This window comes from Diplotaxodon limnothrissa, linkage group LG7 (assembly GCF_057381915.1).
Source record: "Diplotaxodon limnothrissa isolate DT_005_m linkage group LG7, D_limnothrissa_male_GT1.1, whole genome shotgun sequence".
Taxonomy (NCBI): domain Eukaryota; kingdom Metazoa; phylum Chordata; class Actinopteri; order Cichliformes; family Cichlidae; genus Diplotaxodon; species Diplotaxodon limnothrissa.
In genome coordinates, this window is record NC_140602.1 from 7,488,331 (window position 1) to 7,732,123 (window position 243,793).

The following is a 243,793-nucleotide window of genomic DNA, read 5'->3' on the forward strand; positions in this document are numbered from 1 at the left end:
ATTTCAGACTGCAAAAATAGTGAGTTTGTATGTTCCCTATAACCTGCATTGTGGATGATTCGAATTGCTTTCTTTTGAAGAGTAAAAAGTGAATGTAATGTGGTTTTATAGTTATTGCCCCAGACCTCTGCACAATAGCTTAAGTATGGTGAAACCAGTGAACAGTAGAGAATATGAAGTGATGTTCTGTCGAATACCTGTTTTGCCTTGTTTAGTACTGCAATGCTTCGTGATACTTTGGAATGAATATATCTTACGTGAGCTCTCCAGTTAAGTTTTTCATCTATTATTACCCCCAGAAATTTATTTTCACTGACTCTTTCAATATCAACACCATTTATTTGAATCTTTGCATTAGTATTTAAACTACTATTTCCAAATAACATAAGTTTAGATTTATTCAAATTTAATGATAATTTGTTTTTATCAAGCCAGAACTTCACTTTACTTATTTCATTAGTCATATCCTCCAATAAATTCTGCAGATCATCACCAGAGCAAAAAATGTTTGTATCGTCAGCAAAGAGAACCACTTTTAATACTTTGGACACTTTACAGATGTCGTTAATGTACAAGTTGAAGAATTTTGGACCCAAAACTGACCCTTGGGGTACACCACAAGCAATGTCCATACATAAGGAGCAACCACCATTTATTTTCACAAACTGCTTTCTGTCACTTAAATAACTCCGGACCCAATCTAAAACTACCCCTCTGACACCATAACGTTCCAGTTTTCTTATTAATATATCATGATCTATAGTGTCAAATGCCTTTGTCAAGTCTATGAATAACCCAGCCACATATTGCTTTTTGTCTATGGAATTTGTGATGTATTCTATTGAATCTAATAGTGCCGATGATGTTGATCTGCTTGATCGGAATCCGTACTGACTCTCAGTGAGTAGTTTATGTTTATCTATAAATTTTTCCAGTCTGTTTTTAAACAGTTTTTCAAGAACTTTTGAGAATTGAGGTAGTAAAGAGACAGGCCTGTAGTTTGTGAAATGGTGTTTGTTTCCAGATTTGTATAGAGGTATAACTTTTGCTATTTTCATTCTGTCTGGAAATCGACCAGTTTGAAATGATAAATTACAGATGTATGTAAATGGTTTTATAATAGCCTCAATGACTCTTTTAACCACTATCATATCAATATCATTACAATCCAAAGATTTGTGATTTTTACATTTTTTGACAATTTCAAGAACTTCATTTTCATCAACGGCTGTGAGAAACATAGAATATGGATTTCTGTCAATCAGTGTATCGGGTTTTTCCTGTGCTTTCCCAGGATGAGTGATTGTTCTTGCTAAATTTGGTCCAGCAGTTACAAAGAATTCATTGAGACTATTTGCCACAACATCCATATTGTATTCTTCATGGTCATTACAAATGAAATACTTGGGATAGTTCTTTTGTCCAGTCCCACATTTTATAACACTGTTCAGGATTTCCCATAATCTTTTATTATTATTTCTATTTATATCTAATTGCTTCTTATAGTATTCCTTTTTACTAAATCTAAGTATATTAGTTAACCTATTTTTATATCTTTTGTATCTGATTTCAGCATCTTTAGTTCTCGTTCTTAAGAACTCTCTGTATAGAGCATTTTTCTTTATACATGCATTTTGCAGACCTTTTGTTATCCATGGACAGTCCATATATTTCTGTTTCCTACTATATTGCTTTATTGGACAGTTGGTATTGTACAGTAATGTAAATATTCTAAGGAATTTATTATAAGCACTATTAACGTCCTGTTCCTGATATACTTCACCCCAGTTTTCCTTCAATAAATCTTTTTTAAATGCATTCATTCTTTCTTCTGTTCTTACTCGTCTGTACTCTTTTTTACTGTCCATTTTATTGATCTTGTAATTCCTATCATAGATTGTAAAAATTGGAAGATGGTCACTTATGTCGTTAATCAGGAGTCCACTTACAGTCTTATTTTCAATGTCATTTGCAAAAATGTTGTCTATGAGAGTTGCACAATGTGATGTAATCCTGGTAGGTCTAGTAATTTTAGGGAATAGATTCATACAGTGCATTGTGTTTATAAATTCCTCAGTGGTTTTATGTTTATTTGGGTTTAGCAAATCAATATTGAAGTCTCCACAAATGAAAACTTTTTTGCGAGCTATTTCAATAAATGTTTCTTCTATCCAGTCTTTAAATGTCTCAATACTACTACCTGGAGCTCTGTATATACAGCTAATGATTACATTTTTACTTTTTTCTTTACAAATTTCAACTGTAATACATTCTAGTACATTATCAATTACCATTGTCATCTTTTCCACCACATTAAATTTCAAGGATTTGTCCACATACAAGGCCACTCCTCCTCCTCCTTTGTTTCGCCTAGTTATAAATGTGAATTCATAACCCTCCAGTTCAAAGTCTGTTCCTTTTTCCATATTGATCCAAGTTTCTGATAAGGCAATGACACTAAATGGATGTGAAAACTGGTTAAGATATTCTTTGATATGACTAAAATTAGCATAGAGACTTCTACAGTTAAAGTGGATAATTGATAATTTATTCTCAGTTTTAATCCTCTGATTGTAGTCTTTATTTGTATAGTAGCAGCAATTGTTATTGTTAGATGAGAAAAAGTTGTTGTCTGGATCTATTTCATATTCCAAGTCGTGTGTATTGTGATCCATATAGTTAAATGTTTTCAGTTCCAATTGATCATATTCTGCAACTGTCTGACTGATGCAGCTGATTCTTCCAGATGTATCTGAGTTCTTCCTTCCAGTGTGTGTCATAAGTGAGTGTGTGGTTGTCTGTTACCTTGTTTGCCGTCCAGATCGTGTTGCTCACTGATATTTTTCGAGATCCGCCATATTTTTAATGGTCAGAACTTTGGCTTCCTCTGGTGATCCGTTTAGTTTAATGAATATTTTGCAGTTCGTCGTCCAAGTGCCTTGGATTTTTCCCAGCTTCTTAAGGTGTCGCGCTTTTTTGGCTATTTCAGCGTTGTGTTTGGTTAGATGTTCATTGATAAAGACATTAGATCCTTTTAATTTTCTTCCTTGTTTCAGCAGCGTAATCTTGTGCTTTCGATTTACAAACCTTAATATAATAGCCGGTATGTTGCCGTTCCTCCTGGGAAGATGCATGCGATATTGCAATGTATTTATAGACACTAATTAAGAGTCGTTCGTAGTAGGGGGTATGCGGCTGAGGGTGACATGTCTCAAGGGGTACGTGGCTGGAAAAAGTTTGGGAAGCACTGATGTAGTGCATAAAGGGATAAAAATCAGCTACATTTGCAGAAAAATTAAATTGGCAAGCAGTCTACTGCACACTTGGGCAATATCAAAGTACCAAAGTTATATTTCAGGCCCATAAGAGGTACTAGAAACAAACAAGCAAAAAGTTTAAACTAGCCTTAAACCTTTCCTTCCTGTCTGTACTGGAGGATGGTTTCTTTCAACCAAACAAGATCAGAAAAGTCATCTACCCATTAAAAAAATATAGTGTAAATGTAAAACTCAAAAGAAGCTCTCGAAGGATTATAACTGATGTCAAACCTTTCAGCAATAGGTTATCAGAGCAAAACATATCAGCTGGGACCAAACCAATGAAAACACCCGTTTGGGAAAAGGGTAATTTCAAGAAATTTGTGACATGTAGCCTTGGGTTCTTTGATATTTCTTGACCATTGGATCAGAAGCAAAATGTTTTCTCTTGAAGAAGCAACTGTGGTAAACAAGTCTAAATAAATGGCCCCAGGAACACATGTTCCTATATAAATTATATATAGAAATTATACCAATATTGATACAACCTTTTGGGTTTCATATACTGAGGGTAAAATACTTTCATACTGGAAAATACATCTCCTTTCTTCTATAGTCACAAATGTGTATTGTTCATTTATGTATTCATTTATTTATTTTAGTTTTGTTTTCTTCTTGTTTACCTCAGTAAGTGAAATTCAAAGGGAGATGCAAGTCGGTGTGAAAAACTAGCATCTCGTGTTTTTCATAGATTCATATCAGGTGTATAAACATAGATCCTTTGTCCTATTGTTGATTTTTTTGTAACCCATTTCTCTGAATATACACTATTGTAAAAAACAACACATAGCAATCAAATTATATATTTGCGAGCTCTGAAGTGTGAAAACATAAAGGTAAAAAAAAACACACACACAAATTTCACACACTGCACACTGGTTTGATTTTTAAAACTGATAACTTCCTGTCACATTTTGTCTTTATTATCTTAAGACAACAAAGGGAACCATGGAACAGAAGTTATTATGATGTTGTTATTAAAGGAAACCAGTGGTTTATAAACTAAAGTTAGTATTTCTAGAAAGAGTAACAGTTATTCAAGTTATGAAGACATTATTTTACTTTACAGCAATATTTTACTTACCATCATGGCAACATTGTTGCCGGTGGTAATATTTTTATGCAATTACTGGATGCCTGAATATGTATATTTACACTATTAGCATTTAAAAGGGGGGGGGGGAGCACAAATCAGTCTTTATTCTTGCCTCTGGTTCAGTCTCAAACATCTAAAATAGTAGACTTTAAATTTTTAATTAGCAGCGTTCAAGCCAGATAATTAGATAACATTATGTTAGATTTTGCAACATTAAAAAAATCTGTAAATAAAGCTGTCAAAATGTCCCTGAATAGTACATGCTATCAATTATTTTGTGACTCCTATGGAACACTGTGCAGTTACATAATGATGTCACCATTTGTGCCTCCCACAAATGAACAACAATAAGTTAATTATACAGATGTCATTTCTTACCCACTTGTGTGCTATGTTCTGAACATCTTCTGTCATCACACATAACATAATTGCTGACAGTGACTTCGGAAAATTATTCACCAGAATTGACAGTGAGTCATTATGGTGATAAGAAAACTCAGTAACACACAACCTGCCGAGGGTGACACACAACAAATCAGTCAATGAACAACTTTCTCACATTTTAAAGCCTTTAAATTTGCACGTCTCATATTGTGTGATTGACCCTTTTTTTTAAACGGTCAATCACACAATATGTCATGACCTAACTTTGACAATACATTCAATTAAAAACACATTTCTTCTCCCCCTTATGACACTTGGAGAAGCACTGTGAGTGCATGCTTGTGACTTATTTGACACAGTTGTTCTCATTATCGATTGCTGTCTTCTTTAGGCTATAATCCCCTTATTCTGTTTCTTTTTTACTGAAGGATCAGAACTTTTTCTCGGATGCTTGCTCCTTGTTACTCTAGTGTGCTCATATGCAAACACCAGATTAAAACAACACTATAATACAAAGTACAGAGAGATTTAGCTGTCACCGACTGGCTTAATCAATATGAGGCTTGAGTGTAAAAGATTTTTATTTATTTGTAAAAATCCCACACTTCAGCTTTAATGTGTGGCGATCGTGGCTCAAGAGTTGGGAGTTCGCCTTGTAATCGGAAGGTTGCCGGTTCGAGCCCCGGCTTGGACAGTCTCGGTCGTTGTGTCCTTGGGCAAGACACTTCACCCGTTGCCTACTGGTGGTGGTCAGAGGGCCCGGTGGCGCCAGTGTCCGGCAGCCTCGCCTCTGTCAGTGCGCCCCAGGGTGGCTGTGGCTACAATGTAGCTTGCCATCACCAGTGTGTGAATGCGTGTGTGAATGGGTGGATGACTGGTTGTGTAAAGCGCTTTGGGGTCCTTAGGGACTAGTAAAGCGCTATATAAATACAGGCCATTTACCATTTACCATTTAATGCTAAATCCCAAATTCAATTAATTTAGAGCTGGGAGAGCCATTTTCGAAGTAAAAGATGGTACGCTGCAGAAGAGGGATGAAAACTAATAATTGAACAAATAAAATACAAATGGAAACTGAAGAATATGGGTTGTCAAATGTTATTTGGCATTCTTAAATGGAATTTCGTCATTTGAATGTTATCAGCAATACCTGTACTTCTCTGGCTATATGACAACCTACAGTAGATATCTGCAGTAAAAAAGTTCTTTTGGTAACATTGATGACATCTCAGGCTCAACATTGGTCAAAAAATCTCTCCACTGGACTACAGATAAATGTGTTTTGCAGAAAATGGACAGAAAAGAGCAGAAAAAGTCTCCACCTTTTTGAGCTCCAGCTATTGGAGGAGACTGTCTGGTGCACACAGAAGAGCTGTAATGTGGTTTCACTGTCTGAGCCCCTGTGGTAGAGTACCCTCAGGTGGAAAACCTCTCAGATGGTGTTGGCACATCACTGCTCCAATTATCAACAGCAGGAGTGCCCTTTCATTTCTATTACAGCTTTCTTCCTTTCTTCTTACTGCAACCCTTCTTCTGCCTTGCCTGTGCTCTCATCTTTGCACTCGTTTCATTCACGCTCAACATTTTTCTTCTAATCTTCTGTTTCAACAATCATATCTTTTTAAACCATTTTTCACCACTGTGTTAAGCTGCACTGAATGACTCTCACCAAATAATTACTTACATTACTTGGATCCAGCCAGGATTTGGCCAGGAAAAAACTTTCTAAATGAAAGCCTTTTAGAGTCTGACAATAATCGAACCTGCAAGAATCAAACAATTCAACTCATCTATCATAGGCACAGGCAATCACTAAAATACTACAATCCACAGGAGAACTATACTATCACGTTTAAGATGGGAGTCCGGAATCAGAAGAGTTTTATTGATTTTCTTTTCCTACTTTTATCTCACACATCTCTTGTCAAGTCTTCAATTCCCATCTTTTCATTGATTATTCCTTTATTCTTTCATTGTACTTATTTTCTAGCAGGCATCCAACTTCAGCTTTACCCTATTTCTTACTGTTCTTCTTTTTTTTAGTTTCATTTTGCAGCATGATGTTGTAATGATGTCATTAAAAATTATCATTCCTAGTAATATTGCACATTTAATAGTAAATGGGATGTTTGGGTTTTGTTTTGTTTTGTTTTTACTTATGAATTTATTTTCAGAACTGGTCTCACCCTATTTTTTCACATCCCCCCACCCCCTTTCTTTCTGAAGCAGGAGCTGTGGTCTGGTATCTTTTTGTCTTTCTTCCAGGCCTAGATTAGAGCTAGGCTTCTTCTTCTTCTTCTTCTTCTTCTTCTTCTTCTTCTTCTTCTTTTGTGAGTGACAATAAAATACCTCACTATGTTCCATAATCAGAAAGGAGGAGCAAACAAAGAAGGGAGATAAAAACTCTGTGGGAAAGTGAAATTAAAAATGATGAAATTGTTCAACCCTCGTATTCTTAATACATTTTTAATATCACCAATTTATCTTTAAAGCTCTGTTTTGAAACATCAGCATTACTTAGTATTTTAGTAGCAACATATTGGTTTTCATGTTGGTGACGGGGCAGGAATATCAGCAGACTGTTAAACGGTGGGTGCAAGGGTGTTGGAAAAGCTGTGGAAAAGCACTTAGGATTATGACGCGTAAACCGGAAGTGGGAAATAAAAGCATAACATGAGCATAAACCTGAGTCATCCTTTTCACTGTGAATAATGCTCAGTTATCATATAAACAACATCTACCATCTCTACTTTTTACTCTTCTCAGTATGATTAAGTATATTAGCTAATCAACAGCATGAACAGAGCAAACATTATCGTAGCATGTGCATGTATTGGTAACTGTCAAAGACGGGGCAACTTTCGTATTTTAACCCAAACCACGATCTTCTGATAAATCTGACCCAGGAGTTATTAATGCCTAAACATACAATCTCCTACTGGGCTGTGTCCATATTTAGACAGGGTAGAGTTATGAGGTAATGCTAGCAAACATGGTTAGTAAGACACATCCATAGACTGTATTGGTACATTGGTACAGCTAAAACAAATAGCTGCTAATAACATAATAACAAACAAATAAAATACAAGAATTGCACTCATAACAAGAGCACAGACTTCTAGCATGTTAACCACACAGCATTCATCCAATGTTAATTTTCATACCATGGCCAGAATTAGGGAAGATTAGACTTAATCACCTTATTGGCACATGAGTACAGCACTAGTTTAAATCATGAAATCAAAGTTTTTCCTACTTTAAGCATCACTGAACTATTTCTCCTGGATAACAAGGAGGGGTGGTCAGTTGATGCAGTTAATGTGGGCCTTTCGGATGGTAAAAGCTGGCCAAGATGATTTTTTTCAGAATTCTGTCTTCCATTTCACTTGGAATGGTGTTTGTGTTTGTTAAGTATATATGAAATGCATTACCTTTCATTTAAGCAAATCTCTTGTGTCACATGCCATGAAGCAGTTGTTGACAGTGAGTTATAAAAAACAAAATTTTAAGAAATCACCCAGGTACGATTATCATTAAGGGGTAATTGAGTTGTAATGGAGGATGGAATTTCTATAATGAATGGATCATTGTTTTTGCATTATTATTTTGCATCTGAAACACTTTTGTATGATTAAATGAAAAAACATTGTTTGGTTCATTTAATTTGAAAAACTTGTGCTGAAAGTCTCAGAGGTCAGCAAGGAATTGTTTTTGTGAAAACTCGTCAAAATTGAGAGCTGAGCTGTTGTTTGTTCTTTTTGTTTTTTAATCTAATTTCATAAACGTACAACTTGCTTATCTGCTTTCTTACAGTAAGCGAGATGGGAAGATCAAAGAAAAAGCTACCCAGCACATCTAAATCCAACTTCTGGTCTGTTCAAACAAGAGATATTAAGATTAGTCTTACCTATAAGACTCTGATGATGGGGGGTCAATCTTCTGCATAAATAAAAAAAAAAAAGGTTTCTTGAAATGGACTTATGTGTCATGATTGTGGTTTAAACCTCCACCCTGCAAAAAAACTTTGAGTTGGTATTGTTAAACAAACACCATTTTTCATTTTACTTGCAAATGACTAAATATGGAGAGAGCTCAGTGAGCAATAAAATAATGAACTGAAATATAGGTGCAGAAGTAAAAGTCACGATTCATCATTTTAGTGATCCTACCATATTTCTCTTTGCTTGCCCGCTGGGGAGACTTTGTCTTCCCATTATAATTAGCATCAAGGCTCTCTCTGTCTAAAAGCCAGCCAGCCAGGGCACTCAGGGATGGTTGAGTCAGTATGTCTTTACACTTTTAATGTTGAGGAGCAGACTGACTGACAAGCCATCTCAACAGGGTGTGATTCCCAGATCCCCATCTCTTCTTACAGTGCAGTCTCTTATGGAGGTAAGTGACTCATTCAACCTACCTCAACACATTTTCAAGGACTGAGAGAAAAACTTAGAAAACTGACGGGGAAAACTTCCAGCCATTTCTCTTGGAAAAATGTGCTGTAACAGTTTATACAAAATAACCATCATTAGCAAACAGTAAATTGATAGTTAATAGTTAATTTTAATATAGTAAAAAGCATTGTTAACAAACAACAAAATGAAAATTGCTTGTTCAGTGTTTCATGGTTATAAACTGATTGATGTAAACAATCAGCAGCATGGTGGTGCCATTCATTAGCAATGTTGCAAGAAGGTTCTGGATTTTGATTCACCAACAACATGGTTGTTTTCATGATTTTTTTTTTTAAAAATTGAGTGGCATAAAGGAGCGCAAAAACACAACTGAGGGGCCCACAGGAAATCAGAGTGTTTAAATGGAAATAGGTTTAGTGTAGCAAACTGCCATGGAAAACACAATTTTCAGGCTCGTGCAACCCTGTGTCCAGTCGCAGATTTATTATATGAAAAGTGAAGCTGCACTGGAAAACAAATTTAAGCAAATTTTTAAGTAATACCACTACCTTTAAATAAATGTTTTATATGTGTTTTGCATTGTTGTGCAACATGAAAATGAGTGTTTAGGCTTTTTAAAGTTATAAAGTTATAATCTTGTTGAAGTAGCTTAATAGTGGACAGGTTATATAATCCAAATAGATTTAAGGTCACCAAAGTAAATGTACGCATTATAGGTAATGAAAATTTTCACAATCATATACATGATATTAACAGATCATAATTACTGATTAATTGATGTGTATACCTCTAATATTGAAGGTGTTAATGAATTTAATCATATTTTGGATATGCCCTGGGACACACCACTGTGGGCTTTTGCAGGAAGTCTACATGTCTTCCCTTTATCTGTATTGGTTCTCTTTCAGTACTCCAGCTTCCAGCCACTGTCAAAATGCAACTTTCGTTACAAGAGCAGCATTCAGTGCCCCAGGATTGAGAATAGACTCACTGATAAACAACATTACTGTAATTGCATTATATTTTTCTGTAATGCAATAATGTAATGACTTAACCCTACTAAAGCCATGCTAATGTTAATTGTGTCATTACTTGTGCCACACAAGGTCTTTAATTAACTGCATGATGGGTGGATAGAAAAAAGAATCAGATTGCTTCAGTTTCAGTGACTTCAGTTAGAATGGAAAGAGCAGAAAAATAGCAGACATCTAACATGCTGACAGTGAGTTAATATGTAATATTTGGACAAAAATGAAAAAGCTTAATAACACGATGCTTCTTCAAACCTGGCATTATCTTATTCACTTACACACCTCATGATGGTTGTTTTATGGTATGGTTCATGTCCATTTGCCTATGCAGAGCCTACCTACTGTAAGAAGGTATGCAAGCAACACAAACACAATAGCATGAGAAGCAGAAATAGTCCAGTGGGACATTGTTTGTAATATCCAGTGTCATTTCAGCTCTTTGCATGTTACAACTTTACTCTTCTCCATGACTGCAAGGACCACAAGCAAAATAGCCCACAGACTGGTTGTTGGTGACAATGGCCTGGAGACTGTAAATACCTGACAAATGTCCAATAGGGTGTGCATAGGACCGCCACAGAACCATATTGGAGCATACGCCTCACACTGACAGATAAATCTACATGGAGCTAAATAGCAGCTCTCCAGTCTACAGTATGTGTTCAAGAACGTTTTAATCTTTGGGGCTAAATTACTCAGATGGTTCTATTAAACAGAAGATATTCAAGTTAAATTTGAAACCTGGAGCATCCATGTGTTTTTTATAGCCAGTGGGATTAGCTAAAGAAAATAATCTAGTCCCTGTAAAAATCTAGTTTGTTATTGTATACAAAGGAGAACATTGTGAAGCTGGTGAATGATCCACTGACTTAGTGTTGGTTAAGTCACAATAGCATGTAGGTGTGAGTACAATGAAAAGCATTGTTGTGACAGCTAAACATTATCATGGCAAATATGTTAAAATCCTAAGGTTGCAATTTTGTTTCAAGTGCTTCTGTCTCTAATCAATCTCCTGCCTTTCTGTGTTTAATTTGGAGGAATGTCTTTCTTCCTTTCCTTATGTTTAAAAAAAGGTCACCCTGGCTGCAGTACATTTTAAACAGTCAAAAACAGAAATTACTTTATGGCAGTGCAAAGCTTCATCCTCTCTTATTTTGCATACATTGTCTATGCAGCACAAGTAGCCAAGTGACAATGTAACCTATTACCAAAGAACAGATTACGCTCTGCAAAACTGATAGGAAATTCTAAACCCTGTTTCCTTTACAAAGATGAAGAGTTTTGAGAATCACTCAGAAAGTTAGACGTGAAATGTTAGAATTGATTGAAACTGAACACTTTGTCCTTTAAGAGATGAATGAGCCACATGCCTCTCACACTTGCCTCAGTGCCACTACTAGTGACAGAATTATTTGTAGAAATATTTCCATTAGTGGCCACACCCTTCACATTTTAGCCATCGTGCCTACACTCCGTGCCCTCTTGGTGCTTTGATGGGACTCGGCGTATAGCTACAGTGGGGCAAAAAAGTATTTAGTCAGCCACCGATTGTGCAAGTTCCCCCACTTAAAATGATGACAGAGGTCAGTAATTTGCACCAGAGGTACACTTCAACTGTGAGAGACAGAATGTGAAAAAAAAATCCATGAATCCACATGGTAGGATTTGTAAAGAATTTATTCGTAAATTAGGGTGGAAAATAAGTATTTGGTCACCTCAAACAAGGAAAATCTCTGGCTCTCACAGACCTGTAACGTCTTCTGTAAGAAGCTTTTCTGTCCCCCACTCGTTACCTGTATGAATGGCACCTGTTTGAACTCATCATCTGTATAAAAGACACCTGTCCACAGCCTCAAACAGTCAGACTCCAAACTCCGCCATGGCCAAGACCAAAGAGCTTTCGAAGGACACCAGGAAAAGTATTGTAGACCTGCACCAGACTGGGAAGAGTGAATCTACAATAGGCAAGCAGCTTGGTGTGAAAAAATCAACTGTGGGAGCAATCATCAGAAAATGGAAGACATACAAGACCACTGATAATCTCCCTCGATCTGGGGCTCCACGCAAGATCTCATCCCGTGGGGTCAAAATGATCATGAGAACGGTGAGCAAAGATCCCAGAACCACACGGGGGGGACCTGGTGAATGACCTGCAGAGAGCTGGGACCAAAGTAACAAAGGTCACCATCAGTAACACACTACAACGGCAGGGAATCAAATCCCGCAGTGCCAGACGTGCTCCGCTGCTGAAGCCAGTGCATGTCCAGGCCCATCTGAAGTTTGCCAGAGAGCACATGGATGATACAGCAGAGGATTGGGAGAATGTCATGTGGTCAGATGAAACCAAAGTAGAACTTTTTGGTATAAACTCAACTCGTCGTGTTTGGAGGAAGAAGAATACTGAGTTGCATCCCAAGAACACCATACCTACTGTGAAGCATGGGGGTGGAAACATCATGCTATGGGGCTGTTTTTCTGCCAAGGGGACAGGACGACTGATCCGTGTTAAGGACAGAATGAATGGGGCCACGTATCGTGAGATTTTGAGCCAAAACCTCCTTCCATCAGTGAGAACTTTGAAGATGAAACGAGGCTGGGTCTTCCAACATGACAATGATCCACAACACACCGCCCGGGCAACAAAGGAGTGGCTCCGTAAGAAGCATTTGAAAGTCCTGGAGTGGCCTAGCCAGTCTCCAGACCTCAACCCCATAGAAAATCTGTGGCGGGAGTTGAAAGTCCGTGTTGCTCGGCGACAGCCCCAAAACATCACTGCTCTCGAGAAGATCTGCATGGAGGAATGGGCCAAAATACCAGCTACTGTGTGTGCAAACCTGGTAAAGACCTATAGTAAACGTTTGACCTCTGTTATTGCCAACAAAGGTTATGTTACAAAGTATTGAGTTGTATTTTTGTTATTGACCAAATACTTATTTTCCACCCTGATTTACGAATAAATTCTTTACAAATCCTACCATGTGGATTCATGATTTTTTTTTTTCACATTCTGTCTCTCACAGTTGAAGTGTACCTCTGGTGCAAATTACTGATCTCTGTCATCATTTTAGGTGGGGGAACTTGCACAATCGGTGGCTGACTAAATACTTTTTTGCCCCACTGTACAGTGTTGGTCCATTACCTTCTCCCGCTACTGTTTTGTCCATCTTGCCAATGTAATATATCTGAGAGCATAATGAAAACAAATAACACAAAGCAACTTCACTTCACTGGAGATGAGAAATGAGAATGCATGAAAATAACCGATGGATTGGTGTAGAAGTGTAAAGGTAACGCAAGTGGAGCAGCTCTGTCTTTTCCTCTGAAGGTTACAGAACGACAAGATTAAAGGAGTGTCAGTCTGCAGCCTTAAATGGCTGCCGATGGATGCATCTCTGCCCACCATCAGAAAATGAGGGAACAACTAGGAGAGAAAATGGGAGGTTGCGCGAGAGGTAGTGGAAGAGAAGGAACAATGGCCTGAAAAGTCAGAGATACTGGCGGAGCTTGGTGAGACGTTTAGGAGGAGACGACAGTGTGATGATGGGTGAGGAGGCAAGTGATGGATGAGACAGAGGTGGGGTGGGGGGGAGAACTGAAAGAGAGGGAGGACGAGGGAGAGCAATTGTGCTGTTCTTGACACCTCCACAGAAAACACCTTGGCAAGCTGTCAATCAGACAGGCTTGCTTGATTGATTTTCTCCTCTTTTCAATCAGCATTTCACTACACGTCCCTCTCTCCCTTCAGAATGTGCCCTGATGCCAACTTCCAGTGGGTTTTTTTTTCCCTTTATACATTCTTTATGCTGCACGTCAGGACCAAACAGTCACTGTCACATCGACTGTCCTAAAACAGCAAGCAATCAACATATTAGACGAGGAATTAAAAATATGCTTATGTCACCACTTTACAAATGCCCAGTGGAAATGAAAGCTAATATTTTTACGTAGGATGTGTTAGAAATACTGTAATGGGATATTAAAAGCACAATCCCCTCAGAGGAGCGCAACTATAATAAATTCAAGAACCAAAGTATCTCTGTGCAACCTTCTCTTTCAAAGGTACAGCACACATATATGTGTAAGTGAAACATGATTTTAACTGGGTTAAATGTTCTCCTTACACAGTAAGGAAACGTTCTTTATATATGTGTGATTATTAGAAATATTTCAATAATATGCCCACAGACAGTATATTTTTTCCTGTCACCATCATGCAGCATGTTATTATTACATTATTGGATTTTTTTTAATGATATGATTATTCTAGGTGGCAACTTATGTAAGGAAATATAATGAACTTATTAAGCAATAATTCATACAGAACATTTTTAGTGTTTTGCAAGCTACATTTGTATCACATAGTATCACATAACACTTTGGAGCAGTGTTGCATTATGTTCTGCTTTGACAAGATAAATAATTCACCTCTGTTTGATAGCTTATAGCATAAAAAGATTTTATGCACAGTGAACACACCGGCTTTGTCTTCTCAAATAAACACGAAGGAGGGTACACTTATAAATCAGAGAAGGGAAAAACAATGAGCAGAGGAACCTTTTCATTGTCATCTAAAAGGTTAACAAGCAGCCAATAAAGCTTGGGCCAAAGCCACTAGTCTCATTTTGAAAGGAACAAAAGGAAGAACTGTGTTGTACATTTACACGTAAATAAACTTCACCCTGCTACAGTTTTAGTGTTTGGCCATGGCTGCAATTCAAGTCTCAGTGGACACCACTCTGGTCACCCCACATTGATAGTGAGTTGGTCAAGTACATCAACAAATTATGTTGGGCCCAGCCATCCCCTCAATCAAAGCAGGATTGAAGTTTTACAACTTCAGGGAAAGACTGAATCAGAACTACCCTTCTGTTCAAGGTTGTCAACAAAAGTTAATGAAACAGCCGAGCCTGCGCGCTGCCTTCCTCCTTGTTTTAAATTATTACATTACAGTTAAAAATAAACATTAAATCTTCATAATCCCTTGTCAGTTTCTAGACTTATTAGGAGAGCATAAACAAAATCATTGTTTTAATTCAATTCAATTTTTCAATTTTATTTATACAGCGCCAAATCACAACAACAATCGCCTCAAGGCATTTATATGATAAGACAATAATACATACAGTTTTGTAGCATTTAGTAATATTACCCCAAACTCACACCAGTTGGTGAAAACTAAAAGCCCAAAGAGCACTTTACTTAACAGTGATTACGGTGACAGCAGTTCTGCTGAAAAAGACGGCATTTCGTCTAAAACAAGCCTACTTTCGTTACCTGTGGAAAGTTTTGCTTCGGCTGTTTAGCTGGCATCAGCATCCGTTTTGAGCTAATTTTACTTTGTATGTTGGGAGGAGGAAAATGGTGGAGCGGTTGTTTGAGAAGTGGAAACATGGGCATTAGTTTTACTTTTAATGCACAAACAGGACAAGAGCTGATGGTGAAATGCCAGATTGTGTTCAGGACAGCAACAGCTGCATCATGATGCTTACCCAACATCTGCTATTTGCAAGAATATAACACAAAGCTAGCCAAGAGGCCATGAATCTATAAATAAATTTGTGTACAAACTACCAACTTTTCACAAACATATCACAAATATCACAAACATCACACATGCAGAGACTGCTAGCATTTATATGTTTAAAAAATATTTATTATAAATCGTAATTCTTTTGATTTTCATATTCGTCATCCTCCTGTGAATCCAATTACATTCTCCATTTGCCTTTGTTTCACGTATTGCATTCAGTGTGCATCATCCATATGTAACTTAACTAACATTTGTTGGAGTAACCAAGTCATGAATGAAAAAGTACCTGCAGGGTGGACTTTTGCTATTGACGACAAAGCTGAGCAGATGCCAACCCCAACCCAGCAGCCAGACCCTGAACTTAAACAGGTAAACAGGTTCACAGTCTATTTGGGCTGGTTTTCAACTTTGCTTTGTATTCATACATAAAAGCTGAAAGAAGAATTCTAAGTGAATCCACTTTAGTATTAGCATTTGTGTTGTTGTTTGGAAGGTATCTGCTTAACTGGTTAATGTGTGACAATGCATGAGTAATGTAACAAGTACTGTAACAAATTTCTTTTTCTAGCGAGTAATTAAGTCACATACTGCATTACTTTTAAGAAAAGTAAACAATTAATACATTACATTCCTGTTTTTGTTTTTGTTTTGTTTTTTAATAAAGGTACACAGGGGTCTCTTAAAGTTTTCTTTTTGCATGTAACCTTTTCAGGAGTTTGGAGAGGCGTGATTACTCACACCAGTGGATGATTTGACAGTTTTCATTTTATATCATACTATTGCCCGTTTAAATAAATAGCTAGCAGTGATCATTTCAACCTCTCTATTCACCCATTAAGGTAATAACATGATTGCTTTATTAGCAACTGAAATCTGATTTCCAAATTAGGGAACAGTAATGTGCTATGTTACTGAATTACAGATGAGTGTAATGTGATTAGTTTTCACCCAACACTAGTGATTATACAGTGTATACACCTGTTACATTTTGCTGCCCTCATCTAACTTGGAAAGAGCTTTATTCTACGACACAGATAGGCTTTTACAAAATGTGCAGTACGTCCTTAACATAATTAAAAACACTTTAAAATAACACCAGCTTCCGTGACACTGTGATTTAAACAAAATAAAGAGAGAGAATAAATGCTGCTGCACACTTACTTTGATGCTGTTTAATAGCATTTAAATGCAACATGGCCTTGAATACTAAGATTACAATCAAAGCTATTATGAGCTTTAAAATTCAGTTGTGATTGATCTGTGTATTGGTTGAGTTGTTGCCTGATTATCTGGTTTGCTATTTCACAGCTTCATGACACCGCTGCTCCATCCTGGCCACTCCAGCCAAAATGTTCTTTATCAGCCACCAACTTCTGTCACGGCTCAACGGCACGAGGGAACAGGGATGGACACAGGCGCAGAAACCAACCCGGAAGCGAGGTGACAGAAAACAAATGATTTATTTCCGCCCACAGGTAAACAAAGGTGAAACACAAAGCGACGCCACCACACTAGTGGCGCGTAGGATTCGTCGGTGATAATGAGGGCGACCTAGACACCTCTAGGAGACGGCTGAACAGCGGGGACAGCGGGGAGGTAGAAACAGGACTAGGTATCCCATACGGTAAAAAAATACATTTTTCCTGGCCAAAATATATTTCAAATATATGGTAAATATATTTTGTATTTGTGATGCTCCAAAAAAATATATTTTTGAAATTGAAAATATATTTCTTTCAAACCAAAATACATTTCAAAACATATTTTAGGGTGAAGAAAATACATTTCCAACCTTACAGTAGAATGTATATCAAAGTATCCTTTATTTAAAATATATTTAGTGCAATAATGATGATAATGATAACAATACTAAAAGTAACATGTTTTATGCACATCTGCAAAAAACAGTTGGATTCAAACAAAACAGAGTCAAAGGTCTATCACGAATTAGGTTGTTTATTCATTTGCTTACAGTATTTCACATTACACAATATCTCACTATAATGTAGCGTTCATTGACTTTGAAATTATCTGTCAGTGATACAGTAAACAAGATACAACAACTGCTATGTACACTTTAGTTTTTGACAATATATACAATTTAGTACTTAAAGGAACACACTCCACTGTTTTGGAAATAGGCTCATTCTCCATCTCCCTCAGAGTTAAAAATGCAGCGTCTTCTTTCTAGATCCGTACGTTAATAGGGCTCTGGAGCGTGATCTTACGGGATGGGGCGTAGCCAGGATTTTTGGTCAAGGCGCCATATTAGCAGGCCAAACAAATGCTTGCTGTGTGGTCGGTTGTAATGTTAGATTGCCCTACCGACAAAGGAATAAGCTTGAAAACAGGCTCTCTTTTCATTGTTTCCTCACCTGGAAACATCATGAGGGAGCTTATGTGTTGGATGTTACCAAAAGAAGGCGTCTAGCCTGGATAGCAGCTGCGAGACGAGCTGATATTCAGTTCTCTACCAGCCACAGATATCTGTTGGTGTGCTCCAGTATTTTCATTCAGGTAAGTTCTAAATAAGTTCATATTATTATTTATAGCCTGTTAATTTTATTTTCAATAGCACAAACTTAGAACAAACATGCAGAACTACCTTCTATTTATAGAGTTGCTAATTATTTGGCATTATTGCAACAAACCAGCCTATGAAATGAATGAAACAAATCCTGACTGGGTTCCAACACTACACATGGGGCACTACGAAATCCCTGCTTCAAACTACATGCTACATACCACCATGCCAATCAGATTACTTCTTCCATGTGAGGGTAAAAAGGTGACCTTCCTGGATAAGATGGCAAAGGTTTGCTGCGTTTTGGTGAACATGTGCCCCAGTGTGGTAGTAAAACCAGGGAAAAATGCTCTTGTTAAATACTTTTAAGTCTTGTGCTGTTTATGTAGTGATAAGTTTTCAAAAGAGACAGTAAATTACAGAATGCTAGTAGTGGGTGATATTATACAAATGCTGTCATGATTTTATGTGAACATTTTGTCATTTGTAAACTATACATAACATTTTTTCTACATTGTAACTGATGTGATGTTCGACAAAGTGCTTTTAATTAAAAATAGGCAAACATTTCTTTGTTTTTTTTATTCAACTTTTGAACAGTGGTATTTAGTAAGTACATATTCAGTAAATGCAAAGTATTTACATGGCCCCTAAATTAAAACATTATGGGTTATTCAGAACAGAACTATGCTTGGAAAAATATTGTCCCATCAGTTGATCCAACTCCTCCACAGTAGCAGGTGGAACTTTTCTTTTTTGAGGATGGCTTCTTTTACCTGTCACAACGAATGGTCTGTTTATGTTTTGATCAAGAACCTTTTTTTTGGGCAGCTGAAGAGGAGAAGTCTATCTTATGGCCAACCTCTGGCTGTATCTTGGTCATATTACCCAGCAAAACCCAGTATGCAGGTTCATCTGTAACAGTCCTTGTGCCACAGATCCTCACTGTTGCTTCTACATTAAACAGAAGAGCAGTGACATGGCTGCAAGTCTCCACGACTCTAGCCATACAGCTGCAGTGGGCGGCTTCAACCTTCCCTGTGATGCTCACAATGACCTGTGGCTGCAATGCTGCAATTCAGTCTTTAAGAGTGCAGGACCTAAAACACACACAGACAAAGTTCATTTAAAGACAAGAACTTTAATAAGCCAAGTCCGACACAAATGTGTTTTATTTACTTTCAAATCCATTTATCATAAATGTAACAAATAAAGTGTTTTTATGTATCCATCTATAGAACGCTGCATGTTATATTCTAAATCTGCATGTTTCTTTTTAGAAACCTATCAGCAAAAAATGAACCTAAAGTATGTAATGCAAGGATGTAATCACTTTCAAGAGGGAGAAAACATAAAGTTCGACTTTAAGTGACAACTATGGACACCTAATATGACAAGCAGATTCTGCAGGTCATTAATCAATGTATAAAACTAAAACAGAATGTATTTTTAGTGACACAGGACACAAACAAGGAAGCAAGATGTGTAATTAGGATTATTTATAATAAATATGAATTAATTAGGGCAATTTCTTTAACCATAAAGAATAACTAAATCCTTCAGGACAATGTCACATCAATGCACTGAACTCACTATGTTATCCCTCTAACAGAGCCTCTACATGTTCTCACTGTAATTTCCCCCTCACGAATGAATTTTTGCTAGCACTAATTTGAATGCTGGGGGGAATCAAACGCATTTTACTCGCAGTACTCAAGCTGACTTACCTTTGCTTGAATGACGGCGTACTCACAACGTGGAGGCTTAAAAATAGCCAAATCTTGTACCCAGTCCTTGGTGAATTGGATGTGCGCCTCCAGAGATTTATAATTGCGAAATTGGTGCGCCGTGTATGCTCTGACTCCACAGACAAGGTATGAGAGTAGATCATGCTAAGTCAATAGCGGTTTGGTCTTCAGGGTTTCTACTCCACGGCTATATTTCATACGGGTCCACATTTCAACAATCAAGTACCGTCTCTTTGCATCTGGACAGAATCTGTCTCTATACCGTCATTTTCTTTTGAGCTACGTTTCAGAATGGTTCGTAACAATCTTGTTTTGATTCGTGACCTGCCAAGATGGTGCTGCGCTCCCACAATGCATTGCGACATTACGTCAACTCCAAAGCCCTTTGCGTGCAGGAGTGTATGCGCATGCGCATTGCCACGGTGGTTTAAAAAATAAAGATATAATGAAAAGTAATTAATAAAAATTAAATATTTAAACATTCCCACAAATGTGCAATGAACGTGCAAAAACTCTCTTTAGTAGTTGTTGCTGTTTCTTTCTTTCTTTCTTTCTTCTTTTTTTTTTTTTTTTGAAAAATAACGACGTCTCTGAGGCGCGAAATCTGACAGCGAGAGGAACGGCCGGATACAGGAGACGGGAAGAAACAAGCCGATTATGTTCGCGTTAATTAAGTGGTTGGAAGATGTAAAATTCTCAATTCTGCCAACTGAACATATACGAGATTTTAATGAGGATGAATAATTAGCCGGCATGGAGGAAACGGACCTTTATTTCGTGGAGTGGCGACAAGAAGCCAAGGCGGGTGGCCAGTCTAAGAAGCCTCCATCATCAAGCTAGCAGGTGCCTTTTCCCATATAATATTACTTTATTCTCGTGTATTTGGAACGGAAGCGTAGAGCTGCCACCCAGGCAAAAGAGAAATATAAGTATATCACGTTATAACGTGAAAAGTTTATCGTTCTAACAATATACTATCATGTTTGAACAACATGTTTGAACAACATTGTACGAAAAATGTACATAATTATCACGTCCGTACAATATTGTGCGAACGTGACAATTATGTATATTATAATAACGTGATATTATATTATACAAACATGAAAAGCATAATGTTAGAACAATAAACATTTCACGTCATAACGTGATACAGCTCTATTTTTCTTTTGCCTGGGTGGCAGCTCCACGCTTCCATAATTTGGTAATCAAAATATGTAACTTAATTAATTATATTGTGACGTACTTTTGCCTTTTCTTATTATTCTGCCTTCTCAATAACTATCAAAGCCTATTCACATTTAATTTGGCTTTCACAGAAATCCTACCTCTCCTTCTGGCTACAGAGTACTTACCAAGGTTAGAAACAAAGAACAGTTATGCTTTATTAATGTTCGCTAATTACAATGTTCCACATTTCCTTGCTTTTTAAGTCATTTTTAGGCTTTTTAGAGTTTTTGTTTTTTATTTTTTTTAGCAGTAATGTTTCTGCCTATTTATTTCAGCCCATGAAATCGAATGCAGATCTTCCTAATGTGAGATTTACATAAATGTAAGTAATTTTGTTTGTCATTGTCATTAATGTTGTTGCTGTTGTTGTTTTTGTGCAGTTTGCAATCATATAAACCTAGCAAGCATCAGTCAGCACAGTGACTAACCTAAACAGATTCTTGCTTTATTCACATATATTATATGTAATTATATATACCTGCACATTGTACCTAGGGTTGCAGCCACTTGGCCCCACCCCATTGTTGTGACAGCCCTGATTGTACTTATACACTGCATCTGAACAGGGAACAGTCTGCCACATTAATGTATTTTTAAGTGACTTGTTTGTAATACATGAATTTGTTTTTTACAGATGTCAAAGTCTCAACCTCATGCTGCCCTCCCCCATCCTCCTAAAGTAAGTATTTGTTGTTGTAGTTTTTTATGCGGTGTCTGTGTCACATGCTAATCATAATTATTGAAATAACTGTTTTCTAACAGATTTTCCAAAACACTAGTTATGTTTGTTGTCATTCAGACCAATACTACTGCTTAGACATTGTTTAGTGGTCATGCATGTTTGACAAGCTCGTTATGATACCAAAACAGTAGGCCTATCACAATAATCGATATATCGACTTAACACACAATACATGTACATGACCTCAATAATTGTTGATGATGTAATTTATCCGCCATTATATTTACAAAAATAAAATATAATGATAACAAAACAATAACATTAAATAACATTGTTTTCTATTTGTTAGAAAATTTACTATTTATTCAAGTTTTTAAGGTATCTAATATTTTGATTCCTAATTTCAATGATCTAAATACTTTAAGAATTAGATGTTGGTTTGTCAATTGAAAGTGTGTAGATCTTGCATTATTATGGTGTTATATTATGATTATACATTCAAAGACATAAAATGGTCTTAAAATGACAATGACATAACTTGTCGCAATTGTTTATGGGGCAATATACCGACCAACAAAAAGTCGCTATCGTAACAGGCCTTCAAAACAGACGGTTTTATGATTGATAAATTCAAAAAATAAATACATTTAATTTCTCTGAGATTCTCTAATATTCAGTTACAGTTCACAACACAGTTACCCGTACATGCAGTATTATACTGTAAATATAAATCTCTGCATTTAGCATCCCACTAGAAGCGTCACAGTTACTGCCTCTTTTTTTTTTTTTTTTTTTTTTTTTTTACAAATACCTGTACTATCACTAACACATTTACTGTTTTACTTTTAGCCTGTGGATACAAATGCAGATTTCCTTAATGTAAGTTGTGCATTTTAATTACATCATGTTATTTTTATTATTATTTATTTATTTATTTTATTTTACATTCAAATATTTCAAGCTTCTTGGTTAAAGAAGCTTGATTGCTAGTAGGTAAAGAATAGTTCACCTATAATTCATATTCCCAATTAATTTCTCACCTCTGATTGAATGCCTTTGTTTGTTTTCCTTTTGACTATAACAAAACATTTTTGCTGGATATATATGGTGAATTTATATGCATAGATACAGTCGTAGTGCTTGACACATGCAAACAGCAGTAGATGTACTAAAAAGGAAATAATTACAATCATGATGTTGATTGCTGATGTCAGTATATATATTTTAGAGGAATGTTTTGTTTTTCACCCAAAATGAACTATATTGCTTCAGAAGAGATTTATTACCCTACCGGACTCTTATATATTGTTCTGTTTTTTGTTTGTTTTTGTTATTTTCAGGTTCAATGGTGCGTGTTCTTCTAATGGCCGCCTTCCCACTGGAGGTTTTGATCCACAGCAATTTAAAAGGTAATCAGCTTTGAAAGTCAGTTCAAATGGTTAGCTAATAGTACTTTAAAAAGCCTACAACTCTGTCACCAGTTTCTTTACCAAAAATTACCCATAAAAGTATCGCTCAATAGCATATATTGTAGTTCAAATGTTTAGTTGTACAAATATCAAATTTTTGGAAATCTAAAACTAGTCAAACACTCAAATGTTCATGCTTTTTATAGGAGGACAGAGCAAAACGGACATCGGCGCAGAGTGAAGAACTGCCCTTGATAAGGACACTATGACAGCCATATATAGTAAGTGAAGACTTTCTGTGTATCTAAAATTGCATACAGCACAAGTAACTTACTTTGCAACCATTAAAATAGGTTGTAAAGTAAGTTACCAATACAAATAGGTGATGATGCATTGTAGTGGTTGGTCTCAGACAAAGAAGGTCAACAGATTTATGAATGCTGGAAGGTAAGGAGAGACGACCAAAAGGGGTGTTAGCATTACTGTAATGTGAACTGGATAGACTTCCCATCTAGGAAAAAAAAGAGGTAAAATTATGCGTAAAATATATCTGTATTAATATCTGTATCTATATAAACAGAAATATCTGTTTGCTAAATGAAGCCAGCTAACATAAATCACATTTTTATTTTAACTCTGATAAAAGTAATAGAACTGTGACTTTTGTTTGTTACAGTGGCGGTAAGGAAGGGGTTTCCCAGCGTGTCCAGAAGGGCTTTGAGGATTGCCGTGAAAGCTGGGGGAACTGAGACTGCTGGAAAAGGAAAAGAAATTACATTTTAAGTATGCTGACTTATGTTCATACAATCACACACACATATACACATACACACACATATATATATATATATATATATATATATATATATATATATATATATATATATACACACACACATATATGTATATGTGTGTGTGTTTCTTTTAGAATGTTTGAGTATGTAATGAGAATAAACTTATAAAATGAATATTCCTTGCTTGATTGATATGCTATATGTATGTTTTAAACATCAAATAAAGATTTCTTTCAGATGTTACATGTGAATGTGTTTTCTTAGAAATATATGAAGGGTTAAATTTATATTTTTTTGAATGATTTTAAATAAATTTAAATTGTATTTTGAAATATATTTTATTAATATATTTCAAAATATACAAAAAATGGCCAAAAAATATATGTGCTAAAATACATTTTAAATATATAAATATATTTTAAAATGTATTTTAGCACATATATTTTTTGGCCATTTTTTGTATATTTTGAAATATATTTCAAAATGTATTTTAAAATATATTTTTTTACCGTATGGGTAGGGGCCGGGGGCACTGGAACAAGAGGAGATCACGATCAGAGGGATCCAGCAGACAACCAATAATCCTCCGCAGTTGAATTGAATTGCCTTACTTGGTTTCAGATGGAGGGGACAGGTGGAGCGGAAAACCCGGAAGCGGTCGAGGCGTGGGGAGGCAGGCAGGTGAGCGGTGGGCCGGCAGGCCACGTTGTGTAAGCAGCTGGCGGCCCAGGTCCAGGAGGACGGGAGCGAGGGGAACAAGATCTCCACTCCGGGTGCTATCGCTGAGGACAAGAAAAGACAGGTCAGTCATCACACGGCGTTAAGACAAGGTTTAGGATGCTCCACTGAACTAACATGGGAATAGCAGATACTCAGGCGATGAGTGGTTGAGAGCGCAGGTCTGATATACCGCTGGCACGATTGCTCACAGGTGGTCAGCCAGGGAGGGGCAACCGGACTCTGCCTAAAGGAGGAGGAGCCGCTGTCTGAGACCTGCAGGTGCCCAACCAGACCATGACACCTTCACGGATGTCAATCAGCCCCCCCACTTCTGAATAAGCAAATCACTCTAATCTCGTTGAACAGCAATAGTTCTGAGACTAGGAATTTTCTCAGGAATAATAGTCTTTTATCTTCAAATGTTTTCATTTGGATTTACGCAGATGACAGTGTTCAGTGGATCTGTGGGACTCTAGGTCCCCGCAGGTCTCCACTTTAAACTTGCGCAGCTGACTCAGACAATAGGCAGGAATCCTGTGGTAAAAAAAAAAAAAGTGAGCATCCACTGGGGGTGTGTCTAAAAGACAGAGCACATTGATTTCCATGCGGATGGATGAATAGATCAAGTGCTTTTGCTTTTTCTCCTTAAATCCCTTTGCACCCATGAAGGCCAAGGCCAATCAAATAGCCACCAATTGTTTTGGTTTTTCACTGGAATAGTGAGCCTAGTGGGAGAAGATTTTATATTAATCAGAGAGACAAATGGGACAGGGCATGTGGGAGGTGTCTTGGGAGAGAAACCCTGCAGTAATAAACAGCGAGTGGATGGAAAAGCAGGCCAAAAAATAAGGAACAAAGAGTAGGAGTAAATATTAAATAACTGCAGAGAAGGTATACCCCCCACCTAAAAACACCTCCTTCTGCTGCTTGCATACTAAACGTATCTAATAATAATAATCAGAGACAATTGTGAAAAAAGAGCACACGCATGTATCGATTAAGCAAATGAAACAGAAAACAGAGAAGGTACAAGGAGAGAAACAGGAAATTACATGAGGGCAAGAGATGTGCAATTTGTGCTTCCACCGGCCATGACAACATAATAAGGTGATAAAAATCAGACAACTTGCTTGTTACTTTAGTGATGACATCTATCCATCATTCAGCATACATCTTCACAGCTTACCAATGTGTCAATCACTCCATCCTTTTCACATCCCACCAGAACCAAGACTGTCCCCAAAGTGAAATCAATTATCTTACCAGGCCTCTTTTTTTCTTCTCTCAATCTCTTGACCCTGTTGTATTTTAGCATCTACCATGAATATGAAATTCATGATGTAGATTACATTCATGATTACAGAACTGCCATCTTCCTTTTGCAATGCGAATAGTAGGTAGATGTAATCAGGGTCCCGTGGCAAAGGGGTCCTTATTTAGTTTGTGAGTGGAGATAGCAACAGGGAAATGAAAAACCCTCTCTCATTTCCTGTCGGCTACAGCCACTATGAGGTTTCAAAGCACAAAATGTTCTTGTGGTGATAGATATCGCTCAGCCCCTGGACTCCAACACTAAACCAAACACAAAATTGCTTTTCCCCCCCTTTTTTTCTGTAGGCCAGCCACCCTGAAGGCCATTGCTGAGAAGACCTTGTGAGGGGGCCCATTATGCGAGGATTCAAGCATTTCTTTTCCATTGGGGGCCACTTTTTTGAATTAAAAAGGAAAACCAGCTGGCATAAAGCATATTTTTATTCCACAGTTTCAGATCATGCAAGTCAAAACATATCACGCAAAAACAAATGTGGAACACAGAGGAACAAAACAACGAAAAAAAAACATTATTTCCTGTGTTGCAAGGATCCAGGGGGTTACTTTACAACTAGTACTCTTTCACATGAAATTTGTTCGATTTTCAAAATGCATCACATGATGAGCAAACTTGGCTTTTGTTTTGTTTTTTCATTTCTTTTTTCTTGTGGCCAGTGTTGTTCTAAACTTAACAGACAAGAAGACTTGAAAACAAAAAATCATTTAAAATTTCCAAAACGTGGTCCATGCTGTGTCTGGTTGTCATCCAGCATAGTTAAAAATGCAATAGCATTTCCACAATATGTGCAAAAGATTTGTGGTTTCAGCCCCACAACTTCTCTGGCACTCTATCTTTCCCTCCTTGTTATAAAGTCTATTCTCCCTCCAAGAGACTATAGTTTATATGTTCAATGACAGTGAATATCATTCAAGTTTCCCCGCTCTTCCACTGACATTACAAAGTCTCCTTTACTTCCTCACTGTGTTATTAAATGTTTTATCAATGTCATGCTTCAGCTGTTCCAATCTGAAGAAGAAAAATCTGGGCTGGAGAGCCATATTGTTTCCCCAACTCTTGAAAGTATTATACTGAGTATTTTTTTAAAGTAATCCAGATAGATATTCAGCCTCCCCTTCTCTCCTTTTTCTTCTAATTTGCATCAATCACTTTAAGAGCACAATTTGGATCATAAGTCACCAGTACATCACTGAGTAGAGCTCCTTGGTCCCAAAAAACATGCTTTAAAGCTTTTGCTTTGTTTTCCACAGTAATCACCCTGAATAAGTTATACTCACCCATTCAGTTGACCTACACATAATCAAGGTTGCATATAGTTCCCAAGACTCTAATCTGTGATGCAATGAACAGGACACAGGAAATCAAACTGTTCTCTTCTGCTTCTTCTTTTTTATTTTTTTAATCTGACATGTTCTATGAAAATATGTACCAAGAAATACAGCATACGTCTAACTTTTCCAAAACTGGAAAGCAATGGGCCATAACTATCGAAGCTCTGACTTCTTAGATTATCTGTATCAATAATGCCACATTTGACTCTGAAGTGTTGGCTTGTTGTGTCCTCAAGATATACCAGGATATAATCTTCAAATAACACTGCCTTTTGTTTTACTAAATAACTCTATGTATCATGTAATTGTGACCTTTCCTTTACTCGTGCATTTGGTTTAATTTAAAACATTTGGATTATCTGTGTCAGTTTTCTGAAACTGAAACTTGTGCTGACTTTTATACAGGCTCAGAACTTGCAGCAGTTCATCTAACAGTACATCGGCAAAGCCTAGAACTGTCATTTACCTGGGTCATCCTTGACTGTCATTAAAGCCCAATTAGTCTAGAGGATATATATCTTGTTTGCAGCAAACGCTGGCTTCATAAATATTGCAAGAAGCTACCCAGACGAAAGACAGTTACTAAAAATTAAAGGAATAGTTGACCACCAAACATACCATGTATTCCATCTAATTGTTCCTTGCACTGTGCCTGCATGGGGTATCCTAGGGAAGAGACGGATGACTGAACCTAGAGGTGCCTCAGCATTGTGTCAGAGATTCCCCACTACTTATTTTGCTCCGACAGAAACAAGTGTTGATTGTCCTGAGCCTGCAGAGAGCCACTGGGGAGAAAGCCCAGAGATTAGGGCTGACAAGTTAGCCTCCACTTGTGAGAGGAAACATGTTACACACATACAACAGTGTCACATTAGACCAACTCCCCAGCGTGTAAAAAGACAATGGCTGAATTGCTGAATTTTAATGTTGCTGCTCTTTTGTATTGCAGCAGCTTACTGGGTGTCTCTGTTTTTGTTTGAAACACAGCAGTGTCACACTTGTACACAGCCAGTTTTTTCCAGCAACTAAGCAATCATATTACATTTTTTCAATTTGAAACACATATAAGTGTATTTTAAATAACATAAAGGATTGCTTCTGCTCTAAAGGGGACAAAAAGTGTGCAGCAGAGGGTTATTTGGATAGTGGTTGCACAAACACATCCCTGCATTTTGACTGGTTTTACACTCAAAAGCCAAGGTTTCAAACTGCTTGTTTTGGAGAAGTATCTAGATTATCACTACACACATTTTAGGTCCCCCATGTGCTGAGTTTCATCCAAGTATTTTAACAAAACATTTCACAAGCACTTAATTAAATGGCCACTAGGGGTCACTTAATTTCAAACGTATTATAGGTCTTAATATTAACCAATGAGGACTATTGTGTTGGGTGAGGAGAGTCTTGTTATTTCATTGCCAGTGAATGGCAGTGTAAATGAAATAGAGTCATACAAAAAATGAAATTCAATGGGCAAAATGTGAAATACAGGACATTAACCTGAATTGGGTTTTGTTCACCAAGATGTAATAATTGAATTTTTTTCATTAAGGTCATATGATGATAGGTCCAAAATTTAAGGCTTTTTAATATAACAAGGGTGAACACTACCAATGTAGATAACTTTTAAAAACATAATAAAAAATTACTCATTGTAAGATGATATTTATTTAGTTATTGCAGTGCATTTCAGCAAATGCATTCTTTTCCACTAAACACGGACTGTTTACCTGCAGGGCAGCACGGTGCCGTTGTGGTTAGCACTGTTGCTTCACAGCAAGAAGGTCCTAAATTCAACTTCACCATTTGACTGTGGCCTTTCTTTGTAGAGTTTGCATATTCTCCCCGTGTTCGCGTGGGTTCTTTCGGCTTCCTACCACAGTCCAAAGATTTAAAGTTAATGGGGTTATGTTAATTGATGATTCTAAATTGTGATTATGACTATTTGTCTCTTTCTGTTAGCCCTGTGATAGACTGGCGACATGTCCATGGTGTACCCTGCCTCCCTGGGATAGGATCCAGCCCCTCCACGACCCTGAATTGGATAAAGAGAAGACAATGGATGGATGGATGTTCACCTGCATCTCCAAACATATTGGTCAACAGAATTAGAACTACAAGCAGACTAAACAAAGACAACAAAGACAAAATGACACACAGATCTTTGCTCTTAGTCTAAGGAGCTTGGAAAGAAAAGCGTCTGGACTTCTTGAAGATGTTTCACCTCTCATCCGAGAAGCTTCTTCAGTTCTAGGGTCAAATGGTGGAGAGTCCCAGATTTAAACCCCGTGGGAGTATCCCCCCAAAGAGGGACAAAAGGAACCCCTGATGATCCTCTACCTAATCACATGAGCCAAGGTGTGAAAATGGGTGTGGGTCACAATCAGTCAGGGTTTCGGGTGAGCTCATTGTGAAACCTAGCCCCACCCTATCATGTGATTTCCTGAGGTCAGATGGCCCAGGGTGTGAGTGGGTGTTAAGGCGTCTGGGAAGGGATCTCAAAACTAGATTATAGATGACTGAGAACCTTCACAGACATCTTGTCTCTTACAACATTTTCATATTTTCATATAAGAGTACACCAAGCTATATTTTTATTCCTTCTTTCCTGTGATCAACAGCAAAGAAGGAAGGATGAAAAGAAGAACGTTTGCTAAGACAAGTCTTCATGTGATCTTCATAATGCAAAAGATCATCATCGCCCTTGGGTCATCCATACATCGGTACTGGCACCAGGCTTTTACACAGGATGGGAACTCTCTGAAGGTAAATACTAATGTTGAAAAGGCGATGGAGTGCTGAACATAGCTGGGTTTATCCTATCCTGTCCGCTGTGCTTTCCTTGATAAAGTCTCTCCAGTTCTCTCTACACCAGCTTCGCCTTGGAACTAAGCACTTTTTCTCCAGCTCCAGCAGTTGATAGCACAAGGCGATCAGCTAAAATCCTGACTAGATAACATCAATGGAGTTTCAGACATGGCTACGAACCTTTAGAAGGTAAAAAAGCATCTCAATGTTAACACATAGCTGATAGAACAGGTTTGCACTACCACTACCACTGCGAATGAACTAAGTCTGTCTTTGTACAGAACACATGAAACTGTTTACAGTTTAAAGTAGGTGTGAGGCAGGTAGTAACAGCAAGCTGGAAGTTTTGTTGTGAGCCTAATTCAATTCTGTGATGGGATCTGTCTACTTTATTACCTCAGTGAATTACCTCCTCTCACCCTTTTCCTCTAACATTCAATCTAGGTGTATATATAGGTGTTATCTCACAGTGGCACAATAGCACAGGGGATAGTTACTGGATACTGCGGGGATGTAACAATACAAACATATTATGTTCTTCAAAATGATGCGAATTGCATCCAAATTATAGCAGCAATATTCTTTTGTTGTTGTTGTTGTTGTTTCTTTGGTTTCTATGTGGACCTGTCGCACAATTTCAACTCGACTTCAAGCAGAAACTTTTGAATTTAAGTTCCAGTAGAGCTTTCTCTATTCCATAACCAACTTAAAGTGTTTCTGTTATCTTGAGGAAGAGGTTGTGTGTGGATGTGTGTGTCAGAGCCTTTGGTCAGGCATTATGCGGGCTTTGCTCGAGCACACACACATTCACATACACACACTCACCCATAGCCCTGTCACTGTCCATCACTATCCCCCTTAACACAGAAGCAGTTCAATAAATCACTGTCAACTACAAATAAGACATTGCTTAATCAGCATTGTTGGTGTAAAAAAAAAGTCATGATTACAAATCTGCCGTTACACGTCATGTAGCTAAAGTCTATTTTTTTACAAGTTGAATTTGATCTCAGGACTTCACTGAATCTTGTTCTGCAGTTCTGCTTTCCCATGAGTCATCAGTTGCATTTATATTCCATTCACTGACTTTTTAATCCAACTGTGAACTGCATTTTATATGGCTAAAATAGTTCCAGACGGTTTTATATGATTATTTGTACATTTCTGATGCAGTGTTAGCAGTGTGGCTCTATCGACCACTTTAATACACACAGAAATATCTCAACAAATATTGCACGGATTTAATGGACAAAGGGGACAAAAAAGTCACCCACTTACACTGCCTCAGTATTCTTTTTTTTTTTTTTTTTCAGATATAGCAGATGCAGATGCTGATTGTGGCTCTGCTTCATACCCCTGACATCAAGTGTACTTACTCTGAAAGATCCAGTCACGCATGGCTGCGCAAGGTCAAAACAAGTTTATGTCATCTGCCATTCCAACGACTGTCAGCTAATGCATACTGGTCCACATTAATGACCAAACCTCATGTTCTTATGTAAAGGTCAAGCTAATAATTTGAGCTGCAGTAATAATTTAAAAAAGAAAGTTCATATATCAGTGAAACCCTCAAGTAGAAACAGTCCTTTTAAAGTACCTAGAAAGAGCTGAATAAAATCACTGCAGACTTGAACTTGAAATACCCTGTCCCCGTTGCTTTCCTTTCATCCCCCCACTGTCCCTGTCCTCATCAGGATTCAAGCAGGTAGAGATGAGTCGCAGTACAACCAAATTGAGTTTTGGGCAGCATACGTGGAAGTATACAGTGGCAGTCTGTTTGTCCACATAAATCCCACTGATCCGCCGCAAAATCCAGTCTCCACCACAGAGGGCTCTGTCTGAGGCCCAAGGCAAGCCTTGACAGGTGGTGCCATCCTGAGTACTGGCAAGGTGAATGTCTGCCACAAAGGAACAGTGGGGGTAACTTGACAAATGTTGAAAAATAGATATGTATACTGGACCCTGTTTCTCTGTCTACATTTCTTTGAACATTCTCAGACCTGGTGCATCACTATCACTGCTTAATTTTACTACAAAATGAATAAGAGCAGCAACTGTTTGCATACATGCGTACAAGAACAAAAATTCTATATCCATGAATCACAGCCAACACAATCCATTTGTCTAGATCTCTAAGTGACATGACAGGTCAGAAAGGTCCATTATGTCCATAATAAAACGCTCAATTACCAGCAGGGTTTCTTTATATCCTCCGAGCTTTGAAATGTACTTAGTATTGCAGCTATTTTAGACCAACTCTTTCCCTCCCTGTTTGACTAGCAGGTGAAAGCAAAGCTGACGTTGTCCCTTATCAGACTATTGTCTGAGTGCAGAGCCCCTTGCTTTTCCTCTCAGTCCTCACTGTTGGGAGTATGTATGCTCACTCATGTACAGGGAGCATCTATCTGTGTCCAGTCCATGCGTCTGGATGTGAGCGTGTGTTCAGCGTTGCAGAAATTTGGTGGTCTGTGTGCAGTCGCCACCATAACTCATTAGTGCAGTGGGAACATCGGATGAGGCTCATTGCCTCAGATGTGGTAACAGTGACTCCCACAGGAGAAGAAATATACCGACCTTCGTGGCAAAGAGGGACTAATCCCCAATACCTTCACTGATTATACCCTGGTGCAAGCAGTTCGTGGAGACATAGTGGGCAAGGGCAAAATAATAAAATAATAATGGCACCAATTTTTTTATCTCTATCTTAAATAGGCCAGGAGGAAACTTTCTCAGCAAGAATATTGCAAGTGACATGATATGCTTTGACTGGTGGCTTCGTGCTTCACAGTAGTCTGTCTCCCTCTCTCTCTCTGCACAAAGAAAATCTGTGCTTTCTCTCATTTGGCAGGATAACTGTTGAGGAGAAAATTCCCAGAGGATTATTCTTGTGATCCCTTGAGATGTTATCATTATGTATCAGACACATTATCTTGGGAACTATTAAAATGATCATCAGCTATAAAATACTTGAATCATGGGCGAGCAAGTGGGACTGTAGTGTATGAGAACTGTGTTTGCTAATGTAAGCAGGAGCTCAAGGATGTAAACAAACCTGATCCTCAAACGCAAGAGTCTCTGTGATTGGCCCAAAGAAGTTTAAAAAAAACATGTTCCTCTAAGAATGTGATTTCACTACACCATATGCTCAGTACAGATTCATCTTTTGACCTGTTTTAGTGTGCACATCAAACCCTGTTAACTAAGACATCATCTTCCTTCAATCAGAGCACACAGATTACCATCCTCATTATGTTGTGCCAGTCTTTTTGTTGGGGTTTGTTGTGGTTTAGATGCCACTGATGATTTTCTTTTCTTTCCTTTTTTGTGTTTTGTTTATGCATTCATGTTATTTTTTGTTCTATTTTGCAACAAAAGAAGCTGATAAGCCAGGGAGCATAGATTATAACATAATTACTTTTTAAATATTTCTTTTTCCCAGGTGATTTATCCCCCCTTATTGTACATCACAGTGGACTATGAAGTATTTTTATTTCAGTATATTCACTGGATAACATTGCATGTTAAGATATTAAGATATTACACAAACAAACTACCCTACAGCATATTGGGCAAACTGACTACATTGCAAACAACCACAATGTTTAACCGCCTCTTGCAAATTAACATATCAGTATCACTACCCTTATCATAATACATTACAATACACAATCTTAAATACAACACTGCTTGTTGTTTCATATGCTTGACAGAAAATAGCAGTATTTTCAATTTTGCCTCTAGGTGCAAAATTGAGACTTGATTTTCTCTCATTCTCTCACAGTTTTTTTTGCTTAAATGAGCTGAATACTCATCACCACAAGAGTACTACAGCGGGGGACAGAATTTGTACTTGTTTGTTTGTGTCACTATAGACATTAACAAGGGAGCAGCAGTAGGATTAGACACATAACAGCGAAGAGAAGATGAAGTAAAGTGAATCATCTGTCACTCTGCTTTCCATCTGTCCATGAAAGGAACAAATTACTCTGCCTTCCATCCAGGCCTGAAATAACACCGGGCAGGTAGCATGCAGTCACCTCTTCTGTCCTCAGTGTACACATTCTCTATGGCATCAAAAGCATTGCTTTCAACCATTGCCGTGGTTGTCATCAATTACCCATCTGGCCAAGCAAAAACTTATTTTGTTGGGAATGTCCTATGAATGCCAAATGTTGCCTGTACAATTTCATCTGTGTGTACTCCAGCTGCTGTCTGCCTGGCAGTACATTGAGCTTAACAGGCTAAATGGCTGTGTTGCTTGTTGAATCTGGGTGGTAAATATCATATTGCGATAAGCCAAGACGGAGTGTTTTCCAGAGGTAGGAAATTTAGCTGCTGTGCTTCTTAGAAAAAGGGGAGAAAAAGCATTCCAGTTTTGGTCCATTATGGAAATTATGCCAAGTATCCCCAAACCCTTCTATATTACCAGAAAGTTAACGACTTCAAAACATCTAAATATGTTTTATGTACCTAGTGCACCTGTTTTTCTGTTACCTGGCACAGTTGCAAAACATTATGATTTATAATTTTGATTATATCATGTTTATTGCAAATTTATTAGTTTTCTTGCTTTGCATTTTATCTGACAGTCATCCTGAGGGATAAATGCCCAGTATAGTATTTTTTTTTTAAACTCAGTAAATCCTAATAGTAAAGCAACAGAGAGTGTTTTACAATGAACAGCTGTGCCAGATGGAGGCCCTGTTTCATTCTTCTGTTGATTTGCTCTTTTCCAGCTTTATCACCTGTGTGTTACTGTTGGTGCCCCACTAACAGTGCACCTGCAAACAACAGTAGAAGCAGGCTAGGCCTCGGGGGTACCCTTTTATCACAATCCTCATCTCTCCTGTTGGGGTAGCACCAACTGAAAGGCTGTGGTCACGGCCCCTGCCTCTGTGCCACCACAGGTTGTGGCACCACCTGGGGGAGGATGAGTCTGTGCTCTAGGACCCCTGCAGTACCTATTTATCCCTGTAGAATCACTTTTCTCTATCCATACATAAAGAACAAGAGAGCACTAACACTCATGGGCTAATTTTAATAAAACAAAAGGTATGGTTAATCAAGGTTTATAATTGTGTAATGTAGATCCTGGTGTAATGCTTCTGCTGCTTAGAAAGTTTAACATAACCTTTAAGAGAGCTTGTGTTGCAGTGTAAGAAAGGCAAACATTTTAAAGTAAACCAACATACATGCTGGGTAACATGTTTCAATTTTTTGCTGTAGGAACTGTTGCAAAATATGTCGTGCAGACTTAATTTCTAGTTATATTTATTTTGCCCATTATATATAGTGTAGTATATATACTACAGTGCTGGCAAAAACATAACCAGGGAAAGCTTCAGTGACAGAGCCATGGTGAACAATAGCAAGCAAAGAGGACTAAACTCATGTTCTCTTAATAATAACAATATTCAAAAAAGTCACATAAGTAGGGAGTTACTGTATGTAACCTACATTAAATTAGCTTACACTTAAATTTGCCAGTACCTCCCATCTTTCCATCCTTTGTAACCCATTTGTTTTGACAGAGAAGCACTGAGACACAGACTGTAGCAACATGAAATTAATTACAGTGCTGCATGTTCACCCAGTGGGCTACAAACACTGAAAAGCTGACAATTGTACCCAGCAAACACTTTCCCTTGAACCACACACACACACATACAGGGTGCTCTTTCTCTCTTTTGCTCGTGTACAACTTCTCAAAGGCCTGTTGTACCCCACCTTTAAATGCATTTAGTCCTCAACTATCACTGACTCATCTGTAATCAACTGATTTATTCAATAGTAAAATTCTTGACAGAGTTTGATGGACGGATGGTGTGTGTAAGCATAATCAAAAGCAGGATTATATGTGAGTCAGATTGTTGACATTTCTTTTCACCAGGAACTAAAAATTGTCAAAATTAGCTTCTGCAACAACATGATGTTTGTCAACACCCTTTTTTGTGTTGTTTGTGTGTGCATTTGTTTTGTTTTTTCAGTGTCATATGTAATTATGTCAGTTTTTTTAATATATAAAAAAAACTGTCTAAATAAACCGACACATAATTTTATTAAAAGACTTTACCAAATTTCGTAATGGTGATATTTTGTCCTTGTTGCCATGCTTTTGGATGCGAGGGTCGGTTACAGCAGTGTCAGGTGGCAGACGCAGGTGACTGGGTGCATCATTGTCTTCACCTTCGTGATTGGAAACCAGAAACTAGAACATGATCAAGTGAAAAACAAAGGACAAGTTGACAGGGCACACGAAAGCATTATTGATACTAAATGTGCACACAGAAAGGTAAATGCTCTTACTTGAAGTCACTCCAGGTACACTGGCACATGAACACTCCCACCTGAGGACATTTAATTGCATTCAAGCAGACACATGATGAGATGCGGAAAGACAAAACCGTTAAGTCCTTTTACAGCTTTTCCCATCTTCATGTTGGATGCTCCAGTGGCTCGCCCTGATTTGAAATGACAGCCTCTCTTACCTGCATGGCAAATCTGTTGTATTCTTCAAAATTTAAATAAGAGCAGCATTACACTGGCAATGATTATCTCATCGCCTTTGTTGTGTGTGATCATCCAACACAATTCAGGAGTGTGACAATCAAATTAGAGGAAATGAGAGCTGACTCGCTGTTCAATTAAAATCAAGCTCCAGTTGTTTCTGAAAGGGTTTCTTGTCAATGTAATTGAATTGTATCACCAGGAAATCATGCATGGAAATGATAATTTTGCAAAGTAATTATTCTGCCTTCTCATAGACTAAACCAGCGGACATTGCTTGCAGTATATTTTAGGAGTGAAAGGTGGCAGAGAGGGCTAGCCAGGCCTGCCAAACACAACTTTTATTGTTTGACGCAATCTGTCTCTCAGCTCCACCCACAGCCCAGGCACAGAGCTCTGCCTCAGTGAGAAAAAACACAAGAGTGAATTCCATCAAAATGAAAGGCCTTATTAGTTGTGTCAAATACTGATATTCACCATGGCAAAGTGCAGAGAAAACAGACAGCATTACAGGAGCACACAGCAGGCCATATCAACAGCTCAAGCCAAAGGGCCCCAGACAATGACTTGGGATGGCGTGACGGCAGGCATATGAAAGGCATCACAGATGACGTCTAATCTGTATTAAAAGACATGGGCTGGCTGTAATCACCTCTCTGTCACTGTGCTAATGGAATCGAAAAGCAGATAACGGACACGAGAGGCAAAGGAGGGGTGAAAAACAGTGTAACAGGGGGAAGAAGAAAAAAGAATAGCAATCCTGATAATAGCAATGGCAAAATACGACAGCTCTTGCAAAAGCCCAGAGTACACTGAAAGGAGAACAGAAGGTAAGTGTCAAAGACAGATGAGGGTGTACAATTATGGACCCCCCTGTGTTCATAAAAGGGAGTTTCAATCAATTTTAAGGAGCCAGTGCTATTAAATATTGACACTATCCTCCGACTTTCAGGCTAACCCTTCCCTCTCCCTGGTTTAGCAATCACAGACAAGATGCTTGTCATAATTAAACAGCCAGCCCTCCTTTCCTCTTTGTACTATTAATTAAACTGCTAAGAACTGTCTCTCCAGATAGTAGATGGATGAGGTTACCGTGCATAAGCTGGTAAACATGTTTAGTGTAGCTCTAAAGTCGGACGGGTTTGTCATGAATTGATTCACTTTCAAAACCAGCTTCAGGTGGACACTAAGGGAACTGCACTTTTAATATGTTTGCATTCATTTCATTTTAACCTCTAGAGGTTTATGTCTAGTAACAAATGAAGCCAATGTTGCATCCCTACGATGTCAGCGGGAGAGAAAGTTCAGTCAAAACATGTCCTCAACCCATTTCAGCTTTAGTAGTTTAACTTGTTAACATACCATACCAGAGGCTTAAGGTTGAAGTATTTTGAGGAGATTATTTTAGCCAAGCAAAATGAACTGTATATAAATATCAACATGGCCACCATGTGTCACACTTGAAGGCAGCAGATGAGCTATTTTCTAATACACTTCCAAGCAATAGGACTAAGGCCTTGTCCACATGTATACAGGTATTTTGGTAGACTTAGCTTTTTCTATAGAATTTGGGTGCCCTTCATCCACACATAAATTACACTTTAGATCACTGAAAACTGAGCTTTTGAAAAACTCCTTCCGGGGTGAATAGTTTCAGAATCTCAGTTCCGCGTTGACAGGTGGAAGAAGAAAACAGAGATTTTATCTCTTGGCATCAAAAGCGTGCACCATTATCTCCTTTTTTTTGATGTCAGACTGTGTGCTGTGTTGTTGTGAGCTTTTGCTTGACCAAATTTCTATAATGGTCAGGATTATGTTATCACCTGTTACTCTGAGTTCCCATGTGGATGGAGATATTTTCCTAATTTTCTCATTTAAAAAGAATAGCTGTGTACGTATAGATGTAGGCAAGACACACGAACATAAATTTTCCAGACTCAGAAGCAATACAAAAACAATAAATAAGGTTTTATTTAGTAACTCAGTAAATACTGACTGCAAACATGGAAGAAGTGCTTCGTGGGATCACACCAAAGGAACACAGCACTGCATATTCCTGCTGGAAGAACTAAATGTGTGCAGAAAAGGACATTTGGCCTCCTGGGCTTAGACTGACAGATGCAGGGATGCATGGGTGAAATGTGTCTTGATAATCTCGGACTATATGTACCATTTCACCTTGAGGAAGGGAAAATAGAGCTTGTCTGTCGTGTCCTTCCTCTTGATTAACTGTGTAACTTAAAAATGGCTTCCAAGTTGTAGCCTGGCAGACAGAAGCTGATGTTTATATAGCATTTTTCAGCTAAGGATTGCAACCATGTACTCATCCCACCCCTGGTAAAATACTCCATGTATTGTGACCTGAACAGTACAGGTAATACTACACAGTGTAAGCCCCTCTAAATAATATTGCAAGTTTAATCATATGAGATTGTTGAGTCAGACAAAAATCTCTTGACATGTTTTTGTCTACAGGCAGTTACAGTAAATGTTTGATAGAAACACAGATGGGGAGGAGGGAATTTGACAAGAGGAGGAATTGGGAGGAATTCAAAGTGTCAAGGAGGAGGGAAAAGTGCCATGTTTGGCAAACTGTAGCATGCTAGTCTATGACAGAGTATCATGGGGCTTCCAAATTCAACTCTTAGTAGCTTTCATCAACCAAGGTCGTGCTGAATTAACTATCAGAGACTAGTTTTGATTTCCAAACTGACAATGTTTTCTAATATTGTTACTGTGCTGACATAGCTAAAAAGCTTGCTAAAATATGAGTAACTAACAAAAATTTTTCAATATTTCTGTGAAATGTTGGCTTTAAAGCTCCACAGATAATCCAGACAAGCTGATCCATCCAAGTGCAAAATTCTGAGGAGTCATTGATCGTATGGTAGAGGCAATTACAAGCCACTCAGAGTCAAAGAGGAACAGTCACTTTCCAGAACGCCTCCTTTCAGTCCAATTTTACGCTTACAGCAGCATATTCATAATTACTCGTTCTAATCAAGGTGGGAGTTCACAGTGAGCCATTTCATTATGTCAGCATCTCTGGGTGGCAATGGAGTCAATAGCCAAATCACATCTGTACCATTTGGCAGAAAGACGAATCCCACCTCTCATCAATCTTTGGCAGCCAATTTGCAGTGTCAAATCGTGACTATCAAACCACATATATGCTCATTATACTGAATATGTATGAGCAAAATGTACTTTCAAAGCAGTGATTTTTGCCAGGTTTTGACAGAACATGAAGAGAGAATGGAAAATAGGTGGTGCAGTACCTTTAACACTAACAACAGGACATCGACACAATCTTTAGTTCAATTATGCATAAAATGGTACGGTGCTATTTAAATAAAATGCTTTGCTTAATAACATTTTCAAAAATATGTGTTAAATGTCTAGACATAAATACTTTCTGTTCTTGAATAAACACACTGGTGTAAAAAGAGAATCTGTTTACAGCGGTCCTCTTGAATTGTGACAACAAAGAGGACAAACTCTAGAACTTCTTTAAATTCTCTAAGTCTTGTACAAAAACGCTAATAGTCCCAGTCTTTCACAAGACAAAGGATGTTCAGTAGCAGCATGCTAACATGTTTTTAAAAGATTGCTGGGGTAAAACATGAAATGTGACAAAATCCAAATTATTCCAGTTTATTCTCTGAAGATGAAAAATATCTGCAACTAAATTTAGGGTAATTTACAGTTACTTTACCGTTTCTTATGGTGCCTTAATTCTTTATGGAATAGATTGAACAAGGTGCTGGACAAATTCCTCTGAGATTATGTTGACATCACACACGTTATGAACTCTGCAATGAGATGTTTTTAGCTTTGTGACATTATCCTACTAGAAGAGACTTTTGGAAGATGGCTGCTTGCAGGTACATAAAACATAGATGTCAAACCCATACATCATGAGTCAGATTACAATTACAGAAGAAGTTCTAAAATGATGGTCATTGTCCAGACTATCCTGTCAATCAAAATAAATTTCTATAACAGACAGTGGAAAAAATAAGAACTTGTTCTGTCATTTAATTGTTTATCTGCTACTTAATTACTTTGGTGTGTTATAAATGACCATTGAAGCAGTGACGCTGGAAAATCTCTGAAAGTTATTAAAATACATTTCAAGAAAGGCCTAAATTTACATTCTCCTTCACATTTTCCAAAGCTGACCTGTGGGCCAAGTCTGGCCCCCAGGCCTCATGTTTGACACCTCTGTCATGAATTAAAAGTGAAGAGAGCTAAAAGTGATGAATATGGTCAGCTATAATATCCAGGTAGGCTGTGGCATTTAGATGATTCACAATTGAAGCTAAGGGGCCCAAAGTGTGGCAAAAAAATATACTCCACATAATTACACCGCCACTGATGGGTACAGGGCAGGATGCATCCATGCTCTCATGTTGTTGTTTTTTGTCTCATGTTGCTATATTCTGACCACAGCCTGAAAATGTTGCAAAGGAAACTGGGACTCATCAACATAGCCAACATTTTTGTGCATCTTTTGTTCAATTTTATGTGACCTGAGTGAAATGTAGCCGTGTTCTTAGCTGACAGGAGTGGTACTTGTTGATCTTATGTTGCTGTATCCCATCTGCTTTAAGGTTCAATGGGTTGTGTGTTCAGAGGTAACCAAGATGTGCCCCTCTGCACACCTTTGCTTGTAATGAGTGGTTATTTGAGTTACTGTTGCCTTGCTATCAGTTTGAAGTTGTCTGGCCAATCTATGGCAACAACAAAGCCTTAACACAATTTTCATATATATGAATACATTGAGAGCATGAGAGCTCTGTAGCATTGACTCCTGCAGCTGGTACATGTCACCTGCTGAACCATTATTCATTAAAATATAAGATAATAAGACACTCAGTGAAAGCTGTATGAGAGAGGCCTTTTTCACCCTACTCATATCATCCAGTGTACAGCGTCTAGCAGCCCATAAAATTTAATCCTGATGATCAAGTGGTGTTATTGACTGTAGTCGTTACATCCAGTGTCTGATTTGTTTGGGCAGTCGAGAGTCTCTCATGCCGAACTGTTTTTATGCTAAGGGATCTTGTGCTCACTCAACTGCCTTTTAATCCTAAAAATAATCAACAGCCTAATTAATTGGAAACCAAATATGGGATACTATCTAAGGCCATCAGTTTTACTGTGGAGTCCACTGATATATGGTATTGATTGCAACAGGGAGCCCTCTAATCAGAATCATGGCAAAATCAATAGCTGGCATTGCCTGAGGTCCTGTTCATGCTTCAGTGTACACATCTGAAGTGAACTCCCCTGTGCTGAAACAGTCTGGTCATTTGCTTAAAGAAAATCGAGACTCAGTGCAATTGCGAGGAATGTGGAGATAAACCAGAAGAGACAGACAGAGATATAGGGACTGGTGAATGAGAATAGGCGATAATCCATGAGGGGGTTTGGTGTGATCGAAAACTGTTATGGAGGTTTTCTTACTCAGAGCTTCAATCCATCAAGTTGGAGGGTGCAGCATAGGATCAACAAGCCATTGATCTCCCCCTGATCCACCAACAAGTTCCAGCCACAGAACTGTCTGGCTGCTGTCACATCAAGCCCCTTCTCTGCTCTGACCGCTCTATTCTTTCTTTGTCATTTGATCCCTCCACATCTGGGAACAAGTTAAGTTGCAGGGCAACAGTTTTGTGTCTACTCACTTACCTCCTGGGGGATGGGAGAAACAGGAGAAGATAGCTTATCAATTTAAAACATGGCTTTAGGATGCCTGTTCAGCATATTCAACAGTCACATCCCATAAACAACTAAATGAAGCAAACCTAAAAATGCTCAGAGGGGCTACATAAAGACCCTGAGTTTGCCTTCTACTGTGTACCAAGGCAGTAATATGCTACTCACTTAGAAAGAGGACAGCAGAAGAATGGCACATTTGGTGAACCAAGAATAACAAGAACATGATTCCAAAAGAAGAAGGATTTGGAGGAAAGGAACATTAAGCATGAAAGAGACTCGCATTATCACTTGCAAAATTAACTCATATTGTCATCATTTGCTTAATCAAACATGTTTTCTAGAAAAATGTATGTAGCTGAGATTGCATTAATTCATCGAATTAGAAAAGTGTAGCCAGAAATAGCAAGATTGGGATTGATTGTGGTCTTCCAGTGCAAAAGGCAGAGTATGAGGACGCTAAAAGCAATGCTCTATCTCCTCTGTTGTCAAAGTACTGTGCCTTGTACACTATACCCAGACAAGAGGCAGGGCTTATGTTCTTTGACCCACACATTAGGCTAAAAACATCAGCCTTATGCAGTAAGTCATCTGTAACTTTTAACAGCATTTAGATTTGCATCAACTGATCTTTTGAGTTAGTAGTGCAACAACCTTTAAACACAATATAACCAAAAGCAATGTACATGGTTAACATATATGTAAGAAGAAAGAGACTGAAAATACTAATCGGTGCTCTTGTCACAACTTACCTCTTTCACAATCATATGTTTTTAAGGTTAGGGAAAGACTATGATTTGCCCTTTTAATCAGGACTTACCCTAATATTACAACACAAGCGTTTCTAATGCAGGTTGTAAATTAATACTAAATGTTAATCAACTTTAAATTAATCCACCATTACACCACTGTTGTTTCCATGTGAAATCTAAATAATCTAAATAAAGGAGAAATGAAAAGGATTCTGATTCAGACTTTTCCTATGACTCACAGTAAATTGTAAAACACAAACCTGATCATCTACATTAGAATTCCCTACAAATAGGAGTTCTGAAGTTTCTTATTTCAACTTGATGAACTGCATGTAAGGGCCAGGGCTTCTGTCTCCCACATTCTACATTTAGAAAGGTTTGCTATGAAAGAGTCTCTTGCGTGCATGGTTTGTTGTCTTTTGCAAGTGATTGAGCAGCTGTTGTGATGGGCAGATAGAGTGGACAAACCATACATAAGGTGAAAAAGTCATCCCTAACCTGACCACTTTGCACTCTATCATTCTTAAATGATGAATGATGCACCATTCTAAAAACTTACAGTCCATGATGCCATAAAATAGATTACAGAGGTCAGGATTTTCACACTGTTGATCTCAGTAAATTCATATGTGGGTAAAAGACAGTGAAACCTTGTAGATCATGCTCTGCATAAACCAGAAAAACTCTGCCGTCAATCAGACTGTTTCCTTAGAAATCTATTGTAGTGGAATTAATTCTTATTAATTCTTTATTTAAACTGACAGCATTTTAAAAATGTATAAATATTGAAGTTAAATGGCCGGCCAAATGGCACTGAGTGGAAGGGGGATGTAATTCTGGCATGTAAAACCATTTGAATTTTTTGAATTGGTTGTGAGTGTCTGAAGAGGAAAATGTGAAAAATGGAATGCTGTGCACATTAATTGAATTTTTTGAATATATTTGCATATCATTTCAAGTCCTGAACTTGATTAGTTATAGTTCATAAATGTTAAACTGACAGGACTACAGACTTCAGGGTATATCAGACCAGTATGGTACTGACTTGTGTTTTTGTTTTTTGTTTTGTTTTGTTTTTTTCAGTTTTCTTTTGTTTTCTTTCTTTCCTTCATTCTTTCTTTCTTTTCCAGAAATCATGGAATCCCCCATGTCATTTTTGCAGTAAGTATCTTTTAAGTCTGACATGATTATATTTCACTGGTTAGACCTGGGAAGTCTTTCACTGTCACTAAAATCACATCACCGTGATATCAAAAGTGGATGCAAACTTTTGATTTTGAGCAAAAAATGAGACTCAAAACAAAATGCACTTACTGAACTAATGAAACTGCGCACTCTCATAAAAAAAAACAACCTTCTCCCAGGTTTCACACACAGCTGCACAACGACGTTTTAATACTCTTTAAAACATTTGAATTTTTGAAAAAAAAATCACCCCATGGAAAGGGAAAATGTCCCCTATGGAGTAGGTAGTATTTTTCTGTACCAGCCTGTAAAGCTGCTTATTTCGGCTGCACAGTTAGACATTTTGACGTGGCAGTATGTGCGGACTGACTCACTTTTGGCACTTGCATATAGGCTTTATTTTTCAGCCCCTGAGGCTGCCACTTGAAACTGAGCAGAAGCCGGCTGTGTGAAAACAAAAGTTTCGAATTTCAAGATTGATCTGTGATGTTTATGCTTTACCTAACGCAAGATGATAACCACCATACCACAGACTCAAGTGGAAGTACCGCCAGCACTCAGTAGCCCACCAATCACCACAAGGGGAGCAATTACTGTAACATTAAATAGTGATAAACACCACTGCACAGTGATCATCAGAACATCAGAGCTGTCACCGCGCCATCCATCAAAACCGCACTTCAGGGTAGCAACAGTCAGGTAGTGATACATTACAAGGGACAAAAACAGGTGCTAGCATAGATTCTAATTACTTTGTTCTATCAATTATGCACAAAATCCTTGCATGGCCTGGGGTCTGCCACACACTGCTGTGCCTCCTACACACTCTCTGCACCATCCCAGCTGTGGTTACATAGCAGGCAGGCTTTTCAACACTGGTATGTGTGAATGCCTTCAGGTAACAAAAAAAAAGAAGTTTATTTTTCCAAGGCTGGATTCATACAGATGGAACAGTTCTGAAAAAAAAGAGGGGAAAAAACAATTTGCATATCCCACTGACATTTGATTGTATTATATCGTCTCTAGTTATGAAAGTAGATTCTTTTCGCTTCCACTCAGCCCTGTAAGCATCAGTTTAGACACACAGGTGCTCTGCTGTGTTGTGTTTTCAAGCTGTAACGGTCTTCCAGGCACTTGTGGTTTCTGCCTTTGTTTTGCACACTCCTCAAGTTTTCTCTCAGCCACTCGGTGCACAAAAACATTATGCTAATGAGAGGAGGAGACATCTGCTTCCAGCTCGGTTTTTCTCTAGGCGTTTAGGCATGTGTTTGTCACTCACATAAAGAATCTGCTTTTACCTACAGTAGGTCAAATTTTTAAAACAGAGGCATGTGCAAAGAATTTTATACTGAACCAGATGCTATGATGCTTCAACATTGCTGAAGGATGAATGTTTTGTTTCTCTTTTCCTTAACCTCCCACTCATGAAGCAGTCTCATAGCAGGCTAATGCATCAGGTTCATTCTACTGTGTGAAACAATGGCTCATATTCTTGGCATGTCATTCACAAGTGAATGGAAATGTCAAGAAGTTCAGTGAAATGAATAGCTTTGCCATGAAATGATTTTTAAGGTCATGGTTTAGGAGTTATTTTGTTACGTGTCCAGTGAAGCTCTTGATTTATATGGCATGTGTGCAAGGCAGACAGAAACGTATAGCAAAATGTTCAAATATGCAAGGTGAGTGTGTAAACAAACCTGCAGCAGTCTCTTAATATTTGAAGGATTCTATCATTTTTTATGTAGTAAATAAGGTTTGCCATAACCATAACAAAATTAAGAGGTTTGGTGTGTAACAAGTGTAAGAAAAACACAGGGGACAAGCTTTAATTATGTTGGTTGTCGAGCTGTAAATGCTATACCAGTGTAACAAAAGCACACATATCTGCCAACAACATTTTTTAAGCAACCTTCTCTGTAGTTAAAATAATAAATAAGTAAAGGGTTTAACAGTGTTCTTTAATCTGTTTTTCAAGCTTTGGTAGAACAAACAAGTGAGAAAACTGCTATTTTCAGTCACGTATGTCAAGTTAACTATCTGACTATTTCAACTACTTTGGTTATTGTAATACGTTATTTTAGGACTGCACAGTTCAATAATCATAAAATTTTAAGTAATCTGCAATTTCCTGGATTAATTTCCTAGTTAATCTTGGAAGCATATTAATAAACTTTTGATTTGTCTAAGTGCAATTAACTGAATGCTTGCATCTGCTTCAGTAATTACAGTAATTAAGATAACATGGTGGCAAGCTCTATTATTTCAAACTGTGTTATTTAAACTTTTATTTCACATGTCGGTCAGTGTGTTTCTTTAGGGAGTCTCTTCTCAGATGGGTGTGTCACAGATGTTACACCACAGATGGCACACATGTAGTGGTTTTCCATATATTTGCGATGCCTACTTCGATCCTCCAAATTAAAAAAGAAAAAAAAATGAGGCGTGTCTTGTCAAGATAGTAAAATTCAAACATATAATGATGCTTGTTTTCCAGCTAGTGGAGAGCAAATCTAATTTATTTATTTATTTATTCATTTATTTCCTCAGTATAGGTCAGGTTGCCCATTCTAGGTTTAAAGATTTATCTTGTCTTTATCACTTAATTAAAGCAAGGTTTGCAACACAACTTCTTAATTAGTGTAAAAATCTCCTTAAAGAAAATGGTGAAAAAAAGAGCAAATGAAGGAGTTCCCCATTCTTTTGGATCTAAAATGTGAAAAATGTATTAAGAAAGCGACACAAATTGCATATAGCAGACAGTTATGCATTTTCCAAGGTTTTGCAAAGGTGATTTTACATTGATATCACTGAAGTGTCTGACTAAAAGCATTCAGGCATCACACCTGCCAGTGTGCAGCAGTCACAGACTGTTAACCTCAAGATCTGGAAGTGTCTGTGAGTCAACGAAGCTTCACAAACGCTACCACTGTCTGCCTTTGTCAAGGTTCAGCTACATAAAGAGTACTTTAACTTCATCTTGGTGATCATAAGATTCACTGAAAATTCAAGCACTGCATCCTGCCACTGGCTCAAAGGTAAGCAAACTAAAATCCATTCTACATTAATGGAAGAATAACAAGTTCTCTCTCTCTCTTTGAGTAAAGCTGTGCTCTTGCAATGCCAAACTCAAGGTCTCTTTGCTCATCATGTTCACACTACAGACAACACTTTAAAAAGATTCTTAGAAACATTCTCAGTAAATCACCTTCTCACTTTTTCAAACTTAAATGTGAACTTGATGCATGAGGAATTTTTTTTTTCTTTACTATTTTTTGCAGATGGTTAAAGGATTGTAGAAAATGCAGTGCTGCTTTAGTTTGCGAGCTAAAATTGGTAGTGGCTTAGAAGACATCAAATGTAGTAGCACTTTTAATGGTAATAATTTACACTGCAACTGTATAATACTGATATTATGAGTCCTCTTACAACTTATCTTTTATAATTATTACTCCAATAATATCTTTTGTTTTATGTATCTGGTCACTATTTAAGTGTTGGTAGCTATTAAATATGCCATGATTTTTGTAAAAAGGCTAAATAATTGACCCTATGCTACATTTTAGTGCCTGTAGTGCATATTATGATTACCTAAGCTGTGCTCGTCTACACGTTACTTTCATAAACAGGAAGAACAATTACAACCATCTGAATGAACACAAACAACAGCTGACTTACACATTGTGTTTGTGTCTTTCATTGCTGTTTTGACACAGACACCTGCCAGAAAATGACCCTGCAGCCATTAACTCCAGTGAACTGTGCAGGCCTTCTGCAGCCCGGCTGCTCTCTGCTGCAGCTGGATGGTGAAGTTCTGCTGTTTGGCCAGAAGGGTTGGCCTAAGCGCTCGTGTCCAACAGGAGTATTTGGTGTACGGTTTAAACATGACGAGATGAAGCTGAGAGCCATCTCGTTCTCTAATGACTCGTGCTACCTGCCCCCATTACGCTGCCCAGCTGTTTGCCGCCTCGACCCCTATGATGGGCTTCCAGAGAGTTACCTCATCCACGGTGGTCGCACTCCAAATAATGAGATCTCATCAAGCTTGTACCTGTTGACCATGGATAGTCGTGGCTGCAATCGTAAATTAACGCTCTGCTGCAAAGAGAAAGAGCTAGTGGCAGAAGTGCCAGGACCTCGATATGGCCACACAATGAGCATGGTCCAAAGTCGTGGGAAGACAGCTTGTGTGTTGTTTGGGGGTAGGTCCTACATGCCCTCAGGAGAGAGGACCACGGAGAGCTGGAACAGTGTTGTAGACTGTCCACCTCAGGTGTTCCTCTTTGACCTGGAGTTTGGCTGCTGCTCTGCTCACACTTTACCTGAGCTTAGTGATGGACAGTCTTTCCATCTGGCCCTTGCTAGAGAAGACTGTGTCTACTTCATTGGAGGCCACTCACTAGCCTCAGACTCACGTCCACCGCGTCTGTTTTGCCTGCATGTTGAGCTTTTGCAAGGCAGCCCGTTGCTTTCCTGTGAAACCCTAGACAATGGTTTATCTATCTCTAGTGCCATCTTTACACGTACGGGACCCACTCATAGATACATCATCTTAGGTGGATATCAGTCAGACTCACAAAAGCGGATGGAGTGCACTACTGTGATTCTAGATGAGAAAGGAATCCACTTTGACCCCGTAGAAACACCCAAGTGGACCCCAGATATCATCCATAGTCGCACTTGGTTTGGTGGCAGCTCTGGAGAGGGAGGCATCCTACTAGCTGTGCCCACAGAGGGAAGGCCATCCCAACAAGATATGCATTACTTCTACCAGGTGAACTTCCAGACAGAGGGAGAGACCAGAGAGGAAGATGGAACCCTTGCCTGCAGCCAGGAGTCAACGGATTATGATGACTCCACTCCTCTTGAAGATTCTGAGGAGCTCTACTTCGGCCGTGAACCACATGAGTTGGATGGCAGCAGCGACGGAGAAGGGGAGGCTTACAATGAAGAGGATGAAGAGGATGAATCACAAACAGGTTACTGGATAAAATGCTGCCTTGGCTGTCAGTTGGATCCCAACACATGGGAGCCATACTACTCCACAGAGCTCCACCGACCAGCCATGATCTTTTGCTCCAGAGGGGAAGGGGGCCACTGGGTGCACGCCAAGTGCATGGAGCTGTCTGAGACCCTGCTGCTGAAACTCTCTCAAGGCAACAAGAAGTACTTCTGCTTGGACCACGGAGGCCTGCCCTACCAGGAGATGACCCCACCTCGACATATTATACCACTGAAGCGCATCACCATGAAAGCTAAAGACAAAAAAAGACCTCTGACAATCAAGATGTCCCCTGCCAAAAAAAGCTTTTTCAGACGGCTGTTTGACTGACTCAGATTTTCATATGATGTGTGCCTGTTAAGAAAACTTTGTATGCTTAGGATGTTTTTTCCACCCTAACAGTAATCTAATAAACCAAATCGAGAAAATCCCTCAAACTACCTTGAAGTGCTCACTGAACGTAATAGAGTCACAAGCCAAGTTTAAGTTAGATCACATGACTATTGAACTAACAGACAAACACTCACACCTACTTGATTTATTTTGAGTTAAATTAACAGTTTACAGTTTGTGAAGATTTGCAACATTTCCTTTTATTATTGAATGTTTCTGTTGTTATTTCACATTGTGCAACAAAAATGCAGTTTTACTCTTTATCAGCTGTGAAAAGGTTCATTCTGTTTGTTTCTTTCTTTCATACGTACGTTTTAAGTACCACAGACCCACTTTCTGATGCAGATGGAACTGAATTGTTATTGCAGTGTTTTGTACAATAAAACTGATAAATCCTTAATAAAATTTGTGATTTTCAGTCTGTAATTTTGTGTCCTCACAGTGGTGTATTGTTATCTTAAAAAGACATACTCTAATTAGCCTATCAGTTTAAAACAGTCGGTGTCTCCCACCTGATGCTGTTATTAATGACCCTGTTTTAAATTTTCTATACAATAAATTTAGCATGTTTAATGAAGGCATGCAAATTTTCACAGTTACAGGTAGTCACACTATGGAGGTATGAGTCTAAAATTTTACTTATTATTTTTTGAATTACTGCATTATATTCTCCAGCATATTTGAGCTATTGTACCAATTTAATGTTTCTCAATCCGAATTCTTGTACTTGACAGGTTTACAAGGTCTTATCAATTATAGAAAACATAATGGGAATTAAAAAGCTCAAAATTTTAGCCCACCTTTTGGTACTTTAAGGCCCTGTAACTCTGAAAATATTCATAGTATGAAGGTAAAAATTTTAAATATCTTATTAAACACACAAAGTTACTGTACAAAGCATACTAGCTAATTTTGAGGGATCAAATGTGAACTGTTGTCCTGGTACATTTTATATCAAATGATCCAGTTATATGTGAGTTTCAGTTATTTGTCATTCTCTTGAGGAATATACTGACTACTAACTCCAGCTTTCAGTATTAAGTAGGTATTAAGTAAGTATACTAAATTGATTTCAGAGTTATATAAACATGAGCATAAATATGATATTGATAAACAATACGTAATCAGAACTGTGAACAGTTAAATGGTCTAAGCTATATATATATATTGAATCAACTGAATTTCTTTAGTTTTTAAAGTGCTTCCATATTCTCTGCATTCAGGTCTGCATCTAGTTTGTTGTAATGTTTTCTAAAAGATCATTGTTATTTTGTTTTGGTTTTTTATTAACACTTTACAGCTGAATTCTGTGTTACTAATGCAAAATTAAATTAAATACAAAAATAATAATAATTTAAGCAAACAAGAATCACAATTCTTCAGTTTTTATTTATTATCTGATGTAAACAGAGACAAAAAGTACAAACTTCACAAAAGGATGGTAAGTTGTCTGATTCAATGACAATACATAAGAAATAAGTAAATACAGCATAACATAATTTGAAGGTAGTGGTAGGTAGTGGAACTTTAGTGTATGCAAAATGAATGAACAGAGAAAGTATTGTGCGGTCCCAGTAAACTGTACATTTAGTCTATGCATGTGAGCCCAAAATGAGGAGATACACTGTGAAACATGACAGAAGTAGAATTTTGTGAATCATCCATCATCCATTACTTTGGAAATGCAATTCATTACGGCAAAAACAAATATGAGACAAGTTGCTATATAATGCACTCCAAAACATGGCGTTATGGTAGCACTGTGACAAGTATCCAATGAAATGTGGATATTTCATAGCTGTCATATGGTTACATTTATGACAGTAAAATAAAATCAAACATTCAATCAAGTAAGAAAACAAAATTGCCTGTCACAATTCAAAATGGTGAGGGCAGAAAAAGACAATATAATCAATCAATCAAACAAATAAAGTTGCCAACAATTCAGTTTACATCAGGTCTCTCTGGCTCTCACCCATCGCTCTCCCCTGACGACTGAAGCTGTGAAGATATATCAGCTGAGAAAAAGAGCCAGGTTATATACAGAACTTAAGAAAAATCCCTGCCTGCTAGAGAGTCCATGGGGTATTAGGCACCGTAATGGACCATACTGTATTTTTATGATATCAACAAAAAGGTCAGTATATGTTTTATTTTATGAGAAGAATTCAAATAAGTATCATCTATCCTCCACTGTGCAAAAAGTAAACGAGATAAAAATTGGTTCAAAGTGACCTGGCATCTATTCTGCCCCACAGGGATCCCACGATAAAGCACTAAAGTCATCTTTTTCAGAGGGCACTCATGAAACAAAGAACATTTGGGTCTCTGTGATTGCATTTTGCTCCTGCTAAAATGATATATTAATACACAGCAAATCTCTGGAGTTAAAAATTCTGGAGTTAGGCATAAAAGTGCACAAGAGTTACATTCCGGGAGTTTATTTTTCACCTTATACTACAGTCAGTGTTGGGGAGTACTCTAAAGCGGTGTAATATTTAGGTGTTCATTCACTGGGTGCTAAGGAGTCTAATTCAACACATTGCTGGTGTTGTTTGTCTGTCGACCGTTACCGCGCCTATCTGTGCTTGTCTCTTGGACTCCGACATGTAGGAGGTAAAAATACTTTATTTATTTTGGAATTTTCTGTGAGTGTAGTGATGTTATTTATATATATATTCAGTTACATGGATGCATAAGTAAAATATAAAGTTAACTAACTAGCACTACACGTGTTTTCTGCATGTTACACTGATTCGTTGATAGCAGCTAGGCTAACATTAGTCAAAAGTTAGCTAACTGACTTATCTTACTGTATTTGAAGATACACATTTCACGTTGTCAATGAAAACGTTCATTTGTATTTCTTTTTTTTAACACTAATGTTTCATTTAACGTTAGCTAACTACAGTAATATTATGTTTAGACTCATGGTAATGGCCGTATTTAACCAAAGAGAGGTGCAGCCTGCATTGATGAGATATCAAGGTACCATTAACATAAGTTAGTTAGTCCTGCTTCACAGATATGCACACAACCCTGTCGCCAGACCTGAAAAGACAAGGACACGGCAAACATGCAGTCACATTGTCTGCTAAACCTAGCCTAGCTAAATAGATTTTAAGCTAGTGTGGACAGGCTAGCTCAATGTTAGAAAGTGTTTATGGATTACGTTATACACAGTTCACATAAAGTTATTATAAACAGCCTCTTCTTCTTCCACATGTTATGTTTCATATTAGTAAAGGTTTTTTTCCGTAGGTGGCCAAGATGTTGATAAAAGTAAAACACAGAGAGACAAAGAAATATGTCAAATTGGAAGAAGTCAGCTTCACAGATTTTATGAGTGCAGGTAAGTTATACATGGTTTGTACTAAGTCATTAAAGAGGAAATGATAATGTTGTTATTAACTAAGTGATGATTTTACTTCAGTGCAGCAGAAGTTTCTCATACCAGAAAATGCAGCACTGAAAGTCACAGATGAGCAGGGTATAGAGGTGGATGAGGATGTCTTTCCTGAACTTGCAGGAGTCAAAGAGGTGTGTTTTGTCATCTATACAGCTGAAGGTAAGTAAATATATGCTCTGATAGATTTTGTGGGATTTGATTTCTACAGTTACTCTTAAATAAACCTTTTTTAATTTGTCTAATATCCTGTGGTAACAATCACAAAATGCTGTTTTCATGGCTCAACAGTAAGTTGGATTTATCACATGCATTTCAGACATCCTGGAAACAGAATCATCCAAGAAGCTGCGTGACTGCTCAGACCTAACACACTATGTGACACTCACACCTTGTGGTATGTAAATTGTATATTACCATAATAAAATACAAAATAACCATCTGTTCTCCTGGGAGAAAGTATAATTTAATCAAAGCATACAATTTACTGGCTCTATGTGCGTGAATGGTAGCTTTGTTGTGGTTGATTTTTGATTGTATATGCCTTATATTGTAATATTTTTGTTTGTCACCCTTAGATTTGACTGTCCTGAAGCAACATGTGGAAGAGCCCTCCTCTCCAAGTCGAACAGATACATTGTCTGTCTCAACCACCAGCAGTCAGAGCAGTGACACAAGCGATGCCGGACTTCAAATGGTTCAGCCTCTATTGGACAGCATACATGCAAGAAATGTAGATACAGTACTTAATAGACTTGTATTTGACTCTTTAGTTGTCATTACTTGAAAAAGCTTAAACACGAAGATAAAACAGATTAGAGAAAAATAATTTGATACAGTATTTCATGTAGTTCATATGTATAATCCACAGATTGAAATCGTTTTTTGGGTTAAAATAGTCTTATTTTTTGTCAATTTTTTTGTTCTTTGTATCAAATGTGTTTAGACAGTGGAGCAGATTCTGACTTCCAAACCAGCAGGGGTGACTGTCATCCATGAGTATGAAAAAACTGGGAGTTTGAAAGATTCCACCAGGCGATTAATGGTGAACATCATTGTAGCTCATATGCGTGAAAATGAAGGGTAAGAGGAATGATGTTTATTCTATTCATTTTTAAAACTGGCAAGGATCTTATCAAAAAACACTTCTGCTTTTGCAGGAGAACTATAAGTAAAGCAACGAAGGAGTTTCATGCACTTGGAATCGTGTCACTCTTCCCATCTTTGAAGGATCCTTACTCCAAAAAGGGATATGTGAGTTTGCTCTGTAACTGTAGTGTGTAATAAGACTTGCTCTCTCTCTCTCTCTCTCTCTCTCTCTCTCTCTGTCTCTCTCCCTACACATATATATAAATATATATACACACTCTACAATGTATGCAATTTCTTTCTTTCTGTAGGAGCATTTCTATGACATTCAGAGCAATAAAGGTTTTCTTGAATGGCGTATCAAGACTGTGCAACGTCAATCCAAACCCCCCACTGCATCACAGAACAGAGTGGAACTGAAAGGAGGGCCCACATCACGAAGGAAGTTTGGTTTCACTAATGACCAGCAAACAAGAGATCAATGTATGGAAGCCATGTCTCTTCTTCATCACACCACTGACCAAGATATAGTCTTCCAGAAGATGAGAGAGACATTCTACTATCGTCAGCAGATACTCCATGACCCACAAGAATCAGCAAACATTCTTCAGATGTTTCCTCGGTTTTTGGACACTAAAGGACTGGTAGGTAAACAAATGGGGATCTGAAAAATACTTGACTTAAAAAAATTGATTTTAATGGACATACTTCTCCTTTGTTAGATTTTGCAGGACTTTGCAATGATGTTTGGAGTAGAGACTGCTTCCAGGTTCCTGGAAAAATGGAACACCGGTTTTAAAGACAAGGTTGCCAGGGAAGCCAGAGACCTTAAAGAGACTTGTCTTCTGAAAAGATTGCTGAAATCTGCTTTGAACGAAGAAATGGATGATGCTGATGAGCCAGGTAGTGTCCTAAAGTAACACTTTATTAGTGTAGTAATTTTAGTTTTCATTTTTAAAAGTTATCAAAAAAGCAGCAGTGTGCATAATGTGTGTATGGATCACTTATTTTCTGCTCATACCCTCAACCAGTTTTTATATGTTAGTGAAGTTCAGTTCTGTCTCCCCTTTCCAGCATTAGTATTTAACTCCTTAACACTGTCTGCAGAGTGGGACAGCGACATGGCTTCTCTTCTTGTTCTGCTGCACCTTCTCACGCCACAACCAGCTGGAAGGAAACGGCCAAAGAAGATGAGTGTTGGAGAGGCAATAGATCATCTGGTTAAATTTCACAAGGTTTGTCAAGATAATGTGATCTAGTTCCAGATACTGTGGTTCATGGAACACTTTTTCTTAACCTAAGGGTTTATAAAGTGATGCTTTTTATTGTGTTTCAGTCTTGCCAGAGCCTTGAGGATCACCTCATGAACAATGAAGGAAACCCTCAGCCATATCTCCTGGCCACAGGGACTTCAAAAGCACAGGTTTTCAGCTTCTACATAGTCTTGGATCGAAAGCTTCTTCCATGTCAGTCAGGCACATCACTGGGTGCATCTGATGAGCTGTTCAAGTGCCACTTTGTTTTCAGTGTGAAATATGAAGACGCTCTGTCCAGCCTGTACACATTTTTGCAGACCACTGTGTACAATATTGATGTAGGTACAACAGTGGAAAGTCCAAGAGTCAAAGAGTTGCGAGCAAATGCTGACCTGCTTTCTCTGTGCTTTATCCTTTAGTACAGCTTTACTTTTGTTCAGACATTTAAAACTAGTTCATGGAATGTATCCTGGCAAAAATTTGAAACTAAAATGTGGTCAGATAGGATGTTGTTTACAATTCTCAAGTTATTCTGGATTTAGAAGACATCTGAATAAGATACATGCTACTGTTAGCACATGTGTTCCTCATGAGACCCCTTCTGACCATGATACCCAACAGTTTAGTAGTTCTCAGTGCTTAAATGATGAAACACCATCCACATCATCTCAGTGCCAAAATTCTGAAGCAGGCCCTTCATTCTCAAATCAGAGCAAGGACATGTCTGCCTCCATTATTGCCAGACTTTTAGGAAGTGGTGTACCAAATACTGTAGTTCTTTCTACAGTTCAGAACTTAGAGGAATTTGTGGGAGATTGGCAATCTAATATTCAGGAACAATTATTGACCCTATTACCGAATGACAGTCCCTCCAGATCAGCCATTGCAGATTTATTTAAAAATTTGGACAATCCGTTTAGTCACTTGGAATTCTGAAAGCAAATGTAATAAATATTTTAGAGATAAGTGGGAAATGGTACAGCCAGTTGAATTGCACCTAGGAGTAAGATACGATACTAGACGATGTAGCAAAACTAGAACCTATGAGCAAGTCCCAGTAAATGACAAATTCATATATATCCCCATATTGAAAACACTCCAGTTCATTTTTAAGAATGAAAGTATTTGTGAGATGATGCAAATATGCACCCAGTCTGACACATATCAGGACTTCTGTGATGGAAGCTACTTCAAAAGTCATCCTTTGTTTTCAGGTAGCAAGTTTGCTATCCAAGTCCAATTGTACTATGACGAATTTGAGTGTGCAAATCCTTTAGGTTCAAAAAAGGGTATACACAAAGTTGGCTGCCTTTACTTCATCCTTAGAAATCTTCTTCCCAGTCTGAATTCGGCTTTAATGAACATTCATCTGGTATCATTATTTCATGCACAAGACGCAAAAAAATATGGAATTGATGAAATCCTGAAGCCCCTAGTAAAGGACCTGAAAATATTAGAGACGAGTGGGATTGCTGTTCCATTTGCTAAATTTCCTGTATTTGGTACTCTGGCACAAATTACAGGTGATAACTTGGGGATGCATAGCATTCTTGGGTTTTTGGAATCGTTTAGAGCTAATTATTTTTGTAGATTTTGCTTAATTGATCAGTCTTCAGCTCAATTAGTTTTCTCAGAGGACGACCCATGTTTAACTCTTAGATCACCAATTCTGAATAACCAACATTATAATAATTTGGTAGATGATCCAACATTAACATCTTCATTCGGCATAAAAAGAAAGAGCATACTTAATTCATTAAAATATTTCAATATTGCGGAAAATTATGCCGTTGACATCATGCATGATATTTTGGAAGGGGTTGGTCAATATGAAGTCAAGTTGCTATTTCAATATTTAATCGAATACTTCATCTCTAAAGATAGCTTGTTAAATAGGATATATGCTTTTAATTACGGCTATATGGAAAAGAAAAATAAACCAACGAATATTAACCTGGATCGTGCAGGGCATGGAATAGGTTTAAATGCATCACAAACACTTTGTTTGATCACAAACATACCTTTGATATTTGGTGACCTGGTACCAGAGGATGATTTGCACTGGCATTTGTTGCTTTTGTTGTTGCACATTCTAAACATAGTTTTCTCATACTCTATCACTGAAGGAATGACTGTGTATTTAAAGCACCTGATTATTGAACACCATAGACTCTTTAAGGAACTATACCCATCAAACAACTTAATTCCAAAACATCATTTCATGGTCCACTATCCAAGGTGCATTCGAAAGATTGGTCCTCTCATTCATATCTGGACCATGAGATTTGAAGCCAAACACAAATTTTTCAAAGACTGTGTTAAGAACTTTAAGAATTTGACTGTATCACTTGCAAGGAAACATCAGTTTGCATTAGCTTATCATTGGGAATGTATGAGTTTAAAAGCAGTTGAGTCTGGTCCAGTTAAAATGCGTTCACTTGAAACACAAGAATACTCAGAAATTATATCTCCATATCTTCATGTTGATTTACAGAACACTGTCAAACTCACAAACTGGGTAAAGTGTAGTGGAGTTGAATATCGTGTTGGGCTTTTTGTTTGCACAGGCACTTATGAAAACATGCCGGTTTTCAGCAAGATAACTTCGATCATTTTGCATGATGGTAAAGCTGTTTTTGTTATGGTTGAGCATGAAACGTGTTTCCATGATCATTTTCATGCTTATCAGGTAAATGAAACCATTCCTAAGAAGATACTGGTCCTAGAAAGGGAGAAGTTAAGACATTTCAAAAGTTTTGATGGCCAAATGTCATATGGGTGTGATTCACAATTGTATGTCGTGTCAGACAGTTGCATTATTTAATTTGTTGGCTTAATGGAGACCTTATAGAGTCTTTTTCATGTTAACACTGCATTACAATAAGTGCTTATTCTGTAGTCTTTTTTTTTTCTTTAATTCAGTTTTTTTTCCCAATGTTAGGCCTATCTGACCACACAATGTCTCAACTGTTTGGCTGCCATAATTGTTGCTGTTTTAATGTCGAATGTTACACTATTATAGTGCTGTTACACAGAATGTATGTTAGTCCATTGAATTTTGAATATGATACTTTTGATAAATAAAATTCATACATTCATAATAATCAGTATGGTGTTTTTGTAGTAATTGTCACCTAAAACCTTTTTTCATTTGATGAGTAACACTATAAAAGAGTTAATATCAAAATGAACTCTAGTTATGAGTTACATTTTACTCTTTATGGTAGTAGAAATTTTACTCCATGAGAGTTTAGTTTTAACTCCTATAAAGAGTTGAAAAATCAACTCCCAGAAAAGAGTTACTCTAACTCTGCACTAGAGTTTATTCGATGGTCACGCATGTACACTCAAATGTAGTTAATCTGAACTCCCAGAGAGTTTATTCCAAAGACCAGAATTTGCTGTGTACAGTGGCCACAAATGTGGTCTTTTTAACACGATTTCTCTCTATGACTTACAGCGCTTTCATCTGTTTCCATAAATATCCTCTCTATATAAATGCATAAATGTGTCATATCCTTGCAATACAATAAAATGCACCATTTTCCACAGATGGTGTCGATTTATAAACCAAAAAAAGGAAAAGGAGTATGAAAAAAAATGTGTTGCCTCTGCCGTCACATCTTTGTGGTGTAGTAACTAACAGTTAACAAAGCAATTCGAAGTCAAATAAATGTTTAAAGAAAGAAAAACAAACATCAAAAGTGTAAAATAGCATTGTTTTCCATAAAATAATCTTCATTTATGGGTTCAGGTGCAAAACACTGGCTATTCAAGCAAAATCTGTTTGTAATATCTAACAACACACAAGCATCTGAGTTCCAAAATATAAAAACTAAAAACAACATAAAATGTGTTTGGCCTCTTGCCCAAAGCAGAATGAGACTGACTTCACTTTCTGGAAAGTCAAAATACTTCCATGTAGAGATAACTGACCAATGGTACAATTCTCTAGAAATCAATCAAATGTTAATAGTTATGGAAAATTCAAAAATCAGGAACTTCCAAAGACATTTCATCATCATCCTGGATCTCTACTGGGTCAATGGTAGCCTGTAGAGCCTTTGCAGAGTCCTTGTGAGCTTCCATAAACTTCTGCAAGTACTTGGACGTGTACAGCCAGTGGTGTTTCAGCACGTCCTCCAGTTCAAAGGTCTTAGACTGGCGTGCATTCATCTTGCGAAAACGCCTGAAGAGCTTGTTTGCTGACTCGTTCCCCTCGCTGGCCCAGGCTCCTATGGATCCGTCTCTCTCTATAATTTCAGGTACGTGGGCTAGGGTCTTGTGCAGATAATTTGTTATCTTTCCATTGTACCTATATTTGAAGGTAGTGGAGAGGAGGTCAGCAAAGCGCTGAGAGTTAAAACTGTAGCGGCATAGCTGGTCAGGGCATTCCTTGGCTGGGCAGGTGGCACGCCACACAGGTTTCATTTGGAGGTAGAGTTTGATAAGCTCCCTCAGGGCCTCTCTTCTCTCTTCTGAGGGCACCAGCTCACACACCACGTCCACAGCCTCCTGGGTCATTAGTCTGCGGGCGTAGTTCCCATTCATCCTCATTACTGGTTTAAGCTTCATCTGCTTCCTCAGCTGTTTATCTAAGGCCGCCCTCCAGCTGCGCCGTTCCTCCCGGCTGGGGTTGGCCTTTTTATACACCTCTCCGATCTCATCCTGGAAGATCTTGTAGAATTCAGTAGCATTGCCGATGTCACAGTGCAATGCATCTAGCGTTGGCTGCGTCTCCAAGAAGGGCTTTGCAGACACACCTTTGACTCTATCACGCAGCTCATCTACTGACTCAGAAAAGGGGTTGGTTCTCCATATTTCATAGCGTTCTAGGTTCTCTTCGTGACTGCGGGTGATGGAGTGCAGCACCATGTTTTGAGAGGCCTCTGCACGACTGGAGTCACATAGAGTGCAGACGTACGTGGACCCAGAGGCCTCCAGCCCCTCCATCTCACGCACCATCTTCTCATCATATCCCGTGCCCCTGAAGTGGAAGCGAAAGGATCGAGGCAGACCACCCATGGACAGGATAAGTCTGCTTTCTTTCATTGCATTACGTTCTGCAACTATAGGCCCCAGGACAGCTGTGAGTGTCTCATGGTCTGACTCATCCACAAACATCAGGCACAGTGGCTTACAGGACAATTCTGAATTTGGCTTTGGCTCGGTAAAAATGGTAACCTCCTCCTCCTCATCGTCTGCCAGGACAGAGACAGACATAACAGTGAAAGAAAAACGAACAGCCTTCTCAGGAACAACTGGTCCCCCGCCATGCTTCTCGCTGACATCACCCATGCCATCGCAACATTCCTTGATCATGACACTAAAACCTGATGTGCAGGCACTGTCTTCCATCCCACTCTCCCTCAGCCCCTCCATGATGTCCTCCTCCAGATCCTTTAAGGCAGACACAAGTGCCACATCGTACCGAAAGCGCCGAGTGATAGTGTCAGCTGGGACGTCATCCACTGAGGAAGACCATCCAGAGAGCCCATTAATAATGCCAACATTATAGGATGGGGACACGTTTTTGAGAGCTGGCTGCCATTCAAACTGGTGAAAACCAGGGAGAAGCTCCTTCTCTGCAGCTCGAAGAGTGTGCAAGGGCTGAAAGATCTGGCGGCCACTTGTGGCTTTGACAGTCCGATACATCTTATGATATTGACTGCAGCTCAGGAATGTGTTGACCCGAATGGCCAGGCACACAGCAGGACTCAACCCAAAGCCTCTGCCTGCAGAGAGAGAAAATGAGAGGAGATAAAGTTTCAGAGAGAGACAGAAAGAGGCACAGTCTCAACATAAAAAGAAAGGATTGACACATGAAGAGAATTATTTACAGTGGGGCAAAAAAGTATTTAGTCAGCCACCGATTGTGCAAGTTCCCCCACCTAAAATGATGACAGAGGTCAGTAATTTGCACCAGAGGTACACTTCAACTGTGAGAGACAGAATGTGAAAAAAAAATCCATGAATCCACATGGTAGGATTTGTAAAGAATTTATTCGTAAATCAGGGTGGAAAATAAGTATTTGGTCACCTCAAACAAGGAAAATCTCTGGCTCTCACAGACCTGTAACGTCTTCTGTAAGAAGCTTTTCTGTCCCCCACTCGTTACCTGTATGAATGGCACCTGTTTGAACTCATCATCTGTATAAAAGACACCTGTCCACAGCCGCAAACAGTCAGACTCCAAACTCCGCCATGGCCAAGACCAAAGAGCTTTCGAAGGACACCAGGAAAAGTATTGTAGACCTGCACCAGACTGGGAAGAGTGAATCTACAATAGGCAAGCAGCTTGGTGTGAAAAAATCAACTGTGGGAGCAATCATCAGAAAATGGAAGACATACAAGACCACTGATAATCTCCCTCGATCTGGGGCTCCACGCAAGATCTCATCCCGTGGGGTCAAAATGATCATGAGAACGGTGAGCAAAGATCCCAGAACCACACGGGGGGACCTGGTGAATGACCTGCAGAGAGCTGGGACCAAAGTAACAAAGGTCACCATCAGTAACACACTACAACGGCAGGGAATCAAATCCCGCAGTGCCAGACGTGTTCTGCTGCTGAAGCCAGTGCATGTCCAGGCCCGTCTGAAGTTTGCCAGAGAGCACATGGATGATACAGCAGAGGATTGGGAGAATGTCATGTGGTCAGATGAAACCAAAGTAGAACTTTTTGGTATAAACTCAACTCGTCGTGTTTGGAGGAAGAAGAATACTGAGTTGCATCCCAAGAACACCATACCTACTGTGAAGCATGGGGGTGGAAACATCATGCTATGGGGCTGTTTTTCTGCCAAGGGGACAGGACGACTGATCCGTGTTAAGGACAGAATGAATGGGGCCATGTATCGTGAGATTTTGAGCCAAAACCTCCTTCCATCAGTGAGAACTTTGAAGATGAAACGAGGCTGGGTCTTCCAACATGACAATGATCCACAACACACCACCCGGGCAACAAAGGAGTGGCTCCGTAAGAAGCATTTGAAAGTCCTGGAGTGGCCTAGCCAGTCTCCAGACCTCAACCCCATAGAAAATCTGTGGCGGGAGTTGAAAGTCCGTGTTGCTCGGCGACAGCCCCAAAACATCACTGCTCTCGAGAAGATCTGCATGGAGGAATGGGCCAAAATACCAGCTACTGTGTGTGCAAACCTGGTAAAGACCTATAGTAAACGTTTGACCTCTGTTATTGCCAACAAAGGTTATGTTACAAAGTATTGAGTTGTATTTTTGTTATTGACCAAATACTTATTTTCCACCCTGATTTACGAATAAATTCTTTACAAATCCTACCATGTGGATTCATGGATTTTTTTTTCACATTCTGTCTCTCACAGTTGAAGTGTACCTCTGGTGCAAATTACTGACCTCTGTCATCATTTTAGGTGGGGGAACTTGCACAATCGGTGGCTGACTAAATACTTTTTTGCCCCACTGTAATACCAACCCACAGAAGCCTATTTCTAGTGCTTTGAAAATACTGCAGTATCTAAAATTTCCTCATTTGATATCCCACATTTGGAGTAATTTCTACAATGAGACAGACAGAAGCGTAAATTTCACACCCAAATGTGAATGCCTCATTGTCAACAGCCCACAAGCCGCTGATTACAAAATCCAATATTTCCTAAATTTCAAATGTTATAAGGGGACAGAGGGTGAATCAGTGAAGCTGGCAATAGTGATGTATTGGCTGTAGATGAAAACAGACACCAGCTGCCTTCTATTCCCCAGAGAGGAGGATGGTGCTGTCTGTGTAATTTGCAGATACAAGAGCTGCTGATGTTGTTTTGATTCTAACAGCCCCTTCACAAGAGTTGTTATTGTGCATTAAAGGGAGTGTGAGAATGAGAGACTGACAGACAAGATGAGTGAAAGTGGGAGAAAATCAGGGAGGGGTTGAATGTGCAGCAGCAGTGGTTCAATAGACAGAAATGGACAATAATTAAATGCTTTTCAATCAAAATCACAGAAAGCTTTCTTATGTCTCCTGAATATTGGACTTTTCTTCATTGTTATTCATGAGACGACTGTATTCCTCGGGGGTAGGTGGAAATATTAATGAGCAAACACTATCATGATTTTAATTTGTTTGTATCCCCCTTTCTTTGCCACGGAGGGCTGTGTTGATTGAACATAAACCCTTATAATAGCCTCTTACCTTGCATCATGGCCTCTAGCTCATCTGCCTGACGGTGTTCATTCCCAGATCTCAGTGCAAGCAGAAACAGCGTCAAACACACAGACTTCAGATCACCACCTTCCTCTTTGTCTGCAAACACCTTCACCTGGTTCTTCAGATCCCTCAGTCGATGCTTCTGGGCACGACGGGTTAGCGAGAGCAAGTGCTGGCGAGGTCTTCCCCCTTTATTGGTTAGTAGGAAGTTATCAAGTTCTGACAGACTCAGGTTTTCATTTTCCTTCAGCTCGTGGCTCAGACAGTGAGCCTTAAATGAGTCCAGCCTCACTTGCTCACGACATCCCTCACTGGGGCAGAGCAGAGGTAGGGAATGGAGGGCAGATGAAAAGACTTTGGCAGGTGAGGTGAGATTATCGGGTGTACAGGGCAAGTTGCAGGCAGGGCAGTGAGGTCCTAGAACGTGGGTAAATTTTACAATGCAGCCACGGCAGAAGAGGTGCCCACAGGTGGACTGAACTGGATCAGAGAGCAGGTGGTCACACACTAGGCAGGTGAACGATGCAACAAAGTCCACAGGGAGCTTCTCAGAGAGCAGCTTGGTGCTCAGGTGATCTTTCTGGCAGCGTGTAATGTTCCTCACCCACTGCTCTCTCTGGATGCTGAACTTCTTCCAGGCCCTGAGAGCAGGACCATGACGGTCTCCAAATGGTCTCAGAACTCTCCTCTCACCAACAGCGATGGCGTCGCAGTCCCATCTGGTCCTTTTTGCCAGGCTCTGTGCTCTTGGAAGGACTTTCCTCCTCTTCCTTCCAGTCCTCTGGAATGATGTTTTTTTGGGGTAGCAGAGGTGGCACAGGGAAGAGTGAGGTTTCCACTCAGGCACTCTTGTTCTGGTGAAGCTGCAGACCCCCCCACCTCGAATGGCAACCATCCAGCAGCGGTGGCAGAAGGAAAGGGGGTGGACAGATTCTGTGTCCTCTGTCACGTCCACTTTGAAGACTTTAAGGATGACTTCTGGCCAGCTTGGGAACTTGCAGCCCATTTTACGCAAGGCACACTTGCTCACCTCATCCAGATCTCCATGAACATCGTGCACTGGTCCTTTGACTTTCCTCAGAACCATTCCACAGACACGACACAAACCCCTATAAAGAGCCAGGGAAATAGTGTCAGATCCTTAGAAACAAATGAATATAACATAGCATCATTCACAAAATGTAACAATTTGATTACCTGAGGTGGTCCATGTGGGTTTCCATCTCCTGTAGCTTCACATCTACTCTCCTGCCAGGGCCCTCCACATTTTCCTTGCTTTTTCCTCCTAGGCATAATTTCATAACACTCCCTGGACCCGCAGCATGATCTATTTCTATATTTGGAGCTGCCGTAGGTGAAATCTCAGGCCGTGTTTCACTGGGCAGAGGGGCTTTCTCCATGGACTTCACCCTGAAGAGTTTGAACTTCCACTGAGAATACTCAGAGTGGGGATGGTGGAGCTCTGGCGGCATGGATGATCTGGGACCATCTGTCTCCAGGCTTTCTGCTGCCATGATGAGATGTAGAGCTTAGGTGCTGGAGAGGCAAGGAGAGGAGAGAAGAGATGAGGAGGTCATTTGATATACTGCAAAAGCATGAAAAACAATTTCAGCCATCTGTAGTATAAGATGATAGATATTGAGAAAAGGTTTGAAGGTTAAAAATCCTCACAGGGATGGTTGAGCCAGTAGTGTCTTCTCAGTATTGAGACCATGACATAATCCAAAAGCTTTACTTGATTCCTGCTGAATTTATGCTCATAACACCCTGAAATTCCCACTGAATAGAGAAGAGCAAACCTTGACCTAGACTGCTGTATTATACCATAAGTGGCATTTAGATCTTGTGTAAAATGCATGAGACAAGCACTAGGGGATCGATACAACACCAAAATCCTCATTTCACTCATCTTCAAGCCCATCACTCAGTAAGCTACTGTGACTTTTTTTTTTCTTTGACACAGCAAGTTTGCTAAATGGGAAACCTTATCCCAGCAAGGTTGTCAATCATTTATATTAGTTGTTTTCTTGGCTGGCAGGAGAGCTGGAGCCCTGAAAGCTTCCAACTGGCACTTTTAATGCAAGGAAAAATCGGAAACACAGCAAACTTATTACATATTACATAGATATTGACCAAACCAGATGCAAAAGAAGATGAGAAACCATCATATTGAATAAACATCATAAAGAATTATTCCAAACACAAGATTGTTCAATTTCAGCAGCCAAATGCTCTTATGATACAGCACAGGTAAGATCAATGACGGTGCTACACTGATGGGCCCTATTTCATCTTCTCCCATACTATCTAGGTTCTATTACCAGTTCTGACAATAAAGCAGTCAAACAATCTTAGAAACTAATAGTTCAATCTTTGCTCTTACCATTTCACACCTACAGCATTCACACAGTTGAATCTTCTGTCTATCCATCTTTCAATGATCTCACTACATTTTCATCCTTGGAGGCTCAAATCTGTCAGTCTCCTTATTTTCTCAGCTCTCTCTCTGTGTACTTCTCATGCTGAACTCCCCTTTGAGACAAACAGCTGAGCCTGTGTGCATGTGTGTCAGCTGGGCTCTTACCTTGTTTTTCAGTCTCAGCTGGCGTCAGCTCCCTTGGGGGCTCCTCTCTGCATGGGAGCACAAGGAAAGCCCTGGAGCTAGGCCCTTACACCCTACATATACTGTATACGTTTGAGCCAGTCACAGCTTGAAGCTTCTGTTACCAGGAGTCGTGGCTCCATAAAGTGGGAATGCTCCTGACTGTCTCATTGGGCCTCATATTTATACCCATCCTTTGGTGGAATCCCAACAGTCAACCACTGCCACCTGATCGAGGCAGCTGAGGAAAGAAAAAAAAAACAAGGTCAACCCCAAAGAACAGTTGTAACATGTGCATGCTGAGAATCCAACAGCATACCCCCAAAACAAACAACTTTTTACCACACCACACTTATCCTCAGCTAGACACACTTGCATGTCTAGCTATCTTCATCCAGGTGGCCTCACTGTGACAGAAAGAGCAATACTGTTAAACCTTTGAAAAGGCTGAAAGTGCAGAGACGTAGCAGATCACAGGATAAGTGGTCAAGATTAAAAACAAAACTGAATAATGGTGGGGGATTTTAACAGCATAAATATCTGAATAATCAAGAAACGGGAGGAACTATAACAATAACAAAGACTTGTTGTTGTAATCTTCATTCTAATCATCTTTCTTTTCCCCTGGCATGTCTAAGTGTTTGTGACTTCTGCCTCAGCAGTCCAAATGGGGGCTGCTGTGACAAACCAAATGACAAAGCCAGTGACACAAGTGAGTCATATTAGGTTGAATATCAATTTGTGCGCAAACGTGTGTGTGTCATATTGGAGTGTGGGTGCTCACTCACTGTGGTGGTTACTATTTTAAAAATAATGCTTCAAATGATGACTTATAGAAACTGCACACACCCAAACCAACAAGTGTTGATCTGTCTGTCTGTCGGTTGGTTTGTTTGTGCATTAAACTGCATTGTGCTTCATGGTTTTTGTCCACAAATTCTTTTGATCAGCACCTCATTTACCTATAACTTGTCAGCATCAAAGTAGCACATTTTATTCATCTTTTCAAATATTCATTGTCTGTCACCATTCAAAATGAGTTTTAATTAGACAGCATCATTTGATGTAATTTCTCAGCAGGTATGGGGAGTATTTGCCCAAGATCATTCTTGTTTGTAATTATCCAGGGGATTAATCTGGTGTATTCACCACAGGAGCCTGTTGCTGTTGCATTGGCTTTGCCAGCCAAGTCATTAGATACACAGTCAGTGGGCACCAAACAACAGTTGGGTCTCTCCCACTCTTGTCAGCTTAACAGGGGAGCAGGATAAATACTGGCAGGCTTTGCAGCTTATATTTGGCGCATATGTCCAAGTGTGACCTCAGAGAGCAGTAGCAGTTTTTGTTCGTCCGTCTCTTTCTTTCTGTTTGATGAGTACACCTACTTACTGCAAATGCTGAAGAGCCACTACGCAGACCGAAGCTGGCGACAAAAGTGCTGTTTTCTAGGCCTGCTCATATCTATCAGACACACCTGAGAGATCCGAGGTGCACAATGCTTGATTCATTATATATCCAAGAACAAGCAAATGATGGATTGTAGCAAGATGTTCCAGACCTATTTATAGTTGATATTTAGATTTATGATAGCCAAGTAGCCACATGTTTCCAAGGTAAACGCCACACCTAACTCTGTGGCAGACAGGGACAGAGCTGCAGATGTCTGCCTGACAAACAAGCAGTCACCCCCTGAGACCCTCATCTCTCTACGCCTGCTAATTGACTTGTTATTGATCAATTCAAAGACAGTCTGATTTATGGGAAAGAGGACTTGTGGAGACAGCCACCTGGCATGGAGCAGAGTGTTATGAATGTGAGGAGCAAACCCTGGGAGACATAGAGGCTGCAGTTTAGGAGGACATACAGGAGTTTGCAATGCACCACTGAACTGACACCTTGCAGTTGGTGGGGGTGTTTGTTTGTTTGTTTTTTTTCATTTTTTCCAGAATGCAACAACAGCGTGTGTGTGTGTGTGTGTGTGTGTGTGTGTGTGTGTGTGTGTGTGTGTGTGTGTGTGTGTGTGTGTGTGTGTGCAGTTGAATGACCATAAAGCAGGTGTGTGCTGAGGGAGGGGTGAGCAGAAATATGGCTGGGCCGCTATATACTCTATATTTGAGAGAAGGGGAGGTGGTGGGGGAAGATGGGTGGGAGGGGCTGCTGTGCGTCTGTTTGTGAGTTTGCTCTGGTGTTTGGGGGATTATGCCGAAGAACAGTTCAAATAAATATAAAGTACTTCCTACTAATCCATCCTGAGAAACTTCAGAATGATCAGAATCAGAATCGTTACTTATGGATCTATGTGTACAAAGCACAAGAACACACAGAGAACTAGACGGACAAAAGAACAAGAAGGAACGTGTACTGGGTGAAAGACAGAGAAAGGGGATATAGTAGTGATCTTGTGTAAAGGAGCTGCACAGGATAACAGGCTTAGCTCAGAATGGAGAACACAAAAGGGCTTAGGGCTGATTGCATGCTGTGACAAGGAAAGGGGGAAAGAGATCAAACCTTCCAGGAGAACTATATAAGCCAAAAGTCCAAAAAAAGATCCCCTGACAGCCCAAGCCACATAGCAGCTTAAAGAAAAGTGTCAATAGCAAAGATGGACAATAGATGAATTCCGCAGAAGCACTGGTAGCCTACTTTCCTCACTGGGAATAAAATGTCAGCAATGTCCACATTTGAATAGACTAAACCAAAATTACTGCATGATATTTCAAAATGTCATGAAGAATGTGTGCATCTTTGTGATTGCATCGAGGTAAAGGGGGCATTTCACTCCCATATTCCCACTGTGTTATGGAATATTAAGCGTTTAGTATGCAAATTCTTATCTGAAATTTCAAAGCACGTTCAACAACTTCTTCAAGCCGATTCTCAGTAAGTCACCTCCTACTGTCCATTTTTTCCATTCCTCATCCGGAGACATGATTGGGTAGATTAATACTCAAAGAGGTAGACTTCAGTACGGAGCTATTCGTCAAAGCTACCTGCCAGAACAAACCCTTTTCCCCACTACTCATATTCCCCCTCGTTCATCTCCGCTGTCTCTCCCACTCAATGTCTTGTTTTCCTCTGCTTGGCCCTCTCTTTTCAGGTTTTGTTAATAATCAAATGTGTTATTATTCCAATGAGGTGATTAATTACCACCCACCCTTCCCTCTGTTCCACAGGTTAACGTGCTTGCAATCACAGAGTGACAGCCATCTGAATGATCTCCCTCAAGGCCTCATGTGACCTCATATTGCTCGCCTGCATTTGTTGTTGGCTCATCCCGACTACTGGAGCTTTAACAGAGAGCAGAGAAACACAACAACATCACAGCTTCTACAAATAACATCCCCCACAAGCTGCTGACAGCCTGACACCCCAATATCTTCCATGTCCTGCTTTCCAAATATTCATTTTATTGGATAGTCTAGTCTTGGGACCATATTAGTTCATTCCAAGTCTTGCAGTACCCTGAGGCACTGCAGTTATTTTGGTTTTGGACCAGTTCCATTCGTCTCTTTTGTTCTGGTAAGTAAAAACAATGTGAAGAAGAACTTAAGCTGAAACAATTGAGAGTCACATTTAAGAACCATTTTTCAAAGGAGGGGAAGCTAATCCTATTACCAACCCAATATTGGATAGAGAGAGGGGTCAATAATATGCAGAGATTGCAGTGTGAATATAGTATAGCAATCTGAAAAGTGAGACCTGAGTAGACAATCCAAATGGATGTTGATCCACTTGCAGAAAATCAAAAGAAACCCTAAGCCAGATTCAGGAGGAGTAGAGACGAGTGGAAAATCAAGACCAGTGCCTTTAATCAGAATAACAATGCTCTTTAATTCTTTGTTAATTAAATGTAGATTTCCCTGATTGAAGAGCAGTGCTGCTGATGCCAGGGGACCTCCAGTCACATAAATATCTACTCACTGAATTTGTCTTGTTTAACCATGCATTAGTTCTCTTTTCCCAAACTGTCTGGTGCTGGTTTAGTATCTCGCAAACAACTCCTCAAGATTTCAAACGTTCTGCATCCTCAAAGGGAGGATTTCTTGGCAAATTGTTAAACACCTTCATAAGTGGGTTACATCCAGACACTTTTTAAAAGAAATGAGAGTAGTGGTGAATTCTCCGCTTCTAAATTTCACACCATTTCTCTCTTTCCTGGTCATTCTCCCTGTTTCTCTTCCTCACTACCTCCCTCCCTCAGTCCCCCTACATCAATGTAATGAGCAAATCATGGCCACTAGGGAGAGATGTAGAGAGAAAAATTGGTCCCATTATGTGTCAAGCTGTGTGAAAAGAGCAGCGCTGTTGTCTGTCAACTCTAACCCCCAGCTGTCCCTGGTCTTAACTTCCAACCAAACACAAAGAGGTCTTTTCCCACACGTAGATCTGCTTATTATTTCCCCGTCTTTTAACTAAAAAGTCCATTATAGAAAATGCCAGGACAGCCATGCCCTTTTCTGCACCAGCTCTGGCAGAGCTCAGACAAGGGAACAATGGACACAGTAACACACGCTGATTCAGGGCTGATTTAGAGTGACTGGTCTTAAACCTGACTTATAGAGTACAGTAATTATAGGAGTTGAAGGGAGGGGCTGTTAAAGATGCTGTGGTTAGGTGGGGGCATGTGTATGGAGGCTGTTGTCATTTGGCAGCCAGTCCACTTGGAGAGAGAAATTACTATTCGAGCCAGAGCCTGGGTGGTGGAACATTTATCAAACAGTCATCAGAATGATTCACATGATCCAGTGGGGAGCCATTATTTCACCAGTCCAGTCTCTCAAGGCAACCTGCTAGTGGCAAGGATGATGACAGCTATGGGCTTTATAAGCACAGGAACAGACATATAGAGTAATTGTTTGAGAACAATAGTTTAGAAAGTCCTATCTCTTTTCAAAGACTCATATGTAGTCTGTGGATTGGACTAGACTGAGTGGGGAAAAATGAGCAGTTAAGCCCAACTTGGGGGCATATGGCATTTCACTGTAGCAGAACACAGAGATGCCTCAGGTAGGGACTGACAAACATGTGGTCCCTGTAGTTACGGGGGAGAGTAACTTGCACTGAATACATAAAGATCACAAATAAACAGACCATCCACCTGCTCAGCAACTGTTTTGGGACCTTGTAGAAGGTATTGATACAGTTTTTCATTTGCTGGCCTGGCAGGTACAAGCAAGTATAACAATCTCTGCATAAGCAAATAAATTCCTAAGTGAATAGGGAATAACAGAAAGAAGCAAGGCAGACCTCTGGAAGGCTCCTCATAATAAGGATGATAAAAATGCAATTCTTCTATTCATTTTCCCCTCACTTTTCCTTAACGTGCGTTCCCTTTTGACTCCTCTGGGATGCACATCATTGTAATATACACAGATTTTCATTTTGTCCCTTTTCTGTGAAAGACCTGCGGGATAGGCAGGGACAGAGAGCGATTGTGACTGTTTATTTAGTCAGATCATCTAACGTGTGCAGAACAGATTTGAGCTGAAGAAGAGGCCATCTACACGGTGGCAGCTGCCACCAGGAAATAATGCAGGATGATGACTGAATGATTTAATGAACAATGCTGTCTCAGAAGTTACTCCCTCATTCATAAATAGCTTCAACATTAACGTCATGCTTAACTTGCGGAGATTAAAAACCGACAATTTAGATGCTTATGAATAATCCTCATCACTGATAGGTGGAGTGTTTCGTAATGATAGCACATCTATTATGGTGAAACATACTGTACACAGCCCCATTTTGAAAAATGCTGGGGCTCTGTGTAAAATGTAAATAACAATAGAATGCAATAATATTAATATTTCTTATGTTAAACGTTTCATATAAAACAGTTAAACTGAGAAAATGTACCATTTTATTTAAAAATAATTATAATTTTGATGCCAGAAACACATCTCAGAATAGCTGGGACAGGGCTATGTTTACCACTCTCTCATCTTCTTTTATGTGCAAGCACCTGGGAACTGAGGAGACCATTCGTGTGGCGTTTGGGAGAGGAAATATCGTCACATTGTTGTCTGACGATTTTAGCTGTTCAACAGTCCTGGGTCATCTTTGTCATGTTTTTTGTGTCATGATGCACCAAATGTTTTTAACTGGTGAAAAGTCTGGACACTCTGCCACTATGAAGCCATGCTGTGTAATAGTTCCAGTATGCAGATATGGAGAGAAATGATCCATGTCTGTGGAATATGTGTTCAAATGTGTAGCTGATGAGATACTCAGATCTACAAGTGTGAAAACTTCCACATGCTCTCTCTAGAGAGCAAGTCAGGGCATCACTAATGTAAGGAATCTGTGGGCTTTGACTGTCTAAAATTTTTATGGCAAACCAGGTATTTTTATCCTAGCAAAAATGTTGGGTGGGCAGAAAACTGACAAGCAGACACTAATCCCATCGGTCACAATAGCGACCCCCAAAAAATCTCAGCACTTGGAAAGTTTTAAAAATTGTTTCTGAATTATGCATCAACACCTTTTAAGCAAATATTGAAATAATAAATGTTTATTCCCTGACAGTGCCACGAAAGGAAAATATCTCCATCAAAGCCACCAAACAAAACTTTATTAAAGTATGTTAACATAAAGATAGGGGCATTTGTTTTGGTACACATCAAATCTAGTACTGATGTTTATAGTTACAGTGATTCATCTTCGTTCAGTGTGGTCACAGAATGGCTAAACAGGTTATCAACAATAGTGACCCAGAAAAACACTTAAGCAGTTAAAAAGTCGTAAAGATGTTTCTGAATTATGCACTGATGCATTTTAAGCAAATATAGAAATAATAAAGTGTCTCCGTGAAATATATGCAGTGTCACATGTTTAGCATAAATTCTCCCACGACCAGAGTTGTTTGTTCGCCGTCTGAACGATGAGAAAAAGTCTCCATCAAAGCCCCCAAAGCAAAGGTTTATTAGAGCACGTTACATAAAGATGGGACCATTTGTTTTTGTGCACATCATGTTTGACTTTGTTCTGTGTGGTTGTAGAATGACTAAACATCTTATTGGCTATCATTAGTGGCCGGCAGGATAATGTAGCACACCCTACACGCACTTAAAAAGACTGATCATTCTTTTTCTTACTATCACAATCACCAAGGACAGCGATTGTGATAGTGTTGGGTCAAATATGGAGTATGAAGGGGAGACAGGCTATTTGCCAACCAGGCTGTTGAATGCATATGCCAAATTCGTGTGAAAAGATCATGACAGGAACAACATTATCAGTGACGTTGACGTCCCCCTCCCTACACCTTCTCCCCCATCCCTCTCCACTGTAAGTGATGAAGTGCCAAAAGCCTCTATCTACCATAGGGACCAACCACAAAAGCTGCAGGTAGCCCCCGAGATACTTAAATTCCTCCACTTGAGACAACAGCTTGTTCGCAACCTGGAGTGGGGCACTCCACCCTTTTCTACCAGAGAACTGTGGTCTCACACTTGAAGGTATTAATTTCCATCCCAGCCACTTCACACTCAGCTGCAAAACACCTTAGTGCAAACTAGAAGTCTTTGGACAGCGAAGCAAGCAGAAGTACATCGTCTGCAAAAAGCAGAGGTGAAACCCTGAAACTGCTGAACCTTCTGCACCTGCAACCTGCACCTAGAAAATCTGTCCATAAAAACCATGAACAGAAAAGATGACAAAAGGCAGTTCTGACTGAGTCCAGCAACCAAGTCTGACTTATAGTCAGCAATGTGAACCAAACTTGTACATGGTTAATGGGGGCTTATGAGCACTGGATACACCAACACCCTTCCTGAAACTTCATCCACCTGAAGCACTGCCCTGGACACCCCAGGAGACATGTTCAAATTCTTTGCTTTAAATCCACAAGTTACATGTAGACTGTTTGAGAAAACTCTCAAACACTCTCAAATATTGTTGATAAGATATAGAGTTCATCCAGTGTTCTGTGACTAAGATGTGTCCACACATTTGCTCCTGAACCCAAGGTTCAAATAACAAACCTCTCCAGCACCCTCGCGTAGACCTTATTGAACAAGCTGAGGAGTGTGATGTCCCTGAAATTGGAAGACATGCCTTCCTGTGTTGCTATATAGTTTGGTAGAATCACCTTAAAGCCAACTAAGGGCCACTCCATGGCCTCACCAAACTCTTCCCACACAAGTTTTGCTTCAGTTATTGTCAGATTTGCATTCTGTATTTGTCAGCTACTTCCCAATTCCCTCAAGCTATTCAGTCTCGATAGGACTCCTTCTCAAGCTTGACAGCTCCCTTCATCTCTGGCGTCCAGCATCCGGTTGCCATGCTATTTCCATGACTGCCATTAACCGCTTTACAACTGTAACTTTGTACATCAGTAGATGTATGGCTCATGGTCCATTAATGTCCCCAGCATTCCTTGGAATGTTTCAAAGTTGTGCATCTGCTAGATGTTATCAGTGGACCCTTACTGTGTGTTTCACCATGCCAAGCCTGTCCAGCATCCTCCATCCACCACCAATATTTATGTTCAGTACTAAAATGTAATAATGCTTTTTGTGTTTTTTCTTGTTTTGTCTCAGTATTCATATCAGGACTAAAAAATAAATTTAAATTTTTGAGTTTGAGTTTGAGGGGTTGTCATAGTGTTCTAGTTTAAATATATTAATTCCCACACTCGAGTCTCACAGCTGAAACATTATTTACACTTTTTCACCTACTTTTCCATTTAATACAAAAAACTGTCACTGAAAAATTTGAAAAATTCTGGATTAAATGGGTTAATAGCACATTATTTGCTAGGTTAAAAGTAAAGTTCATGACAGATTTTTCTTGTTATTGCTCCATATACTGCATTAAAATCCATGAGGTGTCAAGATAGTGAGTTTTTTTTTGTCTATTTTATCATCGCTGCCTGCCTTTTAGACTTGTAATTATGCACAATAATTTTTGCAAAGATTAAAGCAACAAGGTTTCCATGTCTTACATTCCTCTACCTCCTTTACCACCTCATGCCATTCATTGTCATTGTGAAAAGGTGTGTGACTCCCAAGTAGAGCAGAGCCCATTATCGTAAATAGGCCAGTAAGTAACTTCACACAACGTCTCCTGGAGGCTGATAGAATATAGAGTGCGCAAGCATATAGAGTGTGCAAGCTCACTCTATATGCAAAGCAGAAACACACTGTTAAAGAAACTGGAGCCAAGTGATTATATTTGTAATTTAATTTCCTTGGTCACATAGAGATAAGAGAAGAGAGAGGATACAGCTGGCCAGGGATGACTAGAGTGACGAGAATGTGACTACGGCTTTATTGTCTAGACCGAAATGTCCAAGGCGACACCACTTACGAACAAGGGTACCGCTGGGCAAAAGGGGTAAGCCCACAGACATCACAAGTCCAAACTCAAAGACACAAAAGCAAACTTGGTGGCAGAGACAGCAGAAAGAGTCTGACAATACAAAAAGAAAACCCCAAACACACATCTTGCACTTAAATTCAGTGATCACAGAATGATCAAGAAACTCCCTTTTTTCCCTTTTCTAAGCTCTGCTACTGTGTATGTCTTCTTGTAACCAGGTGGTCTGGTCCAGTCACAAAGAGCAATGTCTCATTGCAGATTCTGCAGGCAAGACGTACTGAGCGGCTGCGAGAAAAATAACTGAAGGACACAAGGTGCACTCTCATGCACCCTCTCTCTTTCTCACTCCCACTCGCTCCCTGCTTTACTATGAGATTGTAGGACTGCAGACATCAAATTTCCTGACTTTTCCATTTTCAAAGACTGTCCACTTATACTGATGACAATGCAGTAGAGGGCACAGCACTGCAGTGGTCAAACTCAGATTTAGAGCTATAGCAAGAGCGCGGTGGTGAGGGATGGAGAGAAAGGTGCAAAGTTCATTAAATCTGACACTACACGACACACACAGAATACAAGGACAGTGTGAAACTATTTTGTGACATCTCAAATCCTCTCTCCCCCTTTGTTCTCGCCTCCTCTGATCTTTATGTCTGTTTCTCCCTGCTGTCTTGTCTTTCTGTGTATTTCCTCAGTGTCTTCACTTTGAACCCAACAGCATTAATCTGTCAGGAAAGTTACAAATGTTCTGACTGAATTATGCAAACCACGGAGAAATAAAACTGCAAAAAGCATGGAGTCCTAGCTTTATTTCATAATTCACCACGCTCCCAGATCGAGCCAAATAAAACTTGACTTATTAAGTAGTCCGGCACATTCTGGCTCAAAACCCTGCAAAATATGCTTGAGAATATTAATCACACTTTGTATACCTTGCAAATCAAAATCAAACACACACACACACATGCAGACATGCACAGACTTTTTGTGATTACATTACTCATCAAATGAAAGCAGTGTCTCCCCCATTTCACCAGAATTCTTTGCAAAAGTCAAAACGATAGGTGTTACACCAGCACCACCAAAAGGTACAAGAGAAAATAACAGTTTTTGGCGATTCTTGCTCTCTTGGGGGTTTTTTTTGTTTGTTTTTTTCCTTCCTCTGCAAAATTCAAACTTATAGCTCTGAAAATCAGATTAAGAATGCGCGCCTTGGCACTCTGTGACGATATTTATTTATCTCAATGAACACAAGCACAGGCACACAGCATGGAGAAACACATACTTTATGCTGAGGATTGGCATAGTGGCGGTGCAGCATAATTAGTAGGACATGGCTGTATAATTGGACTCTAATTGATATGAAGAGCAGTGGTTTAGCCCAGGTTATGTTGTACACATGCTGCCAGCCACAGGCAGGAAACACTCAATCTTGGTGCCATCTTCTGATTGATGTCTCTATAGCAGATGCCCTTCAACAATCAACACCCGCAATCTTTCTGTGACTATCTGGCCACCTGTCTATCTGTATGTAACATCTTCTGCTATTCATCTGTCATTTCTTACTTTGTGCCTAACTGTCTCACTATCTCTTTCTTTCTATCTCCATATTGATTTGTCCTGCCTTTCTCTGAAGGCATTCGCAACCTTTAGTCTGATGCTTTCAGGAGGGTAAAAGAGCAGCATTTGTAGTGGTGGAAGGTGAAAAGGCTAGGGTTTGTTTATGAGACACTGGCAGCCATGAAAGACTGTGTTCTTTCAAGTGCCCAGACAGCATCTACTGAAGGGAAATAAAAGCAACTTAAGATTAAAAGAAAATCAATTTTAGAAGTGCTTTTATTTACAAAGAAAATGGGTTACTAAGTCTCTCATTTTAACAAATAATGTTTAAAAAAAATGTTCTTTCAAAAATAGCAACTGAATCAAGAGAGGCACAGCTGGATACAAGAGGTTGTAGTGAATTTAAATAATTTGAAGATAGAATGAGGAAGCTCTTTGGAACAATTCTGTTCATGGATCGCACGCTGATGCAACGTGACCTTCAAGGACATTCCCCTCATTTACACAGCAATTAACCACTACCCTGTTGGTAAATTGAAAAAGAGACAAAAATCCTCTTTGGATTTAATAACAAACTCATTACCAGGGCCCAACAGGGCGGAACTGCCTTTTAATTAGAGCAACACCTGATTAACGCCCAATTAACAAAGCCAGAGCCACTTAATTCTCCCCCACTTTGGCAAGTTGAGAACATAAACATGAGCAGTCCAGCATCTGAGCGCTTCCTTTCCTCTTGGGAAGATGTGAAAGAAAGTAAATAACGACTTGGGAGGCAGTTTGCTGTCTGGTGCCCCAAATGTTCTGCAGAACCAGCAGCTGCATGCAAGAAATGAAAGAGTTTTTCAAAAAAGGAAGCAGATGTAGGACTTGCAAGGGAAGAACTCTGCTTCACTACACATTCAAGACCCACGGGCTGGTGGGCAACTGTCCAAACAAAGAACCATAGCGCTCAACCACACAAGCTTCTGCTTCCCTTAAAAACATCCAGATACTTTTCTAAAAGGAACAACGCTTTTTAAACTGTGAGTTGCTGAAGGTTGCTTAGTCAGGATAAAAGCTAGAGTCTACCACAGGCAGACGAAGTTTTGTTGAACAGTTACAGTACAAAAAAAGTTTGGATATGTGCCTAGATCTTTTTTGTTGCTCTTTTCTATGGTATACACAGGAATGTATACACACACACACAACTGCTATTTAACTTTTAAAAAAAACATGTAAGCTGCTACGTGTAAATAAAACAGAATCGAATCATTTGCAACTAAATGAAAACTTGTATTTACTGAAAATAACTTAAAGACAAGATACGTGTTATACCGAGAAGTTTTATTGTTTTTTGATAACATTAAAAAAAATACAAAATGGGCAACAACAACAAAAAACAACAAAGTAACAAAATTCACAATTAATAAAGACTTGGTATAAAAAAAGAAAAGAAAAGAGAGTGTTTCAAAAGTCTAAAGGAGAAGAGTCCACCAGTGTGAAAGGTAGTGCAGGCAGACCGTTCAAGAACATTGTTTCTTGTTAGTCCTACAACGGACTGGCAACCACTCAAAGATGTACCCCACGTCCTGCCAAATGACAGCTAGCTGACAATAGTTGGAATTCTGTTGATGCGCACCAATGTTTCTTACTGTAAAAATTGCAAAGAATTTGCAAGTGGGAATTTCCTTAACTACAGTGCAATCTACTATTAAAAGAAATGTGCATAAGGGACACGGCTGAAAACAAGTACTGAATGGCCATGATCTTCAGGCCCTCATGGAGCTCTGCATTAAAACAATGCTGTAGTTGAAATTATAGTCTGGGCTCACGAATATATCTGAGAACTACTCATCTGTTTATAAATAAACCCAAGTTAAATCTCCAAAAAAAGAAAAACATATGTAACAGACCAAAAATGCTTGTAATGTGTAAATCTGTCAACATTAATCAGTACCTATCATCTTTTACATGACAATTACTATTTGAAGTGTCACATGGCCATAACAATGACTTCAGGTAAGATATATCGCAGCAGCACTATTTAGATAAATGTACTAACTGAATGTCTTGTTTACGTAGATTGAACTCAGAGCCCTTTATACCTGGACCTGATCCTGGCTGAGGCACAAACCTATCATTAGTTGTGTATTTCACTAGTTGGTATGTTATTAGTCCTTAGTGTGTTGTGGTTTCATTTCAATCAACAAACCAGTGAACCAGTCAACAAACCAGAAAATGACTTCCACAGTAAGCCCAGCAGGAAACTTCAGTTCTTCTGACTTCAGGATTCTTTCAGTGCACAGTCCTTTAGCGTCATATTCATATTCATGTCCTTATTGTTTCTGAACTCCATTCAAAATTCAGACATATATTTCATCACACCCTTGTTGCTTTTGGGGCTAAAAGGATGAGAACTTTGACTAAAAGATTGTTCGTCGGCCTCAGATGGAGAGGAAATCCGCCATGGCTCCACAGCATTCTCCAAGTCAGGTAGAATGTCTGGCACGACAGCCTGTTCAACGATAAAGACGATCGGCTCCACGACGAGCAGCAGGGTCCAACCTAAAGCCCCCAGCCAATAGGAGGAGCCAAGACTGGAGAAGTCCTGACGGATTTCTTCACGGTGCTGATATGTGAAAAAAGACCAGCTCAGGAGGAAGAAGAAACCTGTAGACAGATGGCGAAAATGAGTCAACTCTAGTATGATTACCGCTAAAAGAAAAAAGGTATTAAGCACAATTATTACATGCCTGGAGCTTTAGGAAAGACTTTGCATGATAATGAACTGCAATTCCAAAGAAAATAAAGTCTCTGTGCGCTCCCCAGCGGGGTACATAAATGACTAGTACATGAAACAACTTCTGTAGGTGAGAGCTTGACATGAATGACATAAACCAAAAGGCCATTTGGAGGGTAGTTGGAAATGGAGAAACAGAATAACAGAAATCCAAGAAACACCGTGTTTACATATGTGGATGTCATAGGAAATGAATATATGTTACACACCTGTGGGGGCCATGGTGAACAGCAGCAGGGTAGTGGGGTAGAGCGCCTTTTGTACAATGAGGAGAGCGCGAGTGTTTGAGTAGGAGCGCACCGTCTGGGATGTCCAGCAGAGGGCAAACACCAGACACAGAGCAGCCGTGCTCACGGCCATCAGGAAGGAGAGAACTCCAAAGACCCTCTCTGCTTCCAGAGCTGCAGGACACAAAACAACAGACAAAAATTAGAATGGGTAACTACACTTATATTCATTTTTACACATTCATTTCCACTACGAGCATGATAAACACTACACAATGTCAAATTTCCCACAATATATCCCTTATTTTATCCTCGAATGCCTTTGCTAGAGAATGATCTGTGAGTGCACTTAGGATTAAATGTTTGGAAAACAGGATTATGCTGTTTTCCACCTCTACACTTTTATTCTGGCACTCCACCAGAGTAACTGTCCATACTTCACTATTCAATTAAGTCCTTATTTATTTAATACCAGCTGTTTTGCAGCACTTGAAGAGTCCACTGGAAAAAGGTAATAACCTATTAGCTCTGGGCTTTTTTTTAAAAAAAACCCTGTTTCTTAAATGTCTACTTTCTTCTGTCTGGCCAAGTTTCACAAATTTGCCACAAGCCTTATATACTTTTTTTTTTCTAGAAATACCCCCAGGGGAGACATGTGGGATGCGCTAAAAGAGTACCTAGAAAAATGATATTGTGCTGTTGCCAAATGACTGTATTTCCCAGCACTGTTGGTTTTTAAATGAAGTACATCAAATGACTATTATTCTGCTACTCCGGCAGATGATTTGATGCTTGACGAGAATGTGTATAAATATTTCCTGAGAAGAAACAAGGTTTCGGCCAGGAGCAGATGTATAAATGATGTCATTAGCTAATGTCACTGATGAAAACTGCAGGAAACCAAGTGTTCAGGGATAACCTTTATATGTTTATCTCCTTACCTGAAACTCAATATTCAGTATCGTTCTTTTTAATTTTAGAACAGACACAGCATAATATATCTCTTTAAGTCAACTTTGAACTATTGCAGTTAACAGCTATTTACTATATTTTTATCTTTTTAGTAAATTAATAATTTTGTGGTACTTCTTAATAATCTTAATATTGATCACTCATTCATTAGAGTTTCTTTTCAGCATGAGGAAAAGACTTTGTTGTTGTCATAACTGATATTTTTTCGTTGTATCATTAATCATTTCTAATCACCATTATTACTGTTATTTTTTTATATATTGTCAAGCAAAAAGACAACAACTATCTTGAGTCCCTTCTCATTTGCTTTCCTTCTTTGTGTATGAGAGCAGAGGACTTATACAATATTAGATTAATTGTTAAGAGCATAAACTCAGTTTATGTCAGTTTATGACACGAAATGAGATTTGAATGATAAAGACCGGGTTTTAGCTCACTAAAGATTTCGCAAGCACATTCAGTACAGAACTGAGCCTTAACAAAGAATGCAATTCACCCGGACAGAAGCAAGCTCAAACTTGTTTACTGCTGCAGAGAATCTCTTCTGTAACTCAGCGTTTTGTCAAATCTCCCTTTTGATATTGATCCTCTCTTGAGAAAAATAAATTCTCCTAAGGCTGAAGCAAGCAGAAGCAGTCTTATCAAAACAGCACAGCAAAGATGTGCTTAAGTCTCATTAAATGTGCTGCCTTTCCTAACACATTTTAGTCAGTCAAACCTTTAACCTAACACAGAGTGAAAGCTTAAGACAGATACGAGATTTGTTGACTGCAGAGTGGTGTCAGAGAAGCGTTTGGCTCACCGTTGATGCCAATATCATCTTTAGGATTCGTCTGGTCGCTTTCAGTGGCGTTCCACTCTGTCCACAGTCCCCTGTCCTTCACCCAGTAAGGTGTCCAGACTGCATAGCACACACACAGGCACCCCACTAATCCCAAACAGGACTGTGAAAACCTGAAGCGACCGATCGAGTCATCCAGCTCAAGAAACTTCATTTTGACACCGCTAAAAGAGACAGGGGCGAGGATAAACAAGAGTGTAATTAGGATGTGCTGAAGTTCAGCGACAGAGGGATAATCTGTCTTAAAAGTAACCTTGGCATTTAGATTATTTAAATGAGCTTTACAAATATAAAAGCCCTGGCTTACCTTTGTTGTTGTTGTTGAAGGGAAAAAAGCTGTCAGGAACCAAGCTGTGAGGTTAAACTCTGATTTGAGTTTGCCGAAAAGTAGAAGAAAGTGTAAAAGTAGTGCTGTGCCAAAACTACTGTACAAACACTTCCAGCACTCATTTGACATATGAGATAATATGCTTACAACCACAACAGATCAAACCCTCCACCGTCGCAGTGGAAACTCCCACCCATCAGGGCTGAAATTTCCCCTTGAATTCTCCACTGTGACTTGCCGAATCGCTGTATAGAGAAAGTGAAAGCTCCAGCAACAGCCATTCAATATTTGAGGAAGCAGAAGTTTATGTGTCTAAAAGCAAACAGAGTTGAATAGGTTCGAAAAGCTCGATCTACAAGTCCCTTAACAGTTCAGCGATTATGTTCGACTGCAATAAACAAATCAGACCCTTGTCATGTAGAAAGTGTGTGGGGGGTGTCGTCGGGTCATTACGCATCACGAAACGGTTAAGGAAATCCCACTCGCTGTCACAGACAGTGGGCTACAAAGTGTTGTCAGCCAATAGCGTCTTCAGCATCAGATATCTCCCCCTGTTCGTCACTCTACTCTCACCACCTTCACTTTCCTTTGCAGCAGCGGAACAGAGCCCACAGCCCACCCATGCCAAAGAACAAAAGATAATGTCACACTGAAACAAACAAAGAGCACACAAAATAACACATCTCCAGCTAAAGGCTACTAACTCTAAATGAATAACAGTCAAGAAAATAAATAATACGTCCTGTATTTATTTGTGGACTATTAACTTTACAGCAAGTACAATTCATTTTGACAAAATAAACCGCGTAAGATGAAAATCAGAAACATTTACAATTCATAAGAAAAGAGACTTGTAGTGTTTGATGTTAGGACACGTCTGATTTTTGGTTGTTCTATTTGGCATCCACTTAGAATATCAGCAAATAAATCCACTTCTCAGCTTAACAATAAGGCCTCAAGACGCATACAGAAAAGTACTCCGTCCTGTTCTTAATGCCAGGCCGGGTTTTTTCTTTACTTCTCTTTAACCTGGTCTCAGCTATTTCATTCCTCAAAAACAGACATCAGAGCTGACCTTGTGTCAGGTGTTTGTGTCAAGCTTTTCACCATAAACACAGGAAGCAAGAGGGATGCTTAAGTACTGCCTCTTGAAATTTGGCAGCTACATTCGTGCCTGTATAATCCTAAGCTTACTTTCTGGCTCTTTGCAGCAGGACCTTGAACACATCAAAAATTTCTGGGTCCTCCCCAGCAGACAGCTCTGGAGTGCTTTTCTCCAGCCAATCAGAGGAACGGATCTGATGCCTGAGAGTACCGATCAGCGTGTCAAGACTCTCTGTGGGCTTAGAGGCTTGGCAGTCTTCAGTGGCCAGCGAGCCTGTGTCAGGAACAGGGCTATCCCTCTCCTTCAGCTGATCTGATGAATTGTTCTCGGGTAAGGTTTTTGGATTGACAGTAGCAGCATTGTCTGAACCTGCATTGTCCTTTTTTACTGGCTTTTGGCTCTCCTCACTGGTTTGTTTGCTGTCCGGGACTCGCATTTTTGCTTCAGTTTCTTTTAAAGCCTCTCTAATTCGCTTAAGGCCTGAAAAACCACAAAACAAAGTGACAAAATAAGTCAGTACAACATAAACCTTTGAATGAATAAATTATATCACAAATATGTGCTAATCACTGTCTAGTATAAGCACAGGGTGACAAAGCATTCTACATATTTAATCCAGAAAGCTGTAAACTTTAAAATAATAGCATATAAACAAAGTATAACTATGGTAGATTTAAAAATACAGAAACAATTAAATATTAACAATTAAAGCCTTTACTATTATAATTTGAAAGATATCGCTGTACTAGAATGCTAAACTAAAGGATGTTTTTTTGTTTTTTTTTAAATCAACCGATTAGGTCATTACAGACTACTCAGTCTTCTTCTTTTGGAATCGGAGAGGTTAACATCAAGCCAAGAACTTTCTGCATACACTATCTCAAAAATAGCTATGAGGAAAATGAATGAATTAAGATTTTTATCCTCATTTTTATAAATGTTGAGCAAGAATGAGGAGCAATTTTCATGTGTTTAACTATTCTTTTTCAGTTTTTCATAATAGACCAAGGATAGCAAAGGACTTGGGCAGGAAATTTGTGGTAAAATTTAAAGGATATGACCTTTACTCTCCCTCCCTCAATGCAATAACAGCTAATCGTACCTTAGAACCAGAGTCCACTGAAAAGAGCTGCTTGTTTGCAGCTGTTTTGCTTTCAGCTTTATATTAAGGAACTGATTTTAGATCACTGACTTGGCCATTGAAGAACATCCCATTTCTTTCAATCTCATTTCTTCTTTTCTTTGAAAGACTCTTGGGTTGCTTTTCTAGTATTCTTGTGTCATTATCCATTTGCACTGTGAACAACATAGGTGTACAATAGTTTTGTTTTTCACTGCTTCTTTGGACCAACAAATCTGGTCCAATGTTAATGGCTCACTGCTCTTCCTAAAACAGAGAGTAGGTGAACGGCTGTGTGTGAATGTGTGTGTGAATGGGTGGATGATTGTGTATAGTGTAAAGCGCTTTGGGGTCCTTAGGACCAAGTAAAGCGCTATACAAATACAGGCCATTTACCTTTTTTTTTTTAACGGCTGAGAGGGCATAAACAGCCTGGCCAAGAGAGACTACGAGTGTTGTTGGTACTGACCAAGCTGAAGGTGGTGCTGTTGGTCTGCAAAGACGATGCGGAACCACCCGGGCACTGAACAGCAGAACGCTTGGCCACAACTGAGCAGCACCTTGTGCCTGAGGAAACATTTCCAAAGAGACAGCTCCTCCTCAAATGATGACTCTTGGAGATACTACCAAAACAGAAGTGACAAATCAAACCTAAAGAATATATATCTCAAAAGAATGAGAAGAATGTTGCGTTCATATGCAAGCCATTTCAATTCGACTTCGGTCTTGTTACCTTTCTAAGGTCAGCCCAGACATACAGTGTCACGGGCCTGTCTAGAAACGGGATGCCCATACTGAGCAGCTCTCCAGTCAAGTAGCTGCACGCAGCTTTCAGCCTGCGTCTGTTCTCAGGCAAAAATTCCTCATTGATCCACTCTACAACACGAGAATGCCAAGTGACAGTCGGCAAGTGTAAATTAAATGTTACAAGTCTTTCTGCAGCAGAGGCCCCATGCTGTGCTTGTCATATCAGAGAAAGCAAAAAAGGGAGGCTCGTGTTTCTTGAAAGCATGGAACGCACAAGGTAGAACAGTGGAATTGTTAAAATGCTTGCATCAAAAGTAATTTGCATTTATGAATATAAATTCCGCTATACACAAAATGCTTGTTTTGTGTAAAGCGTGCTGGATAATTTTGTCCAAATTGTGCTCATGTTAGGATTATTTTCCAAGTGGTTTTTCTGATAAATCTGATGTTACAACAGCAGTGTGACTGCAAAAGAACACAAAAAGCTCAGATCTTACCTTTATCCTGAAGCAGTTGTGCAACCTGGTGCTGGGTAGTCCCAGAGACACCATGAAAAGAGCCCAATTTGGCCAAAGCCTCCACGAGGTCTCTGTTCTCCGTATATAAAGTGCCTATTCTGATTCCTGCCATTGCAAAGTCCTAGAAAGGACATGACAAAGTCAATGAAAAATAATGAACTGTGAAAGCAATGTATACGGTTATTGAAAGTCTCACAGTTTTCCACTTCCAGGCCTCTGTACAGCACATACCTTGCTCATTCCCCACATTATATGCGTCCTCTGTGGATCGGGCAAACTGAAATAAGGGCACATCATTATGAGATAAGTGGATGTCTTCAGCAGCAGTTATGATGATTCAAGGTCTAACAGACTAATCATGCGGAGGTTAGGTTCACGCAGTACCTGTCTGCACTGAGGACACTCTGAAAGGTGACAGATTCATCAAACACTGTCAGCATGTACACTTCATCTACAATGGCATGGAGAGCATTTCTAAAGCAGGGAAGGAGACAGGAAGATAACATAAATATATACATATTTTCAGTGCAGCAATAATAAGGCCTGGTTTTATATTCTTAATGGATATTTAAGACAAGGAAAATGCAACATCAATGTAAAACGGTTCCTTCAACGCCCAGTGTCACTGTAAAAGCACTGTGGTTTATGGTTACAACAGCTCAGTGCCTGGAAGGGTCTGTGCAGGGAATTACTCTGGCAAGATCATTTAGAAAACAATAGATGTTGCAGGAGTCTCTTTGGCACATGGCTGCACTTGACAATATGCTGGTGATTAAGAGAGGTCGTAAAACTCCGTCAAGAACGTCTGATATTCCACACACGGGACAGAGCTCTCCGTCATAAAATAAAACAGATCACAGTAGGAACTATATGCAGTGACTTGGCAAAGCGCTTAAAGGAACCACAGGAATGTAGAGCAAGAGGATTACAGCGTTAGGCTGCAGTGTGAGATAATAGTGAGGCAAACATACCTTTTGGCAAACTCCAGGAAGGTAATCATTTCCTTCAGGCTGTAGATTTCAGCCAGAGGGTTGTGGGGGTTCATCAGGATAACGCCGCGAATTGTCAACCCCTTAAAGAAATGGCAGGTTCAACTGGAAGTAAACAGGAACTGCTACACTGTACCTTCACAGTCTTTACAGATAAACTGGAAAAAAAAAGTCTCTGAGAAGAACAAAGCATCCAAGGTGTTTATCTACGCTGAGAATTTTGCTCGAGTAATTTTGTCTTTCTTTTAACATTTAAATGTTACTGTTTCAAACCAGCATGCCTTCACACGTTACCTCTTCCTTAGCTCTTTGCAGACCTTCTTCTAGTTTCCGTACAGTGAGGCGGAAGGGTCGGTTATCTTTGCCATCAGCCTTTAAAAACAAAAGAAAAAGCAGCCCAGCTGAATAGGGGCCATTACATTCCAGTGTGCACAAAAACATCCATTTCAAATGCAAAATGCTGCAAGTAACTCGGGTTGTGCCTTCCTACCTCACAATCAAGGGGAACATGGAAGAGTTTTACATCGCTATACAGATGAAGATCTTCAGTGATGACGCCGTAGAAAGGAGTCGGAATAAGGATGGCATCTACGGGATGCAAAACACACAAAACAGGTTAAAATATGCACTTTTTTATTATCTCACTTTTCATTTTAGTATACAAATAACTAAATGTGCACATATAATCTGTATCATATTGTATTTTCATGGGTGTATATACTGCACAGCAAATGCTAACTGAGCCATATCTGGTACTATTTTGAGTTGTTACTGGTCATTGCCTTTGCTAACATGGAACCAAAATCACCAACGAAAAGCATCTGCTGATTTCAAAAACATCCCACTAATGACTGACTCACTCTGCCTTAGTGATTCAGGTAGGCAGTAAATAGGGAAATACCAGCTGACTCTGAGGCTCATGTTTTTTTTTTAACGTTGTGACTGAGCAAAACAATTTACTGCGCTGCTTAAAATGAAGCTTCGCCAGCAGAGGTAAACAGAATGCGCAATTTATGTGGCTGGGTGTTTTCTTTAAAATAAGTCTGCGTAATCCTTCCAATTATCTGTTAAACAAGCAAAAGAGGAACGCGGACTCGACTTCCTCTCTACCGCGCACTCATTTTTATTCATACGGTACAGATATGGATGCATTAAATGAATTGTACGTCAAAGCATATCTGAACCTACCTTTAGGATCACAAATTACTGCAGCAATACATGAGAAGAGGGAACCACAGCCATTCATCACCACAACCTGGACAAACACAGGCATCCACTGTGTTATGAAAGACCCAATTATGGCACGAGTCCTGATAAATGTGCTTTAAATTAATCCACCTACTAAACCTGCTATTCATTCCTGTGCAAATTAAGTTGGTGAACCCAGCACTGCTGTCAGTTCAATTGTAGTGTTTGACATTTTTTGATCATTAGTGAAATAAAGCATTCAGCTCAATATCCTTCATTTTTGATAAAAATGAGAGGCTATAATCCAGAGCATTAGTATAAAAGTGGAATAAAGGCTTATTTGTCAGTAATTATGTTATTTGCTGGACATCGCTATGAGTCACAAGATGAGGACTTTATTTACACAACCTGGGGATTTATTACATCTTCTACCCTTTATCCTGTATACTGTGTGTCAAATATTATTATCTTAAGGGTCAATAACATTTATGGAGTCATTATATAGGAGTTGTGCAATATAGCTCCGTGGCATTGTGCAGGAAAGAGTATAAAGTCCTCAGGATTGTGCTTACTGCAAGGTGAGTGATTAATAAAAAGGTGTTCCAGTTTTACCTTTGTTATTAATATGATTCCCTTAACGCACTAAGGTTTTTACATATTCAACTGGCTGTGGCTGCCGTCTTAAACACATTTCATATATTACTTACAGTGCATACTATTTCAATAATAAAAGCAATACCCACGTTGTCAGCTTTTAATGGGTTTGGAGAACAACAGTAGCGAGTCAGGAATTTTGCAACTGCCACCCTGAGGCTGAGAAAGAGCGAGACGGAAAGGTCATGGGGTTAATGTGCACAGTGAAAGGTTGTTGTTAAAAATGTAACTTCACCATGAGTCACATAACAAATGTGATCCTCATTAAGAAAAGATTAAAAATAAATGTGCATTTAAGTGTCTTACAAAGCGTGCCCCCTCCAGTCTGAATACTGCAACAAGGATGGGTTGATGTGCAGCATGTCAGGCTTGGTCAGCTGTAGCAGAAAAGGAAATGGGATTTTTTTTGTCAAAGAGCAGGCAGAATAATTCATAATAATAAGTAATAACAAGTAAATGGCTATACACATATCATTATAGACTGCATTGAATCTAATATTTATCTTACCCGTTTATGAAGAAGATCATAACAAAGTTTGTTCTCACTGGTCCCCATGTTGATAATACCCTGGAAAAAGAAGGAGCTTTTAATAAATGCTTAAGCATCTGTGACTGGTGTTTACAACATTGTGCTCCCTTACATCAGGGTTGTCTGTATCATGGTGCCGGTCCATTCCATATTGGATGTAGCCCTCCTGGAGGATACCTTCATGGAGTTGGATGCTATTACCACGCTCAGACAGGTAGATGCTATTGCCGGGACCTTCCTCACCCCTCAGTGTTTCCAAAGCATTCTGAGACATTTTGCAGGCCTTGACAGATCTGAGCTGTGACTTTTTTGTCTCCTGATTAAAAACAGACTCTGTCGTGGGAGCCTCTGGAGGTGGCTGGGATGAAGATGAAGGAGCAGAGGGGGCAGGCGTTGTTATCAGCGAAGCTGAAAAACGAGCTAAGGGTGAGGTGGCGGGGTCGCTTTGTGTTGTGGTTTGCGTACCCTCTCTGACAGCGAGCAACACCCCCGTGAGCATGCTGAACAGGCGGAGCTCATGCTGACGCTCTTGTTCTGCCCTCCTCTCCTCCCGCTGCTCCCTGCGCTCCTCTGCCTGTAGCTCTCTCTCCAGCCGCGCCTCCTCCAGTGAGAGGAGACGTTCCTCTGCAGACTGCTGCCAGTTCAGGAAGCTGGCTAGGGCTTTATCCAGTCTCTCCTGACCACCGCATCTACCGCCCCCATGGCACCATGATGTTTTACCACCCCGGCGCCGCTTCCTCTGTCTCACTGAGGTCTGTTGACGAGAACCCTCCTTTCTGGGCTCGTCGGATGTGTCGTGTGACACGGGACCACCAGCAGCCAAGGTGGTGGCTGTAGCAGAGCCAGTCATGTTCAGGTCACTAAAACCTGAGAATGTAAAGAAGAGAAATAAGATTTTAGCCTGCTATCAATTTTATAAACATATGCTGATTCTAACTAATAATAATAATAATAATAATAATAATAATAATAATAATAATAATAATAATGATAGTTATCGGCTGACAACCTGAAGGTGAAATTCTTGTATTAAGTGTGCTCTCGGCTCGGCTCAGGGTGTCTTCTGGCTCCAGTAGAGACTGCCCATCAGTTTCCTGATCATCTCCAGAACCATAGTACATCTCAGGCGGTGCCTCTCCGGAGTTCAGCATGCTCTCCTCCACATCTTCACATTTGATATCCAGCGGATCTCCAGCTTTTGGGGGCTGGCCAAAGAGAAACCCACCGGAGGAAGCAGGACCAAAAGAGCCCGCTGGCACTCCTTGCAGGTATGCCTCAGGTGCCCCAGAGGTCTGGAAAACCTGTTGAGCTATGACAGCTCCGCCTAGGGAGGAGTAAGTAATAGCCGGCCGATTCGCCAGCACTCTGTCCATCACATCATAAAACTTCCAAGACCTCATTTTGTGGTTGTCCTTGATGCGGCGGTACTCCAGCTTCATCTTTTTAATCTTCTCCCTGCACTGGTCTCCTGTGCGGTAGATGCCCTTTTCACGCAAAATGTGGGCGATACGGTCAAACACGCGCTGGTTGCGCAGTGAACTCTCCAGTTCAATCTGCACCGACTCGTCGGACCACAGCTGGAGCAGCTCCACAATCTCCGGGTCAGTCCAGTTGCTGCCTCGCTCATGCCTCCTACCGCGGAAGTCCATCGTCTAAGTTAGAGGAGGATTTCTGCAACACGGGATGATGATAGCGAAAACGAGCAGGCGGCCTCTGTCAGGCCAACTTCAGGCACGCCGACACACGCTGGATTTTAAATGCATTACTCATGCAGTAAAAGTGTAGGTTATACCAACTCACTGTAGTTTCTCTCACCTTAAATCAAAAATGCAGCGCTCCGAAATGAGACCACTGTGGAGCTGTCACTCTCATGTGACATCCACGTAGCCCGATACATGTCACGGATGGTTAACCCGGTTTGGACAGGTTTGGGGCGGCAAAGGTTTGTCCAGCTGGGGTTAAGATCTGTAAATATTTCTCACAGCAAATGTTGTAATAACTTGGAGAAACGGGGAATAGACGCGCACTAAGATATCTACATCCGGGTTGACGGCACATGCGTGCTGTCCTTATTCCGGGATAACTTTGGTCCGTGTTATAACGCTGGAGCTGCTGAAAGCGGGCTGGTTTTCACTTATACCAGGCTGTAACGGGGTAGACGTAACCATGCGAGTCAGACTCAAACGGGGAGCTTTGTGTTATAGCCCCCTCTACTGGTTCCAGTGCTGTTTTGTTCGGTTTTTTTGTAAGTTCAGTTCATATCCAGGAGATGGCAGTCACACACAGGTGTACAAATCAAGCCAGCCTTAAAGCATGGATGCGTGTTTTGTATACAGTCATGTCCCGGAATTCCTCCTGTGAGGATAAACTAATCAGCGTTGCAGCTTGAAACAGGCATAATTTTGACACAGTCATCCAATTTCTTTAGTTGTTACTTTAACCATTCTTATATTTATTTAGACTTTTAACTAGTTCATCATAAAAGTAAAAATAATACGATGATACGAATGTTATTATTTATCCTGCTATTGTCAAATGAAAAAAGGGATTAGCGTGACTTTAGGCGAGCTACACAACAGCTGGCCCCGTCCCTATAGGAGACTGCGACGATACACATCAAGCGCACACTATAAGCCGCTCGCTCTAAACGTGACGTATTTCCTGGAGAAAAGGGTTAGTGGCAAGTTGTTGTAATTTTCGTCCAATCCTGAACCGCTTTATTGTATTGGCACACAGCGGCTTATTTTCCCCTTTGTCTGTCCGTGCTGTTTAATTTGTACGTGTGTAAATTAAAAACAGCACTACTCCAGCCAGCAAACAAACCACGTGAAATGACTTAAACCTATTAGAAGAAGCCTCCGAAGACATAACTGGGCTCGACGGTGGAAGTTAACTGGCAAAATATAACCATGGTGGCTGTAAGTTGGTGGAGGATGACAAGCAAGACGGGATAGTTGAACTGAGCACTTTTCGGTGAAGATGGGTGCATGCGGGTAGCCTTGTAAATAATCTCCCGGACCGAGTAAAGGACGCACAGTGTCAGGTTAGATGTAAAGTTGCAAGTGAAACCCGCAGAAGGAGGAATGGGAGTCTCCGCACGGAGGGAGGATGAGGAGGCATGCCGTCTCGGTCCTCACTGGTGTTTGACTTGCTAAGGTAACTCCTACGGCTGACAGCCGCTTTACTGTTTTGCTATTTTTTTTCTTCTTCTTCTTCTTTTTAATCCGTGAGTTTTTGATGCGTTCAAAGCTGGGAGGGGAGCTGTGCCAGAGTGGGTGGGAACAATGGGAGTATTAGCGGAAAGCGTTTCAGTAGTCTGCCAGCGCTGCCAACAGCGCTCACCAGTCCTCCCAGTCAGGTGAATGCTTCTCCAGTCTAGATAACAAGATTTTTTATTTTATTTTTTTAAACCAGTACAGGGGATTCTTTTTTTTAATTTTATTTATTGGTAGAGACATGGCTTAGTGACATAGTTGGCCAGCTCTGCTCAGACGCGCTCCTCTGCTGAAGTTTATTGGTGGTAAGATAACACGATTGTCCTTAACTGTTGTATTTACAGTGCTGCTTTCTGCAGGATGTCACATTTGGCTCGGCTAATTCAGTTTACAGTCTGCTTTCCACTGTCCTCTGCCTGTCTTGCGCGCACACTCTTTATTTTTGCGGTCTCATAGTTATTCAACCTGACGCTTTAATAGGGAGTAAAGCTAATCAAGTGCATTTATCTGTGTATGGTGAAGATAGCTGTAGTAAATTTCACTCAGTTCTGTTTGTCTGGCAGGGGTGAAAAACACCAAAGCAGTGCGTTAGTCTCCGTCAAACACTGTATATATGCTTGAAGAGCAGCTCAGTTTGAGCAAACAAGCTGCAAAACTAAACCTAAAGTAATCCAAGTCCTGCTGTCCCTACCCCGTGGGTAATATTGTTTGTACTTCTAGTGCAGTTCCCACCAGAAGTAAACCCAAGAAGGAAGTCAAGGTCACCAGTTGTTGAGGCAAAAAGTATGGCTCAGGGCATCCTTCTTATTCCGACTACGCTACATCACCACATCAAAGACTGACTGATGTTCTGTGCTTTTCCTTTAGGTCTAGGCAAAGGTGCCTTCTTAAGTTTATATAGATAGAGAAAGACTTTGCCGTCAACCTCCAGCCTCCAATCTCCACTCAGTTTGTCACCTGTACTCCTAAATCCAGTACTAGTGGTCCTAGAGGTGTGAGCCCTTAGCAGCACATGGTTTATAAGAGATATAAAACAGGAATGCAGTGGAGGAGAAATAAGTAGGGAGACAAACTTGTCAACAATATAACTCATCTATAAAGTAGGAAGGAGGTTGTCTTAGATGAGGGGGAAGTTTACCGCGGGGATAAATGCCAAGATTCAGATGGCTGTTAAAAATGGGGTTGGATGTCTCTGTGGGACATTACTTACAGAATTGATTCTTCCTCCTGGACACAGTGATGCTGCTGCCCCAGACAACATTTTTATCAGGCTTTTCCATCTCTGTAACTTATAGACAGTGGGAGCCAGGATGGATTAGGCTTTAGTGGCAGTCAGTCATGGCGTTCTCACTCGCTACACGGCGTGTCTCAGATGATCACCGCACAGCTCACATCCCGCCGTGTAAGATAAGATAAGATAGAACTTTATTAATCCCTCGGGTGGGTTCCTCTGGGAAATTCGATTTCCAAAAAAGCACAGCACCGACAGAAGTTACAGAGTTATACACACACACATATATATAAATACAGAGACAATATAAATAAAATATACGAAGGGGATAAATAGAATAAATAGGAATAAAAATAAAAATACAAGTGAATTGCACATTTCAAGTATTGAGTCTATTGCACCGTTGACTATTTACAAAAGTATTGCACAAAAGGTGTAGCGCAGTCCTGATAGAGCACAACATGCCTGTGCAGTGCCTCTGGCTTTCCAATCGCACTCTAACTTGGAGCAATTTTCCCTCGCAGGAAAGAATACTTGGCTGTCAGTGGTACTTTACAAATGCTGCAGCATGGTTGTGTGCCTTGGTTTTCTGTGAGAGGCCGGCCCAGAGCACATGGTGGGTGTAGATTTGGCTGGTGGGCAGCCTGAAATAGAGCTGGAGTGCTGCATATGGTCTGTCACAGCTTTGTGTTCTTGTCATTGCTAATGGAAATTGGCAGTTGCTCTCCATCAAGTAAAGAAATGGATATTGATTAAAAAAAGAAATCTATCTATACCAGTTCCATTATTGATTCTGCTTGCAGACTCTTTATCGATTCACATATGATTAATTTTTTGATTATTTTTTTTTCTTGCGGAGGGAAGACAAACTAGGTGTTCATGGGTTAAATGAACTTTTTTTCATTTCTGAGTCTGAACAGAGTGCAACAGCAGGAAAAAAAACTTTGTTGTGACTCAGGTGTACAGAACCTCTAGTGCCATGAGTTTGACGTTATGGGTTTGCAGCACGGGAGCTGTTATAAAAATAATCCAGAACTGATATTCTTGGAAGCACACGATTCCGATGGATTGGAAAGTTTGGAATGGTTCTTGATGCAACTTGTTCTTTATTCTCATCTGTCAGCAAGGGTGGATGCTATTTTGTCTCATTATGTTTGTCATGTCGCTCCGGACTGAACCAATTGCACATTGTGTCCCTTTCTGTTGTTTTGTACATATTCCTCTAGTTTGTATATATTCCTCCAGACTGTATATATTTCTTCTGTTTGCTATTTATTCCTGATGTCTTTAATTTTTATTTATTTTTTTACTCCTGCACAGTTGGCGTGGAGCACCCATAATTTCTTTGTACATGTACAGTAACAATAAAGGGCTATTCTATTCTATTAAACTCCTTGTCAGATAAATCACATTTAACCTACTGGGAATACTTGTGATAGCGGTGTGCTGTTGACTAAACAGCTGCTCCAGAGCTTTGGGAAATCAAGTCTTTTCCAACTAAAAGAAAATAATATTTTGAATTTTCTTAAGAATTGAGTTTGATTCAGGTTCACGCTGCTGACAATATTGCTTCATTTGACTGATGGTGTTTGAGTTAGTATTAAATGTTGTGCCCTTGTTATTTATTTATCTTTGCACTCAGCAACAATTACTGAGTTTTATGTCAAATACCAATTTTGAAAGCGGAACATTTTAAGATAAATAATGACTGGATGATGTTATTTTTTTAATGTAATTTATGTTTGGCAAGGATACCTCTAATTTGGTTACAAGAAAGCAATAACGAAGATATGTAAAGTCGTTATAGCTGGATAAAAAGCTTTTTTATGGGGGATGGCAGTAAGAGTAAATTTAGGAATTATACAAATGGGAAAGTATATTTCAAATGTGCCTCCTGTTATTTAATTGCTTTAAATAACTGGAAGGCGGCACAATGTCGCCACACAGCAAGAAGGCTCCTGCAAGGCTCCCCAGAAACATGCTTAATGGGTTAACTGGTGAGTCTAAATGGGCTGTAGGTCTGAGTGCGAAGGGTTATCAGTCTGTCTATGTTAACCCCGCAATGGAGTAGCAGCCTGTCAGCTCTGTCACCCAGCATCTGCTAGGATAGACTCCAGCCCCCCACCCACCACCCCTCCCCCTGCGACCCCGACTGATTGATGTGACACAACAGATAAACATGTTGCTGCCATAGGTAAATGTCACCTGACTTGTCGATAGGCCGATATCAGTCAACACCGCAGATGTAAGCCGATGCACCGTTCGTCCAATGTATCAATGCTTTACTGTTTGCAACCTGCAAAAATGCAGGCCACTAATAGCCACTAATATCATTTACTGATGAGTCAGTTAAGCCGATAATATAGTTTCTGCTGGTGAATGTGTTAGGCTGTAACTGTAACCTTTAAATTATATACAACCTATAAAATACAGCATTAGGATAATAATAACAGTGTACTCAAAAAGTGCATTAAAAATCCCCTACCATGTTTATATAATAAAGATAATGTGGACTATTTTTGAGCAGTTTTAATCTGTTTATTGCTGCAAGTGTTTAGGGTACAGGGGCTGCAGTCTAATGTACTGGGGAAGTTATCAAAACATTAATTAATGGACACTGCTGATTCATCTCCCTCTAATCTCAAACAGCTTGAATAATGAGTGAGTCAAAGCACACGAGTCAGTCTGTGCTAAGCTTCTTCAACGGAGCCTGCAAAGTTCTGCTGACCACTGAGCAAGAACAAGGGATTGGCTGATGTGATGCGTCCTCTTGAAGGACAACTTAGTTGCTGATGCTGAAGAATAAGAGAGGATTTTGAATCGTCTAGAAAGAACATCGTGGCAGAAGTTGTGGCTCCTACTCTGTTTCAGCAGTAAGAAATTACTTTGGGGAAAAAAATAAAAGATTTCTCGTCCTCCTTATAAAAAAGGGCCCACTTAACGGCTTTTAGAAGTCTTGACAATAGCTTGAAACAGAAAGTGCTCAGTTAATATTTCAAATCTGTCATGTTATTTTAGCAAATCACGGGTCATTTATCCACCCCTGCACGTCCACTGAAGGTTCAGCGTTGTACTAATCTCAATCGAGGTCATGCAACTCATTTTGTATTTTCATTGTAGTTTAGATTCTGAAGTCTTAGTTCTCCTTTGGTGTGAAGGTTGAAGCTACGGCTTACTTTTAGGCCGTTGATGTATATTGTAAGAGTAAGCAGCCACTTGTTAATTCCTCTCCAGGCTGCATTTTGAAAGAAGGTGTTTTGGGAGTTGTATTATAATGTGCTTGTTGTTTTCCGCAGTGCTGTATGAGGGGGAGGGACCCCACCAGTACCACCTCTATCTCCTCTCTCTCTTCCCCTGTTCTCGCTCTCCATCTATTCTTCCATCTCTCAGCCGTCTCGGTAACAGCAGACCCCTGCTCCTGTTTTTGTGGTGCTAGCATAGTGTCTAATGAGCTCAGAAGAAATACTCCACAGGAAGAGTGACAGCCCATGGTCATGTTTCCACCATTTCTCCTGTTGTGCTCAAATCACACCCACACCACATTTGTGAAGCCACAGAAGCGAGCGTCTACTCTTTGAATAGTTTGAATCTATGCAATCTGCGCAAATGGGATAATTGTTTGGAAGATTGAGGGATTGAGGGTATTTTCGGGGAAGTGAGGAGTTTACGGCAAAAACAGCAGTTGCCTCCAAATTCCTACTGCTAAAAGCATATCATTTGGAGTTGGGAGGTTTTTCTTATCAGTCAACAAGGAAAGGATTTTGGTCAAAATAAAAAAAATTGTGTTTACGACTAACCCGTCCTTTATTTTCTTTCTCTTGTCCAATGTCGGATCATTGTAGAAGCACATTAAGCAGAATATCCCAGACTTCCTTTTACCCAGCAACATTTCCAGACTCCTCCTGGGGGATCCCGAGTTTATCGCAGGCCAGATAACATATAAAATGTATCTGGAGGAATTTCGATCTAACCCAAAGTCCTTAGAGTAGCTTTCTCTGTGAAATGCATGAGCCACCTGAGCTGGCTCCTTATAACATGAAGGAGTAGTGGATCTACTCCAAGCTCCCTCAGATGTACGAGCTTCCCACTCCGTCTCCAAGGGCGTGCTTCCATTCAGTACGGCTGCCATGTAGCGTGCACTAGCACAACAGTCCCTGCTCTCTCACTGGCCTGCGCATACACATAATTTAACGATTGGGACCGGAGTACACATCAGTTCATCTCAGCATCTCAAATCCCCTTTCTCATGCTCACTCAAACTTAAATATCATACTTGAAAAACACATTTGCAGAGTACAAAAGGGGTCATGATTTCAAGGATTTTGTGGCTTGATTGGGAAAGTAGTGTCACACTGTCTTCTCACATGCACCAAACATTTGCTGATTGCCTAAACCGTTTTTCACTGTAGCTATATGAAACACTGCATACTGTTCTTGGGCAGATTTTGTACTCCTATTATGTGAGGACCACTAAATCTCACCTGGACCCACCTCTTCAAGCAGGTCAGGGCACAGCACAGAGCAATCACACGTGTCAAACAAACTGTAATTTTGGGGGTTAAACGTGACCTGCCGTGGTACGATTAGTTTGGTATGAGTGTAACCCGAAAGCCTGAGCCCAGCTCCTGTGCAAAGGAAAACATTTTCAGTCAGTTGCATCCACAGCCTCATTTTTTTTCTATCACTACCCAGAACTCATGACCATAAATGAGTGTCTGAATGTAGATCGACTGCTCCTTTTACCCATTACTTGTGAAAAAATGCCAAGATACCTTCGCTTCGGGGAAAAAACAAACCTGTCTGTAGGGAGCAATCCACTTTTTTCCAGCAGAGAAATAAATAGAATTTATTTTTTCAATCTAAACTGAAGGTTTGAGGCTGAAACTTTCCCAGATTTAGTAAAAAAGTTTTTAGTTGCATTGTAAATCTAAAAGGCTGAATTCAAAAGATAAATTGTATAATTCAAGAAATTGTGCCACCTTCTGCCCTTTTTGACATGATCAGGTATTACTTTCCATAAGGCATCTTACAAATGCTCTTAGCCACTGCCATCTTTCTATCCACCACATCCTCGGGCTCAAAAATAAGACGTAGTCCTGCAACCAGTGGTGTAGCCTCCTCATCCTATGATCTTAGGATAACATCAAGAGACACAGCAAGTTCTTTAAAGCTTTGAACATCCTACCTGCCAGGTGTTTTAAAAAGTTGTGCACCAAGAAAGTATACCTAGGAAAATGTGCACTATTGAAGGATCTGGACTGTCACTATCTTATTCAAAGGCACCTGGTGGCACTAGGTAAAGTATGCTGGGGTTTTAAAAGCCAGATCACAACCAACTTGAACGAGTATTGGAGAGCTGAGAGAGTTTGATCATGTATCCAGGTATACTGTAGTTTGACTGCTGCTAAAAAAACATTAAGGAAGCACTTGATCATCACAGTATAATGCAAGGCTGTGAAACCTCAGAGATACAAGTCTGTCCACAAACACAAGGAGACAGGCCGTTACATAAGACAAGCTGAAGAGGGTCGTAGAAACAGCAGGAGCAGCACCAGAGCCCTACAAAATGACCTCCAGCAGGCTACTTGTGTATGTTTCTGACCAGACTGTCAGAAACGTACAAAGACTTGGACTCAATGAGGGTGGCATGAGCTCCTGACAGCACCGCGCAGTGCAGCTCAATTGGCATTCGCCTGAGAGCTCCAGAACTGGCAGGTCCGTCATTGGCACCCTGTTCTCTTCACAGATGAAAGAAACTTTGCATTGACCACGTGTGACAAATGCCACGGCATCCCCAGTCCTTGGTCTGTCACATGTGTGTATGCCTTCTAACTGAACAGATGGATAACACTGAAGTAATGACTAGTTTAGTGACTTTGTATTATACTGTGATGATCAAGTGTTCCCCTTTTTTTTGTCTTTTTAGGGTTTCTAAGGCAATGAACAGCTAACTTAACAGTTTTATACTTTAAATCTAAAAATCCTGATGTCCAGAAATGTTGACATAACTATTCTAAATGGAAGTGTACCAAATTGGGGGGTCTACACTGCAAATTCAGCAAATTTACAACATCTGAGGTTTGTTTTTTTTTCCACATCGGTTAAGTGTGTTGTGTGGATTGATACATTTGATATCATTTTTGTGTGATCAGATATACTTAGCAGATAACCACACCTTATCTGTCTTCACACTCTGAGTCAGTTAACTTACCTTAAAGCTTTCCTTTTTATGTTTGACTTACAGGCCCCTTTTTTATGATCCAAAGAGCTACAAATCAAAGAGCAGCAGACGATATCAGTTGAAAATCTTGCTCATTTGAACATCTGCTCAAATAATGGTCCTTTTTAGCGTGCTTATTTTACTATTCTGTTAAATGTGTTGAAAGTACCTTTTCACACCTAATAAGCAGTCTGTTATTTAAAAAAATGGAATACCTTATAATGAAGAGCAGTGCATGAGTAAAATTTAAATATTTTCTTCCTCAGACACGTTTCCCCTCTTTTTGCCAGTAGCTGTATATTGGTTTGCTAGGAGCTCTTCCTGTATTGCAGCAACATGCCTACTGTATATCATTATCATACATTACCATTTCAAGTCTCAAAAAAAATGAAAGAGAATTGGAAAATGATTTAGTTTTTGGCACAGCCCTTGTCTGTTTCTGACCTAATATTTATGCTTTGCACATTTATTAAGATGTGGTCTTCTTCTCTGAGTCTGACAGCAGACTGTGAGTAAGTTTCATGCTTGATAAAGTCTGTGGGTGTGGTGTCTATTTTTGATGCAGTTCTGGGTTTGTTTTTGTGAACGGTGTCTGCGGTAGGTAATTCAAACTAGAACTGGGCGATAGAACGATAACGATATGTATCGCGATATAACTTTTACTCGATAGAGAAATTAAGCTATCGCGATAGACTTCGCCGCTCTTGTCCTCTTAAAATAAAATTTTTTTTTTAAAAAAGGTCAGCCAATCCAAATTAAGTAGCGCAGAGCCGAACCAATCACAGCCGCAGCGTCACGTCGCGTGACTTGTAACTTACAGCACAAGTGCCAAGCCGCACGTGTGTTTGTTTGGGAAGCAGCCAGCGCGTAATGGAGCCAGCGCATAATGGAGGAAATGAGTGTGCCGACTAGAAAAATCAACCGAGCGTGACCGAAGAGAAAACAGATGATGGTTCCAATGCCGGAGAGATTGTCGAACGGAAGAGCCATAGAAGTTCCGTAGTGTGAAGGTATTTCGGCTATTTCAAGTCTGACAAAAAACAGAGTAGCGTGCACTGTAAATGTGCCGAAAGCAAGTCTGGAAATACAATAAACTGGTGCATGCGTCACACTGTGCGCCACGTTATTGTTTCGGTGAAATGAATTTCTACAATACTGTTAATTCTACTCTCTGCAGTGTTTAAATGCTTACATATACACACAGTTACTGTCCCTCCACACATACGACTCTGTTCTGCTTCTATGCCCCAGCTTTGTTTACTTTTTCCCACCGAGGCTTCTAGACTTCTGATTGGCCAACATTTCTGCACGGTTAGGAATCTAGCGCCACCTGCTGCTTTGGCATGTTCATAGCAGCGTTTTCCTTCATTTCTGCCTTTATGTGTGGACGGGATTATTTTTTAAAACGAAAATGGAAAATCTCCGTTTTCAAAAATACCCGTGTACGTGTGGACGTAGCCTCAGTCTCTGACTGGAAGCGCTAATTCGTCATTCGGCTTTTGTCAGACTAAAGTAACTGTTAAAACTGTTTGAAAATCTAAGCTATACAACAAGGAGAGATTGAGAATTTCCTTTTAGTTCTCAGTTTATTTGATACTGTAACGTTCACAAGAACCAGACGGTTGGGGTCTCAGTTTGTCCGTTTATTCGGCACATAAGCCAGCGGGTTGTTAACTCAGGGGGAAGCGCTCTCGAACTCCACCTCTCTTCAGCCTGGCACACACACAGAACAACCAGGTCCCCCCACCCCTTCCTGTACACCACCCTCACTACTTCCTGCAGCCCAACCAAACATGAATCTTAAAGGAACAACAACAGTGTGCAGAGAAAACCAACATGTCACTGTCCAGTAACACTTAACCATCGTTACACTGCCCCCCCAGCAATAAGTTCCTCGTCCCCGAGGGAACGACACAGTCTCTGAGGCGGGGCGGTAGCCTACGTTCCCTCCTTGACCTCCTGAGCCCCTGAGGAGGACGCGGAGCTTCGGGGCTTTGGGGTGAAGAGTCCGAGGGGGGGGAACGCAGCCCCGGTCGGGGGCCCCTCTGAGCAGGGTCATGGACGCTCTGTACACGTCCCTCTGGAAAGGAGGGGAGGGACTGTCCTCTGTAGGGGGCCATCCGGTCTCTGTGCAGCGCTACTATCCTCCCCCTAGGAGGCAACTGCACCCTGTAAACAACCTCCCCCACTCGCTCTAGGACGCTGCAAGGCCCCACCCAGCTGCTATCCAGTTTAGGACACCGTCCCTTCTTCCTCTTTGGGCTGTAGACCCACACCAGCTCCCCAGCACGGAAGTGCCTCCCTTTAGTGGTGATGTCGTAATTCCTCTTTTGGCGCAGGCCTGCCTTCGCCAGCTGCTCTCAGGCGTAGGAATGTGCAGAATCCAGCCGGTCCTGCAGCTTCCTTGCGTAGTCCCGGCCCGGTGGTGCCTCTGGCGCGTCCGGGGGTTTCCCAAAAGCCAACTCTGCAGGAGTTCTCAGCTCTCTCCCTAACATGAGCAGGGCAGGCGTACATTGGGTGGAGTCCTGCACTGCCGACCTGTAGGCCATGAGGGTAAGGGGAAGATGGTAATCCCAGTCCCGTTGGTGTTCTGAGGTAAGGATGGCTAGCTGCTGGGCCAGCGTCCTGTTAAACCTTTCCACCAGCCCATCGCTTTGGGGGTGAAGTGGGGTGGTGCGGGTTTTCTTAGTCCCAAGGCGTTCACACATGGCAGCAAATACCTTGGACTCAAAGTTACGTACCCTGGTCACTGTGGAGGGTCTCTGCTGTTCCAAAGCGGCTGAACATCCCCTCCACTAATACATCAGCGACCGTCTCAGCCTCCTGATCTGGGATGGCGTATGCTTCCGGCCACTTGGTAAAATAGTCCATGGCCACAAGAACATAGCGGTTTCCTCTGTCTGTGCGAGGAAATGGGCCCATGACGTCCACAGCTACTCGCTCCATTGGGGCTCCTGCTGGTTGCTGCTGAAGCTGAGCCCGGGACTGGTCTTGTGGCCCTTTGTGTGAGGAACATGCATCACAGCTGCGGCAAAAGTCCTCCACATCCCTCCGCTGTTGACCCCAGTAATAGCCCTGGCGGAGGCGGCGAAGAGTCTTGGAGACCCCAAAGTGGCCAGAGCCAGTGCTCCCATGGCAGGCTCCCAGCACAGCTGACCTCAGCGACCTTGGCACCACAACCTGCCACCTCTCCTCCCCCGTGGCAGGATCCTTCCAGGCACGCTCCAACACCCCCTCCTTCAGCCTGAGAGCTGCAAACTTGGCCCACAGCCCCCTGGTACAGATGGAAAACCCAGTGACCTCATCCCAAAGGGGTTGCTCCCCCTTCTCCAGCCACTGCAGGACCGGCAGCAGGTCTGTGTCTTGTTCCTGCCGTGCCCTCCACTCCGCTGCATCCACCACCAGAAGAACCCTGCAGGCGAGCTGTGCTGCTCCGTCTATTGTCGTGAGTTCCCGCTCTATTTCCTCTCGCTTCTCACAGTAACGGCAGCCAGCTGCAGCACATGGGCGGCGAGAGAGGGCGTCTGCGTTAGAATGGTGCGTCCCTGCTCTGTGCTCCACGGTGAAATTGAAGGCTTGGAGCTCCTCCAGCCAGCGAGCCACCTGTCCCTCTGGCTCCCTGAAAGACATCAGCCACTGAAGGGCAGCATGATCAGTTCTGACAACAAATGCTGTGCCGCACAGGTAGTATTTAAAGTGTCTCACCCCCGCCACCACAGCCAACAGCTCTCGTCGTGTGACACAGTAGCGCCGCTCGCTCCTGTTCAGGACCCGGCTGAAGTACGCCACCACCTTCTCCCCTTCCGGTCCAACCTGCGACAACACCGCTCCCAGCCCCACATTACTTGCGTCAGTGTCCAGGACAAAAGGCAGGGCGGGGTCAGGGGGGGCAAGGACTGGGGACTCTGTCAGCGATCTGCGGAGGGTGTCGAACGCCTGCTGACAGTCCTGGGTCCAGATGAAGTCACGGTCCTTCTGCAGCAGGTGGAAGCGTGGTGCAGCTATGGAGGAAAAGCCCTTCACAAACCTCCTGTAATAAGACGCCAGTCCTAGGAAGCTTTTGAGCTGTTTCTGGTCTGCTGGTGTGGGCCACTCGGTAATGGTGTGAATTTTTTCCTCCAAAGTGCTGATGCCCTCACGACCCAGCTTGTGGCCCAGAAACTCCACCTCCCTCCTCATGAAGTGGCACTTGTCGGGATGCAGCTTCAGGCCTGCAGCCGCCACCCTCTCCAACACTTGTCTCAGGGCATCCAGGGCAGCATCAAAGGAGCTCCCGTGCACTAGAAGATCATCCAGGTAAACCAGACACCGTTGCCGTGGGACGCCAGCCAGCACACTGTCCATGAGCCTCTCGAAGGTCGCAGGAGCGTTGCAAAGGCCAAAACTCAGGACTTTGAACTGCCATAGTCCCCTGTTAGTGCAGAAGGCTGTTTTCGGTCTGGATTCCGGGGACAGTGGCACCTGCCAGTAGCCACTCCGCAGGTCCAGGGTGGAAAACCAGGAGGACCCGGCTACTAAGTCGAGGGACTCATCAATCCTGGGAAGGGGGTAAGAGTCTTTCTTCGTCACTTTGTTGAGTGGTCTGTAGTCCACACAGAAACGCATCCTAGGACTTTTTTTCTTAGGCACCATCACCACCGCGGAGGCCCACGGGCTATCAGATGGTTCTATGATGCCCGCCTTCATCATTTCACACAGCTCCCTGTCTGCAGCCTCCTGATGAGCCAGGGGCAGGCGGCGGGGGCGCACTTTAATAGGCTGGGCATCCCCGGTCTCAATGACGTGCTCTACCAAGTGTGTCAAGCCAACATCACTTTCTTTCAGGGCAAAAATGTCACTAAACTCTTTTAGTACCTGCCATAGACTCTCTTGCTGCTGTGGAGTCAGCCCCTCACAGTTCTTTGACCAGATACTCCTCACTGCTGAGAGCCTCTCCTCCTCCTCCTCCTCCGCTCGCTGTTCTGCTGGCGGGTCTGCAGGGGTCTCTGCGGTGGAGGTGGACGCCGCGGCAGATGCTGTGCAGACCGGGGGAGGAATAAGCGGCACCTTCTTCCCATCAGGGAGTACGAGGAGGCCTTTGCCTAAGTCCAGTACACCACCAATGGCTCGTAAAAAATCCAGCCCAAGGATGCAGGCGTCCTGCACGTCAGCCACCCAGGCAGCATAAGACACACCGAGGTCCCCCACCTTGAACTGGAACACTCCCTTCCCTCTCATTGGGGCCAGATCACCGGTCACAGTCTTAAGTTGCACGTTAGTCGGTTGTACAGCAGCTCCGGTTGGGACAATATCGGGTCGGACCAGCGTTGCATTGGATCCCGTGTCCAGCAGGGCCGTACAGGACACCCCCGCAATCGTCACTGGAACATGGCAAAAGCCGCCAACCTGGGTCCAGCCCACAGTGATGGCCGCACCGGGTGGAGGTGGCGGTGGTGTGGGGATGTCGTTCTCCCAGGCCCGTGTACTCCCGCCTACACGGGCCCGTGGGCGTTTCCCTGAACCGCTGCAAGCTTGGGGCACTGCCTGATGAGGTGTCCGACTTGTCCACATCCCCAGCAGCTCTGAGGTCGGCGGTGTGGGCCAGCCCGAGGGGAAGGCGACTGCAGCGAAGCTGTCTGCACCAAACTGCACAGGCCCGCTGGCGTCTCCATCTGTTCCACAGGTGCTGACACAGCCCTCACCACGTGTGCGTCGTCAGCGCCCCCAGAGGATCCTGCAAGCATCTCCCTCTCCAACGCTAGCTCCAGGGCTGCACTGAGTGTGGCCGGCCGAGCAAGCTGAGTTTGCATGCGGAGCTCTTTAGGGCTCAGGGCCTGCAGGAACTGGTCCCGAGCTAACTCCGCCTGCACTGATGATGGCATGCTGTCATACGCCCTCCGGCAAAGGCACTCGACTTCATGGGCCAAAATGCGGAGGGGCTCACCTGGCAATCTGCGTCTGTTGTGGAACTCCGACCTCAGCAGCACTGGTTGGTTATACTGCCCGAAGCGCCTCTGAAGTGCTCCGACCAGAGCATTATAATCTCCCCTCTGCTCCTCGGTCAGCAGCAGCAGGCATGCAGCTGCATCCTCACACAGGCACAAAGCCAATTGGAGAGCTTTATGTTCCTCAGACCAGCCAGCTGCAACAGCTAACAGCTCGAACTGTGCGATAAACACTTCCCATGGCGTCTTGCCGCTGAACTTAGGCGTTTTTATATTCGCTGCAGCTTGCTGGGCGCCGCCATGTTTGTTTACATCACGTGACGGCGCGCCAAGCGAGGTCGACTCCTTCCCGCCGGAATCGCGGCCGCTGTGCGAACAGTTCCCGAGCCTAGTCAAACCTGGAGAAAATCCAGCCTCTGCAGACAGCCGCAGCGCCGTTTCCCTCACTCCATGGGCGGGCGAGCGCGGACGAACCTCCCTCTCCTCCGTCTCCTTCTTAATCCTGCCCGGCAACATCCTCGTCTCGTAACGGCAAGCGTCGCCGGCAACAGGGTCTCGGGCGTTCTGGGGTTCTTTTTTCTTTCTTCACTTCTGACACCAATGTAACGTTCACAAGAACCAGACGGTTGGGGTCTCAGTTTGTCCGTTTATTCGGCACATAAGCCAGCGGGTTGTTAACTCAGGGGGAAGCGCTCTCGAACTCCACCTCTCTTCAGCCTGGCACACACACAGAACAACCAGGTCCCCCCACCCCTTCCTGTACACCACCCTCACTACTTCCTGCAGCCCAACCAAACATGAATCTTAAAGGAACAACAACAGTGTGCAGAGAAAACCAACATGTCACTGTCCAGTAACACTTAACCATCGTTACAATACTGACAAAAGTTAGTTTTGTCTGTTCTTCTGTAAAACAAACTAAGATTTATTTTTAGAATTAATATTTTGTTTCTAAGTGGAATTGACAATTTAGTAGTCTGTTTCGTTTGTTCTATTTTGAAACTTAAACGCTTTAGCGGCTGCCTTTTGTGTAGTTTGTAATATTTGCCTTTATTTATCTGAAAAAGTCTCATGTTCCTTAAGTACATCTACCCTGTTGAACTTATTATGGGAAATAAATATTTAAATAAAAACAAGCTGCTGATTATTTCACATTTTACTTGTGAGCAACGGCACATTTAAATCTTACAAATATAGTTATTTGGCTGATATCGTGATAGATATCGTTATCGCCTGAAATGAAAAAAACATATCGTGATATGAAAAAATCTCATATCGCCCAGCTCTAATTCAAACCCAAGAGTGACCCAGTTAAGAAGGCCATGTTTGTGTTTATAGTTTGCTCTGTCCTCTCATCTCCAGGCCAGTGTTCTACTTTGCTGCTGTAAGGTGGAGCATCCCCACTCTGCCTGGGACACAGCAACAGACGGACAGATAAACTGCGCTGTGAAGTTGTCCTTTTAATGGATGCCAGGGTGGCCCTACTTCTCTTGTGGACAGTCTTTGTCCTGCTGACAGCTGAACTGAATTGGATTGATGCTGCAAAGGTCTATACCAACACGTGGGCTGTCCAGATCAATGGGGGCCCTGGGGAAGCTGATCGCATCGCCAGGGAACATGGATTCATCAACCATGGCCATGTAAGTTCTACGTCTCTTACTCCTTCCCTCTATTACATTGTCTAAAATGTTATCCTATATATGCCGCATATGTCTGTTTGGATTAGTTTCTCTCCTATATACCACCTACCTACTAGATTTTACTTTACTATACACAGCCATGGTTTGTTACAGCAAAGTCTTGCAAGTCTCAGGCTTACAAAGCAAGTGTGCATCAGAGAGCCTGACACTTAGACAATATTTTCTTTTTTTCAGTGGATTGCTAAAATCTGGCCTCTTCCCATTTCTTGTAGCTTAAGTGGGGCATGCATGACTTCTTACCATGCTGGCACATACTCGTGTTTGCAGAACAGTGGTAGGAATAGACGGCAATAATAAGGGTGATATTTTAGGGTCTGAAGGATGGTGGCTCTGTTTAATTATGATGTAGCTAGTTTAATTTTATTGCTAGCACTTCAGTTGCTGTTTGTGGTCTTGCCAAGTCATTTTATTTAATTAAACTGTTGTATCACACAGTTTTGAGATATGGGAGAGGGAAAAAAAAACAACTGTCAGAGGGTGAAGAATGAGGAGGAGAGACAGAGAAGTGACTTATTGTTCTTTCAGCATATTAGGTCCCTCACATATCAAAATGCTTCAGAGGCTAAGCTTTTTCATATTTGTGCTCAGCACTTGACAGCGAGTCGCTATTTGGTCCCCTTTCCCCTTGTTGCTTCACTTGAGACTTTACTTCATTTGCATGTGTCTGTGTGGAGCTGCTGGAGTGTTACACACACACATGCACACGCCAGTGAACAGCCCTATGGATTACTTCTTACGAATGTGCGTAGGAGGTTCTGCATATTCCCGTCCCACCTCTACCCACCTCAACTAAAGAGGATTCTCTGAAAGAGAGGTTTGCGAAATTAAATCGGGCTTATCTCTCCTGCCTTTTTATTGTCAAAGATGGTTTTGTCTGGAGTGCAAAGCCAGAAGTTTTTAGTCTTTTATCCTAGCAAATAGTTGTAGTTCGGGTTTTTTGACAATCTGGACAAGATTGGACTTGTGTCAATAGGAAATGCTCTTTACGTCCATTATAATAGATCACATCCATGTGACCAAACGTTGAGCCTCTCTGAGGAACTTAAGTTATTTTTAAATGTGCAGTTACTTTAGTATTTATGTAGATACTGCAGTAGCTTCAGGCTTAAAGTATAAAACTATTGTAGTGCAGGATAAAAGAAGGCTTTGGTATATTGGCCCCTAACACTTATACTGTAAAACGATTCTGTAAGTTCTGGATAGAATGAATTGGGTAAAATGAACCCATCAACATACTGCTCACAAAATACAGATATATATATACTCTAGAGCCAAAAAAGTATCTCTTCTCAGAATGAGGTAATTCTTCTTTCTCTCATATTCCTCGAATGTGATCACTTTCCCTAGGAAAAGAAAGTTTAATCAGTTCCTGCCTTCTGTTTATCACTGTTGCCCTCATTTCACCCAGCTACAGAAACATTTCGAGCCTCTGCCTATAATACCACTTAATTAAAGGATAGATGTTTAGTTTTCTACTTTCTGTTAATTACTGATTACGTCAAATGAAGAGATGCTGGCAGAAGGCAGAGAAATGAATCCTCTAAGATGACTCTGGGTTTGCGAAATCTATGATCCCGTATGGCAGATTGTCAGTTAAGTGCACACGAAATTAAGCTAAGGTCCTGGAAAATGAAAGAGAATTGCATGCAGACTCATTTTGAAGAGTGGGCTCTAAGAAAATCCCACTTACCTCACCCCAACAAAGCCTGTGGCACTTTTCTCCAAAAGCGGAGGGTTCTGTTTTTTTTCCCTGCAGTGTGGATGTGGGAGGCAGGTATTCCAAGGGTGGTGGTTATAGTTGGCTGCAAGTTTAGGGAGAAATGATACAAATACTAATTTCCTAAACACGGTGAAAGCTAGGAGCGTGTGTGGGAGACACTAACAAAGAAAGGAGTAAAGCTAGTGTAGCATGATGTTATGGACAGAAAAGTGCTGGATGACTGGAAGAAATTTAGTGTTATCCACCGTCTGGAATTAGATTTTGTAGGAGTACATCTTCAGTCATTGTTTTACAGAAGCACCCAAATAAGTTTTATTTTAGTCTCTCCTGAGTGGGTGCTATGAGAAAATGATGATATACGGGCTATGTGCAGTATCTGCTCTCTGACAGTGTAGTGTGGGTTATGTGAGGGTATGAGTTAGGCAAGACTTTGTAGAGCTGGCAGCTTAGAAAGGGAATGACTTATTCATTTTCCCATCATCCTTGGTGGTGGTTCTATAGGGCTCTTGTAGAGAGGAAAGAGGCTGATGTATAATCAGGACTTAATTGGATTTTTATCACTAATGTGATTACAGGATCATCACGTAACTGATGATTTGTTCACTGTGGTGCTTAGAAACACCTTATTGTCTCTGCACGTCTTTTTGTATTTGCAGATTCACTTATTATGTTTCGGCCTAATTTTCTTTGAGTGTATAAGGGATAATGTGCGCGTTTGATTATGCTTCATGCTGATATTTAAGTGTAAATGTCATCAAGACTTTGTTTGTCGGCATCGTTGTATCTGTTTGTTGTATCTGTGTTAAATTTTGGCCTCCTTTCTTCGTAATGCTTTGTGTATGTGTGGGAGTTCTATGGTAGGGTTAGGAGCTAAATGTCATGTTGCGTTGTTGGTGAGCCAAGTCAGAATCATTGTTTTTATGAGGATGGGCAGGCTCTGTAGGTGGTGACAGACTGAATCACCCTGAATTAGACGTCTAACGCCACAGCCTTTCTCTTTGTTTCTTTGTCCTTCTCTCTTTCTGCATCTCTCCATCTGGCTCTCCCAGTTTCTTTCTATTTATAGCTAACTGACTGTAAACATGTGGCTGTAGTGTAATCTCAAATAAGGGCTTTTTGTTCAGCTTCACACAGTCAGCTTCCCTTGGCAGGGGGTCTTCTTTTAAGACTGCAGGAAAACACTCCATTAGGGCTGTGCGATATGACCAAAATCTCATATCCCAATATAAAACATCTATCGTCCGATAACGATATAAATCACAAAAAATGTAATATTTTCTGTAAATTCTGTGAATCTCGGGTAGGTGAAGTGTTTCCTGCTGGGCGTCTTGTACCTGGAGTCAAGTGTTTTAACCGATGCATGAAACTACACATTTTTAGACAGGTTGTAACAGCCGCCGTTTTCTTTGTGTGTATTTATTACACGGCGTGCTGCGGGGAAAGCCTGTTCTAACGTTTGAGTCTAAGGTTTATTTTTTAGCACCTGACGACTCTTTTTTTGCTTCTCATCTGTCAATACTCTGCATACTTTTTCAAGTGATTCTGTTTATTTTGAAAATTCTCAACAGGATCTTGAGCTTTATTGTGAAAGGTTTATGTGGAAAATAAACAAGCGGACATGCAATGGTGTAACCGTCGTTGTTGCTAACGACAGCCCATAAAAACAGGCGCTTGTCCGTCTGTAGTGTGGTTATATTAAATATAAGAGAAAGAGAGAACTTTAAGAAATTAATATAGCCACTACAGTGACCATCAAAACGATGAAAAAAATATTGCCGTAAACAGTTTATTTTGCGATACCATGAAACAAACGATAGCGTAAAAGGAAACGATAGACTTTTGTATATCGTCATCCGATATATATCGTTATATCGAACAGCCCTACACTCCATTGGCTTCAGTGTTGCACAGCTTACAGACCATTCCCATTCAATGAATGAATGTTTGATTGCAATCATTTTGTCTCAAGTTATAGTACTAAAATACTCTTTCAGACTCAACTTTTCTGTGCTAGGTGGAAGGTAATGCAATCTGCAATCTGCAGTTGTCTATTACTCTGTATGATACCTTGCAAACTATGTGACATGTCAACCAACTGGCCTATTCTCTCTCTTCCTTTATTTGATTCAGTGAGCTTATTTGATTGGCCAAAAAAAAAAAAAAAAAAAAAAGAAATGCAACAAAATGATTTAATGAAATACATCTCACTCTCACGCACTCCCTTTCTTTCTGTCATCATGTAGTGGCTGTGGGAGATTGTCACAACACACCAGTACTGAGTGCATGCAGATGTGGCACTAATGCTTTTAAGGCCGTTTGTTTTTCTAGCGAGAAGAGTTTGATTATTTTCTATTTGAATGTGATTTGTAAAGTGAGCTCTGAGAGAGAGAGAGAGGCTGTTTATATTAGACTGTGTTATTGGTTTTATCTTGCATTCATTTGCCTTAAGTGCAATGGGGAGGATGTGTTTGTGTGAGAATGTGTCATTGGTTTGGCTCTTTAAACCCCCCACCCCCAGTTATTTTAAGTAAATAGCTTCAGAAAGCAACATCAATTTTTTTTTCTCTAATCAGTTAAGATTACTTTCTTCCCTTTCTTGCACATAAACTTCTTCAACACTTTAGGCTCAATCATAAAGTTATTTCACTGTTCTCCTTCATATAGACGTGCACCTGCCTGCAGTATTTGCTGATTTCAGTTCCCCATTGGACTTTGAAAAAAGAAATGGGGAGGAGTGCTTCTCTGAATAAAAGTTGCAAAGTCTTGCCGTTGGCACTAATGAACCTCAAGAGATGGAGTCTGAAGTGGTACTAATATATTATAATGTTAGCAAGAATTTATTCCAAGAAAGTGTAAGATTGAGTCAACTTTTCTTTTTTGCTCTACCAGACTGGTGATAAATTGAAAGAAAAACCAACATAAGGTGTCATTGTAAGGTGTGCTCCGCCATTGTTCTCCCACTATAGCTTCAGTACACCTTGACATAGATTCTACCAAGTCTCTGGGGCTTACTGAAACGATGGAGCACCTTTCTCCAGCAAAAATCTTACGTCAGTTCATGATGGAGAGTGCTGCCCCACACAGTCAGCCTTAAATCTCTGGGGTTTTACTTTGGTTGAAATCGTGACATATTATTCACATCACTTTCATACTTATCAAGGCATCCGAGCGACCCTTTCTGCTATATGGATGGGGGAACTTTGGTCATATAAGCGACCACTTTCATCTGGATTTATTGTAGGATTAAGTTGATCACCCAGAATAACTTCATATTAATTTGTAGCGACTCTTCTCTATTAGGTCGACAAGTGCATCGAACCATGCCAGGAAGATGCCCCGCACGACTGTTGGGCTCAGGGGTTCGGGGTTTTCCTTTCATTTTTTATCTATCTTAAGTCGGAAGTCATTTCTAGAATGAGTTATTTCTGCCTTTGCTTCTGTCCTCTCTTTTGCCTTTAGAGAAATGAAAATTTTAGGTCATGCACTACAGATGATTCTGACAGTGTCTGATGGTCACTGTAACCATCATATTTTCCCCACTTGTTGTCAAAAACATGTTTTCTTTTTTTTCTAAACCACAAGAAATGAAATGTGTATAAAATAACATAGAAGTTCATAGTTAAAAGCATAGCTTGCATTTAATGAAATGTTTGTAATTATGTCATTCACTTTTCACTAGTAGCCAACCTGTTGGCAAATGGTTTGGATACTCAATACAGATTCTAACTCGATGATAAGGAAGTATTATTCTATTATATTTAAAGATTCACTGCGTGTTTTTTGTCACCCTGACATGTTTGGAGAGGTTTTTGAATAGATGTCTAGTTAGTGCATTCAAAAAAGGTGATGTTTTACATTTATTTCTACTGCATGTTTTGCACACATTTGAAGGACAAAGTCTCAGTCTGCCAAGAGTGCCTTTAAAGTTAAGTGTTCATATTACCATTATATGAGTTTGTGCTGTAACCAAGATACTAAAAGTGGAGTCAGAATCATTTTTAATGTCCATATTGAGCGGGCAAAGCCCACTTTTTTTTGTTTGTTTGTTTTCAACTGGACATGTTAGTCTAATATGAAACTCACAAGTAGCATTTAGTGGGCACCAGTTTAACTTGATGTTAGAGCAGGTAACCATGTGCTTTATGGCTGAAATGCAGTGGCCCAGGTACACATCTTTCCCTTGTGCTCTCGCCCCTCTTTCCTGTCCTGTATACTATTCATGTCTGATGCCACCATATTTAGGAAGTGTTTTACAGAGCACCACAAAATAGATCGCAGTCTAAAGGAAAAGTAAACGGTTAAATAAGACCATCAAATATGAAGAAAGCAAAAGGTGTGAATAATATGGGAAATAAGTGAAATAAATACAATAAATGTAAATGACTTGAGCAATAAAGATAAGTCAACAATAAAAATAGCTGAGTGGGAATAAAAACTGTTTTATTAACAGAAAGCCTTTCTGTGGACGTTGTGGCGACACAGGTTTCCTTTTGGGACAAAACACAACTCTCCATGCAATAAATTGTTTGTATTTAGAGTGAAAACTGGGCTTTTTGTTGGGGCGAGGTTTAAGAAAGTGTCGGTCTCTAGTAGCATTAGGCTCTGTAAGTGTAGATCTGTGTGTGTGTATTTGTTTTTGTAATTATTTATCTCCCTTATCCTGGGGTTTGATGCAACTTTCTGCTCCTGCTCACTGCCTCACAGCTATACCGTAAACCCCTTTTGATCTGTAACAACACTCCACAGCCTGTACTGGCATTAGGTTGCCATGGTGAAAATTGCCAGAATATTATTTCCAGCAGATTGACTCTGGTGCTGGAAGAGGGCAGTCATTTCTTTTTTTATTTAATAAAACTATGTCATGCATTATCCTATATCTAGGCCACAGCTGTCCTTTTCAAACGTTTTGTAAGGCTCCTATGAAAGTGATGTTTACTTTGTGGTCTGTTTTTCTTACTGTGTTTATTTTTCACTGGTCTTTCTTGAATATGAAGTAGTCGCTATAGACAATCTTTCACAGCTTTCTTTTTCTCTAAAACCACACATATCAGAGGTATTTTATGCCTGCATCATTCTCTCATCCTTTCTGTCAGTGTCTTTTTCACTCGCTGTCCTCTTTAATCTCTTCCTCTCTTAAAATGTCCAATATTAATAGGTTGTTTGCAGGCCTGCTTCCTTCTTTTTGTCTCTCTCTCCTTTAGTGAACCTCATCCTCAAGCTTCTGTTTTATTTCAGTGTTTACTGATCTGAGTAAAGCATTCTTCCTTGTCCCCAAGCTGTCTCTCATTTAAATGCACTACTTCATTATATGTAGCCTGCAGCCGTAGTCCTTTTAGATGTTTCCAAAATTGTCTCCTAAAAGTGGGTTGGTGCTCTGCCAGAGAGAGATCCATGGACATCGTTACTCAAAAGATTCTTAAAATGGTGTTTTAAATCTCAAAAAGTCTTTAAAGTATAAAACTGGTGGTAACATGTTTGCACCCAAACTACTTAAGAATGATGGTCAGAAGGAGTGTTTTAGTGGAAATGCTGGTTGTACTGGTCGGACGACTCAAGGACTTAACAGTATAGATCCAGTATATGGAAAAGGATTAAGTCTATCAGGCTGCTCTGAGTTCCTCTTGAGATACGGAGCCAGCCATGCATGTGGATCTTCAGCCTTCATTCACGTCTCCTTTCTTCGGGGAGAGCTTTTTGAAAGAACGCTTGCATTCATAATGTGGCCAGTATTGACTACTTTTCTTTTGCAGTGCTTTGACTTTTTGTTCACAAGGAAGAATGAAGCTTCAGCTTAATTTAAGTCGAGGCACAATAGGCTCCACTTTTCCTACCTTGTGTTGCTCTTTAGCTGAAAAAAAATCACTTCCACAGATGTTACTTACTGAGTATGTTAAGATTTATAACATATTGCAGTATAAACAATATGTTTCTGCTGACTCTGGACTGCATGAACCTATTTCCTGATGTTTGATGTCTATTAAAGATTTTTTGCTGTTGTTGTTATTTTGCTTGTATACACTTGTATTCACTCGTATTTTATTTTATTTTTTTTGTCAATGTCTGTAATCACTGGGGTTTGGGCAGGTTCGTTCATGGTCCAATCATCCTTTTGCTCCCCTATGGCATCACTGATGACCAGTAGCATTGCTGCCAGGCAGCAGAGGAAACTGTTATTGTGGTGGTGCTATCCACTCTCTGTAACATTCAATCTGTGGCCAAAACTCATTTTTTAAAAAGTGCACAGGTAAAAATGAGTGCACCGGGAGTTTATTTCTCACTTCCAGCATTAAGAAACATTTTCAGGTCTACATACAATGCTGATTGATTTTAACCAACTATAATTAGTGTATGTAAGTAATTGCGGCATTAGTAGCTATTTACACATTTGCCTGCCACACGAAAGTGCCGCTGTTCGATCCAGGGAGGTGACAAATAAACATGTAACATGAAAAAATGCATTTATTAGGTTTCCTACGCCTACTCTGATAATGATGGCAATGAATCACCTGAGTGTTCTTTTTGAAGGCTCTGGTTTTTGTTAAAAAGGTTAGAGACAGCTCCCCAAAACTATTAAATCAACAATTTCCTGGCATTGATTTTAGAGACAGTTTTGTCACTAGTCTGTTTATCTGTATTTTAACAATATTTGTGAAAAGGCATCACAGGAAAAGGTGAAAAGACGAGAACCTAATTCTTCAAATAACTACAAAGAAAAGGGTGGAAAGGAAAAATTATATACAGTTTTTAGAAAGGCAGCATTTTACCTTTGGCTTTTGTTTTGGAAGGTAGCAGAGAGACAAATCTATAGTACCAGTCAAAAATCAATGAAGACTTGGCTAAATATTGAACATTTTCTTCAGTGCATGGAATTATGAAGTAAACAAAAAAAAACTGAATATATATTACTTTTTTTGTTTCCTACAGTGAAGCTGCCTTTTGCTTTGACAGCTTTGCACATTCTGGTCTTATTCTCAGCAAGCTCCTCAAGTCCCACCTGCAATGTGTTTCCAGCTCTCTTTAAAGTATTCCTGTTTATTCTGAGTACTTTTGGCCGCTTTTCCATCCTTCTGTGGTCCAACCTGTCCCTAAGCATGCGGAGGCCAAGCAGCCTGACAGTCAATCACTCTCCTTTTCAGATAATTATCCCTTTGCAAAGCCTGGAAGCCATTCCTGGTGATGACCTCATGGAAGTAGGATACTCCCAATGCTGTGCAAAGATGTCTTAAAACTATGTCTAGCTTCAGGGAGCTATAGTGTTTTTGGTTTATTATACACTTCCTTGTTTACTACTCAGTTCTGTATGGGTTATTTCACAGTCTAGTATTCCACAGTATAGCTAATAGTAAAAACCCTTGAATGACATTTGACTGGAACAATATGTGAAGAGACAGGTTTTTGTTTCTGATATTATTCATAAATTCTTGACTTGTGCACATTTTACTCAGAACAAAATATAACTTGGGATGTTTGCCCGTTCATGCAGCATTCAGGTGCATGTAACAGAACAATTTCTACAACAGCGAACTGCACGAACGGTTTGGAGGAAGACTGCATGACAAGCAGTCAGATTAGTGTTGCTGCAGTGGCTCGAGCTTGTGAACTCGCTCACGCCAAGCTGTCTGCAGACATTTATAATAACGTGGAACACAAAAGCGCTACAAGTGAACCGCTTTCGAGAAAGTGTAACATTTCTTTTGTTGGAATAATGAATCAGTTATAGATTATGCCAAATCAATACATGGACCAGCCAAAAGAAATAACTAAATTCCTTTGGTTTCAGCAACAGTAGCTATGAAACATTCTAAAGTGCAATAATCAGATTGAAATGAAAATGCTCACCCATTTGCCAGGACTGAACAGCAAAGCTGGCAGTGTCATTGTTATTGCCATTACTGCAACTGCTATTGCTGCCACAGTCAGTAAATATTATGACTACTACTGCTAATGTCACTCCTACACTTACTGACGACCCTAAACATAACTAAAAGTAATATAGCTGCTTAAAGTAAAAAAAAAAAAAACTGTGCTGAATTTTTTATTTTTTAGGCAACAAGAAGAAGACACATTTCAGTGAGGAAGTCTGTAGTCAAAGGAAGATTATTTCTATCTGCAGTAATTTGTTTTTAGCGTTCCGGGATCTCACCCCACCCCTTTCCATGCACATGCAAAGAAAGCAGAAGATGGAGAGAGCACACCTCCTCGCCCTTCCAGGGAGAACAGCAAGATCCTCATATAGAGCAGGCTTCAAAGAAAATGAATATGATGCTGATTAGGACAGACACGGATTGAAAATGAGGACCAGGTGGAGCTGGGTTTCTAAGTAGCTTGCAGATGCAGAGCAGTCGTAGGCAGTTGTCTTAAAAAGTACACCCTCTTTAAGATTTGCCACCTGGATGCACAGACGAGCAACACCTGAACCAACAGATGTTCTTAGCTGGCATTGAGAACAGCTAATCTGCCAGGATTACAGATGAGCTTTACTTTATGACATGGCTAAACTTAAGATATTTACTGTTTGTAGCTATTTTTTTATTACTAACATAATGCAAGGAGGAAACTGTTTACATTTACTGATTGAAAGTGTGTTACTTAGTTGATCTAGGTCACGGCAATAGCTTTTTAAGGTGTGCTAAAAGCCCCTCTTTTCTTTGTGTTTGTACTGGGAGCTTCGGAGCTCATCCCTTATTCTGCCCAGAGGTTAGAGTGCACAGGTGCTGAGACAGCCTTTGGCTCCCTCTTTGGGAAATAACCTCCAAGCATTCTTCACAACAACGACAAAAAGCTAAATAAGGAGCTTAAGATACTCATTTCAGCATAATCATTTGCTATCTGGTGCTTCCAGTTTAACGTATTAAACCCATCCCTTCATTGTTCCGCATTGAAAAGTCTTGCTGCCACAGTTAACACAGTACAATCAGATTACGCTTCCTTTCCCCTTTCACAGCCATAGTGTTTAGAAAATAGCACTGCAGATATAATATGGAAATATTGTTTTCAAGGATGGTATAAATACAAAAAGGAATAGAAATGGTAAAGTTGGAGATGAGGTGCGATTTGTTACCATGGGATACATGTGAGAGATCTGATCAGGGCTCCGCCAGTATTACAATCTTCTGTGCAAATCACCTCATTTTAATCCTTGTGAGGTAAAACATGAAACGGCACAAACAGTGAAGGCTGAGCTAAAAATATACAAAAAATAATATGACTGTGACTGAGGACACAAGACAACTTATTAAGACATTATTAGTTTATTCTGCTGTAGTCCCAGATTCTGACATCTTTTATGAAATGATCCATATCTGTGAATGACTCATAATAATATGCTTTATTTGGTGGTCTCCTTTTTTTATTTTTCATTTTTCAAATGTTTTATTCTGTTTGGATGCCAGTGTGTAATACCTTGTATTCTTTCTATGATGCATAACTTAAAGAAAATAAGGAAAAATACAGCCAGTCAATTTGGCATGAATATTTTAGGCCTCCATAAAATGTAAATCAAATAGAAAACAGTACACAGAGATCATTTTGATTTATAAAAAAAGAGTTATGTATATTTTTTTTAAACAAACGATTTATAGTTTAATCTCTATGATGCATGCATAACAATTCGTTTTCTTTTAGAATAGAATAGAATTCAATTTAATTGTCATTGCGCATGTCACAAGTACAAGGCAACGAAATGCAGTTTGCATCCATCCAGAAGTGCTTTAGCCATGATATAGATATATTACAAAATATATATTAGCAATATAGGTATATAGATATATTACAGAAATGCATCTGTTATAGGTATGAGGGTACAAAAATGGGTCTATTATGGGTATGTTAAAATGTACACGGTATGAAGGTATGTTATGAATCTGCTATAACTATAAGTATGTACAGGCTGTAATGGGTATACAAGTTATGTACAGGCTATGAACAGGATATAAATATGAAACTATGCAGAAATATGCAAGTTATAAACAGGTGTAAACAGTTGTAGAATTATAATTATCGTATTGTACAGAATGATTGTTTATACAGAATTTTACAGTAGTGCAGTTAAGATAATTAAATATGTGTCTAATTTTAATCTAAGCATGAGGACATACTGATTGAAATGCTACCAGGAGGAACGATGTATTGTAGTTAAATAAATATATTGAGCTCAATGTTTCCAAAACTGTGAGCATGTGTTGTAAATTAAAGCCAGTGAGAGAAATTCTATGTGCAGGTGAATAATTTGTAATAATTTGCAAATTTTGCCTTGAAAAACTTCATCGCACATTCAGATCAAGCTTTCTGGTTGTTTTCAGGTCAACTCTGATACATCAAAGTGTCAAGTGATTCATCGACAGCTAAGAAATAAAAAAACAAAAAAGAGGATGGAGGGGTTTTTTGTTTTTTTTCTTTTACTATTGCATAAAGAGAGGCGAAAATGACAGCGATGGAGCATGCTTTAGGAGCTCACAAACCATCGTTGTTCCCTGACCTCACTGCTGTGTTCTGCAGTATTTATGTAGGAGGAGACAATAGGGTATTATTTTTCTGTTAATAAGTAAGGCTCGAGTCATGTGAAGCAGCAGCTCACCGTCATACACAGCGAGATCCTAGATGGCATGTCTGTGAACTTCTTTTCTGACTTTTTCACTTTCACTTACAGAAAAGATTGACAAGTTGATAATGGCAGAAAAATTGTGCAGGCCAACTTGTACTTTATGCAGCTGGTAAAAAGTAAAAGTATGTCCATTTGAGGAAAGCGAAATGGACAAGTAAAAGGTCTGCAAGGCTAGAGATATCGGGCTTCCCTCTGAAGCGTGACACTTGGTCAATTGGGGGCTGATGCGATTTAGCAGAGACAAGACTAAGAGTGATGGTGAAATAACAAGGCAGCCGGGCCTCCCTGACTGCTGAGACACACGAGGGACTGCTGCATCTCAGCTGCAACCGCTGGAACTGATCACAGCCCTTCTTGACAATGCCCGAGAGCGTTTTAGAAGCGTCCCAGAGGCGGCTCCCCACACTGCTAAAAATACGCGCCCATATCCTGGTTTTGACAGAAGTGCGAAGCTGCACAGAGCACATGAGCTGGGCACAAAGTCAGACAGCGGAACGGCACCGAGCATCTGATTAGTTTACAAAATAAAACATGTCGTAAAGACCAAATGCTCTGGTTCTAAAACGCGCCAGGTGTGTCCCAGTATAAAGTTATTCAGAGACAGAACAAAACCGTCTCCTTCAGTGTTAGTGATCAAGTAACACTTACAGAAAGTAGGTGGTTATGATCAATAGCTGTTTCCAGTACACACTGTTTGATATCATGCATTATTTACACACACGCTAAAGGCATTAGCTGTTTACTATCTGTGTGTGAAGCAAACCAAGGGTTGGTTCAGTGAACAAAGCTTTGTATTTAACATATACAGAGTATTATATAAAGCACTTATAGACTAATTGTAAAGTTACTTTTGACTATGAATGTATGGATTTGTGTAATTAGTGGCTAATGAGTCATGTGGAGCCATTAAAGGGTTCGTGGGTGGTCTTATACAGCTCCACACCCTGAGATGGAAGATATGTAGCAATTAGAGTACAGCTAGATCATTCTCAGCCTGAATAATGTAGAAAGAGTGTCTGCCTAGTGGAAAGAATACCCTTCACAGCAGAGAATCAGTGTAAAATCCTTGCAGTGTTCAGCCTATATTCGTTCTCCTTTAGTCATTTTTTCCCCGTTAACAAAGACAGACTGTGGTGTTGCATGAGTGGTTCCCTCTAAAAATTTTAGCATTGCAGGGGTTCTTCAAATTGTATCCTCCAAAATAAAACTGGCATTAAAGAATGGAGCAGTTGACCCAGAACATATCAGTGGTGTTTCATTCAGATGGTACTACAACCTTCAGGCTCTTAGCTCTTGATAAAGAGTTTGTCTCAGACATTCAGTGATTTAAACTGTGACTGTGGAAAGCGGCGTCTATGGGGCTTCTTCTTTCACGGCACAATCTCCTGCCTGTCTTCTTCCCGTCTGTGCACGAAGCCTGTGCCAACTTAAATGTACCTTTGTTTCGGAGTGTGTTCCTCACGTCTGACTCAAAGAGGACTATTTTCATACCGTTTTCATCTGATTTATGGTTTTATCCCAAGGACCGGACAAACAAGCATATTTATAGAAACTAATGGTTAAGTTGAGGAATAACACACTCACTACTTAAATGCCTCCTCATTAAGAGATGGGTTAGAACAGCGCATTGAATGAATTGCTAGTCTGCATTACACCGTAACAGGAAAGGTGACTGCATTATTCATGTCTCCTTTTTGTGGACAGTGTTAGCCATTGTTAAGTCCCCACCTCCAATCCCATGCTAATGCATTCATTTATGCTTTATTTCCCCCCCAAAGGGAGGGAGTATGTAAACCGCTCCATTTGTCTGTCTGTTAGCAGTCTAGCATCCACAGTATTACAGATATCATGTTCAGGTTTTGTGTGATTGTAGATACCAATAACAGCTCAAGCTGATTTAATTGAGGTGAAAATCAGGTCAAGGTCACAGCAAATGTGAAAATCCGTAAAAACATTATATTACTAATAATTATTTTTCAGGTCATTCTCAAACTTCAAAACCATATACTAGGCCTTGGGGGATATGAGTGACCTTGACCTTCATTGGTAGTGCCCAAGGTCAAAGTTGGGCTTTGAAAAATCCAAGAAACCATATCAGGTATAATATATTATATGAAAAGGCATAGAGAGCACCAACTCTGCTCCAATCATATGGTTAAAGATCATAAAATACATCATTTTAGTATGTAATACTTCAAAGTCGTAGATTAAAGGTAAGAGACATTAGCTTGTTGTTATAAAAGGAGGCTGCAGCAGGCATTAAAGTTGCTGTTCGAGGGGAGTTGCGCTCTCTCAGTGCTCTTGCTTGATTTCAGTTGTGTTATAATACAAATTTAAGATAGTTTCACCTTCTAGACGTGCTGTGTTATTGCATAGAGCTACTGCAGGATAAGTTGAATCAATATTATTTCTATAGGGAAAACAAGCAATCAAGAGTTTTGATAAATGTTAGGATGGTTCATTGCGTTTTTGTTTTATTTTTTAATTAATAATCAGCCTGAAGTTCGAGCGGGGTGGTGTTTTTGGCTTCTGAAGGAGGCATGGCAGAAAAGTTTAAGAAGCGCTCTGCCAGCCTGTTGTACTATTTTTTTTTTGCCTGGCTAACTTGAGTAGTGATGATCAGTGTTTGAGCTGGCTTATCAGAGGAAGAGCAGCTTTGGTTTACTTATCAGGCAAATGGATACTTGTCATAGCAAGTGTAGTGTGATATGGCCACTCCTCTAATGCACTGTGGGGGTAGGGTTCATTTTTGTTGTTGTGGGTTTTTTTTGTTTTGTTTTTTTAAAGCTATTTACTGATAAATTGCAGACTGCCAAGAATGACTGAAACTCAAACTCCTTTCATCAGTTTTTCCTTCTAAAGATAATGGCGCTCTGCCTCTAGCTGCATTGTTGTTGTTTTGTGTTATTTGGGGGGGATTGTGTGAGAACAAACAGCGCAGCACACCAGGCTCTCTCGATCCATCTCTCAGAAAATGTCCGCGGCTCAGTTATGGATGCATGGATTGAAATCGAAAACAAAATGATGTTAAAAATACAATGGTTTCCAGATGTTAATCCCCCTGCTGTGTTTTGCAGAAATCCTTCTGTGTATGCTCCATTTCTAAGTGTAATGGAAAGCCATATGATGTAGCTTAGCAGGACGCTTCAGCCATTTATCATTGTTATGAAGGTTATCATGGGACTTTGCTCAAGAGTCCTTTATTGCAAGTGGTGTGTTCGCTCATGTTTTCAGCGCTGTCATACAAATGCATACATTCCACATAGTGAATATAAGTGGAACCTTAGTCATTTAGCTTCTGCTGAATTCGATTTATATACCCTGCTGTAACACAGTAGCTTTAAACTGTGTATGTGAACTGTTTTCTCTTATCACAATTTTACAAATTTCCTGTTTCGTGAGAGTGTGATATGTTGTAAAAGGTACTTAGTCTGTAAATTCTTGCCTCTACTGATCACATCGTGAAGCGTTTTGCTGAAATGAAATGCTTGTAAATGTCATGCCCTTTAGCAGGGCAGAGCCTGGATAGCGCTATAGCACAGGATTCTTGCTCTAACTCACAGCCATGTAAGAAACAGTCTTTAAATAGTACAACTTGTGCTTCATCAATTTGACCATTGTTTCAGCTCCTGTCACTGCCCTTGTTTATGCCTTGCTGCTAGTAAATAAATAAAGACAGAAATGATTCACTGGAGTGAATAAAGATCTAATGTCTTCCACTTTGTCAGCTCTAGTGTGGGTGTAAGTTGAAGGGCATGGGCTTCACACATGGATAAGCATAGCTATAAAAGCAAATACAACGTACAAGAACGACAGTGCAAATCATGAAATTGGCTATATTTTGTTGTGTTGCATTGTTGCCTGCTTTCTTGCAATTTGTATACATTTGTGATTGTTATCGCTTGCACCACTTTCTCTCAGTGGGTGTTAAGTGACTGCCAATTAAGATTCAGACTTAATGAAATATGTATGTTGGGTTTTGTTTGTTTTTCACACTGATTATTGTTTATATGTCTTCCTTTTGTTCTAGATGTATTTGCGGTGTGACTCATACTAAACCACTGTTTTGAAATTCTCAGCTTTCCCATTTGATCTTGGACAAAGCTAGCCTCCTCACAGAGGTTATTTCGGGTTGTCACAAAGATATGCAAAGCTCAAATTCCTATTCTCTGTACTCAGAGACCTCAGTTCAGTAGGTTTCGATGTCCTCAACTGGCTGTACTTTTGAGGTTCAAGAAAAGGCCTAATGTTTCAAGAATTTAAACGAGGCACCCTTCAGTCTCAAACTCAACTTGCTGTTCTAGTTCAGTGGCTACTGCACATTGTGCCTTGGAAAGGAGCAGAGGTGCCAACTTGAGCCATGAAAATCTTGTTCTTTGTCTAGGAGGACACTGGACAGGTGGGTTGTTTTGGGGTTATTTGTTTGCCTCCATCTCTTAAAATACCTTTTGCATTGATTTTAGTGTCATTACTGTGTTTGCTGATATGTAATCATTAGGGATGTAACAAATTTTGCAATAGATATTTTTGAAGCCACAGTTCTTACATCTTCTTTATATTGTTGTTAAAATTATTGTTGTTAAAATTCATCCCACTCTTCTTTAATCATCCAATTACCTCCATGTGGCTAATTAGCATAACCAACTCGAGCACATAGCTAATTAGAATATTACGTATGCACAATGCCAAAGCTATTTCCGAACCAATCTTTCTCAAGCTAAATATACACACAAGCCTCTGCAGCACAAAATGTGATGTTGGTTTAGAAAAAATAAAAGATGGTTAAACAGACGCTTAGTGTATTTTCTGCATTTGAAGTTTACAGCAGTTTTTCTCCCAAACATCTTCTCCATGCCTCTGTTGTTAACATAATGAGAGCTGTACGACGCTGGCAATGGATCACAGCAAGAGACGACAGGATTGTGACACAAGACCGTAGACATTTGCGTCACAGATTTGGTCTCGGTTTCAGAACAGTTACACCCTTGATGATAGATTTGTTATTTTTTGATTACTTCTGGTTTTCATTCTCCTCTGTGCTTTTTGCTTTTCAAAGCTATTTCAGACTGAATGTAAGTAAAGGCATTTGAAATGCTTTACTTACGTTCACATTTTTCTTGATAAAGTCTCAAATCTTGTACACGTGTTAGAAGTAAAGATATCATACATGACTTGGCTGTCTTCGCTAACATTGCTTTACTTGGCAAAAAAATGTAATATGCGTAATAATATGCATTTATAGTTAGGCAAAGCTCTCAAGCGTGTGAGTATCCACAGCATTAAAGACTGACAAAAACTATTTCAGCATTTAACATTAAAGATAATGTGACTGGCAAGAGGACCAAAATGACGATACTTGTTTCTACTTGGGACTGTTACAGTAGCGTTACTGTCACTCTTGATTAAAATGTTCACAAATCCTAAGGAAGACTGGGAAAGCAGCTAATTTTATGAAATAAAGGTGTCCAGCAAGTGTGCTAAACATGGGGCACATATGGATTTTAGGGTGAGATTATCATGTATAGTCCATCTATGTTTCAGGGGTTAGTAAAAGTTATGAGAAAATAATTAGTATAAAAGGAATGTTCCCAACGTTGTCTGCAAATATGCGTCAGAGGGGGGAACTCGTGTTAGTTCATGAATTTAGCTACAAAGTTGGATGTGATGAGAAGGTAGTTGCTTTTTATGTTGAATTACATTTCTAGAAATATTTAGAAAGATCAATTACCATAGTTTCATTGTAAAGCAGTGTTTGCTTAGAATTAGGGCTGCCACAAACGATTATTTTGATAGTCGACTAGTCACCGATTATTTTTGCGATTAGTCGACTAATCAGGTCATCATCCATTGGACGTAAAACTACAGCTTATTGCACCAGCAGCATCTGCTCTTATATAACTATCATTAGCTTACAGCTTTAAGTGTTTAAGGTCTGTGCTAACTAAAAATAAAGACAAGATGATAGTTTATTAAATTTTAATGAAATTTGCAATTGTTTCGGTGAAGTTTAATAAACTCCTTGCTATCTAAAATATAACAGGACACTGGAGTATATTCTGGAGCATCTCACACTTCTGATAATCAGTTGTCTGCTTGGCGTTTATTCAGCTGTGTAAAAACTATAACTTTAATCTCAGACAAACTGATTTACTCAGGAACAAATAAAATACTAAAAAAAAAGCCAAACAATAACATTTTAAGTTATCTAAGTGACTCATATATATTTAACCTGAGTAGCGAAAGACGGCGGTGGGTTTGAAAACGATTTGCGGGGAGTCCGGTGTTCTCACGGCGCTAGTGAGCCTAGCCCCCGGCTCGCTAACGAGCTAGTGGGTAACAGATGTCTCCGAAAACGTCGGAGCGCTTTTGAAAATATGTGGTGTCCTGATAAACTGAGCAGATATTTTAGGTTTACACAGCTACATTCTCGCCTGAAAATATGTTAAACGTTTATTTTGTGACCCAGAAAGAATAATAAGAGTAACATTAAAACTAACTAGCTGCCGCCATTGTTGGAAACTGCGCTGGGCCGCGCTATGAATTCTGGGACACAGCTGCTTCTTCTTCTTCTTCGGGGTTTAACGGTAGCTGACATCCTTGTACATGCAATGCTGCCATCTTCTGTTTCAGTCCGTTATTACACTCTTAAATCCTGCCACTTATTCCTGCGTCTTTTGTGATCTTAAAGCTTCAAACGACGCGTCGACTATTAAACAGAGGTGGGACCAAGTCATTGTTTTGCAAGTCTCAAGTAAGTCTCAAGTCTTTATCCTCAAGTCTCAAGTCAAGTCTCAAGTAATGTCAGGCAAGTCAGAGTCGAGTCTCAAGTCACTGGTGTAAAAGTCCGAGTCAAGTCACAAGTCTGAAACTTTGAATTTCAAGTCCTTTCGAGTCTTTAAAAAAAAAAAAGAAAAAATAATGTTGCAGTTATGCTAAATGTAAATATTAGACCATGTAATTTTAAAATCTGTGTTTTTCTCAACACATGACAAAATAGTGAACTTAGAAAATATACACAAATTGTGAAATTGCACCTCTTTAAAATGCAGCTCAATTAAACCTAGCTCCAAGAATAATTTTCACCGACAGTTCTGAGATAAGCTGCATGTTATTCTTGGATGCGGTTGTAGGACCAGCTTTAAAATCGCATGACAAAAATATCATACACATTAAAAAAAACTGTATCACCAACGTAGCCTGGACAACATTTGCTAGTTAGATGAAGTCAGCTATCTCATCTTAGCATATTTATATGCATATTTATAATCATACGGTTCTTGGAGTGAGCGCATACACTCATGAAGTTTAGTAACTTCAGGTCACTGCAACAAGCCCAGGTACAGTTTACCGACGGATGGGTACAGGACCTTGAAATGCACCGTGTAGAAAGTAAAGACCATCGTACGTATCATAAGTTTACCAGTCTCACAAATCGTCGTCATAAATACACATTCCTTAACCGTTTATTAATAGGACCTTTGAGCTCAACGGTAATTAATTAGTAGTGGAAATAATTTCTGGTACGCCTTACAGAAATGTAGCAGTGACAATAATATTGTATGCTGTAATCGTACTGGGCAATTAGTGATACAAAACAACTGTTTTATCCTGTGAATAAAAGTATATGTTTTTGTCAATGTACCATAATAACAGAAGCGAAACGCAATATTGTGTCAGGACAATTCACTATTTATGCACAATAAATAAAGGAGCATAGCGCGACAATTTCTGTTCAGCGCCAGACTTGCTTGTAACCTATATCACTAATTATGTTATGAAAATGACGTATTAACTACTAAAAAACACTGACCTTCGTGTAAATGCTTGGAGCAGACTAACCTGTGAGCTGGAGGGTTCTGGGACGTTATATTTGGTCTTTGAATAGCTGCAATCCAGGCCACCCGTCGCGTCTTTGTTACTTCGGAAACATGGCTTGAACAATTTCTCTTCAACGACGTAATCCGATAACAACCGATCTCTTTACCCGTCAGCTTCCCGTGGCTGTCATGCGACCGGCTATTGCAGTTAATAATACAACGGCTTCTTGACATTTTTGTGTTTCTTTTTATCGCTGTATAACTGATTTTAATTGAAAGCCTGCGTGCGCTAGTACCGCTTGCCACGAGTTCCCAGAATCCTTTGCGGTTCTACCCGTGAATGACGTCACATTTTCAATCTCTATATAATATGCATGTTAAATTTTATATTTGGGGTAAAATATCAAGTCTTTTCAAGTAAACCGGTTCAAGTCCAATTCAAGTCCCAGGTCATTAGTGTAAAAGTCCAAGTCAAGTCACAAGTCTTAGAACATTTTTTCAAGTCAAGTCTAAAGTCATAAAATTAATGACTCGAGTCTGACTCGAGTCCAAGTCATGTGACTCGAGTCCACACCTCTGCTATTAAATCAGTCGTCGACGATTTTGATAATCGACGTAATCGTGACTAGTCGACAAATCGTGGCAGCCCTACTTAGAATACCAATGGTTTCCTCAGTAAATGAAGACACAAATTAGAAATACTGCCAAGTATAAATGATAAAGGAAAGCAATGATTTATTCCATTTAAGCCCATTGTGTCATTTTGATAATGCAAGGACAACGTTTCACTTGAATATGAAAATCTTTTCTTTTTTTAATATTTGCTTAATTAGAATTTGCCAAGAAGTCAACATATGGGCAAAATTGTCAAGTAGAAACATGATTTAGTATGAAATGGATAAAGCTTCGAAGGAAAAAAGCAACATGGACTGGCTCTGATCTTTGTTGCCCTCTGGCAGCTCTGCATTAAAAAGCAGATACGGTTGTGTAGTGCAAATCACGAGCTGTTTTAACACCTCCAAAAACCACAGTAATGAAGATTGTTCAGCCCAGCACCTACAAATGCCATCTACCACACACAGAAAAAAATATGACCCCCAGATGACCCCACTAACTTCAATAGGAACAAAAATTGATATAAAATAAATTGAGGAAAAGCAAAAACCTTTCTTCTTTGACAAAGTAAATTTAAAGTTCTAGGGAGAATTCATAAAACTGAAAGAGGCTACGGACCATCAATCTTGTTATAGCACAATTCAAAAGCTGTTATGCACGATGATGATATTATGTATATGCACTTGGGATGGGTAACCTGCATATCACCATTAATGTTGAACGCTATACACAGACTTTAGAGCAAAATATGCTTGAATGACATTTCTTTGATGAAGGATTTTGTCTGTTTTAACAAGACTGTGTCCAGCTAAACTGTCTGTTTAAAAATATTTGATGTATTATGAATAGGGATATACAATTTGGTATCAGATATACTTAAAAATTCAGGACTGGATATCGGGAACAACCTGCAGATGTATAAGATGATCCATTCAATTCAGGTTTTAATGTTGTTAGCATCAAGTCAGCAGCAGCTAGCAGGAGAGCAAACCTAGCCTGGAGTGTGCCAGTAATTCCCCATGCCCCCTGGTGGGTTGTGAAGGTACTGCAAATGGGCCCAGTAATAACAGTATGTACAGATATGTATTTGTATAAATATATTTATTTAAATAAAAATTACTTAAAAATGTTAATAGGAGGTCCACTGGCAGGTGGCCCAAACATTGGCCTTAACACTTTGCAAATAATGTTTTTTGAATACAGTTTTCAAAGAAATATTTACTTTATTTTATGATTTGATTAGAGTGAAGATTTAAGACATGATGGCCCCTAATGGGATTTTCTGTTTTTTAAGTGGGCTGCAACACTGTTGACTTGGCTGGAGTGTGCAGAGGGACTTAATATAAGATAGAAATTAGAAGCATGTGGGTTGGAGTAGCACATTTTTGGAAGCTTTTATTACATTGACAGTAACATAATGTGTTGTTCTCAACTTGATTAAATATTATTTCACTTCAGCTGTCTCTTAACAGCTCCACATGCGATGTGTGTGTGCGTGCGTGCGTGCGTGTGTGTGTGTGTGTGTGTGTGTGAGAGAGAGAGGAGATTCAGGAAAGAAAGTAGCACCATTGTAAATGTCAGCAGTATGCAGTAGCCTAATGACTCTCACTCTCTCAGTTGAAATGAGGCTAATGCAAGTAAATTGGATGAATAATGGCTGTCTTAAACCAGCTTTTACTTATTATTTTACAAATGAGTGTGAATTTAGTAAATTTATGCTAATGGATTATTTTAATGTGTTTGTGTTGGTCACATTTTATTTCACAAAGTTAGTAAAGTAATGTTTACGTTGAGCCTGATGTTGTCCACACATCTCTTCCTCACTGTGAGGCATAAAGCTTAATCCAGAAGGATGATTCTGTTTATCTCGACGTTGCTTACGTAAAGCAACATTGAGATGAACAGAATCCACCTTATGGGATTTTCTTACATGAATAATTGAGCATGCATCAAGATACAGAGCTTATCAATTTCACACTTATGTTGGATTGGTTCTTGGTATCAGCAGATCCCCCAAACTAAGTTCTCTATATCGAATCAGAAATGGAAAGAGTTGGATCAGTGCATCTATTTATTGTGTGAAAAAATTCTCTAAACAACTCGAGATATCATTGATCATTAAACAAAACAAGCCTGTATCAACTATTAAAATTACCTGTACTTGTTAAATAAGTCTGAAGAATCAGAATCTAATTATATTTTTTACATTGCACTTGGATGTGTCAGGTTAAAGAATGATAAATGAAAGTGAATACGCAGGGAAAAATGAAAAGGTGATTGGTGTTTTAAGAAATGCTGTGCTATGTGGCTCCATGTATTTTAAATGGCAAAAAAAGGTGTGTTATTGACCCTGAGTGGTAAGGCAAAGCACAATCTTGACACCAAAATTGCAGTGTGCTGCTAGATTACCGGCAACACACTGAGTCTGCTGCACTTTTTCAACCCACTGCAGTGTGCTGCAAAATGCCAAACGGGGTGCAGCCAAGGTGAGAAACAACACTGCACCTCGAGAAAATCCTATAATGATAAAAAATGCGCAACGTCCTGTAATAGTGTAGGAAAATGTGACCGTTTGTAATATGTGCAGTCTGAATCTGTCACTTTTGTAAAGTGCAAATAGGAAGACGACAGTGATTTCAATAAGGGTCTCAACATAAGGAGAGGGAAGAAATGTATGCACTGAACATGTCAGTATTAATAGTGGCAGAATCACCGGGGGGTGAGTGAAAGACAGAGAGTAAAGGGATTAAAGTGATGAGAGCTGAATGGAAATGGAAGTGGAACCTATTTACTTCAGTTCCTGAGAACTAGTGTGACGGAGCCTGACAGAGGCTGCTCTGGCATCAGGGAATTCAGCATACATTAGGCAATGAGGAAAAGAGCAGTGGGCTGAGTTACACCCCGCAAATGAATAATCCAGGAGCCTCACGGAATCGTGGCACTCCATAGCAGGCCACTGTCTGAGGAACAAACCGGAGGGGACAGCTGGAGGCTGGAGTTGTCTTTTTTATTGACCTTATCACACACTCGGAGTGGGAAGATAGAGATGCAGAGGTGTGAATGTATCAGTATGTGTTGTGTGTGCGTGCACAGGTGTTTCTTCATCATTCTGTGATGTTCAAATGAGAGTGTAAGGAGTTTTTTCTTCTTTTCCCTTTCTAGTATTTTGTTTTTTATGCAGTAGGGTTGCATCTTCTTGCTATATGTCTGGAGGTGCTGACAGCTTCCATTTTCCTGAGCCGAGTCCTTGATGTGAAGGGCACATACTCGGCAAAGGACATTTTGCACATTTCCTTCTCAGTAGTCCATCACTGTTGCTGTACACCCACAGCCCCTCTCTCGATGCTTCTGTCTCTCCTTTTGCATCCATTGATAGATTGACTGATCTGAGTCTATGAAAAATCAATAGGACAACCTTTTGAGTGCTTGTCACATTGATTTTTCATGGGCTATAGCTTCTGTGCTAACAAGTGGGGTTTTCATTCTTTGGGAAATTGTGCTCCTTCGTAACCCTGCAGTAAAAAGATTGCAGAGAAAGTCACTGCGGAGCATAGGGCGATATTAACATAAATAACTAGAGGTGGAAGAGCAAACTATTGCTTCTTGCTTGACCTGAGTCAAGTGCAGTTTGTGTGTGCTGTTCACCTCAGATCAGGACTGCTTTTAAATTTTTAATGACATGGCAATCATGGTGACATGCTGCCTCAAGGCATAAACTAAAGGCCAAAGCACACAGGTTCCACTTGTGCAGCCCAACATCTTGAATACTAAACAGTGTAACATGCTCAGTATTTCAGACGGTTTGCAGTTGCATTGATGTGTTTTCATTTTTAACTCGCTCCAGCATTTTTAGTCTTTCTCTTCATTTGCATAATGCTATACTTCATTGCCTCAGCTCTTTGTCAGATGCACTCACCACGGTGGCACGTTGGTTTTCCATAGTCAGAGCACTGATCCTGTTCATCTCTTCAGAATGTCTATTTACTTTACCCTTCTCCCGAAGGCTTGAAAATTAACCCAGTTTGATCTCAGTCCTTTCGCTTTACGCTGAAGTTGTTTTCATGTATCATAACATCTTCTCTTGCTTTTTGCCCATGGCAGTAGGAAGAGACTCCCTGTGGCCCCAGTTTTAGCAAAGATTGTTTGCAAGTGCATCTAAATGTGTGTTATTCCTTCACTCCTCCTCATCTTTTTTTCCTGCATTCTGTCACTGTCTTTTACTGTCTGGCTTTATTTCTTGCTCACTGAATGGTAACAGCAGGATTTTGTGGAGTGATGTCTTGCTTTCTTCACCCCTGGGCTTGTCAGACAGTTGCTTTGTAATATACTGAGAAGTTAACATTAGATTACTGATATTACCAGTGTTGGGAGAAACCATTTGCAAAACAGATTTGGCTTCCCCTTGACTACATGAATACTCTAGACACCAGTAAAGCATGGAGAGTTGAGCGTATACTGAATTCTGTTGCTGTGTTTATGTAATCAAGACAGGGGTTTACAATTTTAAAAGAGCTTAATGGGCTAAATCTCACATTTAAATAGAAGGCAAGGAATGAACAGAAATATTAATTTTTCTCTCACATACACACAAACACACACTAAGATTCACTACCTCAAATGCAAGGTCCTTTTTTTTTATCTTTTTCAATCTCCCATTCTTGAGGTCATAGCCCGGAATTTTTCCTGTGTGTGTGCGCGCGCTTGTGGGTACATATGTGAGTTACTCTGAACACCAGCATGTTTGTGAGTTTGAGATGCCAGCTGAATGTAACACTGCTTCTGTTAGCAAGGTCTGGCTGAGTGATGATCTAGCTGTGTGTGTGTGTGTGTGTGTGTGTGTGTGTGTGTGGTTTTGATAAGGGACAGTGCAGGGAGAGAAGGCTTAAATGCAGAAGATTATAAAAATCCAGGCTATTTAATTTTTCGGTCTAATCTAAGTTGGAATCCATTGCATCAAGACATGAGAGATACTGTATGGAGATATATCTTCATCTTTTTTTTTTTTTAAGGAAATAGTAATTTACAGAGCCACAATTGTATAAGTTTAGCTTTATGGTACTATTGACAAAAGGTCAGGAATCAGTAGGGATTTCTCTGCTCTCTTAGTGATGCATGACTTTTATGTTCTCCTCTTATACATTTCTTTCTCATGCCTCTCTTTCATTTTCCTTTTTATTACATATTCCACTGTGCCTTACTCTTCCAGAATAGGAATAAGTCTATCTCGACACATTGTGATTTAGCATGTCTTCAAGGCCTTGTTGCTTTTCCTGCAGCTGCTCATATATAACTCTTCTTTATTTGTGCTGAAAAACATGTATGTAAACCCATTTTCAGTGTCACAGCTTTTATTCTGCCTCTGTCTTATTACTTCAATACTTTTGGAGAGATGGTCTTTGTAGGTATTTTATTTAAATGTTTGCTTTTTACCCAAACAATTAGCTTTTTTTCTTTTTTTGTGGCTTAGCTTTTCCCAAGACGACAAATCTCCCGAGCTCTTGAATAGAATCGAAGCTAGCAATGTGCAGAATTAGAGCAAAGATGCAAACAAATAATTACCCTTCATTTGAAAACACTCAATTAGCTTCTATTAAAGTAAAACAATGAGTTACTCCCACTAAGTGGAACCCCAGAGTTTCTGCCTAATTGGTACAAAAGATATCCAGCCCAGTGGCTCAGTGGACGCCAACAATATGACTGTTTTAATAGCCCAAGGGCAAATATCAAACAAACACACCACACCAGCACATTTGCTGCGTTTATACAACTAAGCAGCTAAGAAGCTAAAGACCTATTAAAAATTCAAACCTGAATCCAGACCTATGGGTTTGGTTTTGTGTGTTTTTTAAGTGAATAAGCAACATAAATGAAAGGAAAGGCAACATATATATAAAAATAAATAAACCAAAAAAAGGAAAGAGAAAAAGAAGCAAAGGAAAAAGGGCTGTGGCAATCAATGTGCCCTGCTGTGTCACTGACATTTTAGTCTCAGATGCGCCACAGAAGCCGTCTGCCAGTGCCTTCCTACAGAATAGAGCACTGTGTGTTGCTCATATTTATGTGCCTACTGAAGGATTTTTCATTAAGGTTAGTAGCGTTATATATGGTATCACAAGCTTTAAGGTACGCAGTGTTTAGAGTGAATTACTACTATTACTGCTGTGTCTCTAACTAACAGCCACTGATGTCAGTGTTTTTCTTTGAAAGATGGGTTTGATTGATGCCAATCCCAATAAGGTTGATTTGCCTCTATGCACTTTATCTAAGCTTAAGGGAATACACTTAATATGGAACTCTGTCAAAGTCAATCTCAGCTTTGTTGATTTTTAAGCTCTGATGCTAGACACCAGAGGCGGCAGACTCAAGTTGCTAATTTGAGGAGTTGGGACTTGTTTGACCAAATCCGATTAAAGTTTCGACTTGCGTTCGTGAATATAAAATGTGACTTGTTATTAGGCCAGTTACTCAAGGACTCTTTATAATAACTATTAGCAATTTTATAGATATTGAGAAGTTAGATTCTATTTTTGAAACACGATGTCTGCTTCAGCGTGGCAGGTCGGTAGAGACAGATATCATAAAGAGGGTTTAGAAAAACTGGAGAATTTGGATTTAAGAATTGGATTATCAATTAAGGTGCTAACAATAGAGCAAAGTCTGCAGCTCAAAAATCAGACAAACCCATTCAGTTCCACAATGGCTATATTGGTATATGGGTATATTCCACATATAATGGGATGTGAACTCGCTGACTGGTGAAACATGGCTAAAAAATTGTTTCTAAGCTCTGTTAGAGCTGGCTTTAAATCGATAGTTTCCTGTGTTGACCACAACCAGAGATGTTAATGAAAAAACAGTTAGGATTGTAACATCAGTTTTCCATTGAAATACCAGTTTCACTGCTGTTACAGTCACTCTGAAGTCAGTGTTTTTATAAGTGTAAAAGCATCGTGTCGTATAACTTATGTTCAAGTTAATCCGAAATTTGCATATGGAGCATCTTGGCATTATGTAAATAAGCTTAATAAAAGTCTTACAGTAGAAGTTTAGTACACATCAGGTAATAACCTAAATCGCTTCTGAGCAATCAGAATTTTTTAATATTGTAGATAGATAGAATTTTGTTTCGAACGTGCAAATATAATGAAATGACAAGATAAAAGAAGAAAAAAAACATAAAAAAACATCAAGTTTTCATGAATATCTCTATGTCTACACAACATGTGTGCTTAAAAAGAAGTAGGAGGAAGTTTACTGAAGTCAAGTTTACGCTACCTAAAGTAGCTAGACTTTAGGCAACATTTCAACAACAGAGCATCAGAAAAGGGAGTTTTACCACAAGTATTATCTTAGCAGAGATCACCTTATTCCTAATTATGATGCACTATTTTATGATGAGCAAGTTTTCTGTTCACCAAATATCTAATCGCCAAGAAATATGCGCATTTGTTGTTTTGTAGGCAATTCTTTGTTGTTGTTTTTTTTGTTCCTGGTCGTTTTATTTAAATAGCTTTTAGGTTTAGCATAGATTAGCTCCAGATTTTGCTAACAGTGCTAGTCATTCTAAATGAATAGCTCTGAATAGCTTTTTTTATTTCAGTTAACTGAAATATAAACAGATTTCCCTAGCATTTCAAATGTCTACTTTTATTTCCGAGTCCTTACTAAGATAATACGACAAACCAATCTTGTTGCGTTCCAAAAGGGTGTTACCAACAGGGAAGGTGGAGAGTGCCCCCTGGTGGAAAAACAATGTAATATTAACAGCCATCAGGATCAGAATACTTTATTAATCCCTGAGGAAATTATGTGGTCACAGTATTTCATATACGTGGTTGAGGAGTGTCTTGCTCATATCTTCTTTACTTTACTAAAATGTTCTTTAACAGCAGTTATAAACAAAGATACAAACGTATCGGCAAATACCTAATATCAGCCAATACATTGGTCTGGTTCTACTGTGAGCCCTGTAAAACATGACTATGATATGTATTCAGTGTATTTGGCTTTGACTTAATACAAAAAACAGTTTAGTAGATAATCAAATGTTAGGTAATGACCATCATATCTTTTGTTTAATGTTGTATGTTTGCGTTCCCTTTAGCGTCTTTACATCTATAAATTCAGAGCCCTGCTCTACTCTTTTGTTTTGTAGGAACGTTGTTATTGATTGCAACAAAATGTCAAACATCAGTAAGATTTATAAGATGTAGGCATAGCAAACCTATTTCCATTACCAGCAGTGGAATTAAACTTTAAAGCCCTGAATCTTTTAAATAACTAAAATGTGAAAGCTGGGGTAGATCATCACAATCTCATGTGTCTTGCTTGACCTGAGCCAGACTGTAGCAACTTGCCTGCAGGGGGGGGGGGAAAGGGACTTTAGTTTGACTTGCATGTGACTCACTTCTACCTCGGCTAGATAGTGGGTATTTGTATTCATTGTCCATGGAGAAGGCATGTAATCACAGGCGTACACACATTCATACACACTGTATTGTGGGCTGGAATCCACACACATAGTCTCATTCTCTACTGTTTTCTACGCTGCCACCTCTCAGAAAATTGGAATTCTTTTTAGTCGTCTTGCAGAATTACAGTTTTGCGATAAGAAAAATTAGATTTTATTGTGTTTCTCTTCCATCGTCTGTCACTTGGGACAATCAGGCAGTGTCAGGCACGAAACAAATTTCACACACATTTCTGAAAAAGTACAATGCATAATTTTATCCTTACTTGCTTGATGAGAATAAAATAAAGCCTTCCCTCGTTTCAAATCGGTTTGTAACATTGGAAAGTTGCCTAAGCACTTGTATGCACATACACTGCAATGTAAAATAACGCTAGGTTACAGTCCAGTGGAAGCTTTCTGCATTTCACTTTTTCAGCACCACTGATCCGATGCAAATCCTTTTTGGCCAGTATCAACCTAACAACTGCTGCTGGAGGTGGAGAGAACCAGGCAACCACTATAACATGGACCACAACAGGACACAGCAAAGGGGAGACCGGAGAGATACCATGAGCTTAATTTCAGTCACCTTGAAGTCTTAACAACCACTTTGGATGATAACCTGAGTAAATTGCTTGAATTTCCTGGCGTTTTAGAAAAGTACTTTAAGTAAGATAAGATAAGATAAGAGATAAGATAGAACTTTATTAATCCCTCGGGTGGGTTCCTCTGGGAAATTCGACTTCCAAAAAAAGCACAGCAACGACCGAAGTTACAGTTACAGAATTGTTATATATATATATATATATATATATATATATATATATATATATATATATATATATATACATACACACACACACACACACACACACACACACACACACACACACACACACACATATATATAAATACAGAGACAAATATAAATAAAATATACAAAGGGGATAAATAGAATAAATAGGAATAAAAAATAAAAATACAAGTGAATTGCACATTTCAAGTATTGAGTATAACCTCTGTTATATGACATCCTGCGGTAAACAGTGCTTTTTCACTGTTATTGCCTAACGGTGAGTTGTAGTTAGACAATCTATCTTAGGCAAAGGATTATTAGAAAAATCTAAATCTAAAGTAAAAAAGATGATGTGGTGAGTGGGCTGGGGAAAAAAAATGATGACAAGCCGGTTGATGCCTCTTTGGTGCTTCACATATCTTCCAGACTGACAGAAAGCTTTGATAAGTGATCTTAATGTCAGTTGCACTCAAAACTCTGCCAACATGTAAACTCCCACATCCGTCTGTCTCACACAAGCGCACACTCTTGTAAGTTCAAAGTTAAATTACAAGCTTGAAATACTTGACATTCACATCAGATGAACCCAATTTAGACAAATCTCAGTTCATAAATAATTTCTTTTTAAAATCAGTTACAGAATGTAACAAAGAGTCCATGCAGATTAATATTTTTCTCTGCTCAAACTTAATTACCTTAGCTTGACAGAACTAAGATGGATCAATGTTGACGTCTGTGCCCGCAGATTCACAGATGCAGTCCTTCACATGAAAGCTCACCACATGAAAGAGTGGTCGTATTGTGAAAGTTGCATTCACTTGAGCTTTTCTGCACTCTCTCTGTGCTTTTTAATTCGTTCTTATCACAAGTTTGTATTTCAGGAGGTATTTTCTAAGTGAATTAATCCAAAATGAATGGCCTTAGAATCTGCTAAGATTTACTAAGATAAGCCAGACCTTTAAGCTTTTAAATTAAACATTAACAGTTATGTCAGTATCAGCATATCCTGTAGGCTGTTTATCAAACTGCATAATGCAGAAAAAGACTCTTAGAGGCTGATTTCATCATAAAGCTTATCCAGTAGAGTGAGTGAGTGTAATACATCCCTGAAGAATTAATTAGTCCAATCATTTGTCCTTCATGCATATATATCTGATATAATATCTGCATCCACTCTGCAATTCCATTAGTGGTCAATAATTTTAAGTTATTTTAAAATGAAGTAATTTAAAATTTACTGACACAGTGTGTTGTTTTTTTTTTGCCTTTGTATTCTTTATTGAACACACTTGAAGACTTGAGATGTTTCAGGTTCCCAAAACTGGAATGCTAATGTAACAGAGTGGACTTTAACGTGGACTGGGGAGGGAAAATATGGTGTTGCACATTGCACGAGTTTTTACAGGCCTTCAGAGAGCCCAACACACAGCTTCAGAACCACCACTCTAAACTTTGGGTCCCCAACAGATCTAAGTGACGATTGGATGGATTTTCTGTACATTTATGGCTCTCACCCATTCGCTAGATCTGATTGAAGACGTTGCAATTCATTATAGCCCCAACACTATTGGTTTTGTTTAGGTAAATAAATAAATTGAACTTTGCAAGGGTTTTGTGTGATCAGCCATTTTCAGTATCCATTTGTTCTCAACATGCTTTTTACTGGAAAAAAGAATTTTCTTTTGAAATCTGACTACATAGATTTTCCATTCATAAGAAAAGCCTCTATTCAGTGTTGAACTCAAATTTTTTCAGTATAACTTCACCATCGTCTTTAGATTCATCAAGGCTCCGTTATAAGACCTTTAAGATCTATTAGGGGCTTTTGTTGGTTTGTCCTTGGTTCTTGTATAATGTGCTACTAATCACATTTATTAGAGTACAACATTTTTGCTGATGTCAACTAAGCTGTCTTACATTTATACCTTATACTTGCTGTAGTTTCTCTATGTTCATGACTCTGGGAAAAATATTTCTGAAGTAGGCGATGTTTTTTCCAGTTTGATGTGCAGATTAAGATTCAAGCAAAGAAAGCCCTTTGGGCATGTCTTAAAGTCATAAATTTGCAATGTTTTCTCTCTGTTCTCTCACATATCGTTTCACAATATTCTTTTGTGTGGACCAAAAACTGCATATGTGCTAGCACAGTATGTGCTATGAACTTTCTTTTATGAACAAATATAATACATTTGCATGAATATTTATAATAAGACAAAATATGGCATTCGTAGATATTATCTTGCTTCATCTTGGAATTGAGAGAATTACTTGATAAGCCAGTGGGTAGAGTAACTGATAAGAGAAATGTAATTGTTTGTTGCTCTTTGAGTCATTTTAGTTATATGCAGTGTACAGATACAGAGTTTCTTCAAGCTACACAAAGTTTTAGAAACCATGGAAAAAGGAGTGAAACACCTAAAGTAAGAAATGCATGAGAAAGGAACTTCTTGCACTGCCCAGTGAGGAGTGTAAAGGGCAGTGTGCCTCTAATACAGACATTGAGCTTAGTGTCAGGGTGACTAATGACCTACAGTGCTCTCAATTATTATTGCTAACACACACACACACACACACACACACACACACACACACACACACACACACACACACACACACACACACACACACACACAAACCCCATGTGATTTACTCGAGTGCATGCTTTGAAGAGGTATGACTCAGTTGCATTCACAGGCAGCTACACCAACATTTCCGTCTCCATCTCAATTTCCCAAGAACCGAAGACTCGTGGTCTAAATGAGGACATCAGCACTCTTGAAAATAGGTTTGTCCACAGAAAAGCCACCCAAGTGCAGCTCAGATTAGCTTTCTGCCCTGCCACAATCAATGTGAAAGTGGGTCTCATTAATTTCTTTGGGCACATCTTTCATCACACCTCAATCTTGCATTATTCAGAGGCTTTTTTTCCATTTTTAGCTTTGCCGTTGCTTTTGAGGCATGGTGATTGTAAGGTTAGTCCTTGACTGTAATAAAAATATAATAAAATCAGAGTCATCATGACCTCTGCAACTATGTTAACAACAGGATTTTTAAATATATTAATATAAATTTATCTTTCTGTACACTTTTACTTTTTTTTAAACATATATATTAAATAAGTATTAATTATTGCCTTTGCCTCTGTACAGCACCACAGTGGATTTTAAATCAAACAATCACGACAAGTTTGAAGTGCAGACTTTTATCTGTAATTCATTCTCCCAGAAGTATTGCATTAAAACTTAAGACCCTGAGTCTATCTCCCACCGGGAACGAGTCCAACTTATTGCCGGCTATTCGGACCAAGTTCTTGCAGTTGTTGTATAAAGATCGAATGGCTCGTAGCCACAGGCCAGACAATCCCATACTATTGAAGCACCTCAGAGAGAACACTCGGAGGGACATGATCGATTGCCTTCTTCAAGTCCACAAGACACATGTAGACTGTTTGGGCAAACTCCCGTGCACCCTCAAGTATCGTCAAGAGGGTAAAGAGTCCGCAACTGGGACAAAAACCTGCATTGTTCCTCCTGTATCTGAGGTTCGACTAACAGACGGACTCTGCTTTCCAGCACCCGGGCCTTGACTTTCCCAGGAAGGTTGAGGACTGTGATTTATATATATTTTTTTCTTTTCTCCCCACTTTTTTGTTCGGCCTAATGATGGCCTCATCTAGTTGCATCAGCACATCTTTGAACCTCATGTTGTGAATACAAGTTCAATTGTGAAAACTCTAATTAATCTTTCAGGACAAAAGAAATTATTTTTTTCCATTAACTGTGTATTTGTGGGAATGTCTTGTTAGGTAGCTTTCTCCTCACAAATCAGCCTTACGCTTCTTATATCTTTTCTACACATAATTGCATGCAGCGTGAACTCAAAAGAAAGGATCAATTTTGCATAACACTGAGTAATTTAAGATTGAGCGTCACTCAGTTTATGTGAAATTTATCACAGCAAGTGATATAAAAGCAAATCTTAATTACAAATATTTGACGAAGTCAAATTGGCTGGAGCTAGGCTGGCAGCTTTATTTCACTGCTGCCAGACTCTAAGCTCTGGAGCTTAGAGTCCAGCCTCCAGTCTGGACGGCCCGCAGACAGCCTGCCTGCAGAATCAGCCTGCAGCCCCAGGAGAGCCTTCCATCCTGCTGCGTCTGCTCTTCTCCCTCCTCATAAACATGCATCCTGCCTGGTCGACCTGTCAAACCCTGCATCTCCCACCCCTTGCCTCCCTCCGTTATCCCCCCCCCACATACACACACACACACACACACACACACACACACACACACACACACACTCCCCTTCTCTCCCCTCTCTCTTCCTCTGCTCCACTGGGCTTGTGAAGGTGAGCCAGTCCCCGGTGGCACTACTGTACAGATTGCAATGTTTCCTCTTCAAATGGAGGTAGCTCTCTTGTGAAAACCCATGTGAAGAGGGACCGGGCTGTTTATTTTTGTCTTTTACTGCACACTTATCTCTGGGCGTCCTTGTTAATTAGTCTCTATCTCAGTCTTTGGTCAGCTGCTTTTGTCATTACAAGGACAGGATGAGGTTGTTCTGTGTGTTGCTTCAAAGTGAGGCTGATGAAAAGCACGCATCCCTGAGGTTTTAGGCCAGTTTGCTGCCACCCAATCACTTGTCCTTAAAAGCTTCTTTATGAGCAGGACGTGTGGGGGAACAATAAAAGCAGTAGGAGGAATGCTTAAGAATAGATCTGAAGTGACTCAACCTCTAATGGATGTGCCTAATCATTTTTGATAGTGTCCATCTGTGGTTCTGTAATTGATGTCTTAGGGCAGGTGCTTTCCTGGTACACTTCTTTGTCTGACATCTATAGAGCTGAAGTTTCTTCACCTCACTTCCCGATTAATCTCTGTTCTTTTAAGTTGCTCTGGATTTATTGTGTGTGTGTGTCTGTCTATGTATCATCTTTTATCATTTTTTTCTCAAAAGCTGCAATGTAATAAAGGATTAGGCAGGTCTCTAAAAATATACTCGCTAAAGAAATTGTAACACGTAAGTTATGTAACGAATAAAACACAGATCTCTAGGGCACTGGACTAAAATTCTTTTGTGGTGTTTAGAGGACTTCTGTGCCTAAAGTTCATGTCATGCATTATGACTGTTGATGAAATATTGTTTGTTTTCGTGTAATCTTTCAAAAGATGTTCACATTTCTACAACTCAGTGAAGTAACAAATGTTTATTTAATCTTAAATATGGAAAAAAGTGAGCCTGTTCTCAGATTTCGATTTGAACACTACCCTGTACATTTACTCATGTGCACATGAATGCCTTGGTGAGAACAGGCTGTTATTTGGCCATCCTGTTGCTGCAGGTGAACTGATTGCGCTTCCCCTATGTGTCGGTGCAGGTTTTTGGAGATTATTATCACTTCAGGCATCACGCCGTGGAGAAGAGAGCTTTGTCTGGCCACAAGAGGATGCACATCAGACTGCAAAAAGAACCACAGGTAAGACTGTTGTCAGCACTCGCACAGCTTATTGTAGCACTTCATGTTGGCAACAAAAGGCCAAAAGACAGATTGGATTGCACATAGAGAGTGGGTATATCACGAGAGAAAAGGGATGTCAGAATCGGTGACAGCTTGTCAAAGTCTTTGCACCGGTCCCTTCCATCTGTCCCCTGACCCAATCTAAAGTAGCTGTAAATATGCAAAACCACCCAGCACAACAGCTGGGAGAGTCTGTTATTAGCTGAGCATTTTCAGTAGTTTTTTTTTTCTTTTCTTTTCTAATAAATATTTTCATTTACATTTTCTAAAACGTAAATGCCATTTTTATATATTTAAAAATCGCATTTGTGGGGCATCTACTAATCGGAAGGCTGGTGTGTCGATCCCTGGCTGCTCCAGTCTGCATGGCAAAGTATTCTTGGGCAAGATACTGAACCGATGCATCCATTGGCGTGTGAATGTAGCTGAATGCTAGATGGAAAACACTTGAGCATAGTAAAGGTGCTTATGTGAATGGGTGTGAATAGTGAAGTAGGCATCTTTTTTCTAAAGTGCTTTGAGTGCTCGAGCACAAAAGCGTTATATAAAAGTCATTTACCATATATAGATGTGATATTTACCCGATATCAACCACCATTTTAGAATTGGTTCACAAAATCAAACTTTCTGTGGACCACATATAAAAACCAAAGTGCCAAAATTGGGAGATTTTTTTCTTCTCCTTTTCACGGATTATGGAATAAGCAGCATCATATCACCAGACCACTGTGTATTTGTACTGTTCCTGAACAATAAAACAGCATCTACTAACCAGTAAAAAAACCTAAATGCGCTTTTGCTTCTGTTCTGGCTAGAAACAAAATTGTCGGTTGATGTTAGAAAACACTGATTCACATTATAAACCTTATATCACGCTCTTTATTATAGCAGAATTTGCATCTGCAGCCAACAGATCAAAGCACATCAGTTACAGAGAAAATAATACTTGCAAAAATGTGAAATGCTTTTCTTTAAGCATGAAATGCTAATTAGATATGACATTTAGAGATCATTACAGCACTGCCTTCTGAAGGCAAAGAGATACTTACTAATGCTGCAAGCATTTTAAAAAAATCAGATTTGGGTTAAACTATTAAGTAATACACAGGAGATTTTTTTTTTAACCTGTCTTGGCAGGAAAAGGAAAAAGGGAGAGAAAATAGGAGAAACAATACAAATAAAGCAACAGAGCATGAGTAGAAAAACACACTGGGTCACCAAATAATGTACCTGTAAGAAAACACATACAAAAAACAAACAGCACTTAGAGGGGAAATGCAAACCTACGGGAGATTTTTAAGCAAACACAGCAGATATAGTCTTATTTAGTTTGTGTGGAGGAAAGAACTGAGTGTTAAAGTGCTGATATTCTACAGTTTATTCTAAAAATGTAGAAAAGATAAATGTGCAGTTACCATTATCAAGTGGACATAAGTAGATGACTGTCACCTAAAGAGGTGAAACCATATTAGATCATAACACTTCTTTTATTAAACGTCTCCTTTTAAATCTATTTGTGTATGTATATGTGTGAAATAGGAATTATTTAAATTAACCTTTTCAGCTTTTGTATATTAAAATAAACCCTGGATGAAGGCTTGCAGTAAGCTGGTGTGAAGTCTGTAGTATAGTAGTGTGAATTGTGTGGCAAAACCTGTTTGAATAAAACCCCATCTGTATACATGGGAATTTATAGTAAAACTATGGCTAAATCTGCCATATATAATGTCATTTGACTTCTCTACAATAAAAATATTTCTCAGAATGTTTAGTAGCTTCTAAAAAATCAAGTACCTCACATTTCAGGGACCAACAGAAGTACTGCATCTGTGCAAATGTCTGCTTTACAGTTCTTCTATTTTCAGTCTTACTGCTAAAAGAGTTAGCCATTTGTTGCTGCAGTGTTTACACTGGAAACAAGGGAGGCAGCTGAGGTAATTGCTGCTCTAAAAGCATCTTCAGAGCTGCCGGACTGGTGCTAAAAAGTAGGCAGTTACCCAGTGAGAACATCTATAGCAAGGTAGTTTTGCCAAGTGCAACCCAAGGACTAATCTGTAGCTTTCCTGAGTCCAAGTCATTCCAGCCGAGGAAAGGACTGATGTGCTCTGACAAGCTCTGAGGCCCCAAGACATCATTAGTGGGATATGGTGACGTGCACTGAGGCCAGTGGTATCAGGGGTTGGGGTAAGTGGATGACAACAAGTCTCTGAGAGCATCCAGGGAATCTGGTTGCTGAGCAGATATCGATACTGTGGCTCTCAAATTCATAAAACATAGTTTTCAAATCTAAAAAAAAAAACCCCACACACAATTAAGTAAATTTAGCACAGGCAGTGGCAGAAACAAGGGTTTTATTAATCAGAATCAGAATTATTGTTACTGAGGAAGATTTAATGATGTGTAATATTGGATTTTGGGTGCAGAAGGGACCGAGCAACATTAAAACCCAAGTGAGAATCTGTCAATAGAAAGTTGATATGTTCCTAATAAGTGGCTTGAAAGTATTAAAATAAAACAATGAGATGGACACTGAGGTGTATTATGTGCTCTGTGGGCTTTTTGCTGATACCAAATGAGAGAAAAACCAATCTGCACTTTAAAACTGCTGCCTTGACGTCAAAGCCTAAGAATTACAGCCTTGCCTATTATAAAGACATTTTTGACAAAGGAGATTCCATCTCGAGTTCATCTTAGTTGGAATGTCAGTAGTTCAAGTTAACGCAGCACTTGAACCTAGCTATTAAGGGCAGCAGATTTCTGGCTCAGGCACAACAACTTGTCCCTAGGTTGCCCAACCACCCACACAACCAGAGCAAACCTCAGGCAAAGCATGACCACTGCCAAAAACATGCCACAGAAGCATAAGTGAGTGGGTTTGTTTTTGTGTTTTTATTTAAGTGCATTTGTGTAATCATATGGTTCTGTAAGACCATCTGATCTCTGGAAAAAATAAAGAACAGTAAAGGTTTTGCTTTACCTTTTTTTTTTTTTTTTCCAAATAAATAAATAAATAAAAAGACAATGGTTGGATTTGGATTAGTCATTGCTGAGCTTTGAGCTCGTTACAGTGTTTCCTCTCTGTAATCCAGCAGCTGTAACTCACATTACCTCCATTGTCTCTTTTCCTCAGCTCTGTGGAGCTAACGTGCTTATCACCATGCCTTTTGAATAATCACGCAGTGGCATGATGACACTGGCAGCTGCATAAGCTTACACCATAATGCTTGCGAGAGTTGTTTGTCATCTCCTCTCCACACCCCGTATCATCTTTATGAGGGAAAGAATTGATTTGTTTGGGGCGGCTACTGTTGGGTTTCTTATGAACAGTAGTGTAAGGCAGCGTGCACAGTGTCCTGGCTGGAATTTAAACTACATCTGTTTCTCGTACAGTTTTACTAGAAAGTTTCACTCTGGCTGTAAAAGTATGCTGGATTTTTAGTTGCTATATGAGGCCATATTGGATGAGGCTGACAAAATTCTGCATTTATTATTGTCAACAAATCCCGTTAGGAGACCAAAACCAATAATACATTAGTCTGCCTCTCAGTAGTGAACTCATGACTTACCAAGCTTGGCATTCAGCCCCAAGCCCACTGGTTGCTACTGACGTAAATGTTTAAGTATGAGTCACAAGAGGAACAAGAGGGTGGGGAAAAAATGCATTTGTCAGGGCCATGACTGATTATTTTCAAGACAGTGCGATTCCTCCTCCTTATATTGTTTCATTTTAATCTTTTTCAAAGGCTTGAAAAAACTAAAGTGATCCAATAATTCACAAGAAGAAAATCAAACGAGATGAAGAATATCTGTTTTCTGTTCATCATGTCGTGAATATTCCTCGATATTATCTTCCAGACCCTTGAAGAAGCCATCATTGATTTACAGCACCAGCGCAATATGTGTGTAATCACCTCAAAATAAACCATGCTCGTCGTAATGTCTGGCTCACTGATCTTTTTATTGTTGAGACAACACTAAAGCTGCAGAAGGGAATATGCTTTCAGTGTCTGAAGCCTTGGATATACAGACAGTGCTTGTTAATGCAGGGTTTTTCGTGACTCAGAGTGGCCTTTCGGGGCGGACCATTCACATAAGTACATTGGTTTATGCAGGGCATAGACCATAAAGGCAGTGCGTATGTGCCATCTTATCTTATTATGAATGTTATTTCAGATTCTTATTTTATTAATTTTTCTTTATTAAAAGGATCAGAAAGTCCCATTTTCAAAAAGGAAAGAAATTCAGTTAAATCTTTAAATAAAAAAAATTCAATTTCTTCTTGGATCTGGATAAAATCTCTTTAGAGCAGAAATTGTAGAAGAGCTGGTTGAGAAAATGTTGTAATAATTATTACAAAATCCTCCAATGACAATGATAAATTTAAATTTGATTCATATATATCTATATAGAGCCAATTCACAACAGTCATCTCTGTGTACTTTACATTGTAGGGTCAAGACCTTATAGTACTCTACCCGTGAGAAAAGGTATTACTTGTTGTAATTTATGATAACTGCATGAGAGGCTGCCTTCATGTGTGCAGGCTGCATTACCAGAGGCATGTAGGAAATGTAAAAATGGGCAGCTGTAATGCAGTGTAATATAGTGCATTAAGGAATAAAGGAAGACAGATGCCTTATCCACCGTTACTACTCAGAAATTGGCCAGTGGTGTACCATTCCCGCTCCAGTGACATATGCCGTTTCTTCTGGATGGTTTGTTCATTGTATTCCATCATCACAGTCCAATTCCCAGCAGCAGGTGCTGATCTTCATACTTGTAGACTACCTTTACATGGTAATCAGACTCTCACATCAGCGTGCAAACCTGAGATCAGCTTTGCAGGCTTACAAGTGCTGCTGTAAATAGATGAATGTATATTTAATATCTGTCTTTATTGAAAAGTTAAGGTAAACAAGTGTACTTTCAATAAAATCATTCTTTAAAAGACGTGTTGTCTGTTTTTCTCTTGTTGCTTTTGACACTTTTTATTGTGAAATAATTCCATATCAAGAAATAATATTGGAGCTTGTGCAGCATGGCTAGTCTGTAAAATCAATTACGGAGCATCAAAGGCTATTGACTAAATAGTTTGTGAAATATATGGATCTCAATGATGCATGAGATACCCAAAATTTGTTACAGTTTTTTTTCTTTTTTCTTTTTTTCTTTGCATGCTCTGTCTCCAAGCAACCCCTCCTGCAGTCTGATTGACACGATAGTTTCCTACAATAACAAATTTTTAGTTATTTCAGTCCTGAGCTCAATATGACATTTTCAATTTAGCTTCAAATTAAAAGGCCCCCTGTGAGATTTCCTGCTAAACAAACTAGGAATGTTTACATTCACTGCTAAACTTTCCAAAGCATACTGCAGACAGAATAATACCCTCCTTATTAACCGTCTCGTTGATATGTTTTTCATGAATATAATCATGGTGTTTTCAGCTATAAGTCCCAGCCTTAGTAGTTAGTGGCATCAATTTATTGGTGATTGTCATTTGATTAGATGTATTCATACAAATAGCAATGGAAAAAGTCCCTAAACTTATCTTTTTCTTTCCTTCTTTCTCTTTAAAGTGAGCCACAGAGCTATAGATCAAAGGACAGTGTGTCTTTTTTCACTGCTCTCTCTCTTTCTGCTTTGCCAACAACTCCAGCATGACTTCTTCTTAGTCATCAGACATGAAAACCCTCAGGACACACTGAGAGAGATGGAACAAATGTTTATTGCTCAAGCAGATTACAGTGCTAGCCCTTGTGGAGACCTCCTCCTTGTTTCTTGATTATTTCTTTGTGCAGGTGGTTGTATTTGTCTAGTCTTTGTCCTTGCCCAACACTTGAAGTATATTTTTTAATTTCCAAAGATCACTTAATCTCCAGAAATAAACTGATTCCACCTTTTTTCTTTTTTCTTTTTTTTGTAGTTATTAAGCGGAGGTCGTCTTGCTGAAATGTTGCTCAATTTGCAAAAGAGATTGCATTAATTATGTTTGAAGTCAGCTTTAGCTATAAATGAAATGCTGTTTATCCTGTAGTCGATGGCTGTATGCAGATTATCATGGGTGGTAATTTTGCTCCGTTAATAATGTGGCGGGCAGTGGGCAGCAGTGCGGTGAGGTCAGACATGTGCAGTTATAAATGTAATGAAATGAGATAAATGTTAATTAGTCTAGGATCATTTCAATGAGGTTAATGGCTGCATTCTCTAAGGCAAAGTTTTCAGCTGGGTTTGGAGCTTACACCCTCAGCAGCTGTACTCAACACATTTTCTTTCAGACCCCGTGCTTTACAGAAGCATATAATCATGAAGTCGAGCAAGTAGAGAAGCCTCACCATTAGAAACAACACCAACAGCAGCAAAGCGATTGCAAAATGCTAAAAAAAATCCACTGAAAAGACCTAAAATAGTTAAATAGCAAGTTGTACTTTGACAGTCTGCATTGTAAAGGAAATTCAAAAGTTTAGTCACGCTTCACTTGAGTGTTCTCCATGCAAATAGAGCAAGTTTGGGCTTTTTCACCTTCAACAAAAAAATCAGCAAAGGATGCATTTATCATTGACAATAATAATAATGCAGAACAGCATTTGCTCTAAGTGCTGTAGAAAATAAACCTCTGCTGTAAGCTCACTCAATCGACTGTCTGCAGATTCCCTCTGCTATAGTATAATTTCAGCCCAAGTCAGTATTTGAATTGTATTTTCAGTATTTTTGTCCTTATTTTAAGAAAGTTAACTTTTGTGTAGTTACACAAGTATAGCAAAAAACAAAAAGCAATGCCCCAGTGCATTATTTGTGTGTTTTCTGTATAGATGACAAGTTGACAGGTGACCATGAGGTAAAGCTGCTCTGCATAAAAATAAACAAAACCCCGTATAATTATGGGGTTATGCTTGTTGGAGGTGGGTGGGCTGTTTGGGTTTTGTTTTAGGGTTTTTAATTAAATGGATAGACTCAAAAAATAATAAAAAATGAGAAACGTATCTTCTAAAGCTTTTCAGATAGTGAAATTGAATTTTTATGGCGGATCCAAAGTAATGGAACACACCACAATAATCAATTTAACCTTGTTTTAATAGTTGTTTTTAATATTTGTCAATCATAATAGAAGTTAAAATGTGATTATTTGCACACCCCTACAACAAGGCATTCCTTGTTAAGCATATGAATGCTGTCCTTTTATTATTTTTTGTCACGGCTTGAATATAAATTGCTGACCTAAATGGGTCTATTTAAACTAGGTCTCTTTTAGCATTCTTACTACTGTCTCATGTACTCAGAGTGTTCAGAATATATGGGTATTAGCATGAAAACCCAAATGTTGAATGGCATTAACTGATTTGCTGTGTGTCCTGTTAACATTGTGTGTTGCATTGTTTTTTGCAACTTCTGAAGCAAAACCACCATATGAAATTTACTATGTGTGATATTAGCAAGACTTGTTACCCTTACTTACTGAGCCTGAGCAGTTCCCAGCAGCCCTCCCAACTTCAAAGGCCCCTGCTCAGGCACACTGTACAGTAGCCACCTTCCCTGTGCATCTGAGCAATGAACTAAATTAGATTTTCTTCACATCTCTGCTTCTCTTTCTAGTTATTACTTTTTGAACACAGCTGGGACCGTGTTTTCCTACATCCCCAGTCTGTGGGACACAGCAACAATTTCTCAAATTAGAACATTAATAATGACACAATATCATGAGGATTCCTGAGTAAACTGTGCTTTTTCTTTTTGCGTGTGGGTTTGCTTGTTTGCTTTGTGTGGGCATGCTGTTTGTGTGTGTGCGTGTGTGCACGCGTGTGTGTGCCTTGACAATCCAGGTCCTGTGGACAGAGCAGCAAGTGGTGAAAAAGAGGAAGAAGAGGGATGTGTATGAAGACCTAACGGATCCTGATTTCCCTAAGCAGTGGTACCTGGTGTGTAGACTTCCTACCATCTATCTCATTAGTTTGACATTATTACTAAAATGTTAAAATTGGGAAATGGAATAATTAAAATGCTTATGAAATACCATACATAATGAGATTTTCAGTAGCATGGTTCTAGTTTTCTAAAAGAGATATCTCTATGCTTCACCAACAAATAAAGTGGGTGTACAGTCAGCTGACTATATAGTGGCTGCTTCTCATATGCATTTGAAATCCCACTTTACATTTTCAAGCCCTCTCTGTATTCAATCATTTCAGTAGCAGCCTGTAGGAATGCCTGTTTTCAAGCTATATTCTTTGTTGAAGTGGAAGATTTATATTTAAATACAGCTGGTCTGGTAAGCATAAGATGTGTTGCTCCGTTATGGGCTATTCTTTACCTGGCCTGTTTTAACCTCCTGCAACTTTTTTTTTCTCAGTCAAATATATAATGTAGTGCCTTCCACGATGTTGAGTTGAATGTGCAATTACATGTCAGGATAGATCACCTGTGAAGCATCGATAGCATATAATGTTGCCTCCATGTCCGTTTCATTATTCGCAGTTTTTCTCAGAGATGCCTCAATTCACCTTAATCCCCCCCCCCCCCCTTTTTTTTTTTTAACTACATAAAACCTCTGTCAGTTCAGCAGATTAATGACAACATTGACTATCCCAGACATAAATCACCAGTGAATAGAAGTTGTGGAACTACCTCTGCCATTCAGCATTAGACTTCTAATCGTCTCAGGCCTTAAACCCTTTTTTTCCTATTTCAACTACATTGCAAAGCTCTGGCTTAAACAAACAAATAAACAAAGCTGGTTTAGCTGAACGCACAAACCACCAGTGCTGCAGTTCTGTTTTGGTCACATAATAAATTTATGGGATTTAGAATTCTTTTATAAAAGGTTTATTTAGCACAGTCACTTTAGGGCAAACTTAAGTGATGTATTGAGTTGTGTCTGCCTGAATTTAATAATGTGTATTTAATGTATTCATAAGTTTCAGCTATGTGCACTTCAATGTGAAGTCAAAGGGAAACTGGAAAAAGAAAAGGAGGCAGAGGAGATTATCTTAATGTCTTTCTGTTCCCGTATATCTGTGTTTATTTGTAACCATCTCTGTCAGCTCTCGCACTCACCTCTCCTTATTCTTCAAGCTGTACAGATTTTCACTTATTCCTCGAAATCACGCTTTACCGCTGCCTTTTGTCTGCCTCCCTCCCTCTCCTCTCGAATGCTGCCGAATGTTATTTCTTCAGTACGAGAGGCAAATGCTCTCTCCCCAAGATGCCTGACCTGCAACAGGTTGTCTTTCTTTTTCACTGACAGCAAAACAACAGTAGGATGTTCACAATGGGCAACTCATCCTGAGGAGGCAGACATACCGGGGTGATGCATTAAAATGGGAGTTTAAAATGTTCATGAAGCACCTCTGATCTCCCCTCGTATCTTCTTGGTGTCAGGTGTATCAAGCGATGCTGTTTTTAATAACATGCAGCAGAGAAGGTCTTCGCAGAAGATGTAGGACCTTCTTTCACTGACAGACCTTTTCTGTCATTTTGTCTCGGAAAAGTCAGTCATGGCAGATTGACAGCTGAACAAAAGCCTTTGTCTCTTCCAGTCCAACCCAACACATCAAGATCTGAATACAAAAGCAGCCTGGGCTCAGGGCTACACAGGAAGAGGTGTAGTGGTCACTATCCTGGATGATGGCATTGAGAAGGACCATCCCGACCTCATAAGCAATTACGTAAGTCATAAATTTCAAATAGCAGAGATGGAGCCGGACATGTTCTTGTCCCAAACTTCTCAACACACGATGCATTTTGAAACCAATTAACAAAATGTCTATTTTAACTGGTGATGATAAAAGGGCAACTTTTTGATATGTATTTTAATTTTCATGCTATTCAGTAAGAATTATAGCCACTAAAATTTCGTACTTCCTTTGTTTTATTAGCTGTATCAAAATCATCCAAAACCCTTGTGCACACAAAAGGTCCGACCGACAGCTTTTCAGGGTTTTTTTTTTAAACATTTAGTCACAGAGGAAAAAACAATTAAGCGAGCTCTTTAAAAGAAATGTAAAATCACTTGATTGGTGTCATAACCTTTTCTTATTTCTCTTTTAGGACCCTGAGGCCAGCTATGACGTAAATGATGGAGATACTGACCCTCAACCAAGATATACACAACGAAATGAGAACAGGTAATGTGCTAGCAAACTTGAAATATACATTTTTATTTAGTGATTAAATAATTTGGAATAGACTGTCCACCTCTTGTTTTATTAGTTATATTTTGCTCCCTGAAAGCTGTAGTTATCAGGGACTGGTGAGAAAGAAAGTGGATTCCGCTTTGGGTCCAGTGCTTTTGGCTCAGGCATTTGCATTCAGAAACCAATTATTTAAGTGTGGAAGTATGGGTGCAGTCATTCTGAAATCTCTTGAAAGACTGTTCCCCTTTTTTCTTGCTTCAGCACACAACTCAAGTTGCTGTAGCATCAATCCAGCCCATAACGCTCCACCACCAAAATAGCACTTATTTGTTGCCAATACAGCTCTTGTTTACTTGCCCCCCATTAACTCATGCTCTTCCCAAATACAAATACAGACCATTTTTTCCCTTCCAGTCTTTGGTGATCACTTGAAAACATGTTTGTCCCAATTTATTGATGGAACACTAAAGCGTCAGCAAGAATGAATCCTTATCGCTCATCCCCTCCTCTCTCCCCATTTCTCAAAACGCCATGGTCCTCTGCTTTTGTCCAATCCCCCCTGGAGCAGATGAGAAGCTGCATCCCGCCTCTGAAATGCACAGCAGGATTTGTCTCAAATCTCTCTCTTTTCGTGCCACTAAGTCTTTTTGTGGTTGTATGGTTGTTTTTCTTTGTTAGTTTTGTTTCAAAGGATAGTATTTCCAGTTACAGTTGGTCAGAATGAAAGGCCCAATGGGCTTAATGTTTTTTTAGTTGTTGTTGTTGTTGTTTTTAAAAGAAATTATTAAAAGCTGTTAAAATAAATCTGCTTCTTTACAGTTGCTTTTTGGTGCTTTGACGTTTGTCACTTTAAGCAGCTTCTGTTGTTCGTCTAGTTTTGCTTGTTTTTTTTCTGTTATCATCCAAAATATGATCTGTTCATCTGCAATATTTATTCATCTTGAAAGAGGCTGGCATCTGCAATTTTTGCACAGACGCCTGTTTCTTGTCCTTGCCGACAGCTTGAGCAGCCATGCAGAGCGAATCCAACCTTTCCTGTCAGTGTATCGTAGATCCCACTCTGTCGTGCTGATCGAACAAAGCACTACTGGAGGGGATTGCTCTCTGACTCTGGTTTACTACAGCTCCCAAACTGCACCATGCTTATACTTTCCAAACATAATAAAAACATGAAATGCATGGGTTTGCACTTACACACGTTCTACTGCTGCTGTCGGTAGAGCTGCTAGAGTAATTATCTTACATTGGATCAATTTCTGAGCATAAAATGAATAGCAAGGGTGTGTCTTTGTGTCTACAGTGTGGAGCTTTGGTGTTTGGAGTGACCTGTGGACAAATTATATCCAATGAGTTATGCAAATCTCCACAAAGCAATGCAGGCTGACAGTGAGTAATGCTCACAACCCCCTCACAAGGAGATTATATGAATATATTCATAGGACAACAAAAAGCAGAGGAGACTCGGAGGAAGGCATTTTTCCACAGTCATGGAGGCCAGTTCATTTGTACTGATGACACGCAAGGCTGATTTTTCAATTCTCATCTCAGGCGTTTTTCTATTGAGATGCTCTGTCTTGACTTGGCAGTTATTCTTGGAGGGGAGTGCATGTTTAGTTGAAGGCCAGTAATTCATTTGTGCTTCATCAATAAAATATTTGTGTTCATCATTATCAGAATCGGGGTATTAATTCTGATAACGGCATGGATATTTATCAGTCCAGCTGTGAATAAGGAGAGTTTTAATGAAAATTTATCGCAGCACGGTTTTAATACATTTTGTATTTGTGAAAGATTCTAATGAAATTCCAGCTGGGCCCATAATGATACACGGTAACACTGGTTACACAAATGTTAGGACAGTCTAGAAAATGTAATTTAAATCAATTGTGTAAAGGCTGAGCAAGGTTAATGTATATGCCATTTTTACATTTGATGTGACTGACATTAAAAAAAGAGACGACTACTGAAAACGTTATGCACTGCAAAACATAAAACATTTTGTGAAACATAATTCACAATAATATGATTGAAGTCCATCTCGACCACTTGATAACAATGTCCTACATGGACATCATCCTTCAGCCTAATCAGGTTTTATGTATGTGGCTAGAGATCGGCCACATACATAATATGTCAAAGGTGGAGGAGAAGAGAACTCGTAGGCATTCGCCTACTGTGGAGGCAAATTTTAATTCATGTCTGCACCTTCAGATTCAAGGTGATACCTATGTTTCATCATCTGCGCAGAGGTCCCCTCCACCAAAGAAGTGAAAACAAGAAGGAAAGAGACAACGTGACCAGCATCTATAGAAAACATCATCCCAATCCTCTTCACCTCAGTCCTCGACTCCTGAACCAAAGTCAGGACTGTACCACATGAAAATCTGCATAAAAATGTTTATTTATTCCCAATATTGTCACAATTACTTATTGTCAGCAGATCAGACACGTGACCCCCTCCTGTCTCCCGACAGCTGACACTGAGCCAGTTAAACAGCATTATGCAAGCTAATGTTGAACTCAAGTGTCAACTCAATGTGCACATTCTCTCTGATAAACAGTTTGATTACATTTTCACATCGTATGAGAGTTTATTTGCCAAGTGTCCAAGTCAACCAATGTTAGATCCACTTTACTAACAGCAGCTAACATCAGCAAAAACAGCAGTGGTTAGCTACAGAAAAGTTCAGGTTATCCCCAACAACTCACCTATTTTTCTCATCGGGTGGAAGTGAGTTTCACCGACTTGACGACTCCTTTCACAAAGTTTTACAGCTTCCTCCGGGGTAAACAGATGTGGACACATATGGACAGATGAGATAAAGAGAAGACTGGCCGACTACATTTACTTTTTGTCCTACAGCAGCCACTGTAACTAGAATTGTGCACTCATGTAAGAAAAAAAAGAGCTCAGTTAACTGCAGTCTGTAATCTACTGACCTCTAGTGGTGAAATTTTACACACTGTAACTTCAGGTATTTCTCAACCTAGAACGTTTTAAGCAATTTCCATTTTAGGAGTTGGGATTGTTACGATTTTATTGACACCAGTGTCACTATTGATTCTGCTGATCCATCTGGTTCTTTATCGATTTTCGATATTGATTTTTAGCTCTGCTTTATGTGAGGGAACACATGCAGCTACGTAAGTTTTTAGCTTTATTATCTAGACAGAACACTAATGCTAGCTGTAGCATCAGCCTCTCGGTAAACATCTTGAATGAAGAAAATTAGAGAATATTCGTAGGCTTTCTTTGCTAAAGAAAAATGCACAAAGTACCGTATTTCCCGGACTACAAAGCGCACCCGAATATTAGCCGCACAAGCTAAAATCAGGGGAAAATCCTGTTTTGTACATACATTAGCCGCACCTGACTAAAGGCCGCAGGTGTTTCAATGTTGACTTATCATATGTAAGAAAATATGCACAAAGGGAATTGTCAGGAAAGAGATGGCTGTTTGGAGACACACCCCTTTTATTAATATTTTGAAAAACAAGTTATGGGTACATATTTGCATAACCTTTTAGGTATATGTACAAGTAGCGGTAATTACAAGTAGGAAACATGTACTGTGCGTCATAAATGAGTAACAAATGTAGTACATAACAATAACCTACAGCACACCAGAAAAATAGATTCGGACTACCTTTTAGGCTCAGGTGCAGCGACACGGCTTTAACAAGAAGAAAAGTCAGTCATTCACCACCATCTTCCTGCCCACTAAAACCACCAAAGTCCTCTTCTCCAGTGTCGGATACAAACAGGCTCAGGATGGCTTCGTCATCCACTCTCCGCTTCTTTCCTTCGTTGTCACTTTCAAAACCAAAGAAATCCTCGTTGTCAGTGTCAGAGTCGAACACCCTCAGAAGGGCCGTGGCGGTGTCCTCCTCTCCATCATGCAGCATTCAGCCCTTCGAAATCCGTTGGTGATCGTGGATGTTTTCACACTTTTCCACGCTGTCAGATTCCACCGGTGGAGTTGAGCATAACTTGCTTTTCGCATTGTTTTTCGCGCTACTTGTACGGCACTATGTTGTCTGGCGGATGGACACGTGACCAACACACCACTCTTGAACCCCGATACTGTGTGTCTGATCACATGCCCTTCCGCCAGGCAACGTAGTGCCGTACAACAGCGGAACAAACAAAACAAATCGTCTTACGATATGACAAAAATCATGGACAATCCATAGAAAAGCCGCACCTGACTAAAAGCCGCAGGGTTCAAAGCTTGTGGAAAAAGTAGCGGCTTATAGCCCGACAATTACGGTATAACACTAATGTTATCATATTGCAGGATATTCAGTGTCATTTACAGATGAGCTGCTTGATTGGACAGCAGCAGTAGCACTATTAAAACATCAAATAACTGACACTCATATTTTGTAGATGAGCATTTCAGCCTCTTGCTGGTGTTGTCACTCAAACGTGCAATAATTATTTTGCAAACATTATAATTAGTGTTACCTTGGTTCTTTTGTAAAACGAAGCTACTACTTTTTCTGTGCTGTAATATTGTTTGTTTGTTTTTTGCCAGAATTGAGATATATGCGTTTTAAAAACATTCATATTTTGAGTGAGTAACTATATTGCAATCAGATTAGCCTGATTTTATGTATTTCCCCCACCTCTAAATTCTTGACAAGGTAAAAATTAAGGATAATTCAGTAAATCACTCTCTTGGCAAGCTCTCGCTAAATGCAGCCACATTCATATCATTCTATTATTCACACGTCGAAACTACACACTACCGTGCAGATTTTCAACGTTTTAATTTTGTGGTGATTCATTATTCTCTTTCATTTTGTTTATAACAGCTTATATTCGTTTTTTTCCAACAAAAAACAAATAAAGACAAATGAAGAGAAAGGTTTGAGTTTCCCAAGGCACATACAGTATGCATAACCAGGCAATTCAGCTCACCTGGTTACTGCCCCCTCTTCTTCAAATGTATTCAGCCACCCACATACAATATACTCTGTTTCTCTAACTTCCCTGTGGAGAGCTATTACCTCCTATAGAGAACCTTTCACAGGGCTTCATTAACTGAGATCCATATGCCTGCATGGGAGAGTGTGTAGTGATTACAAATCAACCCATCATCCTCTGAATACTGAATGGTTAAACTCAAAGCTAAAGGTTTAGTGGCTAATCTGGATGATGGCATTGAGAAAGACCAAGAAAAGTGTTTGCATGCTTCTCTTGCCCCAATAAATTCCTCTGTCCTTGGTGGAATGTGGCTATTTGTTTCTCTGATCATGAAAGCACTTCTTTAGCAAAAAGACACAGACTAGAGGAATGTAATTGTACCCGTTCTGCACAAGCCTCGCATTTTAATTTTAATTTAAATTATTAATTTGTTCTGACATTACTGGGGGCTGGGCAGACACCCCCTGCATCAGATGGCTGCGGGATGCGTTACATTTTTTAAGAGGTAAAGTAGTATGTAACTTTTATTGGGGCTCTTTTTTCCTGCTCCTTCAGTTTCCTACTTGATTGCTTGCAGATAACACATTAAAGAGAGTGTATATTCTTACACATATTCTCTTTAAAGGTTTTTTGATTATGCATGCACTCACCAGCCACTTCATTAGGCATACCTGTTTAGCTATTTACTCAAATATCTAGTCAGCAACCCGGTACATATGGTCAAGACAACATGCTGAAGTTCAAATGGAGCATCAGAGTGGCGAATAGGGGTGATTTGGGTGACTTAGAATAAGATATGGTCGTTCATGCCAGATGTGCTTGTCCTAGTATTTCAGAAACACTGAGGTATAAAGAGAACGATCTGTAAAAGAGGAAATATTCAGTGAGCGGCATTTCTCTGGGTAAAACTGCTTTGTTGATGCCAGAGTTCATGGTAGAATGGGCAGACTGCTTCGAGCTGATAAGCTAATAAGACAACAGCAACTCAAGTTCAAAGCCAATTGTTGCACCCTAGGTATGCAGAAGAGCAATTCTTTGAAGCTCTTTGATGATCAGACAGAAAATAAACTGAGGTTTGTTTGTTTTTTTCTTTAATCATGTGAAAGTTGCGTTGGTAGTTAATTCATGATGTTACCTTTACTTCACCTAATTATACTTAGAGAAAGAAAGGTGAAAGGTCACTCGCTGCGGAGGCAAAATGTTTGTGTTTTACTGTCAATACAACTGAAAACATTTTTATGTCTTTGGGTTTTATTATGTACTTAGCGGCTGAAAACATAGCTCAATCCAATTTAAATTTGGACTGAACACCAGAAAGAAGGAAAAGAGTTAAATACCATCTGCAGGCACTGTGTCCTTGGCCAAGACAAGTGGCTAAGGCCTGAAATGAACCTTATTTTTGTACCCGAATGCAAATAAAAATGCCCGTCCTGTTATTTGGAAATCTATATCCCTTCTGTACATAGGCTGAATGCATATCTAAGACTTTATGGAGGTAATAAATCTGTGTCTTTGGAGGCTGATGCAGGAAAAATCAAAGCTGAAGGAAGGTACAAATCAAAGTAGACGGCTTCCTGATGTGTTGTCTGCTTTAATGCTTCTGTTATAGTGTTTGACACAGCAGGTCGTACCTGGCTGCGTTGACTTTGCTTACGAGACATTTTAGAGCACAGCATTTTGTGGAATTGGCATTGGTTGAACTGCTGCTATGTCAAGTGCGTTTTTCAGAAGTTATTTTAAGTCAAACAATAGTGCAGTCCGCATGTGTCTGATTAGTGTGCATGTGTTCTTTCTCCTTCCCCTATTAGTGTACATGTTTACAAGTATACTCTGTGCCGAGTAAATAAACAACCAAAGTTTGCTACTAATTTACCAAAAGTTTTATCAGACTTGGACATTACCTGAAACATCGTGGGATGAATAAAGAAATATTTTTTAAAAATTGCAGGGGGCATGTGCACAAAACCTTATTTTCTCCTATTTGCTCTGGCCCATTGCATGCTGAAGATAAATGCTGTGTTCTGTTTACACCAAGTTTATCAATTCTTGTTTAGAATGCTGCCAGCTTCTATCTAGCCTGAATACTATAATTCTCCTTTCCCTTGTCTGTTTATTCTGCTGGGGAAAGCCTGTTTATTTTCCTGACAGCCAGGCAGGCTTGCAAGAGGTGAAGTTGGCAGAGAACCCACTCTTAAACCTGAATCCTCTGGCTTTCTGTTTTGAAGTATTACTTTTGCTAAAGAAAAGCTTCTTGCAGTATGAAGCTGCTGTTTTGTAAACATTTTAAATGGGTAATTTATGGAGGTGGTGAGCCGGGTTTATAATTTATGAGACATTACTGATCACCTCGACTCAATCAATATCACTTTTTTTTTTTCTCTCGGTGTGTTGTTTAATAGACATACAGTGACAGACTGATTTTGGACCAGTTGTGTTTGCAGTAAGTGGAGGAAGTCCAGTTTAACATGCTATTCAGGGTGAAGCTTTTTGCTTTTTTATACAAAGTTACTTTTATTAGTATAAATGCATTTAAAATCTTTTAAATGTGCTTTGTTGCACAGATGATTTTATGTAATTTGTTTAGAGACACACTGCACTATTTTTCATTTATTGTCTTTTCAGTTACTCCATCATTTGGTTAGGCTCGTTTTAAGCTACGATAGCAACATTAAGAGTCCCATTTCCTCTTCCACCACATTGCTTCGTAAAGCAGAGTAATGATGATTTTTTAGGGCAGGGGAAGTAGCACTTGTCTAATCTCTATTAATAGATATATGCATATGCAGACTCTGTATGGAAAGACAAGTAGATTTTTTTTGTCCACCTTTAGTCCTCAAGTAATCAGAATACTATTAGGAAACAAATTTCAGGAGGAGTTGGTTACATGCAGGTAAGCAGTCCTTGTGGAGAAGAACAGAGGGATTGCATTTGCTGAAATGCAATCTGGCAACCATGAATTACCGTCTGACAACGATTTAGGTTTTTGTTAGCTTTTTGAAATTCCTCTGCATCTTAAACAATAATCATTGTCTTGAGCCAGATATCCAGGTTACAGTGGGAAATTAGCTATTGCCCCAGAAGGCTGAGTCAGCTGAGGAGACGATGGGTTTCTGGATTGTTACAATGCTACTGAACAGTCATAGTACAAACAAAATGGGCATTTTGATATCTCGTCCTCTTCTTCTTCCTAAAAAAAAGATGTATTTCCTTCCAACTCCACATAAGTTTCCTCCCACACAAAGACATCCAAGTGAGTTGGATTAGAAAGTGTGAATTGCCTATAGATATGTTGCCTATGAATATCAGTCTAGTTACAGACTATTTAAAGTTTCCTTCTGATGGACAGTCAACTACCCCAACATACTTCCCTGCCTTCTGTCCATTGTATTGGCTGCCATCATTATAAGAAGGCAGACAAGAAAAGGATTCAATGCATGTTTACTCAATGCCAAGGGTTTAAAACGTGAAATATTAAACAAGCTCATCTGATCTCCTCTACAAAGCTTCAAGAACCTCTGTGTTCATCCACACAATGAAGCTATTTCTACTTCTCACTCCACTGTAACCATTTGAACAGACCTGCCTAAGGCCACAGCTGAGCTGAGTTGAGTAGAGCAGAAAATAGCCTAATCCTTTTGGCAGCTACAATGAACGGACCCTATTCAGTCCCTCTAAAACCAACTGAGCAATGCCAAGACTCAGATCCTACAGTTTAGCCAAGCATTCGTTAGACATTAGTCTCACTTGATGATGCATATTTTGACACACATCCTCTGCGTAACAGAATTCAAACACAAACTGAATGTGTATGTGTGGTCACATTCATCTACCATTTGTAAACATAGATTCTCGGCGTTGGAACAGATTCGATTCAAAGTGCGTTTACGAGAAAGTATTTCTTGTCAGCACTGAAAGGCAAAGCCATACCAGCCAGGCAGCTGACCAGCAGCCTGTTCATTTTCTTTTCTGAGAAAGATGTGAGGATAATTCATTAGGACTGTAAGAGGCATCAGTAGTGCTCAGAGAAGCCAACTGCATTTATTTTGGATGGCTCGATAGTTTTCCATATGCGTTTGTTGCATGATACAGATGTAAAGCCCAGTTGAAAATATAAATTTATCACCAAAATTAAACATTTTTATAGGTCTATATAGGCTTCAAGCTGCTTAATTTTGTATACCATCCTTCTTCTAAAGGATGGTATAGGCTCTAGTCAGTGTTCAGAGAGATAATGAAGGAAAAACTGAAGGACCTCCCTTTAGTATTTAGAGAATTTCACCAGCTCTTACTATGGCTGCCCTGCAGACACTTCCAGGTTGCACCTTCACTTCAACAAGCCAACATCAGAACTGTCTTAAACATTAATACTAGAACCTGCAGTAACAAAAACTGAAAACCGTTTAACACATTTAAATATTTGGTTTGATGAGTCTTGAAATATGTGATTATTACGGTAGGGATTAGTGTCTTTCTCTTGCTCATTGCCACAGTATTACCTGGACGACTCTAAAAATGGTAAACGACTAGATCGGGTCGAGTGATTTGGCAGGATTATGTTTCAGTAATAAAATGTCTTTTGTTGTTCTAAGGTTACCAGAGTACTCTTAATGTAAGCTTGCAAGAATATTGCTAAATTATTGAAGCACCCCTTTAAATTTGTTTATTAGTTTTGTTAATTAGTTAATGTGAAGGGGGGAAAGATACAGTGATAATATTTTACCATTCCTGATTGGCCAAAAAATTTAACAGCACTCCTCCAAGCCCCCAGCAAGAACTGAAGTTGGTCACCAAGAGGTCCTTGTGCCCAAGTAACCACCTTGGTTTCGTTCAAGGTAAAAGCAAAATGAGAAATCTGCAGAAACATGTTTTTTCTATTAAGATAAACCTTTTATAAACTTCTTGTTGTCACATTCTTTTAGTCAGGGTCATGGTCATATCAGCTGGTGGAATCTAACACACAGCTGTGTGAGCGTCAGAACCCCGTCTGTAAAGTATTCTGCATCATGCCCACCTTTGAAACCAAAGCTGTACTAAGTACAAACACATATACACTTTCTGGTTACTTTATGAAGTATACCTGTTGGATGCTTGTTGTCACAAATATCTAATCAGCCGATCGTATCACTGCAACTCGTTGCATCTAGGCAACCTGGTACTAGAAAAATCTACCTAATAAAGTATGTGTGTGTGAGCAGCTGACCACCGTGATTAGTGGATTTCCTTTGGGGGTTATTAAAATGAATAAAATGCATTGGCATAAAATGTAACCTCTTCCATCTGCTCACTAAACCATCACCTTTTTTGAGATGAGATAGCCTTTATTTGTCAGTTGCAGGTCTTTTGCCCACAACCAAGATGACAGACCTTGCCGACCGTACATACAATACACAAACATCACATTGGGGAGACAGGTCAGGCTAGGTAGCAAGAAAAAAACATCGAAATGTGTAACACAGAAGGATAATACAGGAATGCACAGATATCAACACACCATAGCACAATAAACACCGACAAGCAACATGGGAAAGTGTTCCAGTGTGTACATCTGATCTGGGACCGCTGCAATCTTTCGACTGCGCCTCCAGCTAACCCGATGTCCACATCAGACGGGAGGTAAGCGTTGGAGGTGGCGTTGGATCCGGGGTAGGGAGGGTGATACGTCAGTGAGTGCTTATCAGTGTGTATCACTGGTCTCTCGATCTCCCGTTGGAGAACCGCGAGCTTCCCCATGATGGTATCAAACTTGCGGTCCGTGGTGTTGTCATTCTTTTACTCAGAGAGCCGATTCTGAGAACTCACGACTGCAGTTTTCTTTTCAAAGCAAAGACAGTTTTAAAAATTGCGATGGTGGCAAAGCTAAGATTCTTATGCTGTATTTGTCACATCTAAGAAGAGTTTTCTTTTGCAGAATTCTTTTATGTTAGTTGCTATTGTTGCATTCTTAAATACAGTACATTTCATGATGTTATTGACTCCTAAGTCCGAGGTGGAGATTGTCTTGTATGACATGTCCAAATTCTCCAACAAATGACAGGGCATTGACTTTCCCAAAAATGGTTCCTTGTCCTGAGGATGACAGATAAAAGCATTACCTCTCTCTGTCCCTTTTGCTTCTTCTGATAAGATAAGGGGGGTCACATTGGCTGTGTAAACAGAGCTTTTCTACTTCAACAGCCTTTTATCTAAGCTTTGTTTGGTCTTTTCTTATTCTAAGCTTATTTTAGTCAATGTATGTAGCTTCTGACATCCACCAGTTCACAGAGCAGTGATTTATTTAGTGTGATTGTCTCTCTGCAGAGTGAACCGTTTTGAAAGTGTTTCATTGTCTCGTCACGTCTTTTGTGCAAACGTCAACTTTTACCTACTTTTGAAACTACACTTACACCTACCCTCGCTACTTGACACGTCTCCGACGACTCTTCCAATCTATTTTAAATGGATATAGAATGGAGGCATTCAGTAAAGTGTCTCGGAAATCATTTAATTTCATGGACATTTGAAAGATAAAATTGTGGCTTCATCATAAACCCTTTTGTGTGCTCTGGCACGTCTGAGTCTCCCTGGATATATTAAGCTGTCTGGCTGTTTTTGCTGAATTCGATCCAGATCAGCCGCTCTATGTGCATGTGAATATGCAGACAGTATTCGAAACATTTACATTTTGGTGTGCACAGCCTCTCGATAAAAGTCTTCTCAGGCCTCTGGCTCTCTGTGCACTCTGCCGCGCTTGGCTGAATCCCCTGCCTGGCATCACATCTGTGGCTCCATGGTCTGAGGATATGTGCTGTCTGGAGCGTAAAGGCTGTTTTGTGATGCTGTGGACCAAACAACAGCATGTGCATGCCGATATTTACCACTAAAGGCAGTGGAGACATTAATATAAAGCGCTAATTAAAATTCCCTTTTCAGAATCCCGGACCTTTTTAAATCCAATACTATGATTGTTTTTATGAAAACATAGCAGTTTTGCTGATGTAATTAAAGGAAGCCGAAAACTCAGACTTTTTGGCGTAAGACCCGTAAGGATTGTGGTGTGTTTTTTTGTTGTTGTTTTTTAAACAAATGTCAGTGACAGTTGGCACATGAATCTGCTTTTTTTTGCGAAGTTAAACTGCAAATGTCTGCATGTAACAAGGCGTTTTCTTGGCCAAGCCGTCTGGCTGTCCATAGTGCTGACGATGTGTGATCTTAGCCATTGCGGGTAATGGCACGCTCCCTGGCCTGTGTAATAAAGGACAGCAAAACATCTCTTTTAAAATTAGTTCTCCCTTCATTTTTACTCACTCCTAGGAAATTATGACCACTGCAAAGGGACAGTTGTAAATTGCTTTAATATGTAGCAAAATGTCAGGTTAAAACAAACAAATGCGAGTTGGATTTATAATTTTTAAGTCTAATTTCCAAAAACATAAATCAGTAACTGCATTGAATACCTTCACATTAAAGCCTACACTGGTGTGTAGCAGTGACCCACTGCTGCATTAAATTACAGCAGAAGCACTTAGTGTTTTTTATGTTTTCAAATATAGATCTCTTCTATGATTGTTTTATGTTAAATTGGTTCCTTAATATATAAAAATGTAGGAATTTAACTTGTGGCAGGTCGGGCCAGGTTAGCACTGATCGCCCAGCTTTCTCAGTAATTAAAGAGAACTACACCCTAGCATCTGCCATCAACATAAAATCTTCTCACTCATACTTTTGTTGTGTGGAAACGGGTATTGTCGCAGTCACACTAGTGGTCTTATGGCTCCATTTTGTATGATCTGAAATGACTGACGGCCACCATTCAACACCCACTCTGCGCTCGCAGCACATAATAACACACTGATTTGTGTGGACGAGCTTGTAAAGCCAGCCAGTGAGACGTTTGTCAGACACGCAATTGTGAGCTAAAATGTAATGAGTGGGCAGGTCTGTGCCTCTTTAGTGCTCTGATTAGACAATGGGTACTCACTAAAAGGTCTGCTCCCCACTTCACATGCAGACAGAGATGTCCTGTTGTACAGAAAACAACAGCCCACACTCTGATCAGCTGAGACTATAGACTATGCTGCAAGCTTTTACTATAGCAAATGCTCTGATACAATAAGATGACCGATTTGTGTGTCTGTATAGCAAGTTATAGCTTAAGTTATAAAGGGTTATAAAGTGTTTTGCTGATATGGCCTCCCCATCTAACACATTGCAGTTCAGCTCATGTGTGTGTGTTCCTGTTTAGACATCTTTGTGAGGACCAAAACTGGCATTCTACTATACTTGTGAGGACCAACAGTCATTTGTGAGGACACACACGTTGGTCCTCACGAGTTTAAAGGCTTTTTTGAGGCTCAAAATGTGGTTTTAGTGTCAGGTTTACAATTAGGTTATGGTTATGGTTAGGTTTAGGGTGAGAGTTAGGATTAGGTATTCATTTTTGATGGTTAGGGTTGGGGCAGGACAAGTTCCTGCCTCAAGTGGAGGAGTTTAAGTATCTCGGGTCTTGTTCACGAGTGATGGAAGAAGGGAGCCGGAGATCGACAGACGGATTGGTGCTGCGGCTGCAGCGATGTGGACGCTGTACCGGTCTGTCGTGGTGAAGAGAGAGCTGAGCGTAAAAGTGAAGCTCTCATTTTACTGGTCAGTCTACTTCCCTACCTTCACCTATGGCCACGAGCTGTGGGTAGTGACCGAAAGAAGAGATTGCGGATACAAGCAGCGGAAATGAGCTTCCTCCAAAGGGTGGCTGGCCTCTCCCTTAGAGATAGGGTGAGAAGTTCGGCCATCTGGGAGGGGCTCAGAGTAGAGCCGCTGCTCCTCCACATCGAAAGGAGCCAGTTCAGGTGGTTCAGGCATCTGACAAGGTATGTCCCACCGGGAGGAGGCCCCGGGGTAGACACATGACAGGCTGGAGAGATAATATCTCTCGGCTGGCCTGGAGGTTTTCAGAAGAATTTCACTCGCATGTACTGTACCAGTGTACCTGCACATGTGATGTGACAATAAAAGTGATTTGATTTGATTTGAGGTGCTAGAGGAGGTGGCTGGGGAGAGGTAGGTCTGGGCTTCTCTGCTCAGGCTGGGATAAGCGGGAAAAAAATGGATGGATAGTTCGGGTTAGAGATGTTGTTCAGCCATCACTAAGATAGCTGAACCACCGTGTGTGTGTGTGTGTGTGTGTGTGTGTGTGTGTGTGTGTGTGTGTGTGTGTGGTTCTTTAAATGTGCCAACTGAGTGCTGCTGTTTATGTAATATGAAACTAGTTAAGAGCAAAACAGTGTAGTTCAATTTAGCAATGACAACTTGTTAAATGCATTTGTGTTGCCTTATATCCTGCCATATGTGCCAAGGTGCTTCTGTAAGAGCCTGTGAAAAATAATCCCTGTTACGCAAATTGATTGCTTGTTTAAAAATCACATTAAGGTTTGTAGTTGACAGTTTAGGTCATAAAATTAATGATTTGTAACAAAGTTCAGCTTTGGGGGTTTTTTTTGGTTGGGTTTCCACATCATTCTTTTTTCTGTTATAAATTGTGACTTTGTCACAAAAACGACATGGGTGGAATAAGTAATAACACAGCAGTGATTCTCTGCTAAAACATATCCGAGTGAACAAAACTGCGAGTTAGCGGGTGGGTAATGTATCACAGATCCACACAAAGTCTAATCAGAATCTCAGCTGGAGGTGTAGCCACACTCCCGCCCTGTGAAACGACTTTGTCCTCTGGCTCATCATAAGCGAGGTTAGGAGATCAAAAAGGAAGTCATTTTTGGCTCCTGTGTGGCAATGCTGTGGATGTAATTAGCTTTGTTCTGATAACATACACTCAACACATCCCCCCCGACAGGTGTGAAACACTGCACTTCCTAATCAGATACCTGCACTGTAATCAGGAGACAATCTTAATGACCTGTCTTAAATGCCAAATGCTCACTTCTGTTTCCCATCTCATCACACTGCTTCTCCCCAAAAGTCAATGAAACAAATTAAATTCTTTTCCGGTAATGACTACCTTTTTGCTTGGAATCATGCAAAGCTCTGCATTTTTCAATTAAACTCGCCATTGTTTATAATAGAAAAAGATCTAATAAAGATATTGATAAAGTGTGTTTGTAGGGGGTTGGAATAGTTTCCATTTGTGAAGTTTTGGTCTATTTGACATGTAGACTACGCTCTATAGGCAACCTGTCTCTTCTCTGAAACTCAAGACTGGTTCAAGGAATTATTGATGGACTTTGTGAATAATTCATGGGCATTGATAAAGTCTCGTATTTCATTTGGATGGCCTGTGGCCAGTGACTGTCAAAGGTAAAGTTAGTTTTTGACAGGCTTTTGTACTTGTCCTCAGGTTTCTATTCAGTCTTTTTTTCGGACTGGAAGACCTATAGCCTGTGTCACAAAAGAAAATATTTCTAATACTTTTTTTTCTTAAAACATTGAGTGATGCAGTACCTCAGCACTGTTTCCTCACAGCAAGAAGGCCCAAGGTTTGAATCTGCTTGCCAGCTGAGGCCTCACTATGTAGAATTTGCGTGTTCTCCATGTGCCTGCACAGAGTTCTCTCCGGGCATTTTGGCTTCGTTCTGTGGTCCAAAGTTATGCATGTTAGGTAAACTGGTGATTCTGGGTTAGGATTTTTCTGCCTGTTGTCCTGTCTGAATATTATGTACAATGAGTTTAATACTACTTGTACATGTTTTTATAGTATAGTATACTACTATATACACTATACACTGTATTAGATACATCTTGCTAATGCAGGATTTGACCCTAAAAAAGTTTTGGAAACATTCCTCAAAGATTTTTGTCCATGTTGACATGAGAGCATCACACAGTTGATGCAGATTAGTCGGATATACATCTATGATGAAATTCTCTGATTCTATCGCATCCCAAAAGTGCTCTATTGGCTGAGATCTGGTAACTGTGGAGTCCATTTGAGTACAGTGAATTCATTGTTATGTTCAAGATACCAGTTTGAGGCCCAGCCAGTGCACTCACGCTGAACCCAAGAATGAATGGTCAGAGTTGCATCTGGTATAAAATCTTTGCCAAATTAAACATGCGGATCATCAAGAATGAGATTTCCATACTAGTTAGCAACAAGCGCCTCCGGTGCAGTTGGCCAGCAGGGTACCGGTGGAAATTGTCGTGCTGTTGGCTGAAGACAAAGGAAGAGGAGATGGGAAAGGCAGGTGAGAGTAGGGACTTTAAATGTCAGGACCGTAGCACAGGACGAGGGCTGGCTGATATGAAAATTAATATAATGCGTTTTCAGGAGACTAGGTAGATGGGAAGCAAGGCCAGGAGTGTTTGAGGTGGATTCAGACTGTTCCACCATGGTGTGGACAGGAAGCGAAATGAAGTAGGAGTAATCTTGAAGGAAGAGTGTGTGGATAGTTTTGTGGAGATGAAGAGAGTTTCAGACCAGGGTGGACAGGATTAGAAATAGTGTATCAGCTCAGGTTGAGCAGTTTGGAGACAAAGTTAGAGAAGCAAGGCTGATGGTTTGGACATGTGCAGACGAGGGATAGTGAAATTGGAAAAAGGATGCTGAATATCAAGCTGTCAGGTCGGAGGAAAAGAGGAAGACCTCAACTGCGAACGTTTGAGGCTGAAACTTGAAGGGGAGAAAAATGTGCGTTTAAGACCGTTAAAAATGAAAGTGCAAAAAGTACGATTAGAGTAACACGCAAACATCATGTTGGATTTATTAAGTCACAATTTCAGTTGTTTCACAGAACAATTTTTCTTTTTTTTTGAATGCTATATTTGCAGCTCCTCTTTAATAAAGCACCCCAACAGTTTTTCACTTGTTGATACTTATCGTGCTGTGTGGAAAAGAAATCTCATGTGTCCTTTATGGTTCTAATTGCACATCAGGTTCACCACAGAGGTTACAGCTCTCTGTGTTGTTACAAGTATTAAATTATACGGCTGTCTAAATGAGAAGCCCTTAAATGTCAAAGGCATATCAGGCTTTTTGACATCTATTGTTAAAGCTGTAAGACATGCGTGTGCCGCAGTTCTAACGAGGGCCAATGGGCTTGTGTTTCTCTTTTGATTGCGTATTTATTTTTAGCAATACTTTAGCTGCCCTGTTATTTAAACATCCAGCACAGCTGGAACATTAACTGCCATTTTCGCTAATTTTATTTAGCTTTCAGAGCCTTTGTGGGGTTTTTTTAAAGTTCTTTTCTTTTCTTATGACCCATCTTTTCATTCACTTTCACCTTTTCTCTTGCCAGGCATGGAACACGGTGTGCAGGAGAAGTTGCAGCTGCAGCAAACAATGGTGTATGTGGCGTGGGTGTGGCCTATAATGCTAAAATTGGAGGTGAGTTAAGCACACGATTGATATTTTTCATTTGGCAGAAGGTTTAATCAGTATTATACTCATTTAAATGAGTTTATGATAATTTCACTTAGAACTGATACAGAACAAAATACACATTCACCATTAATAACTTGGAAGTTAATGTCTTTCTTCTAAGATCTCTGGGACTTTGGGGTTTGTGTCAGAACGACAATTTTGCAGCAGCTCAGGCTTCGCATTATATTAATGATCCAGTGATAGATTTTAAAGCTAATATCCATAATGTTTTTTTCTGGACCACTGACTCTCATTTACTGACTGACTGACTCTGTATTGTTCAGATGTACAAGTGAGAGTGTGCTGCAGAGATAGGCAGTATTATGCAGTGAATAGTTCTTTATCCAAAGCCTGTGAGATGAATTGCTTTTGATCATTTGCTGCAGTTTTTCTTGCCTGGAAATAAGTAGATCATGACTTAATTAAAACTCCTATGCTCCAGTAAAACAAATAAAATGGTCACTGTAACGATTTCATCCCTGCATTTAAAGCGGTTAGGTTCATGTTCAATGTTTATGAAAGGCTCAATCTGATTTTCTTAATTCGTGTCAGTGCTTTCATTGTGCTGCCCTCCACCTTTATTTGGCTCTCCACATAAAACGTAATATTTTTTAAAATTAATTTGTTTATTTTAATCAAGTCGGATTTCCAAAGTTAGTTAAACTGTTGATACATATTCATATGTTTATATGAAAGTTAGTCAAAATTAGACTCTTTGGGGAGAATCTTTTCCAATCAGTAATTAAGCTGTCAGCCTGTGCAGATATACGTACAGAAAGATGCTGTATGTAGAGCAGTTCATTCAAATTAAATCTGCGAAAACAAATCAAGTCTGGAAGGATTATTTTTCCTCCTCAATATTTTTGTGTTTGATAAATTATTCCAAGAAGGCCTTTAGTAACTTTTGTCATCAAACAATCTGTCAATGCCATGATGGCAGCCAACAAGACTCAGCGGAGCCGGTGGAGCCCTGAGCAGCCTGTTCACAGATGTTACTCATAACTCTCCTTCTTTGTCTTCATTACCATTCATCTCCCGACAGAGCCGCACATTGGCCCCGCTCTCATAAATTATTCCTCTGTGAATCTGTTCACGTCACGGCATCAGTGGATTGCTTATAAACAGCTGTGATTCGCTCCCAAGCACTCAAGTTGTGTGTGTTTTTTGTGTGGGTGGGTATGCGTGTGTGAGCAGAAGCAGTCGTGTTTGTGCTAAAGCTAAAATATGTGTGTCCTTACAGAGTAATAATTAGCGATTAGTACTTAAAACCTGTAATTGACCCTACTTAGCTCACTCTGTGTTTCCTCTCCATCTACTGTACTTGGTTTGAGCAGCTATGAGTGTGTGTGCCTGCACACACACTCATAGCTGCACCGGTAGCTGCTACCTGTGACTTGATAAAGCTGCAGGGAATTCACGCAAGTGTCTTACTCAGGAATCATCAAGCCGCAGGAAGCTGATGAGAATTGTTACGACAGTAATTACCTTTACTGCTGCAGTGCAGCCCTCGCGTAACGATCACAGAGCAAACAAAGTGCTTTATGTTGCATGTTTAGCGCAGTTACGTTTGCTTCGGGCTGCTTAGTATTCAAAGACGTGTTGCACTGAATGCCTGCGCCAACTCTGTAATTACAGCCTTGGTCACATCCCCACTGGTGTATGTTTGTTCCTACAGGGTTAGGCAGGTTCGCTAGAACGAATTATTGAAGTCTTAATGCGGGGACGTTGTCAGTCTTAGTGTATCCTCTGAGGTCCGGGGGTCCTCTAACAGTAATGGACCTTATTTGAGGGTGGGTTATTTCACGCTTCTCTACAGCTATTAATGTTCAGAGGAACTGATCTGAGGCTGCTCACATCAAAGACTCAGACAGGTTTGCGTTCAGGTATGATGAAAGGTGACATGCGGCGCTACCCTGTGGACACGGCAGACTGCTGAAGGCTCTGTAAACTCTCAGCTCATTTTTACCTGTGCGTGTGTGGCTTTCTCTCATCTGCAGACTCTTGGATTCTTCTGCTTGTCCTCTCTATAGGTTTTGGTGGGGTCAGGAAGGTTGGTTTAACAACCCCCTGGGTTTTGTTTACATGATGCTTAAATAGTGTAGTATCCACCAGAGCAGCATCCGTGGGCGAGCTTTGTGTGCTTACTCATTAAAACTGAGACTCTGTGAAGTCTTGGTTTCCTTGTGAAGAGCTTGGTTTTTCCGGTTTTCAGTTTTCTTGTGTTTTTCTTTTTCCAGCTGGAGAAAAAAAGAGAAAGAAAATTTACGTTCTAACTGATTCGCTTGACTTTTTTCTTCTTTTTCTTTTTATCAACTTACGCCTGTTTTGTCTCTAAGGTATCTCACAACTCCCTCTGCCGTCTGTCACACTGTCACTATTTCTTCATAACTTTCTCTTCGGTAACCTTATCTAAACCCTCCATTGTGTCTTTGTTTTAATAGGAGTTCGTATGTTGGATGGGGAGGTGACAGATGTAGTGGAGGCTCAGTCTCTTAGCCTGAACCCTCAGCACATCCACATTTACAGTGCCAGCTGGGGCCCGGAAGATGACGGCAAGTCTCTGGATGGCCCTGCCAAGCTGGCTAAGGAGGCTTTCCTCCAGGGAATCACCAAGGTCAGTCAGAGCACAAACATGGTCTTTTAATTTACTAATGTCTTGCATTTCTTATTTATAGTATCACTATCAAAGTCACATCACCTCTTTAGTGTAGTCAAAGGAGCTTGCAAAGAAAGTGTAATAAATCAACATTCTGGGAGACTCATATTTACTTGGTTTATGATGAGACGCCATCAAGCTTAGCTCAGCTTAGCTTACAAGCTGTGATCAAAAGGCTTCACAATTACACACAAAAAAAACAGGAATCATCGTTCATTTAAATTTAGCTGTAGATTGCTGCCTGTGCAGAAGCAGTTTTAACCACTTATACCTGTGCATCTGAATGTCCTCTACCGCGTTTGCTGAGGCTCTCTTTAATTTGACTTTTATCTTGGGAATGAGGACAGAGTCACAAGGAGCCAGTAAAGTAAAGTAATGTAGGTGGTCTGCAAAGACTTTGTTGCTGAGGCCAAAAAAAACTCCCTTTCAATGCACTTTGTGTCAGTGCGTGACGACCCCCAGTATACTTCAGTTTGTTTCCGCTGAATGTTCTACCTCAGATGTTACAGTGAAACTTTCATTGACAGTCTGACCCTGGGGGACACATTCACGGTGCACAACCCTGTGAATGTCAGAAAAACGATGACCACGCTCCTGGTTGAGCTTCTTACCTGATGCACCGCCTTCAGGCTTGGACACAGCAGACGCTTTCACTAAAACCAGCTTTTTGATCTGTGGGTAATAGCCGGAGACTCAGCTCTCATCGCAGCTGATGATGAATCTCAACATGAAAGCCGGGTCAGATTGACACAGAAGGTGGTATTTTTTATTTGCCAAAGTTTGAGACCCAAGGTGAAATTGGTCTGAAAAAGACTTCCCAGGAGTTATTTAAAAATGCCAGCTGTGTCCGAAGCAGTCCAGAGGTGCACAAGAAGACGATCTTAAGTGAGAGATGGGCTCAATTTAAATACGATGAGTAAGAGAGAATGTGTTTGGCTCAAAAGATTCAGTGTAAACATTCACTGGTTGATTTTTACATGAAACTGTTTTTATTGCATCACTGCTTGTTCTGTGTGCCTTTGCATTCCACAGTGATAAATTACTGAAATGCAGAAACCTCCAGATGCAAAAGTGTTGGAGATAGTTTTGGGCTCATGTTAGGCCAACAGAAACACAAAACAACAGGGACACACACTTTAACACAAAGACCAGCCGCATTCTCTGATAGTTGTCTTAGCTGGTCCCAAAAATGTTAATCAGTGAGTTTCAGAGGAGCAGTAGGTGGATTTTGTTGCTTTTATATAAAACTAGACTGCTTGTTTAAGCTCTTGGCTCACTTTGCAAAGAAGCAAAAAAGTGTGTGTGTGTGTGGGGGGGGGGTTATAAGTCAATCCAATCCGATATATTTTTGATTTTATAGCAGTTATAGAAGTTAAAGGACTCTTCCTTTCTCTTCTCTTCTTTTTCTCTTCATGCCAGGTAGGTTTTACCTTTTTCCCTTAATAAATTAAATCATCACTTAAAAACTGCAATTGGGATACATTTTGTTTAAAAAATTGTTTCAGTGCTGTGAAACATGCAACTGTGAAAAATATTTTTTAAAAACTGAAAAATCAAGAAGTGCACAAAGACTTTTTCACAGTAGTGGTCTTTCCAGGTGTAAATCACCAAAAAGTAATCAAGCGAAGCCTCATGATTCCCAAGCAGCTGGTGATGGTAAGGAGAAAAAAGTCTCTCTTTTCCAGGAAGAACACTTTAATAGAACAAGTCAGAAAAGTTCTGGACAATTTTCTACCTGTACAGTCAGAGCATATTACTTTTTAATTGATGATGGCTTCCCAAGACTGAGGAGAAGGACAAACTCAAGGTTAGTTTGCAAAATTGCCCTCTGCTTAGTCATTCAAGCTTGAATAGAATAAAACATTAAACAGTTTGGACTATTAACTAAGTCTAATACCAACATTTTTCATGTGTCAGTAATGTGGCATCAAAAGACGTTATGAGAATAGGCTAATGATAAATGTGAGATGGGAGATAACAGAAAGAGAGGAGCAGTCACTGATGCGGAACAACAGTTACATTAAAACTCTGCTCTAATTGGCATATAAATTAATGAAAATTTTCAGTGAAACCGAATGACTCATTTATAGAATCCCATAATGCAAAATGCTCCTGATATCATGGTGTGTTAGTGAGGAAAGAGTGCCTCACAGCAACAAAGCAGGAGCTGACTGGTTCAGTGTGTGCTCTCCTGGCAGCGAGATAACCCTTGGCACTGGACTGTTATCGTCTGGCTTCTGTAACCTGCAACCAGGACAGCGTCAGGCCATAAATTAAGAGTAGTATGTACAGCTTCTCTAGCCTCTACTGTTAGGACACAGTTTGATTTGGACTGCATCGCCCAGCAGATGTAGTCTTATCCTGGATTCCTTTGAGAGATCATTTGCGAGATGGGGATGTGGGAATCCATTAAGAAAATTAAATGGATAATCATTTTAAAAACGTACTGAACAAGCTTAGTTAAAATTTGTATTCGCATCCTATTGAATTTCCTTTGTACGATTATGAGCTTAACATTTCTGTGATTAGCCATGCCGGAGACGGGCAGTGTTACAACAACAGTGATAAGGAATAAAATATTCCAGCATCTTATCTTTACTAGCAAGATACCAAGAAAATCAGTTAATTTAGTTTTATACTTGATGTAAAAACACAACAATGATACACACTGGTCTGCTCAGTCAGTATGATTAACGATGAAAGAGGTACAAAACAGAGGAGCAGAACAGGCAGTACAACACGTGGTGCTCTTAAAAGAAAAAGGGAATAAAATAAATGATGGCACATAACGAGAGCCCAGAGTAAGTCCATTAGCAAGGTACAGAGGAGGAGTTGGTAAAAGAAAAAAATCTGACTGAAAACTGGTAGATTTTCTCTGTGTGTGTGTGTGTGTGTGTGTGTGTGTGTGTGTGTGTGTGTGTGTGTGTGTGCACGCGCAATGGCATACATCTGTTTTTTTTCTCACCTAACTAATTTCTAACTGATTCATTTTCTAATGACAGAATGTAATAAATATTCAGTGGAAATATGAGCTGTGGGGAAATTCAAGTGAAAAGTAACCTTTTAAATTACTGGCATTTTTTTCTTCTTTTAAAAACTGTGTAATAGATTTACAATCAAAAACAAAGAGAATACGTTTTAGCACCGCATAAACCGTATATTTTCCGAGTGTACTTTTTACAACCTAAAAAATAAGATCAGCAATGACAGCAGTAGGTAAGAGTCTGTAAGACCTTAGGAAAGGGACACTGAGTGTTGTTGTCAACCCAGAGCCTATTACAGAGCTGTGGGGTCCTGACAGTCCCGCTGTCTCTGTCTCTTCGTCCAGCTTGGCCTCAGGCGGCAGTCATCAAGAATGGGTCAGCGGGCCTCGGGCTAAATATCACCAACATATTGAGAGAAAGAAGGTCAGCTTTGCAGGAAGTGGGCAGACACAAAAAAGAATAAAAAAAGAAAAAGCAGTAAATCTGTTCTAAAATGCAATAGTAAGCAGAGCAGCAATGCCAAAATTCTGAGAAGTGCACAAATTCTCTGCGATTTGTATGCACTTTAGCTGCTCCAATTTTATACCGACTAGAGGCGGTCGATCGATTTCTGGGGCTTTCCAGCAAATAAAGAGTTACTCTGATCTAATCAGCTGGAGACAAATGTAGCGTTTGTGTGTCTGGTCACAAATGGAGCAATCAAATCTTCGCTTGTATTCCTGAGCTGACAAAGAACACCCTTTGTTACTTTGCTAAAAGGGGTTGGTGAAATTTTAATCCGAGCCAAGGATTTCTTGGCTCTTGTTGTGGTTCCAGACCCAGCTGGACCGAATGTACGTATGTCTCAGATAGTGTGTGTAATTTAGGAGCACAGTCTCTCTGCCAGATATCATGTTGTCATTTATCAGCCCTGAAATTATATTCAGCTTGAATAAATTTGGTAATTACATTTCCTCTGTTTGTTATCTGATGTTCTGCTGCAATAAGTCGTTTGACATGATGATGTATTAATAAGAGTTGTGCCTACAGCGCCTCAGTGTTTCTAAAAGAAAGCACGTTAACGACAGGCCGTTTAAGTATGGAGACAAACGTCTCTGTCAAAGCCGATTTTTCATACTTGAACCAGCTCCTGATAGCTTCTCCCTCTTAACCTTGTCTGTTCCTGGACTCCAGCCACATAAAGGTGTATGTTTCTGCACCACAGGGACGCAGCGGACTGGGCTCCATCTTTGTCTGGGCTTCGGGTAATGGTGGCCGGGAGCAAGACAGCTGTAACTGTGACGGCTACACGAACAGCATTTACACCCTGTCCATCAGCAGCACCACGCAGTCCGGCAACGTGCCGTGGTACAGCGAGCCCTGCTCCTCCACCCTCGCTACCACCTTCAGCTCTGGAAACCCGGGGGAGAAGCAGATAGTAGGTGTACAAACACACACGCTTACATGCACTTTAAAGATCTCAGATTTTGTGTAGGATTGTTTTTAATACTTTGAATCTTTGGCACCCTGTAAATGTCAAGTTTGACAGCACAGCTACACGTCCCGCTTACCAAAAGTTCATGCCGACGCATCCAAATTGAACCCGTTTTGAGTGTTTATACACATTAATGTTGTGTCTCTCAAATAGAAAAAAAAAAAGACTTCAAAATGTCAAAGTCTGAGTGATGTGAAACATACAATGAGCAAACACGACAAACACTGAGAGATGCCATGATTCCCTCAAGCTGCTTGTCACCCGAAGAAAGACTTGCTTCAGGGACGCAGAATAACATAAAACAACCATAAATCTGCCATTCCCTCCAAATTACACCAGAGGCGTGCTGCAGGCAAGTAAATACAACTCCAAATGAAATGGGTAGAAGTGAAGTCATTTTAAAATATACATGAGCACTTGCGTTGTATTGTTGCTTTAGCACGCAGAGGCTGCCGTTTGGTGCAGTACCCAGTGAGTTTATGCAATTTCCGTTTGTCCCAAACTAGTATTTATTTTCACTCTGTTAGATTTCTGTTTCTCACAATCATGCACTACCAAGTGGCTCATTTTGTGAGCGTATTTGGTCACCTCCATCTTCAGAGATTACACATTTTTTTCCCAACTGGAGCGAGAGAAAAGCAAAACATAAATTCCCATTTTTCTAACTAAAATGACAGCAATGGCACTCGGCTGTAATTAACTTCATCTGTTGTGCACACCTAGATGGAATAAAATGTGGCTGTTTGCCAAAAATAAACACATTACCACCGAGTGGCACAAAACACAAAGTTCACTAATTGGCCTTCAAGGCACAGTGTGCTGTTGCTACAGAGAAAAAGTAAATACGCTATATTTTCACAAAAATAAGGCTTTCAAATAATTAAATGGCACAATTAAAGCACTGATTGTTATTTTACTAAAGGTTAATAATGTTTTCTTATTTTTAAATTTTATGAATAATAATGTGCACAGGTTAAACTGTAGCCAGAGCTACAACTAGTATGTATTTATTGTAAACGTAGGTGGGGGTTTTTTTCAGTTCACTCAATGAATTGTTGCATATTCTTCCTCATATATTCCTGATATTTGTTGTCGTCTGTCTTACCTTTGTTATGATGCTCTGTCATGTCAGGTGGATTCTGAAGTGGTTGTACAGGCCGCACCGGATTTTAAGCCGTATGCGTTTCACTTGTAATATGAGATATTTACACAGAAATATCACACATGAGGATTTTTAACGTTTAATTTAATCCGTAAGGTAACATAAACATGGTAACTTAAATGTTATGGTAACTGCAAATGCTTTTTTTCCTCGAACAGCGCCTGTAACACGGCTACCTTTAAGTATACGTACGTATCGATAACACACAAATTTCGTTGCTTATGGTTTTTTTACAGAACAGTGCACAAACAACATTGTCGTCTCTTAACAACTGGTAAAAATATATACCGTATATATACTACTTATCAATTTTATTGGTCTACTGTTACCAGGCAAAATGTTTTTGGCCGCTTGAAAAAAAATATGCATTAGCCGCACGTCAGTATAAGCCGCAGTGTTCACAGTGTGGGGAAAAAAGTAGCGGCTTATGACCCGAAAACTACGATAGACCTGAAATGGCGATCTGTCGTGTACTTGTGGCAGACCACTCAGATGGTGGTTTAATTTGGTTTGCTTTCTTCTGTTGTTGCCTCTTTTGCTGTGTTCTTTTAGTTCTGATCCCTTTGGCAACTTTTGTGCCAGTTTTAGTCACACTCCACCAGATTGTGCAAACAGAAGCTGCTTCTTCACAGTTGTCAGTGTTGATGTGGCGTGCCTTCATATCACACTTTCATATGTCCTTGAACCTCGAGTCCAGGTGCCCCGTGGGCCTGGCACCATGGGGATTCTGCCATCATCTATGTTTCACATGGCCAAACCGGCACATGTGGCATTGCATAAGCAGCTTTTGCATGCTGGAAGTCTCAGTTTTGTGCGACTCTAGTTTGAGATATTTTGTCCTTCTATGTGATTCCAAGGCTTAGACAACTTAGACGAAAGCTGTTCTTGCTTCGTGATGGGACTATGTCCCCCAAGTAGTCACTGCAGTACAACAGGTGCTCTGTAGGCACAGATTTTTGTTGCTAGGATTAGCTTCTTGTTTTTCCACACTGAGTTTTATCCACATCCTGACCCATGACCGTGGTGTTTTTGATGCTTAAAGTAAGGCCAAATTCATTTCAGGCATGTGAAAACCTATTAAGAACCTCAGAACCGACAGCATGAGTAACTATTCCAAAGTCATGAGCAAACATCAGCTCATAGATCTGCTGCTCTGACTTGCTCTGACTTTTGTCTTGGCTGGTAATATTGCCAAGTTGAACAGTTTGCCAGTGTCAGTTTGTGAGTGTCAGAAGGAATTTTGTGAAGAAGATCCCAAACAGCGCGACTGCTCAGATACTTTCAGGAGCGTTTCCACTTGCAAGGCAGCTGATGCCCTTTTCCAGCTTGTTCAGTGTTGGTTCTGCATCTCACTTCTCCAGTTAGCTGAGGAACAGTGTTTAGTGCAATTTCTGTGACTTTGTTCTCTGTGCCATATATTTTAACTTAGCATTCCACCAATCTCTCCATCTGTTTATCTCCACCAGTGATAAACTCACCAGCTTTGGACTTGAGGAGCTGTTTCGGAATCTGTTGGACCCGTTGCTTTCTTCATTCCTTCAAGCATACCTCTGATGTTTCCAGTATCAGTACCTTGTGTGCATTTCATAGCAAAGCTGCACCTGGTATTTATTAGCACAGCATCTAGTTGTGCTGTATGTCTGCCAGCTCTCAGATCTTCTAGGCTTTGCTTCTGCTTGAACGAGGCAGGCCTTATAGCTTTTATCAGTGGCTTCATTTCTGGCCATCAGCATCTACGCAGTGAGAATTCTTCCTCCTCCTTTTCCCAAACACTATGACAGTTCTATCATATGTGATGCTGCTTATGGAGCCCCACAGTTCAGCTGCGTTTTCAAAATAGTCAACATTTTGTGGAAGATTTTGATTTAGAGTATCCAGATTTTTTCCCATTTGTATTTGATTTTATAAGAAGCAGGTGTTGAAGTGTGCAAGGGTTTTATATTCTGGAATAATGAGGTTTCTCTGGTTGTACTCTCAGCTTGCAGCACCTAATATTCCTAAAATGAAATCTCAAAATATAGTAACCCTATTAGTCCTTCATATACTTTGTGCTTTTGGTGGGAGTTGTCCAGTTCGGGAGACATTAGCCGCAGCAGTGTCTGCCTACGCTTGAATATAATTTCATTTAATGGATTTTGGCTTGTGGCACATATTTGTGAATGAATGAATTGCAGAACCATAACCCAGCTATTGTGGGCAGTGTGAGTCACAAAGAATTTTCTTTTTTCTGTATACAACTGCTTTTGGTTGGCATTTACAGCTTAGCAGAGTGCCAGCAACATCAGCATTTGCATCCTGTCATGAGCCTGAGCCACTTGTCACAGACAGTTTTCTCTTAAATGAATCACCTCACAACATGGTTGGTGGGTTTTTCTTTTGTAACGGGATCATATTTCGGGGGGGGGGGGGGGGGACTGAGTTTTTCAGGTGTATTTTTGGCCATAAGCCGATTGCCATTTAGTTCTATTATATTCAAGAGATGGCAGACGTCCCTATAGATGTTATCTCTAAAACTGAGCAACTCACACCAGAATAGTCTCGATAGATAAATAACACTGAATCTGGTCTGGGACCTTTTTCTATTTCTAACCTGCTATATGAAAAACTTAATTTGTCTAGTTAGAAAAAAAAAAATCAAAAAATGTCGAGTTTTCAGAGTCATAAAACCAAGAAAATGTCTAAAAAGAAGCTGCAGATAGTCTGAGCTGTTATTTACAAAAGATTTCACTCAATATTTAAAAAAAGATATTTTAAGATGAATCAGTTAACTTCCAGCATTTAATCTGTTAAATATTATTGTTTCAGTGTTATTCTGTCCAGGTCCTATATCTAACAGCTGGCCTGTGCAGACACCTGCCCTCCCTTTGTTTACCCCTCTGACACATCTTTCCACAGATAATGGTCATTAACGCCACAATCTGTCAGGCCAAAAGTTGCAAACCAAGAATCTGTCTCTAACCTTCATAGACCACCTTGCCTTTGGCTTCTTTGTCATTTCTGACATGTCCTCATCGTGACCCAGACAGCCCTCATTAGCTTTCTGGCACTTGCAGAGACCAAGAGGAGAGATGTACGTGGAGTGCTAACATACTCTGTCTCACCACAGCTTGACTTGGCTGGGCTGATTTGGCTGACCTTCATTACCCCAGGCGTGACCCCTTGGCAGGGATCCACAGACCTGAGACTGAACCACCTACTAATTCTCTCCTTCTCCTCTTTTCCATCGCACATAGCTGTGGGGAGAGCTCCTATTGTCCGCGGCCCTCATCTGTCTAGCTCTTAGTTTCTCTGCCTGGGAGCTTCACTCATGTTGAAGTGGGAAACTCAATGTGTCAAATCAACTATGTCTGTCCTCCTGTACTTATTTACACTTTCTCTCTATCTGCTTGTCTCTAAGGTGACCACCGACCTGAGGCAAAAATGCACAGACTCTCACACGGGGACGTCCGCGTCAGCACCGCTCGCTGCTGGGATCATCGCTCTAGCTCTGGAGGCCAAGTGAGTGCCCCTGTATCATCTGTTTCTACATTAGGGAATCAGAAATGTAAAGCTTTTTTTTTACTTTATGCTACTGTTAACTTAGTTTATTATGATCCACTGCGTGCTACATGTGGGAGCATGTGCGTGGACTCACGTCTGTAAATGCGCAGACGTCTCTGGGAAGGCGGCGTTGGCCTAAATCCCAGCCAAGAAATTCTTTCCACTCCAGATTAAGCTTTTGATAATTGGTTAATTAGTGAGACAAATCAGCAGCTGCAGCCCACACAGACATCTGAATACCTGTAGGGCCCATGGTGAAGATTTTAAACCGGTGAATGTCTCTAATTATTGCTCACTCAGGACTCCAGGTGTCAGAATCCAAGTTTCTGTCAGCAGCTCTAATGTGTTCCCCATTATCTTGAGTCATATCTTGCATGTGTTAAGTCAGTTTTATCAGTAAGCAGTGCTTTACTGTGCATAATTCTCCTCCTTTCCACATTAGTGATTTGCTGACAGCTGTCAAATCAATCCAGTAGTACCACACAGCCAAGTTTCAGTTCTGGTATGCTCACAACATACTTCATACCGTGTACATTATAACATACCATAATAGACCCATTTCTGTAATATACTCACATATCTATATTATTGCTAATATATATTGTAATATATCTATATCACTAAAGCACTTCTGGATGGATGCAAACTGCATTTCGTTGCCCTGTACCTGTGCATGTGCAATGACAATAAAGTTGAATTCTATTCTATTCTATTCTCAGCGTCTCTGGTTTAACACCGCACAAGAGTCAGTATTTATCAGTGTATAGCCACCCCCCCCCACTCCTCCTGAAGCCCCTCCTGATAGGCAGCTGTAATAACAGGGTAGCTAGTTTATCAGTCTGGGACCGCACTGGAATTCACAGAGATGGAATCATTTAATAGGCAGAGTGTTTTGGCTTTCTGGTGTTTTATTATTTTATTATTTTCTCCTTCGCTCTTAGCTGAGGTGACATTGAGTGGATCGGAGGATCTTGTCCATTAATAACACATGAGAGGATGTGAGATGTGAATGCTGATGTGGAGGTTGGCGGAGGTGATGCACCACAGTGCAATTCCGTGTTTCTATTTCTGACAACTGTGGTGTTGCTCTCGGTAAAGCTCTGTGATTATCTTAACCCACAGAGCAGTTTTTCTTAGTGGTGACTTAAAGGATTCTCTGTTGGATACTTACAGCTAGACCCCTTAATAAATCTATATGAAGGGGAAAAAATTACTGAGCTTCAACTATGTTGGAGGTGACCCTGTCCCCAACTCACAGAACCTATTAGAAACTATCATTACAGATAGGCATAGACTGTCCTCCACGGTTTTGTTTTACAGTGTTCCCTGACCTTTCAACACAGTAGGTTATGATGTACCTTTGATGCTGGTATTTTATGCCCATGTTAAAACCTTTATGTGAGTCCATAGCTTTGTTTTAGTTGAGTGGCACATCCCTCAGGGTTCCCTCCACCTCTCAGTGTAGTATTTCAACACTGTACGGTTGTTCTCACTGTATATGCTCAGATGGATCACATTTCAGGTCTTTTTACAGTCTTCTGACCTTTTCCGTGTCCCATTGCTGCTCACATTTCCCGGCCTGTATTGTTGTACAGTTGAGGTCATCAAAACCTGACATTTCTCATAATGTGCATAATAGGAAGGTATTAGCCTCACCTATTACATGAGAGAATGTAAATGTGATTATATTTCTTTCTTCCCTGTCTGCGCAGTATGAACTTAACTTGGAGGGATATGCAGCACCTGGTGGTGAGTACATCCCAGCCCGGGCGTCTCAGCGCTGGTGACTGGAAGACCAACGGAGTGGGGCGCAGAGGTAAAAACTCAATACAGTTATTAGACAAATCAAGAGCAGGTGGTAACATGTGGAGTTGTGTCTATGCCTCAATAATGAGTACAAATGGAAAGTTCACTAAAGCGCTCTTTTGAAAATGCCTTGCTTGAGAGCGCTTTGGACGGCTTTGGTTGCTATGATACGGAATATGTGCAGATGTGTTACAAGTACCTACCTGACTGCTGCTTAACTGGTAAACGCTTGGTGAACTAAATGTACCTCCAAGCATTATTTTTATAGTAATGTCGCAGCAGTCCAGGGAAACAGGTCTGTTACACACATGCATACTTGGCGCAGCAGAAATATTAGTTTCTCTTACACTGTTGTTCAACTTTGTTGAACAAGTAAGCTGTGATGGTTGATCAGTATAATATGTGTCTTTCCCTCCAGATGGCAGTATAGCCCAGCCAAGGGATGAGCATTTATTAGCAATTATTTACATTTTTGTCGAGTAAATTTAAATGTTCATTTCTGTTTAGAAAGCTACCCTAAGATTCTGGTTATTACAACTCTTAGCACTTGGTATTTCTTTGCTATTTCTGTGCTAGTTCCATGCCAGAGTGGATTGATGCCCAGTTTCCCAATAACATGCATTTTTTTTCTGATTCAAGTTAAGTAACCAAGTAACTGTGAAATTGTGTTAAAATTGTCATATTTTTGATCAGTTTGCTATTCCTATGCAGTGCAGACTACTGAATTTAACAAAAAATTTAACAAAAAAATTGAAATGAAAATACTTAGTTATTTAACACTTTTCCTGTCATGCATAATGTTGTAAGCAAAATATTAATTATCGGGTTAAAGAAAAGAAAATGCAGAAAACAAAGATGTGAATGGCTATGGTGGCCCTCATGGAGCCATTGAATACCATAGGTTATACTGATGAAGTGTGAGCTACCATGTACATGTGGACAAGAACTGATAACATGAACTAACATATTTTTAAACAAATTATATCCCTAATTGTTTATAATGGATACATTTTAGTTTGTTATGCAAAGAACTTGAACAAATAGAAATCTCTTCTCTGCTCAAAGGAAGGTTTTGTCTTGCTTGTTACAGTTCGGCTATAACCATTACTTAACACGACCTGGCTCAAAGGTTTGTGGCCTAGTTGGTGCAGAGTTTAAGGCAGGCCAATCCGATAGGCTGAGACACTGGGTGGGTATATCAGGGTCTGCTTTGGAGTGGTTCAAATCTTATTTGTGTGAACAATCCTTCTCTGGGGCTACCTCTATGTACAGATCCTCTTCTGTTTCTCTTACCTATGGTGTGCCGCAAGGTTCTGTTTTAGGACCTTTATTGTTGTTGTTGTATTTACTCCCTCTTCAGCAAACCTTCTGAGCACGTTTATGGACATTTCTTATCACTGCTATGCAGATGATATTCAGCTATATATCTCCTTTAAGCCACAAGATGTTTCCAAGCTACAGATTTTGCATATACTCCATTAGAGGTTGGATGGCTGATAATTTTCTTCAACTTAATGAGGAGAAAAAAAAGTCCTTGTTTGTGCTCCCGATAAATTTGTGCCCATGGTTTTGGAAAATCTAGGTCCTCTTGCTAAATTTGCCAAACCTTCTATCAGGAATCTTGGTGTAACTTTTGACTCAGCTCTGACTTTGGACGCTCATGTTAAATCTCTGCTTCGCTCCTGTTTTTATCATTTATGAAACAATGCTGAGTCCTATTGTGTCACGCTCTGAACTAGAAATGATCATACATGCATTTGTTTCATCTCGTTTGGACTAGTCTTCCAAGTACTCTTATGTTACACTCCTCCTGATCCAGCTGCACTGGCTCCCCATTAAAGTCAGAGTTCACTTTAAGATTATGACTTTTACATTCAGGGCTTTGCATGGACAAGCACCAACATACATCAGAGATTTCTTACATCCATACATCCCCAACAGGTCCCTGAGGTCATGTGATCAGGGCTTGCTGGTTGTCCATCACACAAGGCTAAATAACTAAAGATGACAGAGCTTTTGTAGCTGTGGCCCCCAGACTCTGGAACTATCTCCCTTTGAGTTTGAGATCTGTGGACTGAGTGGTTTCTTTTAAAAAAAGAAGAAGAAGAAGTTAAAAACTCATCTTTTTAAACTTGATTTTATGTTTTTGGCTTCAGTGAAGCACTTTGTGATTTTATCTTGAAAGATGCTATATAAATAAAATTTTATATTACTTATACTTTACTTAGATGAATACATTCAGAATTTCTAGTTCATTTCTTGTGTACTGCTTTAAGAATAAACATAAATGTTTGTCTTTAGGTTTCATGCACTTAGCGTCTAGTTCATAGATGCTCAATTAGTCCTTTTTAAAAAGTAAAACTTGTTTCTATTCGATTAAAGCAGCAATGTTGGCATTCTGTTAGAAACAGTCACACTGTCCAACAGCCAGAAACAGACTTTGAAGAACAACCTGCATTATCTTTTCTGCTAAAGTGTACTTCCTACCAAACTGACACGCATGAACATGCTATGTTTTGCAGCTTATCTTGTTGGAACAGCCGTGAAACATTTACCCAGAAAGTTTTCTGTTGGCATTAGTTTGCAGGGTAGATACTGTAGCCGATAAACATACATACAGATCTTCATTTAGGTGATGGTGTGGTCCCAGCTACACACTGTTTGTCTGCGGCCTGTAGGCTAAAGAATTAGTCTGACTTTGTCTTCCATTCCCTGCCAAGGTTCAGTCTGCCAGCTGCTGTCATTCATCCACAGAAAGCCATCTGAGACATAGAGAAACTTTTCTGACATTGCCCCAAAGACCCTTTCCCTCCTTTTTAATGATAAAAAAAAAAGAAAATATGATAGGCTGGATAAACCTGTTTATATTATTACTGACTGTCGGTGACAGTTGGACTGTTAAATCCCTGCTGTTTTTAATCACATTTATGGTAAATGGTAAATGGCCTGTATTTATATAGCGCTTTACTAGTCCCTAAGGACCCCAAAGCACTTTACACATCCAGTCACCCACCCATTCACACACACATTCACACACTGGTTTATGTTCTCAGGCACAGATGAAGTATTGCTGTAGAGAGGATTGTTTGATTGTAATTTCTGTCACTCTGTGCTGCTATCTCATAACCACCACCCACAAAACTGCCATCCGCTCCCTATCCCTCCATTTTGTTTCCTCCACAGTGAGTCATTCGTACGGTTATGGGCTCCTGGATACAGGTGCTCTGGTGGCGTTGGCACAGAATTGGACATCAGTGGGACCGCAGCACCAGTGTGTTAACACGATGCTTTCAGAACCAAGGTTAGAAGGATGACTTAGAGCATGTGTGTGTGGGTTTGTCTGTAAAAAGAGTTTCACCATTATTACAAAGACTTCCTGTTCTATCATATCTCTGACCCTGATGGATGTCGCTGCATTCTCCTCCAAGCCGGGGAGGTCGCTTAAGTTTAAAGCACAGTGCTGTTCGGTGTCCATTTCTGCTTCCACACAACATTAACCACTCTGCCCGCCACTTGTCAAACCTGCAGAGACATCGGGAACAAACTGGTGTTCAGCAAGAGCGTGGATGCCTGCTGGGGACGACCAGAGCATGTCAGCTCCCTGGAACACGTTCAGGCTCGCCTCACTCTCTCCTACAACCAGAGAGGAAAATTGGCCATTCATCTCATCAGCCCGCTGGGTACACACTCCACCCTGCTGTTCCCCAGGTACACAGTAAAAAAACAGGACAACAGCAGCCAGGTCCTAATATAAATCTCTCTTTTTCTGTGCCACACACAGACAAATAATGTGCGTGTCCCTCGGTTTTACTTCGGCACACATGCTCCCAGAGGCGTATTCTCTGAGACAAATACTCAGAATATGCCTGCTTTCAGATGCAGGGAAAAAACACCAACATGTCCTCTCTTTTTATTTATTCAGGCCCAATGACTTCTCCTCAGAGGGTTTCAATGATTGGGCCTTTATGACCACACACTCATGGGACGAAGACCCTCAAGGAGAGTGGACCCTGGAGATAGAAAATGTAGCACCTAATGGACGTGACTATGGTAACCTAACTCATCTTCATTAATTGCCCGGACTGGTCGCATCACATCAAACCTTCTTCCGTTCCAGCATTATCTTATGTATTTCCATGCTTCTCTTAGTAGCCTCTCTGCAGTTCTTCCTTTTCTCTCCTTTTCTAACGGTCTATAACAGTTTTGATTCCAGCAGAGAGGCACTTAGAAACTGCTCCAGATTAAAAGTTAAGAGTCTCTGGGCAGAGAACGATTCTTCTGCAAGAAAGTCTTTGGCAACTATTTGATTATCAAAAATTCAGTGTCTTGAGAATGTTTTTCTTTCCAACAACTGGGCTGCACTTTAGCTCTAAAAGCAAATGGCAGCACACCCTGACAGAAAGAGTTGCCATGTTTTCCAGTAGATTTGTTTTCTCTGAGCAGCAGAGGGAAACGAGAGAAACACCTCTCTTTCTCTGCTGCTGTTGATCCTCCTCCACTGTTGTTTGGGCCACTCACATCACTCGTTTCCTGTCTTTCCACCCCCATATCCTCTTCTCAGCCAGTTCACTCTGTTCCCTCTTTGAGAAGTGCTAAATTGATATTCTCTTTCACCACTTACACCTCCACTCTCTCTGCCTCTGTTCTCCTCAGGTGTGTTGAGTCAATTCACCCTCATCCTGTGGGGTACTGGGCCCAGCATAGTCAACCCCTCGTCCCCTGACTTCCCTCGGCCGTCCAACAACAGCTGCAAGACATTCGATGCCCAGCAGATCTGTATCGGTGAGATCGATCGGCCTTTCACTGTCACGCATGAGCCACTTAGGTTGAATAGATTCATTTGTATTGGCGCCGGCATACAGTCATTGTTACCAAACAGGCTTTGGGTCAGACTGTGTTGAGCATTTCAGTTTGTGAAAAGTGAATGTTGTGAATACAAATTGGCAATTTACAAGCCTCTTGCGCATCTGTTTATGTGCGCACAATGAATACGCACGTTGCCATATGTCATATTAAAGAGTGGAACGTATTGCGAGCAGCAGGGGAGATTTAAACTGCGCCAGTGCCTCAGGTGCATGTTGTCAGCAAGGATGACTTCCTCAGTGAAAAGCAGACGAAGTCAAAAATTATTTTATGTTTCGAGTCAGGCGCTTTCCTCTTAATCATTTTAGACATTTCAAAAATTTCAGTAAAATCAACATTACAGTTATTACTGCTTTTATTTCATTTCCTCAGTTGCCTGCTAATTTCCCTCAAATTAAGTCTAAGGTTCTGACTGCAGAAACCGACAAAGGACAAAAGGAGTAAATACTGAAATGATTGTTAACACTTATTTTTTTTGCCTGTTTGTGTTCTTTTGTAAATTAGCTGTCTTAGGGTAGAATATATTTCATATTTATTTATGGTTTTTATAGACTAAAGACGCTTTATAGCTTCTTTATCTCATTAACAAGTAAGAAATGTAGTTCCAATTAATTACATGCAGTGACATAGATATGGACTGTAATTAATCCCACACTGGTGAAATTCACTTGTGCGCAGGGGACAGGGTGAAAAAGATGTATTAGAAAAATAAAAATAGGAAAAATGGTGTACAAAAAAATGCCAAAATACTATACTGTGTACAAATGATTACTATATACAGTAAAAATACACAGTGCAGTGGGAGTGATAATAATACACAAATATATATATTTTTTTTTTTTAAACAGTGTTTGACGGTATGTGGTTCAAAGTTCAGAAATCATTTGTAGGTCTTATTTTCATTGTGTTTTTGACATAAACGCCCTCTTGACTAATTAATCTGCCCCCTCTCCATCCAGAGTGCAGCCCTGGCTTCTCCCTCTTCCTGCAGGGTTGTGTGAAGTTGTGTCCGCCAGGCTTCACGTCGGGGCAGCAGCTCCTCAACCTCTCTCTGGAGAACTGGGTAGATTTGTCCTCCGTCCAGGCGTGCCTGCCCTGCAATCCTGCCTGTCTCACTTGCTCTGGCACCGGGCCTGCAGATTGCCTGTCCTGCCCTCCTCACAGCCATCTGGTCTTCACCTCCTGTTTGCACCAGAACCAAGTCCAGCGAAAATCCCCTCTAACTGGAGGACTCCAGGGTGACGGAGCGCAGCCAGAAGGTGCGAGTCCAGCAGCAGCAGACCACGACAGCAAAGTAGCTGAGGAATCCCCAGGGCTCATTGTAGCTCCGTCCACTCAACTCCCCGCCGTCGTGGCCCTTCTCAGCTGTGCCTTCATCCTGGCTGCCTTCGTCGGGGTCTTCTTCTTGCTGCAGTTACGCTCAGGTGGCGCTTCTGCCTGGAGGACCAAATTGCCCTCTGGATTTTCAGAGACGAACGGGGTGCGGGTGGGCTTTGGTTTTGGCTTCCGGCAAGGACGGGAGAGAAAGGCAAGGATATGCTACAAAGGAATCCCCACTGTGTGGGCAGATGAGGACATGATTGCCTACGAGTCTGAATCAGACAGCGGGGAAGTGGACGGTCACAGCGAGAGAACAGCTTTTATTAAGACGCAGAGCTCAATCTAGCTGAAGCTGCATCTGCTGTTGTGGTGTCTGACACGACGACAGGTCTGACTGCACGGAGCTGATTCGTGAAGCAGAATCGCACAGGTTCAGAAAAACACAAAGCGCAGGCCTTACTGTCCCATCAGCACCCCATCCAAACGCAAAAGAGCCAATCAATTTTTTCTTGTATTTATTTGCTACAAGCTTCACGTGTATTTTCATGTATTTTATCTTTTATTTGATTGATGTCAGTTGTATTGATAAGCTTTGTCACCATTTAAATGTATTATGCAGCTAATTTACTTTGCAAATATTTTTCAGAGTGCTTTCCAGAAAATGAGTACTGCCACACCCTTAAAGCTTGGATACCTAACAGGAGAGAGTTAGAGACAGAATGGTCTAATATTAAGCAGCAGAGACCAAGATATCCTGAGTTTTGAAGAGGCACGAACATGACGTTGTGCAACTCCACCTAGAATAAATAAACATACCTTATTTAAATTTGGCAACAATGCAGTGCATTCAGCGCGACTGCTATTTTTGATCAGCCACTAGAATTTTCCTTCTGACCGCCTGTGCGTCTGTGACGGTTGCTGTATCTCCACCACCAGAGTGCAAACTCAAAATTATCCTGTGGCCATATGCTGCAGGCGTGCAAAGGCAAACAAGGAAGATTAGAATATTTTGGCTTTTATTGGAATATTTTCTCTCTGATGCCTCGGGATATTATAGCATTACAGAGACAAGGGTGACAAAATCACAGTCCACACCACCAGGAAAGTGTTCCTGTGCTCGTGGTTGTGTTCGCGGCTTGATGCAGCGCCTTCAGGCACTTCCACTGAAAAGTGCATTCTGGTGTTTTGTGTTGTAGTTTGTAACCCTCTGCTCTCATCACTGTGGATGATCTTTTATGTGACATCCTGGTCAGTTTGAGAGGGAAGTTGTTTACTCGAGGCATTTGAGGTCGCGATGAATCTGCCGAGACGCATGTGATGAAAAGGGCAGCTCCAGGGAGTGACTTAAGAAAAAAAATAGTGGGAGTGCTGGAAGCACTCGAGAAGGTCAAGCTGACCTTGAAGGGGAGCTCAAATTCAGGTTGGGTATGGTTTTTGCTTTTTATAGACAAAGTTGCAAACTTTTGATTGCATTTGTAGGTCAAGGCCCCAAATCGATGAATATTAGTGTCGAACTGAATATCTGTAAATTTCAAACTATATATCTGCACGTGGTAATACATGGTTCCTGAGGGGGAGAAAAAAACAGCGCCCCCTAGCATAAAAACTAATCAGAACTCGGAGTAACCTTGATGGAATCACAGTAGTTAATTATTCAGGCTTAGCAAAGCACCTCCAGAAGTAAAGGCCTTATTCAGAGGCTGAGAAGCACATGTGCCAAGCCGTGTGTAGAAATGTGTGGATTGGCCCTTTACTCCATTACTTTATCTAAGGCATATCTAATTTGTCTCAACTACAAACATCAGGCCTCTACTTCAGGTGGACTTCTAATATATTGCTGTTGTTATCTTTCATCAGAGACCTGACAGATTGCAGGCCAGGGGTTATAAAGTTGACTCGCTGTTCATTAATGCTAAGAAAAACTTTAAATTGAGGATTTCTGCAGCGCGCTGGGACAGCATAATAAAACATCCCCGCAGGTTGTTTGATAAGCAGGAAACTGTGGAGGATGCTCTGTTTTCAATCAAGCCTCAGTGGGAATTTCCACTGCAGCGCAGACACCAGAGATGGTACATCAATCACACAGAAATGTGCCGAATTACAGTGAGCAGCACTGTTTTTTAATGACATTAACCACTCAGCCCAAAAGCTGCTTGGCTAACCTTGTGAAGCATTGTGCCACTTGGTTACTGCGGGTGAGAAACAATATAATTCTCTCTTCATTTTCCCCCCAGAGTGTGCTTTATATTGATTTTGGGGCTTCTCTTTCAGAACATCTTCATCAAAGTGAAGCGTCCTCCCTTTCTGCTGTGAACACCAAACATAAAAGGACAAATTCATGCTTTATATTCTCTCTATAACGACGTAGAATTGCAGTTACGTGGCCAAATCAAAGCCTTTGGATCCAAAAGACCAGAATGGCTAGTGATTAAAAAAAATCAGAAGATAATGATTCAATTTTCTATGTTTGTTTTTATTTTTAATCCTTTTTTTTTACTATTTAACTGATGATGGATGTTATGTGTTGAGATCAATTTCATGCTGGATTAATTAAAAAAAAAAAAGTTTGGCTGTTGTAAAGCATGTCTGTTTTTTACTGCCAGGGTTGAAACCTTTTATAGTTTTTTTAATGCATCTTAAATTCAGCCCCTGACATACAAACATCCCAGAGAGAGCAGATGGTTCCTCGCTTCTTCATGGTCATATATCAGTGTTGCCGCTGCGTTTCCTTCACTCCTGGCATTGAGCTTTAACAGAGTGCCAGCCTTCTTTTTTCCTGCCTGCCATCCAGTTGCAGCAGTGAGCAAAGCTGCCAAGAACGCCTTCAAGAAACTGTTCCCTCAAGCTTCTGCGTAGCGGGCCCCTTAAAGTTTAAATTAATATAAATGGAGGTTTGTATGCATGGGGGAAAACACCAGGCGGGCGGCGGCAGCAGCTTTGTTCATTAGCAGCTGCCCCCCCCTCTCTACAGAGGTGCAGGTAACTGGGTTCATGGGTAAAGGTACATTCATTTTGTGGCCCATAATTAGATCTGCTGGGAGAACTCGCTGCACAATTCAGCACTTCCTGCATGTCATGTTTTGCATTCTAAATACAAACCAATTGCGTGTGCAAATTGTTTTGTAGATTTATTTTTTTTTTTTATCTTTTGGAAAAAGTGGATGAATTTGAAAGCCCTTTGTCTCCATCAGTCACACCGCCATTACTCGTGTGTAGGAGTGGGTATTTTGTTTGTCCTTTTTTTCCCCCCCCACACCTTGCCCTTTAGCTTGTAGTAATTAGCTGCCATGTACTGCGACAATGCTGTCTACTAACTAGACTTGGCAACAGTACACATTCCCTTAATTAAAACGGGACTCACGAATCAGCTCCTCATTAGTTGATTTCACAATATAATGCTCTGGACTCAGGGCCTCATTATTCCAGCAGGTCATGTTATCTGTGCTGTTGCTGAACATCATAAAGTCACCTGTCATATCCCCCCCCTTCCAAAATGCGAGGAGAGGCACCATTTTTCCAGATCCCTGATCCATTTTTATGTAGCAGCAGCAGCAAAGAAGCATTTTATGTTCGACTCCTGCTCGCTGCTGTCAACCATACCATCAACACCTTCACCTCAAAGTGGTAAACATGGGAAAACTTCCCGCTGCTTTTAACTACATGTGAGTTGAAGTGTAAACTTTAATGCTCGCCTTGACAGATATGCCGAGCGGGAGACCGACTGCTGACAAGTGAAGCATTGGACAGTCTAAGAGGGTTGATATGCCGCTGCACTTCTCTGACTGACAGCATCCACAGACATTTACACCGACTCAATGTTGCCCCCTGCTGATCATCACTTAATGTATTTAGGAACAGCATGTTAATTATCCAGATATTAATTAATGAATTAAACAGTTGGGGAGGGGGGTGGAAGTATTAGAAGATAAAGAGAGGCCTTTACAAAAGGCTAACTTTGTGTTTTCATCTTTATTCGCGTCCCATCTCTTTTTGTTCTTCTGCAGCGTTAATCCCCCGTGAATAACAAATGCAAGTAGAAGAGACTTTCATATATTACCTCTGAACAAACAAAAACAGTGCTACAAGAAGGAGAGAAAAAAGAAAAAGACATTTACACAGAAAGTCAGACGCACATCGAAACAGCAGGGGAGAAGTTTATGACAAGGTTATAAGACACCGGGGAGAAAGTGCGATGCGAGATGAAGTGAAATCTGCTGACAGAAATGTTAACCACAGCTGGAGGGGAGAGAAGGGTTCTGCGGCGCTCACCGTGAGAGCCAGAGCAGAAAGTATTGAATTGTGGCGGGAGCAGCAAAGAGCAGCAGACCTCCCATGGAGGAAAAAAAGGAAAGAAAAGTGAATATAGAGACGGGGTAAAGCGACGCGACATGGTGAGGCTAAGACACAGGTGGGGGGCTACGAGATGTCTGTCCTAAGCTTTGGACACTGATGACATCATCTATGGATGCTGTGAAAGAGCAAATGAGGGTAGGAAAGGCTGGAGACAGCCTTGGGGTAAGAAACACTGTGGAGATCAAATACAAAGAAGTGCAGCTCATCTGAAGAAACAGACTTGATGTTTTGGGGATTGGAGGTGGATCAGTTCACCCAAATTAGACCAAAGGCATAACGACTTCAGTAGTACGTGGCTATGCAGGCAGTGTTTGTATTAAGAGTCGAGCTTCGGAGATCTCTCTTAAATGTCAATGAAATTCTGCTCCCAGACCCATTTTAATAAAACATATGCTACATGTTTATGGCTTCCTGTTTTCTGCTCAGTATACTGACAAGTTTTTAGGAAATAATGAAACCAAACCGAGCAATCATAACAAAACAAAGCAAATGTTTTCCCCCCTTTGTTTTCGGGGGCGTTCCCGAGCCTCGATCCACAATTTAGTTTTAGCTTTTCGCAGCTGAGAAGGTCTCACATTCACACTCTAAATCAGCCGTGCTCTTTTGTTTCTGCGACAAGATTGCAGCAGCAATTTTAAAGCAGCAGTCAATGGGGGGAAAAAAAAAATCAAAAATCAAATTAAAATAGCTGTAATGGGGTGGTGTGGCAGAAATCTGAGCGACACTTTGGAGCGTAATAGTCACTGTGCCATCCATGATTAGATGAAACAAAATAAAATAAAATTGAGAAACATTCTTTTCTACTTAGCTTTTTAAAGCACTATCTGCTACAGTTTGAAGTCTTAATGAACGTAATATTTCTGGGAATCTGGACAGAGCAATGCACAAAACAAAAAGTGCAATAAAACTGAGTCACCTTGGGCTCTGGAAATGGTGATGATAGTTTTACAGCCTTGCCATAATGAAAGTAACGTAATAGAAGCCCTGAACAGATTTCTCAAAACAACCTGCATGGCCACATATTATTATACCTCCAAAGCCTCAGTTGATTGATCGTTTGGAGTTGTGTTTTTTTTCTTGATATAAGGTGCAAATCAAAAGAACATCCTTCAAGAGTTTCCACACCACTAGAAGTATAAAAAAAATAGTATTTGCTTTTATAATTCGGATGAACTGACCACGTAATTTCTGATATTTCCCGTCAATGTGAATTATTTTCCTTCAGTGAAATGAGGCACTGCTCGACAGACACCCACATTAACTAATGATAATCAACAGTATTATGGATGGTCCCTGAACGTGTACACCTCGAAAATGCTCCCATTTTAAAAAAACAAAACAAAAACAAACAAACCTTCATATATTCACATAAACATACTCCACAGACACACAGGTACCAATATATCTGCTGCATGGTATATATGAGGTATAGTCTTTGTCTAATCTTCTACTGCATACAGTATGGTACAGCCCAAACTCTCAACAGTGAAGTACGAGCACAGGAACGACCAACGGGAGCTTGAAATTCAGTCTTTCCACACATTTTTCATCCGCGAAGAGGAAGCTCAGGAAGAGGAAAAAGAAAGTTTCCTATCTACAAGGAGAAACAGTGGACAGGTAAACAGTCACCCAGTATGATTAATGATCGCACGGTTATCACATAGTGACCAAAGTGGGAATCGGGCAGCGTAAGGATTCGTAGCTTCTGTCTCCTGGTGAGTTGAGATATGAGAGGAAAAAAAAAAAGACCTCACATTCTCTTTGCTGCAACTGAGACTGTCAAAAAGGAGGGGAAAAAAAAAAAAGTCAGTCAACCTTATAACGGTTCAAAATCAAAACACTGATCTGTTTCATCTTCGCTGCATTTGTGGGGAAAAAACAAAATTAAGAACCCATTTTCTAAATAAAGCTTTGCAAATTGCACTCTGATGTGACACGCGTCCCGGGCTCTTTTTTTTGTTGTCATTTTGAATATTTACATTCAGTAGTTCAGTGCAGGATGAAGCAGAGATAGAAAAAGAAACTCCTTGCAAAGGAGAACCCTTAATTTTTCGACCACCGACACTGAACAGACACCCGGCTGAATCTGATGAGTGATTCTGGCCGTCTTTGTCATTTTGGAACAGCTAAAAGTTCACCCGGGTTCAGCTGCTCTTTGAGCCATCTGCAGTAACGGCTATCGCCTGCCCCCTGCTGTGCAGTCAGTCCTGTTACAGTGGACCCTATCTCTCTTGTAGCGTTTGTGGTTCTACTTTAAAACAAACAAAAACAAAAAAAACAGAGTCCCAGACCCCTCCGTTGCCAGCCCATGCTCGGCGTGGGAGGTGGTTGTTGGTCCGAGGAGTCTTAGAGGGTTTCTTTTGATCGGCACCGTTCTTATCGCAGCTTGAGCTTGAAGGCAGAGATCTCCATGGGATCGAGGGTGATGGTGGTGTTGTTGGCCAGAGGCGTGCCGGAGTGCATCAGAGTTAGTGACATGGGCTGAAGCAGCTGTAGGTCCAGGTTCTTGAACAGAGCCGACACGCTCAGCTGGACAGGGAGAAAAAGGAGGAGAGCTTCAGAGAAAAATACAGACAACAAGAGACTTCTTTTAAGCAAAAGCAACACAGCACAAGATGAACTGAAAAATCCACATCTACAGGAGGCTCATCAACAAAATTGACTACGTAATTATCAGCAGTAAAAAGTGCTGCCAATAAAAAAATTATTTGATCATTGTCAGTGTACTCACAATCAGCGTGGATTCTGTCGCAAGGACTACTTTAATCAACAGATGCTTTGGCAGTCGAGTCAAAATTACTTCTTTTTAAATGTCATTAGGCAGGATAAAAAAAAGTTACATATGACAGAAATAACAATGCAGCTGAACTTAAATATGCTACAAAATAAACCTCTTATCATGCGAAAATGTAGAGTAGTTTTATCCTGCGTGTGAGTTTCAACCCTGACCTGTCCCTGAGTGGTGGTGCAGTTGAATCCGAGGTTCTGAGCTTCGAAGTTGCAGTCCAGCGCGAGACGGTGAAGAATCAAAGCGGTGTATGGAGAGGGAGACAGGGGGTCCTGCTGCTCATATGCAAACACACGAAAAACGAATCAAAGTATGAAATGTCTAAAATAAAGTTTCCACTTTGTGAAAATCGTGTTTGTTTGTTTTTTAAATGTGTCTTTATACCTGGCTCTGGATGCTGCGGAGGTTCACCAGGTGGAGGTCGCAGGGGAGGATGGACTTGAGGGGAGCAAAGGTTTGTAGAGGAGGGATGCCACGTCTTTTGGGCAGAATGGGTAAGGCCAACACCTCATGGTTCAGCATGGCATTGGTCATGTGACTGAGTACAGATGGGAAGCTGGTTGTTGCACTGTCAGTCATCTGCAGGAGGGCAAAGTCAGATTTTAAAACAGTTGTGATAAATGACTGCAGAACTATTACAGCATCTTGAGTCACCTCTAGAGATGCTCTAGTGCCACTACATGAGGGACGGGCTCCAATTACTCTGTCCGAGCAGGAGGCGTATTTCTAATTCTAGTCCAGACAGACACGGTGCTAATCACAACTTTATGATGTGAACATTTAAATCACATGCATCGTCTCTGGCAACACTTCGCCCCCGTATGATCGACAGGTTAGATAGAGAGCCCGATGATAAAACTGCAACCGATGCCTTCCATTCTCTGCCAATGTGCATTCATTTACTTGATAAATGATATCATTTGTTTCTTTCAGTCGGGCTGTCATAAAGATGAACTGGTTTGGCTACAACTGTGAGGTGGAAGGAAGGGGAAAAAACTGGAGCTATGAGCCATAACTAAAGATACAGCTTTACCTCTTGAACTCGGTCACTCAGTAATGGAGAGAGAAAAGAACGTAACAAGGACGAGAGTTTGGCAAAGAAGCCATCGTGCTGAAGGTAGTGGAGTGAGGGGGGGAAAAAGAAGAAGAGAAGGGAAACAAAATTAGAGAGTGGAGAGGATAGCAAAAAGACAGATGGGCTGGTAATGAGTACTGGAAAACAATATGAGGAAAGGTGTTAACAAATCACACACTGCACCCGACAACCTTGCACAGTCTTTCAATTCCTTGAGCCAGCTATGGTGTGCTGGAAAGACCACCGCTGCTGTCATCTTACAGACCTTGTTACTGGCTGATCTCCTCTCCAGCAGCAGCCGGAAACGATTGGCCGTCTTCTTGTTGTCTTTCAAGCCCTGACCCAGCCCACGATTATCATCCTGCATCAGTCGTCGGTCCATAATCACTTCGAGCTGGCCTGAAGGGAGAGCGGACCAGAGACAACAGCTTGAGCTCAGGTATTGAACTTTCAGACTTGAGTCAATAGATGCAAACACTTTGAGCTATCTGTCATTTAGAAACATTACTAATGATGATAAAAGGACGGATTTAAACGGTTTCACTCTCTGAGAACCTCTTAAGGGAGAAGAGGGAGAGCTAAGTGCTTGAGTCCTAATGCACAGTAAACAAAGAAAAATACCACACGTTTCAAAGATAACTTCCATTAAAAGATTAAATGAAGAAAAATGGCACATTATTGAATAAAATGTAACAGGATACAAACCACTCTCCAGGCTGCTGACACCCAGAGCCTGAGCCGTGTGCAGCGTGAGGCGGTAGTTGCCATCCTGGATGTACGCCTGGCTGGGCATGGGATAGAAGTTGGCTTGCAAGGGCAGCTTCAGGTAGTGTTGGCGAGGCTGCATCTAATAGAAAACAGACGCAACATTTCAAATAAATCTGAATACAAGTTGTTATTTCTCCTTTACTCATGATGCTACTGACCTGGAAGCCATTGAGGTCTGTGTAGAAGACCTCTCCACTCTGGATGTCAGTGACCAGTCGCATGGCCAGCTCCTTATTGGTCTGATCTCTAATGTCCACCATGGTGGTGATGTCTATTGATAAACCATCCACCCCTGAAAATGCGAAACAAGTCAGAGGAAGATGGAAATGTTCACTAAAAACGAGACTTCCTCACGCTTAAAAAAAAGAAAGTCAACAGACTCAAAAAAAAAAAAAAAAATCTCATTAAATTCTAAATTGTCATTTTGTTAAACATATTGGCTGTTGTTGTATTCTACCATCTGGTGTCTTTAAACATAAAAAGCCTGGGCAAAGCCAATTTGAGCTCAATCCACCAAGCAGTTTTGAGTAGTTACTACCTGGCACATTGTAGATGCGGATGGTTTGTTGAAAGTGCTGGTAGTGTGCCACCACCTCAGAGAAAAGAGGCCCCTCAACAACTCGCACCACAGGTGGCTCTTTCTGGTGGTAAGGCTGAAAGAGTAAAAGGAAGGCGAAACAGTGCGATTTCAAAAATGTTCCTCAATGTAATACTGCAGATTTTGAACTTTTCCTCATCTATAGTAAATAATATCATCAAAAGACTCAGAGAATATAGAGAAATCTCTGTGCGCAAGCGACAAAGCCAACAACCAATACTGGATTTGTGTGATCTTCAGGCTCTCAGGCAGCAGTGCATTAAAAACAGGCACGATTCAGTCACTCAGTATGAGCTCAGAAACACTTCCAGAAATCGCTCTCTCTGAACACTGTGCCATCCACAAATACAGGTTCAAGTTTTATCATGCACAGTGTTGGGTTGTTGCTCAAACAATGTATCACATTCTTTACTTGATTCCTTGACAGAGAAGGTATTTGTTACACTACTTGTTAAATTACTTTCTCGTTATTCCATAATATTACCTTGGATGCATTGTCACGGTTGCCAGTTAACAGCATAAATCTACAGACCACAGTTGCACGCACACACACACCAGTCCCTAATCCTGATGAGGACACACTTAAGATTTTTCTTTTAGTTTTTACATACGAAGTCAAAGCTGACAACACAAAGTAAAGTCAAAAACCAACACAAAGAGGCTTCAAAGTGATCGCCACAGTGTTTGTGCTGCAGAAACATGAGCATACAGGAACGGAGGCAACCACCTGACTGCCCTAACCTCTAACCCTAACACTCTGCTGGGGTGGGCTGGGGTCAGCATTCACTCAACTTAAACATCACTCTGTGCTCTTGTCTAGCTTTGTGTTAGCATGTTGTCTCTGCAGATGTTTGCAAAGACATGGAGTTGTGTTAGAATTATGCAGTTGTTTTTGCCCTAGAGGCAGTTTGCACTCATCATTGTCATTTTGTGCAATGAAAATAAAAGCCATGTCCATATCTCCACACCTGAAAATCCAAGCCTTTCACCAGCTGAAAAGTTTTGGTCCATCATGAAATAAAAAAATAACATAAAGAAGACCCAGAACTGTTGAGAAGCTAGAGTGGGACAACATTTATCTCCCAAATGTGCAGAAACTGGTCATCTCTGGTTCCCAGACATTTATACAGGGGAGGCTACACAACAGTAAACATGGCCCAACTGTTTTGAATCCTGTAGTTGGCCTATTTAATTTAAAATAGGCCAATATCTCTTACGAAAGAGTAAAATGTCTCACTTTAAACATCTAAAATATATATATATTATGTACTATTGTGAATAAATTATAGGTTTATGAGATTTGCAAATCGTTGTATTCTGTTTTGGAATTGGGGTTGCAGATACAGTACAGCAACTAAGCTCTTACTGTCTTTAAATCAAGCAAAAATGAAGCAGTACCCAGTCTGCCTGAATTCCTGCCCCGAGCTCCCTGGGACGACACTGTGACAGTATACACAGGGGAGTCTCGATCAAAGGCTTTAGAGAGACAAGTAAACGTGTGACAGAGTCAAGTAAATACCTTTGCTTTTCCATCTGGCAGAAAGAGGTAAGCGCCACTCTTGTCTTTAGAAGGACGAGTGCCGTACACCATGAACTGCATCTGAACCTTCACTTCCTGAGGATCATCCTTGCGTTTGATACTCTGCAGATGAAAACAGAGAGTGAGCAGAAAGGGAAAAACCAATTAGAGAAGAGATTAAAGCTTCTCTCCGCAACAACAAGACATAGCATGTTCACTTTGATCAAACGGGAAGGATTTGTTTACAAATCAAACTCACGGCCTTTTCCTCCACCAGATCAAAGATGAAACAGATCAGTGAAACTTTAACAGATACAAAGTCAAACAGAAGTAAGAGGAGAGGAAATACAAACCTCCAGCAGGCCGGTGGTTCCAGAGAAGCCTAGCGTTAGAGACTGACTGCTGATGTAGAAGGTCTGAGAGTCGGCTTGCTGAGAGCGGACAGGAAGCGGGTCCACAGCTCGGGCGGCAACACCCCGACCAGATAGCCTGAGTAGAGTGTCCGAACGTAGTGTCATGGGTGAGTCCGGAGAGTCATACAGATGGAAAACAGCCAGAGCGAGAGGCGGGAGACGAACCATGAATGTCGCCTGGATCAGGGATTGAGAAAGGTTTTAATTTTGAACAAAAATAAAACACAAACAGCTTGTGTTTTAAAATGCTGGCTTCGTTCTTCGTGTTACACAGGAATACAAACGTTGACCACAAGGCATTCATTAAAACTTAAAAGAATTTACATATCAGCAACAGTGCTATAATTAAAATCTTATGAGAGACTGTGCTTAAAATGAAAATTCATTAGCCTCTGTTGGTGGAAAGCATTTTTTGGGAAAAAAAAACCCATTTAAAATTCAATTACCTTAAGATTTAATAGATTGAGGCAGTTTATTTTTTATGTAATTTTCAATAGCTGAAAAAGAACATCTGTCCTAGTAACAACTTGCAGGTAAATAGAGAAAAAGAAGTAAAACTTTTATTTAGAAGACTAAGTGCTTTTAAAACACACATCATATACTTTACATACAGTACATCCTCTTGGATTTTCTCTAAAGCAACTTAATTTCTTCTTCAAGACACAAACACAGTGAGCAAAGCTGCACAAACCACCAACCTCACGAGTCTACCAAATGAGCTACAGCTGCCCCAACTCTATGACTCAGCATTTTGTCACAAAGACGACGGCATGTGCAAAAACGTGGCATTTAAAATTTGCCTTTTGTTTTTACTCATGTATGCAGTTATTATCTCGTGGAGTTTCATCCGCTGGCCAAGTTACAGTAAACACACACAGAGAATTAAACTTGTCTAACACTGTAAAATCTATTGTATAAGACTTATACTCACATAAAAGCAAAATATTCCCACTTTAAATGCACAAATGTCCACCTCCTGTATGTTATCAGATAGTAATCCGATCTAACTTGGCAGCTTTTCAATGTCTTTATAGCTATTCTCTTTTCAGTTGAGCATAATGACTTCGTATTGTGTTGTGAGTCTGTTCTGTGGTTCTAGAGAGTCTCTGTGTACTACTGTGCTACTGATATGCCAATATACGGCAGACGGTACAGAAGCCTGCAGACCAGGACCACCCGACACAGGAACAGTTTCTTTCCCCTTGCCATCTCCCTTCTTAATAGTTGACCTGTCACACTGCTCCCACTGCCAGACTGCAGCTGCACCTCATGTACATTTTGTAGTATTCATTCCACCTCATTCATTTCTGTATTTTATGTATATAAGTTAGATTCGTTATTTATAGTTGGTTTACACAGCTTTGTGTATGTATGTGTAATGTGTATATATAGACACGTGTGTGTGTGTGTGTGTGTGTGTGTGTGTGTGTGTGTGAGATTTACATTGCTGTGCTTGAGAGCCACCATCCACCGGAACCAAATTCCCTGTATGCGTCTGCACATATACTTGGCCAATAAACACGATTCTGATTCTGATTCTGATATCGCTATGCAGAAACCAGCATCCAAATGAAGTCAGTGCCTTACCTCAAACACCTCTGCACTCATCTGACTCGCAGAGCTCCACTGAGCACTCAGCTGTACGGGAAGCGTCTGTCCATCCTCAGTAAGCACCCGAACCCTGACTGTGTTAACCAACACGGTCACCGCGCATAGCCTCTCTCGCTCAACTGGGTTGAACATAACCAGGTACCTGATGGGGAGGGGGGAAAAAAGGGGGAAAAAAGGAAAAAGCAATTATGAGCACAGGATGGTGTAGGAGTAGGTGAAAGAGAAGGCGGGGGGGATGAAAGATGCAAGATGATGCAGATAATACCTTGGTCCTGCAGGGTCCAGCTCGATTAAAGTGCGCTGAGGCATAGAGTCTTGAGTAGCACGCCTGTCATCCTATAGAAGGAAAATATAACACAGAAAGCACAGTGAATATTCAAGAACACACAAATATACAGGTCCGTTTGTTTTTTGTACGTGAAGTTTGCATTTACCGTCTCCAGAAAAGGCTCCGTCTGGTAAAAGCGATAAAACTCTTTGTTCTTCATCACCAGGAAATGAGCAGCATTAATGATCACTCTCTTCAGACCAATAAGTGACCGCAGTAATCTAGGTAGGATGAGAAAGAATGAAAGTGCTGCACTTCAAGGAGACACCTTCTTATTTGCAACACATTTGTATCGAACAGGCCAGTCACAAGAGACTTAAGATTAAAAGCGAGATGGTAATTGTCCTAACTCCCTTCGTTTCTTACTTGGTGCCGTAGTCGATGACAACATTTTCTTTTGCTGTGCCAGTTATGGCGTCGTGATGCTGGAAGAGGCCAACGGAGCGCCTGGCATCCACTAGCAGGGAATAATCCGAAACCGGGTAACGCCCTGCCATGCCCGCATGCCTAGCATTTGCAACTGCCAGGCTGTAGAGGATCTCTGCCCCCCTGAAGGACAGTGACATATAGTTATCACGAGGGACACCTTTAAAGTACCTTTAGTCAGCTAAAGGTGCGTTCACATTATCTGACTACAGCAGTGGCCAAACTATAAGATCTCTACTGATTCATCACAAAAATTTCCAGTTGGACTTTAAGTTTTTGATGGTTTAGTGAATAGGCACAGTGATTGGTTAGAGAGCAAAAGGACCAATATTTTTTTCTTTTTTTTGACTGTGAGCAAGTGTCAACTGACATTCTCGATACAGAACTTGGTCAAAAACATTTGATGCTGCATTTTGTTCTGCAGGTTAATTTGTATAGCAGAAGTTAAAGACACAGGTAGGTCCCTTTACACTGGAGTCCACACCTTAATTTTTTTGCAGTGCAAAATAGTCCTTTCCAAAATTTGTCCAAATAACCAGTAGAGGATAACCAACACATCCCCAAATCTGAAGTCAGCAATATTAGTGATTAAATCTGCCTTACCTGAGATGGGACTCTATGACGCGGTCCATACTCTTGTAAAAGGGTCGGGAGGTAAAATAACCAGTCCAGTAGTGGTCTTCACGGTCTGCGTAGGCAAAGAAATCTCCACTGAGCACCGGGTAGCCTGCCGGCCTGGATCCCTGGGCCACGCCGTTTGTTTTGTATACGGCGTTGAAGTAGTCTGTGAGAGTCCCAAATTGTGCCTGAGGAGCCGATTGAAATGTAATTTAAAAAAATAAATAAATAAATAAAAAAAAAAAAAAATGGGCACTTTCAAACACATCTGAACACAAGAAATAAAAAGCCTTTCAACATTAGGCATGTGCCTTTCATCTTACATGACATCTTCTGCACCAGACATCAAGTCGTGACAGATTCTTTGTTCTGTCAGCAAGTTAAAATACCACTGCATGATTCATTACCATGAGAAAGGTTGAATGCTGAACTACTTGGTACACTACACACTGAGATGGAAGAAGAAGATGAAATACAGGAGGGAAGGGAAAAAATATTTCGCTATAAGATTTGTGACAGTTGACAAATAAATTTCTCACTTGTACATGCATCTCAGGGTGAGAATTCATGTAGTCAAACAGCTTCTGGTAGTTGATATACTGCTGATCCCACTCAAGGGCTTTATCATAGCGGAAGTCATCCCCCAGAGGAACAAGGAGCACCTTACTGCGGTAGAGTTTCGATTTTTTACGGTACTGATCCAGGAGCAGCTGTGCCCTGATTGAGGAAAAAAAGGCAGAGGGGACACTTAGGACATATTTCTTGGCATCCAAGCTTCTATGCTTTGCATAAGACACTTTTCTAGGAAATCACTATGACCTTGGAAAGAGGAAAGTGGAACGATGATCAAATTACCCCTGGAGGTATTCTCCACAGAAACACCTCTCTGAAAAAAATCTTTAGGTCCTTGAAAGGCTGCTTAATGTTACTGCAAGAGCATCAGTACTCCATGTCCCAGATTTGCTAAAGGTTGAGAGCCAAAGGAGCAACAGACACAGCATGGACAATCATTTTTACTCCTTGCCTTATTGCATATTGATTTTTTGTTCCTGTCAGGCTGAAAAATTTGAAGAGGAACTTATTTAAATAACTCAGGCAGGATGATTATTTCTAATTGCACTAGTAGTTAATGTAAGAGCTGTCTGTCTGTCACGTTCTCTCCTTTAACTTTAATCAATAAATGAATAAGTGCTTCTTTTAACTGAGATGGCAAAGCTGCAGTCATTTCATTTATGCCTAGTTAGTCGGGTTCAGGCAGTCAATAATGGTATGTTCCTCTATACATTCGGGTGGTCAGTTTTTAGATTTATATAGTTAATACAGTGTGTGTTACAAAAAATGTTTTGGGGTTGTTGTTTTTTTTTTTTATTAATCTTTGGATGACTGTTTTCTGACCTATCAGGATTTATCCAGCAAACAGCTATCAGCACTTCCAAGGCCACACCTGGTCCAACCAATTTCTGACCTAAGATTTTGCTCTAATGTGTCATAACATATGAACTCTCATTCCACTGTCATTCCTTGGTCTGAACTGTCCAGCTGTTCCCTGAGAGAAACATATGTGACGCAGCACGATAAACGCCAGCCAAAGACGCAGATTGAGGATCCCAGCTGTGACCAGGGCCAGTCAGCCAGTGAAATCTGCCCCATTGGATATCTATCTTTAACCTGTTGTGATGATGCTGTGTGGATTGTGATTGAATGAGTTGTAAACCCAGTTTCAATCGTTTACAAATGTGCTACAAATGAATATTTATCCATTTCTATCTTTACTAAACCACAATAACTAAATCTGTTTTAACATGTTAATCTACAGGTTTTACATTTTAAACATTTTTTTAAACTGGACTTTAGCCTGTTTTTTGTTCCGTGCCGCATCACATGGACTGTTTTGCTCATTACTGAAATTACTCGTTTTTAAAGTTTATTTAAAACTTTTCACTGTACTCTGAGCTTTTTGTACAGCTTAGTAAATCTGGCCCCATGTCTGGTTCCCTCTGTTCATCCAACCTCTCTGACTATTGTTACTGGCACAACTTCAAGCTGAGTTTATTTTTAAAGGGACCATTAAAGAAAATAGAGTTGCAACAACAGCGAAACAACCTGGGCTGTGTGTTGCTGGGCTGAAAAGCAGCACAATGTCAAAAGTTACATATTATACTCTAAACAAAAATGCTTGTTTTTTGCATGTTATGCAAAAAACAAGCATTTTAGTCTACTCCAATTTTTTTTTATGTAAAGGTCAGAACAATATACTGAGCAGAGTATGTTAGAGCTGTAATTTACAGCTGTCATGAACAGAGTTGGTCAAGTTACTTGAAAGTAATAATTAGTTACTAATTACTGATTACTTCTAATTAGTTACTCATTATTTATCTACTTTTTAAAAACATGATACACAACCTAAATATTAGGGGTGCAACGATACACAAAATTCACGGTTCGGTTCGATACTTTGGTGTCACGGTTCGATATTTTTTCGATACAAAAAAATGTTCATGCATTTTTAATTTGTCATTTATTAAAATTATAAATATATATTTTAACTCAAAAGTACAGTTTTTGAATTTAACCCTAACCCTTGTGCGTGTTTTTTATTTTGACAGTGAATGCGCACCTGCGGACCACTTATGTGCAGCCCTGGTTATTTAGCTCATCATATTGCAGCCACAGAAATTCTTTTGTCCATGAAACCATAAAGCTGCACTTTCTTTTTGCCTTATAGTCTGATTTGTCATAACTTCTCCGTTTTGTGGTAAGCTTTTCTTTGGCTGTCACTTCTTCACCCTGACCTGTCTTATTTGGCTCAGCAGAACTGAAATGCTTTTACACACTCACTCACATAAGCTCAGCGATTCTCTACACGATCAACCTCTCACATGTTTAAGCTTGCTGCGGGAGATTTCACTTGTCATGTTTGCATAGTAAGCTAACGATTAATAAGACGATGTCAGAGGAATTGGTGCACAAATTATCATCACTCACAGATCAGTGCTGTCGCTCTCTATACACAGTTCGCACGATTGCAAAGTGAAAGCAAAAAAACAAGCGCAAATTCAAACGCGACTTCAATATGTCACATATTGACAGTGGCTCACCGATGCCAATGACATAATTACCCAGCTACATTTCCGAAAGAATGCAAAAGCATTGACATATATTTTTCCTACAATAGCCCGACGGGCAGGGAAGAGATAGATTTTGGTAGCCCGACTGAAAAAAATCGCTAGCTCCGGGATGTCGGGCTAGCGATATTGCAAGCCCTGTATCTGATTGAGGAATCACTCATCTTTGGAAAAGAGAGTTTATTACAGAGAAATGTCTCTTTCCAAAATAAAAGCTATACTATCCGCTTCTTCTGGGCTATATTCTCAGCAGCATAAGGAGAATCATGTGCTAACAGCTGTCTAAATGACTCGGCTAAAGTTAGTAGCATGCTTGCTTTTTTTTGTCTGCTTCCACTTGTCTTTGCACTACGATGATGTCGGCGTAAATGTGCAGTCATATTCGTTGTGTTCCCGCTAGTGCTTTCAGGTTAATCTCGTTGAAATTACCTTAACGCCACAACACGGCAAATCTCCGTTAACGAGCTACCGCCGATCACTCCGTGCATGGGGCTAGACGGCCAACATGTTAACGAGCTAACTGCGCTAACACACTAGTTCACACCAATGTAATTGAGCATTGCATGGCACATTCAACATACTGTTTTACTTTAGTCCATGACTCGCTTACCTTCAGGGTCATACGTCACATGAAAACCAAAATAATTCCAAACGCCAGATCTGAATGAGGTTCAATTTGCCATGTTGCAAGGAGAGCTTAACTTCTGTCTAGCTTGCCCTGCGCTCTTCCTTCTGACTATGCTGTCTGTGTTGAGCGCTCAGTGGATCTGCGCTCGACAGTGCAGCCTAGGCGGAGTAGTCGAACGCAGATTCACTGAGCGCTCAACACAGACAGCATCGTCAGAAGGAAAGTTGATAAAATAAATTACAAATGTTGTATTGTTCGATACATATGCGTACCGAACCGAAAGCACTGTATCGAACGGTTCAATATCGATACGAATATCGTTGCACCCCTACTAAATATGTAATAAAGCAATGGACCTTTCAGCCCAGTTCTATTTTATTCTACATAATCCATCATATAAAATTAAATCAAATCAAAAAGTCTCTTTTCGAAAATTGTTTTATCAGTTTTAATCTTTTAACTTCATGCACATTGCATCAAGCAAAATTTAAATGATATGCAACAGTGTTTGACTTGAAGAAATTTGTTTTAACATTTATCAAACTTAAAGTAATGTCAGTACTGTTTCTGCCACGGACGTCGCATGCTCGAACGTCATAGTCGTGAGACACTCTCACAGACGACCAAAAAAAATAAATAAATAAATAAATAAATCACAGTTTAGTAATGCAGTAATGCAGCATGCTTATGGGAAAGTAAAAGTAATCCAATTACTTTTTTGCAACAGTAATCCCTTTACTCATTACTTGAAAAAGTAACCGGATTACAGTAACGTGTTACAGCCCATATATGGTCATGACTCACTCATATATTCTGCAAATCTCTGTCCATTTGTATACTGAGCCATTAAATAACAGCATGTTCATTATTGATTATTCTGCTAATACATCACTTGTCTGATCTACAGATCTAACCCAGAAAAAAATTAAGCATGAAATCTTTTGCTCCACGGTGAGCATCCACAAAGTGAAGACTTACCTCTCTGCTACGTTGGCTTCCACAATAGTTTTTGGTGGCACTTTCCAGGGACAATTTATCCTTCCGCCTGGTAGCCTCTTGAAGTCAAACTGGCAGCAGATCTTTGGATCAGGTCCACAGGTGTGAGGTACATCATAGCTATAAAAGGGCATCATGTGGCAAAAGATGTCTGTGTTTGACCCCATGTCTGTTAGGGTGGCAAAGTAAGGACAACAAAGCACTAGCATGAGAAATACTGACAGAAAGAACACATTTTGCTCTGCGCAAAGATGATCACACACATATCAGTGCTTCTAGAACTGCTATCAGTTTAATTTTCAAAACCTAGCACTGGTTAAACACTGGACAGTATTTAATTACAGAGCAAATCTCCCTAAATAGTGACAGTAACATATTGATATTATCTGGCATATCAAATTTTTCAAATTAAAATCTAATGAACAATAATCTTTGGCAGACATCCAGTTTAATCAGAAAAAATAATGACGGCAGCTCTTCTGAGGCCATTTTCCACTGGTTGTCCTTCCAAAAATTCCTCTTTCAAATGCCATAACGAGTGCCATGACTCATTCGGCAATGAGCTTAACAAAGACAAGCACATGAATCAGATGACATCAGCTGTTATGGTCCACTCACCCCATGCCTGCCTCCACATAAACTCCAGATTTCGGGTGGAGGCAAAATGTTTTTTAATGGAGTAGTGGATCCTCTGGATGAGCATGCTGGTCAGGTTGGCCCTCTTCAGTAGATAGGGCATAGTAGCACTGTGACCAAACGGGTCTACAGCCCACCCGCTGCAAGGAGTTATACCTATGACAGCAAGCAGGAAGCAAAGTATTTCAGGTTTATGCTTGGATAAAAGAGGAATACATCTTATGGGAAATCACTCTTCTCAGTGGGATGCAGTGAAAGTAGCACAAAGCATCTGAGCACCCACTGAGTTAGAGGCTACATCTGCTGCATGTAGGATGATGAGCTAGGATTTCAATACTAAGCAGTGTGAGGAGTGATAGAATTTTACATTTTTACTAGAATGAAGGCAAAAGCCCTTAAATTTCAGAGACAGTATGAAACTTTTTGAACTTTACATAAACATTACTCTGAATATAAATGATATCCGCTGAATAATAATAAAATGTCTTGAAGGATTGTTTACCTAGATTACTCTCCAGCCACTGATGCCCTTCAATGAGCTGGTCTATCATGGCAAAGTAATGGGCATTGGCTTCATCCGTCATCACCCAGCCTCCTGTCACAATCTCTAGCTGTCCTCCGAGGATCAGTCTGTTAAAAAGAAAGGATTAAGACAGCAAGGTGAGGATAATCCAGCCCTAAAGAAGGAGAGTCACATTAAGGAGATAATGAGCTATTTTTAAGATTTCACAGTCTAACATATTGTACTTAGGGCCAGTCTACATCAAAGAAATCTCACTGAATTCTCTGCCTTTTATTTTTACTCAAAAACAAAGCTGTGTGCTTCACAAAGCTATGACTAACTTGCGCATTGCCTCCTGTTTGTGTACATCTGCAGTCTCCCACCACTTGGAGAAGAATGAAATCTCAGACCAGATGAACTTCCTGCGAGGATCCTCAGCCAGCTTCACCACCATGTTGTTTAAAATATGTTGCGTCTGGTCTGTGAAATACTTGTCAAAAGTCTTGACCCAACCTAACAACACAAGAGGACAAATCTGGGCAATCTGCACAGCCACTGGCAAACATTCATACAAATTACACTGTGAAATAATTCACTCCTACCAATGCTTATCCAAACAGAGCTAATACAAAGCCGTGAAGAAAGCGCACGCAAAGAGACTCAGTGCTGGATTGTCACGGATCAAAAATAAAACTTATGTTTTATTCAACTAGAGCTGTTCGCCTCTACAACCTTTTTAGTAAAGTGGTTTCTAAGAAAAGTGACTAAAAAGCACTCTCTTTGCATTTTAAATGTGCAATAGTATACTGCAGCCCACAAAGCTCCTCTAGGATATCTCTTTTGCATGTTGTAATCTAATACATTTTATAGCGACTAAAGTTCCACATCATGTGGGAAATATGCAGAATCAGAAGAAATGCATTAGAGGTGAACAGAAACTTCCCTAGTTGACTGCTTACATTAAGACAATCGTTTTTTTGCATGAAAGGTTTTCTGAAATTTCTATGTCTAACTATGCGAATGAGACATTACCTATCAAGCTACGTGCCAATTTGCATACAGAAGAGAAATGTAAATATTGGAAACAGTCAGCTTCAATACTTCAGTACTGATTCAATACACATCTGTGTAATAATTTTGATCACATATTACAACTTAAAAGCCTTTTAAAGAGGTGATCTGAAATGAAGCTCATAAATCAGAAAGTATTGGGGAAAAAGTACTGTCACTTTTCGACACGAACATATCATTTTAGAGAGGAAATGCTCGCTAACATAGACCCTGGATGACATATGAACCTTTAAAATATGGAGAGGAATAAAACTGTAAAGTCTGGCATATGTGGAGTGTGTGAGTGGAGTATGACCAAAACAATGACCTTTAAAGCTACGCATTGTAAAATTTCATACATTTTTACTAGGAACTAGTATTTCAAATAGCAGATATCACTATGAAAATTCTCCATTTATCTACTGACATTAGGGCAGTTATTTTGTTGTATTACAATTTTTCTGAAATGTCATTTTGCAAATTAGGTACTATTCTATTCAGTATACACTAATTTCCATAAATAAGCAATAGACAAAGTGTTGACAAATAAACACATTTAGTGTTGTGGAAAGCAAACGAACACCGTTTCTTTCACATTGTTACTTTAAACTCTGGATTCTCCAAAGTGCAGGACCCTATCCGCTGGGTCACCTTGAGCGCAGCGAAAGAGTGCACTGCCTTCCTTCCTACTTTCTCCACTACTTTTAATTTAATTGATCCACAGCTCATTTCATACCGTGACTCCCTTCAAACTCAACTTTTCCATCCTAGTCATCACAGCAGACTAAACCTTCTTTTTATATATTCCTGGTTTCAAAAAGAACACCTCCATAATAATTTTTAAAAAGCTTTAACCTAGCACAAAATGACAACTTCCAAGAAAATCATGCGCTGCCTCCTGCATTCTCGCTACAGGAAGCTCCCTCACCAAGTGAAGCACAATATTCCCCGTTGTGCAAATGTGTTTGAAGTCTACTCCTTGCTGTGTGTTCCATGTGAAAAAGGATAATTGTAGAAAAAAATCCCAATCTGACTCTTACAAAACTGTTCAAAGTTCATTTGTGAAGCTTAAACAGCTTCAAGTGTTTGATATGTGCCTTTTACTCACTCTCTAAATTGGCATTCAGTCATCAAAACCTTCGCAAACCCCATTTTAAACTCTTAATATCAGTTTTCTGCTTTAAGAGAATTCAGATAAGATCTGCTTTCATGTCTCTTCAATAAGAGCTGAGATTATTTCTGTAACTAAATCACCAGTCTAGCTGGATACAACACATGTTTATAACTTTTCAGCAAAGTTTTAAATAATGCAATTCAGAATGAAACCTATTCCCACTGCTGATGGACAAAATTTCCAGGTCTTTCTGGCCTGTCAACATATCAATAACTGTCAAGTTATCAAGCATGTGGCACAGGCGGGTAAACAAACTTAATGGAAATGTCAGTCTAAAATATAATCTCAGCCAATCCCATCTATGAATTGTTCCAGTTTTCCATTGGCAATATCTTCCTAATTCCATTGTTTGTTGCTAAGCCGTCAATCATGTCAGCATTATGCTAATAATAATGAGAACAAATGAATCCAATATTGAATGAATTTTGCATCCCTACAAACTAGCCTCCCACTCAGTTAAGTCCTAAAGTACCAAACTATTGAAACAAACTGCTCAGACGTCTTTTAGACTGTCTCACAAAAAACAATCTGATGCAGAAGCGCTCGGTTATGTTCAGTAAAGTTTACGTAACTCACCTGGATCATTGTGCGAATGAGGGACCACAAATACTTGCAGTGGTTCGTTATCCCACTCATTAGGTTCATAAGTGATGTCAAAGCCCTGCTTCCATACACCACCATCAGGGTTGTCAAATTTGAGGAGGGAGTACACATCCAGCATCTAAAATAAAACAATTAGCGCTCCCTGTTAAGACCCCAAAAATATTCTTAAAGTTTTTTTTGTTTTTTTACAGTAGCTACAACAACACAAAAGTCCTGGCCAACCTGGACGTCTGGTTGATCTCTGTTGCCTACAGCAAACTGACAATCCTGCGGCTTAACAGCAAGGAAAGTGGGACGACCATCGAAGGGTAGGACCCAGGAACCGTTGGCACTTCTGAATGGCAGGTGGCCACTGGGAGAGACAGCTCCTGTGTCTGTGAGCTCCATTACAGAATCCTTTATGTGGCTGATGATTTGATGGTTTTCCTCCAGGAGCTGCTCCAGCTGCTCAATCCTGTTCTGCAGGACTGAAATTTGGCTCTAAAAACAGACACAAAAATATGGATTAACACAAGAGATCAAACTAGCATTCTTCTGCTCTATTAGTGTAGTCAAGTTATAGCTTTAAGAGTAAAAAGCAGATGATTTAGAAACGTCAACAAAGGAGTGTAGGACATTTAAAATATATCAACCAGTAAATAACTATATTATAACAAATGCATGATTGGAGGTGTCCATTTATATGTAAATTTAAAAAAAAAACAGGGTGAAACATATTTAGACTAATTAGCAGTCGGGCCTTAGAGGCAGGAATGTTTCTTATCATGACTTAAGGCTTGTAGTATATCACTGGAAAAAAAACAGTAAAATAAAATCAGGACAAATGTGCTATAATAAAAGCTGCAGAAAGGGTCATTACTCTTACCCGTGGAAAGTTCCCGCCGCTCTGTCGCCGTGCAGGGTCATGTTGGACTCGATCCAACATCAGATAAAGTGAGAACACAGCCACACAGAATATGGCCCCTCCACACACCGTCACCTGTTTCCTCAGCTTCATCCTCCTCTGAAGCGATATTCTTTCCAGGCTTTCAATTTTTTTTTAAAAATGACCTTGACTGAAGTTTAGGGTTTTTTTCAGTACAGAGGAAAAGGTCCAGAAAATTGGAATGCAATCATTTACAATAGAAAAGATAAAGAGGAAGAAAAAAAAAAGGTTGGAAAATAACCAACTAGACCAGTATTAATGGTTCAGTTCCACTCCTGTGATGCTTCCAGCCTCCACTCACCATGTTGGAGACCACAGTGAAGAGGTTACAGCAGCAGTAGCAGTGGACAAGGGTACTAAATCAGTAATAGCTGGCAAGAAGTCTGACAGCTCTGGCCAAACCACAGCCACCGGTGGTCTCCTTCAAAGTGGCCCTTGTGCTCAACCATCCAAATCAATGAGATTGCAGGAAAAGAAAAAAAAAGTGCCACACAGAAGCGGTTCAGACAGGGAACCTAGTGTACCCACAGCATGATGCGTGTTGCTGTGGGCCTGCTCTCTTGGTCCAGTCCCTTTTCCACGGCAGAGTCTAATCCACTACAGCTAGAGTCCCCTTTTTCTCAGTTGGCCCCAAGGGCCGTAACAGTTTGCACACTAGGCAGTGAAAGTGTAAAAGAGCAGGCTGTGGAAGAAAAGACCAACTTGGCTCTGAACAGCAACTTTGTTTTTTTCTAGGTTTTTTGTTAGCTTTTTTTAATCAAGCCCAAACTGTTCCCAAAGCAGCTCCAGGAATTACAATGAGACAAATGTCATTCCTCTCTCAGCAGCAGAGTCACTGCATATCCAGTGTGGCAACATGGACAGCGAGTCTGTCCTTGATCACAAGTGCCAAGTTGAAATCACATTAGAGGGTCTTCTTCAGCTGTTAGGGAAATTTTAGATTAATAAAACTTGCAAAATAGACATTTAGCCAAACTTTTTAAGAGACAGGGTGTCACTGAGCAAAAGAAGCACTAGTAAAGAGGTCTCTGTTAGAAGATATTTCTTTCTGGATCTGACAAGTAAAGCTAACAAAGGGGGAGAAAATCCATCCAAATAGAAAGCCCCAGGTTTCCTTACAGCGGTAACGGGTGTTGCTTTCCTCTGTGCAAATCCACGATCATAATCCGGTCCCTTTGTACGCTGGGACTATTTTAGAATTAGCGCAAGGACTTTGGATAATGACCTTGCACTTTTATTTGCTAAGACTGACTGGAAAAACAAGAAAGAAGATTCTTCCTTAGACTATCTGGGCCAGAGTACATCCCACATGAAAGGGTTTATTTATTGGGATGCCCGACGGAGCATACCACAGTCCCTCATTCATGTGACAACGTGGAAATGCAGAGCTGATCCTAAGGCTGTTCACATGACGACATATAAAGAGTTAGCTTCTAGAGAAGCCATCACAGTCTATGCGTGTATGTACATGTAAAATCAAATCCTCCCTAAATTGCACGTTTCGTTATACTGACTGAGGGTTGACGCGTGTGATAAGGTTTAACTTGAAAGACTTTTGCTATCCCCGGGCAGCTAGCCAAAAGACACTTGGTTGCTTTAAACTTAAGCGCAGTGAAATATTTGTATACGGAAATTATTTCCCACAAGCTCAGACAGACGACAGCAGATTCTTCAAAAAATAATTAATATTTTAGCCACTCTAACGGAGACTGTCAAACTTTAATTACCATACTTACTGCCTAACGTTAGAAATTACGAATAAAAAAAGCTAGCGCTAGCTGTCAAATGTACCATCAGGTTACGTCTACTAGAAGCTCTGTGAACTCGATTCAAGTGTCGGAAAAGGGTTAGTATGAGGACTGCAAAGGAAGCTACTGATAAATTAGGATAAACAGCTGTTACATCTGTCGTTTTGTTCCGCTGAACATTTATGTCGGTGATTACGGGCGATAGCAAGTATTGACTGATAACATTAAGACAATACGTGGCTGATATTTCTCTGCTAACCGATCACTTTTGCCCGAAACCTCGACTACCGTTTGCGTATGACCTTGGCACCTTGTCTCATAATGATAAAATCTGACGTTACCCATGAAAGGAAAGTATTCCGGAAGAGTGTAAAGCCCAGCAGTGTACGTGGATTTAGCTGCAGGCTGACAGATTACCTAAACTAGCTTAGCAGCTAGCGCCGCTGAGCAGCTGCTGCAAAGGCTGATGGGAGGAAAGGGGGTGTGTGCTGCTGACTGACCAGCATCTTGGGTAAAATAAACATTTAGAAAGTAGCTTTTTCTATTTTAAAAAATCCATTCATCCATACTCTTCCGCTTATCCTTGTCCACATAAATTAAAATATTTTTACATTTTATACTGTTGTACAGGTACAATTTTTGTAGGCTTTGATCCGTTATCTATTTAGCCGTATCTACTGAAATTAGATCCAGGGTCGAAATCAAAGACAGGTGCGATTTTAGGGAATCTTGAAACTGAAACTATACTGAAACTGGATTTTAAATGTACAGTGGTGTTTCCACCATTTGCCTATAGCTTCCTGCACAGACAGGCACCTGCAGGTTTTTGAAGAATCATGGGGGAATCTCCAAACAGTGTTATAGTAAAACAGTATAGTAGTGATCATATATGGTGGACATAAGTAACTGAGGTTATACATAGGGTGCCTTGAAAGATAAAGCCTTAAAAGAAACAAGATATATGTTATAAGGGAATCCATGGCCCATTTCAAAATTGACCTGAACCTACACTGAAGGCACAGAATGTGAACAGTAGAAGGGCTAATAAGTCTGTTATGTGCTGCGCCAATGGCACAGGAATAAACTGGTTATGATAATACTAAAGTTTTTTTTTAATTACTCTTGCTTGTTATTACATTTTAAACATCACAGCAAACTAGATTCAATGATTTTTTTTACTGTTCCTATAAAAAGCAAGAATGTACAAGCGTTTCGTCTTTGCTCTAAACAAATTCAATTCTGAAAATTATTAATACCTTTTGAAAGACCTTTTCTACTAATGTATGTGAGAGACTGAAAAATGGAGGACAGTAGCTGTCCATTTCTCACCTACTATGTCTCAGTGGACTATGGCAGTAGAACCTTTTAAGCATAGAAATCAGACACTAATAATTAACAGTTGACTAAAAGCAAATCATCCCACATAGATAGTGCATTAAAGATAACTAGCATTCACCTGTTTTGTTTCCAGTGCTGTGCTTGTTTATAAGAAACACAGGCATTTAAAGAAAATGCAATAGAGAGTTCTTTCTGAGGTAGCTGGAAAGTTTTATCTCTATGAAATTTTTATAAAGCTACTGCAGTGGGACTGTTGTAACCCCTGCCAAAGTCCTATGCCAACAGACAAAGAGTCTTAGGCCACAGTGACAGCTGCTGAGAACCACAGTGCAGGTAAACAACAGTAGCAAAGCCCTGTGTGGAAAACATAATGGTGCATTGATGATGAGCTACACTGTTGTTTTTTGGTGGCTTATCGAAGTCTGTTTTTTGAAACAGAAGGTCTGCTGTCACTTCAGTTATTAATGAGCAGAATACGCAGGAAATTACAGGAAATGTGTTTTACTCCAGCCGCAACACACAATAACTTCTTATAAGGTCTCAAAAAATATTAAAAGTGGTTTGCTATGTTTAAGCTTTCTAAGTTATTTCTGTACTATGGTTCCAGAAAGTCCACCAGTAATGACAGCATAATTTTCCACAAAAGGAAGGAGCAAATGTTTATTCAGCTGTTGTTGATTTCAGGCCAGGCCTTTTTTTCTTTGGGACCCTGGTGCTGTTTTAGATTTCCTGCAACTAAATTATGTAAGAGACCTTACAGAAAAATCCAGGCAATAGGAAATATATACCAATCACCATGCTGGATATTCTTCTAAATTAACAAAGGTGCTGTGGTAATATAAGACCCTTAACAGGTGTACCTGAGCACAAGGACCAAAGGTGACAAACTTGTCTCCAAGGCGACAGAGGACACCGAACAATAGTGCTAGACAGTATTGGTAAAAGGAGATTTCCCATAGGACTGGTATAAGAAATGCAGTACACGTCCTTTAGTGTTTTTAACTGTGGAGTTCCACTGCAAGAGACAAAGCAGTAGTGCTGACCTTAGGTTAACATATTAATTTGCAATTATATTATTTTATTTTATTTTTTTACACCAAAATTCAGAATGCACTCTTGTTTCCAAAAAGTGAGACAACGTTTTCCTTGGTTCATAATAAATGAATCACTTCACTATGAGGTGCTTAAATTTTAATGTAACACATTATTTAAGTTGTTGTTCTTCTATGTATGACCTGAAGTACATATTTTGGCTGAACTGGCACTGTGGAACAACCCAGTTTGACATGCAAAACTTTTTAATTAACATCCACAAACATTTCAAATGGAATCCCTAGCACGTAACATATAAATACAACAACATGCAAACTGTAGAAGACAAACACTAGTTCCTTCTTCCTGTCTTGATCAAGTTTAGTATAATAAAAGACTGTATTGCTTAATAGCCTCCCCAAGTGGACAGTGTTCACATAAAAATGTTTAACATTGTCCTGCATCATACATAGGATACTTATCTAAGTTACTGACATTTATCAGTGCTAAAAAATTTGAAATAATTACAGTAAAAGATCAATTTATCTTTGAGTGGTACTTAGTTAATCAGACTTACGCATACACTTATACAGTTAATCAAAATAACTAGTTTCTTTTTTTTAAAGGCAATAATGACAAAAGTCATAACATTTATGTTAAAACTTCACATAAATGAATTCTTAAAAATATATCATTTAAAGCTGCTCTATTGATTCAATAACTTTGATCATTTGTGATTACATTTACAAAATGTGGCGAGTGGAGAACAACTCAGTCAGACGAGTGATTTTCCCACAACCTAACAACCCAAATGTTCTTATCATGTGTAATTCCTTTTTAAAAAATAGTTCTATATTGCTATATTACAGTTCTCAGACAGATATGGTGAATGTATGAAAAAAATGAACTGCTGGCTTTCACAACCCCTCTTTATGACATAAGTAGCCTGATATAACTCTCTGTGTCTGCATGGACTGAAGAAAGCCACATGGAATGGAAATATAACCAAATAAAGTGGAGATGGAGGCAGAAACGTTGTAGCTGTTCTCTTCCTTTTATGGTAATACAGCGTGGGTGAGAAGGGCGGTGCACGTCGTCAACGTGCTCCGACACCCGGAAGTGTAGAAAGATGTAACATGTTTGGCTGGAGTTAGCGGTGTTTGCGACCACGTATAGTAAAATAAATCTACATATTTGCATTATACTGTGTGCGACACCTTAAAGATGAGTGATACTGAAAAAGAAAAGGTAATGTAGAGAAACAATTCGCTACTTTTGCCTAGCTTAGCTAATTTCAGTCAAATACATTTGATCGAAGTTTCTCTGTGATCCCGCTGCTACCTTTCCCCCCGTCTTTACTTTAGGACCCCGCCGCCCTGAAAGAGGAAGGAAACACTCTTTTCAAGGCAGGAGACATGCAAGGTGCTGTTTGCTGTTACACCAAAGCACTGAAGCTGACTGACAGCCATGCAGACAAAGCTGTACTGTACCGTAACCGCTCTGCGTGCTACCTTAAGCTGGAGGAGTACAGCAAGGCAGAGGCTGATGCCTCGAAAGGTCGGTATGTTCTCTTGTTTATTCTCAACATCACTGAATAACTTCTCTTTCATCGCGGCCCACAACTTAGCTGAAATTAAAGAAAATAGTCCGTATTAGTGCTCAAATTAGCCCTATTTTACGCGGTTTAAAGTTCATTCATCATCCAAATAGTTTCACAATATGAATATTGGCTTGTGTTCTTTTTATCCATATTCGCCAGTCACATTAACAATTATGGATAAAAGTAACTTCCTGCCTGGAGGTTTTTGGATCCTGTCCAACCTTATAAAGGTTGCACTTGCACAATGACCATAATGATAACAGTCATCCTCCTGGAACCTCGCCATGTACACTTTTGAATAGCCCTTTATTGTCATTGTACATCCATCCACCCATTCGCTTCCGCTTATCCTTTTCAGGGTCGCGGGGGGCGCTGGAGCCTATCCCAGCTGTCATAGGGCGAAAGGCGGGGTACACCCTGGACAGGTCGCCAGTCTGTCACAGGGCTAACACACAGGGACAGACACACTCACATTCACTCGCACATTCACACCTAGTGGCAATTTGGATTATCCAATTAACCTATCCCCACAAGCTGCATGTCTTTGGACGGTGGGAGGAAGCCGGAGTACCCGGAGAGAACCCACGCAAACACGGGGAGAACATGCAAACTCCACACAGAAAGACCCCGGCCTGATGGTGGAATTGAACTCAGGACCTTCTTGCTGTGCGGCAACAGTGCTAACCACCGTGCCGTCATTGTACACGTACAATGAAATTGTGGGTGCTCCATGCCAACTATGCAGGAAACAAATATAAATAGTAAGACAACAAGAATAAATAAGAAACAGGAGTAATCTATAAAAGACAAGAGAAAGGCACGGAGGTTGCAAAGTGCACTTATATTACGATGTATGGGTTAGAATATGTAAAATCATAATAAATTCCACAGTCATATCAAGGCAAACAAAAAAGGTGCAGAAATATCTTATCAACCTGTACTTTGTGTATATGAGTAGTTAACAATAAGGTAATTTGCAATACCTCTGTAAATACATACAAATGAATCTATGCGCATAATGCACAAGCATATATACGCACAGATGGCCTTATATTTCATTCATTCAGATGCTAAAAAATAGAAAAGAAACCAAAGAAGCATGACAACTTTAAACTGAGCTACTAATCTGACAATTTTCTACAGATCAGCTCATCTGACTCATACTGTGTATATATTTTCTTTATACATATAGATTTAAATTGCTAGATAGATAAAGAGCCAAAGGCACTGGTCCAGCTTTCAAACTGCCCACATCCAAACCTATCACATGATTGAGTGGAACAACACTAATACATGAAGGCCCTCACGCTGCAATCCACAGTACCAAGAAAGGGTTATGCTGCCAATATCCCAGTACCAGACAGCAAAACTTCACCAGCCATCCTGTGACCATGACCTAGTAACTGTTTTGGTAGTAATGGGACACCTAAACCAGTGGTTTTAATGTTATGGTATATCTAGATTATTTTAAGTTATATTGAAAAAGTGAAAGTGTTTACTGACTTTTCTTACTTACTGTGAAGACACTACTTGATTGATACTCTGCCGCATGTGGTGCAAACTGAGAGTATTGTAAACAATGGAGTTTGAATGCGCTCTGCTGGCCAAACAGTGTGATGACGTCGATTACATACAAGCATCTTTTCCTGCAATATAATAATTAAACAAACAATGGACAACATAATTATAATGGTATATATGTCACCAGTATCATTATGTTGTCTTAACAAAAACAAACTTTTAGTTATTAGGTAGGTATTATAGACCAAAGAATTCTTATTGAGCAATAGTTACAGCAGAAATATTTTTTTTATAATGGATAACATTATTCACAACTTGTGATTTTCAGCATTCTGGACATTGTTGCATGAAATGTGTCTTTACACAGATGCTTTTGCAGCTTTGATGAATATTATTATTGTCTCTTTCCAGCACTCGATACTGACCAAGGTGATGTGAAAGCCAGATTTCGGAGGGCCCAGGCATTTCAGAAACTTGGCCGGTTTGACCAGGCCTTTCTGGATGCTCAGAGATGTGCCCAACTGGAGCCCAAAAATAAAGCTTTCCAGGATCTGCTCAGACAGCTGGGAGCACAGATTCAGCAAAAGGTGGTGTGATGTGGATAAAGGTGTGGATAAACTTATTTTCTAAATTGTATCTTGCTAATCAAAATCATTTCTCTTAACCCTTTAGTCAGCACAACTAAACTCCACCGATGCTCGTGTGCAGCAGATGTTCTCCCTCCTCTTAGATCCATCTACTAAAGAGTGCGATCGACAGAAGGTGAGAATAACTCAAAAGGCAGATGAATACATTCCTCTAATTCATTCTTGATGCGCCTGATATTTCTTCATTAATGCTAATGCGTCTGTAAAACTGTACGGCACCAAAATAATCAAATCCTTCAATCAATTTCAGGCTGCTCAGAATCTAGTGGTGCTATCTCGAGAGGAAGCAGGAGCTGAACAGATCTTCCGTAATGATGGAGTGAAGCTAATTCAGAAACTTCTGCAGTCAAAGCTGGAGGATGTTGTACTTTCTGCTCTCAGGACATTGGTTGGTTTGTGCACAGGACATCAGTCTAGAGTAAGTGTGACTGTTCCTTTGAGATTACTATTTGCTTCATCTTTAAAGTCACTTTTTGTATTTTTGTAGTTTGGAATTATAAAAAAAAAGGTTTATATGCATTCTGATTTCCATCCATCATTAATGTGAAGCTAGAGCAGGCTGTTCAATGTGCTTGTCACTCAGTTGTTTTGCAGTTCATTATTGCTGATGTCCATTCTTTGAATTTCCAGACTATGGCGATAGTGAATGAGTTGGGAATGGAGCAGCTGTGTGTGGTAATGGGATCAGGAGCTTCAAGTGTGTCTCTGGCTGCCTGCCATCTGCTACAGGTGATGTTTGAAGCTCTGACAGAGGGAATGAAAAGAGAGATCAGAGGAAAAGATGAAGCTATACTTCCTGGTGAGTTTAGATACTTATATTGGGAACTTGGTTACACTGAAGGTTAACCTTTAGCAAATGTTTTGTGTGTGTCGGCTCTGTGTTCTTTACATTTAATTGTTACTCACTATATGAATCTTAACACAGAACCATCCAAGGAGCTGCGGTCAATGTTACGACACCTTTTGGAAATGATGCCAGCATCAAATGTGTCAGGACCAGGCAGAGACAGCGCTATAAATCTCCTTGTCAAACAAGTACCCCGCAAATCCTTGAAAAACCCAGATAACTCCCTCACGTTATGGGTGGTAGACCAGGGTATGAAACACATCCTACATGTAGGCAAATAATTTATTAAACCATGGTGGATACCAAGGCATGCATTACCATGACACAAAGATGCATGTTTATTTTGTTCATTTTTCTATGTTAGAAAATTTATAACTGATGTTATCTGTTATCACTGTATATGAATTAGAGACTCATTGTTTTCCTACAGGGCTGAAGAAAATCCTGGAAGTGGCTGGGACTGTCCCAGAGATCTCAGAAGGGCCACCTCTTACAGACAACAGTCACATGAGCTGTTCAGTCTTGCTGAGCAAACTCTATGATGACCTAAAGAGTGACAAAGAGAGGGAGAACTTCAACAAACTATGTGAAGAATATGTTCAGTGAGTTGACCAAGGAAGCTTGTTTAAACTGTTTGTTCGTTTAGATCTTTTTTCCAGAACTGCATCACAAGTCCTTTGTGAGCATGAAAACTGATTGATTCTTCTAACATAATGTTGTTGTGGGCAGGCAACATTTCAGCCAGCCTGGCCTAGACGGCAAGCTGAGAGCCATCCAGACAGTATCAGTGCTTCTACAAGGGCCAAGTGATGTGGGTAACAGAACTCTGGAAATGTCAGGAATGATGGATGCCGTGATATCGCTGTGTGCCTCCGAAGATGTTACTCACCAGCAGGTAGCGGTTGAGGCTCTAATCCATGCTGCAGGCAAAGCCAAGAGAGCTTCATTTATCACAGCCAACGGAGTGTCCCTGCTAAAGGACCTATACAAGAAGAGCGAGAATGACAGGATACGTGTGAGAGCCCTAGTGGTAAGTACCACAGATAGTTTTAGAAAATAACACTTCTAAATAAAGATGAAAATAACAGCTATGTGTATGTGGGCTATTGCACAGGGTTTGTGCAAGCTTGGATCAGCAGGAGGAACAGATTTCAGCATGAAGCAGTTTGCAGAGGGATCTACACTTAAGCTTGCCAAGCAGTGCAGGAAGTATGTTGGCTTATATTGAATCTTAAGCCCTAGGTATAGATTAAGAGATGCAGCATGCTTGATGTACATCTGCAAAACCTGATCTAAATACCAGGTTTTGAGTGGATTACTGGATTTCAAATAACTGACAAGCTTTATCTCTTTCTCTGTAAGGTGGCTGTGTAATGAGACTCTCCCCCCAACTTCCCGCCGCTGGTCTGTGGAAGGTCTCGCCTACCTCACCTTTGATGCAGATGTAAAGGAAGACTTGGTGGAAGACAAGAATGCCCTGCTGGCCATGTTTGACCTTGCAAAGGTATAACTCATCATTATTTTCCTCATAGCTGAAAGAATTTAAACTGAAGTCTTATATTTTCTCCACTCTGACTTCTGTGGAGTTAACAGGGTCTGATTCTTCATAACCAAACGTCAGCATATTTGGCACACACCTTCACGGTGCATTAGATGGCAGTGTTAGTCCTGTCTATAGCACTGACCAGTTAATCAGTAGTCCTTTCCTGTCTCTCATTGGACTCATTTGTTCTAAATCTAAGTAACTATTGCTAACTATTTCATGTCACAGGACCAGATTGTCATCCATGCTTGAAATGCACTGATGCCCTTTTTGTGTTTTCTGTGTGTTTTTGCAGTCCGAGGATAAGACTGTGCTCTTTGCTGTGGGTTCTACATTAGTGAATTGCACCAACAGTTATGATGTGGAGAAACCAGACCCTCAAATGGTGGAGCTGGCCAAGTATGCAAAGCAGCATGTACCTGAGGAACATCCCAAGGTAATACTAAAATTAACCTTTTCTTTTCAAGTAGAACTAACATAGCACAATATTTATTTTATACAGCTTCATTTCAATTATTTTTGGTTATGATTCATATTTCTGCCTGCTTTTTTTTTATGTTAGGATGCACCTTCCTATGTAGAGAAAAGGCTGGTGAAGCTGCTGGAGGCTGGTGTGGTGTCTGCATTGGTTTGCATGGTCAAACAGGAGAGTCCTGCACTCACTGAGGCTTGTAGGGAATGTATTGCCAGGTAGGAAAATGGCAGTAAGTCTTGTTTTTTCTGTAGATTTTCTGGTTAATATAATCTTTCACGGCAGGGTGTTCTTGGCCCTAGTGGAGCGACAGGAAGACAGAGGCACAGTGGTGGCACAGGGTGGAGGAAAGGTAGAGTGTACTGATAAAAATTTCCCAAATTTCCCCTTGTGGGACAATTAAAAGATTTTTTTCTATTCTATTCTAAAATACACTCGGTTTAGCCTACACTCTTAACTAAGCACCACACTTCAGAAGGCTTAAATGATTTATGTCTGCTGCTCTCCTCCAAAAGGCTCTGATCCCACTTGCATCCGACAACACAGATGCAGGAAAAATCAAAGCTGCACAAGCCCTGGCAAAAATAACCATCACGTCTAACCCGGAGATTGCCTTTCCAGGAGAAAGGGTAAAAATGCAAACAGTAACACACAAGTTAACTTAAAAAAAATACAATAACTCTTTAACATTATCTTGCTTTTGTTTGTTTGTGTATTTTTTGGGGTCAGATCTATGAGGTGGTACGCCCACTAACCAGCCTTCTGAGGCTTGAGTGCACCCTGCTGCAGAACTTTGAGGCACTCATGGCTCTCACAAACCTGGCTGGCATCAACGATAGACTCAGGTTCGCCACTAGGGGGGAGTCTCTACTAAAAGTATTCATACAAAACAGTCTATTTTCATTCCAGAACATTACATTTAGGATACTTTTATTTATTTATTTATTTTACATTTTCTGCATTTTGCAAAGCTACTTTTGCAGATCAATACATGTGTCACTTTTATTGCTTAGCATAAAGTATTTAGATGGTGTGAAATCCTTCCATCAAACCTGTTTTTAAATTCTTCCAGGGTGACCACAAGTGACTGAGACTTAATATAGACTAAATCACAGACTTGATTAACATGCAGTAATTTTCTTGTATGGCAACTTTCCAAAGACTGAAACATTTAGAGTCTCTGTTGACCACTGAAATCCAATTTCCTGTCAAAGCTGTTTTCACTGTAGAAGCTGATAATTAACGCTGAAGTTGTGCAGTTATGCAAAGCATGCCTTGTTCTGTTTTATTTTTTACTTTTTTCAAAACTTACATTATATCTGCCTTTTAAAGCATCTTTTATCCTGATCAGCGCAGTTTCATAAGTGTTTTTCAGTTTTCTGAATTAAGTATACACTTTCACAGGCAAAAGATCATCAAGGAGAAAGCTGTACCTAAAATTGAAGGTTACATGTTTGAGGAGCATGACCTTGTACGAGCTTCTGCCACAGAGTGCATGTGCAACTTGGTTTTAAATACTGAGGTAAGGGATAATTTATTAACAAGTCTTTGAATACATGAATACCGGTTGAACTGACAGTAGCGGCTGTGCTGTGTGGCATCCTCAGGTGCAGAAGCTCTACCTGGCCACAGGAAATGATCGCCTGAAGCTGCTCGTGCTTTATAGCGGAGAGGATGACGGGAGGCTGCGGAAAGCTGCTGCAGGAACCTTGGCCATGCTGACAGCCGAACATCCTGAACTCTGCGCTCGCATCCCTGGAACTGTAAGAAAAGCACTCCAGTAGTGTCGCTACCATTATTTTATTTTTTTTTACTCTATTTTTGCTCACATGACTTCTGTTATCTTCTCAGACAACCCACTGGCTAGAAATTGTGCAGGCTTTGTTGCTCAGTGAAATACCTGACCTACGTCATCGTGGAGTGGTCATAGTTCAGAACATGATCCAGGCAGAGAAGAGTCTGGCTGAGAAACTCATAGAGAGCGAAGCTCTGGAGATTCTTTCCGTCCTTGCAAAGGGAGGAGAGGGCATGCCAGATGCCGTCTCGAAGATAGCTCAGAACTGCCTGGATAAAGCAATGGAGTACGGCATCATCAGAAACAGGGAAGAAAAGGAGAAGAGCTCAGGAACTGAACCCTGAACACAAAGTGCAGTGTGTGGATGTGCCACCTGACAGCGTTTCAGTTCTTTGAACATTATATTGGACCAGTGAAGTAATTTCATTTTTGCAGGAAATGGGCTCATATGTCTTAACAAAAAATGATTAAAAGCAATAAGGGATGTAGTGAAGAATGGTATCAAATGGAAGAACCAACAGCACAGAAATGATTTTTGACTGCTGTGTAACGTTGATTGTACGCTTGTTAAAGTCTGGCAAAAGTGTGTATTCCACCCAGAGACCAACATTTCTCCTCCATGTATTTCCACTAAAAATGACCATTCCTATATATGTGCAAATATTTCATTTGAGTGTCATTATTAGTCCCACAAACACATTCTTATTTTTATTGTGCACACTACTTTTCTCAATATTTTATTTTATATTCAGCAAAAATAGAAACATTTCATTTACACTATAAAATTTACTTTTTGTTTAAATGTTTGTTATCACTATTATTGACAATCCAACACATTCCCAGTGTGCTTTGTTGTTTTAATACGTTTTAACTGAACACATGAAAAAAATAAATAAAAATGACCAATCCTCACTTCTGTTTACTTTATTCCATATCCCACCTGGCTAGATGTACTTTATAATGGTGCTTTAGTGCTGGGATGCCCAACTATTTTTATCCCTCAGCCATGAAAGGCTGGCGGGGTATTGTCATCGCCCTACTGGGCAGGCAATATGGATACCCAACTCTTTGAATGCGATCACTTGACAATGAAGTAATGTAGGAGTTTCAAATTTATACCTTAAGTGTATGTACTGAAAATCTCCGATGAGTCTGAATCTGTTGGGTTTTTTTTTTTTTAAATATCGTGAATGAAATAACAGAAGAAAGGATTTTGAAACTGACATCATAGGTACATCTGCTAGGAGGATGAGGGGTGCCACTGACTGCTCTGAGAATTTTTATATTATTAAAATGGCCATTCTACAACTTTCCAAACTAAATAAGAAATGTGACACAAGTTGTCCTATCAAAGTTTGTGGCACACATTTTATAATTTATGGCAGGGGTTTCAAACTCAATTTAGTTTAGTGATCATGTACAGTCCAGCTGATCTGCTACGTAAGTGAGCCAGGCCACATAACAATCTGGATCAAAAAAGCCAACCCTTCCATGTCTGTACAACTTTTTATTGTACAACTGTTTATGCGCACGCACATTTTACACTTAGTGAGCCAGCTATTTATAAGACATTGTGAAAAGCCCGAGGTATATGCCTGATGCACAGCTTTTGTTCACAATAATCTCGGTGTAACGTGTAGTAACAGAGCAACCTTAAATACTGTCAATAAACATGAACTTGGTGTATGTCTCTTTAAAGACGATTTAAATGACATGCTCCTCCCTCGCCACTCGTCATCATCTCTCGCCGCTTGTGCTCCTGCTGTATTAAAAAAAAATAAAAATAAGCGCAATCGTAGGTTAGTTTTGCGAACAGCTTCTGTTGAGCTGCTCGGTGTTCAGATGCGCTGGTTTGGCTTCGGTTTCAACGCCTTTGGACAGATATGTGTCCAGGAAAAGTCAGGCAGAGGAGAAAGTAGCAGCGCGCCCCACCAAGTCAAAATAAGTCACCCAGCAGAGCTCAGCAGTCACGTGGATAGAAGTAGATGCTGCTTGAAGACAAGTCAGATCAGAGTGAGCTGGAGTCGAAGAGCATCTTTACATTTAGAGGGTGAGTGTATCAAAGACATCGCCTAAGTCCTGAGGATTAATACATCTATTGCTTTAGCTTAGCTCTTGTTTTGTTGTTTGTTGTTTCTGTCAGGAGACAGCTGCCTGAGCTTGGCAGGTTTTGGGGAATCGGTCTCCAGCGAGGACTGTGGTATTTCTAAAATAGAGAGCCGTGGTTGTAAGGATTTATTCATCAGTGAATCGCACTTGACCCTGGCCTTCCCAGACAGGATTGAGACCTGGGATCTGCAGAAGAGGGAGAAGAGTCCATCATGGAGCATGGATATAAAAACCGACGCAGAGGGCTCTGGTAATGTGTATGCTAATATCTTATCTGGCTAGACAGACATTAATAATGATGTATGAAATTACAGAGTCTCAATATTACTTTTTATTTATTTTTATAGATGTGAATTTGCCATTGGTCCCTGGAGGTTACATTGCCTTAAAGCCTCCCTTCTACTGCACCTTACCAGGACACCTGAAAGCCAGGAGCCTAGCACTGGGTGCAGAGCATGCTGTTCTTCTTACTGCCACTGGAGCAGTGTACAGCTGGGGACTGGGCAGGTGGAGCCACTCACACATATGTCTTTGTTGAACATGTGAGAAGCAGCAGTTTCATGCATAAACAACAAATAAGCATAAGTAATCTTCCTATGCATGCATGTGTTTATGTAACAGCCATGGTCAGCTGGGGCATGGAGGGCTCACCTCTGAGGAGGAGCCCAGAGCAGTGGAGGCACTCTGGGGGATGCCCATGACCCATGTGGCTACAGGAGGCTGGCACTCAGCTTGCATTAGTGGTAAATGTCAAATAAAGATTTGGACAAGTTACAATCAGTTTGAAAAGGATTTGAAGAGGATCTTTTTGTTCTTAGATGGGGGTGACCTTTATGTGTGGGGCTGGAATGAGAGCGGCCAGCTTGGACTTCCTTCTCGAGGTCTGAGGAAATCTCAGCAGAAAACTAGTCAACAAACAGGTCTGTCCTGAAATGTGCACCGCTTTAAAGAGTTCTATTGAAGAGGCAGTTTTTACATCCATTTTGAACCACTGACCTTATCAAACAGGAGAATTATGCTGTGATACCAGCACACCACCAGATGAAAAGCTAAAGGAGGAAGAGGAGCATGAAGATGTGTTCATATCAATCCAGGCGTTCCCCGCTCTGCTGGACGTCTCTTCATCATGTGAAATCCGAGCAGTAAGCTGTGGTTCCCGCCACACAGCTGCAGTAACAAGTAAGGAATCTCTTCTGACAGTTGTTTTACCGGGATGCACATTTTCTAGCAATCATCGTGTCACAATTTCTTATTTTCAGCCACTGGTGACCTCTACACTTGGGGATGGGGTGAGTTTTGGTTTTAGAAATGTGTTACATCTAAGTGAAATACTCAAAGCAGTATCATTCAAATCAAAGTGAACGCCAAGATTTTTGGCATCTTTGCCTTTATTACCTTTACAGGGGAATACGGCCAGCTTGGACACCAAACAGTAACTAGTTCGGATGAGCCGCAGCGTGTGGAGTTTTTCAGGGCTGAGCAGATGCGTGTGCTTGATGTGGTGTGCGGGACATGGAACACATTTGCTGCTGCTGTAAAGGAGGAAGTAGCTTGTGCTGAAAATAGCACAAAATGCACTTGTTAAGCACAGTGAACTTTGGACAACAGTTGTAAATTTCTCCTACAAACACAAAGAATTAACTAAATTTCTTTGTTCATTTTTTTTCTCTATAAAAACTCAACTCAATACTTTTTGGTGAAACTTTTATTTTTTCTTCAAACAGATGTTTAAAAAGGGTTTATATTTGACAAATTACATAAAACAGTTAAGGCAGCAAAATCCACAGGTAAATATAATTTAAGGCAAGTAATTAAAATTGTTCTGATTTAAAATTATACACTAAAATTAAAAAGGTGCATGCATCTCCAAGGTCCACTGGAAGTCTTCAGAGCACAATCTTGAAGGAACTGTGGATAAATCAAATGAGAATCAATTGGACACTTATAAATGCAAATAATTATTGGTGTTTGGAGCAGCTGGATTTCTAGTTACCTGACAAAATCTGGTGACCTTGAAATGACGTGCTGAAACTCTGAGAGGTTCACAGTTCCGTCCTTGTCGATGTCTGACTCTTCAAGAATCTAAACAACACGCAGACATGGAAAAGAAAGACATTGTTAGGCTTACTGACACATCAGTATACCATCCCACACGCAGTTTATAACCACCCCTTACAACTATAAAGACAAACTCAGTAATCTCACGTTGCTGATGAGCTGCTTCATTTCCGTGGAGGAAAGTTTTGCATCGTTTGTCTCACCAGTTAAGCAGTTAACCAGCTTCTCCAGATCAGCACAGTCAAGGGTTCCATCATCATCAAAGTCTGAAAGCAGCAGACTGGTTAGCATTTCGTAGACTGACATATTTGTGTGCAAAAATAACTATATCACTTTTTATCAACTTTTTTTTTTTTACCAAATATGCGGAATGCATAGTGGGATTTGATTTCCAGAGTAGCAGAGTCGCTGAAGGCACTCAGAAGATCCAGGAAGTCCTCAAAAGTGAGGCTTCCATCTTTTTGTTCAGAGGTTGAGAACACCTGGCAGATTCTTTCCTTGAAGGGGTTGGACTGTAACGGGAATGAGTACAAAGGTCAGAACAGATTACCAGCCACTGAAGCACTTCCTTCAGAGCATGAATTACAATATAATCCCATAAACATAGAAATCAAGCATTAACGCAAAAAACAAAACATAAAAACAATGTAATGCATATGCTTTGTTAAAATCTTTTCACCTTGAGCTCAGGCAGAGTAATAATCCTGCCTATTGGTACTCTGGCATCTATTTGTTCTTTTTCATGTTTCTCAAGCAGTTCTGTGAATCTCTTGTGAGCACTGCAAAAAAAGAGAAAAATATATCACACATTACAACAACCAGCAGAAGACAAAATTTTTGTTAGTATGATGACTTGCAGCTTGTCACTTACAGAAGAATTTCTTGTTTTGTCAGGAAGGTCAGCTCCTAAAAATATATGTAGGGATTAGTCCTTTAAGAAGTTGAAGAGCTTCTTGTTCAAATAAACAGGCATCTTCTTAATTTAACAAGAAAAATAAAAGCATATAAAAAGTGATACATTAAACAATAATAAACAGTTTTCAAACTGAGCTTTGAATGAACAACAAAACAAAGACAAGACAGCCCGGACCCACTCAGTGCGTACCTGATTTTAATTACTGAAGTTGTTCAAACAGGAGATAAAAGGATAACACATATATTTATGAATACATTTTCTCTGAGTTTAGTAACAATAAGCGCTTCTTTCTTCTTCCAAAACAAAGGCAAAGTAAATGTAAGCATCAGTGCAAAGACAACAATCACTTATTAACATAAATTTGTAACTTTTACCCTCAAACGGATGTTTTTAAAGAGTCTGAGCAACAGTATTGGTTGTTATTAGGCTAGTGACCGTAACTTGTTTTTAATAGTATTTCCGCAGACGTTACATATAATCAATACGAATTACATCAACTACAAATGTAAATAATACTGGTTATTTGAGCACCAGGACGCTTATCATTTTATTTCTCCTTTGAAACGTCAGGCTAACAAAGCTATTACGCTCTTCCTTTAACGTTATTACAGGGCGTAAAAAACACTTCCACTCGTCCATTAAGAAAATAGGTAAAGTTTGCCTGTGGAGACTTTGCTTTCGGGACTTACCTGATATTCTGAGAGCGACTCTTTCGAAAGTTGACTCGCCGTAGTTCCCATGTCGAAGTTTTCAACTTCAAATTGTACTTTGCCGTAGTTAACAGTAACCCGCAAAACTACTGAACGGCTAATGTTTTCTGCTTCGCTTACTTCCGGTTTCTGACTAGAAGCGTCCTCCCCTTGTCGGGTGTAACGTAGCGGTTTCTATAGTGACGTATATGCAAAACCTTAAAAAAAGTGGCCTTTTTTTCTTTGGAAAGTTTAAAAAAGGAAAAACTCAGTTTGGTTCCTGTTCACAATTTTGTCATCATTACTTGATTTTCGTTGAGATAACAAAATAAAAGAGGAGACCGACTGGAAGTGGGTAAAGGTCGTTGATATAAATAAGGATACTAAAAACACTTTTATAAGTAAGACGTGAGCAGTGAAATGTACTCAAGTACAAGGAGTAGCTTTTATTTTCGTAGCATAAAAATAAAGCCCTGCGAGTCCTATTATTGTGGGGTCTCTAGTGATAGAATCACTAGTATCACAGTAGATTGTATCACTCTAACCAGACCAACCCAGTTCCACATATTACCAAAGAAGACAAAATAATGTTTCCTTTCTTTATTTGTATAACTACGGTTATTCTTGACTTTCATAATCCATTAAATTACACAGCATCTTTTTCTGAAAAAACAACAACACACCCTCTAATACTATCACTGATCTGCAACCCAATTAATTATACTTGCAACCCCATAATCATAAATACAAAACAAACATTACAAACATTATGTTAAAACATATAAAATATTATTGCACAACATTTCTATGGTCCTGAGTATTTACTGGACACATTTATGTCATAATCTAAAAATAATAGTAATCCATTCAATCCTATTGTATTATTTAAAAATAATAATACTAAATTGTTTCCTTAGCTCACAAAGGCTTAATTCTCTTTGTAGTTGTTTAAATTATTACTTTAAAAGTGTATTTAAGCAAAGATATCAAAAAGATTAATTTGCAAAAAACATCACTATTTATTTTCAGTAGATTTAGAAAGTTGCTTAAATTAATATAAACCAAGACTTATCTGAAACTGAATGAGTATTCAGTATGAGGGTGACTACTACTATCTTCTCACAGTCCAAAGACATGCAGCATCAGTGGGGTTAGGTTAATTGATGATCTTTAAAGTAATAGTGTGTAAAATCTCACCACTAGATGTCTGTAGATTGCAGTCAAATGAATTCTGTTTTCTTACCCCTCCCAATCCAAGTGCATAATTGTAACTATGGTGGCTGCTATAATATGACAAACTTGTTTTAGTCAACCAATGGAGATCAGAAACTTAAAACTTAGACTGTACCATAATTTTAGTTTATAGTCGACTGTTGTTGTTTAGCTGGCTTATTGTCATCTGTCTGGACACAACAGGATTGCATGTCAAATCTGCTGACAAGAAGAAATTGTGACAATATGGTAAATGGTAAATGGCCTGTATTTGTATAGCGCTTTTCTAGTCCCTAAGGACCCCAAAGCGCTTTACACAACCTGTCATCCACCCATTCACACACACATTCACACACATATCAGAAATAAATAAGCACATTTATCCATGTTTTCATGTGTTTTCAGTTCAGGAGATGGGGCTTGAGGATGCTTATTCTGTTGTCTCTTTTCTTTGTGTTCTTGCTTCTTTGGTGAAGGGGACCCCCTCTCAGATGATAAAACATAGATACTTCATATCTTGAATCTGAATTTACCTCCATGTTTTCTTCTCCTCCATCTTTGGTGTATAACCTGACCTGGACAAATCTACTTTTTTCACGTTTTTTTTTAAATTTGTTTTTTGTATTTTTAATACAGAACGGAATTTTTTTTAATGTGTCAGTTCTTATTTAACCATTCCTAAACTCCTCCAGAAATAGTAAAATAAAAAGCAAACATAGATGTAGAACTATGGTTTTGAGATTAAAAGTGTTCTTGCTGGTTTTCCTACCTCCTATAAAGTAATATTGTCTTGTCTTTTGTCAGCATAAATAACATAGGTAAGAGAATTTTTATAAAGTCAACCCAAAGCATACATATATGTTTGTCCGACATGTTCAGAAAGAAAAAAAAAAAGAAGAAATCTTTGGCATAAATATGATGTACATGTTTAATCAGGTTACTTCCCTAAACAAAAGACAGAAAAGTACAGGGACATGAGACTAACTTGTCAACTCGTTATACTCTGACTCTCATGTCAGGCAAAAGACCAAAACATATCTGCATGTGTTTTATCCCAGCAGGGATAACCTTAAGCAATACAGAATTCCAGAGTCTCTGAATTTTTGTGTGCTGCCTGAAACTGTTTTCCTTTACATAAATAAAGACATTTGAACCATAAAGTTAGAAACTGATACATCATAATTCCTCAGAATGGTTGTTCACCAGCACGAGCTATTAATAATAACTTTTTTTTATTGCCTTCGTTTTACAAAATATGTTTTGATTTGAACTCAATCGACAAAGAACATCTTAAAACAAAATTGAATGTATTCTATTTTTATAAAAAAAAACAAAAAAAACCCCGATGAATATCTCCAAATTTCAGGAGATGATTATCTTAACGTGGGGCAAGCTAGGCTCCTGGATTTGTCTCCCAGTCTGTTGTATCTAAAGCAAAAACAGAGGTAAAACAGCATGTAAAAGTGTGCAAGTGAGGTTTTAACATGGATTTTTGTGAAAGAATTCTTGTAAATGGTAAATGGTAAATGGCCTGTATTTATATAGCGCTTTGTAGCTGATGGTGTGTTTAATCTTAAGTGTTACCTGTCATTTTTGTTCCCTCTCTGGTCTCAGCTGGAACCCCAATCCCGTACTCATTTTCTCCTGTGACTCTAAAGAAATAGATTCCTCCCTCCTCCAGGTCGGACACCTTGTAAGACAATCGGCGACACTTGTCAGTAAGTCTTATCCATCCCGTTCTGCTGATGTCTCGTATGTCTACAAGGTAGTTCTTCACGGGAGACCCTCCCTCATTCTCAGGAATGTCCCAGGTAACAGTGGCAGAGTTCTTAGTCACATCTTTAACTATTATATGAGCCGGGGGACCAGGTGAATCTAAAACCCTCACATTTAGGGTCAAAGAGGCAGATCCAGCAGCATTTTGCAGTTTGACAGTATATTTGCCAGAGTCATCACGTGTTGCTCGTTCCACTGTGATAGAGGTGGCAGAGCTCGTGGTGTTGATCATTCCTCTGACTCGCAGATCAACATCTGCTTTCTCCCATGACACACTGGGAACAGGTTTGCCTGTGAAAGGCACCGTCAATGTGAAGGAGCTGCCACATTTAACAGGCAGAGTCTTTCTCATCTCAGGGTTAATGTGAATCTCAGGCTTCTCCTCTCGCTCTGTAGCTACTTCGGGGTCTGTTTCTGGGCTAGGCTCACTAATACCAACTTTATTTATGGATCTGACAGTAAAAACATATGCTGTCCCCGATGTGAGTCCCTTTACTGTAAACTCTGTCCTATCTGTGTTCTGAACAGCAACAGTCCAGTCTTCTTCTGTTGATTTTCTGAATTCAACTTTGTACCCTGTAACTGCCGCTCCACCGTCAAACACCGGTTTGTTCCATGACAGAGTGATTGAAGATCTGGATGAATCAATTATAGTGGGCTTTACTGGAGGGGAAGGAAGAAACTTTGGATCCTCTGCCAAGGTGAGTGGGCATGGCAAACTTGGTTCACTTAGCCCAGCAGCATTCTCAGCAAAGACTCTGAATTCATACTCAGATCCCGGATGCAGACCAGAGGCTTTGACTCGTAGGTCATAGACTGGCTTCTTATTGACCCGGACCCAACGGATGCCCTGCTTCTCCCTTTTCTCTACAATGTAACCGCTGATGCGGCTGCCACCATCAGAGGCGGGCGTCTTCCAGCAAATAGTCATCGCTTCATTGGTTGCACTTGTGACCTCAACATCTGTTGGAGCAGATGGGATGGTAAAAGGATCCATGGCCTTGACTGGGTCACTTTCCAAAGTCTCACCCTCACCATATTTATTGACTGCCCTCACCCTAAACAGGTATTCGTTTCCTTTGAGAAGTTTGGTTATCTTGCAAGTAGTTGACATCATGTCACCATACACAAGGGTCCAGGCAACACGGCTGGTTTCACATTTCTCAACAATGTAGTACATGATCTCCGCCCCACCAGTCTCATGAGGAGTTCCCCATGAGAGGGTGCACTTTTCTGCTGAAAGTCCAGAAACTTCAAGGGGTCCAGCAGGTGGACCAGGTCTGTCTAGTACTTTGCAGGTGATAGCCTTAGATGTGGTGCCCCCTGTATTCTGGAGAGTAAGAGTATACTGCCCAGAGTCTTTCCTAACACTTTCTCTGATAAGCAGAGAGGTATGCGTTTTTGTTGCGGTTATTTCAACTCGTCCTGTGGTGCCAATATTTCTACCATTCTTCAGCCAAAACACTGTAGGGTTGGGGCGGCCTGAGATGACAGCTTCTATTCTTAGGAGGTCTCCTGCTTTGACAACCACTACCTGTCGAAATTTGTCTTCCAAGATAATTTTGGGTGGCTCTACATTGTGCTGTGCTGTGACAGGTCCGGTTGTTTCAGAGGGTGGACTGAAGAGCTCCGCTGCATTCTTTGCAATAACACGAAAGTTGTACTGTTCACCCTCTGTAAGGCCAGTCACTTCAAAGAAGGTGTCCAATAAGTTTGTGAAGTTACACTTAAGCCAGCAACTATTGGGCAGTTCTTTGCGCTCAACAATGTAACCAGTTATTTTAGCGCCACCATCATATTCTGGCTTGTCCCACGAGAGAGTTACTGAAGTGTTAGTTATATTGGTGACAGTGAGGTTGCCTGGGGGGTCACACTGGTCTCTAGCTGCTACAGGATCAGATGGCTTGCTACAGGGTCCAACACCTGCCATATTCTCTGCACACACCCGGAACTCATATATAAGACCCTCCTCAACACTTGTCACCTTATACTGGTTTTCCGTCACTGGGCTTTTGTTCAATTTTTTCCACAGAATACTGCTTTGATCTTTGCATTCAATATGGTACCCAATAATAGGGCTGCCGCCATCACTCTCCGGTTTGCTCCAAGCAATGACCATAACAGACTTTGAGGCCTGCACAACATGAAGATTGGGTGGTGAGCCAGGTGGCTTGAAGGGATACTGAGCAACAACAGGCTCTGACTCAGTGAATTGGCTCTTTCCATAGCGATTCTCTGTAGCAACACGAAACTGGTATTCAGTGCCTTGTGTCAGACGGGAAATTTTGATTGATGTTCTTGCAACTGTAGCTGATACACTCTGCCATAATGTACTGCCTGTATCTCTTTTCTCAACAACATAATTAGTGATTTGACATCCACCAGTGTAATGTGGAGGCTGCCATGACAGAGACACAAAGTCAGCACTGACACCATCAACACTGAGGTCTGCTGGAGGACCAGGCCTTTCAAAAACATTAACAAATATTTGAGCAGAGGTGGTTCCAATGGAGTTGTTCAGGGTCACCTCATAAACACCAACATCTATCCTGGTTGCATCTTTGATAATGATCTGAGATGACGTGTCAGATGTGCTCACATTTACTCTGCTTGTCTCTTTCAGTGCATTGCCGTCTTTTTTCCAGGTTGCTGTTGGTGGTGGTACCCCTTTAAATGGAACATCGATCTTTAAATCATTTCCTGCCTTCACACTGAATGTGTTGGACAGCAGACTGATCATAGGCTCAGTACTGGTATCCTTTACTATCACAGGTGCCAGCAGGCATTTTGGCTCACTCTTTCCCTTCTCATTCACTGCACACACTCTAAAGAAGTACTCTTTTCCTTTTGTCAGGCCATCAATAATTGCATCAAGCGCTTTACTCTCTGAACATTTTGTCCATGTGTCATCTCCCTTAGCTTGCATTTCTACAATATAACATGTGATTTTGCTTCCTCCATCATGGGCTGGCTTTTCCCAAGAGAGTCTTGCACTACTGCATGTGACATCGTTGAGTGTGATCTTGCCAGGAGGCAGGGGCACCTCAGAGACTTTAATAGCTTCCGTGGTTTCTGCTGGCAGCCCAGTGCCAAACTCATTCACAGCCAGGACACGAAAATAATAGAAGCATCCTTCCTGTAAATTGTCGATCTTATATGAATTCCTCATGCAGTTGCTAAAGACGCTTGTGAATGCTTTTCTAGTCTCCTCTCGCTTCTCTACAATGTAGTGCGAAATCTTTGCTCCTCCATCAATCAAAGGTGGCTCCCAAGAGATGGACACAGAATCCTTCTTTACATCCTTAACCTCCAAGTTTGTTGGTGCACTGGGAGAGTCCAGAACTTTTACATTGATGAATGCTGACTTGGAGCCACAGCAGTTCGAAGCCGTCAACACATACTTCCCAGTATCATTTCTGTTGACATTTTCAATGAGTAGCACAGTATAGGAGCTTGTTACCTCGATCTGAGCACGCTCACTGAGGGTGTCACCTTCCTTTGACCATTTAACTTCAGGCTCTGGCCTTCCTCTGATGGTAACAAAGAGATGTAAAGTGGCACAGACTCGAACGCTGACAATCTTCCTCAAGGCAGCGTCCAGCTCAATCTCTGGTGCCTCTACTTTTTCGGCTGCAACCACAGACCCAGGTAGATCCACATGGTCTCCGACTCCAGCAGCATTTATGGCGCGAATACGAAAATTGTACTCTGCATTTTCTCTCAGTCTTTTCACAGTGTAATTTGTGTCCTCTACACCTGCGCTTGGTGTGCATGTAATCCACTCATCATCTGTTGCTTCTTTCATCTCTACTACATATCCACTGATGGTGGCTCCTCCATCATAGATTGGTTTTGACCAAGTCAGAGACACAGTACTGCTAGAATAGTCTGTCATTTTGGGGTTGGTTGGTGGACCAGGTGGGTAAGTAGCTTCACATACTTTTATATATTCACTTGGATCACTGGGAGCACCCACACCAGCTGCGTTTTCTGCAAGTATTCTAAACTGGTAGTAATGCCCCTCTGTGAGCCCAGTACATCGGAAACGCAAATCATTTAGCCTTCTCTTGTTGCATTTAGTCCACCTGACACCCTCTTTGTCAAGTTTCTCCACAATGAAGCCATCAATCTCTGAACCTCCATCAGTCTCAGGCCTTTCCCATGTTAATGTTACCGAGTCACCGGTCACAGCTGTAGCTATAGGTGTAGAAGGTGCACTTGGTGGTGTGAAAGGATTTTGTGCAATTAAGGGGTCTGATTCCAAAAATTCACCAACACCATATTTGTTCACGGCAGCAATTCTGAATACATATTCTTTGCCAGGTACCAGTTTTGTTACTTTGTAACTGAGAGCTTCAACATGAGCTTCAACTCCTGTCCATGTAACACGACTGGTCTCCCTTTTTTCAATGATGTAATGAGAAACAGTTGCACCTCCATCATTTAAGGGGGGATTCCAGTGAAGACTGCATTTCTCTGCACTGATAACTTTTACCTTCAGTTGTCCATCAGGAGGACCAGGTCTATCCAGGACCTTCAAATTTACTGGGACAGAAGTAGTTCCACCAATGTTAGTGAGGCTTAAGAGAAAGTGTCCCCCATCTGCTCGTGTACAGTCCCTGATAGTCAGGGTTGTATGTGTGAGAGTGGTTTTGATCTCCATTCTTGGTGTGACTTTGTCGATTTCTCTTCCTTCTTTCAACCATGTTACTGCTGGAAGAGGCTTTCCAAAGTAATCAGCTTCAATGACGAATGTCTCTCCAGCCTGAACAACTGTAGTACTCTTGAACTTGGGATCAACTGATGCTGTGGGTCCTTCAATAACATCCTGTGCAATGATGGTTACACATTCTGAAGGTGGACTCCAAACACCAGCCCCATTCTTAGCAGTTACTCTAAATTCATAACTTTGTCCTCCTGTCAGACATGTGACTGTGAACTGATTCTCAATAACATTTGTAAAGTTTGCCTTCATCCACCTGCCATCTGGGAGCTCCTTTTTTTCTACTACATAGCCTGTAATACTGCTTCCACCATCATATTTGGGCTTTGCCCACTGGAGTGTAATGTTCTCTCTCGTAATGACAACGGCTTCAGGTTTACCAGGTGGATCACAGGGGTCTCTTGCCACATAGCATTCTGATATCCTGCTAGATGGGCTGAGCCCTGCAATATTTTCAGCAAAGGCTCTGAATTCATACTCAATACCTTCTTCAAGCCCACTTGTTTTGAAGCGAACATCCGGTATAACAAATTTGTTAAGTTTGGTCCATAAAATGCTGTTCTTTTCTTTGCGTTCAAGGTGATAGCCAATGACAGGACTGCCTCCATCTCTGACTGGAGGCTCCCATTCAACCACCATGCTGTACTTTGTAACAGTGGAAACAAAGGGGGTGCCCGGGGCAGCAGGAACACTGAATGGATATTGTGCAACTACAATGGGTGATGTGATTGCAGTACTTTTTCCATATCTATTTTCTGCAAACACTCTGAATTGGTATTCACTTCCTGTCTTCAACTTGGTAACTTTGATTGTGGTTCTTACTGTAGTTGCAGAAACAGTCTGCCACTCCATACTTGTAGATTCCCGTTTCTCCACTACATAGTTGTCTAGTTGACAGCCTCCTGTGTATTCAGGTGGCTCCCAAGAGATGGTAACATAGTCTGAACTGACTTCATCAATCGTGACAGGTCCCGTGGGAGGGTCTGGCTTTTCAAGAACAACCACGGTGATTTCCCCTGTATATTTTCCAGCACTGTTGGCTGCAGTGACAGAGTACTGACCAGAGTGCTCCCTGATAGCATGTCTGATATGAAGGACTGTTAATGACGGTGTGGTTGAAATCTCTAGCCTTGATGTCTCTTTTACTCCCTGGCCATCTTTTTTCCATTCAACTTTTGGTGCTGGGTTCCCCAAGACTGGGACCTCTACTTTTAACTCTTCACCATTCTTGACAGTGAATGTTGTAAAAGTAATCTGGAGTTTTGGCTTAATAGCATTTTCCTTATCTGTGATGGGGGTGGGTTGGACATTTGGGCTGATTTCTCCATTTTCTGCAGCAGAAGAAGGCTGGCCTGTAGTGCAGAATAACAAGCTATAATTACAATTTTATATATATATATATATATATATATATATATGACTGGAAATGACATAGGTATCTCCTAAAAGATAATAAGACGATGTACAAGAGGCATCATTGGCATATTTCTCAGCTTTTATGTACAATTTATATTGTACATTGAAGAAATGACAAAAATATATGTCTGAGGATTTTCTAAAACTAATCTACTGCTTTTACACTGTTAAAAACTAACACTGTGCTAGTTATTTAAGCTTATCTAAGGCATTTTAATCAACATATGAAACAAACTGATCTTGGGAGAAGCATCCTTCTTTTATATACTTCAATACAAAGACATGTTAATGGAATTTATTATTAATAATTTGTTGAACATTTTCTAACTTAACTTTATAACAAAGTACGAATACATGCAATCTATGCACCGCAGAGACAGGATGAATGTGCAACATACCTTCAACAATAACAGTGGAGGGTGACTGGGAAACCTCAGTATCCCGTGTCATGTCTATATTTAGAACGTGAGCTTCATCTTCTGCTTTCTTTCCTATCTATAAGAGAGAGGGGTAACTTTTAATGTTAGTGAAAATGAGATTAAATATATACATTTAAATAGGAAAATACATTTTACCTTGTTCCAAGATTATAATATTGATTTGGTTATTTGGTGGCTTAAAGTCTGTATTAAATTTGTTAAAGAAAGCCCTCTGAGTGAGTTTTAAACAAGAATAGAAAGTAGGCTATCTTGCTGAGTGAGATGTGTGTAACCGAAACACTTGAAGGTGTTAAAAATAACTACAGACATGGCCAACCAGACTGCCAACTGCTCTGACGAACACATTAAAGCTGTATTATTATTTAAGTCTTAAGGCTCCCATTTAACATGCAAACAACAACATGCACAGAAAAAAATAACTCAACTAAAAGGACATTTGAAGATCCCTAAATGCTTTCTGTACTATATTACAAAGACGTTTAAGATGACTTTCTTACCTCATTCTTGTTTTCTTCCATTGTTTCTCTTAGTTAAACTGAAAATTTAGATCCCTTGTTAATCAGTTTGTTGGTAAAGATGCCCAAAGTGCTGTGAGCCCCAAACGTTTAGGACACAGATACACAACTCTGCCAATCACTGCCTGCTTTATCTGCAAAAGCATTCAGTGACTAAAATAAGCATGGCGGTGGATTGGCCAGCTGCTAATTCTTTCAAAATTAGTTTAGCCTGCATGGCTCAGCTAGAGATAAATGGAAAACGTCTCATCACTTAAATATTGTCCACGTACCATTCCTGTTATAAGAGGGTTTTCCCTGTAACTTCATATTTAGGTATTAATACACACCTACAGGCAGGCAAAGAAAAGCTTAATAATCTTATTTTACTGACCTTTTCAATGTTCGTGACTGATAAATATTGTGGGTGTTTGACACTTTTTTTGGCTTCAGCTAAGATTTTTGTTGGATTAGAAATGAGTACAGTTCAGTTTGAACAGTTTGGAGACAAATTTAGAGAAGCAAGGCTGACATAGTTTGGAAATGTGTAGAGGAGGGATGTACTGGACAAAGGATATTGAATATGGAGCTTCCAGGCAGGAGGAGAAAAGAAAGACCAGAGGGGAGGTACATATATGTAGTCAAACAGCACATAGGGCTGGTATGACAGAATATGATTCTAGAGATAGAATGAGATGGAAGCAGGTGATCTGCTATACCGACCACAAAGGGAGCAGCCAAAAAAGAAGTATTAAAAAGGAAGAGGAAGCTTTAAACTTGGGTGTGCCAGGGAAAGTTTTAGATCCATTCTATTAAAGGTGTAGTGTGTAGAATATCACCACTAGATGTCAATAGATTGCAGATTGCAATCAACTGAGTTCTGTCTTCTTAACCATCCCAATTTAAGTGCATAATCCTAGCTATGGTGGCTGCTGTAG

The 243,793-nt window shown here is 40.1% G+C and overlaps 11 protein-coding genes across 15 annotated transcripts; 5 read left to right on the forward strand and 6 right to left on the reverse strand.

The window, feature by feature from the left end:
* The first annotated feature begins 48,235 nt into the window (after window positions 1-48,235).
* Window positions 48,236-49,837, forward strand: rag2 (recombination activating gene 2). The gene has a single exon (XM_085357290.1). It carries the CDS (start codon window positions 48,236-48,238, stop codon window positions 49,835-49,837), a length of 1,602 nt encoding a protein of 533 aa, XP_085213416.1.
* Window positions 49,838-53,167: 3,330 nt separating this feature from the next.
* Window positions 53,168-58,475, forward strand: LOC146627673 (uncharacterized). The gene is made up of 9 exons (XM_085357291.1): window positions 53,168-53,252; window positions 53,334-53,468; window positions 53,626-53,703; window positions 53,885-54,039; window positions 54,253-54,389; window positions 54,467-54,560; window positions 54,707-55,039; window positions 55,118-55,303; window positions 58,176-58,475. Exons 1-9 carry the CDS (start codon window positions 53,171-53,173, stop codon window positions 58,473-58,475), a joined length of 1,500 nt encoding a protein of 499 aa, XP_085213417.1. The 5' UTR covers window positions 53,168-53,170.
* Window positions 58,476-59,638: 1,163 nt separating this feature from the next.
* On the reverse strand, window positions 59,639-65,347 carry rag1 (recombination activating 1). The gene is made up of 3 exons (XM_085357292.1): window positions 65,031-65,347; window positions 63,819-64,942; window positions 59,639-61,386 (listed from the first exon to the last, which is right to left on the reverse strand). The coding sequence occupies exons 1-3, from the start codon at window positions 65,345-65,347 to the stop codon at window positions 59,639-59,641; spliced, it is 3,189 nt and encodes a 1,062-aa protein (XP_085213418.1).
* Window positions 65,348-79,556: 14,209 nt separating this feature from the next.
* LOC146627675 (uncharacterized) lies at window positions 79,557-82,289 on the reverse strand. Its single transcript, XM_085357293.1, has 3 exons — window positions 82,097-82,289; window positions 80,305-80,496; window positions 79,557-79,965 (listed from the first exon to the last, which is right to left on the reverse strand). Exons 1-3 carry the CDS (start codon window positions 82,287-82,289, stop codon window positions 79,652-79,654), a joined length of 699 nt encoding a protein of 232 aa, XP_085213419.1. The 3' UTR covers window positions 79,557-79,651.
* A 927-nt stretch (window positions 82,290-83,216) lies between these two features.
* accs (1-aminocyclopropane-1-carboxylate synthase homolog (Arabidopsis)(non-functional)) lies at window positions 83,217-91,393 on the reverse strand. Its single transcript, XM_085357294.1, has 15 exons — window positions 90,323-91,393; window positions 89,426-90,180; window positions 89,293-89,352; window positions 89,091-89,161; window positions 88,874-88,943; window positions 88,131-88,197; window positions 87,433-87,530; window positions 87,237-87,314; window positions 86,925-87,025; window positions 86,338-86,427; window positions 86,185-86,230; window positions 85,933-86,074; window positions 85,422-85,564; window positions 85,158-85,311; window positions 83,217-84,048 (listed from the first exon to the last, which is right to left on the reverse strand). The coding sequence occupies exons 1-15, from the start codon at window positions 90,960-90,962 to the stop codon at window positions 83,654-83,656; spliced, it is 2,910 nt and encodes a 969-aa protein (XP_085213420.1). The 5' UTR covers window positions 90,963-91,393; the 3' UTR covers window positions 83,217-83,653.
* A 1,030-nt stretch (window positions 91,394-92,423) lies between these two features.
* Window positions 92,424-190,833, forward strand: furinb (furin (paired basic amino acid cleaving enzyme) b). Its single transcript, XM_085357295.1, has 16 exons — window positions 92,424-92,469; window positions 107,266-107,543; window positions 142,986-143,084; window positions 150,947-151,042; window positions 152,660-152,788; window positions 153,171-153,247; window positions 170,414-170,502; window positions 172,980-173,152; window positions 177,383-177,595; window positions 182,212-182,312; window positions 184,067-184,170; window positions 187,344-187,461; window positions 187,689-187,868; window positions 188,083-188,210; window positions 188,814-188,942; window positions 189,983-190,833. Exons 2-16 carry the CDS (start codon window positions 107,367-107,369, stop codon window positions 190,687-190,689), a joined length of 2,520 nt encoding a protein of 839 aa, XP_085213421.1. The 5' UTR covers window positions 92,424-92,469; window positions 107,266-107,366; the 3' UTR covers window positions 190,690-190,833.
* A 3,222-nt stretch (window positions 190,834-194,055) lies between these two features.
* man2a2 (mannosidase, alpha, class 2A, member 2) lies at window positions 194,056-216,664 on the reverse strand. Of its 4 annotated transcripts, none has more exons than XM_085359076.1 (23): window positions 216,569-216,664; window positions 214,420-215,401; window positions 213,777-214,034; window positions 213,528-213,672; window positions 211,069-211,240; window positions 210,728-210,855; window positions 210,208-210,381; window positions 209,572-209,758; window positions 205,380-205,557; window positions 204,826-205,028; window positions 204,163-204,345; window positions 203,903-204,017; window positions 203,734-203,804; window positions 203,445-203,610; window positions 201,798-202,034; window positions 201,445-201,567; window positions 199,866-199,980; window positions 199,486-199,619; window positions 199,265-199,406; window positions 198,825-198,958; window positions 197,869-198,063; window positions 197,646-197,759; window positions 194,056-197,225 (listed from the first exon to the last, which is right to left on the reverse strand). In XM_085359076.1, exons 2-23 carry the CDS (start codon window positions 214,549-214,551, stop codon window positions 197,073-197,075), a joined length of 3,459 nt encoding a protein of 1,152 aa, XP_085215202.1. In that variant the 5' UTR covers window positions 214,552-215,401; window positions 216,569-216,664; the 3' UTR covers window positions 194,056-197,072. The 4 variants fall into 4 exon arrangements, with proteins under 4 accessions (XP_085215202.1, XP_085215203.1, XP_085215204.1 ...); XM_085359077.1 differs by having other exon boundaries at window positions 214,420-214,609; window positions 214,781-216,664; XM_085359078.1 differs by adding an exon at window positions 198,518-198,595 and having other exon boundaries at window positions 214,420-216,664.
* Window positions 216,665-219,727: 3,063 nt separating this feature from the next.
* unc45a (unc-45 myosin chaperone A) lies at window positions 219,728-227,734 on the forward strand. 2 transcript variants are annotated; one of them, XM_085357297.1, is made up of 19 exons: window positions 219,728-219,845; window positions 219,962-220,154; window positions 222,130-222,305; window positions 222,391-222,480; window positions 222,616-222,783; window positions 222,996-223,164; window positions 223,291-223,461; window positions 223,643-223,814; window positions 223,942-224,242; window positions 224,327-224,421; window positions 224,575-224,716; window positions 225,051-225,191; window positions 225,318-225,445; window positions 225,513-225,579; window positions 225,743-225,856; window positions 225,957-226,072; window positions 226,632-226,749; window positions 226,835-226,990; window positions 227,079-227,734. In XM_085357297.1, the coding sequence occupies exons 1-19, from the start codon at window positions 219,822-219,824 to the stop codon at window positions 227,364-227,366; spliced, it is 2,829 nt and encodes a 942-aa protein (XP_085213423.1). In that variant the 5' UTR covers window positions 219,728-219,821; the 3' UTR covers window positions 227,367-227,734. The 2 variants fall into 2 exon arrangements, with proteins under 2 accessions (XP_085213423.1, XP_085213424.1); XM_085357298.1 differs by lacking the exon at window positions 219,728-219,845 and having other exon boundaries at window positions 219,999-220,158.
* Window positions 227,735-228,864: 1,130 nt separating this feature from the next.
* On the forward strand, window positions 228,865-230,750 carry rccd1 (RCC1 domain containing 1). Its single transcript, XM_085357299.1, has 8 exons — window positions 228,865-229,072; window positions 229,166-229,381; window positions 229,479-229,638; window positions 229,753-229,874; window positions 229,950-230,051; window positions 230,140-230,310; window positions 230,391-230,420; window positions 230,535-230,750. The coding sequence occupies exons 1-8, from the start codon at window positions 228,865-228,867 to the stop codon at window positions 230,714-230,716; spliced, it is 1,191 nt and encodes a 396-aa protein (XP_085213425.1). The 3' UTR covers window positions 230,717-230,750.
* An 83-nt stretch (window positions 230,751-230,833) lies between these two features.
* Window positions 230,834-232,934, reverse strand: cib1 (calcium and integrin binding 1 (calmyrin)). The gene is made up of 7 exons (XM_085357300.1): window positions 232,795-232,934; window positions 232,061-232,095; window positions 231,869-231,968; window positions 231,548-231,701; window positions 231,337-231,455; window positions 231,125-231,213; window positions 230,834-231,039 (listed from the first exon to the last, which is right to left on the reverse strand). Exons 1-7 carry the CDS (start codon window positions 232,843-232,845, stop codon window positions 231,018-231,020), a joined length of 570 nt encoding a protein of 189 aa, XP_085213426.1. The 5' UTR covers window positions 232,846-232,934; the 3' UTR covers window positions 230,834-231,017.
* A 775-nt stretch (window positions 232,935-233,709) lies between these two features.
* Window positions 233,710-243,015, reverse strand: LOC146627682 (titin-like). The gene is made up of 4 exons (XM_085359080.1): window positions 242,859-243,015; window positions 242,320-242,416; window positions 235,591-241,857; window positions 233,710-235,434 (listed from the first exon to the last, which is right to left on the reverse strand). Exons 1-4 carry the CDS (start codon window positions 242,877-242,879, stop codon window positions 235,400-235,402), a joined length of 6,420 nt encoding a protein of 2,139 aa, XP_085215206.1. The 5' UTR covers window positions 242,880-243,015; the 3' UTR covers window positions 233,710-235,399.
* Window positions 243,016-243,793: the final 778 nt, after the last annotated feature.

Bases quoted from the DNA above. Each gene is read 5' to 3' on its own strand.
- rag2 (XM_085357290.1), top strand. From the start codon at position 48,236: ATGACCCTGCAGCCATTAACTCCAGTGAACTGTGCAGGCCTTCTGCAG.
- LOC146627673 (XM_085357291.1), top strand. From the start codon at position 53,171: ATGTTGATAAAAGTAAAACACAGAGAGACAAAGAAATATGTCAAATTG. The intron at 54,040-54,252 runs GTAGATACAGTA...AAATGTGTTTAG, and splicing joins ACAGCATACATGCAAGAAAT to ACAGTGGAGCAGATTCTGAC. The intron at 55,040-55,117 runs GTAGGTAAACAA...CTCCTTTGTTAG, and splicing joins TTTTGGACACTAAAGGACTG to ATTTTGCAGGACTTTGCAAT.
- rag1 (XM_085357292.1), bottom strand. From the start codon at position 65,347: ATGGCAGCAGAAAGCCTGGAGACAGATGGTCCCAGATCATCCATGCCG. The intron at 64,943-65,030 runs GTAATCAAATTG...GGCTCTTTATAG, and splicing joins ACCCACATGGACCACCTCAG to GGGTTTGTGTCGTGTCTGTG. The intron at 61,387-63,818 runs GTAAGAGGCTAT...CTCTCTCTGCAG, and splicing joins GCTAGAGGCCATGATGCAAG to GCAGAGGCTTTGGGTTGAGT.
- LOC146627675 (XM_085357293.1), bottom strand. From the start codon at position 82,289: ATGAAGTTTCTTGAGCTGGATGACTCGATCGGTCGCTTCAGGTTTTCA. The intron at 80,497-82,096 runs GTGAGCCAAACG...TGTGTCCTGCAG, and splicing joins AGATGATATTGGCATCAACG to CTCTGGAAGCAGAGAGGGTC. The intron at 79,966-80,304 runs GTGTGTAACATA...ATCTGTCTACAG, and splicing joins GTTCACCATGGCCCCCACAG to GTTTCTTCTTCCTCCTGAGC.
- accs (XM_085357294.1), bottom strand. From the start codon at position 90,962: ATGGACTTCCGCGGTAGGAGGCATGAGCGAGGCAGCAACTGGACTGAC. The intron at 87,531-88,130 runs GTAGGTTCAGAT...TGCATCCCGTAG, and splicing joins AGTAATTTGTGATCCTAAAG to ATGCCATCCTTATTCCGACT. The intron at 85,312-85,421 runs GTAACAAGACCG...CTGTTTTGGTAG, and splicing joins TCTGGGCTGACCTTAGAAAG to TATCTCCAAGAGTCATCATT.
- furinb (XM_085357295.1), top strand. From the start codon at position 107,367: ATGGATGCCAGGGTGGCCCTACTTCTCTTGTGGACAGTCTTTGTCCTG. The intron at 107,544-142,985 runs GTAAGTTCTACG...GTGTCGGTGCAG, and splicing joins GATTCATCAACCATGGCCAT to GTTTTTGGAGATTATTATCA. The intron at 170,503-172,979 runs GTGAGTTAAGCA...TTGTTTTAATAG, and splicing joins CTATAATGCTAAAATTGGAG to GAGTTCGTATGTTGGATGGG.
- man2a2 (XM_085359078.1), bottom strand. From the start codon at position 214,551: ATGAAGCTGAGGAAACAGGTGACGGTGTGTGGAGGGGCCATATTCTGT. The intron at 211,241-213,527 runs GTGAGTTACGTA...TTGTGTTGTTAG, and splicing joins TCATTCGCACAATGATCCAG to GTTGGGTCAAGACTTTTGAC. The intron at 197,226-197,645 runs GTCAGGGTTGAA...CTCCCTGTCCAG, and splicing joins GCACCACCACTCAGGGACAG to CTGAGCGTGTCGGCTCTGTT.
- unc45a (XM_085357297.1), top strand. From the start codon at position 219,822: ATGAGTGATACTGAAAAAGAAAAG. The intron at 219,846-219,961 runs GTAATGTAGAGA...TCTTTACTTTAG, and splicing joins GTGATACTGAAAAAGAAAAG to GACCCCGCCGCCCTGAAAGA. The intron at 224,422-224,574 runs GTATGTTGGCTT...TTTCTCTGTAAG, and splicing joins CTTGCCAAGCAGTGCAGGAA to GTGGCTGTGTAATGAGACTC.
- rccd1 (XM_085357299.1), top strand. From the start codon at position 228,865: ATGCGCTGGTTTGGCTTCGGTTTCAACGCCTTTGGACAGATATGTGTC. The intron at 229,382-229,478 runs GTAATGTGTATG...TTATTTTTATAG, and splicing joins AACCGACGCAGAGGGCTCTG to ATGTGAATTTGCCATTGGTC. The intron at 230,052-230,139 runs GTCTGTCCTGAA...CTTATCAAACAG, and splicing joins GAAAACTAGTCAACAAACAG to GAGAATTATGCTGTGATACC.
- cib1 (XM_085357300.1), bottom strand. From the start codon at position 232,845: ATGGGAACTACGGCGAGTCAACTTTCGAAAGAGTCGCTCTCAGAATAT. The intron at 231,214-231,336 runs GTGAGATTACTG...CGTGTTGTTTAG, and splicing joins TGAAGCAGCTCATCAGCAAC to ATTCTTGAAGAGTCAGACAT. The intron at 231,040-231,124 runs GTAACTAGAAAT...ATTTATCCACAG, and splicing joins AGGTCACCAGATTTTGTCAG to TTCCTTCAAGATTGTGCTCT.
- LOC146627682 (XM_085359080.1), bottom strand. From the start codon at position 242,879: ATGGAAGAAAACAAGAATGAG. The intron at 242,417-242,858 runs GTAAGAAAGTCA...TCTCTCTTATAG, and splicing joins TGGAAGAAAACAAGAATGAG to ATAGGAAAGAAAGCAGAAGA. The intron at 235,435-235,590 runs GTAACACTTAAG...TTTTTGCTTTAG, and splicing joins AGAGGGAACAAAAATGACAG to ATACAACAGACTGGGAGACA.